This window comes from Oncorhynchus keta, chromosome 34 (assembly GCF_023373465.1).
Source record: "Oncorhynchus keta strain PuntledgeMale-10-30-2019 chromosome 34, Oket_V2, whole genome shotgun sequence".
In the NCBI taxonomy this organism is placed as follows: Eukaryota; Metazoa; Chordata; class Actinopteri; order Salmoniformes; family Salmonidae; genus Oncorhynchus; species Oncorhynchus keta.
Genome location: NC_068454.1, coordinates 52,165,608 through 52,381,235, shown reverse-complemented (window position 1 = coordinate 52,381,235; position 215,628 = coordinate 52,165,608). Strand labels below are relative to the sequence as shown.

Sequence of the window (215,628 nt, the reverse complement as noted above, 5' to 3'; positions counted from 1 at the left end):
GTCTCGAGCTTGATGACGAGTTTGGAGGGTACTATGGTGTTAAATGCTGAGCTGTAGTCGATGAACAGCATTCTCACATAGGTATTCCTCTTGTCCAGATGGGTTAGGGCAGTGTGCAGTGTGGTTGAGATTGCATCGTCTGTGGACCTATTTGGGCGGTAAGCTAATTGGAGTGGGTCTAGGGTGTCAGGTATGGTGGAGGTGATATGGTCCTTGACTAGTCTCTCAAAGCACTTCATGATGGCGGAAGTGAGTGCTACGGGGCGGTAGTCGTTTAGTGGCTCAGTTGGTAGAGCATGGCGCTTGTAACGCCAGGGTAGTGGGTTCGATTCCCGGGACCACCCATACGTAGAATGTATGCACACATGACTGTAAGTCGCTTTGGATAAAAGCGTCAGCTAAATGGCATATATTATATATATTATTATATATATTATATTATTATTATATTATTATATTATATATTAGCTCAGTTACCTTAGCTTTCTTGGGAACAGGAACAATGGTTGCCCTCTTGAAGCATGTGGGAACAGCAGACTGGGATGAGGATTCATTGAATATGTCCGTAAACACACCAGCCAGCTGGTCTGCGCATGCTCTCAGGACGCGGCTGGGGATGCCGTCTGGGCCTACAGCTTTGCGAGGGTTAACACGTTTAAATGTTTTACTCACCTCGGCTGCAGTGAAGGAGAGTCCGCATGTTTTGGTTGCGGGCCGTGTCAGTGGCACTGTATTGTCCTCAAAGCGGGCAAAAAAAAGTTATTTAGTCTGCCTGGGAGCAAGACATCCTGGTCCGTGACGGGGCTGGTTTTCTTTTTGTAATCCGTGATTGACTGTAGACCTTGCCACATACCTCTTGTGTCTGAGCCGTTGAATTGCGATTCTACTTTGTCTCTATACTGACGCTTACCTTGATTGATTGCCTTGCGGAGGGAATAGCTACACTGTTTGTGTTTGGAGGAGACAGGGGGAATCGGGCCTTCATGGGCGAATTGCTGCAAAGAAGCCACTACTAAAGGACACCAATAATAAGAAGAGACTTGCTTGGGCAAAGAAACATGACGAATGGACATTAAACAGGTGGAAATCTGTCCTTTGGTCTGATGAGTCCATGAGTCCACTTGATTTGAATGGCACACACCTGTCTATATAAGGTCACTCAGTTGACAGTGCATGTCAGAGCAAAACCCCAAAAATGAGGTCGAAGGAATTGTCCATTTTTTTCCCACAAAATGTGGAAAAAGTCAAGGGGTCTGAATACTTTCCGAAGACACTGTATATATTGTTTTGTTTCTCTGTAATACTACTAGCCACCTAGCAATTTTCTGAAGTTGGCTTTCGCTAACTCAGATAGGTTCCCAAATAAGCATGCCCCATTAAAAAAATGTAGAACTAGGAAAAAGATGTAGCCCTTGGTTCACCCCAGACTTGACTGCCCTTGACCAGCACAAATACATCCTGTGGCATTCTGCATTAGCATTGAATATCGTCCCCGTGATATGCAACTTTTCAGGGAAGTCAGGAACCAATATACTCAGTCAGTTAGGAAAGCAAAGGCTAGCTTTTTCAAACAGAAATTTGCTTCCTGTAGCACTAATTCCAAAATGTTTTGGGACACTGTAAAGTCCATGGAGAATAAGAGCATCTCCGCCCAGCTGCCCACTGCACTGAGGATAGGAAACACTGTCACCACCGATAAATCTACGATAATTGATCATTTCAATAAGCATTTTTCCATGGCCGGCCATGCTTTCCACCTGGCTACCCTGGCCAACATCTCATCACCCCCCTGCAGCAACTTGGACCCTCTCTTTCTGAAATGATCTGCCAAAATTGTTGCGACCCCTAATACTAGCCTATTCAGCCTCTCTTTCATATCGTCTGAGATGCCCAAAGATTGGAGAGCTGCCTCGGTCATCCGCCTCTTTGAAAGGTGAGACACTCTAGACCCAAACTGTTGTAGACCTATATCCATTCTGCCCTGCCTTTCTAAAATATTCTAAAACCAAGTTAGTAAACAGATCACCGACCATTTAGAATCCCGCCATACCTTCTCCACTATGCAATCTGGTTTCTGAGCTGGTCATGGGTGCACCTCAGCCACGCTCAAAGTCCTAAACCATATCTTAACCGCCATCGATAAAAGACAGCACTGTGCCGTTGACTTCATCGACCTAGCCAAAGCTTTCGACTCTGTCGGAAGACTTATCGGCAGACTCAACAGCCTTGGCTTCTCAAATGACTGCCTCACCTGGTTCACCAACTACTTCTCAGAGTTTAGTGTGTAAAATCGGAAGCCTGTTGTCCGGACCTCTAGCAGTCTCTATGAGGGTGCCACAGGGTTCAATTCTCGGGCCAACTCTTTTCTTTGTATATATATATATATATATATGATGTTGCTCTTGCTACTGGTGATTCTCTGATCCACCTCTACGCAGACGACACCATTCTGTACACATCTGGCCCTTCTTTGGACACTGTGTTATCAAACCTACAAATGAGTTTCAACACCATACAACACTCCTTCCGTGGCCTCCAACTGCTTTTAAATGCTAAAACTAAGTGCATGCTCTTCAACCGATTGCTGCCCACACCCTCCCGCCCGACTAGCATCACTACTCTGGACTGTTCTGACCTAGAATATGTGGACAACTACAAATACCTAGGTGTCTGGTTTGACTGATAACTCTCCTTCCAGACTCACATTAAGCATCTCCAATCCAAAGTTAAATCTAGAATCGGTTTCCTAGTTTGCAACAAAGCCTCCTTCACTATCCAGCTAACTAGTGATTAGCATTATTGGCTAACACAATTTAGCTTAACACGCTAAGAAAATACAAACTACCGGTTTGCAGATGTAAGAAATACAAAACTATTATAGTAATGTAAACTCACCCCATTCCGTACAAATGTGTGCAACCGCAACATTCAAACGAGGCTACAAAGAAAACGAATGATATTGTAGCGACTGTGTTGACGTCAGAATCGGGGGTGTGAACTAGGTTTCTATTCAAGCGTTGATTGACATGGTAATGGCTATAGTATTGGAGAAAAGTTGAGAACTGACCCTCCATTACATCTTGACGTGTCATGTCGTAACGTACAGCACGCATAAAGCAACTATTTCTGTCTTACTATCTCTCTCCACCAGGTGTAGCACTTCACTCATCGTTTAAAAACAAGAAATACCTAATCAATTTTCTCGTCATCATTGCATGCGATCATCATTCTCAAAGCCGCTGTTTACTTCAAAGATCACTTTAGCACCGCCCTAAAAACCTGATTCAAATTCGACACAAACCTTCAAATAGGTATGTAATCACACATTATATAAACTGTTTATTGTGTTTTATTTACATTTTAGAGGCGATAAGGTGATAAGTTGGACAGATCGAGTGAAAAAAAGCAATTTTCCCACACGACATCTCTCTCCTTCTCACTAATCACACATTAATAATAATAATAATATATGCCATTTAGCAGACGCTTTTATCCAAAGCGACTTACAGTCATGTGTGCATACATTCTACGTATGGGTGGTCCCGGGGATCGAACCCACTACCCTGGCGTTACAAGCACCATGCTCTACCAACTGAGCTACAGAAGGACCATAGTTTTGCTTCACCATCCACCATTTTTAAAATTACCCGACGGGGCTCATTGCCTGCTTGAATTTGCAGAAATGGGCAGCGTTTAGGTCATGTAATTGATTTTGTTGGAAGGGGGAGAAATTGTGCTTTACAATGGTATTGACATTACGGTTGACCTGGAAGTATTACGTTTTTGGTGCGCTAAAATAAGGGCAATTGTACCGACCAAGGCGATGTACGAGTTTATGTGAGTTTACGTTAATTATAGAACGCTTGTGGATTTATATTAAGATCGAAGTGGAAACAACATTGTTGTCATCAACATTGTTGCATGTGCTGCATTGACCATGCAGACTGAACGAAAGTGTCTTGTGGTCAAGCAACAACAAATGTGCTCCTTGAGTGACAGGAGGTGGGACTAGGTCTGTGTGAAAAGAAGCATGGAGAGAGAGAGAGCGAGAGCGGAGAGGGATGACTCAAGGAGCGGAGTAAACTATACAAATGGACGTTACACGCGGCGTATCACATTTAACAAACCAAACATTAAAATACCGTTATAGAAGGTAAAGAGGTAAAGAAGGTGAAGGTGAGAGGTAAAAGTTTCCCTAGTGCAGGTTTTAATGAACACAACTTAAGTAAGCACATCAAATGTGCATACAAAAGCAACACAAGTAAAGCAATGTGCATGTAAGAACATTCCCATAAATAGCCCATCCAACTACCTCATCCCCATACTTTGCACCCCAGTATATCTACTTGCACATTCATCTTCTGCACATTCTACCATTCCGGTGTTTAATTGATATATTGTAATTACTTTGCCACCATGGCCTATTTATTGCCTTACCTCCCTTATCCTACCTCATTTGCACATAATGTATATCGAATTATTGATTGTATGTTTTTTTATTCCATGTGTAACTCTGTGTTGTTGTGTGTGAAATGGTTTGCTTTATCTTGGCCAGGTCGCAGTTGCAAATGAGACCAGTCTACTTGGTTAAATAAAGGTGGGGGGGAACAAATCCAACCATATGTAAACAAATCCAAAGTGCAGGTGTTGACATTAAAGTAACAACACTAAATATATAAACAAATCAAATGAACAGCACTGATTGTATGTCCGTTCTCTCCTTTATAAAGACACAAGGTGCTGCTGGCCTAACATCCTGTATGGATGCATCTTTGTTCACTTGAGATATAAATCTAAATGTCATCATATTGACTTTGTCCGGTTTAAGTAGTGATCTGCGAGGCGAGACAATGTGCCTGCTGGCACTGAACACTCTCTCTGATGGCACGCTGGGATGCACAAAAGCTTCCTGGCAACCCTGGCAAGGTGAGGCAGCTCTGATGCATGGCCCCTCCACCACACCAGTGGATCCTCTTCTGTTGGAATGGGTGGCAGAGACAGGTAGACCTTGATCTCTTCTTTCACTCTGTCTTCTGGGGAGGTCGGTAGCTGACCCTCTTCACCTCTCTGCTGCCTTGTTGTGGTCCTCTTTCTCAACAATCCAGGCAGGCCTTTCCCCTCCGATGCCGCTGTGGGGGTGTTAGTGGTGGAGGTGCTGCTGGTGCTTTGTGGTTCTTCCCTGACTTGTGCAGCTACCAGCTTCAAGGCCTCCTGGACACAGCTGTCAGTGTCAATTTTTTAAATTTTAATTATATTTTTTACCTAGGTTGAGCAAAACTAAACATGGCGGTGTTCGCCTTAGCAATCTCACTAGGATAAAGACCTCCTCCATTCCTGCCATTATTGAAAGAGATCGTGATACCTCACACCTCAAAATAGGGCTACTTAATGTTAGATCCCTCACTTCAAAGGCAGTTATAGTCAATGAACTAATTAATCACTGATCATAATCTTGATGTGATTGGTCTGACTGAAACATGGCTTAAGCCTGAATTTACTGTGTTAAATGAGGCCTCACCTCCTTGTTACACTAGTGACCATATCCCCCGTGCATCCCGCGCATCCCACAAAAAAAATGACGTTTTCGTCTTTTGAGCTTCTAGTCATAAAATCTATGCAGCCTACTCAATCATTTTTTTTATAGCTGCTGTTTACAGTCCTCCTGGTCCATATACAGCATTCCTCACTGAGTTTCATGAAATCCTATCGGACCTTGTAGTCATAGCAGATAATATTCTAATTTTTGGTGACCCACTCCAAAAGGCTTTTGGAACCATCATGTCTCTGGACCTACTCACTGTCACAGTCATACTCTGGACCTAGTTTTGTCCCATGGAATGAATGTTGTGGATCTTAAAGTTTTTCCTCATTATCCTGGACTATCGGACCACCATTTTATTACGATTTCAATCGCAACAAATAATCTGCTCAGACCCCAACCAAGGAGCATCAAAAGTGCTATAAATTCTCAGGCAACACAAAGATTCCTTGATGCCCTTCCAGACTCCCTCTGCCTACCCAAGGAAGTCAGAGGACAAAAATCAGTTAACCACCTAACTGAGGAACTCAATTTAATCTTGTGCAATACCCTAGATGCAGTTGCACCCCTAAAAACAAAAAACATTTGTCATAAGAAACTAGCTCCCTGGTATACAGAAAATACCCGAGCTCTGAAGCAAGCTTCCAGAAAATTGGAACGGAAATGGCGCCACACCAAACTGGAAATCTTCCGACTAGCTTGGAAAGGTAGTACCGTGCAGTATCGAAGAGCACTGCTGCTCGGGTCATCCTATTTGTCTAACTTAGCTGAGGAAAATAAGAACAATCCAAAATGTATTTTTGATACTGTCGCAAAGCTAACTAAAAAGCAGCATTCCCCAAGTGAGGATGGCTTTCACTTCAGCAGTAATAAATTCATGAACTTCTTTGAGGAAAAGATAATGATCATTAAAAAGCTAATTACAAAGCTCAGTTGTCCTGAGTCTGCACAACTCTGCCAGGACCTAGGATCAAGAGAGACACTCAAGTGTTTTAGTACTATATCTCTTGACACAATGATGAAAATAATCATGGCCTCTAAACCTTCAAGCTGCATACTGGACACTATTCCAACTAAACTACTGAAAGAGCTGCTTCCTGTGCTTGGCCCTCCTATGTTGAACATAATAAACGTCTCTCTATCCACCAGATGTGTACCAAAAAGTGGCAGTAATAAAGCCTCTCTTGAAAAAGCCAAACCTTAACCTAGAAAATATTTAAAAAACTATCGGCCTATGTCGATTCTTCCATTCCTTTCAAATGTTTTTGAAAAGCTGTTGCGCAGCAACTCACTGCCTTCCTGAAGACAAACAATGTATACGAAATGCTTCCGTCTGGTTTTAGACCCCATCATAGCACTGAGACTGCACTTGTGAAGGTGGTAAATGACCTTTTTAATGGCGTCAGACAGAGGCTCTGCATCTGTCCTCGTGCTCCTAGACCTTAGTGCTGCTTTTGATACCATCGATCACCACATTCTTTTGGAGAGATTGGAAACTCAAATTGGTCTACACGGACAAGTTCTGGCCTGGTTTAGATCTCATCTGTCGGAAAGATATCAGTTTGTCTCTGTGAATGGTTTTTCCTCTGACAAATCAACTGTACATTTCGGTGTTCCTCAAGGTTCTGTTTTAGGACCACTATTGTTTTCACTATATATTTGAACTCTTGTGGATGTCATTCGAAAACATAATGTTAACTTTCACTGCTATGCGGATGACACACAGCTGTACATTTCAATGAAACATGGTGAGGCCCCAAAATTGCCCTCGCTAGAAGCCTGTGTTTCAGACATAAGGAAGTGGATGGCTGCAAACTTTCTACTTTTAAACTCGGACAAAACAGAGATGCTTATTTTAGGTCCCAAGAAACAAAGAGATCTTCTGTTGAATCTGACAATTAATCTTGATGGTTGTACAGTCGTCTCAAATAAAACTGTGAAGGACCTCTGCGTTACTCTGGACCCTAATCTCTCTATTGACGAACATATCAAGACTGTTTCAATGAGAGCTTTTTCCCATCTACGTAACATTGCAAAAATCAAAACCTTTCTGTCCAAAAATGATGCAGAAAAATTCATCCATGCTTTTGTTACTTCTAGGTTAGACTACTGCAATGCTTTACTTTCCAGCTACCCAGATAAAACACAAAATAAACTTCAGTTAGTGCTAAATACGGCTGCTAGAGTCTTGACGAGAACCAACAAAAATGTATCATATTACTCCAGTGCTAGCCTCCCTACACTGGCTTCCTGTTAAGGCAAGGGCTGATTTCAATGTTTTACTGCTAACCTACAAAGCATTACATGGGCTTGCTCCTACTTATCTTTCTGATTTGGTCCTGCCGTACATACCTACACGTACACTACGGTCACAAGACGCAGGCCTCCTAATTGTCCCTCGAATTTCTAAGCAAACAGCTGGAGGCATGGCTTTCCTTTCCTTTCCTATAGAGCTCAATTTTTATGGAATAGTCTGCCTACCCATGTGAGAGACGCAGACTCTGTCTCAACCTTTAACCTCTAACCCTATTACAGGGGCTGAGTCACTGTCTTACTGGTGCTCTTCCATGCCGTCCCTGGGAGGGGTGCATCACTTGAGATCACTGACGTGATCGACCTGTCTGGGTTGGCGCCCTCCCTTGGGTTGTGCCGTGGCGGAGATCTTTGTGGGCTATACTCGGCCTTGTCTCAGGATGGTAAGTTGGTGGTTGAAGATATCCCTCTAGTGGTGTGGGGGCTGTGCTTTGGCAAAGTGGGTGGGGTTATATCCTTCCTGTTTGGCCCTGTTCGGGGTTATCATCGGATGGGGCCACAGTGTCTCCTGACCCCTCCTGTCTCAGCCTCCAGTATTTATGCTGCAGTAGTTTGTGTCGGCCGGCTAGGGTCAGTTTGTTATATCTGGAGTACTTCTCCTGTCTTATCCGGTGTCCTGTGTGAATTTTAAGTATGCTCTCTCTAATGCTCTCTTTCTCTCTTTCTTTCTCTCTCTCGGAGGACCTGAGCCCTAGGACCATGTCTCAGGACTACCTGGCATGATGACTCCTTGCTGTCCCCAGAGCACCTGGCCGTGCTGCTGCTCCAGTTTCAACTGTTCTGCCTGCGGCTATGGAATCCTGACCTGTTCACCGGACGTGCTACCTGTCCCAGACCTGCTGTTTTCAACTCTCTAGAGACAGCAGGAGCGGTAGAGGTACTCTTAATGATCGGCTATGAAAAGCCAACTGACATTTACTCCTGAGGTGCTGACTTGCTGCACCCTCGACAACTACTGTGATTATTATTATTTGACCATGCTGGTCATTTATGAACATTTGAACATCTTGGCCATGTTCTGTTATAATCTCCACCCGGCACAGCCAGAAGAGGACTGGCCACCCCTCATAGCCTGGTTCCTCTCTAGGTTTCTTCCAAGGTTTTGGCCTTTCTATGGAGTTTTTCCTAGCCACCGTGCTTCTACACCTGCATTGCTTGCTGTTTGGGGTTTTAGGCTGGGTTTCTGTACAGCACTTTGAGATATCAGCTGATGTAAGAAGGGCTATATAAATACATTTGATTTGATTTGAATTTTTGCAGCCTCAGGCTCATCTAAAAAGCTCCTTTTGAAGTGGGGGTCAATGAAACAAGCCATGTGCATGACTCTCTTTGCCTTCTCTGTGGATCTGTTGTTAAGGTCTTCTCTCATTACCCTTTTCATCTCCTTGGTCAGGGATGGCTCCGTATCCTTTTCCACCAGAATATCACGGGTGATGTGGTTCAGGACAGGCTTGATGGCTGACAGTGTTACTCATGTCTCTGAGGCAAGTGATCTGTAAACTTGCTCAGAGTTTCAAGGAGCTGGCACAGTTTCTCCATGACACTTATGTCGGTGTCCTTGGGCATCAGATGCCAAGTTCCTATTTTTCCACCAAGTGTCGCACAAACTTGCTGCTGTTGGCTGAGGAAACGCTCAAGCATCTTGTGTGTAGATCCCCATCGGGTCACCACATCATGGATCAGAGCTTTCTGTGGCATGTTGAGGATAGCTTGCTTTTCTCTCAGTTCTCTCCTTCTCTTCCAGCTCCGTGAGATGCCTTGGACCAGATGACGGCAGACCTTGACAGCTGTGTCAACTCTCTGAATTTTCAAAACCTTTGAGATGGCCAGGTTCAAATTATGGCCAACTTAAAAAATAAAGGAGAGCCGCACACTCTAGGAGCTCAGATGCAAAAATATTTATGTCCAACGTTTCCACAGACAAGCTGTCTTCATCAGGGTATAATGACAAACACTGCGGGATGACTCATTTATATAGTGTCAAAAGACACACAGGTATCTGTAATCATGGCCGAGTGTGGCCTGTATCATTGGTTAATTCTCATATATTGAAATAGCATTCAAGAAACATAAATGGATAGCGTACGATCATCAAATTATGGCCAAAGCACCTAAGCCACAGATCTGGGAACTCTTCAAAAGCCTTGATCATGTTTGTTGCGTTGTCTGTGGTTATGCAGACCAGGTCTTTCTTGTTGATCCCCTACTCTTCCAGCATATTCTCAAAAAACTCTCTGTTGTGAGCCGATTTGATCTTCTTGGAAGAACTGTGTTTCCAAGCAGTTTGATTCCAGTTGCCAGTTTGGGGTGAGGAAATGGATAGTGAAGCTGATGTAGGGTTGTCCACCCCTACATCAGCTTGTGTTGATGTGGGTTCATAAGCAGCCTGCCTTTTTAAATGCTTGCTGGAGTGTCTGTGTCACAACTGTAGATGAGGAGGGACCAGTAGCATCACTGGGTTTGCCTGCTGCACGCCCACTCTGTAAACAAAGGAATAGCAAATGTATTATTATTATTATTATTATTATTATTATTATTATTATTATTATTGGTGATGTTAAATTAGAATGATTTCTCTCTCTCACACACACACACACACACACACACACACACAAAATATGTTGGTAGTGTGACTAAACTACATAACGTGTGCAATGGGCGAATAGAGTCTGCAGACACACGACACATACAGTACAGCATCAGAACAACGTGTGGTGTTTTTACAAGAGTAGGTAACACTGAAAGCCTCAGTTTACATTACTGACAAGCTATTAGCAAGTAAGACAGTCAAACCATGACGTTTTCCCCCATTCCGAAGTTCCCACATCATGCACTTACCTTGCATTCGCTATAAAGTAGTGGGTGGTGGTCACGAAGATGACTCAAGAGATTTGAATTGTTGCCCCCTTTCACAGCGATTTTATTTGTATTATTTTTGTATTTTTTGCATGTTCTGCAGACAGGGTGACCATCTTCGATTTAAGTTTCCCTCAGCACTCTTGTAAAACCCAAAATACGACCACATTTCAGATTTGATCCTCTCAGAAGGCTGAAAAATCTCCCGAGCGCTGTCACTGCCTTTTGCCATGTTTTCACACAAAACAAAACCGACGTAGCATGCTGCGCCTGCGTCAGACTGTTGCTCACTTTGGTTGCTGCTGGACAGTATTTTTACCATGACTTTTAATAATAATTAACATTTGAAACAGTAATACTAATCGTCTGGAATTGTTCTGTGGTTTATCTAGAAACCGGTAACTGTTTCATCCCTAGTGCCAACTAACGTGACACAGCTCAGCGCATATCTGCCTTTACTTACCCACTATGGAAAGTTCATGGAAAATCTCTCTACTCTCATCAAACCTATGACTGAGCTCTTACAGAAAGAGAAACCTTGGGTGTGATCAGAACAATGTCAGCAGGCATTTGAAAGAACAAAGACACGGCTGTCTTCCTCCCCAGTGTTAGTGCACTCCGACCCACACATGCCAGTAATATTGGCTTGTGATGCCTCACCATATGGGGTGGGTGCTGTCATCTCACACACAATGCCTGACGGTAGTGAGAGGCCTATTGCATATGTTCACGACACTCACTAAGTTCACGACACACAGAGTTGAAGTGTGCCCAAATAGAGAAGAAGGCCTTAGGGATCATATTTGGGGTAATGAAGTTCCCTGACTACCTATATGGTCATAAGACCAATCCAAACTCTCAAGTGTCATTTTTAGATGTACTTTCCATTTTACCTAAGGACAGGGAAACTACCAAGGACAAGGGTTTGGCAAAAGTGAAGCACTTTGCACTTAGAGTGGCCTAACCATTATTGGGTGAGAAGGGATGAGCTCACTGTAGAAAGAGATTGTGGGTTATGGGGTATGAGAGCGGTGGTGCTGGCTACTGAAGGAGCTACATGAAAACCACTGGTGCATGGTCAAAATGAAAGCTCTTGCAAGAAGCCACTTTTGGTGGCCCAGGTTAGACTCAGACATAGAAGACATGGTAAGGGGATGCCAGGTGTGTCAGTCTAATAGACATAGAACCTTGCACCAGTGCATCCTTGGAAGTGGCCTGAGCGAGGCCCTGGCAGCGCATCCATATCAATTTTCTCAAAAGGGAAAGCACCCCGTTCTTAGTAGTTACGGATGCATGCTCACGCTGGCCAGAAGTAAAGTGTATGAGTAGTACCGTAATTTCCGGACTATAAGCCGCTACTTTTTCCCCACGCTTTGAACCTCGTTTATGGATTTTTTCCCGCTTTCACAAGAATCATGCCGCCAAAAAACTGACCACCGTCACATAATGTGACGTAAATCGAGCGCGCTCAAACTTCCCATCATTCTGATTACGGTAGTCATTTTGTCACCCTCATCATGGCAAAGACACTGAGAAATGCATATGATGCAGCTTTCAAGTTGAAGGCGATCATTCTGGCTGTTGGAAAAGGAAATAGAGCTGCTGCACGGGAGCTTGGCCTTAATGAGACGATGATAAGACGTTGGAAACAGCAGCGTGAGGAACTGACTCAATGCAAAAAGACAACAAAAGCTTTCAGAGGGAAGAAAAGCAGATGGCCCGAACTAGAAAATGAGCTTGAAGACTGGGTCAACACACCGAGGTGTTTCAACTGTGCAGATCCGACTGAAAGCCAAAACAATCGCCACCGCAATGAAGTTTGAGGATTTTAGAGGTGGATTTTCAATTCTGAGGCTATTCAACTCCGACACCGAAGGAGATGACTTCAGTGGTTTCAGTGCACAGGAGGAGGAAGATAGTGACCAATGACTTTCTTGATAGGCTACTGCTTACTGCTTATTTTTTTTCATTTTTCTTACAAGCCGTTTCGTTAAAGCCTATTTATTTTTGTAACAAGCCGTGTTTCGTTTAAAGGCTGTGTAAAGTTCATTTGTTTCAATGTACCGGTAGACACTTGCGGCTTATAGACATGTGCGGCTTATTTATGTACAAAATACATTTTTTAAATTTTTTATTCAGTGGGTGCGGCTTATATTCAGGTGCACTTAATAGTCCAGAAATTACGGTACTTCAGCTACAGCCACGGCAGAGACACTCCGGGGAATGTTCTTCCAGTTGAATGGAATCCAGTAGGCTCTGTATCATGCAGCTTCAGATGGCGCCCAGTGCGACTTGTACAGAATCTAAAACAGGCTCTAGAGAAGGACAAGTCATCAGGACGGTCTGTACAGCATAGTGTGGACAACTTTCTGTTTGCCTACAGGAATACGTGACATGTGGCGTATTCCTGGATGGAATGGACTCCACTGGTCCATCCACAACTCTGCTGGAAAAATTCCAGCAAAGTTGTTCCTAAAACGACAGGTTAGAACAAGGTTATCACTGGTTAAACACAGTTTTTCAGCTGGCATGCAGTCGTTGGGACAAACAGTGCTTGTCCGAGATTACTTGGGAGTAGAGCGAAATGGGTACCCGGGGTTGTGAAAAGGGTACTTGGTCCTGTAACCGACTTAGTGCAGACTGAGGGGAAATTGTGTAAGACGTATGTGGGTCAAATGATGATGCAACACAATGAAAGAGAAGACCTGAATGTGTCAGAGTGGAACGTTTCTGATTGGGACTTGGGAACTACGACTGTGACAGGCACACATACAGAGACACCGATTGTGCCAGGCCGTGTGCCTGAGGGCCCAGAGCATCGAGAGGCCAAAAAGAGTTAGAAGGCCTCCGGACCAATTGGATCTTTAAACAGGTTGTATATGAGTTGATAAGTGAAACTGTTTTAGAAAACCCATGATGTTCATCAAGGATGTTTTCAGAGGAAGTGAGAATTTGTGGAGAAGTGTGGTGTATTGAGAAATGTGTTCATGAGTTTAGAGGAAGTCACAGTGATGCCCGAAACGTTGGTAAATATCCATTCAATTGCTGGGAGATGACACGTGGAGTGTCTGAATTTCTTTATTTTGATAGCTTAATGAGTTTAGATGTAAAAATGGTTGCAAATAGTCAATGGGATTTGTATGCAGGGGTTGAGTTATTTGAATGAACAAATGATAATGCGGTTTCCGGTCTTGCATTGAAGTGTTTGGATTAGGAGATGAAAGGGCGGTAAAAATTCAATGATGTATTGGAGAGTTGGGCTGAAGACACTGTAGAGAGTAGTCGACTAATGTGTTAAGGAGAACATTAAGTAAATCTGTTCCGTTTATTATAAGTACGCTTCGGAGTCTTCAGTAAAAGAACCCAGCATTTTAGGATGCAACAGTATCGTCCATCAATAAACTGTAGCCTAGTGAAGCGAGTCACACCCTGAGTTGGAGGCGTGCCAGAGAGGACAGGAGAACTGAAAGTATAGCTGTCACGTCAATTTATATGGTTCCCATGACTTGCTATCAGCAGAAGTGCCTGTGAGTCCTGTGCGTCTGGAAAGATGGATATGTTCAAAACTGTTCTTAAAATTGTTCAGAAACAGCAGACTAGTCTCGGGTTTGGTTTAGTTGCGTTGTTAACTGCAGGCGGGGAACAGATATTCTCGTCAGTGGTGTTCAAATGTCCTTGCGATGGCTGGAACTTTTCCTACGGCATGGTGTTTCTCTTAGTGCCTGCTCTGGCACTGTTGGTGTTAGGTTACGTCATGAGCAATAAAACATGGAAATTGTTTACAGGTTTGTGTTTACGCAAATCCAAATTGTGTCGTTTTAAATATTTTTGCGCCTGTGGGGTGGTCTTCTTTCAGATCACCACAACCGCAGTTGTTGCACCTGTGAGTTGGATTGCAGTCGCTTTGCTCAATGGCAATTACTTTGAATGCGCCATGACTGGTATCAATGTAACTGTTTTCACCAACCACCTTTGCGATGGGAAGAGTCCGCAGTGCCAGGATGAACTTTATAAATTCCCCTGTAGGAGTGCCACCCACATGCCACAATCTGACAGCAATGATGTGCTGGCAACCCTCCACGCTGAGTCGCAGGTGAGATAATATTCACACTAATAGAGCCAAGTTATGGTTTGATTTATCATTTTTTATCATATCTTCTTTGCCCCCACACTTCAATATGTTTTAATTGGCTATCTTTGTTTTTGTCGACGGCCTGTTGGAGTGTAGGTGATTAGACTGACAGGTATCAGGTTTCTGCTAACAGTAATTGACACCCCTGGATGTGTTCTGCCAGCTAAGGGAGTTGTATATTTTGAAACTGAGCCTCTGATATTATGAAGTACACATTTTTGCTTTGAAGGCATTTGTTGCATCACATTTAATTTGGAAATTCCAACATTAAAATTCCACAAAGCAAAAGTTCCCCAAAGCATAGGCTACTTCCATTGTTATAAAATAGCAGTTCTTCTTCAGTCTATGTATGACTTGTTCTCCTTAATGTACAAAACTTCCCAGTTTTTCCCCTATATTAATGTTTTCAGTGTAAATTTAAAGGCATAAATCAGATATAAAGTATGTAGAAAAGATAATGGAGCCCCCATTTATTTCGATAGAATGTTTGAGTCACTCCGATAGCATAAGAACACGGCACAAGCCCCATGACAAAATGTGTAGAATTGCACGAAATTAGCTTTAAAACAGTAAAATTGTTTCTCTGCGGCCAAGAGGAGGGCCTCTAAAATGTATGGTCGGAGATCTCACCATTGGCCACACCCACTGCCACGCCCTCTCCCCTATGCTAACTTTGCCGCTGCTGAAAAAATTCCTAAGGGAAACACTGCTTCCTATGTAAAGAGGTGATGGATGAATTGCTGACCAACACACACCTCTGAAATGAATCTACTGTTCCTTATACAGTATTTTTTTTATTTTACTAGGCAAGTCTGTTAAGAACAAATTATTATTCTCAATGACAGCCTAGGAACAGCAGGTTAACTGCCTGTTCAGGGGCAGAATGACAGATTTGTACCTTGGGGGTTTGAACTTGCAACCTTCTGGTTACTAGTCCAATGCTCTAACCACTGTGACTGGAACGAATTGCAAAAATCGCTGAAGTTGGAGACTTTTATCTCCCTCACCAACTTCAAACATCAGCTATCCGAGCAGCTAACCGATCGCTGCAGCTGTACATAGTCTATAGGTAAATAGCTCACCCTTTTTCACCTACCTCATTCCCATACTGTTTTTATACTGTTTTTATTTATTTACTTTTCTGCTCTTTTGCACACCAATATCTCTACCTGTACATGCCCATCTGATCATTTATCACTCCAGTGTTAATCTGCAAAATTGTATTATTCGCCTACCTCCTCATGCCTTTTGCACACATTGTATATAGACTGCCCATTTTTTCTACTGTGTTATTGACTTGCTAATTGTTTACTCCATGTGTAACTCTGTGTTGTCTGTTCACACTGCTATGCTTTATCTTGGCCAGGTCGCAGTTGCAAATGAGAACTTGTTCTCAACTAGCCTACCTGGTTAAATAAAGGTGAAATAAAATAAAATAAAAAAATAGGCTACCCTGCTGCCCCAGTATGCTTCCCAAATACATTCTCCTGCTATATTTATAGATATGGTTTGAGTATGAGCAGACAGAGTTCAGTGTGTCAAATCGGAGGGCATGCTGTCCGGTCCTCTGGCAGTCTCTATGGGGGTGCCACAGGGTTCAATTCTCGGGCCGACTCTTCTCTGTATATATCAATGATGTTGCTCTTGCTGCGGGCGATTCCCTGATCCACCTCTACGCAGACGACACCATTCTATGTACTTTCGGCCCGTCATTGGACACTGTGCTATCTAACCTCCAAACGAGCTTCAATGCCATTACAACACTCCTTCCGTGGCCTCCAACTGCTCTTAAACGCTAGTAAAACCAAATGCATGCTTTTCAACCGATCGCTGCCTGCACCCGCATGCCCGACTAGCATCACCACCCTGGATGGTTCCGACCTTGATTATGTGGACATCTATAAGTACCTAGGTGTCTGGCTAGACTGTACTCGCCTTCCAGACTCATATCAAACATCTCCAATCGAAACTCAAATCAAGAGTCTGCTTTCTATTCCCCAACAAAGCCTCCTTCACTCATGCCGCCAAGCTTACCCTAGTAAAACTGACTATCCTACCGATCCTCGAATTCGGCGATGTCATCTACAAAATGGCTTCCAACACTCTACTCAGCAAACTGGATGCAGTCTATCACAGTGCCATCCGTTTTGTCACTAAAGCACCTTATACCACCCACCACTGCGACTTGTATGCTCTAGTCGGCTGGCCCTCGCTACATATTCGTCGCCAGACCCACTGGCTCCAGGTCATCTACAAGTCCATGCTAGGTAAAGCTCCGCCATATCTCAGTTCACTGGTCACGATGGCAACACCCATCCGTAGCACGCGCTCCAGCAGGTGTATCTCACTGATCCTCTCCCTAAAGCCAACACCTCATTTGGCCGCCTTTCGTTCCAGTACTCTGCTGCCTGTGACTGGAACGAACTGCAAAAATCGCTGAAGTTGGAGACTTTTATCTCCCTCACCAACTTCAAACATCAGCTATCTGAGCAGCTAACCGATCGCTGCAGCTGTACATAGTCTATTGGTAAATAGCCCACCCATTTTCACCTACCTCATTCCCATACTGTTTTTATACTGTTTTTATTTATTTACTTTTCTGCTCTTTTGCACACCAATATCTCTACCTGTACATGACCATCTGATCATTTATCACTCCAGTGTTAATCTGCAAAATTGTAATTATTCGCCTACCTCCTCATGCCTTTTGCACACATTGTATATAGACTCCCCCTTTTTTTCTACTGTGTTATTGACTTGTTAATTGTTTACTCCATGTGTAACTCTGTGTTGTCTGTTCACACTGCTATGCTTTATCTTGGCCAGGTCGCAGTTGCAAATGAGAACTTGTTCTCAACTCGCCTACCTGGTTAAATAAAGGTGAAATAAAAATAAAAAATGAGCAGAATACTGTATGTGGGCAATTATAACTGTGACATTAACTCAGGCATTCCAGGTAAGGGGTTAAGCAGAATAGTTGAATATTGTGTGGAATATTTTGGTTTTGATTTCAGGTCCTGGGTTGGCTACTGATCGCCTCCATCATGGTCTTCAACCTCCTGCTGACCTGTGTTGCCCGGTGTAACTCCCCAGTCAGCTACCTGCAGCTGAAGTTCTGGAGGGTCTATGCCCAGCGGGAGAGCGACCTGCTGGAAAGCTACACGGCAGATCACGCCGAAAAGCTTGCAGAGAGGAACCTGAAGAGCTTCTTCCAGCAGATGCCTCCAGAGCCTGTCACGACCCCACCTAACCAGGCCTGGGAAAAGATCTCGTCCCTCTACAGGTTCAGCACCAGAGACCACTACTACAGCATCCTGCACAAGTACGTGGAGAAGTGCCAGGACCCTGCAGAGGCCAGGGACCACAGGATGTCATCTGTCAGGTCAGACGGTCCAGACACTGCTAATCCGTCTGTGCTCACCTTTGTGGATGAGGGCAAGATGATGCTGTGAATGGGCATGCATATGATCATAGGAACAGCGGTGACAGCATCACTATCATGACCTTATCTGTAACCATCCTCATTACTTTTTGCGTCAAAGTTATGACTCATTATAGAGGATTGTTGTCATGATTATACTCTTCGTCATCATCATGATTATCGCTGTGCGTCAGGGGATTTTTCAGTAGAAAAACCAATCCCATCTGATTAACCACTCTCAGGTCTTTGCTTCAATAACAATGCTTCCCAATTTTATATTGTGCTCAGAAGGGATTTTTATTTATTTTTAAATAGTTGATCGTACTTTCTTTCTCTTTTACTTTTCTGTTTAGTATTTTTATGCTCCTCAGACTTGGCCTACATACAGGTGGTCTGTGGCATTAAACAGGAAACGCATGGTCTGGTTCTATTAAATAAGGAGCAAGTTTGTGCACTGCAAAATACTTTCAATAAAAGCCTTTTAACAGTGTACATGTAGCATCTTTATGACGGTAACCCACAATAATATTCAGTTTGACCTTACAAGCTCGGTCTCCAAAGTATTTATGCGTTATTGTTCTTTATATTATTGCACTGTAGACCGACCATTTCCACAAGTTAACTGCGATGAACATCAGCTCTGAATTGAATGCAAACTTAGCGTAATTGTTAGATTCGTATCTCTGTGTAAAGCTTAAGTAGTACTAGTCAGAGATAGGCAGTATTTCTGTTGCATGTATTTGACATACATATTTCAATTACATTTGTGTATTACAGTGGGGCAAAAAAGTATTTAGTCAGCCACCAATTGTGCAAGTTCTCCCACTTAAAAAGATGAGAGGAATGTAATTTTCATCATAGGTACACTTGAACTATGACAGACAAAATGAGAAAAAAAAATCCCGAAAATCACATTGTAGGATTTTTAATGAATTTATTTGCAAATTATGGTGGAAAATAAGTATTTGGTCAATAACAAAAGTTTATCACAATACTTTGTTATATACCCTTTGTTGCCAATGACAGAGGTCAAACGTTTTCTGTAAGTCTTTACAAGGTTTTCACACACTTGCTGGTATTTTGGCCCATTTCTCCATGCAGATCTCCTCTAGAGCAGTGATGTTTTGGGGCTGTTGCTGGCCAACACAGACTTTCAAATCCCTCCAAAGATTTTCTATGGGGTTGAGACCAGGAGACTGGCTAGGCCACTCCAGGACCTTGAAATGCTTCTTATGAAGCCACTCCTTCGTTGCCCGGGCGGTGTGTTTGGGATCATTGTCATGCTGAAAGACCCAGCCACTCTCAGGATTTTGCCAGGGTTGTTCCGGTTTTGGTCACTAGATGCCCCCATTGTGCTTTTTGACCCTTTTGTTTTCCCCTTGTTCCCAGTTATTATTCGCACCTGTGCCTCGTTTCCCTTGATTGTATTTAAACCCTTAGTTTTCCTCAGTTCTTTGCTCTGTGTTTGAATGTTAGCACCCAGCCCAGTGATGCTGTGAACATTTGTTTCTCCAGTTGGATGCTCTTGTGGTACTCTGTTTTTGGTTATTTATTTTTGATTGGCTTTTGAGGCTTTTTTCTGCTGTACCTACCACCTTGTGGATTTACCTTTTTGACTTGGAGGATTACCTTTTGTTCTCTTGGAATTACATTTGATGTTGTGGATTTTTATTTTTGCCTGAACTTTCATTTTACTTTATTAAAACACCGTCTCAAGTACTGCTGTGTCTGCCTCTTCTTCTGGGTTCTGCCGACTATTCGTGGCTCAGTTTGCTAAGTGACTCTTTCTCACACCGGAGACCTGGGTTCGTAACCGGGTCCTGACAGCCATGTTTCATCTTCAATGCCCTTGCTGATGGAAGGAGGTTTTCACTCAAAGTCTCACGATACATGGTCCCATTCATTCTTTCCTTTACACGGATCAGTCGTCCTGGTCACTTTGCAGAAAAACAGCCCCAAAGCATGATGTTTCCACCCCCATGCTTCACATTAGGTATGGTGTTCTTTGGATGCAACTCAGCATTCTTTGTCCTCCAAACACGACGAGTTGAGTTTTTACCAAAAGTTATATTTTGGTTTCATCTGACCATATGACATTCTCCCAATCTTCTTCTGGATCATCCAAATGCTTTAGCAAACTTCAGACGGGCCTGGACATGTACTGGCTTAAGCAGGGGGACAAGTATGGCACTGCAGGATTTGAGTCCCTGTCGGCGTAGTGTGTTACTGATGGTAGGCTTTGTTACTTTGGTCCCAGCTCTCTGCAGGTCATTCACTAGATTCCCCCCGTGTGTTTCTGGGATTTTTGCTCACCGCTCTTGTGATCATTTTGACCCCACAGGGTGAGATCTTGCGTGGAGCCCCAGATCGAGGGAGATTATCAGTGGTCTTGTATGTCTTTCATTTCCTAATAATTGCTCCCACAGTTGATTTCTTCAAACCAAGCTGCTTACCTATTGCAGATTCAGTCTTCCCAGCCTGGTGCAGGTCTACAATTTTGTTTCTGGTGTCCTTTGACAGCTCTTTGGTCTTGGCCATAGTGGAGTTTGGAGTGTGACTGTTTGAGGTTGTGGACAGGTCTTTTATACTGATAACAAGTTCAAACAGGTGCCATTAATACAGGTAACGAGTGGAGGACAGAGGAGACTCTTAAATAAGAAGTTACAGGTCTGTGAGAGCCAGAAATCTTGCTTGTTTGTAGGTGACCAAATACTTATTTTCCACCATAATTTGAAAATAAATTCATAAAAAATCCTACAATGTGGTTTTCTGGAAAAAGAAATCTCATTTTGTCTGTCATAGTTGAAGTGTACCTATGATGAAAATTACGGGCCTCTCTCATCTTTTTAAGTTGGAGAACTTGCACAATTGGTGGCTGACTAAATACTTTTTTTGCCCCACTGTAAATACATTTTTATTTGTAACAAGATACTTCAGAGAATGGTATTTTGTATTTTCAAAATAATAAAAATACATTTTTTTCCCAAAAAATGTATAGCGGTTCACAGTTTTGTGTCCCAATATCACCCCAAATTTGCTGCATTGGTATCAGAAGTCTTATGGTGTGAGACCATGGGAGCTGTTGTTGGATCAGTGGAAGAACTTGAAAGAAAGTTGAAGCACAAGTATTCACTTTAAGTATGAGGTTATTGCAGTGAATTTGGTCCAAAAGGGGATAGTAAACTTGACTTTGAAAGGGAACAAACACACTATGTTATTGCCACACTGTCACTGCACTCACTCTCATTCAGGAAGTGGATCCTGTGCCTCGACTTTCTTTCACACACCTTTTCACCTCCTCCAGCACATCTGATTACGTCACGCTCACAATATTTGAGGTAACGGGGCCACAAAGTCCCGAAGACAAACATATAAACTATAAAGATAATTTGGAAAAATCCAAATAACTTCACAGATCTTCATTGTAAAGGGTTTAAACACTGTTTCTCATGCTTGTTCAATGACCCATAAACAATTAATGAACATGCACTTGTGGAACGGCCGTTAAGACACTAACAGCTTACAGACGGTATGCAATTAAGGTCACAGTTATGAAACTTAGGACACTAAAGAGGCCTTTCTACTGACTCTGAAAAACACCAGAAGAAAGATGCCCAGGGTCCCTGCTCATCTGCGTGAACGTGCCTTAGGCATGCTGCAAGGAGGCATGAGGACGGCAGATATGGCCAGGGCAATAAATGACAATGTCCGTACTGTGAGACGCTTAAGACAGCGCTAGAGAGAGACAGGACGGACAGTTGATCGTCCTCGCAGTGGCAGATCATGTGTAACAACACCTGCGCAGGATCGGTACATCCGAACATCACACCTGCGGGACAGGTACAGGATGGCAACAACAACTGCCGAGTTACACCAGGAACGCACAATCTCTCCGTCGTTGCTGAGACTGTCCGCAATGGGCTGAGAGAGGCTGGACTGAGGGCTTGTAGGCCTGTTGTAAAGGCAGGTCCTCACCAAACATCACCGGCAACAACATCACCTATGGGCACAAACCCACTGTCGCTGGACCAGACAGGACTGGCAAAAAGTGCTCTTCACTGACGAGTCGTGGTTTTGTCTCACCAGGGGTGATGGTCGGATTTAGAGTTTACCGTCGAAGGAATGAGGGTTACGCCGAGGCCTGTACTCTGGAGCGGGATCGATTTGGAGGTGCGCTGCCGTTTGCCTCCTGCATCTGCAATTGGGTTTCGCCTTGTGCCCTTATAGCACTCAGAGGCCTTTTAGGGTGAGGAGACTATAGCTTCATCCTGTGTGAATTGTAGAGCACAGAAACTCATCACAGGCTTCTATAGGAAGTGGGAGAGGAAACCCTTCTCTTTACCAACCACTAACTCAGAACACATGTTTGATCTGCCCTCTTCTCCTTTTTCTGAAACACTAGTAGGTCTTATGCAAGTCTAATGTAATGTCTAGCTAGCTATATGATTGCCTATGAAACTGTTGTGCTCCGTGTTATATTTCTGGGTATGCACGACATGCATCTACGTGAGCTTGCATAGCTCAGTATGAACATTTTTGCAACTGCTTATGAATGCACTGCAGCTTTTGTGCCGAAATACCACGTTGCGTCGTGTGTGCGGTGTTTTGTGCATGAAAGGGAAAAAGAGGGCGAGAGAGAGCAAAGAGTGATTTCATATACTGTATAATGTTGTATCTGGGTCAAGCTGTATGTGCATTTAATACAGACAATAAATCATGGTGCTGAAATCACTGTGCTGAACTGCTCAAATAACTATCCAAGTGAATCTGGTTAAAGTGAAGTTTTTGATTTTTGACAGACTGCATTACCCCGTGGCTGCTTGTCATATGACATCACTCTGAGAGGACAAAGGCAGCTGCATGGCCTGAAGTAAAAAAACAGATCTGCAGGATCTCAGCCAGTTTAGTCACTTTTGTTTTATTACCTACGCCTAGGAAAGGAGGGGGGAGTGGGAGAGAAGGACATTTAGAAGGAAGAATCAAGGTGGGGTTTGAGAGTTGGAGAATACAATCTCATTGGATTAAGAGTTCGGACAAGGGTAGGAAAGAGAGATAAAGTGAGGAAAAGAGGGAGGAGTTGGTGAGAGAGGAAGATTAGGCTCTGAAGAGCTTCAGTGTGTTTGTGTTCAGACAGCACAGGAAGTGGAGTGAGTGTTGGAGACGCAACCCGTTGCGTCTAAACTATTTCACTGCCTTATTTTTCCTCTTCTAAATCTTCAATCTCTGTGAGTTATTTTGTTTTTTGCTAAGCGTGCGTGAAAACTCCTTGTCGACACCATGGATAACTTCCAGACCGTCCTGCGCTTTTTCATGAACCAGAAGGCCACCATTGGCTACAGCTTCATGGCCCTCCTGACCATCGGGGGAGAGCGGATCTTCTCCATGGTCTCCTTCCAGTGCCCCTGCAACCACGACCAGAACTTTACATATGGCCTGACCTTCCTGTTGGGCCCAGGCCTGGTGCTTCTGGTGCTGGGTCTTTTCTTCAGCAGCAGGCTGTGGCGCCTCTACAGTGGCTGTTGCCTCAACCCTGTTAAGCTCTGCCCCGGTGGCAACTGTTTCACCTGCCTCAAGGTGTCTGTCAAAATCTTCTTCGGTGCCTGTGTGGCCCCTATCATGTGGCTGTGTGTGGCACTGTTGAACGGGACCTTCTACGAGTGTGCCGTCAGCGGGCTGGATAATAACCTGGTGCTGGATATGTTCTGTAAGAACAGGACTTTGATGTGCCGGGAGGAGCTGGCCCGTGTGCCCTGCAGCAAATCCAAGCTGCCCAGTGACTTGAACATGGAACTGTTGCTTATGTTCCGGGCTCAGTCACAGGTGAGTGAGTGCAAGCAGCAGTCAGACCCTGTTTGTGACTTTTGTACGGTGGAATGTCATATTTTTCAATGTCATATTGTACAGCTGCAAATGCTGGTGCGAGTCGTTGATATACTTTACTATCTGTAATTCAGTTGACTGTAAGCAACACTATTGAAGTTTATTATAAACAATTATCATTATTATTTTTAAAAACTGTTGGCATTCTTTATTAATTTTATGTGAGCGTGAGTTTTGGTTCCTGGTTGTACATCTGCAGGTACTGGGCTGGTGTATCATCACCATTTCAGCCGTTCTAGGGCTCCTCGGGACCTGCTACACCAACTGCCGCTCGAAGGTGAGCTACCTGCAGCTCACCTTCTGGAAGCACTACGTAGAAAAGGAGAAGGAGCAGTTCGACACATTCTCTATGGAGTACGCATCCAAGCTGGCCGAGAGGAACCTGAAGAGCTTTTTTGAGAACCGTGAACCGGAAATATTCCCTTTCCCCAACCACAAGGACTGGGAGGAGATCTCAGGCCTTTACACCTTCTCCAAGAGTGAGCAGTACTATAGCACCCTGCAGAGGTATGTGGAGCGTGATGACCAGAGACTACTGCCCTGACAAAAGACCAGTCATGGAGCTGGACCACGGCACAGAGAGAGCGGTGGATAATGGCATATAAATGCATATCCATATTTCACGAACACTAGATTGGGACATTGTTTGACACTTTTTCTATTGACAGTGTATGAATGATAGTATATCCTATTTGTTTTACCTTTTATAAATGACATGCAGTATATACTATTGGTTTAACTCACAGACTGAGGAGAGGCGCTGTTTCCTGCATTTCCCCCAAAGCACTGACATCTACACAGAACACCATTCAGAAGGTGACACGGCAGTGATTACCAAAGAATGCAGCCATTGCAGAAGTGGTGAAACAGCAGGGCTTCTTGTCTGATTTGAAAAAGTCTCCTCTGCCTCTCTTTGACATGCCTTTGAGGCATTTCATTCACTTTACTGGTCGATAATGGTAGGAGAGATATTGTAGTTGTTTAGTTTTAATATGGAATTTTGAATGTAATATTACACCACGATAGAGTTGTAACATGCAATTTGCTTGAAATGTTTACACAACTCAATGCGTATAGAATTTTGTCAACTTGAGCACAACCTTAAAGTGTCTTTCTATGATGGTACAAGTGAAGCAGCTCACTTTATGTTGCATGGTAATTTGATAACTAGTCTTGTCCAAGCAATACGTTTTGGTCTGCCATTACTGCCTTCCTGTTCAGCTATTAATGTCAATAGTAGTCAGTAACTCACAAATGAAGAGGTAATAAATCATGTATGACATCTTCTACAAAAGATTTAGTGGCCCCTGTTTTGTGGCCCCTCCTCTCCTTTCTAACATCTGTAAAACCATGTAATGTGTAAGCGCTAAATTAACCTGTACATAGAACCTTATTTGTACATGTTGCATTATGCCTGATTAAACCATTTCAGGGTGGTGAGTTTGTGTGTAAAACCTGTCCACGTTCCACCGTGTTTGACTAAGGGGAGAATGCAGCCATATCGGTGTAGTTGCAGTGCCTTCAGAAAGTATTCATACCCCTTGACTTGTTCCACGTGTTGTTGTGTTAAAACATTTGTTAAACATATTGTTTCTCACCTGTCTACACACAATACCCCAAAATGACGTGTTTTTATGCATTTTTGCAAATGTATTGAAAATGTAATATAGAAATATTCAAATTGTCATAAGTATTCATACCCCTGAGTCAAGACTTTGTAGAAGCACCTTTGGCAGCGATTACAGCTGTGACTTTATCTGGGCAAGTCTCGAAAGTACCCACCTGGATTGTGCATCATTTGCCCATTATTTTCAAAATTCTTCAAGCTGGTTGTTGATCATTGCTAGACAACAATTTTCAGATCTTGCCATAGATTTTGAAGTAGATTTAGGTCAAAACTGTAACTTGGCCGCTCAGGAACATTCACTGTCTTCTTGGCAAGCAAGTGTAGATTTGGCCTTGTGTTTTAGGTTATTGTCTTGCTGAAAGGTGAATTAATCTGCCAGTATCTGGTGGAAAGCAGACTGAACCAGGTTTTCTTCTAGGATTTTGCCTGTGCTTAACTCCATTCTGTTTTAGTTTTTATCCTGAAAAACTCCCTAGTCGTTAATGATTACAAGCATTAACCATAACATGATGCAGCCACCACTATGCTTGAATATATGAAGTGGTACTCAGTAATGTGTTGTATTGGATTTTCCCCAAAGATAATACTTTGTACTCAGGACGAAGTGAATTTGCTTTGCAACATTTATTTGCAGTATTACGTTAGTGCCTTGTTGTAGACAGGATGCATGTTTGGAATAATTATATTCTGTAGAAGCTTCCTTCTTTTTACTCTGTCACTTAGGCTAGTATTGTGGAGTAAATACAATGTTGTTTATACATCCTCAGTTTTATCTTATCACAGCTACAGTGACTGGGTGTATTTATACACCATACAAAGTGTAATTAACAACTTCACCATGCTCAAAGGGATATTTGTCATTTTTCGGTACCCATCTATCAATAGGTGCCCTTCTTTGCGAGGCATTGGAAAACCTCCTTGGTGTTTGTGGTTGTATCTGTGTTTGAAATTCACTGCTCAACTGAGGGACCTTACAGATAATTGTGTTTCTGGGGAACAGAAATGAGGAAGTCATTCAAAAGTATTGTTAAACTCTTATTGCACACAGAGTGAGTCCATGCAACTTGTTTAAGTACATTTTCACTCCTGAACTTATTTATGCTTTCCATAACAAAGTGGTTGAATATTTATTGACTCGAAGACATTTCAGCTTTTCATTTTGAATTGATTTGTAAAAAATTGAATAAAAACATTATTCCGCTTTGACACGATGGAGTATTGTGTATAGGTCAAGTCAGGCTTTAAACCAACACTGTGGAAAAAGTCAAGGGGTGTGAAAACCTTCTGTCACGGCTGGCTGAAGGACTGGACCAAGGTGCAGCATGGTAAGCGTACATTTGAACTTTATTTAAAAATGACGCCGACAAAACGAAGAACAAAAAAACAACCGTAAAGCTTTGGGCTATGTGCCCTGAACAACTACAAAGTTAACTTCCCACAAAACAGGTGGGGGAAAAGGGTACCTAAGTATGGTTCTCAATCAGAGACAACGATAGATGATGTCAATTAGCCTATCAGAAGCTTCTAAAGCCATGACATCATTTTCTGGAGTTTTCCAAGCTGTTTAAAGGCACAGTCAACTTAGTGTATGTAAACTTCTGGCCCACTGGAATTGTGTTACAGTGAATTATAAATTAAATAATCTGTCTGTAAACAATTGTTGGACAAATTACTTGTGTCATGCACAAAATAGATGTCCTAACCGACTTGCCAAAACTATAGTTTGTTAACAAGAAATATGTGGAGTGGTTGAAAAAACAGTTTTAATGACTCCAACCTATGTATATGTAAACGTCCGACTTCAACTGTATATAATCTTGGTATGAAACTCTTCATATGCTTTTTGCAGATGAGGCCGCTATGAGATCTTCTGTCCTGACATGTCTCCATTTATATACTCCATTTAGCAATGGTGAATGAGTTTCTCAGTTTACGTTGTGTGTCCATGATGAGAATTTGATCATCTCAGATATCAATATCAGTTTCATATCTTGAAATGTAACTCCATTTGAATATAATATTAAGCAGTGATATTATCTCTAGACATGATATTTGTGTTTCATTCTCAGTCCAAACAAGAGTGATATTCTTGTGGCATCTTTAAGTTCTTCATGGGGTGCCATGTGTTGGTTTGGTTGTCACATGGCCTGATTTGGCATTTATCATCTCACTCATCACACAATCATGTTCCCACTGGTAGCTACCTACTGGCTTGGCCTAGCTGCCAAAATACCCTTTCATCTGGTTCCTCTCACCTAGCTGGATATGGTTCGGCTGACACGTGGTCGGCTGATTATAAAACACCAGTGTGTTTTGGAGTGTTCGTTTTTGTATTTCACATGTATTATGTGCACGTGCGAGTTACTCTTATCCTCAAGTATCTATAAGCCTACTGGTGAAGTGAAGGACACTGGTACTGAAGGAGCCATCTCTCACATTTTCACAAACCATTGGATCCATATATGCTGTTCCTCTCTCTAATGTTTTTCTCCTAGTTGGAGTTGGAAAAATTAGTTGTCAATGTTTTGTGTTCAATATAACACTAGCTTCATGATTTCCCCATGTTCCAATGAGGATTAGAGTAAAGTGGCATTGACAGAGCATGGCTGCCTGTTAAATGCAGGGTTGAGTTTGCATAACTAACTAAGTTGTTGTTCCATATCATTGTCATTGACGGATAGCTGGAGTATGCTGTATGAGCAAGGAGAGAAAAAAAGGGAGTTGACTCAGTAATGAAACAAAAACAGAGTCAATTGGGTTTACTATTGACTTTATACATTTAGCAGAGAAGTAGGTCAGAATAATAACATTTGGTTAAAAAGAAAAAGTCATTTACAAATGTAGAAATGTTTTTTGCAAATAAAAAGGCATCTTAATTTCTTGTGTATAGAAATATAATAATGTCCAGCTTGTGTGCACAGCCTTCATAGACTGGCCAGGTCTGGGCTGCATGGTGCCTCTGATTCAGTGAGTCATTGTTTACTCAAATGCATAGCTAGTAAGTCACATCAGTGCTCTGTAATTAATTACAGTTCTGTTCACATTACCTTCGCAATTCCTTCTAAGTATGACAACAATGCTACTACTACAGTATTTAGCTATGACTAAAACATATATGTGCAGAGCTTTTAGGGAAGCCAAATGGTGGACTGAGTTGTGTAGAATAATGTTAGTATTTAGTTCAAGGTTTATTATATTAATTAAATGTATTTAAGCACTTTTAAACAAATCTAAAATCTTTCATATCCCTGATATTACACATGCTCAGTCGTTTCTGAGACCTTCACATTTGGTTAATCAAATTAAGACACAACCCTTTGGATATGAGTAGCTCGATCTTACTTCAGGGCCAAAAGAAGTAAGGCCCCCTATTGTCCAAAAGGCTGTTGAAATCAGCCACATACAGTCGATGCAACACTAGAATGTATGAGTATCTTTCTTATGACTTTAAGTGCAGTGTAAAATACAGTACTCAAAGTAAAAACAATAAAACAATACCTGAAGTTGTCAAATACACAAGGTTTGTGAAATCACCATGCTCAACACAGAGAAAATAAAACTGAATGAGGTATAAAACATCTATGGGGTGTTACACAAAAAGGAACAACTTGAGGTAAAATACCATGCTTCCTAAAGAATCAATTCAGTGCTTATGTTTTTATTTTTTAATCACCGAGTGAGTCCTCTTCATTTTGCTTGTTGACATTGAAACCAGATCCCTCACCTCGTTTCCAAAATGTCTGTTATCGTCCTTCCAGTCTATGTTGGGCAAAGAACTGTGGAAAAAACAGTCTCAGCCATACTCATTAATATGTGTGAATGCCAGTTAGGCAACTACGGGAAAATACAAAGTAAGAAATAGAACAGGCTTGGGTGGAGAAAAAGGGATGAAATAGTAAAACTGGAGAAATAAAATAACCAAGTAGCTGTATCTATCTAGGTTTGATTAGGAAAACAGTCTCAAGGAATCCAAACACACTTGAAACAGCAACGGCAAAAATACACAATATGCCAATACAGCCATTTAGTATTCAGTGAGCCCAGAAAGAGAAATAGGTTCCATTGGTTGTAAGAGCAGTGATTCCCAGGGAGCGTTTCAGGGGAACCCGTCAGGTCCATTTTTGATCACTTGGGGATGTGAAGGGATGCGCAATGCAAGGTCATGGGTCAGGGATAACTTTGTGACACCAACGGGAGCAGCAATGGGGTCTACCATACCCTAAACAGCAGCAGTGTGACAGTGAGGGGGTGGGGGGGCAGTGACAGGACACAAGGGCAGGGTACGGTTACATTACACTAAAGCTCTCCCCGCAATGAGTGAACTACACTACACAGTACAGTGTCTGTGAATGTGTGCCACAAACCTCTCTGTCCACAGCTCTCACACCAGAGCTGGCAAGTACAATGCAGCGAGACATTGAACAGAAAATGAAGAATGGAGAGACATGTTTTTAAAGAAATTAAAAAGGAAATCACTCAACTGTAAATTGCCCTGTACCATACACACAAAAGAAAAGGCACAACAACTTAAACAGTAGAAAAGCCTAGCTTAAAATAGACTAAAATAGCCGGTTATCAATAACCGTTGTGCTCTTGAATTCTACAAAAATGCAGAGACAACAGTATGCCAACAACACGTACATCCCTGTAATATAGCCTACTAAGGTTACAATGTACATAGAGAGAGGCTGAGTGTATTCACCTTTGAGAATGTAGTCTGTCAGAAGCCTGGGCACCTTGTCACTGTCGTCTCTCATAGCTTGCAGGACTGCAACACAAACCAATCAGAAAAATATATTTATTCCAGGAATTTATTTGACCACGGTATGTCAACCATCTATAACACCAGATAAACAACTGTACCCTGTACTTCAAGTAGCACAAATGTTTTTATTTATTCAAGACTCATTTGATGGGCGGGGGATAAATGCTCTGCACCTGAGAGGTGCCACTTACTTTGGGTAAGGATCTGAAGATCTTCCACTGATGGAGGGCCTCCTTTCTTCTCATATGGAATGACTGTGGTCAGATACTAAGAGAGGCCAAGGGGTAGAAACAACAGAGAAAAAGAGAGAGTATAAGTACAGTGCCTAGTGATAGTGTAAACACCCTGTGTACACTTTTTCACATTTGTCTGCCTTAATTCAATTACACGTTATATTTTTTCCTACTGATCTACACAGCCTATCCCACATTTTCAAAGTGAAAGAAGAATTATAGAACATTTTACAAATTAATACCAATAAAAAAAACAGTCTTGATTGCATATGTCTTCACACCTCAGAGTTAATACTTGGTGGAACCACCATTGGCAGCCATTACAGCTGTGAATCGTTTTGAATGAGATTGAATGTGAAGACATATGCAATCAAGGCATCTTTGTTTTGTGTTCTAATGAATTAAGAACATGTTCCATCATTTTCCTTTACGTTGAAATTGTGTAGCAGGTTGTGTAGACTGGTCGGGGAAAAAATCAAATGTAATTTGCATTTACATTTCATTTTACGGCAGAACATTTAGAAAACTGTGCAAGGGTGTGAAAACCTTCACTGGGCACTGTACATGCTAAATACATATTTTAAATTGCTGCTCCATGAGAGTAGAAGTGGGCAACCATTGTACACAGGAAATTAACATAGTGATGTTTGTTAAGACTACTTCGTAACTACAGCGGGGGGGATCAGCATTCTTAGGTGGGATTTGCAAAGCAAAAGTTCAGACTTTAAATCTTTGTCGTACTTCAGATTTTTTGTTATTATTGTTTAGCACTGTTCAAGCTAGAAACGCCATGGAAACATTACAACATGTAGACAACCTTTTTTAAATATGTTTTATACTTTTTAAGTTCTACATTTTTTTTGTCCTCCATCCACATTCATGGAAATTTTCTCAACATTCTAAAGGCCCCATTGTGACATCTTCAATTCCAACATTCCATTCACTGTAAATGAAACAATGCAACTTTTTACACAAATCATCTAATTTAACCTACATTTTTTTGAGCAATGTATTTCACTGTGACCTGCTCATGACTGTCAGGCAGTGAGACAGGCTGGTCCTGAGTGATTGAGTAGTGGGGAGAGCCAGAGGTGTGTGTGTGTGTGTGTGTGTGTGTGTGTGTGTGTGTGTGTGTGTGTGTGTGTGTGTGTGTGTGTGTGTGTGTGTGTGTGTGTGTGTGTGTGTGTGTGTGTGTGTGTGTGTGTGTGTGTGTGTGTGTGTGTGTGTGTGTGTGTGTGTGTGTGTTGAGAGAGCACTACAGTTATTGGCTGCGTCAGGTGAGCGAGAGCAGCACACGGGTACGTTGTGACAACTTTTCACCAGTTGTAGGTAGGCTATTTAGATTGTCATTATGGAGACACCTTTTTCCAAACATTTTTTTCCATAAAACATATTAATGCTCTAGAGCTGGTGCACATCAATAAATAATTGAGAGCACTGGAAAATGACTTTGGGAACGCACTAGAACGCATTACATAAATCCACTTGGAGGTGGTTTAAACTGCATTCTAATGTTGACTGCTTAGGTATCAAGCAAAGTGCTTCATGCATGCTCAGTTCTTGGGTCTCAGGGGCTGCCCGGGTAGAAATGTTAAATGGAAGTTATGGAACTCCCTCGCCTGGTTCTTTTTTACGGGGAAAAGTCCTCAATGAAACTGACATTAGGCTATGTGCCTCTGTTGGCCATCAAGTAAACCTATTCATGTATATGACATTGGAGGCTACCATTTGATACGATAATTGTTGTTGAAATGACGATATCACTGGAGTCATTGCAAATTAATTTGTGCCGCTTGTGTAGCCTTTTATAGCCTTTTGTGCCGCTTGTGGAGCTGGCAAACCAATTTAATAAATAGTCTATAACTTTGTTGGTGTAGCCTTGTGTTATTATGAACTATCGTCAGATTTAGGCTACAGGTAAAACCCATTCAAAAAAAGAAACACTGGCTGTTGTGGACAAGCATATTAAGTTCATATATATATTATTAATTATTAATTATTTAATTCAGTGATGGAAATTATGACCACATTCTCAGTAGCCTTATTCCAGTCGGCTATTGGGGAAACAAGTTACTTCTTATTGCGATATCGCCTCACTATTCATGTTGAATAAATGTGTCTTAATTTGAACTAAGCGAGCTGCTCAATCGTTCAGTTTACATCTTGCCTACATCTTGTCTAGGATACTGTAGACTATCTGAAATGAGATGTAGGCCTATCAGGGGCTATAGGCTACCTGCCTTTATCTCAGAAAACTATGGTAAAATTGAATTAGAATCAAAAACCCTGATTTTAGTCTAAAGCCTATGTCTATTGAAATGACAATTCAGTGACAGATTGTAGTCTTACCATCTGTCACACAATAACAGCCCAATTGCCAGAAGAGCCTAACATTAGTTTTTTCATGTTTGTCCAAGTGTTTATTTGCTCAGAGATTTCGAGATCCTGTGTCCAACTTTAATCACTCAAACTCTCCTGTAGGATTTATCTATTGTTATGCACATGCACAAAGGGGATTTATTTACAATTATAAACCTGATTCGAGCCCTGATTCGAAAGCCGTGGTATATCAGACCATATACCAACGGTATGACAAAACATTACTTTGTACTGTTCTAATTACGTTGGTAAACAGTTTATAATGACAATATGGCCACTATACCACAGCTAACGGACTTTTCTTTTCTTTTGTCACATACTCCTATTCCTTTATTACGTCATGTCATAGTGTAACGGATGTGAAACGGCTAGCTTAGTTAGCGGTGTGCGCTAAATAGCGTTTCAATCGGTTACGTCACTTGCTCTGAGACCTTGAAGTAGTAGTTCCCCTTGCTCTGCAAGGGCCGCGGCTTTTGTGGAGCGATGGGTAACGATGCTTCGAGGGTGACTGTTGTCGTTGTGTGCAGAAGGTCCCTGGTTCGCGCCCGGGTATGGGCGAGGGGGACGGACGTAAAGTTGTACTGTTACAATAGCTTGCAATAATTATTATTTTGAGGAAACCTGGATTTTACAAGTAAGTATGATATTCCATCTTGTCTCGATAACGTTATCGAAAAATAGTTTGTCTATGTATGGCAACTCCTCTCTTGCCTGATTTTTAAAAAAAATGGGCTAGTTTTCAGGCCTTTTGGGTGGGTTTTGAGAGGTCATTGGGCTAGAAATTTAAGCTAGACCTGGCAACCCTGCTTCTCATTGCACTTATTTCAGTTTTCACATGCAACAACTGTAGTTTAGACACTGACCACAACCACACAACTACTGACCACAACTACTGCTCTTGTCTGCACTAGCTCTGGTACAGCTCTGGCCCTGGGTGTGCTCTGGTTCGCACGAGCTTTGGTCTGCATTATACATTTGAAAAACTTAAATGAGCATAAATTAGCATATAATACCCACCAACAATAATTGTAACTCTTGAACCGTTCAAGCTAGATACTCCAAACCAACTTTCATATTTTCAGACTATCTTAGCTTTTCAACTACCTACTTTTTCAACTATAACCAGTCACCACCATTAATACTGCAGGCACTACCACTACTATAACATATTTCAAAACCATACATACTAAGCATTAACCATAACATGATGCAGCCACCACTATGCTTGAATATATGAAGAGTGGTACTCAGTAATGTGTTGTATTGATTTTCCCAAAGAGAATACTTTGTACTCAGGACAAAGTGAATTGCTTTGCCACATTTATTTGCAGTATTACGTTAGTGCCTTGTTGTAGACAGGATGCATGTTTGGAATAATTATATTCTGTAGAAGCTTCCTTCTTTTACTCTGTCACTTAGGCTAGTATTGTGGAGTAAATACAATGTTGTTTATACATCTTCAGTTTTATCTTATCACAGCTACAGTGACTGGGTGTATTTATACACCATACAAAGTGTAATTATCAACTTCACCATGCTCAAAGGGATATTTGTCATTTTTCGGTACCCATCTATCAATAGGTGCCCTTCTTTGCGAGGCATTGGAAAACCTCCTTGGTGTTTGTGGTTGTATCTGTGTTTGAAATTCACTGCTCAACTGAGGGACCTTACAGATAATTGTGTTTCTGGGGAACAGAAATGAGGAAGTCATTCAAAAGTATTGTTAAACTCTTATTGCACACAGAGTGAGTCCATGCAACTTGTTTAAGTACATTTTCACTCCTGAACTTATTTAGGCTTTCCATAACAAAGTGGTTGAATATTTATTGACTCGAAGACATTTCAGCTTTTCATTTTGAATTGATTTGTAAAAAATTGAATAAAAACATTATTCCGCTTTGACACGATGGAGTATTGTGTATAGGTCAAGTCAGGCTTTAAACCAACACTGTGGAAAAAGTCAAGGGGTGTGAAAACCTTCTGTCACGGCTGGCTGAAGGACTGGACCAAGGTGCAGCATGGTAAGCGTACATTTTAACTTTATTTAAAAATGACGCCGACAAAACGAAGAACAAAAAAACAACCGTAAAGCTTTGGGCTATGTGCCCTGAACAACTACAAAGTTAACTTCCCACAAAACAGGTGGGGGAAAAGGGTACCTAAGTATGGTTCTCAATCAGAGACAACGATAGATGATGTCAATTAGCCTATCAGAAGCTTCTAAAGCCATGACATCATTTTCTGGAGTTTTCCAAGCTGTTTAAAGGCACAGTCAACTTAGTGTATGTAAACTTCTGGCCCACTGGAATTGTGTTACAGTGAATTATAAATTAAATAATCTGTCTGTAAACAATTGTTGGACAAATTACTTGTGTCATGCACAAAATAGATGTCCTTCTTCTGTCCTGACATGTCTCCATTTATATACTCCATTTAGCAATGGTGAATGAGTTTCTCAGTTTACGTTGTGTGTCCATGATGAGAATTTGATCATCTCAGATATCAATATCAGTTTCCTATCTTGAAATGTAACTCCATTTGAATATAATATTAAGCAGTGATATTATCTCTAGACATGATATTTGTGTTTCATTCTCAGTCCAAACAAGAGTGATATTCTTGTGGTATCTTTAAGTTCTTCATGGGGTGCCATGTGTTGGTTTGGTTGTCACATGGCCTGATTTGGCATTTATCATCTCACTCATCACACAATCATGTTCCCACTGGTAGCTACCTACTGGCTTGGCCTAGCTGCCAAAATACCCTTTCATCTGGTTCCTCTCACCTAGCTGGATATGGTTCGGCTGACACGTGGTCGGCTGATTATAAAACACCAGTGTGTTTTGGAGTGTTCGTTTTTGTATTTCACGTGTATTATGTGCACGTGCGAGTTACTCTTATCCTCAAGTATCTATAAGCCTACTGGTGAAGTGAAGGACACTGGTACTGAAGGAGCCATCTCTCACATTTTCACAAACCATTGGATCCATATATGCTGTTCCTCTCTCTAATGTTTTTCTCCTAGTTGGAGTTGGAAAAATTAGTTGTCAATGTTTTGTGTTCAATATAACACTAGCTTCATGATTTCCCCATGTTCCAATGAGGATTAGAGTAAAGTGGCATTGACAGAGCATGGCTGCCTGTTAAATGCAGGGTTGAGTTTGCATAACTAACTAAGTTGTTGTTCCATATCATTGTCATTGACGGATAGCTGGAGTATGCTGTATGAGCAAGGAGAGAAAAAAGGGAGTTGACTCAGTAATGTAACAAAAACAGAGTGAATTGGGTTTACTATTGACTTTATACATTTAGCAGAGAAGTAGGTCAGAATAATAACATTTGGTTAAAAAGAAAAAGTCATTTACAAATATAGAAATGTTTTTGCAAATAAAAAGGCATCTTAATTTCTTGTGTATAGAAATATAATAATGTCCAGCTTGTGTGCACAGCCTTCATAGACTGGCCAGGTCTGGGCTGCATGGTGCCTCTGATTCAGTGAGTCATTGTTTACTCAAATGCATAGCTAGTAAGTCACATCAGTGCTCTGTAATTAATTACAGTTCTGTTCACATTACCTTCGCAATTCCTTCTAAGTATGACAACAATGCTACTACTACAGTATTTAGCTATGACTAAAACATATATGTGCAGAGCTTTTAGGGAAGCCAAATGGTGGACTGAGTTGTGTAGAATAATGTTAGTATTTAGTTCAAGGTTTATTTTATTAATTAAATGTATTTAAGCACTTTTAAACAAATCTAAAATCTTTCATATCCCTGATATTACACATGCTCAGTCGTTTCTGAGAACTTCACATTAGGTTAATCAAATTAAGACACAACCCTTTGGATATGAGTAGCTCGATCTTACTTCAGGGCCAAAAGAAGTAAGGCCCCCTATTGTCCAAAAGGCTGTTGAAATCAGCCACATACAGTCGATGCAACACTAGAATGTATGAGTATCTTTCTTATGACTTTAAGTGCAGTGTAAAATACAGTACTCAAAGTAAAAACAATAAAACAATACCTGAAGTTGTCAAATACACAAGGTTTGTGAAATCACCATGCTCAACACAGAGAAAATAAAACTGAATGAGGTATAAAACATCTATGGGGTGTTACACAAAAAGGAACAACTTGAGGTAAAATACCATGCTTCCTAAAGAATCAATTCAGTGCTTATGTTTTTATTTTTTAATCACAGAGTGAGTCCTCTTCATTTTGCTTGTTGACATTGAAACCAGATCCCTCACCTCGTTTCCAAAATGTCTGTTATCGTCCTTCCAGTCTATGTTGGGCAAAGAACTGTGGAAAAAACACAGTCTCAGCCATACTCATTAATATGTGTGAATGCCAGTTAGGCAACTACGGGAAAATACAAAGTAAGAAATAGAACAGGCTTGGGTGGAGAAAAAGGGATGAAATAGTAAAACTGGAGAAATAAAATAACCAAGTACCTGTATCTATCTAGGTTTGATTAGGAAAACAGTCTCAAGGAATCCAAACACACTTGAAACAGCAACGGCAAAATACACAATATGCCAATACAGCCATTTAGTATTCAGTGAGCCCAGAAAGAGAAATAGGTTCCATTGGTTGTAAGAGCAGTGATTCCCAGGGAGCGTTTCAGGGGAACCCGTCAGGTCCATTTTTGATCACTTGGGGATGTGAAGGGATACGCAATGCAAGGTCATGGGTCAGGGATAACTTTGTGACACCAACGGGAGCAGCAATGGGGTCTACCATACCCTAAACAGCAGCAGTGTGACAGTGAGGGGGGGGGGGCAGTGACAGGACACAAGGGCAGGGTACGGTTACATTACACTAAAGCTCTCCCCGCAATGAGTGAACTACACTACACAGTACAGTGTCTGTGAATGTGTGCCACAAACCTCTCTGTCCACAGCTCTCACACCAGAGCTGGCAAGTACAATGCAGCGAGACATTGAACAGAAAATGAAGAATGGAGAGACATGTTTTTAAAGAAATTAAAAAGGAAATCACTCAACTGTAAATTGCCCTGTACCATACACACAAAAGAAAAGGCACAACAACTTAAACAGTAGAAAAGCCTAGCTTAAAATAGACTAAAATAGCCGGTTATCAATAACCGTTGTGCTCTTGAATTCTACAAAAATGCAGAGACAACAGTATGCCAACAACACGTACATCCCTGTAATATAGCCTACTAAGGTTACAATGTACATAGAGAGAGGCTGAGTGTATTCACCTTTGAGAATGTAGTCTGTCAGAAGCCTGGGCACCTTGTCACTGTCGTCTCTCATAGCTTGCAGGACTGCAACACAAACCAATCAGAAAAATATATTTATTCCAGGAATTTATTTGACCACGGTATGTCAACCATCTATAACACCAGATAAACAACTGTACCCTGTACTTCAAGTAGCACAAATGTTTTTATTTATTCAAGACTCATTTGATGGGCGGGGGATAAATGCTCTGCACCTGAGAGGTGCCACTTACTTTGGGTAAGGATCTGAAGATCTTCCACTGATGGAGGGCCTCCTTTCTTCTCATATGGAATGACTGTGGTCAGATACTATACAGTGCCTAGTGATAGTGTAAACACCCCGTGTACACTTTTTCACATTTGTCTGCCTTAATTCAATTACACATTATATTGTTTTCCTACTGATCTACACAGCCTATCCCACATTTTCAAAGTGAAAGAAGAATTATAGAACATTTTACAAATTAATGCCAATAAAAAAAAACAGTCTTGATTGCATATGTCTTCACACCCCAGAGTTAATACTTGGTGGAACCACCATTGGCAGCCATTACAGCTGTGAATCGTTTTGAATGAGATTGAATGTGAAGACATATGCAATCAAGGCATCTTTGTTTTGTGTTCTAATGAATTAAGAACATGTTCTATCATTTTCCTTTACATTGAAATTGTGTAGCAGGTTGTGTAGACTGGTCGGGGAAAAAATCAAATGTAATTTGCATTTACATTTAATTTTACGGCAGAACATTTAGAAAACTGTGCAAGGGGTGTGAAAACCAAACCTTCACTGGGCACTGTACATGCTAAATACATATTTTAAATTGCTGCTCCATGAGAGTAGAAGTGGGCAACCATTGTAGACAGGAAATTAACATAGTGATGTTTGTTAAGACTACTTTGTAACTACAGCGGGGGGGGGGGATCAGCATTCTTAGGTGGGATTTGCAAAGCAAAAGTTCAGACTTTAAATCTTTGTCGTACTTCAGACTTTTTGTTATTATTATTTAGCACTGTTCAAGCTAGAAACGCCATGGAAACATTACAACATGTAGACAACCTTTTTTAAATATGTTTTATACTTTTTAAGTTCTACATTTTTTTTGTCCTCCATCCACTTTCATGGAAATTTTCTCAACATTCTAAAGGCCCCATTGTGACACCTTCAATTCCAACATTCCATTCACTGTAAATGAAACAATGCAACTTTTTACACAAATCATCTAATTTAACCTAAAATTTTTTGAGCAATGTATTTCACTGTGACCTGCTCATGACTGTCAGGCAGTGAGACAGGCTGGTCCTGAGTGATTGAGTAGTGGGGAGAGCCAGAGGGGGTGTGTGTGTGTGTGTGTGTGTGTGTGTGTGTGTGTGTGTGTGTGTGTGTGTGTGTGTGTGTGTGTTGAGAGAGCACTACAGTTATTGGCTGCGTCAGGTGAGCGAGAGCAGCACACGGGTACGTTGTGACAACTTTTCACCAGTTGTAGGTAGGCTATTTAGATTGTCATTATGGAGACACCTTTTTCCAAACATTTTTTTCCATAAAACATATTAATACTCTAGAACTGGTGCACATCAATAAATAATTGAGAGCACTGGAAAATGACTTTGGGAACGCACTAGAACGCATTACATAAATCCACTTGGAGGTGGTTTAAACTGCATTCTAATGTTGACTGCTTAGGTATCAAGCAACGTGCTTCATGCATGCTCAGTTCTTGGGTCTCAGGGGCTGCCCGGGTAGAAATGTTAAATGGAAGTTATGGAACTCCCTCGCCTGGTTCTTTTTTACGGGGAAAAGTCCTCAATGAAACTGACATTAGGCTATGTGCCTCTGTTGGCCATCAAGTAAACCTATTCATGTATATGACATTGGAGGCTACCATTTGATACGATAATTGTTGAAATGACGATATCACTGGAGTCATTGCAAATTAATTTGTGCCGCTTGTGTAGCCTTTTATAGCCTTTTGTGCCGCTGGCAAACCAATTTAATAAATAGTCTATAACTTTGTTGGTGTAGCCTTGTGTTATTATGAACTATCGTCAGATTAGGCTACAGGTAAAACCCATTCAAAAAAAGAAACACTGGCTGTTGTTGACAAGCATATTAAGTTCATATATATATTATTAATTATTTAATTCAGTGATGGAAATTATGACCACATTCTCAGTAGCCTTATTCCAGTCGGCTATTGGGGAAACAAGTTACTTCTTATTGCGATATCGCCTCACTATTCATGTTGAATAAATGTGTCTTAATTTGAACTAAGCGAGCTGCTCAATCGTTCAGTTTACATCTTGCCTACATCTTGTCTAGGATACTGTAGACTATCTGAAATGAGATGTAGGCCTATCAGGGGCTATAGGCTACCTGCCTTTATCTCAGCAAACTATGGTAAAATTGAATTAGAATCAAAAACCCTGATTTTAGTCTAAAGCCTATGTCTATTGAAATGACAAGTCAGTGACAGATTGTAGTCTTAACATCTGTCACACAATAACAGCCCAATTGCCAGAAGAGCCTAACATTAGTTTTTTCATGTTTGTCCAAGTGTTTATTTGCTCAGAGATTTCGAGATCCTCTGTCCAACTTTAATCACTCAAACTCTCCTGTAGGATTTATCTATTGTTATGCACATGCACAAAGGGGATTTATTTACAATTATAAACCTGATTCGAGCCCTGAACGCTGATTGGCTGAAAGCCGTAGTATATCAGACCATATACCAACGGTATGACAAAACATTACTTTGTACTGTTCTAATTACGTTGGTAAACAGTTTATAATGACAATATGGCCACTATACCACAGCTAACGGACTTTTCTTTTCTTTTGTCACATACTCCTATTCCTTTATTACGTCATGTCATAGTGTAACGGATGTGAAACGGCTAGCTTAGTTAGCGGTGTGCGCTAAATAGCGTTTCAATCGGTTACGTCACTTGCTCTGAGACCTTGAAGTAGTAGTTCCCCTTGCTCTGCAAGGGCCGCGGCTTTGTGGAGCGATGGGTAACGATGCTTCGAGGGTGACTGTTGTCGTTGTGTGCAGAAGGTCCCTGGTTCGCGCCCGGGTATGGGCGAGGGGACGGACGTAAAAGTTGTACTGTTACATTGATGCTGTTGACCCGGATTACTGGTTGCTGCGGAAAAAGGAGGAAGGTCAAAAGGGTGTAACGGATGTGAAACGGCTGGCTTAGTTAGCGGTGTGTGCTAAATAGCGTTTCAATCGGTTACGTCACTTGCTCTGAGACCTTGAAGTAGTAGTTCCCCTTGCTCTGCAAGGGCCGCGGCTTTTGTGGAGCGATGGGTAACGATGCTTCGAGGGTGACTGTTGTCGTTGTGTGCAGAAGGTCCCTGGTTCGCGCCCGGGTATGGGCGAGGGGACGGACGGAAAGTTATTTACCTTCAAATAACTTTGCATTCTCAGAACGTTCTTAAAACTGATTACATTACATTACATTTAAGTCATTTAGCAGACGCTCTTATCCAGAGCGACTTACAAATTGGTGCATTCACCTTATGACATCCAGTGGAACAGCCACTTTACAATAGTGCATCTAAATCTTTTAAGGGGGGTGAGAAGGATTACTTTATCCTATCCTAGGTATTCCTTAAAGAGGTGGGGTTTCAGGTGTCTCCGGAAGGTGGTGATTGACTCCGCTGTCCTGGCGTCGTGAGGGAGTGTGTTCCACCATTGGGGAGCCAGAGCAGCGAACTGGGACTGGGCTGAGCGGGAACTGTACTTCCTCAGTGGTAGGGAGGCGAGCAGGCCAGAGGTGGATGAACGCAGTGCCCTTGTTTGGGTGTAGGGCCTGATCAGAGCCTGGAGGTACTGAGGTGCCGTTCCCCTCACAGCTCCGTAGGCAAGCACCATGGTCTTGTAGCGGATGCGAGCTTCAACTGGAAGCCAGTGGAGAGAGCGGAGGAGCGGGGTGACGTGAGTGAACTTGGGAAGGTTGAACACCAGACGGGCTGCGGCGTTCTGGATGAGTTGTAGGGGTTTAATGGCACAGGCAGGGAGCCCAGCCAACAGCGAGTTGCAGTAATCAAGACGGGAGATGACAAGTGCCTGGATTAGGACCTGCGCCGCTTCCTGTGTGAGGCAGGGTCGTACTCTGCGGATGTTGTAGAGCATGAACCTACAGGAACGGGCCACCGCCTTGATGTTAGTTGAGAACGACAGGGTGTTGTCCAGGATCACGCCAAGGTTCTTAGCGCTCTGGGAGGAGGACACAATGGAGTTGTCAACCGTGATGGCGAGATCATGGAACGGGCAGTCCTTCCCCGGGAGGAAGAGCAGCTCCGTCTTGCCGAGGTTCAGCTTGAGGTGGTGATCCGTCATCCACACTGATATGTCTGCCAGACATGCAGAGATGCGATTCGCCACCTGGTCATCAGAAGGGGAAAGGAGAAGATTAATTGTGTGTCGTCTGCATAGCAATGATAGGAGAGACCATGTGAGGTTATGACAGAGCCAAGTGACTTGGTGTATAGCGAGAATAGGAGAGGGCCTAGAACAGAGCCCTGGGGGACACCAGTGGTGAGAGCGCGTGGTGAGGAGACAGATTCTCGCCACGCCACCTGGTAGGAGCGACCTGTCAGGTAGGACGCAATCCAAGCGTGGACCGCCCGGAGATGCCCAACTCGGAGAGGGTGGAGAGGAGGATCTGATGGTTCACAGTATCGAAGGCAGCCGATAGGTCTAGAAGGATGAGAGGAGAGAGAGTTAGCTTTAGCAGTGCGGAGCGCCTCCGTGATACAGAGAAGAGCAGTCTCAGTTGAATGACTAGTCTTGAAATAGCTTGCAATAATTATTATTTTGAGGAAACCTGGATTTTACAAGTAAGTATGATATTCCATCTTGTCTCGATAACGTTATCGAAAAATAGTTTGTCTATGTATGGCAACTCCTCTCTTGCCTGATTTTTTTAAAAAATGGGCTAGTTTTCAGGCCTTTTGGGTGGGTTTTGAGAGGTCATTGGGCTAGAAATTTAAGCTAGACTTGGCAACCCTGCTTCTCATTGCTCTTATTTCAGTTTTCACATGCAACAACTGTAGTTTAGACACTGACCACAACCACACAACTACTGACGACAACTACTGCTCTTGTCTGCACTAGCTCTGGTACAGCTCTGGCCCTGGGTGTGCTCTGGTTCGCACGAGCTTTGGTCTGCATTATAAATTTGAAAAACTTAAATGAGCATAAATTAGCATATAATACCCACCAACAATAATTGTAACTCTTGAACCGTTCAAGCTAGATACTCCAAACCAACTTTCATATTTTCAGACTATCTTAGCTTTTCAACTACCTACTTTTTCAACTATAACCAGTCACCACCATTAATACTGCAGGCACTACCACTACTATAACATATTTCAAAACCATACATACTAAGCATTAACCATAACATGATGCAGCCACCACTATGCTTGAATATATGAAGAGTGGTACTCAGTAATGTGTTGTATTGGATTTTCCCCAAAGAGAATACTTTGTACTCAGGACAAAGTGAATTGCTTTGCCACATTTATTTGCAGTATTACGTTAGTGCCTTGTTGTAGACAGGATGCATGTTTGGAATAATTATATTCTGTAGAAGCTTCCTTCTTTTTACTCTGTCACTTAGGCTAGTATTGTGGAGTAAATACAATGTTGTTTATACATCTTCAGTTTTATCTTATCACAGCTACAGTGACTGGGTGTATTTATACACCATACAAAGTGTAATTATCAACTTCACCATGCTCAAAGGGATATTTGTCATTTTTCGGTACCCATCTATCAATAGGTGCCCTTCTTTGCGAGGCATTGGAAAACCTCCTTGGTGTTTGTGGTTGTATCTGTGTTTGAAATTCACTGCTCAACTGAGGGACCTTACAGATAATTGTGTTTCTGGGGAACAGAAATGAGGAAGTCATTCAAAAGTATTGTTAAACTCTTATTGCACACAGAGTGAGTCCATGCAACTTGTTTAAGTACATTTTCACTCCTGAACTTATTTAGGCTTTCCATAACAAAGTGGTTGAATATTTATTGACTCGAAGACATTTCAGCTTTTCATTTTGAATTGATTTGTAAAAAATTGAATAAAAACATTATTCCGCTTTGACACGATGGAGTATTGTGTATAGGTCAAGTCAGGCTTTAAACCAACACTGTGGAAAAAGTCAAGGGGTGTGAAAACCTTCTGTCACGGCTGGCTGAAGGACTGGACCAAGGTGCAGCATGGTAAGCGTACATTTGAACTTTATTTAAAAATGACGCCGACAAAACGAAGAACAAAAAAACAACCGTAAAGCTTTGGGCTATGTGCCCTGAACAACTACAAAGTTAACTTCCCACAAAACAGGTGGGGGAAAAGGGTACCTAAGTATGGTTCTCAATCAGAGACAACGATAGATGATGTCAATTAGCCTATCAGAAGCTTCTAAAGCCATGACATCATTTTCTGGAGTTTTCCAAGCTGTTTAAAGGCACAGTCAACTTAGTGTATGTAAACTTCTGACCCACTGGAATTGTGTTACAGTGAATTATAAATTAAATAATCTGTCTGTAAACAATTGTTGGACAAATTACTTGTGTCATGCACAAAATAGATGTCCTAACCGACTTGCCAAAACTATAGTTTGTTAACAAGAAATATGTGGAGTGGTTGAAAAAAACGTTTTAATGACTCCAACCTATGTATATGTAAACGTCCGACTTCAACTGTATATAATCTTGGTATGAAACTCTTCATATGCTTTTTGCAGATGAGGCCGCTATGAGATCTTCTGTCCTGACATGTCTCCATTTATATACTCCATTTAGCAATGGTGAATGAGTTTCTCAGTTTACGTTGTGTGTCCATGATGAGAATTTGATCATCTCAGATATCAATATCAGTTTCCTATCTTGAAATGTAACTCCATTTGAATATAATATTAAGCAGTGATATTATCTCTAGACATGATATTTGTGTTTCATTCTCAGTCCAAACAAGAGTGATATTCTTGTGGTATCTTTAAGTTCTTCATGGGGTGCCATGTGTTGGTTTGGTTGTCACATGGCCTGATTTGGCATTTATCATCTCACTCATCACACAATCATGTTCCCACTGGTAGCTACCTACTGGCTTGGCCTAGCTGCCAAAATACCCTTTCATCTGGTTCCTCTCACCTAGCTGGATATGGTTCGGCTGACACGTGGTCGGCTGATTATAAAACACCAGTGTGTTTTGGAGTGTTCGTTTTTGTATTTCACGTGTATTATGTGCACGTGCAAGTTACTCTTATCCTCAAGTATCTATAAGCCTACTGGTGAAGTGAAGGACACTGGTACTGAAGGAGCCATCTCTCACATTTTCACAAACCATTGGATCCATATATGCTGTTCCTCTCTCTAATGTGTTTCGCCTAGTTGGAGTTGGAAAAATTAGTTGTCAATGTTTTGTGTTCAATATAACACTAGCTTCATGATTTCCCCATGTTCCAATGAGGATTAGAGTAAAGTGGCATTGACAGAGCATGGCTGCCTGTTAAATGCAGGGTTGAGTTTGCATAACTAACTAAGTTGTTGTTCCATATCATTGTCATTGACGGATAGCTGGAGTATGCTGTATGAGCAAGGAGAGAAAAAAAGGGAGTTGACTCAGTAATGAAACAAAAACAGAGTCAATTGGGTTTACTATTGACTTTATACATTTAGCAGAGAAGTAGGTCAGAATAATAACATTTGGTTAAAAAGAAAAAGTCATTTACAAATGTAGAAATGTTTTTGCAAATAAAAAGGCATCTTAATTTCTTGTGTATAGAAATATAATAATGTCCAGCTTGTGTGCACAGCCTTCATAGACTGGCCAGGTCTGGGCTGCATGGTGCCTCTGATTCAGTGAGTCATTGTTTACTCAAATGCATAGCTAGTAAGTCACATCAGTGCTCTGTAATTAATTACAGTTCTGTTCACATTACCTTCGCAATTCCTTCTAAGTATGACAACAATGCTACTACTACAGTATTTAGCTATGACTAAAACATATATGTGCAGAGCTTTTAGGAAGCCAAATGGTGGACTGAGTTGTGTAGAATAATGTTAGTATTTAGTTCAAGGTTTATTTTATTAATTAAATGTATTTAAGCACTTTTAAACAAATCTAAAATCTTTCATATCCCTGATATTACACATGCTCAGTCGTTTCTGAGACCTTCACATTAGGTTAATCAAATTAAGACACAACCCTTTGGATATGAGTAGCTCGATCTTACTTCAGGGCCAAAAGAAGTAAGGCCCCCTGTTGAAATCAGCCACATACAGTCGATGCAACACTAGAATGTATGAGTATCTTTCTTATGACTTTAAGTGCAGTGTAAAATACAGTACTCAAAGTAAAAACAATAAAACAATACCTGAAGTTGTCAAATACACAAGGTTTGTGAAATCACCATGCTCAACACAGAGAAAATAAAACTGAATGAGGTATAAAACATCTATGGGGTGTTACACAAAAAGGAACAACTTGAGGTAAAATACCATGCTTCCTAAAGAATCAATTCAGTGCTTATGTTTTTATTTTTTAATCACCGAGTGAGTCCTCTTCATTTTGCTTGTTGACATTGAAACCAGATCCCTCACCTCGTTTCCAAAATGTCTGTTATCGTCCTTCCAGTCTATGTTGGGCAAAGAACTGTGGAAAAAACACAGTCTCAGCCATACTCATTAATATGTGTGAATGCCAGTTAGGCAACTACGGGAAAATACAAAGTAAGAAATAGAACAGGCTTGGGTGGAGAAAAAGGGATGAAATAGTAAAACTGGAGAAATAAAATAACCAAGTACCTGTATCTATCTAGGTTTGATTAGGAAAACAGTCTCAAGGAATCCAAACACACTTGAAACAGCAACGGCAAAAATACACAATATGCCAATACAGCCATTTAGTATTCAGTGAGCCCAGAAAGAGAAATAGGTTCCATTGGTTGTAAGAGCAGTGATTCCCAGGGAGCGTTTCAGGGGAACCCGTCAGGTCCATTTTTGATCACTTGGGGATGTGAAGGGATACGCAATGCAAGGTCATGGGTCAGGGATAACTTTGTGACACCAACGGGAGCAGCAATGGGGTCTACCATACCCTAAACAGCAGCAGTGTGACAGTGAGGGGGTGGGGGGGGCAGTGACAGGACACAAGGGCAGGGTACGGTTACATTACACTAAAGCTCTCCCCGCAATGAGTGAACTACACTACACAGTACAGTGTCTGTGAATGTGTGCCACAAACCTCTCTGTCCACAGCTCTCACACCAGAGCTGGCAAGTACAATGCAGCGAGACATTGAACAGAAAATGAAGAATGGAGAGACATGTTTTTAAAGAAATTAAAAAGGAAATCACTCAACTGTAAATTGCCCTGTACCATACACACAAAAGAAAAGGCACAACAACTTAAACAGTAGAAAAGCCTAGCTTAAAATAGACTAAAATAGCCGGTTATCAATAACCGTTGTGCTCTTTAATTCTACAAAAATGCAGAGACAACAGTATGCCAATAACTCATACATCCCTGTAATATAGCCTACTAATGTTACAATGTACATAGAGAGAGGCTGAGTGTATTCACCTTTGAGAATGTAGTCTGTCAGAAGCCTGGGCACCTTGTCACTGTCGTCTCTCATAGCTTGCAGGACTGCAACACAAACCAATCAGAAAAATATATTTATTCCAGGAATTTATTTGACCACGGTATGTCAACCATCTATAACACCAGATAAACAACTGTACCCTGTACTTCAAGTAGCACAAATGTTTTTATTTATTCAAGACTCATTTGATGGGCGGGGGATAAATGCTCTGCACCTGAGAGGTGCCACTTACTTTGGGTAAGGATCTGAAGATCTTCCACTGATGGAGGGCCTCCTTTCTTCTCATATGGAATGACTGTGGTCAGATACTAAGAGAGGCCAAGGGGTAGAAACAACAGAGAAAAAGAGAGAGTATAAGTACAGTGCCTAGTGATAGTGTAAACACCCCGTGTACACTTTTTCACATTTGTCTGCCTTAATTCAATTACACGTTATATTTTTTCCTACTGATCTACACAGCCTATCCCACATTTTCAAAGTGAAAGAAGAATTATAGAACATTTTACAAATTAATACCAATAAAAAAAAACTGTCTTGATTGCATATGTCTTCACACCTCAGAGTTAATACTTGGTGGAACCACCATTGGCAGCCATTACAGCTGTGAATCGTTTTGAATGAGATTGAATGTGAAGACATATGCAATCAAGGCATCTTTGTTTTGTGTTCTAATGAATTAAGAACATGTTCTATCATTTTCCTTTACATTGAAATTGTGTAGCAGGTTGTGTAGACTGGTCGGGAAAAAAATCAAATGTAATTTGCATTTAGATTTCATTTTAAAGGCAGAACTTTTAGAAAACTGTGCAAGGGGTGTGAAAACCTTCACTGGGCACTGTACATGCTAAATACATTTTTTAAATTGCTGCTCCATGAGAGTAGAAGTGGGCAACCATTGTAGACAGGAAATTAACATAGTGATGTTTGTTAAGACTACTTTGTAACTACAGCGGGGGGGGGGGATCAGCATTCTTAGGTGGGATTTGCAAAGCAAAAGTTCAGACTTTAAATCTTTGTCGTACTTCAGACTTTTTGTTATTATTATTTAGCACTGTTCAAGCTAGAAACGCCATGGAAACATTACAACATGTAGACAACATTTTTTAAATATGTTTTATACTTTTTAAGTTCTACATTTTTTTTGTCCTCCATCCACATTCATGGAAATTTTCTCAACATTCTAAAGGCCCCATTGTGACATCTTCAATTCCAACATTCCATTCACTGTAAATGAAACAATGCAACTTTTTACACAAATCATCTAATTTAACCTAACTTTTTTTGAGCAATGTATTTCACTGTGACCTGCTCATGACTGTCAGGCAGTGAGACAGGCTGGTCCTGAGTGATTGAGTAGTGGGGAGAGCCAGAGGGGTGTATGTATGTGTGTGTGTGTTGAGAGAGCACTACAGTTATTGGCTGCGTCAGTTGAGCGAGAGCAGCACACGGGTACGTTGTGACAACTTTTCACCAGTTGTAGGTAGGCTATTTAGATTGTCATTATGGAGACACCTTTTTTCAAACATTTTTTTCCATAAAACATATTAATACTCTAGAACTGGTGCACATCAATAAATAGTTGAGAGCACTGGAAAATGACTTTGGGAACGCACTAGAACGCATTACATAAATCCACTTGGAGGTGGTTTAAACTGCATTCTAATGTTGACTGCTTAGGTATCAAGCAAAGTGCTTCATGCATGCTCAGTTCTTGGGTCTCAGGGGCTGCCCGGGTAGAAATGTTAAATGGAAGTTATGGAACTCCCTCGCCTGGTTCTTTTTTACGGGAAAAAGTCCTCAATGAAACTGACATTAGGCTATGTGCCTCTGTTGGCCATCAAGTAAACCTATTCATGTATATGACATTGGAGGCTACCATTTGATACGATAATTGTTGTTGAAATGACGATATCACTGGAGTCATTGCAAATTAATTTGTGCCGCTTGTGTAGCCTTTTATAGCCTTTTGTGCCGCTTGTGGAGCTGGCAAACCAATTTAATAAATAGTCTATAACTTTGTTGGTGTAGCCTTGTGTTATTATGAACTATCGTCAGATTAGGCTACAGGTAAATCCCATTCAAAAAAAGAAACACTGGCTGTTGTTGACAAGCATATTAAGTTCATATATATATTATTAATTATTAATTATTTAATTCAGTGATGGAAATTATGACCACATTCTCAGTAGCCTTATTCCAGTCGGCTATTGGGGAAACAAGTTACTTCTTATTTTGATATCGCCTCACTATTCATGTTGAATAAATGTGTCTTAATTTGAACTAAGCGAGCTGCTCAAGCGTTCAGTTTACATCTTGCCTACATCTTGTCTAGGATACTGTAGAGTCTACAGTCTACAGTGTAGACTATCTGAAATGAGATGTAGGCCTATCAGGGGCTATAGGCTACCTGCCTTTATCTCAGCAAACTATGGTGAAATTGAATTAGAATCAAAAACCCTGATTTCAGTCTAAAGCCTATGTCTATTGAAATGACAAGTCAGTGACAGATTGTAGTCTTAACATCTGTCACACAATAACAGCCCAATTGCCAGAAGAGCCTAACATTAGTTTTTTCATGTTTGTCCAAGTGTTTCTTTGCTCAGAGATTTCGAGATCCTCTGTCCAACTTTAATCACTCAAACTCTCCTGTAGGATTTATCTATTGTTATGCACATGCACAAAGGGGATTTATTTACAATGATAAACCTGATTCGAGCCCTGAACGCTGATTGGCTGAAAGCCGTGGTATATCAGACCATATACCAACGGTATGACAAAACATTACTTTGTACTGTTCTAATTACGTTGGTAAACAGTTTATAATGACAATATGGCCACTATACCACAGCTAACAGACTTTTCTTTTCTTTTGCCACATACTCCTATTCCTTTATTACGTCATGTCATAGCTTGCAATAATTATTATTTTGAGGAAACCTGGATTTTACAAGTAAGTATGATATTCCTTCTTGTCTCGATAACGTTATGGAAAAATAGTTTGTCTATGTATGGCAACTCCTCTCTTGCCTGATTTAAAAAAAAAATGGGCTAGTTTTCAGGCCTTTTGGGTGGGTTTTGAGGGGTCATTGGGCTAGAAATTTAAGCTAGACCTGTCAACCCTGCTTCTCATTGCACTTCTTTCAGTTTTCACATGCAACAACTGTAGTTTAGACACTGACCACAACCACACAACTACTGACCACAACTACTGCTCTTGTCTGCACTAGCTCTGGTACAGCTCTGGCCCTGGGTGTGCTCTGGTTCGCACGAGCTTTGGTCTGCACTATAAATTTGAAAAACTTAAATAAGCATAAATTAGCATATAATACCCATCAACAATAATTGTAACTCTTGAACCGTTCAAGCTAGATACTCCAAACCAACTTTCATATTTTCAGACTATCTTAGCTTTTCAACGACCTACTTTTTCAACTATAACCAGTCACCACCATTAATACTGCAGGCACTACCACTACTATAACATATTTCAAAACCATACATACTTTAAAACAAGTTAGCAAACAAACCACATTTACTTCAGGAAATGTACTTTTAGCAATAAAGAGTTAATTTATTAGCTAGACTTAAAGCTAGCTATCAGTAGGTCTACAAACACATCTATTCTACATACAGTGTAGGGCTGTCTCTGAATAAAACACATCTTAGTTGACCAAGAGTCTTCTGATTGGTCAATTAAAATGTACTTGTATTTTTCCACGTCCTATGTTTGAATAAAATCACCTATATGTAGGCTACTGAGCTTGTCTGATGCTTTAAGGACTGCGATTAAAAATGAAGACACATAAATTACTAAAGAGAGAGCCAGAGATCAATATAGCCTAACCAGAAAAAAAACACCTGCTCCCGACCTTCCTCCTCCCGCTGCCCGCTGCTGCTGGCTTTCGCAGATTTGCCTCGGCTGTTAAGCTCCTAAATTTGCAGGTAATAGGCTAAACCAGCGGATGGCAACCTTTTCCATTTGGAGTGCCAAGTTATCATACCATTTCTACTGATCTGCATGTCAGTTATGATTTTCATATGCACATTTTCATGGAACAGTTTAATGTAATATATAATAAAGCCTTCATATCTCAAAATCAATGTTATGTGGTAAATCTAAATTATATGTAAATTAAAATGATACAAATCTAAAAGTAACTTTTATTTTCATTGCCAATATGTAAAAATAATCTCTACATAAAGCCAAACATTTTGAACATTGCAACCTTCAGGTAGAAAATAAATATAATCTAAATCCCATTGTCTATGCATGACCTGTCTGCAAGGAACTTGAAACATTGTGTCAACATTGGGGCTGTTTTTAATGGCCCCTTAATTCAAGTGAAGGGAAATCTTAACGCTACAGCATACAATACCATTCAAGATGATTATGTGCTTCCAACTTTGTGGCAACAATTGGGGGATGGCAATTCCCTGTTTCAGCATGACAATGCCCTATGCACAAACCAAGGTCCATACAGAAACGGTCGGTTAAGAACGGTTTGGAATAGCTTTACTGGCCTGCATGGAGCCCTGACCTCTAGCCCATTAAACACCTTTGGGATGAATTGGAATGCAGACTGCGAGCCAGGCCTAACCGCCCAAAATCAGCGCCCGACCTCACTAATGCTCTTGTGGCTGAATGGAAGCAAGTCCCTGCAGCAATGTTCCAACATCTAGTGGAAAGTAGGGCTGGGCGATATATAGAATTAATTTGAATGAATGTTTTTGAACAATATTCCAAATGCCTGTATCGCAGAATCAAGGTTTTTGTATTTTTTTCCGTTTTTATGCGCATTTATGTCTGCTTGTTCTCATGTTGTCTTTTTGGTCTCATCTCGTTCGCTCCTTCTGTGCTGTGCACCTTCCCATTTACACCAGAGATCTGTATATAATGACAAGATGCTCATGTCTTCACCATAACAACGGGTGTCGTTGTTCGAAAGGCGGGAAGGCAGGCAACAAGCTTAGGCTCAAAATAAGCACATAGAAACGCACTACGCCTCTTTCTCCCAAGACCCTCCCCCTACAACTCACAAAAAAAAGATGAGAGATCACTTCTTCCTCTCTGACAAACGGTTTCAATTTGCTATTTGCATTTGAGGTTTGGTCCAACAGAATTGATCATATGGACACCGAAACACATGGACACTATTAAAACGGATGTCCCAATGAACATTCATTCTGGAAAATGAATGATCAGTTTGTAGTGCACGCATTAAGGTACAATGTATGGTTGGCAGCATTTTTGTTGAATAAAGATAGTTATACTAGCTGTTTAGGCTGTGTTTTATAAATGTGCAATAAAACAATTATATAAGGAATTGGCAACTCATTCTCATTCTGAGAAATAAGGTAGGCCACTTTATTTCAACAACTAATCAAATAAAATCAAATAAAATTGATTTATATAGCCCTTCGTACATCAGCTGATATCTCAAAGTGCTGTACAGAAACCCAGCCTAAAACCCCAAACAGCAAGCAATGCAGGTGTAGAAGCACGAACATTTGAACATCTGTTCAAACAGTTGGAGATGGACAGAAGAATGTGTTCGGTAAAATGCAACTGTTTTGCTTTGTTAGCTGAATTCAGAGCTTGTGAAATTATACCTATATCCAAGTTGGCTATACTTAAAAAATAAACATTAACTGGCTACTTACTAGCATGTGTGCTTGTGCTTGAGAGATTGTTTATGAGACCGGTGTTCATTTTCTATGCCTGATACATTATTAGTTGATGTGCATTATGCATGGTTCTGGTAAATTTGTAACAAAAATATAATGTTTATAGACAGACCTGAAAGCCAGATCAGTAATTATTACAAAAAAAAGCAGGTACAAGTATTTTGATAAAATAATTAAATTATTAGTGGGTCTGGTCTTATGGCTGTTGAATGCATATATTTAGCCTAGGTATAATTTCACAAGCTCTGAATTCATTAGATTATTGCTGACTGTTTTAAATGCAGTGTATTTTTTCTTTAAATTGTACAACAAAGCTTATTTAGAGAAAACATTTTTAAAAATCTATATATACAGTTGAAGTCGGAAGTTTACATACACTTAGGTTGGAGTCATTAAAACTCGTTTTTCAACCACTCCACAAATTTCTTGTTAACAAACTATAGTTTTGGCAAGTCGGTTAGGACATCTACTTTGTGCATGACACAAGTAATTTGTCCAAAAATTGTTTACAGACAGATTATTTAATTTATAATTCACCATATCACAATTCCAGTGGGTCAGAAGTTTACACACACTGAGTTGCCTGTTTAAAAAAATATATATATATTTTTTTTATTTTTTTTATTTCACCTTTATTTAACCAGGTAGGCTAGTTGAGAACAAGTTGTCATTTACAACTGCGACCTGGCCAAGATAAAGCATAGCAGTGTGAACAGACAGCAACACAGAGTTACACATGGAGTGAACAATAAACAAGACAATAGCACAGTAGATTTTTTTTTTTTTTTTTAAAGGAGTCTATATACATTGTGTGCAAAAGGCATGAGGAGGTAGGCGAATAATTACAATTTTAGCAGATTAACACTGGAGTGATAAATGATCAGATGGTCATGTGCAGGTAGAGATACTGGTGTGCAAAAGAGCAGAAATGTATATAAATAAAAACAGTATGGGGATGAGGTAGGTAAATTGGGTGGGCTATTTCCCGATGGACTATGTACAGCTGCAGCGATCGGTTAGATGCTCAGATAGCAGATGTTTAAAGTTGGTGAGGGAGATAAAAGACTCCAACTTCAACAATTTTTGCAATTTGTTCCAGTCAACTGACCTAAAACAGGGAATTGTTACTAGGATTAGTTTAAAGGGAATTGTTACTAGGACTGAGTTTAAATGTATTTGGCAAAGATGTATGTAAACTTCCGCCTTCAACTGTATATATTGTGAATCTCCCATAAGCTGAGAAAATCGAGATATGAGTTTTAGGCCATATCACCCAGCCCTAAGCCTTCTCAGAAGTGTAAGAGGCTGTTAAAGCAGCAAAGGGGGGACCAACTCCATATTAAGGGTCAGCCCTATTTTATTTGACCTTTATTTAACTAGGCAAGTCAGTTAAGAACAAATTCTTATTTTCAATGACGACCTAGGAACAGTGGGTTAACTGCCTGTTCAGGGGCAGTTATATACAGTGCTATTCATACCCCTTGACTCAGTCCACATTATGTTGTGTTACAGCCTCAATTCAAAATGGATTCTGAATTCTACACACAATACCCCATAACAACAAAGTGAAAACATGTTTCTGGAAATGTTAGTAAAACAATGTTAAATGAAATACAGACATAGCTCATTTACATAAATAAGTATTCACACCCCTGAGTCAATACATGTTAGAATCCCCTATGGCAGAGATTACAGCTGCAAGTCTATCTAAGTAAGTCTCTAAGAGCTCTGCACACCTGGACTGTACAATAGTTGCACATTATTATTTTTTAAATTCTTCAAGCTCCGTCAAGTTGGTTGTTGATCATTGCTAGACAGCAATTTTCAAGTCTTGCCATAGGTTTTCAAAAATATTTCAATCACAATTATAATTAGGCCACTCAAGAACATTCAATGTCGTCTTGGCAAGCACCTCCAGTGTAGATTTGGCCTTGTCCTGCTGAAATGTGAATTTGTCTCCCAGTGTCTGTAGGAAAGCAGACTGAACCAGGTAGTCCTCTGAGATTTTGCCTGTGCTTAGCTCTGTTCCGTTTCTTTTTATCTTAAAAAACTCCCTAGTCCTTGCTGATGACAAGCATACCCATAACATGATGCATCACCATGTGTTGTGTTGGATTTGCCCCAAACATAACTCTGTGTACTAAGGACATAAAGTTAATTTCTTTGCCACATTTTTTGCAGGTTTACTTTAGTTCCTTATTTGCAAACATTCATGTTTTGGAATATTTGTATTCTGTACAGGCTTCCTTCTTTTCACTCTGTCATTTATGTTAGTATTGTGGAGTAACTGGTATTGTGTGTAGACCAGTGACACAAAATCTCAATTTAATCCATGTGAAATTCAGGCTGTAACACAACAAAATATGGAAAAAGTCAAGGGGTGTGAATACGTTCTAAAGGCACTGTAGTTCATCAACTACCACACAAATACTTTTAAAGAGTTGTCACCACTAGATATTTCTCTCCAAAAATAATAGCTTACAACTTTCTAATCATTACATCATTCACCGAAAATCAAACTTCCTTCACACTGAACATTTTACAAATCTATTTATCTGAAACCCATAGCGTGATTGATTCCGAGTTTCTTTGCTTTCCTAAGAGTGTTGTCCACTTGATCCTGCTTTTTATTCCCAGCTTCTAACAAAAGATTGCTTTGTTCTTTGTCTTTCTTCTTTTAGTTTTCACACGCAACAACTGTAGTTGAGACATTTTTGTGATCTAACTGCCCCATAATCCAAATTAATATGGTTGATATAGTAGTTAATCAAAAATAATTATTTTACTACAATAAACTTTGACTATATGCAACTGCTTTGCTTTTAATAGTAAAGTAAAACGTTCTACCACTACCACACAAATACTTTAATTCCACCTATTGTACTTCATGTACAATTACCATTTAGTTGACCAACAAAAACACACACACACAGCACCAATAAAGAAGGCAACAGACAGAGAGAAAGAGAGAAATATAGGCACCTGTCTTTCACTCCCACCACTCCCAAAAGTTTGCCGGAAGCCATTTTGAATGGCAGAGGAGAGCCCCACCATGCTAAAGCGCTAGAGAGGAAGGAAGTGAAGTAGAGATATGGGAAGTAAGAGGCACACAAACAGGAAACAAGCAGATGAAAATCAAAGGAACCATGTCCAAGGTTTAAAAGGTCAATATCCCCAAAACAATAAACCAGTAAATGAGTTTGTAAAAAGAGTGAAGTAATAAGGTATCAAGATAGTAATACAGGGGGACATCTGTACAAGCAAGAAATAAGTTGTATAAGGTTTGAATACATTAAAAGGTTACTAAGCAATGCCATTAAACAGTGGATCAGCAGGAATTGTGTGTGTGTGTTTGTGTGTGTGCACGCACAGCATGGATGGTGTCACTCACTGATCCTAGTGCTTGTGTCCTCTCTGGTCGGCCCTGCGGGGCCCCGGCACCACTCTTGAGGTTTTTTTTTTTCTTCCGTAGTTCCCTGTGTTCCTTCTGTCTGTTTTGCACATCTATCAGGATAGAGATGAAGCTGTTCTTCACCTCTTTTTCAAAGTCCAGCTCATCCCTGAGGGCCAGGTGTTGAATCAGCTCTTCACTGTAATGTCTGATGGCCATCTCCACCTCCTCCAGCCGCTCATTCAGTTCTGCTCCACACAGGGTCATCTCTCCTGCACAGACAGACAGACAGACAGACAGACAGACAGACAGACAGACAGACAGACAGACAGACAGACAGACAGACAGACAGACAGACAGACAGACAGACAGACAGACAGACAGACAGACAGACAGACAGACAGACCACACAGAAATGTAGCATAACAATGCAAACACACTTTCAACCTCCCCCTCCCTCACACCATTTACTCACACACACACACACACACACACACACACACACACACACACTCACCTAACTGACAGAGATATACTCACGCTCTTCATAGCTGTGGTTTGTTCTGGGGCGCTGGATGTCCAGAGAGAGCATGGAGAGGTCTGACTGAGAGGGGTGGTTCTGCTCTGCCCCCAAGTCAGGAGAGTCCTGCATCATCTCCTCTATCTCCTCCATAACCTACAATACACACGGTAACACCACACATTTGGGATCAGTTCCATTTCTATTCCTGTCTGTTGCATTGGACATGTAGTACAATTCCAATCCTTGGAATTAAATTGTATTCCTGAATTGACTGTAAATGTCAATCGAATAGACCCCAACTCTGGTTAACACACAAACACCGGCTCAGTTCACCTGTCATCTGTCTATGTGAAGCACATTCAAGCAACAGGCATAAGCCCCATACCCAGCTCTGCTACACTGTATTCTATCTTTGATAAAGTGCAGGTCAGTCTTGGGCTATTCCAGGCAGAGCTGTGGATTGGTAGGTTGGTAAATTGGTGGGTAGCCCTACCTGTTCTGCGGTGAAGAGGGGTTCGTCATTGAGGCAGGAGACGATGATGGTGTGCATGTCCATCTGTTCCCTCAGCTCATCGTCGGACAGCTCCAGTGTTACATCATCCACCCTCTGACAGGTCAGGGGGAGGGGATTTAATCAAAACTAAATCCTGGCACAATGAATTCTGAATTTTAGATTGGAGCGATAAATTGGACAGGACGGTAGGGGCAGGAAGAGGGGGAGTGGTAGGGAATAGGGATAGAGGGAGAAAGAGAGTGAGACAGAGACTGGGGATGAAAGGAAAGGGGCAAAGAAAGAGCCCTCTATGAAGCAAGAACTTGACTCACTGGTTCGTCTTTGAGGATTAGATTGGGGAGATGGAGGGAGCGTGTTCTAGACTCTTTCCAATCCACTGCCATGACATTACCATAATTATCTGCAAGAGCATCCCAGATCCTGTGGGGGAAATGAGATGAGAGACACATAAAAGTGAACACAACCACCTCTAGGACAAAAAGCTCATGTAGATAAGTGATAGCTAACTTCTAATAATGGCCAACAGTGGTTATATTTGCCATATTGACACTGCACTTGGAAGCAGTAAGATGTAACGAGAACTAATCGGCCAGCTGTGCGATATGTTTGGGCTGTTGATAATGCACCGCTTTAAAACGGTATTATGAATAGTGAAAAGGGGAAGGGCGAGACATTAATAACTAATCTATCATTTATAAACAGCATAGTATTGGGCTAACTATTTATTAACCACAAACAGATTAGTGGGATCAACTATCTCTACCCAAGACATGAGCCAAATCTTTCATCTTTTAGGAGGGGATAAATGTGAATTGTCCGATTTATTCTGAACTCCAGGGAAGGGTATTTGGGTCAACATTCTAATCTAGAGTTTAATGGGATGTCGTTTTTAGGCACATTTGGGAAACCATGCACTGACATGTCAACCTGAGATTATGTGAGCTCTAAAATCTAGTGGGATGGAGCAGTCACATGACCATTGATAACATTGCTTATTGACAAGTCATCAGCGCAACTGACAGTACGTGCAGAGCAACAATAATGCATGGGGGGAAAAGCATAATTATAAACGTAAACTTCCAGTGAAGTGAACTGTAAACCTATAGCAATATTCTCGAATAGGTGTAAATATGATATAAGCTTATCTGATACAATGTTGAATGCCGGCAGCTTGCATCAACCATCAATACTCGTGACAGCATTTATGAGTTGGACGCTATTTATTGTGCAGGGCGCGACATTGACATTTGATACTGTGTTGCAAGAGAGGAACGGTGTTGTTACAAACTAACTTTGGCCCGGAGTCACTTCGCATACTCACTCGTCGTTCCTCAACGTTGTGTCCTCGGCGATAATGTTTACAGGGGCAATGTTCTCCGTTTGGGTGTTGACATTTCGGAAACACACTGCCAATTTCTCGTCGAAATCAGTCACTAGATCTTCCATGGACTTGAAGCTGCCAATTTCGCCCGAAAGGCTGTTGTTGAGCTCTGGAAGGACCCTCAGAACGCCTGTCAACTGCTCGGCAACCAAGTTTACTCGGTCCATCCGAGTCCCCTGCTCTGAGACCGGCTCAAATTCCTTAAAATCGTGCCACTCGTCATCGAAAAGTGCAAAGGGCGCCGCCATGGCTGCACCCAAAGTGCCTCTGATGAATGATGTATGCGACGACGGAATGTCAGGACACAGCATCCTCCGGTGGGAGCTGTGTCTCTTTGGACCGGTCCGAACACTATTTTGTCACCACCTCCAATGTCCTAACCTCTTTGGCGTTTGCACATCTATTAAAACGGGATAGGCGCAAGCAATATGGTAATATAACAAGATTCGGGGAGACAACGCCTTATTGCTTACACCTTTCTGGGTTTTACAGATCTGCAATCACTGAACACTAAAGGTCAAAGCAAAATGGTGCCAGGGGTTCCTTTCAGGCCTGGGCGCCCCTCTCACAAAATTACCCTTTGACACAAAAAAAAGCGTAACCAAATGTATTCACAGAGATTTGTTTTCAATAATCTAGAACATTAAATAATTTGTAGTCCCAAGACCCAAACTATGGCATTTAATGACATTTACACAATAATATTAGTTTAGCTGGGCTACAATCAAATTCAGACCAGTCACCAGAGAATGACTAGACATTTTGATGCTTCAGGGACTCATTTTACATTGGTTTGCAAACATTCTGGGTCAACACCATTTTGCTCTTGTATAGCAACACTACAAAGCGGCACCCCAACATTTGAAACAGAATAAATAGGTTTTCTTAGAAAGAATAACAGAGTGTTCAACTGCACAAAACATAATTCTTTCATACTAACACTTTTCTTGACACCCAGCTTCATAACACGTTATGACAGTCATAACCCTGTCATAATATGACATAACAGCGGACATAACTTGTCATAACCTGTCATATTATGGTCATAACACTGTCATAACCCATATATTTACACCTGTTGTGACATATATTGCGTTATTTTATGTTTGGAGATGACACCTACATAAGAGTGTGAAAACCCACATTTAATCAAATGTCTTTTTTCCCCGTCAAGAAGTTTCCTTTCATTTGAAAATGTGTTTCTTAAGTCCGTTGTTGTTGTAATGAATTGTTTAAAGTCATGTTTTTTTTCCCTCATATTTTAAATAACTTGTAGAAAATACACTTTATGAAACTGTCATGAAGCATTATGACCATCCTGTGCCACTTTACTTGGACTAAGAAAATGCACTTTATGATACTGTCAAGAAGCATTATGACCATCATAATCATATAGGCCTATCACATACATGCCGTTATGTCAGTCATCAGTCAAAAAAAAAGGAGGTCTTGTCCTGCTTCTGAAATTTTCTCCTGCAGTCATCCCAGTCATCAGCAACAGAGCATTGGGGTCGGTGCATGTCTGACATCAATTTGTGCGCAATTACAAAAATAATTGAATATGGTCAATTTCAGTAAATGTTACATAACATAAACATCATGTTGAAAAGTAGTCTATGGTGTAATGGAAGTCGCTCTGGATCAGAGCGTCTGCTAAATGACTCAAATGTCAAATGTAAATGGCATGTTTTGTCTTATGTGGTAGGTTTAATGAGTTTTGAAACCTTTATGTAGGTGTCATAAGCAGCCATAAAATAACTACCGTGGCAGGTTTTGTGGGTTTTAACACTCTTCTGTAGGTGTCATAATCAGCCATGAAACAACGCAATATATGTCACAACAGATTTCAATATATGTGTCCTGACAGTGTTTTGACCATATTATGACAGTTTAGGACAAGGTATGTCAGCTGTTATGACATGGTTATGACCGTGTCATAACGTGTTATGATGCTGGGTGCCAAGTGTTACCTATTGTTATTTATGTTGTCCTATAGGCTATTACTGTGTTAGTATGGTGTCATTATAATTGAATAATCTTTGCAGTGATAAACACTTTACCTTTGTTTTCACCATTGCTTTATTGCCATTGCCAGAGGGACTATCTTTCTGCACCTCTCCCTTTTTGCAATTGGTTAGTCTGATCCGTGCATTCAAGATGAATTCCTTTCCAATCATGATCTGTAATGGCAAGAACAAGTTCACTGGTTCATTAACAATCATACAATTAACAACAACATACAGTAGGTTACAGCGATCCCTGACAACCATTATCATTACAACATGACCAATGGAAAACACAAACAGCAGAACCTTATAGAGAATTTATATAACAATACAACCAAAAGGTGTGCGCTTAGTGTGTGCTCAGAACTTTGTAGAGATACTCCTCATTAGATTTTTGGTTGAATGAGCCCAGAGCAAATGCCATAGCTTCACTGGCGTCTAGCTGGACAGTATACCCCAATACGCATATAGTTGCCAACACTAAACAAAGCAGTACCAATATCTGGTACTTTGGCAGTGCTATGTGTCATTTCTATTCTCAAGTCACCTTTACTTTGTAACTCAAGCAGGGCTGCATACTACTCTGCAATGGAATCTCTGACCTCCGAAATACACTAAAGAGTAATGGAGAATGGGTGTGGTGGCAAGAAGTTTCACCGTTCACTCTCTTAATAAAACATTTTCATCAAACAATGCAATCACGGTCTAATATTTGTACTACTGCGACAGGTTTTGGTTGATATAAATGTTACAATGGCATTTGTGATGCATATGAGAGTGAAAAGTAGCCAAACAATATGACTGAGAGACTTGTCTAGATAGAGTGTGGGAAATAGAAAGATTGGGTGGCCAGCCAGTGTTTTGAGACCAATATACGGGCAACGACTGAAGAAACCTTTCAGAGAGCAAACTCTGTCTTTCCTTGTTCACAAAGCCGAAACTATATTTAGGATATTTAGGATATTTATGTTAACTCGGCAAAAAAAGAAACGTCCTCTCACTGTCAACTGCGTTTATTTTCAGCAAACTTAACATGTGTAAATACTTGTATGAACATAACAAGATTCAAAAACTGAGACATAAACTGAACAAGTTCCACAGACATGTGACTAACAGAAATGAAATAATGTGTCCCTGAACAAATGGGGGGGGGGGTCAAAATCAAAAGTAACAGTCAGAATCTGGTGAAGCCACCAGCTGCATTAAGTACTGCAGTGCATCTCCTCCTCATGGACTGCACCAGATTTGTCAGTTCTTGCTATGAGATGTTACCCCACTCTTCCACCAAGGCACCTGCAAGTTCCCAGACATTTCTAGTGGGAATGGCCCTAGCCCTCACCCTCTTGGTCCCAGACATGCTCAATGGGATTGAGATCCGGGCTCTTCGCTGGCCATGGCAGAACACTGACATTCCTGTCTTGCAGGAAATCACTCACAGAATTAACAGTATGGCTGGTGGAATTGTCATGCTGGAGGGTCATGTCATGATGAGCCTACAGAAAGGTTACCACATGAGGGAGGAAGATGTCTTCCCTGTAACGCACAGCGTTGAGATTGCCTGCAATGACAACAGGCTCAATCCGATGATGCTGTGACACACCGCCCCAGACCACGACGGACCCTCCACCTCCATATCGATCCTGCTCCAGAGTAAACGCACGGTGTAACGCTCATTCCTTTGACAATAAAAATGAATCTGACCATCAAAAACAAAAACGCGACTCGTCAGTGAAGAGCACTTTTTGCCAGTCCTGTCTGGTCCAGCGACGGTGGGTTTTTGCCCATAGGCGACGTTGTTGCCGGTGATGTCTGGTGAGGACCTGCCTTACAACAGGCCTACAAACCCTCAGTCCAGCCTCTCTCAGTCTATTGCGGACAGTCTGAGTACTGATGGAGGGATTGTGCATTCCTAGTGTAACTCGGGCAGTTGTTGTTGCCATCCTTTACCTGTCCCACAGGTGTGATGTTTGGATGTACCAATCCTGTGCAGGTGTTGTTACACATGGTCTGCCACAGCGAGGACGATCAACTGTCCGTCCTGTCTCCCTGTAGCGCTGTCTTAGGCGTCTCACTATACGGACATTGCAATTTATTTGGCCACATCTGTAGTCCTCATGCCTCCTTACAGCATGCCTAAGGCATGTTCACGCAGATGAGCAGGGACCCTGGGCATCTTTCTTTTGGTGTTTTTCAGAGTCAGTAGAAAGGCCTCTTCAGTGTCCTAAGTTTTCATAACTGTGACTTTAATTGCATAAGCTGTTAGTGTCTTAACGACCGTTCCACTGGTGCATGTTCATTAATTGTTTATGGTTCATCGAACAAGCATGGGAAACAGTGTTTAAACACTTTACAATGAAGATCTGTGAAGTTATTTGGATTTTTACGAATTATCTTTGAAAGACAGGGTCCACATTTATTTTTGTGCTGAGTTTATATCAAATTATTCAGCCCCTTTACTTTCAGTGCAGCAAACTCTCTCCAGAAGTTCAGTGAGGATCTCTGAATGATCCAATGTTGACCTAAATGACTAATGATGATAAATACAATCCATCTGTGTGTAATCAAGTCTCCGTATAAATGCACCTGCACTGTGATAGTCTCAGAGGTCCGTTAAAAGTGCAGAGAGCATCATGAAGAACAAGGAACACACCAGGCAGGTCCGGGATACTGTTGTGAAGAAGTTTAAAGCCGGATTTTGATACAAAAAGATTTACCAAGCTTTAAACATCCCAAGGAGCACTGTGCAAGCGATAATATTGAAATGGAAGGAGTATCAGACCACTGCAAATCTACCAAGACCTGGCCGTCCCTCTAAACTTTCAGCTCATACAAGGAGAAGACTGATCAGAGATGCAGTCAAGAGGCCCATGATCACTCTGGATGAACTGCAGAGATCTACAGCTGAGGTGGGAGACTCTGTCCATAGGACAACAATCAGTCGTATATTGCACAAATCTGGCCTTTATGGAAGAGTGGCAAGAAGAAAGCCATTTCTTAAAGATATCCATAAAAAGTGTTGTTTAAAGTTTGCCACAAGCCACCTGGGAGACACACCAAACATGTGGAATAAGGTGCTCTGGTCAGATGAAACCAAAATTGAACTTTTTGGCAACAATGCAAAACGTTATGTTTGGCGTAAAAGCAACACAGCTGAACACACCATCCCCACTGTCAAACATGGTGGTGGCAGCATCATGGTTTGGGCCAGCTTTTCTTCAGCAGGGACAGGGAAGATGGTTAAAATTGATGGGAAGATGGATGGAGCCAAATACAGGACCATTCTGGAAGAACACCTGATGGAGTCTGCAAAAGACCTGAGACTGGGACGGAGATTTGTCTTCCAACAAGACAATGATCCAAAACATAAAGCAAAATCTAGTCAAAGTCCAGACCTGAATCCAATCAAGAATCTGTGGAAAGAACTGAAAACTGCTGTTCACAAATGCTCTCCATCCAACCTCACTGAGCTCGAGCTGTTTTGCAAGGAGGAATGGGAAAAAAATCAGTCTCTTGATGTGCAAAACTGATAGAAACATACCCCAAGCGACTTACAGCTGTAATCGCAGCAAAAGGTGGCGCTACAAAGTATTAACTTAAGGGGGCTGAATAATTTTGCACGGCCAATTTTTCAGTTTTTGATTTGTTAAAAAAGTTTGAAATATCCAATAAATGTCGTTCCACTTCATGATTATGTCCCACTTGTTGTTGATTCTTCACACAAAAAATACAGTTTTATATCTTTATGTTTGAAGCCTGAAATGTGGCAAAAGGTCGCAAAGTTCAAGGGGGCTGAATACATTCGCAAGGCACTGTACCTATAGGCAGCTGAGTCCAAAGTTTCTTCAAGAATGTCCTTTTCTTTTAAAATACAAAATTGATACAGATGTAATGTGCTGATTCTCTTCACTACAGATCTGACTCATCACACGACTCTTCAAGAGAGCCACTACGCTCCAGATCGCCTTCTGTGCTCAGAGGACCTTGATGAGGCTCTACCCCATCAAACCATGCTTATTAATCATTAATCAAATAATACAATTGGCCTTTATATACTCTGTGTCCCAGTCTTTCTATGCATGTAATGTCTGTGGGTGAATTATGAAACAATTACTGTATGCCGATGTGCGAAAAATTGTGATTTAGATTTATTTTTGCCATTGCTTGATCTGTTTAAAATGTAAGAATATGTTGCAGATTAACTTTAATTGCTGACTATGGAAACAAATAGAAATGTAATGAACAATGTTTTCAATATCCAACTTTATCCTCAGCAATACATTTTACAGTACACTCTTTAAAAAAAAGGTGTTATCTAGAACCTTAAAGGTTTATTCGGCTGACCTCATAGGAGAACCCTTTGAAGAACCCTTTTTGGTTCCAGGTAGAACCCTTTCCACAGAGGGTTCTACGTGGACAGCTGAAGAACCCTTTTGTGTAGGTAACAAGCTGTAGTCAGGTGGTCGTTACCAGGTTATGATGAGATCTTAACTGTGACCAGTTGGCTGCATAACATAGGACATAATATAGAGGTCACAATTATGACCAACTGCTCGTATGGTGGTCAGAAAAATATGTCATATTCTGGTCAGTAAAAATATTGTAATGACCTGGTTAGATCCTAAATGAACTAATGGATTGCGTTTTACGAATTCCCAGTTTATTAACCAAACTCAACACAGGTTACTATTTGGCCGTAGGCCACGCCAAATAAATAAAGGAAACCAGTATCAAACAACGGTGACCCATCTCTTGTTAAGACCAGAAGTAAAGAAGGAGTATAGCATATGGTCTTAAACTTGCGGTGCTAGTTGAACTACATGTAGTTCACTGCAGGCTATGCTTTGTACTGTAGGCTATTTTTATTTGTATTATACTGTAGGTCTGTCTCATGGGCGGTAGTTTGTACTATCTACTACAGTACGAGAGGTGGCAGCATAGGTAAAAGCTAACTAACAATTTGCACCTATTTTCAAAATAACCGGAAATAGCAGTGAATGCGGAAGACGAAAGATGGAGGCGGCTGTGTTCATTCTATCGCTGGTCGACTGCTGTGCTTTGATTTTTCTGGCTGTGTACTTCGTATCCTTTGCTTGAACGTTAGCTAATACGTTGTGTACTGGATCACTATTGGTATGCTTTGTTATGATCAATACGTTTTTAGCGCTCGTGCTTTGTGGGCACCTGTCTGTGGCAGACGGTGCCAGTTAACGTTGGCATCAATCCGGATCAATCCAATCCGTGCTGCTCTGTCTTGATAAACAGCAGTGTTGACATATTTTAGATGCGGTATCTGCAGCTTGTTTTTTTCCCCCAGCAAAAGTTCAGTGGTTACTCTACGCTTAGACTGTTAGTCCTTGTTTCTCACACATTCAATGGCTTCCTCGCTTGAGTTAGCTGACATTCAGAATATAGAGAAACTGTTACTGTAGAGCTAGCCTGATGCATCGCTGCCCACAGTTTTACATACCTTAACTTCATGAATAGATAATTACCCTCTCCGATCTAGAGTGTGACTACATCAATGCACGAGCCTGCTGTTCGAAGTTAAACAGAGTAAGCACAGTTGTCATGGGTCATCTTTCAAATATATATATTTTTGCATGCACACACAGCTAGCTGGCTCTCGAGAACCCAGGGGGCATAGCCTTCCTTTGGGGCTCTCGGTTAAAGGTGTAGACCACCGCTGGCTCACTGTAAAGTATATAATCCCGACACTTTTTTAACGGTTAGAAACATTCAATCTCGTTTGCGATAAGGCCTTGGAAACGTCTGGGATTTAGCTTTCACATTAGCGATAAATAATATTTCAAATACCAAAAGATACACTTGTGAATCGTAAATCGAGCATCACTGGGCCACATTTTGGTGTGCCGGCGTTTCCCAATGATCTTGAAATTGGGACTTCGTTTTAGGTAATTGCTGGCAGAGCACCCAGCTAATAAAGATAGATATCCCACCTTGTTACCCACTCCACAAATCCAGGAGTCCGCCTGTGGTCAAAACGAATGCAATCATTTTTTTTGACCACAGAACGGGTTAACCGGGCGAGCTAAATCGAACTCCCTTCAATTGGAACATTCGATTCCGTCTGGAGTATTTAAAAAATAAAATAATTACACAGCAGGGTGTAACTTTGCCAAACTTTGTACTGTAAGTGTATCCTTTGTGTTAAAGCTGCAATATGTAACTTTTTGGCTACTGGTTATAGACCTGTCATTCTCATTGAAAGCAAGTCTAAGAAAGGGTAGCTCTGTTGTGTGTGCGCATCCTATGCTTCCGTTACATTTAGTTGTCGCGCCTTTACTTTAGGTGTTGTACACCATGTTCATTCAAACAGATGAAAAAATATTTTCTTATGGAAAATATATTTCACAGCAGTGAGAAACTGAAATTACGCTAACGTAGAATTTTAGCAACCAGGAAATGGCGAAGCATTTTTATTACGTTCCAAACATTTCCAAAATCCTATTGCAAGCAAAGTGTATTTACGTTAAGACATACCATTTGGGTAGGGTCAGGACATTTCCAACTGCAAAAAGGGATGTGGAGTGCCATAGAGCCCCACAGTGGAGGTGTCATAATACCCATAAAACCTGTCAAACAGGAAAGTGGTTTCAATCGTTTTCAACCATTAATTTTTCCCGAAGGGGATTTTTAGAAACACTTCAAATAAGGGCTGGGTTTCGTGTAGGCTTACCCTGTCAAGATGTTTTGATAACCATGTAAATCTATCTCGGACAAGGTGACTTATTATTATTATATTATGCTTTATTTACTTTGATTTGAAAATGCTAATTAAGATCAAAGTAGACATGCAAAACGACAAATCTCAGCAAGTTCCTGCAGAACATCACAAGCTGTCAATTTGAAACTTGCATAAGGCAGTTCAAAGTATTGTCCATTTAAATACATTTAGCCAATTTATTCATTACTACATTTTTACCTAACATTAGATAGTTAATCCAGAGATTCCTACTTTTGCCTTGATTCAGTAGTCCCGTCCAGATCATCATTGCATTTGTAGTTCTTTATGATAGCCACATCAGCAGCTAATTAGCATTTTATTTTTGGTGGGTAAATACAGGCAAATATATTGATAAAAGTCACTTTATCCTAGAGAGATTTACACAGTTATCAAAAAGTTATGCAAGGGTAAGCCTACATGAAACACAGCCCTTATGCATGCATGAGGCATGCATGAGAGCATCAGCTGTTCCGGACGTCTGTGATCAAGCTCTCCGTAGCCGCTGTGAGGAAGATCTTTAAACAGGTTAACAATCACAAGGCCGCGGGGCCAGACGGATTACCAGGACGTGTGCTCCGGGCTGACCAACTGGCAGGTGTCTTCACTGACATTTTCAATATGTCCCTGATTGAGTCTGTAATACCAACATGTTTCAAGCAGACCACCATAGTTCCTGTGCCCAAGAACACTTAAGGAAACCCACCTAAATGACTACAGACCCGTAGCACTCACGTCCGTAGCCATGAAGTGCTTCGGAAGGCTGGTAATGGCTCACATCAACACCATTATCCCAGAAACCCTAGACCCACTCAATTTGCATACCACCCAAACAGATCCACAGATGATGCAAACTTTATTGCACTCCACACTGCCCTTTCCCACCTGGACAAAAGGAACACCTATGTGAGAGTGCTATTCATTGACTACAGCTCAGCATTCAACACCATAGTACCCTCAAAGCTCATCACTAAGCTAAGGACCCTGGGACTAAATACCTCCCTCTGCAACTGGATCCGGGACTCCCTGACGGGCCGCCCCCAGGTGGTGAGGGTAGGTAGCAACACATCTGCCACGCTGATCCTCAACACTGGAGCCCCTCAGGGGTGCTTGCTCAGTCCCCTCCTGTACTCCCTGTTCACCCACGACTGTGTGACCAGGCATGACTCCAACACCATCATTAATTGTCAAAGACCCCCGTCATTAAGTTTGCAGACGACACAACAGTGGTAGGCCTGATCACCCCGACAACAACAAGACTGCCTATAGGGTGGAGGTCAGAGACCTGGCCGTGTGGTGCAAGAATAACAACCTATCCCTCAACATAACCAAGACTAAGGAGATGATTGTGGACTACAGGAAAAGGAGGACCGTTCACGCCCCCATTCTCATCGACGGGGCTGTAGTGGAGCAGGTTGAGAGCTTCAAGTTCCTTGGTGTCCACATCACCAACAAACTAGAATGGTCCAAACACACCAAGACAGTTGTGAAGAGAACGACAAAGCCTATTCCCCCTCAGGAAACTAAAAAGATTTTGCATCGGGTCCTCATATCCTCAAAAGGTTCTACAGCTGCAACATCAAGAGCATCACTGCCTTGTACGGCAACTGCTTGACCTCCGACCGTAAGGCACTACAGAGGGTAGTGCGTACGGCCCAGTGCATCACTGGGGCTAAGCTGCCTGCCATCCAGGACCTCTACACCAGGCGGTGTCAGAGGAAGGCCCTAAAAATTGTCAAAGGCCCCAGCCACCCCAGTCATAGACTGTTCTCTCTACTACCGCATGGCAAGCGGTACCGGAGCGCCAAGTCTAGGACCAAACAGCTTCTCAACAGCTTTTACCCCCAAGCCGTAAGACTCCTGAACAGGTAATCAAATGGCTACCGGGACTATTTGCATTGTGTGTGTGTGTGTGTGTGTGTGTCCCCAACCCCTCTTTTACATGGCTACTCTCTATTTATCATATATGCATAGTCACTTTAACTTTACATTCGTGTACATACTACCTCAATTAGCCCGACTAACCGGTGCGCCCGCACATTGGCTACCCAAACTATCTGCATTGTGTCCCACCACCCGCCAACCCCTCTTTTACGCTACTGCTACTCTCTGTTTATCATATATGCATAGTCACTTTAACCATACCTACATGTGCATACTACCTCAATTAGCCTGACTAACCGGTGCCTGTATATAGCCTTGCCACTGTTATTTTTCAATGTATTTTTACTGATGTTTTTTTAATTTAAATTTCTTTACTTATCTATTGTTCACCTAATACCTATTTTTTACTTACAATTTGCCCTGTTGGCTAGTAAGCATTTCACTGCAAGGTCTACTACACTTGTTGTATTTGGCACAAGTGACAAAAAAACATTGCTTTGATTATTTTAAGTGTTTCTGAAATCCCCTATGGGGAAAAAGCAATGGTGGAAAATTTATTGGAACCATTTCCCTGTTCGACCGCTTGATTCCATGGGTATTATGACTCATACTGTGGTACTCTATAGGACTCATGATAAGTACAAGCTGTGCACTTGGGTGCAGAGCAGACATGAGACAGAACCTCATATTTTTTTAATGTTGGTATAGGTTTAAGGGAGTGAAATATTATTTATTTCTTTAGAATAAGGGTTACATGGAGAAAATCGGACCTCTCGGAAATGAAAATGGCTGGCCCTCCCTACAGTCAAACTTATTTGACCTAAACCCTCCCTGAACGCTTAAAAAAATCAGCCCTCCCCTATACCCAAAATACTAATTAACACACAAAGTGGATAGCAACTTTGACTCTCCTGAACTGCCACTGTAGTCCTACACAGCACAGCCATTGGTTAGACAGCAAACAAAAACATTTTTGATTAGCAAAAGCAGAGCAGGCCGGGGCTCAGGGTTGGATTATCCATTGCAGTGTGTAATGCAGTCTAGTTTCATTTACACCATCCCAGCAGCTATCTTAGAAATATAACTTTGCTCTGTGCTTCTCAAGCATGCACTTCATAGCCGATAGGCTATGGATCGTTTGATTGAGACCACGCTAAATAGCCTATAGGCACACTTGATATTGACTGCCCAGCGGAGAATCAGAGATGAGGGGTGGTATCGGACACACATTGATATATAGCCTAATAAGCAACGACTTCTAAATCTCAGAAATATTGACATTTCAATCTACACTGCTCAAAAAATTTAAGGGAACACTAAAATAACACATCCTAGATCTGAATGAATGAAATATTCTTATTAAATACTTTTTTCTTTACATAGCTGAATGTGCTGACAACAAAATCACACTAACACTATCAATGGAAATCAAATTTATCAACCCATGGAGGTCTGGATTTGGAGTCACACTCAAAATTAAAGTGGAAAACCACACTACAGGCTGATCCAACTTTGATGTAATGTCATTTAAAACAAGTCAAAATGAGGCTCAGTAGTGTGTGTGGCCTCCACGTGCCTGTATGACCTCCCTACAACGCCTGGGCATGCACCTGATGAGGTGGCGGATGGTCTCCTGAGGGATCTCCTCCCAGATCTGGACTAAAGCATCCGCCAACTCCTGGACAGTCTGTGGTGGATGGAGCGAGACATGATGTCCCAGATGTGCTCAATTGGATTCAGGTCTGGGGAACGGGCGGGCCAGTCCATAGCATCAATGCCTTCCTCTTGCAGGAAATGCTGACACACTTCAGCCACATGAGGTCTAGCATTGTCTTGCATTAGGAGGAACCCAGGGCCAACTGCACCAGCATATGGTCTCACAAGGGGTCTGAGGATCTCATCTCGGTACCTAATTGGCAGTCAGGCTACCTCTGGCGAGCACATGGACGGCTGTGCGGCCCCCCAAAGAAATGCAACCCCACACCATGACTGACCCACCGCCAAACCGGTCATGCTGGAGGATGTTGCAAGCAGCAGAACGTCCTCCACGGCGTCTCCAGACTCTGTCACGTCTGTCACATGTGCTCAGTGTGAACCTGCTTTCATCTGTGAAGAGCACAGGGCACAAGTGGCGAATTTTCCAATCTTGGTGTTCTCTGGCAAATGCCAAACGTCCTGCACGGTGTTGGGCTGTAAGCACAACCCCCACCTGTGGACGTCGGGCCCTCATACCACCCTCATGTAGTCTGTTTCTGACCATTTGAGCAGACACATGCACATTTGTGGCCTGCTGGAGGTCATTTTGCAGTGCTCTGGCAGTGCTCCTCCTGCTCCTCCTTGCACAAAGGCGGAGGTAGCGGTCCTGCTGCTGGGTTGTTGCCCTCCTACGGCCTCCTCCACATCTCCTGATGTACTGGCCTGTCTCCTGGTAGCGCCTCCATGCTCTGGACACTACACTGACAGACACAGCAAACCTTCTTGCCACAGCTCGCATTGATGTGTCATCCTGGATGAGCTGCACTACCTGAGCCACTTGTGTGGATTGTAGACTCCGTCTCATGCTACCACTAGAGTGAAAGCACCGCCAGCATTCAAAAGTGAACAAAACATCAGCCAGGAAGCATATGAACTGAGAAGTGGTCTGTGGTCACCACCTACAGAACCAGTCCTTTATTGGGGGTGTCTTGCTAATTGCCTATAATTTCCACCTGTTGTCTATTCCATTTGAACAACAGCATGTGAAATGTATTGTCAATCAGTGTTGCTTCCTAAGTGGACAGTTTGATTTCACAGAAGTGTGATTGACTTGGAGTTACATTGTGTTGTTTAAGCGTTCCCTTTATTTTTTTGAGCAGTGTATTACAAGTTACATAATCCTCCCCTGGACTAGATTAAGAAAATACTAACCCCTCCCCATGACTAAAATTGATAAAGCATGATCCTCCCCATTTTCCTTCAGGTAACCATTCTCTAAATGTCAATCCATCCCTAAATCCATTTGAATGAAATCACTTTTTTGTCAGGATCCCTTTTTGTTTTAAACAAAACTTTCCATATATGTTTGCCCATGGGAAAAGTGGTCAGAAAGTGACTTTTTGGACCTGATTGCCAAAAGGTTCAGGAGATAAAGATGCTAACAGTTTACCAATTTTGCGTTACCCCACCATACCATGAGACATCCGTGTCTTCTTCACTAGAAAAGATAGTTGGAGTTTAATATAACTAACATCAAGGCGGTGGCCCGTTCCTGTAGGTTCATGCTCTACAACATCCGCAGAGTACGACCCTGCCTCACACAGGAAGCGGCGCAGGTCCTAATCCAGGCACTTGTCATCTCCCGTCTGGATTACTGCAACTCGCTGTTGGCTGGGCTCCCTGCCTGTGCCATTAAACCCCTACAACTCATCCAGAACGCCGCTGCCCGTCTGGTGTTCAACCTTCCCAAGTTCTCTCACGTCACCCCGCTCCTCCGCTCTCTCCACTGGCTTCCAGTTGAAGCTCGCATCCGCTACAAGACCATGGTGCTTGCCTACGGAGCTGTGAGGGGAACGGCACCTCAGTACCTCCAGGCTCTGATCAGGCCCTACACCCAAACAAGGGCACTGCATTCATCCACCTCTGGCCTGCTCGCCTCCTTACCACTGAGGAAGTACAGTTCCCGCTCAGCCCAGTCAAAACTGTTCGCTGCTCTGGCCCCCCAATGGTGGAACAAACTCCCTCACGACGCCAGGACAGCGGAGTCAATCACCACCTTCCGGAGACACCTGAAACCCCACCTCTTTAAGGAATACCTAGGATAGGATAAAGTAATCCTTCTCACCCCCCTTAAAAGATTTAGATGCACTATTGTAAAGTGGCTGTTCCACTGGATGTCATAAGGTGAATGCACCAATTTGTAAGTCGCTCTGGATAAGAGCGTCTGCTAAATGACTTAAATGTAAATGTAAATGTAATATAATTTAAAAGCTTACAAACAGTTTTGTCAAACTATGTTATTTCTTGGAGAAAAAAAAATGGAACATAAATTGTCATTTTTTAAAAGCTTTTAATGTAAAGGATCAAGAGCAAATATTTTCATATTCTCATATATCCTATTTCACATCATCTAAGGTTTCTGTGTTGTGCCCGCCATCGGTTGAGACACAACATGCTCTTGAATACAGGTTGGGTGTCATTTCAATCATAGAAATATAACGTAAATAGTTATGCCAATTCTATTATCTATATTTCTATGGTTTCAATAGGTTTCCTATGGACGATTGACAGTATAATTTGAAACAACAGGTATACCCATTCCAGTCAACATTCGCTGATGTGTGGACCTCCAACCATCTTTGTGGTACCATTTAAAATTTTCAATTTTATTCCCATATGTGTACATTTATCAGCCAAAACATGACACCGACCCTTTATTTGGGAGCAGGTTGTGTCTTAACCGATGACACAACACAAAAATCTTGTCAAATAGGGTCTAAGCTACAGCATATGCGAATAGCGTTTTAAGATAATTGACAAAGATAAAAAATAAATAAATAATGATATTACAAAAATAAATCTACAAATGATCAAACAATTTGACAACCCTGTTTGTAAGCTTTTAAATTATATAAATCTCATCCGTTTATCTTTTCCAGTGATGACGACGTGGTATTGGGGGGGCTATGTAAAATGGGTTAACTTTGAGCACCTTTATTTCGTTTTGGAATTCAGGTCCCAAAAGTCACTTTCTGAGCATTTCTACAATGGTTAAATAGGCCTATATATGGAAGGTTTCATTCAAATCAAAAGAGGTGCAGTCAAAAAGTTACTGAATTCAAATGGATTTACCCTACATGTAGTTAGTAACTTTCAGCTTTCTGACTTATACTTCTGTGGCCCGTTGTCTCCAGTTGTCTTTTTATCTGTTGTGTCCTGTATGCTTATGCTCATATACTTTTCATAATGTGTATCTGCAGTGGGTTGTACCAGAGCTGGTAGGCCAGGCCCTGGCAACAGTGCTGATGCTCGTCTCGCTGCACTGGTTTGTCTTCCTACTCAACCTGCCTGTGGCCGCATGGAACATGTACAGGTAAATACGCCGTACCCGCTGTTTGAGATGACAACTGAATGTTAATGATCAACGGCAACTTCTTTTCTTATGTGAACAGTAAAGCCACTTTTGTGTATGAGGAGTGAGGGGGTCCACGCAGAGATGTCATCAGTGGCTGTGTGTAAACCTTACACACTTTATAAAAAAAAAATTAAAATTCATTTTGTGACGTCAGCATACAAACACAACACAATAAATTACATGCAGTACTGAAAACTGGAAAGTTAGTATACAAATCACACATTTCCATTTTCACATATTCTACTGTCTGACCGTGTATTGGGCCTGCGTCTGTCCTATGTCCCACTGTTTACCAGGCCGATGGCTAATGGAATGAAACTTGCCTTCCTCCTATTCTTACTGAACAGTGAGACCCTTAATCGCCTTCTGGAGGGCAGCAGCTCAAATCATTGGGCAAGATTGTGTGTGGGTTCCTCTATGATGCTCTTGGCCTTGTCCCTTGCCTGCTTATCATAGTGGCTCGGAAGCCCCCTGCATTGCAGCCCGCAGAGCTTGAACCCCAGGTTCACAGTCCGCCTGAGGACACCCTTATTAGCCACTGACTACCCACCGTACCAGGCCAGGAAACAGAAAGCCAGCACACTCTCTATATGGCAGGTGTATGATGTTCTGAGTGTTGGCATTAACAGAGGGTGTGCTGTCCATGATGGTTCCCAGGTACCTACAACTCCACATTCTCTATCTCTTCACCAATCCGGACTAGGTGGCTCACTGTGTCTGCCTTCCCCCAGAAATCAGTGAGGTTATTGAACTTCCCCCAGGAAGTGACGTTATTGAACTTGACATCCTGCTCAGCAGGAAGTCCAGCACCCACAAGTAATACTATAACTACCCTAGCCCATGTAAGCCCTTTTCAAACTCCCCAACTCTTAGAGATATATGCCAACCCCAAGCAGTTGTTCTTTTGTCTCAAGTGTTGTTAGTTTTCCTCTACCTATTGTTTATCCGACAGGGTTTGGAAGGTGCCCATGGGAAACATGGGGGTGTTTGACCCCACTGAGATCCACAACCGGGGACAACTAAAGTCTCACATGAAAGAGTCCATGATCAAACTCGGCTTCCACCTGCTCTGCTTCTTCATCTACCTGTACAGGTAAGAGACTGGCCCTTCCTGTCTGGTATTCTATATGCTAGCCGCTGTCATATGTTACAGTATTAACGTAGCTAATCTTACTGCTTCTTCATTTATTGCTTAGTACAGGATAACTTTGATGTTTAGCCTGAGCTTAAGTTTAGTTTTATAGTCACTTGTCACACACTTCCTTTCTCCTCCACAGCATGATCCTGGCACTGATCAACGATTGAGATCCCCATGGCTGTTTTAATCCAATTGGCCAAATCACAAACTAATCAGTATGTGGTGTTCAATATGTCCTGGTCCTCAGTCCTCTGCTCAGCTGGAGTCACATGACCTTACCCCCCTCCCTTCTGTGTTCTCATAACTGCCCTGGAATTGTGTGCGCGCTCACTTGTGCACATGGGTATGTGTGTGTTCTTTCGTTCAGCCTGTGTCCAACAATGATGTCCATGCACTGCTTCTCTGGGCAGATGGAAAACATGACAATCGTACAGGTGCATACGATTTAGCATTTACAGCCAAGAGCCAATCACAACAGCTAGAACATTCTCTTGCAGCATGGTGAATGCCATATTTGATTGTTCATTTTTTTGTTTGTTTCTCTTGTCAACATGCTGGAAAATCCTTGAATTGAATATCCTTTGCAGAATACTAACCTGCGTTTTGGCGATCTATTTCTATTATATTTTCTTGCAGCCTCTCTCAACTTCAATAAGTTATAGATCTGACATCCCCTGACTGCTGAAAGGTGCACATTTGATTGGTATTATAAAACAAAAAGTGTCCTCAGGGGAATACATGCAGCTGGATTGGAAAATGGTTTTATCACTCTGACTGTGTATCAATGGGCAATATAACCTTGGGCTCGATTCAATCCATAGCGCTGAAGCGCAATTTCATTTAAGGCCATTTCTAATTGAGCTGACATGCAGCATTTATCACGAATGCGGGAACATTGCCTTTTAAATTTGTATCGCGCTTCAGATTGAATCAAAGCCTTCGTCTGTATGATAGTTGTATGACAGAATCACATTTATTACACATCACTATGTATGTCAATGTGAACACTATTTGTACAGTTTGAGAATGACCATGTTCCAGCCAAATGTACTCCATGGGGAAGGGCGCGTGTTTCCGATTGTTTAACTCAAACTAAAATGACTCAAGTTTCATTTTTGCTTTTGAAAATAATTTGTGGGGTTTCTTAAATAAATAAACTTGAAAGAGAACACTTGGGTGTCTTTTTCTTGTGAGATTGTATCAACCCGTATTGAGGTAGGTCTAATACAAAATAAAACCTGGGGAGATTTACGCATGTTCTGAGAATATAATAATTTCTGTGGCTGTGTTCCGTAAGCTGCTAATCATTAACGTGACTCACAGTCTTAAAACCCTGAATGCTTTATTGAAAATATACATACATCTTCTACACGACATTACATAACAGTACAATCACTTTTTGTAATAACACATTTAAATGCAAAATTGATTCTTCCGAACCTGGCCGCTAACAAACAAACCTAACGATGGCTTCTCACCTCGCCAAGCGTTAACAGCAAAGGAGTGGGAAATAAGCCCCAAAATAAGGTAAGTCTCAAAAGAACAAAAACTTGCATAAGCTGAACCTAGAACACCACATCTGTGATTGTTTTACTGTTTGATCTGTTCTGAGGTGTGTCTTCTGTAACCGAACAAGCTGGTGGTGGCTGTAATGACCTGTGGGCAGGGGAGATCTGTGTCGCGGAAAAATGCTTAGCCTATATGCTGTTCTTACACTCATTATACACGCCATAACATATACAGATATAAAGCGCATACTATATCAGAAAAGTTCATTTTGCTTGACTGTCCAAAAGGAACAATTTGTACATTATCTGACACACTTGTGTACAAATGCATTACACATACATGATTAATTGTGGTCAAATAAATTAACTTATAGAAAATGAAATGGTTGAAGAGGCTAATGATAGTACAAGGAATATGAGATGAAGTGATACATGAAACAGAAAACGATAGTAACAAAATTCACAAAAGCCATAAAAAAAAACGAATGTCAGCCTGTAATGAACACATAACAAATCAGGACAATGAAAAACAAACAAACAAAGCAGCAAATAAATGCTAATTTCACCACAGCTAGAGAAAAAAGTGGATACACCAAAAACGTAAGCGCCAAAGACGAGGGATAGGAGAGAAGGGAACAAGTGAGAGGCATGGAGAGAAGAGGGAAATGGAGGTAAAAATTAAAACAGCACAATGGTGGACACATAAATGAGATCAAAGTCAAGGAAAACCCAGTCAACCCCATTGCTGATACAACCCAGTTCAAACAGCAAGTTTAAGCAAGTCCTTCCCCCACTACCTAACCTCTCCACAACTATAACCTCCTAAACGTTCCCATTAGAAAGTTAGCCTCAGCACGTGCTTCACTAGGTCTAGCAAGGAGACTGAAGAGTAAGAGCATAGCCACCATATAATCAAATGCTATGAACTGTGAACCACAGGTGGTCAAAATGGTTTCTTCTGGCAGCAGTGAGGCCTAAGCAACATGCACATAAATCTCACCATCCCACCAATTCGGGGAAACAAAGCTACATCAATTTAAAATGATATTTTACCGTGTTAAAAAAAACACTAAACAAACGTAATCATCATAACCATACAAGCACCTCCAAGATTCACTTAGATTTGTGGATTTTATATCCATCCGATTCAGTTAAAATGCCTGTAAGTTTAAAAATTGCTAAAAGTTTGAGGTAAAAAAAGAAAAGTAAATTATGTCCAGGGTGTGAAAACCACAATCTCATATACGTTGAGACGTTTATTAGAGGCAGCAATGAATAAACCAATAAAAAAATGACTTTCCTGTTGGAAGAACAACATAGATATACAATGCTGTGAAAAGTATTTGCCCCCTTTTTGATTTTCTCTATTTTTGCATATTTTTGATAGTGAATGTTCAACCAAAACCTAATATTAGATGAAGGGAACTCGAGTTTACAAGAAAACTCTATTAACAAAGTATTCCCCTGTGTTAAAAAGCAATTGCCCCCTTACACTCCATAACTGGTTGTGCCACCTTTAGCTGCAATGACTGCACCCAAATGCTTCCTGTAGTTGTTGATCAGTCTCACATTGCTGTGGAGGAATTTTCACCCACTCTTGTACGCAGAACATTTTGGGGGGTTTCAAGCATGAACTGCTTGAAATTCCAAATACTCAAATTTGTTACTTTTTAACCATTTTCATGTAGACTTGATTGTATGTTTCGGATCATTGCCTTGCTGCATGACCCAGCTGCTCTTCAGCTTCAGCTCACAGACCAATGGCTGATATTCTCCTGTAGAATTATCTGATACAGAGCAGAATTCATGGTTCCTTCTATTAAGGGAAGTCATCTAGATCCTGAGGCAGCAAAGCATCCCCAACCCATCACACTACCACCACCATGCTTGACCGTTGGTATGAGTTTCTTACTGTGGAATGCAGTGTTTGGATTCGCAGGACATAATGGGACCCTTCTCATCCAAAAAGTTTACTCAAGTTTGCCAACAAAGTACCTGGATTATCCTCAAGACTCTAGGAAGAATGTTCTATGGACAGACTTTTCAAAAGTATACATTTTATGAAGACATGGGTCCAATAACACCTGACGAAAACCAAACACTGCATTCCACAATAAAAACCTTAAGCATGATGGTGGTAGTGTGATGGTTTGGGGATGCTTTGCTGCCTCAGGACCTGGGTGACTTGCCTTAATAGAACAAACCATGAATTCCACTCTGTATCAGAATTCTACAGGAGATTGTCAGGCTATCCCTCCGTGAGCTGAAGCGGAAACCCAGCTGGGCCACACAGCAAGACATGATCCAAAACACACAATCAAGCCTACATGAAAATGGCTAAAAAGCAACACATTTGAAGTTTTGGAATGGCCTAGTCAAAGTCCAGACCTAATCCCAATTGAGATGTGGCAGGATTTGAAACTAGCATTTCATGCTTGAAAACCCACAAATGGCACTGAGTTAAAGGAGTTCTACATGGAAGAGTGGGCCAAAATTCCTCCACAGCGACATGAGAGACTAATTAACAACGACAGGAAACGTTTGGTTCGAGTCATTCTAGGTCAAGGTGGCACAACCAGCTACTGAGTGTAAGTGGGCAATTACTTTTTCAAACAGGGGTGTTGCACAAGTTTGTTTATGAAAATAAGTATGTAACGGTTGTGTTATTTATTCACTCAGGTTCCCTTGATCTAATATTCAGTTTTGGTTGAAGATCTGATAGCATTCAGTATAAAAAAATAAGCAAAAGGAGACTATTAGAAAGGGAGCAAATAGTTTCACAGCACTATATATACCCTTATCACTCTCCACCACTACAGCCCTCTCTATATATATCAGCGTACTAATCATGACAATAAATAATATTATCAATAATAAATAATAAACTCTCAACGAGGCAGGTGAAAGGTGGCAGTCCTGGGGTTAGCTCCGAGACAAAAGAGGATGGGGCCTGGCTGAACACAGGAGGTGCAGACATCAGACACTGTGAGCCACACAGGTAAGAGGTGGGAGACAGGTAAGAGGAGGTGGGATGTCACAGTCAAGGTGGCTGCTTGGTAATCAGCTAACTTCTGTGATTTGTCTGACAGCTCCGTGTGTGTGTGACATTATCACCTGCAGCCGGAGCACAGCCCCAGGGCCAAACCTCCAGAAAGCAGCTGTCAAAATGCAATAGTTTCTCTGCTTCATTTGTTAGAGTCTAGTGTTGTTCTCCTGGATTCGAGAAGTAGTGACTTCTGCTCCAAGGTCACCATCAGCTGTCCATGCTACAACATTCTTTCATGGAGAGAGAGAAACAGAAGAGCATTTTCATTTATCGTTTATTTTTTAAACATTTATTTATGCCCATCCCCTTCTTCGGACCACAAAAATAAACTTTGTTTTTACAGTTTTTTAAAAATGTTGTTGTTACATGCAGTCTACACACATTTTACATACACTTTTTACAAACATATATATTTTTTTACAGTAGTTACATAGCAAGAATAAAATAATTTGATATTTTTTATATACATTACATCTATATAGAATAGTACTTATACCTTGCGTTGTCAGTCATAACTATTATAGAACATGAGCTTTTAAAACCATACCTCAGCTACTCTCAGTCCATCCCACCTATCGAATTAAACCGCCCTCATGATTTCTGTGCTGCTCACATAAAATCTGAACCCGTCTAATCCTATAGGATCTACATATTGTAAGTTAAACATAAATATATTTTTTACTTTGTTGATTGATTGACTATTGGCTTTCTAAATCTCCCAACAATGCTATACATAGAGTTCATTATAGCAGAGCATTTGCATATGTATTACTTCTTCTTCTTGGTCCACTCCCACACAATAGACTTAAAAAAACACATTTTGTCTCATAATTACAGTGTAGAGGCTATGGTAATAATAGATACTGAACCTAAAAACATAGGGTAGCCTAGTGGTTAGAGTGTTGGACTAGTAACCAAAAGGTTGCAAGTTCAAATCCCAGAGGTACAAATCTGTCGTTCTGCCCCTGAACAGGCAGTTAACCCACTGTTCCTAGGCCGTCATTGAAAATAAGAATTTGTTCTTAACTGACTTGCCTGGTTAAATAAAGGTAAAATAAAAATGGCAGATATAAAGAGGGCTCCCGACCACTAGTTAAAGTATGATGACCAGTCAAATAAATCTGTACCGTTTAGCCCCTCAGCGTCCTGGACATCAAGGAAAGGGGCGGGCCCCCAGATTCGAACGGTGCCGTCGTCTGAGGCGCTGGCCAGGAGACCGGGCACTACAGGATTCCAGCTCACACAGTTCACTGTACGTGTATGACCTGTCAACTCTGCGATGGGCAGCTCACTGCGCCTGTGCCAGATGTACACTTTGTGATCTGTAGATGGACACACAGCATAAACCAGACAATGAGAGTGTTACATATTCTCCTCTACCTTTTCCTAGGCCATGTTCATTAGGCAACAAATGGAAGAAAACAGGCTGAAACAGGGAGGGACTACCTGTCCTTCCAAAAAAAAAACGTTAATTTTCCTTTGCAAACGTTTTCCATTGCATGAGCTAATAAACTGCCCTGACATGTGAGTGAGTTAGTGTTGTTATACTGACAGGTTTACAAAATAGTACTGAAAGTAATGTCAAAGCATAATTTGGACTCAGATGAGATCGACTAGAAGGGGACGTGGCCTTACCCTCACTCCCACTGGCGATGAAGTCTTCGTTGTGTCCTCCAAAGCAGGAGTGGATGGTGTAGAAGCCCTGTGTCACGCCCTGATACTTCCTCACCAGCACCCGGTCATGTAGGTCCCACAGGTGCACACCCTACAAGACAGACAGACCGGTGCACTCTCTGACAGCTCAACATAATCTGAACCAACCCCCCACCCCCCCCAAGAAAAGCCAAACCACTCACCTGAGTAGCCACATTCAGCAGAGCTAACCTCCCGTTCTTTGAAACTGTGAAAGACATGATTGGATGGTCCTCCTGGACTCTGTGGAAGTGCATCACAAACAGACAAATTAAAATGACAGAACTTGTATAAGCACAGGATGGGCCTGGTGATTAGATATGACAACGGATGGGACTAACTTACATGTTTCTGTCCGTAAGGTCCTCAAAGTTGTAACCACGGATACGCTGGTGTGTGTCTGATGCCAGGACGGTCCGAGCGTCACCCAGGCACCACAGGCATTGAACCCTTACTCCTTCCCACGAGTCCAGCAGGTTACCATCCAGATCCTGGGGATAAGGTTATATCGACCTCAATGCACTGATTAGTCCAACACACACAATAGCTCAATCTGCCCTTATGCTGGGACAGACAGGTCACACCCTGATGGAAGACACTCACACACTGGTAGAACTGGCCCCTCTGGCCTCCGGTGACGAAGCGCTTGCCGTCTGGATTCCAGGCCACACTGGTCAGACTGTCCTCGTGTGATTGGCTCATCTTTGTCCGCAACTCACCCGTCTGGCCAATGACAAGAGACATGGGTGAGTGAGCAGGGAGGACTTAAAAAAAAAATACCTTTAACCTTTTTTTTAATGCCTAGTAATAACATGACAATAACAACTACCATTTCCATCCTGGTGAGAGTAAGATGTGGGTAAATTAGAGATGACTTCCACAACACAATCATTGAGGAATAGGACTTTGTAGAGGACTTTTGATCTTTCCAACAACAAGCATTCTGGATAAAAAAGTCAATCCAACGTTACCTGTACATTCCACAGCCACAGCTCTGAGCAGTCATCGGGGCCACAGGCAATCAAGTAAGTGTCATCAGGGCTCCAGGCCAGGTATGAGACACCGTAGGCGTGGCCCTCAAGAGTCTTCATCAGTTTCAACTGGTGACTCTCCTGTCAATCAGCAGCACAGTTATCACCTCAGCTAATAATTTCACCCAAAGTTCACATCTTCCCGCCTCCGCCACCCCTTTGAAACCCCCCTCTCTTATGCTCTGTTTACTAAAACCTGATACACTTATCAGCATGATCATGGTTCGTCTGTAATGAGAAAGGCTCCTACTGTGTTGACATGCCACACGATGACTGTGGTGTCTTTGGATCCCGTGGCGAGTTTGGTGCCGTCATTGGAGAACTTGCAGAACCACACTTCATTGCAGTGTTCGGTGAGGATCTGCTGGGTGTAACAAGGGAACTGTTTCCTGTAGATAACAACACTCAGACGTCATGGAGAGAGGACATATAGGAGATAATAAGGTTTTGTTAATTCCAGGCATAGACCTTATCACCCTGAACGTTCTACCGAGCTAGCGTGGGTAGTTAATAAACATTTTTGTATCCAGGGCAGATAGTGGCAATGCGCTATGGTTTTTGAATCGGTTTAAATGAAGCACTTCACTTCCATTAGGAAATGTGAATGTCAGAAAACGAACGTTAGTTAATGGCGCGTGAATCCATACAATCATCACATACAATCTTGTGACATAACAACCACAATAGAAACAAGACAAACTATTACTGGGAAGTAAGACCATTACAACTACAGCTGAGGTCCAAGGCAAGGCAATTTTGATGGCCAAATTAAGGGAATGAACACAGGAAGGACAGACAACTACAGACAGAGTACAGAATGAAGAGCCTTACCGGCTGCAGGCGTGGTCCAGGAGGAGGGACACAGAGTCCAGGCCACTGTCCAGCTTGGTGTTGTGGTAGAGGCAGCGCTCTCTCTGCAGCTCCACAGCCTGCCTCAGCAGGGTCTGCAGCCGGCGCGGAGGCAGCATCACAGAGGGAGGCAGGTACGCTGCAGGACAGGAGACAGGAGGGAATGAGGCACAGTGTGATACGATTGGAATGAGGGGAACAAAGAGAGAGGGAGAGTGATAAATTGTTTAAAAGAGATTCTATTCTTAAAATGTCACTCGGAAAAGAAGAGGAACAAAATATCTGTGTTTAAAGACCATCAATTCTGTGTCAAAGCTGGAGTTTTAGGTTCCACATGAACCTATGAAAACTCACGGACGCTTAATAAAGCACAAACCAAGTTTATTCACCCATTGGGCCGATACAGCTGCATAAGACAAAAGACATATTCACACAAGCACTGATATTTAACCCTTTCTCCTATCTCCTCCTACACATCTGAACAGCCAATGCATCTCTGTTGCTAGACAGAACCGTAGTGATATCTGTTCTTCTTCACTTCATTCGACCTGACCTCTATCCCAAAGTGCTCACTCACTCACGGGTCATTTCGACACATACCAGACTGTCTTTTCTCCTCCCATAGGATCCCTGATGGCTAACAATAACATATCCGGACAGAATGTATACGCTATACATTTCCCTCTCTCCCTCAGTGACATGAATAAGTATATTTCATATTCTCTGAACCCAACAAGAGGAATTCATTTGACAATAAAGGTGTACTCATCTTAAACAAAACTGGGGGGTAGGCTGAATGTGAGGATGTGGTGTGTGTGTGTGTGAGAGATGTGTATGTGTGGGTGTGTATACAGTGCCTTGCGAAAATATTCGGCCCCCTTGAACTTTGCGACCTTTTGCCACATTTCAGGCTTCAAACATAAAGATATAAAACTGTATTTTTTTGTGAAGAATCAACAACAAGTGGGACACAATCATTTATTGGATATTTCAAACTTTTTTAACAAATCAAAAACTGAAAAATTGGGCGTGCAAAATTATTCAGCCCCCTTAAAGTTAATACTTTGTAGCGCCACCTTTTGCTGCGATTACAGCTGTAAGTCGCTTGGGGTATGTCTCTATCAGTTTTGCACATCGAGAGACTGACATTTTTTCCCATTCCTCCTTGCAAAACAGCTCGAGCTCAGTGAGGTTGGATGGAGAGCATTTGTGAACAGCAGTTTTCAGTTCTTTCCACAGATTCTCGATTGGATTCAGGTCTGGACTTTGACTTGGCCATTCTAACACCTGGATATGTTTATTTTTTAACCATTCCATTGTAGATTTTGCTTTATGTTTTGGATCATTGTCTTGTTGGAAGACAAATCTCCATCCCAGTCTCAGGTCTTTTGCAGACTCCATCAGGTTTTCTTCCAGAATGGTCCTGTATTTGGCTCCATCCATCTTCCCATCAATTTTAACCATCTTCCCTGTCCCTGCTGAAGAAAAGCAGGCCCAAACCATGATGCTGCCACCACCATGTTTGACAGTGGGGATGGGTGATGAGCTGTGTTGCTTTTACGCCAAACATAACGTTTTGCATTGTTGCCAAAAAGTTACATTTTGGTTTCATCTGACCAGAGCACCTTCTTCCACATGTTTGGTGTGTCTCCCAGGTGGCTTGTGGCAAACTTTAAATGACACTTTTTATGGATATCTTTAAGAAATGGCTTTCTTCTTGCCACTCTTCCATAAAGGCCAGATTTGTGCAATATACGACTGATTGTTGTCCTATGGACAGAGTCTCCCACCTCAGCTGTAGATCTCTGCAGTTCATCCAGAGTGATCATGGGCCTCTTGGCTGCATCTCTGATCAGTCTTCTCCTTGTATGAGCTGAAAGTTTAGAGGGACGGCCAGGTCTTGGTAGATTTGCAGTGGTCTGATACTCCTTCCATTTCAATATTATCGCTTGCACAGTGCTCCTTGGGATGTTTAAAGCTTGGGAAATCTTTTTGTATCCAAATCCGGCTTTAAACTTCTTCACAACAGTATCTCGGACCTGCCTGGTATGTTCCTTGTTCTTCATGATGCTCTTTGCACTTTTAACGGACCTCTGAGGTGCATTTATACGGAGACTTGATTACACACAGGTGGATTGTATTTATCATCATTAGTCATTTAGGATCATTCAGAGATCCTCACTGAACTTCTGGAGAGAGTTTGCTGCACTGTAAGTAAAGGGGCTGAATAATTTTGCACGCCCAATTTTTCAGTTTTTGATTTGTTAAAAAAGTTTGAAATATCCAATAAATGTCATTCCACTTGTTGTTGATTCTTCACAAAAAAACAGTTTTATATCTATGTTTGAAGCCTGAAATGTGGCAAAAGGTTGCAAAGTTCAAGGGGGCCGAATACTTTCGCAAGGCACTGTATGTGGGTGTGTATGTGTATGCGTGGGTGTGTGTGTGAGAGACGTGTATGTGTGGGATGTGTGTGTGAGATGTGTATGTGTGGGTGTGTAAGATGTGTATGTGTGGGTGTGTGTGTGTGAGATGTGTATGTGTGGGATGTGTGTGTGAGATGTGTATGTGTGGGATGTGTGTGTGAGATGTGTATGTGTGGGATGTGTGGGTGTGTACGTGTACGATGTGTGGGTGTGTACGTGTGCGTGTAAGATGGCACTCACTCTGTAACTTGTCCAGGAGTTTAGTGCGGGAGGCAGTGCCTTTACCCTCCCACTCTGCCTTTGCTCTCAGGTCCTCTGCATGGCTGCACATCAGGTACCTTGGAAATAGATGTCATCAGCATTAGGCTGCCCTGCAGGACTCACCCCCAAAGACAGACAGAGAATCCCATTATTCAGTCAAAATCAGCTAAAATTCAAAGTGTAGTCAAAAATGTGTTTATAATCAAATCCCATACCATCGGCCATACTGAACGAGGATTGGCTGTACTCCAACACAAAACACTTCTCACTCATGGAATAGTTAGTTGTCACACATTGCAATGGACATGGATCAACTCCGTTTTAAAAGGAACTACAAGTGACAGCGGTTTCAATTTCAAAAGAGGCTTAGCTCTGTGATCTAGGCTATTCCTTTAGGGTGGGGTAGGGCATTAGGACTGTGATCAGAGGTAGCTACCCGCTCAGGATGTGGATACGCTCTGTGTTGTACTTGAGGGGAGTGAGCTCAGCTCTCAGGACCTGCAGCGCCTCCAGGACCTTGGCATCCTCCAGATACTCCAGATACTTCTGCTGCAGGAGCAGGAACTTCATCCGCTATAGAGGAAAAAATAAGATGGGCAGGGGAGGAAAGGACATGTACAAATATGAGTGCATTATGAGTTAAGCACATACATCTTAAAACATATCAAAACGGTTGTCTGTGAGGAAAATGTAGCCTACACATCCTACTCTTTTACTCTTGTCCGCATTCAACTGGAGCTAGTGCTGAGTGATTAACCGAAATGTTGGTAATTTTTTGCTTTTTAAACAACTAATTGAAAGATGTCAGTTCAATTATTTGAATTCAGTTTTTTTCTGTGAGCGCAATGCGCAGTTTCTCTAGAGATGAATCAGATCAAGCCCGAACTGCGCAATGTAGTAGGGAGTTTCCAACAGGCCAATATTCTACACAGTTTTGTGCAGAACACGTGGTAATTACCTACAATGACAAACGCGCGAGAGAACGTGCAATCAAGAGGGATATAGAGAACGTGCAATCAAGAGGGATATAGAGAACGTGCAATCAAGAGGGATATAGAGAACGTGCAATCAAGAGGGATAGAGAGCAGTTGCTTTGTGAGGTTTCGATACCTGAAAATACATCATCTAAGATTGGTAATTGGTATTCAGCAGTCATAAAAGTATGCTTTATTTCCGCTGAAGAACCACTAAAATAGTGATTTTGTCAGACAGCATAAGCATCAGCTCTACAGAGATGACGTTGAATTAAATAATTGCGATCAAATAGGCCTAAAAAAAATGTAACATACAGAAAAACTGAAATATTTTATTAAATGTGAATAGATTATGGTTAATATGTGATAAGCAGTAATGGGCAGTCCTTACCATCATGGGACTTTTATAAAAAATATATATATTCTCTGTGTTGTTACAGCATTCAACCCACATAATGCATAGTGCATTTAATGTTAAAAACAATCATTGAAAACAGTGATTATTTTATTTTATATATAATCGAACCAAAACCGACCTCAAAACGCACCAATCACTCAGCACTAACTGTAACACTGTTGGGCTTACCACAATAGCACTTGGAGAATGCATCAATGCTTTCAGCTCACTCAGGTCACTTTCAGCCTATATTCAAACCCAAAAAATAGACACGGGTTATTTTATTTTTTCTAACTACTGTACATTTCAACTTAATAAGCGAAATTGTTGTTTAAAACGTTTGAGAGGAATGAATAAAATAAGTCCATATGTAGAATAGATGTTTTGTGTACCTCTAAAGTTAGATGACTTAAAAAATAAAAACATCTCAAATGGTTTCATTACCTTGTCCCACTCTCCTTCCACCACATGGTTGCAGAACTTCGTGGCAGAGGAATGCTCCAGTCTGCAGCCAGACTCCTGCATCAACAGGTCCACTGTCTGACTGTAGATGAGAAGGAAAGGGGAAGCATGTGCAAAGGAAAAATACAAAGTATTTTCAAATGTCAAATAGCATTATTTTATGTAGAGGAATTCAACAATAAAGAAATAATTAATTTGAATCATGTCTACTAACTTATTACTTGGTCAAGTACAATATCACAATGCCTGATAGGGTGATCATTGTATCTTCATCAATGACTTGCCAAAGTCCTAAACAATTAGACTTGTGCTGTATCAAATATGTAGACATATCTTTAAAGTTGGAGGCAAATATGATGACCGTTCAATTTTCAAAATTCTTCATGAAAACAGATCGATTTCACGTGATCTTGTGGCTTGACTGACATGCAAATACTATCAAGAAACCAAACATTCTCAATGTATTCTGGACAAGATTTTCCAGTTTCCATGGTCTTGGCAACTCGCAAGAGTAATGTTATTGTAAGCATATTTTTACATACACTTAATAAATATATATATATTAGATGTCGACTGATTAACCGGAATGGGCCGATTTCAAGTTTTCATAACATTCAGTAATCTGCATTTTTGGACGCCGATTATGGCCGATTATATTGCAATCCACGAGGGGGCCCCACAAGGGTGCGTTCTGAGCCCTCTCCTGTACTCCCTGTTCACCCACGACTGCGTGGCCACGCACGCCTCCAACTCAATCATCAAGTTTGCGGACGACACAACAGTGGTAGGCTTGATTACCAACAACGACGAGACGGCCTACAGGGAGGAGGTAAGGGCCCTCGGAGTGTGGTGTCAGGAAAATAACCTCACACTCAACGTCAACAAAACTAAGGAGATGATTGTGGACTTCAGGAAACAGCAGAGGGAACACCCCCTATCCACATCGATGGAACAGTAGTGGAGAGGGTAGCTAGTTTTAAGTTCCTCGGCATACACATCACAGACAAACTGAATTGGTCCACTCACACTGACAGCGTCGTGAAGAAGGCGCAGCAGCGCCTATTCAACCTCAGGAGGCTGAAGAAATTTGGCTTGTCACCAAAAGCACTCACAAACTTCTACAGATGCACAATCGAGAGCATCCTGGCGGGCTGTATCACCGCCTGGTACGGCAACTGCTCCGCCTCAACCGTAAGGCTCTCCAGAGGGTAGTGAGGACTGCACAACGCATCACCGGGGGCAAACTACCTGCCCTCCAGGACACCTACACCACCCGTTGTTACAGGAAGGCCATAAAGATCATCAAGGACATCAACCACCCGAACCACTGCCTGTTCACCCCGCTATCATCCAGAAGGCGAGGTCAGTACAGGTGCATCAAAGCTGGGACCGAGAGACTGAAAAACAGCTTCTATCTCAAGGCCATCAGACTGTTAAACAGCCACCACTAACAGTGAGTGGCTGCTGCCAACACACTGTCATTGACACTGACCCAACTCCAGCCATTTTAATAATGGGAATTGATGGGAATTATGTAAATATATCACTAGCCACTTTAAACAATGCTACCTTATATAATGTTACTTACCCTACATTATTCATCTCATATGCATATGTATATACTGTACTCTACATCATCGACTGCATCCTTATGTAACACATGTATCACTAGCCACTTTAACTATGCCACTTTGTTTACTTTGTCTACACACTCATCTCATATGTATATACTGTACTCGATACCATCTACTGTATGCTGCTCTGTACCATCACTCATTCATATATCCTTATGTACATGTTCCTTATCCCCTTACACTGTGTATAAGACAGTAGTTTTGGAATTGTTAGTTAGATTACTTGTTGGTTATCACTGCATTGTCGGAACTAGAAGCACAAGCATTTCGCTACACTCGCATTTAACATCTGCTAACCATGTGTATGTGACAAATAAAATTTGATTTGATTTGATTTGAGACTGCGTGGCAGGCTGACCACCTGTTACGCGAGTGCAGGCAGCAAGGAGCCATGGTAAGTTGCTGGCTAGCATTAAACTTATCTTATAAAAAACAATCAATCGAAACATAATCACTAGTTAACTACACATGGTTGATGATATTACCAGTTTAACTAGCTTGTCCTGCATTGCATATAATCAATGCGATGCATGAAATTGTGTCACTTCTCTTGCGTTCAGTGTAAGCAGTCGGTATATGCAGCAGGTGGGTCGCCTGGCTCGTTGCGAACTGTGTGAAGACCATTTCTTCCCAACAAAGACCATAATTAATTTGCCAGAATTTTACATAATTATGACCTAACATTGAAGGTTGTGCAATGTAACAGCAATATTTAGACTTAGGGTTGCCACCCGTTCGATAAAATACAGAACCGTTCCATATTTCACTGAAAGAATAAACATTTTGTTTTCGAAATGAGTCTCCGGATTTGACCATATTAATGACCTAAGGCTCGTATTGCTGTGTGTTTATTAGAATTAAGTCTATGATTTGATATTTGATAGAGCAGTCTGACTGGGCAGTGGTAGGCAGCAGCAGGCTCATAAGCATTCATTCAAACAGCACTTTCCTGCATTTGCCAGCTGCTCTTCGCAATGCTTGAATCACAGCACTGTTTATGACTTCAAGCCTATCAACTCCCGAGATTAGGCTGGCAATATTATAGTGTCTATAAGAACATCCAATAGTCAAAAGTTTTATGAAATACAAATGGTATAGAGAGAAATAGTCCTATAATAACTACAACCTAAATCCTCTTAACTGGGAATATTGAATACTCATGTTAAAAGAAACCAGCAGCTTTCATATGTTCTCATGTTTTGAGCAAGGAACTTAGAACTTAGCTTTTTACATGGCACATATTGCACTTTTACTTTCTTCTCCAAAACTGTTTTTGCATAATTTAAACCAACTTTAACATGTTTCATTTTTTATTGGAGACTAAATTGATTATATTTGTGTATTATATTAAGTTAAAATAAGTGTTCATTGCTTATTCAGTATTGTTGTAATTGTCATTATTACATACATACATACATACATACATACATACACACACACATATATATACATAAATCGGCCGATTAATCGGTATTGGTTTTTTTTGGTCCTATATACTGTATGTATATATACTGTATGCATGTATGCATATAAGTCTGCATATGGCTAATGATTAGGGAAGTGTTAGGCTACGTAACGAGAAAACTCCCATGTTCTTGTCATTTCATGAACTCCCATTTCTGGACCCCAAAGTAACAGTTAACGGTAGACAGCGTCCTACCAAGACCAGCTAAACTGTGCAATAGTGGGCCATCTATCTCCCTTCAGCAATTTTCTAAAGGACCAGTGCTGTATTCAATGTGACCTCTACAAAACTCTGTTTATCTCACCGAACTAGTCGCTGTCAACATGACGACTTGCTTTATTCGCACTTATTATGAAGGACACGATTTAGCATCAGCTGACAGCTAGCTAGGAAGTTAGCGAACGTTACTTACTTAAGTCCTAAATCGTGTAAATGTTGCCCTATAAGTCTAATGACATCTTCCTCTGACTGAGAGAGACGCTTCTTCTTTTTCACGTAGTTTGCTTCCGAAGACACGGCGTTGTTGGATGCTGCTGGGGCTGGGATACCGACGTTGTTACTGACAGAGTTCCCATTGTTTGTTGTGGATAGTCCATTAACGTTAGTGTGAGCTCCCCCGGCGGAGGACGGCTCTCCGTTTTGCGCACTGTTGTTTAGGCAGGACAGCTCCGAATCTTGACCCTGTCCTGCCCCGTTGGCCTGCATGTTATTAATGTAGATGTGGGCTACACTGTGTGGATTTAATCGAATGACAGGAGCAACGGGTGAATTGGGAAAAGTTAAAATCCCCACAACTGTAGACAGGGCCGCTGACCCAATTGCAGCCCCAAGCTCCCCTGCTCCCTCCACCACCGAAGCTCGGTATTTCTTCCGCGGTGGCGGCGACACTCCGCCGGTTTCCGAGTCGGAGGAAGCGGAGGCCAGAGTTAATTCGCCAAGGGCGTTGGTGACAGAATGCTGGCAAAGGTGTTAGAGACGAGACAATAACTCGTTTTTATCGCGGAGCTTCTCTTGTTATTGTTGCTCTCCAGTCAGCTGCAGATTCATTATGGATATTGAGACGCAATGACGTCACCGGATATTCCGACACTACCTTGTGTCCGGGTAGTCCATTTGTGGCCCACTTGAAGTTCATACTGAACTTTGTTTGTTTCACAAGTTAATAGAGCTTTTTATATTTTGATTAATTTTATATTAGGACAATTACAACTTGTTTACGATAAAAGGGTGAATTTGCAGTTCTAACAATAACAGTGACCGTCCTGCTGTAACCACTGTAACCAAATGCAAACACTCTCAAATTCATAGACAAGAGCTATGGATGCAAGGGCTGACCATCCATGACGTCAAAATGATAGAATGAACTAAATTGAAGCTTTACAGCTTTTGTTTCAAATTACATTGTTTAGAGTTTATATTTTCAGTTTGTGTGGGGTACGACAATTGACCTAAGGTCACGAGACTTGTTCTTTTCAATAATCAATGGGTATATATTTGTAACATTTTTACCTTTATTTAACTAGGCAAGTCAGTGAAGAACAAATTCTTATTTACAATGATGGCCTACTGGGGAACAGTTGGTTAACTGCCTTGTTCAGGGGAAGAACAACATATTTTTACCTGGTCAGCACAGGGATTCTGGCCGAATGCTCTAACCACTAGGCTACCTGCCACCCCAGGTAGCATAACTTAATGATTATATATCATTAATTTAAAAGTCTAAAACTGGAAGTTGCAATTGCAGGTTTCCCCTTTAAGTTTTTTTTCAAGCTACATCAAAAAAAGGGGGGATCTCTTCTCAACAAGCAAAATTGGTTGAAACGTCTTTTCAACATATTGTGTTCATTAGGTTCTGCAACTTCTGCATGAAATGGATCGGATGTCACACTCTCAACATATACAAAAACGTTATGCTATCCAAAGAGGAGACAACAGACCTACTCAAAACACACTAAATAAAGTATTAGGGACCATGGTTTAATTTAGTTTTTTTAATCAATACACTTGAAAATGACAAATAATTTAATGTATTTCATTTAAATTATCTTTCAACTCAAACACAGATAGTTTACAGACCATTCAAAGTGCCATTTTATTCCCAAGCCTGAGGTTCTTTAAAATACAAATCGAGAAACAGCAAAGACCTGCATTTTGCCCACATGTACAGGGACCAAAGCCATTCCTTCAACATTGGCACTTTTACATTGGTTTAAAAAAAGGAAATCTGTCCCTGACAACTGCAATAAATTAAGTTAATGAACAGTAAACTGTATGTACAACTTAGAGACTCATTAGTCCTTTATCCCTTCACTGTAAATAGAATCTCAGAATGAATTAAACTTAGTTATAAAAATATTAAAAGGGCCAGGAATGTTTTAATTTGTGTAAGGGGCAAGCGAGGACAGAGGATTGTAGAAGAATAAACTATTGCACTTCCATCCAATTTCAGAGAAAAGACACTGACGGGGACACAATACGAGCAAAAGAAACTCACCCGCACCTGCAATACTGTCCACATATCCACCTTACATATACACAAACAAACAAACATACAGTGCCGTGGAAAAGTAATTCGCCCCCTTAATTATTTTGCATTTTTTTTATTTAAATACTGAATATTATCAGATCTTCAACCAAAATCTAATATTAGATAAAGGGGACCTGAGTGAACAAATAACACAACAATTACATACTTATTTAATTGATTTCATAAACATAGTTATGCAACACCCAATGCTCATGTGAAAAAGTAATTTCCCCTTACACTCACCTTTAGCTGCAATGACTCCAATCAAACGCTTCCTTTAGTTGTTGCTCAAGTCTCTCACGTTGCTGTGGAGGAATTTTGGCCCACTCTTCTCTGCAGAGCTGCTTTAACTCAGTGACATTTGTGGGTTTTCAAGCATTAACTGCTCATTTCAAGTCCTGCCACAACATCTCAATTGGGATTAGGTCTGGACTTTGTCTAGGCAATTCCAAAACTTCAAATTTGTTGCTTTTTAGCCATTGATTGTGTGTTTTGGATTATTGTCTTGCTGCATGACCCAGCTGCGCTTCAGCTCACAGAAAGCCTGACATTCTCCTGTAGAATTCACTGATACAGCAAGCATTTTGCTACACCCACAATAACATCTGCTAAATATGTGTATGTGACCAATAACCTTTTATTTGATACAGAGCACAATTTATGGTTCCTTCTATTAAGGCAAGTCATCCAGGTCCTGAGGCAGCAAAGCATCCCCAAACCATCAGACAACCACCACCATGCTTGACTATTGGTACAAGGTTCTTACCGTGGAATGCAGTGTTTGGTTTTTCGTCAGGCCTAATTGGACCCATGTCTTCCAAAAAGTTATACACTTGACTCATCTGTTCATAGAACATTCTTCCATTGAGCCTTGATGATCTTCCAGGTGTTTTCTGGCAAACGTAAGTCAACTTTAATCCAAAAGTCAAGTTTACTTTAAAATTATTAAAAAGCAACAAAATGTAAGTTTGGGAACGGCCTAGTCAAAGTCCAGACCTAATCCCAATTGAGATGTTGTGGCAGGACATGAAAGGAGCAGTTCATGCTTGAAAACCCACAAATTTTGCTGAGTTAAAGAAGTTCTGCATGCAAGAGTGGGCCAGAATTCTTCCACAGCGATGTGAGAGACTGATCCACAACTAGAGGAAGCATTTGGTTGCAGACATTGCAGCTAAAGGTGGCACAAGTGTAAGGGGTCAATACCTTTTTCACACAGGGGAATTGGGTGTTGCATAACGTTGTTGATTAAATAAATAAATAAATATATATTTTTTGTAAACTCAGGTTCCCTTTATCTAATATAAGGTTTTAGTTGAAGATCTGCTAATTCAGTATCAAAAACATGTAAAAACAGAGAAAATCCTAAAGGGGGCAAATACTTTTTTCAGAGCACTGCATTTCTACCCACCGGAATACCCATGACCACAGGTGTCAGCTACTCACAAAGACCTGGTGACCACAAACTCTAAAATACCATGAATCACTCTTGCTTGTCAACGTGCATGTGCACACCTGCAATGCCTCCAAAAAAACATTCAACCTGTCGCCAATTTCACACCTGAGGACTCACACCTGGGTTCTGTGCCCACTGTCAGCATAGACTCAGATGCCGTAAAGAAGTGATGGGGGGAGAACATAGAAGGCATGTGTTCCAAATTCATAGCTAACAGAAAAAGGGCATGGCATGTTACTTGATTCCGGATCAGAAAAAAGTGAGAAAGAATACTTTCACTGCAGGCTTATTCAGCACACACACACACACACACACACACACACACACACACACACACACACACACACACACACACACACACACACACACACACACACACACACACACACACACACACACACACACACACACACACACACACACACACAATCTTATCTCAGGTCATCGTCATCTCCAAGCAGTTTGGAGATACTGTAACAAACACAATGAAATCCATTCTTTTCCAAATATAAAGTATTTTGTAAAAGGGGGAAAGTATTCAAAATGAGGCATTTAGTCCAACAGCCATGATGCATCTGGCTTGAGCGCGTCGTAAGGATGGCATTGCAGTGAGTACATGAATGTGTGTTTGTCAGACTGTGTTTCTGAATAAGAGTGTTTGTCTAAGACTGTGTGTAACTATGTGTGACTATACAGTACCGTGATATATGTTCATAAGTCTGTGGTGCAAATAGCTGAGCACTATTTTCAAAAGCTTTGTAGTTTGCAAAAAAAGTATTTGAACAGGCAGGGTGGGGGAGGGGGAGGCAGGACAAATCTTCTTTCTTTGCAAGATGTCCATATCCTCTGACATACTTTGCAATTCTGAAAGAGTGTTGGTATAAGCATGAATTCAGATCTCACTTATACATTAAAATGTATATTTCTGATTATGCGTGTGTGTTTCTGTGAGCATCGACACGCAGGTCAGGAGTTGTCCACCACTTGGTGTGGCAGGGTGACCGAGGAGCCGTTGATGAAGGAGCCCTGTTTTTCTCTACCCTTCAGAAAGTAGGTAAGCAGCTCTCCTTTCCCCTTCACAAAGATAGGTCCCCTCCTCACAAAACGGAATCCGTACTCCTTCAAGATGTGGTAACAATCTTCCACCACCTGGGGGCAGTAGAATCACATCAAATTGTAGGTGATGAATCCATCCAACATGTGTTTTCTACCCAGATTTGGTAATCCACTTAAAACTATTCCCTGATGTCAAACCCCAAGATCTAAATAGTAATCAAACAAAGTAGGATTATTCTTGTGTTATTATAGCCATCTGGGAAACAACAATTCCAGGCCGACTACATTGCAGTCAACCAATGGTTGCATGCCACATCATCGACTGCGCAGTCAGGTATCAGATTGCTGTATGTGGTCTCGAGATCTTGCAGGCGACTGCAATGTATCAATCATTGTAGGCTATCAAGTGCTCCTGCTCAGTCCTCACCAGAAACCAGGTACATCAACGACCTTACGGGCCAATGCGCTACAGCTATAACTGATTGTTTGGTTGTCACCTCAATACTTATCGCACCCTGTTATGGAGAGGCCTTACCTGGATGTTACCCATGACCCCTGTGGACTCCATGCGACTGGCCACATTCACAGTGTTTCCCCAGATGTCATAGTGAGGCTTCCGGGCACCAATCACTCCTGCCAGAACCCCCCCTTTATTCAAACCTGAGGAGAGGAGGAAGTATGGGATACATGATATGCATGCTGTACAAAACTAGGACAGGCTCTCCATTCTTCTCTCACCTTAAAATGTATGGCTGAAAAGTTAGCACTGACCTATGCGCAGCATAAAGTTGTTGAAGGACTGGTAGTTGATGTTCATGAGCGAGACCTTCATGGCCAGAGCAAAGTCAGCCAGATCTGCCAAATGCTGCCAGCGCTCTCTGTCAGTCAGCTCCTCTTTCTGCACAACAGAGCCCTCTATATCATAACCATCTTCATCATCAAGTTTCAAGTGAATTCATTTGATCATCACCACCACTACGATCACCATCACCCATAAAATTAACATATCCTCTGTAAAAGGTCAGTCCCAAAGCTCTTGATCACATTTCTGACCTGCTACCACAAACAGTATAAGATACCCAAGACTGAGTTCATCGGGAATTCTGCTGTTTAGCAATAGGAGTTCACATGATTATGTCATACATGATATAGTTTACACGGCTAGCTTAAGCCTCTGACCCAGACCCAGTGGCTGATGACCATGGTAATGAGCTAACCTTCAGACAGGCGTAGCCGTTGCTGACGTCGGGAGTGACTCCTGACGCTGCCATGTAGGTGCTGCCAATGGTTTTGATTTTGGTGATGCAGCGGAACTGAGACTCGTCCAGGAGCTGTCAGAGGTTAAAGGTCACGGGTTGAAAGGTCAAGTCTCAAAGTATTAGGCAGCATCTTTAATTCCTATACATGCCTCGGGAATAGGGAGCAATAACATACAGTACTTCCATTGTCATAGCAAGCTAGTTTCAACATTTGCATGACTGTTACAAGTCACAAGTGGAAATGATGCATTCATGAGCTTCTTACACTGTCAAAATCGGAGATGATTTCGTTGAGGAACCTGAGGCACTCAATCCCCCCATTGTTGATGCTCTCCTCTGTGTAGAAGTCCGAGAAGTTGGGGATGGAGGCGAACATCACCCCAATCTCATCATATGACTGGCTGTACAGCTCCTGGAAGGGGTATATATATATATATATATATTTCAGATTAACAGATGTACAGACATAGATAAGTCAAGAGCATAACTCCAGGTGTAAACTTTGCAACAGCTGAACAAACCTTACCACTGTGATAACATGGTAACATCACCGCACACAGTGACCATGGCTGATACCTCTTTCTCAACTACACATGTATTGGTCCCACTTCACATTGACTGCCTTAAAACGTATGTATTTACTAGGGCTGGCACAATTACCATATAAACAATGGTTATGGATGAAGACCGTCATGACAATTAAAGAACTGTCATATCTGTAAAAAGAAAATATGTATATATACAGTGCCTTGCGAAAGTATTCGGCCCCCTTGAACTTTGCGACCTTTTGCCACATTTCAGGCTTCAAACATAAAGATATAAAACTGTATTTTTTTGTGAAGAATCAACAACAAGTGGGACACAATCATGAAGTGGAACAACATTTATTGGATATTTCAAACTTTTTTAACAAATCAAAAACTGAAAAATTGGGCGTGCAAAATTATTCAGCCCTTTTACTTTCAGTGCAGCAAATTCTCTCCAGAAGTTCAGTGAGGATCTCTGAATGATCCAATGTTGACCTAAATGACTAATGATGATAAATACAATCCACCTGTGTGTAATCAATTCTCCATATAAATGCACCTGCACTGTGATAGTCTCAGAGGTCCGTTAAAAGTGCAGAGAGCATCATGAAGAACAAGGACCACACCAGGCAGGTCCGAGATACTGTTGTGAAGAAGTTTAAAGCCGGATTTGGATACAAAAAGATTTCCCAAGCTTTAAACATCCCAAGGAGCACTGTGTAAGCGATAATATTGAAATGGAAGGAGTATCAGACCACTGCAAATCTACCAAGACCTGGCCGTCCCTCTAAACTTTCAGCTCATACAAGGAGAAGACTGCCAAGAGGCCCATGATCGATTAACTGCAGAGATCTACAGCTGAGGTGGGAGACTCTGTCCATAGGACAACAATCAGTCGTATATTGCACAAATCTGGCCTTTATGGAAGAGTGGCAAGAAGAAAGCCATTTCTTAAAGATATCCATAAAAAGTGTCATTTAAAGTTTGCCACAAGCCACCTGGGAGACACACCAAACATGTGGAAGAAGGTGCTCTGGTCAGATGAAACCAAAATTGAACTTTTTGGCAACAATGCAAAACGTTATGTTTGGCGTAAAAGCAACACAGCCCATCACCCTGAGCACATCATCCCCACTGAAAAACATGGTGGTGGCAGCATCATGGTTGGGGCCTGCTTTTCTTCAGCAGGGACAGGGAAGATGGTTAAAATTGATGGGAATATGGATGGAGCCAAATACAGGACCATTCTGGAAGAAAACCTGATGGAGTCTGCAAAAGACCTGAGACTGGGACAGAGATTTGTCTTCCAACAAGACAATGATCCAAAACATAAAGCAAAATCTACAATGGAATGGTTCAAAAATAAACATATCCAGGTGTTAGAATGGCCAAGTCAAAGTCCAGACCTGAATCCAATTGAGAATCTGTGGAAAGAACTGATAACTGCTGTTCACAAATGCTCTCCATCCAACTTCACTGAGCTCGAGCTGTTTTGCAAGGAGGAATGGGAAAAATTTCAGTCTCTCGATGTGCAAAACTGATAGACATACCCCAAGCGACTTACAGCTGTAATTGCAGCAAAAGGTGGCGCTACAAATTATTAACTTAAGGGGGCTGAATAATTTTGCACGCCCAATTTATCAGTTTTTGACTTGTTTGAAATATCCAATAAATGTCGTTCCACTTCATGATTGTGTCCCACTTGTTGTTGATTCTTCACAAAAAGAAGTGTGTTTTATATCTTTATGTTTGAAGCCTGAAATGTGGCAAAAGGTCGCAAAGTTCAAGGGGGCCGAATACTTTCGCAAGGCACTGTATATACACACTACCATTCAAAAGTTTGGGTCACTTAGAAATGTCCTTGTTTTTGAAAGAAAAGCAATCTTTTTGTCCACTAAAATAACATCAAATTGATCAGAAATCAGTGTAGACATTATTAATGTTGTAAATGACTATTGTAGCTGGAAACGGCAGATTTATCATCTACATAGGCGTACAGAGGCCCATTATCAGCAACCATCACTCCTGTGTTCCAATGGCATGTTGTTAACTAATCCAAGTTTATCATTCTAAACGGTTAATTTATCAATAGAAAACCCTTTTGCAATTATGTTAGCACAGCTGCAAACTGTTGTTCTGATTAAAGAAGCAATAAAACTGGCCTTCGTTAGAGTAGTTGAGTATCTGGAGCATCAGCATTTGATTACAGGCTCAAAATGGCCAGAAACAAATAATTTTCTTCTGAAACTCGTCAGTCTATTCTTGTTCTGAGAAATTAAGGCTATTCCATGCGAGAAATTGCAAAAAAACTGAAGATCTCGTACAACGCTGTGTACTACTTCCTTCACAGAACAGCACAAATGGCCTCTAACCGAAAGAGTGGGAGGCCCCGGTGCAAAACTGAGCAAGAGGACAAGTACATTAGTGTCTAGTTTGAGAAACAGACACCTCACAAGTCCTCAACTGGCAGCTTCATTAAATAGTACCCGCAAAACACGAGTCTCAGCGTCAACAGTGAAGAGGCGACTCCGGGATGCTGGCCTTCTAGGCAGAGTTGCAAAGAAAAAGCCATATCTCAGACTGGCCAATAAAACATAAAATATTAAGATGGGCAGAAGAACACATACACTGGACAGAGGAACTCTAGAAGGCCAGCATCCCGGAGTCATCTCTTTACTGTTGACGTTGAGATTGGTGTTTTGCGGGTACTATTTAATGAAGCTGCCAGTTGAGGACTTCTGAGGCATCGGTTTCTCAAATAACCCCAAATAAATGTAAAAGACACATCTCAACATCAACTGTTCAGAGGAGACTGTGTGAATCAGGCCTCCATGGTCAAAGAAACTATTACTAAAAGACAACAATAATAAAAAGAGATTTGCTTGGGCCAAGAAACACAAGAAATTGACATTTAGACCAGTGCAAATCTGTCCTTTGGTCTGATGACTCCAAATTAGATTTTTGACTCCAGCCGCCGAGTCTTTGTGAGATGCAGAGTAGGTGAACGGATGATCTGCTCATGTGTGGTTCCCACCTTGAGGCATGGAAGAGGAGGTGTGGGGTTGCTTTTCTGGTGACACTGTCAGTGATTTATTTAGAATTCAAGGCACACTTAACCAGCATGGCTACCCCAGAATTCTGTTGCGGTACGTCATCCCATCTGGGTTGCGCTTAGTGGTACTATCACTTGTTTTTCAACAGGACAATGACCCAACACACCTCCAGGCTGTGTAAGGGCTATTTGACCAAGAAGGAGAGTGATGGAGTGCTGCATCAGATGACCTGGCTTCCACAATCACCCGACCTCAACCCAATTGAGATGGTTTGGGGTGAACTCCTTCAAGACTGTTGGAAAAGCATTCCAGGTGAAGCAGGTTGAGAGAATTCCAAGAGTGTGAAAGCTGTCATCAAGGCAATGGTTGGCTACTTTGACAAATCTCAAATATAAATGATATACATTTTTGCTTACTACATGATTCCATGTGTTATTTCATAGTTTTGATGTCTTCACTATTATTCTACAATGTAGAAAATATTAAAAATAAAGAAAAACCCTTGAATGAGTAGGTGTATCCAAACTTTTGACTGGTACTGTATATGATCAACCAGCTGACTGAAGACGGGATGGCCGGCCATTAGCGCAATTGAGTCAGTTTCTGCTGCAACATGGACTCTGCAACGTGATGAAACTTTGTTTCTCCTTGCTGAAACATGCAAGGTGTTGTAGCAAACGAGGTTTCGGTTGCCTAGGCAACACCCCACTCCCTGCAGCAGCAGCACATGCAGAAGACAGGAGAAAATGTGAGTCTTAAAAAATATATTCACTGAGTGTACAAAATATTAGGGACACCTGCTCTTTCCATGACAGACTGACCAGGTGAATCCAGATGAAAGCTATGATCCATTATTGATGTCTCCAGTAGGAGACAGGTTAAATAAGGATTTTTAAGCCTTGAGACATGGATTGTGTATGTGTGCCATTCAGAGGGTGAACGGGCAAGACAAAATATTTAAAGTGCCTTTGAACAGGGTATTTGTAGTAGGTGCCAGGCTCACCGGTTTGAGTATGTCAAGAACTGCAACACTGCTGGGTTTTTTCCACACTCAACAGTGTGAAATCAAGAATAGTGCAAAACCCAAAGGACATCCAGCCAACTTCACACAACTGCGGGAAGCATTGGAGTCAACTTGGGCCAGCATCTGTGGAACACTTTCGACACCTTGTAGAGTCCAGACTGTTCTGAGGCAAAAGGGGGTGCAACTCAATATTAGGAAGGGGTTCCTAATGTTTTGTACACTCAGTGTAGACTCATGTTTTGTACATGTATTCGAATTGTTTTGCTATTAGAACGGTTCTAACAGTGAACATGTCTATTTGGCTGACTAATAACTTTCATCCAAAATTCCGTTACCGCCACATCCCTCGTATTTACATTGTAGCTACATGGTAGCTACGGTCATGGCTATAAAGTGTGACAATTTTGGTCGCATATACTCCTAAATGCATTTACAGGTTACCATATTATTTTCAAGGGCACAACATGTGCTTCAGAAGTAGATAGCATACTTCAAGGCCCAACATACAGTAGGCTATATTTCAATCGATTAAAAAAATATATTTTCAGTGCCACCAATGAAAATGTTCAATTTTGAGCCCTGGGTTTTTCTATATTTTTGCATATTCTTTATACTGAACGTTATCAGATCTTCAACCAAAACCTAATATTAGATTAAGGAAACCTGAGTTTACAAATAACAAAACAAATTGGATGTCCCCAAACCATCACACTACCACCACCATGCTTGATCGTTGGTATGAGGTTCTTACTGTGGAATGCAGTGCTTGGTTTTTGCCAGACATAATGGGGCCCATGTCGTCCAAAAAGTTGACTAAAGTTTGACAAAACATACCTGGAAGATCATCAAGACTCTTGGAAGAATGTTCTATGGTAAAACCTTGGATCATTGTTACTCTAACTTCCGCGATGCATATAAGGCCCTGCCCCGCCCCCCTTTCGGAAAAGCTGACCACGACTCCATTTTGTTGATCCCTGCCTACAGACAGAAACTTAAACAAGAAGCTCCCACGCTGAGGTCTGTCCAACGCTGGTCCGACCAAGCTGACTCCACACTCCAAGACTGCTTCCATCACGTGGACTGGGACATGTTTCGTATTGCGTCAGATAAAAATATTGACGAATACGCTGATTCGGTGTGCGAGTTCATTAGAACGTGCGTTGAAGATGTCGTTCCCATAGCAACGATAAAAACATTCCCTAAACAGAAACCGTGGATTGATGGCAGCATTCGCGTGAAACTGAAAGCGCGAACCACTGCTTTTAATCAGGGAAAGGTGTCTGGTAACATGACTGAATACAAACAGTGCAGCAATTCCCTCCGCAAGGCTATTAAACAAGCTAAGCGTCAGTACAGAGACAAAGTAGAATCTCAATTCAACGGCTCAGACACAAGAGGCATGTGTCAGGGTCTACAGTCAATCACGGACTACAAGAAGAAACCCAGCCCAGTCACGGACCAGGATGTCTTGCTCCCAGGCAGACTAAATAACTTTTTGCCCGCTTTGAGGACAATACAGTGCCACTGACACGGCCTGCAACGAAAACATGCGGTCTCTCCTTCACTGCAGCAGAGGTGAGTAAGACATTTAAACGTGTTAACCCTCGCAAGGCTGCAGGCCCAGACGGCATCCCCAGCCGCACCCTCAGAGCATGCGCAGACCAGCTGGCCGGTGTATTTACGGACATATTCAATCAATCCCTATACCAGTCTGCTGTTCCCACATGCTTCAAGAGGGCCACCATTGTTCCTGTTCCCAAGAAAGCTAAGGTAACTGAGCTAAACGACTACCGCCCCCGTAGCTCTCACTTCCGTCATCATGAAGTGCTTTGAGAGACTAGTCAAGGACCATATCACCTCCACCCTACCTGACACCCTAGACCCAGTCCAATTTGCTTACCGCCCAAATAGGTCCACAGACGATGCAATCTCAACCACACTGCACACTGCCCTAACCCACCTGGACAAGAGGAATACTTATGTGAGAATGCTGTTCATCGACTACAGCTCGGCATTCAACACCATAGTACCCTCCAAGCTCGTCATCAAGCTCGAGACCCTGGGTCTCGATCCCGCCCTGTGCAACTGGGTACTGGACTTCCTGACGGGCCGCCCCCAGGTGGTGAGGGTAGGCAACAACATCTCCTCCCAGCTGATCCTCAACACGGGGGGCCCCACAAGGGTGCGTTCTGAGCCCTCTCCTGTACTCCCTGTTCACCCACGACTGCGTGGCCACGCACGCCTCCAACTCAATCATCAAGTTTGCGGACGACACAACAGTGGTAGGCTTGATTACCAACAACGACGAGATGGCCTACAGGGAGGAGGTGAGGGCCCTCGGAGTGTGGTGTCAGGAAAATAACCTCACACTCAACGTCAACAAAACTAAGGAGATGATTGTGGACTTCAGGAAACAGCAGAGGGAACACCCCCCTATCCACATCGATGGAACAGTAGTGGAGAGGGTAGCAAGTTTTAAGTTCCTCGGCATATACATCACAGACAAACTGAATTGGTCCACTCACACTGACAGCGTCGTGAAGAAGGCGCAGCAGCGCCTCTTCAACCTCAGGAGGCTGAAGAAATTCAGCTTGTGACCAAAAGCACTCACAAACTTCTACAGATGCACAATCGAGAGCATCCTGGCGGGCTGTATCACCGCCTGGTACGGCAACTGCTCCGCCCACAACCGTAAGGCTCTCCAGAGGGTAGTGAGGTCTGCACAACGCATCACCGGGGGCAAACTACCTGCCCTCCAGGACACCTACACCACCCGATGTTACAGGAAGGCCATAAAGATCATCAAGGACATCAACCACCCGAGCCACTGCCTGTTCACCCCGCTATCATCCAGAAGGCAAGGTCAGTACAGGTGCATCAAAGCTGGGACCGAGAGACTGAAAAACAGCTTCTATCTCAAGGCCATCAGACTGTTAAACAGCCACCACTAACATTGAGTGGCTGCTGCCAACACACTGACATTGACACTGACCCAACTCCAGCCACTTTAATAATGGGAATTGATGGGAAATGATGTAAATATATCACTAGCCACTTTAAACAATGCTACCGTATATAATGTTACTTACCCTACATTATTCATCTCATATGCATACGTATATACTGTACTCTATATCATCGACTGCATCCTTATGTAATACATGTATCACTAGCCACTTTAACTATGCCACTTTGTTTAGTTTGTCTACATACTCATCTCATATGTATATACTGTACTCGATACCATCTACTGTATGCTGCCCTGTACCATCACTCATTCATATATCCTTATGTACATATTCTTTATTCCCTTACACTGTATCAGACAGTAGTTTTGGAATTGTTAGTTAGATTACTTGTTGGTTATCACTGCATTGTCGGAACTAGAAGCACAAGCATTTCGCTACACTCGCATTAACATCTGCTAACCATGTGTATGTGACAAATAAAATTTGATATGGACAGATGACTGAAAAGTATAACTTTTTGGATGACATGAAGGGGGAACCAGGTACTGTATGTACAGTAGTGAAGTTGTCTCACCTCGTCCCTTTTCTTGGAGCCCAGGAAGTGGCGTGCTACGTGCTCTGGCAGCATGTTAGTGACCAGCGCCTCGTTCCAGCGCCTCATCTCATACACCTTCTCCTTCTGCTCATGGACCTCAATCTTCCACAAGAACAGAGTACGTGCTAGCTTCTCCACCTAAAGTCAGGGACATGGTGGTAGGAGACAGGAAAGAGGTTCAAATAGAGATGGAGAGGTCAACAAGAAAGGAGGAGAAGCAGAACATGTGGAGAATAGAGAAGGTGGTGACGACTTGGAAGGTATATAACTAGTCGACTTCTGCCATGGTAACTTACATGTCGAGAAAAGTAGTAGAAGCTGATCATCATGATGAAGATCATGATAGTCATGGCATATTTGGAGGGAACCAGGTAAGACCTAAAGAAACAGAGCACAGAGATCATCAGAAATCACAAGCATGCTCACATTGTTTACAGAACAACAATAAGCACACTAAACATGACAGTCAAGAGTTGCGGTCAATTTAGTCAACTGAAATTCCAATTCCATTTTTACTAATTGAAACGAAATGATGACCACACATCCATAAACTGATGACCACCACCCACACCTGTTCTACAGCATATAACACCACAACCACATCCACCTGTAGTCCTGGAAGCGGGCCATATCGTAGCGGTCAAATATGTCCCTCCAGCTGTATATGTTGACGATGCCCGTCGCTATGGTGATGAGGAGCATGAGTGTGACCTTGACCATGTGGCTGACCTGTACCAGCATGGTGGTCGCCATGAGTGCCAGCACGGCGATGTAGCTGTAGTACTTGGGGTTGTCCAGACAGCCCTCTGCCCCGGATTGGACAACAGAGGAAGGAGGAGCCATTGTGGCGTTTCCAGAGGGACGGGGACAGCTCAGCTACACGGCGTGGACAGAGAGGGGATAGAGGCCAAATGTCAACGCAAGATCGATTTCTAGTGCTTCCTCCAAGCTTACCCCTTGGTTTCACTCCCATCTTGTTGCTTTATTATGAATTTAAAACATTTAACTGCAACGCGTGCCGTTGCATATGGACGGTATGCGTGCATGTCAATACCAAAAATGTACCCTTAAGTCAAACCCAGCTTTATGAGAAAGGCTTGTGTGTTGGCATGCTACTGCATAATTCCAACACCAGAAAGCCAGTGTTGTGATTTCTTCTACTGGACTAGCGATTTCTCACCATGTCCACAATGTCGGCCATGGTGAGGATGAAGATTGCTGCCATGGCCCATGTGTTCCGTGCCCAGCGGGTGTGGTCAATCCATGTGGAGAAAGACACCAGCCTCTTAGGGAAAACCTAGGTGGGAAAATAACATGTTGGCCATCAACAGTAACATCATTAACCAGTCACGTGAACTTACCAGTAATATCTATCCAGCTATCATAGTTGTAAAACATTACTCAGAACCACATCAATACAACACTCTTTTACGACAATAGCGGAACATTAAATAGCGGAACATTAAAAACATTTTAAACTATGATTGATGGTGACGGTCGTCTTTGCTCGCTTATAACCAACAAAGTAATGCAATTGTAATCGTCATCATGTTCAGTTTTCAAATGCATCGTCAGACGGAAACCATAGTAGCGGTCAGGGTATTTCTCCTAGTGAGTTTGTACAGATGAAGGATATTAATTTGCACCAGTTTGCTACAGCGGGAAAATAATCCTGCAGCAACAGGAAGTGTGAATTATGTGGATTATGACTACTGGACATTTTTGTAGGGGCTGATACATTTCTCATAAGGGAAATTCAAGTCTGAAATGTCAAAGTGGTAAACTTCAGAAGCCTTTCTAAACCTCAAACACACTACAAGTTGTACATTTCCTGCATGGCAGGAAAGTTGTCCTGCAACAGTAGGCCGTCATTGTAAATAAGAATTTGTTTTTAACTGACTAGTTAAATAAAATAAAAACTTGAGTGTTCAAATGAAGATCCTACATCTGTACTATAGTGACTTTCATGTTAGTAGCAGAACAGTATACGACTACCCAGTGCTGTATCTGTTAACGGTCATTTCAGATGAGCTGGGACAAACTGAGGACGAGACATATTGGTTTTCCTCATTGAACCATCAATCATGCCATTAGGAGTCATGCATCAGTTCAACCAGAGGGCTTCTCTATGAATATCTCTATATGATGAGGTGGGCTTGATTTTCCATAGATAAAGAATAGTCACTGGATTGGAACTACCGTCACGCGAGGGGACTCAGATCTCCAATGGTTAAATCTGATCTCATTGGGTACAGTACATTCTCTACGGCAGCTGAACAATAATCTGGCCCATACAGCCTCAAGTAAAAGCATTTCTTATGTAGCACTAAAAGCTCTTGCTTATACGCTCTGGGGTAAAGTGTGTGTGTGAGTGTGTGTGGTTTCTGGTGTTCGTGTGGTTGACATTGTACCGGGACAGGCTCAGACATGTTGACATGGACATGCATTTCACCCTTGATATAATAGTTGTTACTCTGTTTGTTTATGTGTGTACGGTGCATTTAGGAAGTATTCAGACCCCTTCCCTTTTTACACATTGTTACCTTACAGCCTTATTCTAAAATTGATACAATTATATATTTTTCCTCATCAATCTACTCCAAACCCTCCCCTAGGCCAGACGATGCTGGGCCAATTGTGAGTCGCCCTGTGGGACTCTCGATCATGGCCAGTTGTGATACAGCCCGGGATCGAACACCTCTAGGACTGAGATGCAGTGCCTTAGACCGCTGCATCACTCAGGAGCTAATTTACATAAATATTCAGACCTTTTGCTATGAGATACAAAATTGAGCTCAGGTGCATCCTGTTTCCATTGATCATCCTTGATATGTTTCTACAACTTGATTGAATTCCACCTGTGGTTAATTCAATTGATTGGACATGCTTTTAAAAGGCAAACACCTGTCTATATAAGGTCCTAAAGTTGACAGTGCATGTCAGAACAAAAAGCAAGAAACAGGATTGTAATCGAGGCACAGATCTGGGGAAGGGTCCCAAAAAATGTCTGCAGCATTGAAGGTCCCCAAGATACACTCCATCATTCTTAAATGGAAGAAATTTGGAACCACCAAGACTCTTTCTTGATCTGACCTCCCGGCCAAACTGAGCAATCGGGGGAGAAGGGTCTCGGTCAGGGAGATGACCAAGATTGTCACTCTGACAGAGCTCCAGAGTTCTTCCAGAAGAACAATTATCTCTGCAGCACTCCACCAATCAGTAAAAAGGCCCGACAGCCCGCTTGTGGTTTCCTAAAAGGTAACTAAAAGACTCAGATCATGAGAAGCAAGATTCTCTGGTCTGATGAAACCAAAATTGAACTCTTTGGCCTGAATGCCAAGCGTCACATCTGGAGGAAACCTGGCACCATCCCTACGGTGAAGCATGGTGGTGGCAGCATCATGCTGTGGGATGTTTTTCAATGGCAGGGACTGGGAGACTAGTCAGGATCGAGGGAAAGATGAATGGAGCAAAGTAGAGAGAGATCCTTGATGAAAACCTGCTCCAGAGTGTGAAAGTTCCCCCCCAACAGGACAAGGACCTTAAGCACACAGCCAAGGCAATGCAGGAGTGGCTTCGGGACAAGTCTCCAAACCTGTTTTTGCTTTGTCATTATGGGGTGTCGTGTGTAGACTGATGAGGGGGGAAAAACTATTTAATCTATTTTAGAATAAGGCTGTAACGTAACAAAATGTGGAAAAAGTCTGAATACTTTCCGAATGCACTGTATGAGTGTGTGTGTGACTGTGTGTCTGCATTGTGCACCATGCACCAGGTTCAAAACCCTTGTGGGCAGTGTGGGGATGGGGGAGGAGTGTTGCTGTTAGGGTGATAGGAGCAGTCGATAGTGGTAGCTACATAACTGTCTGTAGAAGTCAATAAATTTGACTTTCCATGACCTGGCTCATGAGGTTTGATCAAAAGTGCTGATGCGTGACAAAAGAACGAACGTATGGGTTGCTGATTATACACATTCTTTACCACATTCAGCTTACGTAACATTGGGAGTGTCTGTACACATCAAATACATTTACATTTAAGTATCATGAGATGCTTAGCACATTTAAAAAGTTATTTAACTACGGTATGCTGATCCACTATCACAACTACGTTCTTTTTTTACTCAAGAGTATACCACAACAAATATCTTCATATCTACATATTTCTTATGTTGTGGCAAATGTTCTATGATAACTTTGGATTTGGCTGTGGGTTAACTGTTGCTCGCTCTGAAAGGCTAGCTGCTCTCTGGTTGGATGTCGAGCAAAGTGTGATAGTGGAGCGGGGGGAAGGGGCACTCACTCGAGGGAAGATGGCCGCCAGAGAGCAGACAGTTAGGACGAGCAGCAGGACCTCTCCCACAGCTAGGGTCACGTAGTTTGCTATCATCCTGTCAACCGCAAGAACACACAGAACATGAGAGACAGAGAGACAGAGAGACAGAGAGAGAGAGAGAGAGAGAGAGAGAGAACGAGAGATTAGGTAAACTCACCGAGGGTCTATGAGGACCTCCATGGCTGCAGTGAACAGGAGCACTACACAGGAGCAGCTGAAGGCAGCTCCGCTCTGCTTCTCCTTTTCTACGGAGTAGCGGGTCTCCAGCTCAGGGTCCACAAAGCGCAGGGACAGACGGTTGGTGCGCTTCCCCTTCAGACTGACAGGGTAGAGAGGGAGGGTTCACACAGTCTGTCTGCTCACATAACAGAGGATTCATATCTGGCTGCACAAGGCTCACTCACACACCCTCTGCTACCCTCACTCACACACATTCATAGATATACAAAGGCTGGCAAAATTAAGAGAATTTTAAATAAATGGGGGATTCCCGAAATCAGGAGGGAATAAGCATGAAATCCAGAATCCTCCAACCAGGATTTCAGGAAAACCAGGGGATTTATTTAAAGTTCCTGGAATTTTGCAACCCCACACACACCCTCCCTCTCGGTCTACTCACGCTTGTACGGTCTCTCTCTCCAGCAGTGCCTCATTGAGCAGTTTGTTGAGCTCCTGTTCGTTCTCTTGGGCATCAATCACCCTCTCGGCCAGGTCCCGCAATCTTAGCCTCCGCCGAGGGTTGGGGAACGATGGGTTCACCACCTGGGGTCACAAGAAGGTGGCATTCCTGGTCTGTCATTACACCACTCACTGGATGCACCCCGATTCTCCACACTTCTTCTAAAAAGTGCAAGTGCACACTCCCTCTCATGGATTGAACAATGGTCGAAGCTCTCTCCAGCCAATACTTACACCAATTCAATGCTTTTAGATCCATGATGGGGAGTGTGCAAATGCACACTTAATGAGAAGGGTGGAGAATCTGGGTGGAGCCACTCTTCATTCTGGTTTGAAGTAGAGAAGGTAGCACACTTTGGAGCAACTCCTGTCTTGGAGACAGCCAAAGCATTTGGAGGTTTTTGTACTAGCCCAGCGCTATAACACCCCTGAATAAACAAATCGAGGTCTAAATATAAGACAATGATTAGTTAATCATTTGAATAGGTGTACTAATCCTGGAACAAAAGGCCTGCACACACTGTGCACTTGTAGCACATTGAGTTGCAATCCTGTGTGTTAGGGGTTACAGTAAAGGTCATACGTTACCCGTGTGTCCAGCTCCTCTGGGTCGTCGGGTGTGGTGCAGGCTGTGTGGACACTCCCATTACACTCAGTGGTGTTGATCAACAATGGAGAGTTCCCATTGGACGACATCACAGACAACTTCTGATAGGAAACGAAGAGACAGGAAGGAGGAGAGAGAAAGGGAGAGAAGAGAAAGAATGCGAGGTGTGTTACAGTGACTGTGGTGTGTTGACAGGAGGAATCTGGAGAAAAACATATATTGACATTTTGTTACGCTTTCTTTTACAGCCTGTTGTAAACTGTTAATACCATGAAAATACCAGGTAAGTAACTAGGAAACTACGCTGGTAATTACCTCAAAGAATTCAACAAAATTGGAGACTGGTATCAAAGTTAAAGACAAAAGTTATTTCTTAGTAAGTACTACCTGGTTGTAAAATAAAGTTTTACCAAGGTTTTATCTCAGTAAGATGAACCTGTAAGAATAAAGGTTGAATAAAACTAGGTGCTGAGGCAATACTCACCACCCCGTTGATGCCGTTCTTTCCCAGGGGGCCCTTGGGCACCACCACCAGGTAGGAGTCGATGCCCCTCTCCTTCAGGTACTCACAGCGGTCGCCCCCGTTCCCCGGCTCCATATCAAACTCCCCGTGCAGACACTCCATGGTGGCCTGGGAGATGTGCACACGCCTGCCGCAAAGGTCAGGGGTTATAGGCTAGAGGTCAGAGAGCCTGGTCTATCAATGGCAGAACGGGTGGGGGCTGACCCTATGCCCTCCCTATTGCAAACTTTGAATAATTCCTGCTGTCACCCGCTTAATTGATATTCAGTACATCAACATTTCCTTACAGACTTCATAATTCATGACTTATTGCTAGCAATAGGTATAAAGTGTTTGTATTGGGCACAAACACATTTGACAAATATGAGTGCATGAGGCAGGTCAATCTTGCCTGCGCATCATCTAAAGTTGTAGTAAATATCTGTAAATAGAGTTTGGGAAATGTAATAACGTTTAAACCAGTTCCTTCTTACCCCGGTATTCCTCCCGCCTCCATCTTATTGGCCACGGTGACGTCAGTGGACCAGACGTCATACTGCCACCGCTTCTGTCCCAGGACGCCCCCCAGGACAGTGCCAGTGTGTACCCCCACACGCATGTCCACATCTGTCCCGGTCTTCTCACGAACATACCTACAGGACAACACAGTCACCATGACACAGAGCCAAGAAGAACCACCCTAGCCAGTCTTTCCCCTACCATTCGTTTTGCCTCCAGAACATCACATTATTCCTACTCTATGTGCAAATCTCAAATGACACCCTATTCACCACAAGTACAGAAGGACCTCAGATGTGAACACGTCTGAAACGGAGGTCATTCGGAAAACTGAAAGGTTTGGACTTAAAAGCTCATCAAACCTTGGTAGAAAATATTAAATTGCGTATTATTTTCTCACCATTTATCCAGTAGATGTCTGTAGATGTCAGACCAGTTTTTAGCACATGAAAGTAATAGGTTCTACAGTAGTAAATTATCTTTGACCCTAAGTGAGTGAATAGGATGTCCTTTGACATGCAGCCCTATACCACAAACCACTCTACAGTTTCTACAGTCCACATTGCCATTGGGTGGTACTCACGAAATGGCCTCCACCATGGCCAGGCCCATCATGATGGAGCAGGCAGCGTGGTCCTCTCTGTAGTCTGGCAGGCCACAGATGCAGTAGTAACAGTCGCCCAGGATCTTTATTCTCAACTGGTGGTATTTCTACACAGAAACATGTAAATTTACTTTAATCTATAAATAAATCCACCAATATACATTTTTTTTGTCAGTAAGTAATATATTTGTCTGTGGGTGTGTGTGTGTGACTCACGGCAGCCAGCTTGTCAAAGCGGGCAAACAGTTCATTGAGGAGCTTGACCAGCTCATGGGCACTGCATGATGATGACAACTGAGTGAATCCCACAATGTCTGCAAACAAAATACTGCAGGAGAAAGGGGATACATGCTGTCATCACGTCATCCTATTAGATATCCTGCCTCTTTATTATAGAACACAGTGTACTCTATAAGTTATGCTCTCCTAGCCATAGGTCTATAGATTGCACATAGAGAGTCTGGCCACTGTGTCGTACCTGACGTTTTCGTGGCGATACATGTACATGGTGTTGAACTGCTGCATCTCTTTCTGTCCAGTCTGACTGGCTTCTTTCTTCTTCATGTCCTGCAACATCTCGTCTGCTATATGCTTGGGCAGGATGGACAGCAAGAGACGCTCCTGTGGAGGACAGGGAGAGTGGTGAGGTTTCAGTGGATATGAGGATACTCCAAAGAGCCTCAATAGACACACGCAAGGCTTACAATAAAGGCACTTACATGTTGTGTGATTGGCAGCAGAATCAATCAATGCTCAATCAGAATCAATAAAAAAGATTCAGTGACCTAATTAAACCACCTTTTGTAGCAAAGGAAGCTGTCCGTTGCCATCCCAAAGCATTCACTTCCAATTATATCTACTTTGATCAACCTTCAACCAATAGATCTTGGAAAAATAAATACCATAACGAAATAAACATGGATGACTGACTGCATTTGGAGACAGGATTGTCTCGAAGCACAGGTCTGGGGAAGAGTACCAAAACATTTCTGCAGCGTTGACTGTCCCCAAGAACACAGTGACCTCCATCATTCTTAAATGTAAGAAGTTTGGAACCACCAAGACCTCCTTGAGCTGGCCCCCCAGCCAAACTGAACAATCAGGGGAGAAGAGCCTTGGTCAGAGAGGTAACCAAGAACCCGATTGTCACTCTGACAGAGCTCCTCTGTGGTGATGTGAGAACCTTCCAGAAGGACAACCATCTCTGCAGCACTCCACCAATCAGGCCTTTATGGTAGAGTGGCCAGACAGAAGCCACTCCTCAGTAAAAGGCACATGACAGCCCACTTGGGAGTTTGCCAAAAGGCAGCTAAAAGACTCTCAGACCATGAGAAACAAGATTATCTGGTCTGATAAAACCAAGATTGAACTATTTGGTGCCGCCACCAATTGTCAATTGGAGGAAACCTGGCACCACCAAACCAAGCATGGTGGTGGCAGCATCATGCTGTTGGGATGTTTAAAAGCGTCAGGGACTGGGAGACAAGTTAGGATCAAGAGAAAGATGAACGGAGCAAAGTACAGAGAGATCCTTGATGAAAAGCTGCTCCAGAGCAGTCAGGACCTCAGACTGGGGCGAAGGTTCACTTCCAACAGGACAACGACCCTAAGCACACAGCCAAGACAATGCAGGAGTGGCTTAAGGACAAGTCTCTGAATGTCCTTGAGTGGCCCTGCCAAAGCCTGATCTTGAACCCGATCAAACATCTCTGGAGAGACTAGGGATGTGGCGGTCCCGAAATTTCACCAGCCGCTGATTGTCAAGCAAATAACTGTCAGTTTCAGGGTAATTGACCGCTAATTAACAAACACATTTAGCATCTCCTGGCTTACACATATAGCCTACAAGCCACTGATGCAGACCTTTGGAACATTTACATTTAAAAAAGCTTAATAAATCCATGTAATATAGCCTACACCGTCACAATAAATACATGATCTATTTTAGACAGAAGCATAATATAAAGAAAATGAAGTCAATTTCAGAAGAACAGAATAGCATACTCTGAGTTGTCCTTATGTTAGGTCATGATTTGGCTATGCCAAATGGCTGTGGGCTACACTAGTTCATTTAGCAGACAAGATTTGCTTAGAAGTCCATGGCTGGAATAATACATTATAGCCTTTGTCTTGCATTTCAAAGATGGTACAAAAAAATAAAAAAAAAAAGTCATGTTTTTTTTCTTTGTATTATCTTTTACCAGATATAATGTTTTATATTCTCCCAGTGTTCCCTTTCAAATGGTATCAAGAATATGCATATCCTTGCTTCAGGTCCTGAGCTACAGGCAGTGAGATTTGAGAATGTCATTTTAGGTGAAAATGTAAAAAAAAGGGGTGGATCCTTAAAGAGGTTTTAACAAAGAAATAGGTATTCCTATATGTTTAATTTTGAGTTATTATTGTAACTGTAGTTGTTCTACAAACGTTGGGCTATATGTTTTGATTGTTAATACATTGTAAGGCTGCATGATGCGACTCTAAAAATTATTTGAAAAAGGTTGCTTGAAAAGCATGAGCCCTGTTTTTTTTTTGCGCAGGCTGTACACACTACATCAGTCACTCATTCACAATTTGACAAGCACTTGATAATGCCCAGAATTTCACGCCGCCATCCACTTTGTGTGGCTGTAATGCACCCTAAAAAATCCATGCCTTTTGCGGACAGTGGCCATTGTGCGCTTCTCCTTGAGTGCTGCGCGCTCTATCACATGATCGGTCTTTCTCACAGGTTACAAGTGAAGACAGACACGTCGGGGATACAACTGCACACATCCTTATCCAATTTCGAGGTGCCAATTGAAGATGTTGTAAGAACTGTCCACATTTACTTTTAGTTAGCCAACAAGATGAGTAGGCACAACGAACAGCAAAAGCACTAGCCTATGTCAATCTACTATCCCCCATAGTACAAAAGTCGAAGCAATGAGATCAGAACCGATCAGAACGTTTAGCTTAAAATGCTGATAAACTATTCAAATATTTCTTCACATTATAAGTGCAGCAATGCGCACATGGTAGTATGCTACAAGTGTGAACATTCCATTAGTGGAAAACACCATTATCAAAAGTGACCACAAATGCAATTTTGCATGTAATGCTTTTATTATAAGATTCATTTTTATGGTGAATATTATCTTTCCCAAACTTGAAACTCACATGCTGCTTATGTATGCCAGTTCGGCTCTACAGCCCTTGTAAAGCGGATTAATGTGCTTCTTTTTAAGAAGTTATTTGGCCACTTTAGCGATACAAACATTATTAAAACATATAGACCCATGGGTTAGGCTACATGAGGTGTGCGACTATGATTTCAAAAGGTCTCAAAAAATAGGCTATGTTTCTTATGCTGGGCATCATTCAGAAATGATAATACATCATTCACAAGTGATAAGCTAATATTGTCACCCATCAGACTATTCTTGATTTAATCTTGTCTTTACATGTACTAAATAATATATATGTGTGAATTTTGTTTTGATTTAGAATGGACCATTATCATGCACCCGTTTCAAAGCAGGGGCAGCAGTAAAAATGACATGTCATCTATGCACTTAAATAGCGAATGGAGGATGCTTTACCCTGTTGTTTATTTTCATGCCAGCCAGGTAGGCTATATTCCTGTTGTAAATATAAGCAGTGTGCGTAATATTAAGAAAGTTGAGACATAAATAAATATAGTAAGCCCAGCCTATATAAAGCTGATGAGATACTCCTCTTCTTAGTAGGTGCCATCACTCTGTTTTAGATAGTGAAGGATGAAGTATACAGTATATACAGTTGAAGTCGGAAGTTTACATACACTTGGTTGGAGTCATTAAAACTTGTTTTTCAACCACTCCACAATTTTTTTGTTAACAAACTATAGTTTTGGCAAGTCGGTTAGGACATCTACTGTGTGCATGACACAAGTAATTATTCCAACAATTGTTTACACAGGTTATTTCACTTATAATTCACTGTATAACAATCCCAGTGGATCAAAAGTGGATGTCATTCACTAAGTTGACTGTGCCTTAAAACAGCTTGGAAAATTCCAGAAAATTATGTCATGGCGTTAGAAGCTTCTGATAGGCTAATTGATATCATTTGAGTCAATTGGAGGTGTACCTGTGGATGTATTTCAAGGCCTACCTTCAAACTCAGTGCCTTTTTTCTTGACATGATGGGAAAATCTCCCAAAAAAATCAGCCAAGACCTCAGAAAAACCATTGTAGACCTCCACAAGTCTGGTTCATCATTGGGAGCAATTTCCAAACGCCTGAAGATACCACATTCATTTGTACAAACAATAGTACACAAGTATAAACACCATGGGACCACACAGCCGTCATACTGCTCAGGAAGGAGTTCTGTCTCCTAGAGATGAATGTACTTTGGTGCAAAAAGTGCTTATCAATCCCAGAACAACAGCAAAGGACCTTGTGAAGATGCTGGAAGAAACAGGTACAAAAGTATCTATATCCACAGTAAAACGAGTCCTATATCGACATAACCTGAAAGGACGCTCAGCAAAGAAGCCACTACTCCAAAACCGCCATAATGTCATGCCCTGACCATAGTAAGCTGTTTATTCTCTGTGTTGGTTGGGGCGTGATAGTGACTTGGGTGGGTCATCTAGGTGAATTGCATTTCTGTGGTGGCCTGATATGGTTCCCAATCAGAGGCAGCTGTTTATCGTTGTCTCTGATTGGGGATCATATTTAGGTAGCCATTTCCCCATTGTTGTTCGTGGGATCTTGTCTATGGATAGTTGCATGTCAGCACTATTATTTAGCTTCAGGTTTCGTTTGGTATTTTTGTTCGGTGTTCATTTAATAAAGGATAATGTACACCTACCACGCTGCACCTTGGTCCATTCCTTTCAACGAACGTGCCACATAAAAAAGCCAGACTATGGTTTGCAACTGCACATTGATACAAAGATCGTACTATTTGGGAAAATGTCATCTGGTCTGATGAAACAAAAATAGAATTGTTTGGCCATAATGACCATTGGAGGAAATAGGGGGAGACTTGCAAGCCGAAGAACACCATCCCAAACGTGAAGCGCGGGGGTGGCAGCGTCATGTTGTGGGGGTGCTTTGCTGCAGGGGATGCGGCAAAGCACCCCCTGCGGATATATTGAAGCAACATCACAAGACATCAGTCAGGAAGTTAAGGCTTGGTCGCAAATGTGTCTTCTAAGTGGACAATGACCCCAAGCATACTTCCAAAGTTGTGGCAAAATGGCTTAAGGACAACAAAGTCAAGGAATTGGAGTGGCCATCACAAAGCCTTGACCTCAATCCTATAGACAATTTGTGGGCAGAACTGAAAGAGTGTGTGCGAGCAAGGAGGCCTACAAACCTGACTCAGTTACACAGGCTCTGTCAGGAGGAATGGTCCAAAATTCACCCAACTTATTTTGGGAAGCTTGTGGAAGGCTACCTGAAACATTTGACCCAAGTTAAACAATTTAAAGGCAATGCTACCAAATACTAATTGAGTGTATGTAAACTTGTAAAACAGATGTACTATCTCGATTAAGAAAGCTAAATCAAGCTACCTTTTAAGCTCTATATCCGACAGCTGGTGATCCTTCAAAATTTTGGAAAACAGTAAATTCACTGAAGTGTACAAATTCCTCTTCCCTTCCTAAGCAAGTTCTGACTCTGGCATCATAACTGAGAAGAATGGGATAAGTGATGCTTTTAATCATAATTTTATCTTGGCAGGCTTTTTAGTTGTGAGAAATGGTTGTTTAATTGACCTTGGTATGTCAATCATCTGCTCTTCCTCTGCCAGCCTCTAGCTGACTTGATGGTTAATCAATCAACTTCTCGTGAATCTTGTTTTTATTTCAACAATTTACTATATGTGATGTGCCTTGCTTAAGACTGGTAAAAAAAAATCTACTGGGGCTGATATGCTTGATCCATTGTTGCTGCAGCTCTCTGCCCCCCTGATTACTGAATCATTAACCCATATTTTTTACCTGATGAGTATGATGATTATTATTATCTGGTACTATCCCCAAGGTTTGGAAGGCGGCCCATGTACTCCCCCCTTCACAAACGTGCGGACCCTTGTGATCTAAATAATTCAAAATCACCCTATTTCTCAACTTTCTTGCCTAGCTAAAAATATTAGAATCCTTGATTCATTCTCATCTTTCTTGTCTTTGAAATGTATTCTAAATGTACATCAGCTGGGTTCTAGACCAGGTCATAGCACTATCTCTGCTGCATCCTTAAGTTATAAATTATGCAGTTTACTGTATGGATAAAAGGCAACATTGTGCTGCCCTCTTCATTGACCTGTCAAAGGCTTTCGATACTTTTGATCACTCATGGCTAATTCAGAGGCTTTCCTCAATTGACCTAGACCAGATTGCATGTAACTGGTTTAAAAATTACTTGACAGATAAATCTCAATGTGTATATCTACTGATGGTGTCAAATCAGGTTTCCTGGATATTACGAAAGCTGTCCTACAGGGGTCGATTCTGGTCCTGTGCTTTTTACATTAACAATATCGACTTAAAAAAAACTGCACCCATATGCCGATGATACTGTTGTGCATGCTATTGCCCCCACGGTTGACCAGGCTCTGTCTGAACTACAGTCTGCCTTCATTGTATTACAGAAATACTTTATTGACCTGGAATTAGTATTGCATTCAGGTAAAAGCAAATATATGTTGTTCTCCAGAGCACAACAAAATAACTCTGATTTTAGCATGTCATTTGGATGGTGTCCATATTGATTGGGTCCCTGCTTACAAATATCTGGATAGATTTAAAGCTGCCTTTAAAAAAAGCATATTGATGACTTAAGAAGCTGGGAATAAAAATGGGCTCCTTCTATGGAAATGGGTCCTGCCTCTCGCTAAATAGTGGAACGCAGATTATTCAGTCGACGTTCCTATCGGTCCTAGACTATGGTGACATCATCTATGTGAAGTCAGCTGCCACTTCAATAAAGCTGTTAGATGCAGCGCACTGCGCTTTATTACAGGCTAAAATATTTGTACTCATCAATGCATTCATTAGATTTATTAGTATCACCATTAGCGACAGCTAGTCTTCTTGGGGTCCGACAGACAGTTGGTTGGACCTCTGAAGTCACGTATCAAATCAAAACAAATTTGATTTGTCACATACACATGGTTAGCAGATGTTAATGCGAGTGTGGTGAAATGCTTGTGCTTCTAGTTCCGACAATGCAGTAATAACCAACGAGTAATTTAACCTAACAATTTCACAACAACTACCTTACCTACAAGTGTAATGGGATGAAGAATATGTACATAAAGGTATATGAATGAGTGATGGTACAGAACGGCATAGGCAAGATGCAGTAGATGGTATCGAGTACAGTATATACATATGAGATGAGTAATGTAGACATATAAATGTAAACATATAAAAGTGGCATTGTTTAAAGTGGCTAGTGATACTAGCTGTGCCTTCTTCACCACGCTGTCTGTGTGGGTGGACTAATTCAGTTTGCCCGTGATGTGTACGCCGAGGAACTTACAACTTACTACCCTCTCCACTACTGTCCCGTCGATTGAGGTTGGTTGATACGTTGCTATGTTTTTATTTAGAAAGCCCTTTTACAAAAGGTCCGACTGTACCTAACTTCTTTACTAGACATGCGAGTTACCACACCCGGTCTCAGGGATGACTAGCTCAGGAAATTCCTTTGGTTGCTACCGAGTTAGGTAAATCAGCTTTTAGTTTCCTTGCACTTTATCTGTGGAATAATCTTCTAAATGTTCTTAGATTTGATATTTGGGTGCCTCTAGGGGAATTCAGAAAGCTGATTGAGAATTATTATTTTATTTTTTTACCTTACAAAGGCTTATTACTGATGAATGTGTTGTTTTTTTACCATGTTTTTCTTTCTGCTTGAATTTTGATGCGTGTATTTTCTGTCATTTAAGGCTCATCTGTAAAAGAGACCTTGATCGCAGTATGACTCGCTGATAAAATAATAAACATCCAACATACAAACATGATATATAATCACATATTACACAGTACATAGACATGGTACAATGGTCAGCCAAAATACAGGCCTATAACTTTTCTCTCTGTTAAAAGCACTGTAACTGTACACAAATCTGATTGGCCTAAAACTATCACTCATCCTCATAAGTCCATCTGAACAGATTCCACCCTTGATGATCCAAGACTAGAAACATAAACATTGGAAAACACAAACGCATCAGGCAAACAAAAGCCTTGAGTTCACACACACACACACACGGAGGGAGGAAAACAAATACGTGGCAGGGTTTTTCTACGTTCTTATCAAAACCTGACCGAGAGAGACAAAAAAATGGGCAAGAGAGTCAGCAGAGTGATTACTGCGGACATCGTCTCAGGAGGCAGGTCGCCATGGTAGCCTGCAGCGACCGGATGCTCCTTGATTGGCTGGCGGTACTTGTCTCCCAGCAGCCCATGCTTCTCCATTAGTATTCTGGGGATTTCTCCTCTCGTGGTCTTATCAGCCCTTCTCTCACACACACACACACACTTGCCCCTCCTTTCCTCCATAATCACCCCTTTCCTCTCAGCTCTCTATAGCAGTGACCCTCTGGTCCATAAATAGTAGCAATCAAGAATGCCCAATGGCCACAGCTGTGAGACAGGGGGAGGGAGGGGAAATGACTGCTGACACAGCGCTAACTCAAACAGACAAAGTGTACATGTACACACACGCACGCTAACACATTTAACTAGCTTAGTGTAGTGTAACAGTAGATCAAATTGAACTGTAGATACTAAGAATTGTGTTTAAATTCAATTTGGCTTCAACATAAAGACAACTGGTCTGAATCAGAATCACATACATTCAAACCAGGGCACTACTCTGGCACTGCCACACACTCCTTATTGCCCCCCCACATTCTCTAACATACCACTCAAACCTACTAACCTCTCACTTTTCACTCTCTGAATATGTTGTATATGCCCCTCTGTCCTCCCGCCATATGTTTTTGCCAACACTTCCTCCCTGTCTCAGTCTGTCAGTCTCACCTGTTGCTGGCTCTGTTCCTCCAGATTGAGTTTGACCTCCAGGGACTGCCGTGCTTCCAAGAAGGCTTTGCGGTGTTTCCGGTCTGCCATGTAGTAGGACATGACGCCCACAGTGATCGCACACACATAGATCACTATGTTGGCCAGCAGCTGGAGAACGCAACAGAGTCATTAGACACACACACAACACATGCACTATAAAATAAAATAAACACACAAACAGGCACGCACAGTAAGCCTTTAACTGTTAGTCTACACCTGTTGTTTATGAAGCATGTGACAAATACAAATTTGATTTGACATACGGACGCATGCACACTCTGAACCCTGTGGGCAGGACCCTTGTGTAGACTTATCACGATCTAGGCTAGTGGTATCTTACGGACTTTCTGCATTCATGAATGTGGCAGACAGGCAAAAAGAAACCAGCACTCTAAACTATTACCAAACTCGTAGAGGTTGCAGTGAGGTGGCTGCTGATGAGTTACATTTCAAACAAAGTTTGGATACTGCACTGTTTTTTCATTGAATAACATTTGGATTCGCCAAGACTGAAGCTCCGATAGGGGGGTTGGCCTTTTATTGGTCTGCCTGCCTCTCATTGGATTACTGTGAGATTATGATTAAAGAAGACATGAGCATACTGAGAACCAAAAACTGTGGACCTTTTGAGAACAGTATCGACAAATGACGAACCCACAGAGGCTTTTTTTTGTCATTGATAATTCTACCTCAGACTCTTTTAATTGTTAGGAGACACTCAAGCCTCAGTCTATTCTCAGCCTCTGCTCTGTCACTGAAATATTTGATACATTCAGCCTGTTTGTAGACTCACCAGTAATGCCTATTCATTGTAGATGCTATAAGACAATTACTTTTTATTTTTTATTTTTTTTTATTTCACCTTTATTTAACCAGGTAGGCTAGTTGAGAACAAGTTCTCATTTGCAACTGCGACCTGGCCAAGATAAAGCATAGCAGTGTGAACAGACAACACATGGGGCATAACGTGACATAAATAGTACATAGACTGGAGGCTAATCTTCTGCATGATAAAATTATTTCAACACACCATTTGATGTGATCAGGAAAGCTAGCATGACTTACCTGCACTGTCATTTGAACTATATCAGCCTCTTATTAAATCTACTGTATATAGCCTAGTAATTGCTCATTGTTCCTTGTGTTGCAAGTATGGCATGTTGCACTGTTCCTAGATATTTTATTTTATGAGCTACTACACAAGATCTGTTCACCCCTACTATCTACCCCCCCCCCACCTGCCTGTCTCCAACTCGCGTCCACCCACCCCAGGTGTTTTCTGAACCACTCTCACCCTCCACCTGCAACTTCAATCCCCATCACCCCTCACCCACTCCCATTGCAACTCATCCCCCACCCAAGGTGTGTCCTCAGCCCCATCCCCACTCTCACCTGTCTCCCGAGGGCAGCCCCCTGGATATCCTCCTGCTGCTGCTGTGCAATGGTGACCCCCAGCACCAGGGTGTGGACCCCGCATGACACGGATGTGATCAGCACAATGGGCGTGAGCCGCAAGGGCAGTGTCAGGAAGAAGGAAAAGCTAAAGAAGGCCTGCCAGCCCACTGTGTCACTGGCCTGGTGGAAGCGGGCATAGTTCAGGCCCAGGTAGCAGAAGATTTGGGCCGCTATGAGCACCCACAGGGCGTAGGGCACCACACGTCGTGAGATGCGGTCGGGTAGCAGGCTGTAGCAGCACAACACATAGAGTAGGATGTCTGATGCCAGGCCCACTGATGCCACCACCACAGAGGCCAGCTTTTCACCCGTGTAGACCACAGCGCACATGACAATGATGTAGCTGTCAAACAGGGCAGCAAACACAACCAGAACCAGCAGGGTTTCGTGTCGCTGCCGGCGGAAATAGGTCTGATAGAGGTTCTCCAGAGACTCGGGTGCAAAGGTGAGACGCATGAAGCGTGGTAGGCAGAGGCAGCACCCTTGGCTGCGAACCGTTACCTCGTGCGTGCGCCCCACGGCCTGGCCCGGGTCCGATGGTAGGGTCACAGAGCAGTCCGCCGAATACTCTGCTGAGTACTCCGGCTCTGAGAAGGCCCGGTTGCGAGGCATCGTGAATGCTGACTAAGTTTTGTATTCTTCCTGTGACCTCGTCGTAAAAAAAAAAGTGGGAATCTGTTTGTAGTTCTGCAGGTGTAAAATTCCTCAAGGTACTGTTGTAAGGTTCAAACGCAGGCCTACATCGTGCTCTCTCATCAGGTTCCCTTTTATTCTCCTGTGTGTAAACTGAACCCTTTGCCCTGAGGTGTCACAAATGTCCTTTAAATCACACGTAGTGTCTTGATTGTCAGGCCCTGCACTTTGGAATAGCTTTCCTCACATATTCGTTAGGTACACGTCTCTGACATTTACATTTAAGTCATTTAGCAGACGCTCTTATCCAGAGCGACTTATCTGACAGTGTCAGTTGATTCTGTCAGTTGATTCACCAATCCAATGTCCTCCAAATGTAGACTTAAGACAAAAGGAGATTTGAAGGGTCTCCTGGACCATGTTAATGTTCCTTAAGTGAGCCCATGGAAAACTCACAAAGAATAAAGTGAGGGCGATAATGTAGCTTTGTTTCTTTTCAAATGCAAAACTTTGCTTACATTGACACCCTTCTCTTTTATATTCATTGTATCAAGGTCAACACCATTGTTCACATGGGGTTTCCATGGTGAAAACTCAAAAGAAGTGAAGAATATGGGATACCGTTTGATCATGAATTGTGCCCCCCCCCACCTGAGATGTCACCTGACTAGCAATCCACGTTGGGAAAAAAAGGGATTTTTAAGAAAGTTACTGGGAAATATGGACAGCCTGTGCAAGTTGTGCAAAAGAGGCCTAGGTTCGTTTTTTCTTTGCAATTGACATACTGATACTGAGAGCAATGTCTGTCGTTCCCTACCAATATTTATCTTGATAAAACTGCGCCTCTGTCCTCAGTTAAGAATATCCCCGGAGAACTATGCGTGACTTCTGATTTTACAGCGCACACAGGAAATAGGCTACATGTTGCGCTCTATCAGAGAAAAAAAAAGATAGAACTTGTAAAATGGATGTCCAAAATGACACCATCGTGGCTATCCATTTAAAATACTTAACAGTATTTTTGCCCTATTATTAAGCAACGCGTTTTTCCAGCCTAAAGTACAGGGATATCATATTTCTTGCCCTCATTACACATATTGATGAGTTTGTTGCCTGTGATTTCAGGGTTAAATCGTTTGGCTATATTTCTATTTTGAAAAGGTGCTAGAGGACCGTTATTGTCATACCCATATAAATGATCGAATGACTGAAAACAATAAGCGTCATTATTTACCCATTCTGTATCCATTTAACATGTGTCGATGGCCAAAGATGAACGTGATCTTTCAATGTAGGTTTTCATTCTCCAGTGACTCGACGTTTGGCATCTCCTGTCAATCTATCCTTTTTAAGATGCCGCCTGTGAACAGAGATTTTGTACCAGATGATGTAAAAACCATCCGCATATTGTTGCATCCGTTTACCGAGCCATGGGGGAAAAAATACACTTTCGATCTCCTATAGGTGGTGCTCGCTCTTGTAAGGATTAGATGTCACTTGTAATCAAAACAGTGCATTTGGGGTGTTTGTTATAAGAATAACCTGAACATGTCCCTCTCGACGAGTAATAGACTACAATGGACTCTCGCCTTCTGCAGAAAACACGGAACAGCTCTGCTTTTTCGCCCTCGATCTTGACTTTCTACCCCCGATAAGCCCGCCCCCCTCTTTAGATCACCCACTCCCCTTGCTTCCCATGTACAAAGTCAGAATTAGGGACAGACAATTCCAAATAGGATAACTACATGTAAATAGCCTATGGTTATTCATTATGACTGGTCGAGCATGCTCTAATATGACACTTGATTTCATTTTATTGATTAATTGCCACTAAAGTTCGCATAGTGTTTTTCTGCCTCCTGGCCATACCACCACAACGTCTGAGCACATTAATTGACTCTGACCATTATCACATCAAATTATCTACTTCTATAGTTACATTTTAAAAAAGAACGAAAAAAAAGGTTGGAAGCCTGGGCCTACACCCAGATCCAACAAGCACCATGAAATAAATATACATGTCACTTGAACCAGTCTTTGAGAGGGAACAATTTATAGCTACTTATCGACAGCTGTTCCCCCATCAGCTTGAACAGTCCAAACAAGAGCAGCAGCCCACTACACAACATCAGTTTATTTTAGACACACACAACGCCCACCCTGTTTCAAATCAAAGGTTGCTTACACAATTTAGAAAATCTTACATTGGGTGAAGCAAACGCTCCTAACGATGCAGTAAAATGCCAAACAAAGTGTGTGTGGAGCAGGAACTGAGTCAAGTCCAGGGCTGACCTCCAGGGCTGTTCATGCACCATATGGCATCGTTCTTTTATTATTATTTTTTGATTATGAGATGTGTTCAGGTTGTTGTGTCTGGTCAGTTGTTTGTGTCCCAGAAACACTACTGGCTGTGCAGAACCTGCCCGAGACCGGCTTCTTTCGTTGACACCGCCATGAGACCTGTATTGATTATTCCACTGAAACCCTGTATTGAACGTGTGATCAATACCCAGACCATTGACAGTTTTTACTGGAAAAAAACTCATCGACAACATCTCCCTGCCTCTCAGGCCCAAATTGAACAATCATACCTGTATTCATCCCTCTATAGCTTGGGGTGTGTGATACCCAATATCACAGGGCCCACTGTCCTCTCCCTTGTTACTATGCTCCCCCCATAAACACCCCCTTGATTTTCCTTTGCCTCATTTAAAAAAAAAGTACATGATGTATCAATTTGAATGTTGTCAAGGAAGCAGAGGTTATAGGCCACGAGAACACGTGTGAACATATTTTTGAAGCTGTGCTAATCATGGAGAATTAACCCACCGTTACCTATATGTGCCTAGAGTGATGCAGCCAATTGAGAATAGATGAGGCTTGTAGGTAAACCTCTCTGTAAAAGTGATTCATTAATTGCTGGATTCCAAGACTGATGTTGCCTTGGAGAGACAGATTTCCCCAGAGAACAGCCAACAATAATTATTAAACGAGTGCTCTTTAGCGCCAGCAAAGGCTGAGGTAGGACAGATGGCGATGGTGTGCAAAATTAGACACAGGTTATGGGAGGCAATGGATTAGGGCACATCCTTTAACAGTTGACAGATGATTATGTAATGTCCTGATTTTATTCGGAGGCATAACAATTGATTGCTTTGCTAAAGCGGATTTTACAAGTCCGGTTTTCAGAATAATCTCTTCCATGTAACAAATGGGCAAGGGAAGGGAGTGACAAATGAAGCCTGTTTATTGTGTTTAACCATGTCTCTCATCATGTTTTCTCTAGATTCATAAATAAACATTGTCCTATGACAATATCACAATCATTCTCTCAGTATCACTGTGAATGCATGATTGTTTTAGAGAGAGACCATATTTTTCATCATCCCTCTCATGTGATTAAGCCGATACACTGTAACTCTTTGAATGACCCTTTTGGGCAGAATCAGAATAGGACATCAGATGTGCATATTGTTTCCCATGGCATTGGCCACAGAGGACAAAGAAGAAACCCATTATTTGCACAAGGAAAGTGTTATTATCAATACATTGTTTGGCCAATATAGGCCTGTGCAAATATTTTCTGCTGTCCATGATCTGCAGAAGGTTTTAGGTCTATGTAGAATAGAATACATCTATGTAAAACATGTGTTACAAATATTTGGCTCTTGTTTTGCAATGCTATTAAAATGTTTATTGTATTTAGCAAAAACAACAACAATACAGTTCAATCAATACAGTGTCACATAACAATGAGACAGAGGTTTCACCGGATATATCAATCTGAAGCATCCGGTAAGGATTTCCACTCACCACCAAATATGGTTATTAGAGGAAGCCCAGTGGCTAGCAGTGGGAGAAGATGGAAGTGAGATGGATTTTGGCCAAAGTTCTGCAAATTTTCTCATCGATTAAAACATTTAATCTTAGCACGGTTTTCTGTTCCCCAAAATATAATCTGTTACGAACAGAGTGGATCAAGTTTTGTAGACTTCACCTTATGCCAAAGTTAAAAAATAAATGTATAAAATGCGCTGTTTAGTAGAGTAAGGGCGAATTGAGTTATTGAGCACGCGCACTTCACAGAGTAGGCGTTCCCTAAGGGGAATATGCAAATGATGCACGCTGCTGACGTGTTTGTAGGGAAGTAGCAAGCTGGCTACCGAGCTAGCAACTTCAGCGTTATTTTCATTAGACGTGTGCAGCCAGTGACAGCTCATCATGGGAATAATAGCCAACGAGTTGAAATAATTGGCGTCAGGAGAGAAATCGGAGCAGAGTACACAGGTGGAGTTTGCAAGACCTCAAATATATATATTGGCATCCACTACACCATTCATGCTCGAGTAGCTAATGGTTGGAGGGCATGCTAAAAGCTTAGATGGCGAGTTAGCTATCTGGATAAACGGTATTGTTCACATGTATGGTGCAGTGACTATTGCTGAGATTTCCAGATTATGTAGCTAGCTAGCAAGACTTTCGCGATGGGATGTTTAGCGAACTAACATTAAAAGAACAACACCTGTTCCAGTTAGTTACTAAACCATGTAGCAAGCGCGTTAGGCTTGCCAGGCAGAAGATACCATCCCTACCGTTACTCTTGTTTACACTTGAGATCATATGTCATGATATTATTCTTATTATTTTATTACCTCATTGTAGGAATGGGATATGCCACTGTACTCCAAATGTTACCTTTATCCACACTGCTCCATCGAGAAGATTGAAATACTGCCAGTTTCCAGAAAACGTCACTTTTCATCTTCAGCTAGCCGAAAATAAGTTTCCCAGGAAAACTAGCAGTATTTCAATATTCTCAATGGTGCAGTATGGATAAAGGTACAATCTGGAGTACAGTGGCGTATCCCATCCCTGCATTGAGGTATGTTTTCCGACCCATATCTCCCCCCGGCTCCATAGTGTCTTAATGTAACCGTTATTGTGTTCCGCCCTCAATGCGGCTCAGTGTAAACACGTGTAATGGTAGGGTCAGTATCTTCTAAAACAGGAAAAATATGTGTACTGTCTTAATACACAATTGTCCACCACCATTTTCGGACAATTTAGGATGTTGCAAACCGCGTTCAGCCAAGGGTGTGCAACATCCTAAATTGTCTGAAATTTGTATTTAACTTCTGGCTTCCCATGGACTGTTTTGTGCAACCAAATACAATTGAAAGCAACGCTAGTGTATGTAAGTACGCCAGCATTGCTAAAAGCAAGGATCTAGCTACCATTGTCTAATTATGTGTTTTTGATTTGTATTTTGAGTTCTCATGCATCTGTTTCTACAGACAAGGAATTTGCCGTGAAGTGGATTGATTCCTTCAAGGGCCATGGGCAAATGGAGGATGCCAGACCTGTATAGGGCCCCCTTCCCCCTCTACACAATCAAAGTCGACCCCAAAACAGGATGGGTGATCACTGCAGGAGGGGGAGGTGCTTCCAAGACGGGCATAAAGAATGCAGTGGTAAGCTACTGAATGTTTAGGTGATCATGTAATGGTTCTGCTCTATGGGCACAATCTCTCATTTTCTAGTCTTTTCACAACTTTTTACATTACAGAATACATGCAAGTGTGAAAATGCAGAAACATTGTAGATGTGTGATTCAGCATGTATTTTGATCTAATTAAATCTGAGGAATGTTGTACCATATTTGTTAAGTTAAGTTGGGACTGTCTTTTTCAGCACTTCCTGGGTTTGGAGTTGGTAGGAGACCAGCACTGTGCCACCCTGGTGCACTCTCATGATACTGACACGCGTGCTACCATGAACCTGGCAATAGGCGGGGATGTGATCGCCGCAGGGCAGGATGGCAGATGCAGCCTCATGCGCTTCAGACAACGCCAGACCAGGGGCAAGGCCGCAGCCAAGGACGGTAAAGGAAGGAACACCCCCAAAAAAACATACCATTCACTTTTATAAACCTCTTTATATACAAAGTTCAAATTATCTTTGCAGATACATTTACTGTAACGTCAATCCAATCTTACATTTAGTCTATTACATCTGTGTTTCTCAATCCTGGTCCTGGTGACCCAAAGGTCTGCACATTATTATTTTTGCCCTAGCCCTAACACACTTAATTCATCTAATCAACTCGTCATCAAGCCTTTGATTATTTAAATCACGTCTGTTTGTGGTAGGGGGGGGGGGTTAAAATGTGCACCCCTTTGGGTCCCAAAGAGAATGATTGGGCAACACTGCCTAACATGAACACATCACTACGCCCCTTATTTTCCAGCAGGGGGTGGCAGTGAGCAGGGTGCAGCTAGGAGACGAGCTGGGAAAGGGGGTAAGGGTAGTGAGGGAGCTGCTGCTGCTAGGGGCAATGTGTCTGAGATGAAGGATAACACCACCCAGATCTCTGTTGACACGTTTGGGGAGGTGCAGTCGGACCTCAACCCCCAGGACCCGCTCCAGAAGTGTGTGAGGTTCAGTCCCGATCTCAGCCTCCTACTGACTGGCGGAACAGACGGACACATCAGAGTGTGGGAAGTGAGTTTAAGTTATACCAAAATGGCTGCCATGTTGAGACTTCTCCCCAATTGTTACTGTGCAGGTTTTGAGCTTGACTGTAATGCCTAAGCTCTTTCACCAGTACCCCTCCTTAAAAGAGAAGTTGGACTTCAAAGCCCATGAGGGGGAAATTGAAGACTTGGACATCAGTCCGAATAACAAGGTACTAACCAGCTAATAAGTATATGATCTCGATGTCTGTCTGTCTGTTGGAATCACAGTAATAAAGAGGTTATAAACATCATGTGCAAGCTAAACTGGTAAGTGTTTTCTGACCTGTGTGTTATTTTGTGTTTCTATGTAGCACCTTGTGACAGTGGGCCGGGACTTTGCCTGCAGTATATGGAGTGGCAACCAGCTGGCCATGAGCCTCTGTTGGCATGAGAAGATGCCTCAGATAGCAGCAAAGTCATACCGCTATATGGCTTGCAGGCAAGCACATACCCCTTTCTCCTACGAATATTCACATACCCTGTAACATCACTGACATATAGCTCTGGTCCCACTAGCATACCACATGAACTCAGCAAAAAAAGAAACGTCCTCTCACTGTCAACTGCATTTATTTTCAGCAAACATAACAAGGTGTAAATATTTGTATGACCATAACAACATTGAACAACAGACATGAACTGAACAAGTTCCACAGACATGTGACTAACAGAAATGGAATAATGTGTCCCTGAACAAAGGGGGGTCAAAATCAAAAGTAATAGTCTATATCTGGTGTGGCCACCAGCTGCATTAAGTACTGCAGTGCATCTCCTCATGGACTGCACCATGGCAGAACACTGACATTCCTGTCTTGCAGGAAATCACACACAGAACGATCAGTATGGCTGGTGGCTTTGTCATGCTGGAGGGTCATGCCAGGATGAGCCTGCAGGAAGTGTACCACAATGAGGGAGGAGGATGTCTTCCCCTGTGCGCTGCGGTTGCCTGCAATGGCAACAAGCTCAGTCTGATGATGCTGTGACACACTGCCCCACACCATGACGGACCCTCCACCTCCAAATCGATCCCACTCCAGAGTACAGGCCTCGGTGTGCCGCTAATTCCTTCGACGATAAACGCGAATCCGACCATCACCCCTGGTGAGACAAACTGTGACTCGTCAGTGAAGAGCACTTTTTGCCAGTCCTGTCTGGTCCAGCGACTTTGTTGCTGGTGATGTCTGGTGAGGACCTGCCTTACAACAGGCCTACAAGCCCTCAGTCCAGCCCCTCTCAGCCTATTGCGGACAGTTTGAGCACTGATGGAGGGATTGTGCGTTCCTGGTGTAACTCGGGCAGTTGTTGTTGCCATCCTGTATCTGTCCCGCAGGTGTGATGTTTGGATATTCCGATCCTGTGCAGGTGTTACACGTGGTCTGCCACTGCGAGGATGATCAGCTGTCCGTACTGTTTCCCTGTAGCGCTGTCTTAGGAGTCTCACAGTAGGGATATTGCAATTTATTGCCCTGGCCACATCTGAGGTCCTCATGCCTCCTTGCAGCATGCCTAAGGCACGTTCATGCAGATGAGCAGGGACCCTGGACAGCTTTCTTTTGGTGTTTTTCAGAGTCAGTAGAAAGGCCTCTCTAGTGTCCTAAGTTTTCATAACTGTGACCTTAATTACCTACCGTCTGTAAGCTGTTAGTTTCTTAACGACTGTTCCACAGGTGCATGTTCATTAATTGTTTATGGTTCATTGAACAAGCATGGGAAACTGTGTTTAAACCCTTTACAATGAAGATCTGTGAAGTTATTTGTATTTTTATGAATTATTTTTGAAAGACAGAGGTCCTGAAAAAGGGATGTTTCTTTTTTTGCTGAGTTTGTTTTTTTGCTCTCCCGTGTAGGTTTGGAAAAGTCGAGGACCAGAAAGACACCCTGAGGCTCTACACTGTCCAGATCCCCCACAAACGAGACAGAAAACCTCCACAATGCTACCTCTCTAAATGGGACAGCCAGAACTTCCTACCCATGCTGACGAACCCCTGCGGCACTGAGGTCATCTCCACCCTGGCTGTCAGGTGAGGAAGGATGGAGAGGATACCTAGGATTCAATTAATCTTTCCTTTGATTATCTGCATCCTATTTCCTTTGCCCCCTTCTGAGCCGTATTGGAGAATGTCCCTCCCCTCAGACCTTCTTTTCCAATGCATTTTGAGAAGGTGAGGAGGAAAATCATAAAGGATGCGAGGAATTGAGCAAAGATGAATTAAGAAAGAGCCTTATTTGTTAATCGCTGATAAGGTCGCTTAACTGCTCATTGCAGGTATTTCTTTGACGTTACTGTATCATAAATGTAGGGCCGGCGATATGGCCAAAATATAATTTCACAATATTTTTCACATTTATGTTTTTGAATATTAACATTTCTAAATTTGTTTTATGAGTTGTGCATGATCATAGGGTGGCTACACATGAAGTTATTTTCAAAGGGGCTTTCTCTAGTCTGTACAATCAAACAAACCAAAAGTTGATCTATTTTTACATCATTTCCACAATGCCAATGCGCAAAAAAACCCAAGGCCTTGTGTTTTTCTCTAAATATTGCAATTGTGATTTGACTTGCGATTTAGAGCAAAACACTCGGGTGAACTGTTATAATCATAGAATAATCATTCTATTTCCAATTCTGCACTCACTGGAGAGTTTATTAGGTACATCACCCTGTTCACGAAAATTGGATTGCTCCTACATACAGTGAGTTATGCGGCCGTGACTTGCAATATAAAGCAGGCAGACCGGCATCGAGGCTTCCAGTTACTGTTCGATTGAACGTTAGAATGGGCAAAACGAGGGACCTACAGTTGAAGTCAGAAGTTTACGTACACTTAGGTTGGAGTCATTAAAACATTTTTTTTTCTACCACTCCACACATTTCTTGTTAACAAACTATAGTTTTGGCAAGTCGGTTAGGACATATACTTTAATGACACACGTCATTTTTCCAACAATTGTTTACAGACAGATTAATTCACTTATAATTCACTGTATCACAATTCCAGTGAGTAAGACATTTACATACACTACGTTGACTGTGCTTTTAATCAGCTTGGACAATTCCAGAAAATGATGTCATGGCTTTAGAAGCTTCTGATAGGCTAATTGACATAATTTGAGTCAATTGGAAGTGCACCTGTGGATGTATATCAAGGCCTACCTTCATACTCAGTGCCTCTTTGCTTGACATCGTAGGAATATCAAAGGAAATCAGCCAAGACCTCGGGATATTTTTTTTTAAGACCTCCAAGTCTGGTTCATCCTTTGGAGCAATTTCCAAATGCCTGAAGGTACCACGTGTACTATTTTTTTTTTGTACAGATGAACAAGTATAAACACCATGGGACCACGCAGCCGTCATACTGCTCAGGAAGGAGACGTGTTCTGTCTCCTAGAGATTAACATACTTTTGTGTGAAGTGCAAATCACTCCCAGAACAACAGTTAAGGACCTTGTGAAGATGCTGGAGGAAACGGGTACAAAAGGATCTATATCCACAGTAAAAACGAGTCCTATATTGACATAACCTGATAGGCCGCTCAGCAAGGAAGCCACTGCTCCAAAACCGCCATAAAAAAGCCAGACTACGGTTTGCAACTACATGGGGACAAAAATCGTACTTTTTGGAGAAATGTCCTCTGGTCTGATGAAACAAAAATAGAACTGTTTGGCCATAAGGACCATCATAATGTTTGGAGGAACTAGGGGGAAGCTTGCAAGCCAAAGAACACCATCCCAACCGTGAAGCACGGGGGTGGCAGCATCATGTTGTGGGGGTGCTTTGCTGCAGGAGTGGCTGGTGCACTTCACAAAATAGATGGTTTCATGAGGAATGAAAATTATGTCGATATGTTGAAGCAACATTACAAGACATAAGTCAGGAAGTTGAGGCTTGGTAGCAAATGGGTTTTCCAAATGGACAATGACCCAAAGCATACTTCCAAAGTTGTGGCAAAATGGCTTAAGGACAACAAAGTCAAGGTATTGGAGTGGCCATCACAAAGCCTTGACCTCAAACCTATAGAAAATATGTGGGCAGAACTGAAAAAGCGTGTGTGAGCAAGGAGGCCTACAAACCTGACTCAGTTACACCAGCTCTGTCAGGAGGAATGGGCCAAAATTCACCCAACTTATTGGGAGAAGCTTGTGGAAGGCTACCTGAAACGTTTGACCCAAGTTAATCAATTTAATGGCAATGATACCAAATACTAATTGAGTGTATGTAAACTTCTGGCCCACTGGGAATCTGATGAAATAAATAAAAGCTGAAATAAATAATTCTCTGTACTATTATTCTGACTTTTCACATTCTTAAAATAGTGGTGATCCTAACTGACCTAAAACTGGGAAATTTTACTAGATTAAATGTCAGGGATTGTGAAAAACTGTCTTTTAATGTATTTGGCTAAGGTTTATGTAAACTTCCGACTTCAACTGTAAGTTACTTTTGTAGCTTGGTTTATCGTCGGTGCCAGGTACTCAGTGTCTCAAACGTCCGCCCTCCTGGGCTTTTCACGCACGATATTGTCTAGGGTTTACCGAGAATGGATGTTTGTTGCAACAGTCATGTGAAACAGCTCGTTGATGAGAAAGGTTGAAGGAAAATGGCAAGAATCTCGCACTCTTAACAAATAACGGCGCAGTACAACAGTGGTGTGCAATGGCAACTCGGAACGCACAACTCGTCAAGCCTTCTCATGGATGGGCTATTGCACCAGACGACCACACCGGGTTCCACTCCTATCAGCTAAAAACAAGAAAAAGCGGCCACGCGATCGCCAACATGGGACAATTGAGGAGTGGAAAAACATTGCCTGGTCTAACGAATGTTGTTGCGTCATGCTGATGGCAGAGTCCGGATGTAAATGTAATCCATGGACTCGTCCTGCCTGGTGTCAACGGTACAGGCTGTTGGTGGTGGTGTACTGGTGTGGGGATTTTTTTGTTGTTGTCAAACAATAGGTCCCTTGATAACAACATGCTGATTTAGGCCTACACCATCACTGGTGTCAGGCTATATTTGCTCTAACTCAATACATTTATTAGCTATCCAATTCCCCCCACATCTTTCTAAGAAAATAAACTGGCTGTTTGCAGACATTAAGATGCACAAATTAATAGTGTATTTCTAGAATGCTTATATTAACAGGCAATGTGGAAAGCAGTGTCACTGTCATCAACATATTGTTGCATCATTGACCATGCAGACTGAAGAGAGAATCGGGGTGGCGGGTAGCCTAGTGGTTAGAGCGTTGGACTAGTAATCAAAAGGTTGCAAGATCGAATCCCCGAGCTGCCAGGGTAAACATATGTTGTTCTTCCCCTGAAGGCAGTGTTCCTAGGCCGTCATTGAAAATAAGAATTTCTTTAACTGACTTGCCTAGTTAAATAAAGGTTAAAAAAATGTTTTTTAAACTGTCAGCAAATGATCTCGTGGTCTAACATCAACTTATCTCCTTCAGTGACTGGGCAGAGCTTGGGGAGAGAGATGACTCAAGTAGTGGAGTAAACTATAAAAACGAGGTGGTGTATCACATTTAATGAACCAAACATTGAAATACCGTTACAGAAGGATAAGTAAAAACTCAAACTGGTCTGTGCATCAATACTGATATATATTAAAATAGGGTATACCACCTAGCCCCGAATAAGTGTTTGTATTAGATATTTGTTCTTTCCTGTTAACCAGAGTCAGTGGCTCCTTTTTTGTTCTCGCTGTGTTCCACAGTGACTCTGGAACCTTTCTTGGCCTTGGGACAGTGACGGGATCAGTAGCAATCTATATCGCCTTTTCACTACAGGTAGACAGACACACACACACACACAATAATTAGCTTCCTTAGCATATCCCTGTGTAACTCCCTATTTATCTGGTCTCTGTAGAAGTTGTACTATGTGCAGGAGTCCCACGGCATTGTGGTGACCGATCTGGCTTTCCTGCCTGACACTCCCAAAGGCCAGAGCCTCAAAGGGAACAACGAGGCAGCCATGTTGAGTGTGGCTGTGGACTGCCGCTGTCAGATGCACACTGTACGCAACCGAAGTAAGTGGTTTGAATTGGTAGCATTGATTTTAGCATTGTGAGTAGTATTGTCTTTTCCCTCACCCTCCTTCGTTCTCTCTCTCTCTGCATCCCAGGATCCTTCCCTATCTGGCTGGTGCTGTTCTTCTGTGGCCTCATGGTGGTGGGAGCTGTCCTGCTCCTGCAGCACCTCTTCCCAGGATTCATTTAGACATTGACAGGAGTTAAGGAGAAGGAAAGAATCAGACTGCCCTACAACCACTACTAGCCCTACAATCTTCAACAACAACAACCTCCGAGGAACCCACCCTGACACCACTCAATCCTGGAACACGCATCGATCTCCTACCTATAGCCATCGTACCACACTTAACCAAACCGTGGAACATTTTAACCACACTTGCCCAACCCTGGACTACATCTACTATAGCCATTTACTCCCTCTTAACCCAGCAAGATTCCCTGCATCAATTACTATACCCGTAACCAATATTTGTATCCCCCATCCTTCCCTGTCACCCCTTGTCCTGATTCAGGACTACCCCCCCGTGAACCATCTGTGCTCCTTCCACCCCAATTCTGTGAGACACAAGATTTATTTTCTTTTTTTCTTGATCTGTATCAATATTCTTTTTGCTTTTATACCATGGTGGGGAGTTAAAGGCTCAACTTCAGGTCTATATCATCATGAATGTGCAAGGGGTTGGGCCTTTGTTATCATAGCTATTTAAGAAATAATTTAAAATGATAAATATACTTAAATCATTGCTCTTCTATCAGTTTCCATCTGTCCTGTGCATACATAAACACACACTTGTAATTTTAGTTGGTTGGATAACATTTCTGTGTGGATTTTCTATACCAGTTTCCAGTGAGGCCTGTGTTTCCTGCTTTGTCCACTAGTTGGCATCATTGACCAAATGTCTATCTAATGTTGTTCATCCCAGACTGGGAAGCAGGCCAGGCATCATGACCTTCAGGAAAAACTAAATCAATTAGGTTGGTGGACTCCCCTTTAGCTCCATTTCCAATGTTGAAAGACCTGCCAATTTGAGTTCTGCTCTGAAGGCACCTGTATAGGATCTCTAATCGTCTCCTTTCAGGCCTATTTCGACATTAAACCAGATTGACAGATGGAAGGGTGGTCTTTTTTTCTGCTCCACACAGCTCCGTAGATGTGTTTGTGTACAACCATTCAGTCTGGGCCCAGGGCTTGCTCTGATTCGTCAGAGCTGGACCAACTGATTCATGTTAATGGTCTAGTCACTCACGTGACATTTTAACACAAGTTAGCTAAGAGAACGAGATAATGATCCTAAATAAAAGATGAGGCAGGCTATGATCCAGTGTATGTGATGGTTTTCTGTGTCCTGCAGAGTATACATACTGTATATCAGCATTGTATGGTCTTTTGTAGCATGGAATTCAAGATTCTTGCACGTTCTCGACCAAAGCACCATGGAGAGTGCTTGGTTTGGTTCAAATGGCCGACTAACACTATCATCAAGCTGTATAGTTCATCTGTGTTTGTTTCAACCAATTAAACACTTTATTGGAATCTCTTTTGTCGAGGCTTAATGGCCTTCAACTAAAGAGCTTTAATGACTTTCTCTTCCGCTTTCTTCACACTCTTTAAAATAATGCCACCAGCCCGTTTGGGTACCTGACTATGTAACAGCTTGGTTCTGGCCCCTAGTCTCACCACCATTCCTCTACATGCCTGGCCTAAGCACTTGCGTTGTTGCAGAGATGGAAAGGTTGCTGTGATACACTGGGACGTGCTCATTAAGCACCGAATGGAACACAACGGACTAAAACAGGGAGGGTCTACATGGACTTATCCAATAAGAAAGTTGAATTTTAGTTTCCCATTGCAAAACTTATTTTTTAAATGATTACCCTTCTTGAACCCTGGGGCATAATAGTAGGGTACAAGGTTGAAAATATTGGATATACAAATTAGAGGTATAGAATGGACATTATCTACTGTGAACTTTGCAATCTGGGACATTTTAAATGTTTGGTCCCACCAGTTCACATAACCTTTATAGGTGCTTTGCCAGTGACAACAAAGACACTTCTTGAGGGAACAAGAAACCTTGAGGCATGCATTGCTGGCATGTTGGCTGCAATATTGTTTGGCTTTGGCATACACGGCACACTGGATGGGATTTTAGCCTTAAACCAGCCAATAGTTGGACTACAATTTGTTTGATCAGAATTGACTTGCCAATTTTCCTCCCTCAACATCAAGGCCTCTGATGGGTAGAATGTCAAGGAGTGTGGACTCTCTACCTCTTCAATTTCTGTTACAGCAGCAGTGTGTCATTTGTACACTCTCAAAAACAAACAGGTAGAATATACCCTTTTTTAAAGGTCGAATGCAGCCGGTTTTATTTCAATATCAAATCATTTCTGGGTAACAATTAAGTAACTTACAGGGATTGTTTTCAATTAAAATTATCAAAAATAAACAAAATTTGCTTCTTAGCAAAGATGCATTTCTCAAGCAAGAATTTTGTTAGGACTGTCTGGGAGTGGTCTGATTGGGGAAGGGAAAACGAGCTGTTCTTGGCAGAAAGGTTTGGAACTCTCTTATTGTTCTATTAACCAGGCAGGCCAAAACTCCATCCCACCAAAACAGTCAGAAATTCTAGACAATCTTTTCAAACAGCTCTTACAGGTAGCCTAGTGGTTAGAGCATTGGGCCAGTATCAAAAGGCTGCTAGATCAAATCCCTGAGCTGACAAGGTAAACATCTGTCGTTCTGCCACTGAACAAGGCAGTTGACCCACTGTTCCTAGGCTGCCATTCTAAATAAGCATTTGTTCATAACTGACTTGTCTAGTTGAATAAAGGTTAAATAAAAAAGGGTATTATCATTTTCACAATATTATAGTATATACAGTATAAAACACAGGAATATCACATTTTTGATTGCACTGGGCATTTAAAGAGATTCTCTGGTACTTTTGTATACTTTTTAGCCAGTAGTTCTGAAAGTAGTCCCCGAAAAATGTGTACTACATTTACATTTAAGTCATTTAGCAGACGCTCTTATCCAGAGCGACTTACAAATTGGTGCATTCACCTTATGACATCCATGTGCAGATATGTGCAACCACCTCATTGCTCTCTCTCTCTCTCTCTCTAATGTATACTGACTGAGTCGTTGGGCCCTTCCTGCAACCTCATTTGATAATGCTGGGCAGGCCTCCTGCTAGCTGTCACTCAAATGCGAGGGGCTGAAGCTCATTGGCTAGAACACAAATTGCATGGGGGCTGTCCCATATGGGGGAAAGTAGGGAAAATGACACAGGACAACTTCAAGAAAAAGTTGTGGCTAATTGAGGTAAGACAGTCATTCTGCAAGTTGATTATGAATGTGTAACAAGGTTGGTTACGTATTTATTTGATTTTTTATTTCACCTTTATTTAACCAGGTAAGCTCGTTGAGAACAAGTTCTCATTCACAACTGCGACCTGGCCAAGATAAAGCAAAGCAGTGCGACACAAACAACAACACAGAGTTACACATGGAATAAACAAGCGTACAGTCAATTACACAATAGAAAAAAAGAAGTCTATATACAGTATTCATTTTGGTTGGTTGAATTTACATATCAATGAGGTGTTATGCCATTGGTCATGCTTGCAGATAGGGGGAGATCGCAAATTTAAATTCTTCCCACTCTGATATTGACATTCAAGTGGTAGGTCACTTTCTGAAGTACTGTATTCTATTTTCATATTTATATGTGTATGAGTTCACTATGCACATGTCCTGATGTGTATATACAGTATATATGTGTATGGTACCTGTTAGACATTGGGGGCATCCTATGATCTGCTTTTGTATGTTATTGCTGTAAGAGCGAGTTAGCTAGCATGCTCTAATTGTAATGGTCACGTTAGCTCCCTGCTAATTCAGTTATTTCCATTCTAACAGACAAATCACAAATCTACAGCCATCAACATACTGTTGTCCTGCACATCTAATGTGCTTCCTTGTGTCTATTGTCAGAATAAACACAAATCAAATCATTACATCTAATGTGCTTCCTTTGTACTATTTTTGTCATTGTTATGTTTGATTTCAATATACCCAGACTAATATTGACATGCAAGTGACAAATCAAGAAATCTACATCCATAAATATATTGTTGTCCTGCACTTCTAATGCTCTTCCTTGTGTCTATTGTCAGAATCAACACAAATCAAATGGCATCGCTAGCTGGACAGTCACACGCTCTGGATAAGAGCGTCTGCTAAATGACTTAAATGTAAATGTAATGATCACATCTGTTACACTACTGGTGCCGAGACCAGTCATCTTGTCTTCGCTGGACAGCTGCTACACATGTATGAACTACACCCAATCAAATTAGATTTTTTGCCTACATATATTCAGCAGATACTATTGTGTGTGTAGCGAAATGCTTGTGTTCCTACCTCCTGCAGCTCCAGCAGTATGAACTAGACATTGACACATCCAGCCCAAAGAGGGAGGTTTAAAGATTACTTCCTTAGTCGCTAAAGTACCGGAACATTTCTTTAAGGCTTTCACTGAAAACAAATGTGTGCATGTGTGCACTCACTCACAGTGTGTTTGGCCAACAGGTGGCACTGTGTGTCTGGCAAATTCTTGCTGTGTAGTGGTGGAAGTCCCCATGTTGTTGATCTAACCTACATTCTGATTCAGTTGAAGCAGCACAACCTTCCCACACATCCGAGCCAGTTATCACAGATAGGGGGGAAAGTCTCAGACCTCTCAGACTCAGAGGTCTATGGTTTCTCCAGTAAAGTCCAAGGCCACTTTCACAATGGCAGTATGTGTTTCATTGTGAAGCTCTCGAAATGCTGTCTGTCCAGCCAGCCATCCCTGGTTTATTTGTCTATATGAGAGAGCGAAGGGGCAAGTATCAGTCATCATTGTGCTGAAAATGCTGAGCTCCATCAGTGAGACAAAATGACGCCCTTAAAGGTCAGCAGCCATGTTTGCGCAACCCATTCGCCCCTCCGAAACGTCATTCTTCTCACCAAATTGTGAAGCCGATTCAGACATTTCCCCAAATACACCCTCGCCCTCAAGCCAGCCTCCTCCACCCCACGGTCCACCCCTACATCAGCACAAGGCAGGAAACCCAACTCCCACCTCTCACCTACATCGCAGCCCAACCCAGCAGGAAATGAATTCCCCAGACAGGCCCGTGTCTCAAACTCCATGAAGAGGAACAAACACCATCTCTTTCTCTTTTTTTCACCTCCTCTCCACCCGACAACGCACATACCCCGTGGGTATGCCCCTTGCCAGACCAGTAAAATGGTTTCAATTTGTCTGAGGAGTTGACTGGTGGCATGGGGCAAAATGGCTAGACAGCGAGGGGGAAGTTTGTCTTTCTCCATAGTGGTGACTAAGCCAGTGACCATGATTATCTGTCCCATCGTGGTGATTGTTTTGGCGTACCTTGATAATACAGTAATACAGTAATAATGCAGACCATGGTCATGTGTCTCAGCGGGTGGGTTTTGTTGGCTGGCCAGTCAGTCTGGTCTGCACAGAGCATTGGGGACTTCTGTTCAAATGAGACTACTAAAACAATATGAATGGATATGTGAGTTCATGGATCAAACCTTGTGGGACAATAGGGACTCAGGGGTAGGACGTAGCATAGTAAATGCAGAACACTCCAATTAGTATGATATGTTATGATTCGTATGGTATATATTCATTTGTGGATGTCCATTATCCATTTCATATGATGTTACGAATTACAGTTCGTATGAAATGTTACAAATTGCAATGTGTTCAATATATTACAAATTGCAATTCATACAATATTTAAAAAATTTGCTAAATATATGATATGTTACGAATTCCAATGTGATGTGGCTAATGCTAACATTAGCTAGGTGGCTAACATTAGCTAGGCTAGAGGTTAGGGTTTAAGGTTAGGGTTAAGGTTAGGTGTTAGGTAAAAGGGTTAGGGGAAGGATTAGCTAACATGCTAAGTAGTTGCAAAGTAGCTAAAAAGTAGAAAGTAGTTGCAAAGTTGCTAACTAACTAAAATGCTAAAGTGGTACGTGATGAGATTTGAACGTTTGCATCGCATGCCTACATATCTACCCTGACCAACAATCCTACTTTTGTTTTTGCCTTATGTAACCTTCTGTCTTATGTAACCATACCAAATGTAACATATCATAATAATTACTACTAATTTGAGTGTCCCGCATTTACATTTACTATGTTACGTCTAGTCTATGAGATCAGTCTGTGTGGGACCACTGGTTCAGATACTGTCATGTCAAATTACAGGGAAACATTGATCTTCTTTGCATTTCTCTTCGCTTCTAGTGTAAAAAACACTTCAAACTCACCCAGTTGGATACAGTTATGGTATCAGAGAGCGGCGGCTTTAAATGGATTTCAAAGGTGTGAGATAGAAATCATAAAACATGCATGTTTCCACTATAAAGACAGGCCTCTCCCGTTGCTGCTTCAGGTGTGTTGAAGATCAAGCATTTCAAATTAGGGAGGGGGAAAAAAACATTCTCCCAGATGAAAAGGTTTCCTGGGGTCTAAAGCACATAAAATACAGTCTTAAATGTAGTACAGTTAAGCAATAATGTGAAACAGACAAGCAGGGCAAACATTATACCTGCCTTTGCCTCTATCAGCATGGCAAACAACTGAGATATAAAAGAGACCCCCCCGCCCACACACACACACACACACACACACTAAAAACCCCATACAGTGCCTTCAGAAAGTATTCCTTCCCCATTGACTTTATTTCTCATTTTGTTGTGTTACAGTCTGAATTCAAAATTTATGAAATACATTTTTTGGTGGCTTACGTTAGCCACTTAGGTCATGTTAGCCACAACAAATTGGAATTCATAACAATAATGTTTTGTAAATAAGTAAATTATTGTACAAATTGACGAAAACCCAATGTATAATGTCGGCACCCGTTGGGCTCGGGTCAGGTAGCAGAGCTTTAGTTTGAATCCAGAAGTAGCCTCTGCAGCCCAGAAGCCTCACCTTTCATAGCCACATCACAGCAGCATACCGCACAGCAGTGGAGAGGCCAGGCCAGCTGCCTTTGACTTAAACCTCCTGTCTACTCATCTCCATCTCTCAGCCCTATCTTGGATGGGAGAGGAGGAATTCCTCATTATCGTATGGTCCTCTCTATAGATATAAAACGTTTTATATGAATGATATACGACCACTCAAGGTCTTTTCATCCATTATTGGGAACCGACAAAGAGCGAGGAACCACTTTGAACAAAATGTGTAACATACCTTTTGTACAGCACCATACATGGTACAAGAAATAGGCTGTGTCTGCATGCATGTGTGTGTAGGCTATTTCATGTTTGACTTTGATTCTGTGTGTTTGTAAGAGTGAGTGTAATTGTGTGGCATAGAACTGGAACAGTGTAGTGTGCTTATGTCTCTTCCTGTGTGTCTTTGCAGTGTGGTGAGTGAATATGTCTTTGAGTGTACTCTATGTGTGGCTGTGTATTTGAGGTGAGTACAGCATATGGGTGATGGAGTGACTATGTGCTTTGGGATTGAGTGACTGTGTGTGTATGGGAGAGTGCTGTCGTCTAGCAGTGTGATTGTATGAGGTGGAGTGGTAGCCAGAGCGGCACCAGGTACAGTGCTTTATCAGAGATGGAACACATTAGAGAGTATTATTGCTTCAGCATGTTTCGGTCCACACATTACTTCACTCCCACTCACTCCTATCACAACCAGTTTGAATTGGAAGGGTTAGGGGTTAGCTTTAAATTCCACACATAAAATGTACATTCATTTTAATTTGCGCTCAACCCTGTCTCTTTGTGAGTGTGTGTGTGTGTTCATGTGGCTACAACCCCATGACAACATAAGACGAAACAGAAGAATACTGCTTAAAATTGTTGGTGGTCGAATGTATAGTAAAACATGATCCGCCCTGAGTTAAATGTTGTGGTGGGCAGACCCCAAGGAGTCTAGAGAAGAAAGAAAAAGAGTGTTTGTTTTTGATGAGAAGCTGTTGGGATGGGCTGGAAAGAAAACAGAAAAAATGTGTGTCAGGGACTTTAATTGTAGGGCCCCTTATTCTGGAATGATTCACCCCCATGTCTGGGAGGCAGAAAGTGAGTCAGTTTTTAAATGTGGACTAGAACCTCATCCCTACCTCCCTCCCATACCATCCCGTGGCCATGCTCTGTTTATTCTCATCTGGCCATTGTTTAAACACTGCTGACCCGTCTCACCAACTCAGGGTGGTATGCTTGCCAGGCAGTCTTGCTGGCACAGATTAAACAAACACACACACACACATATATATATACATATAGCCACATACGCACAGACAGACATAGGCTGTGGACTTGATAGCGGGGTGTGTCTCTGTAGACGCCAAGTCCTACCCAAAAAACCTGGCAGGCCTATGTCTTTCTAAACATTGGTGTTCTAATGGTATCTGCCAATGCCATTTCAAAACGTCATAACTCTCCTCGTAGGAGAGGTCAAATATAATCAGATTACATAGGATGGAATGACACCCGATGAGACTAAAGCCCATGTGTCTTAGTCTAGTCTAGCGTCTAAGCTCTTACCCTAGCAGCAAACCCAGGCCAGTGGTGACCTAGCCACAATGAGCCAGGCAATGAGTAAGCCGGGATTTCCAGCGAGAAAACCCTGTATCCCATCCCACACACTCACACCACAAGTGTCTGCGCCGGGGCCCCTCTGCACTGACGTCAGCCATGGAGTCAGCCGGCCCACGGCTGGAGTGGAAATCTGTCGCACACAGCTAAAAGTGGCCCTGTCTGTGGATGTCTGTGGATGTGTGTGTAAATAAGCCAGAGCCCAAACAGAAGGCCACATAAACAAGAGGGGGAAAACAACAACAGACAAGAAATGAAGGATGTAAAAGTATATGTTTTTCCTTTTCATGAGCAAAATCTCCCAGGGTAAACAAAACAAATCTCTTTAACTCTTTAAAAAAAGCATAACCCGGCAATGCCTCACACAAGCATGTCCTATACATATAAAATAGTAGGCTAAATATTTAAATGTTGATTGGCACACCACCACACACACACACACACAGATACAGTATGTTGAATTTGCTGGCAGAACACAGTTGAAGCTCTGACTCTCCTGGCTCGTGCCCACCGGACAGTAGACAGTAGACACAGATCAGAACTGGACCCTGGCAGCCAAGATGTACGGAAAGCCACAGACATGTTATTGAGGCTGTGACGCAAAAGCCCTGCATGTCAACCAAACCATATATAACCAGCAGTAGGATGCTTGTTTGTGTGTCACACATCATTGTTTTTAATCATACTGTGCTTTGGTGCCATGTGCGTAGAGTCTGGCCTACAAGAAAGCCTTGGTGGCGAACCTTAACTACAGTTCTGCCCACCCATTTAGCCACAGTCTGTCTGGGCCATAGATGGGTTAGCTGACAATGTCACGAAAACAATGCACACGATTCAATGGGGCAGAAATATGTGTGTTTATTTACGTTTTCAATTAACATTGGAGACTAAATATTGTTTACATGTTGTGAACAATGGAAGCCAACCCCATCTGTTTTGCCCCATAGTTGCGCACGTGTCGGTTTAGTTGCTAAACAACCAACCCATCTATTGGTATGGGCACTTTCTCTCTGCTTATATACCATTCTGGTGAGAACAGGCTGCCACGGGAGAGTGGGGGCGTTTTCAGGGCGTAATTTCCCTTCGACTTCTATTTCGGTAAACCAGACAGAATAATTTTGACTCTTTTTCTTTTTGTCACCGTGGTGGCTATGATGCCCGAGTGAAGGACGGGGCATTAAATAACACAGATGATGGGAATCTGGGTGCACATGCCCTGGCCCTGCTGCTGCTGACATTTTGGGTCTAATATAAGGAGTTCTGAACTCAAACATGGAAAAGACAACATGGTCGCATTAAGAGAAGGGCTTTGGTTTCTGACAAAAGGGCAATGAAACAAAGAAAATGACAGGATGAGTGGAACAACTATGTCCCTCTGTCTGACTCCCTCCTTCCCTTTCTCTCTGTCTGGCTGTGGGTGACTTGAACAGTCTTGGCCCGTTAGAGCAGCATGGGGCTTGCCTGCTGAGGCGAGAGTGGGAAAACCGATGCTGCGGCAGGACAGGGGTAACACGATCATTATGTTCCATAGACAAGTCTGAAGTCGTCTAAAACGACTCACATCTTCACTTGTCAACATCTAGAAATTATATATTACTGCGTCATGGGTTATTTCTGGTATCTCTCACAGACCCACAGTCTGGCCTGGTAAACTCACATCGGATGACAGAGATATGGGTCAACTTGCTCAGCCAGTCCTTGGAGCTAAAGCCATATGTGGCGCGTCACAGACACCCGTTGTGGGGCTTGTGGTGGGGGGCTCCCTGCTGGTGATGGCACCACTTTCTCTACCGCCCACTCTTTAAGACGCAAGCAGCACAATGAAATTATACGTCTAGCCCAGGGCAACATTGTGTGATTCACCGTGATGCGGTTTGATCCCCAGTAGTAGCGCATGGTTTGTGTGTGGTGGTGGTGGTGCTATGAGTGAGGTAGCATGTACGTTTATGTGCGTTTGACGCAGGGCTGATGTGTTAAGATCCGCGATTGAGCTTTGGTTTGCCGTGATGAGACATCCTCCTCTCACAGGCGGGCCTCTGTCTCTCGCAGCACTGGATAGTTAGCAGAGTGAACACGAGCAGGGGCCATTTTGACTCCTGTGAGGTGAAATAAATCAGAGGGTCTCTCCAGCTGTTCCCCGATCAGACCAGTCCAGATGGAGACAGGCTGAGGCAGCAGTGCTGGGGGGCAGTGGGGCTCTCACATATGGGCAGTCAGGCTCATTACTAGGAGGTCAGTTACCGGTCTGCAGACTACCTGTGATGGTGATGATCACACGTGGCTATCGGCTAGCTAGAGGTCCATTTCTCCATGCTGGGATGAGAGGGACCAGTGGATAGCGTGCCTACAGAGGTAGTGCGGGTGGTGATCCCAAATATATCTGGTCTGAGTCCCAAACATCTCCCCTTCAACCCTGCTATGAATGAGACAACCACCACACCACTAACGGCAGTCCGGCGCTTCACAGTCTCAGCATCAGAGAGGAACGTAAGTAGCTGACTAGCAATTTTCACCTGGACTATACCTCCTGATGGATGCATCTGATTGGCGACTGCAAACATACTCACTAACACAACACACAAACACACACTCATACACAGCCATTTTATTTGCATGAGGTAGTCACACCCATTCTACACCGCATTAAAGAAGATGTTGGTAATCATCTTTAACACATGAAATACATGAAATGGGGGGGGTGAACTGCCCAGGTTTAGACTATTCCTCTATAAATAAAATAAAACTATTAAAAAAAAGGATCTTCTGGTAAAACAATCAGTGGTCTCATAAACAACACACCCCTAAACGCCCCTGCGAATATGGCACTAAATGTCACAGCGCACTGAATCTGGCAAGTGACAGCCATCTGAAAACCCCATGACAAATACAGGAACATTCTGTCTGAAGCACAACGCTGCGTGTCAATGACTGGACAGTCTCAGACTGCAGGAGTGCATTCTAGAAATGTCTACTGCTATTGGCATCACCTGCTGTTACACCACACAATTGGTCAGGAAACATAAAGTGTATGTTTTCCTCCTTAAGTCTTTTTTCTCAAGTCTCAAGCCAAACAGACTGGTTGTTTCATTAATTGAAATTATGGAGCCTTGCATAATCTTTTAAAAAATTAAATAAATAAATAAAGAGTCGACTGAAGCACCAATCTAATTAACATAATACAAAAATCCCCATAAAAAGTATGTTTAAATTAAAGATATCTGTTTTTTTGAATTGGTCTCAAATCCACCAGCATCGGCTTTCCGCATTTGCGGAGGAAAGTGAGAGAGCTCCAGCACTGTTTGTCAGACCAGGAGACATCCTGAAAATCGGGATGTAGCGCCCAAACGGTTTGGCCTACAACTAATATATACCTACAGGGGTCCTAAAATTCAAAATTAAATAGCAAAATGATGGTATCACCATGTTAAAACAATTCCATAAGTAGAACCCCCTCCATCGACTTATACTTTTAGGGTTAATTTCTGGATACGTCTACAAGTCACGCTGTGTTCAAATTCCATGTGGCTGTAGACACGTTTTAAATAACATGACATTTCTGTACAGTACTGTAACGACTGCAAAATGTTTCAAGATGAAAGGGCAAGGTGTTTGTTTGCACATTACATTAACCTAAGTATTTCCTGGGAAAACAGCATGATGAAAAGAAACGACGAAATGAAAATAGAAATGTACAAGTGTGCTCCTGCGTGGGCTAGCTTTAAAAGTGTACGGATGCCACATCCCAGCATAAGACACGGGATGTACTTGAACTGCAAATCGGTGTGTGCTCCACTGGCAGCGGTGTGATTGGACTGGTTTGGTAGAGTAGTGTGGAGCAGAGCGTAGCGGATGGGGAGGGCCATCTATGGGCTCTATGTGAACAGAGCAGGCACTGTCTCGTGGCAGTAAGAAAGTTGGAATAATATATACGTTGGACGAGGGCCCACTATTAAAAATGGAGCCTACTCGAGGCAGTTGTATAAACTTCAGAGGACTTTCAGTGTCTCTCTTTCTGATGTCAAAGGTCTTTTGAAACACTTAAATCGAATCACTGTAATGGACAACAAGGGAGGAAATTAAATTAGATTTCCTCCTCCTATTGGGTTCCGAGGTTTCACTTTCAAACCCATTTTGCACGAGAACTTGAGGTATTTCATTATTTGATCACGCTTTGAAATGTTAATAGGGCAAAATTTCAATGTGATCCCTCTTCAAAATAAGCAGCGGCAGGGAGGGGCGTATTGTGATTGGAGGGTTTAGTGTTTATCCTGCATTTTGGCCTCACTCTCTGCTTCAGGAAGGTTTTCTCTGGCAGGGATGACCCAAAAAGGCTCAAATAAAGCAGTGGACGTCAAATTTTCTTTGGTGAGTTTCTATCACCCCGGGTACACCAGCTGCCCAGCCCCCAAAACAGCGAAAGAAAACATGGCGGCCCCCGCAGGGCCCTGAGTCAACACTAGCGGACGCCTGCAGCTGCTTTTCTAATCACAGGAAAGCCTATAAGCGGCAGCATAGTGCGGACACAGACCAGCAGACTACATACTCCACTCGATCTCTAGTCTCTCTGTCATACACTCTCGGGGACACACACAGACGGACACACATACACAAAAACCTGGATGACTAATGCCTGCATTATGAGTTCGACTCCGAGTTTCATCATCATCGTAAGACCAGAGTCTGATCTGTTGCAAGGTATTCACATCTTCATTTTTCTACTTAATAACATTTTTCAAATTGATTTTTTATTTCACCTTTATTTAACCAGGTAGGCCAGTTGAGAACACGTTCTCATTTACAACTGTGACCTGGCCAAGATAAAGCAAAGAAGTTCGACAAAAACAACAACACAGCAACACACAACAGCACATGGGATAAACAAACATAGTCAATAACACAATAGAAAAATGTATATACAGTGTGTGCAAATGTAGTAAGATTAGGGAGGTAAGGAAATATATAGGCCATAGTGGCAAAATAATTACAATTTAGCATTAACACTGGAGTGATAGATGTGCAGATGATGATGTGCAAGTAGGGACACTGGGATGCAAAAGAGCAAAAATAAATAATATGGGGATGAGATAGTTGTATGGGCTATTTACAGATGGGCTGTGTACAGGTGCAGTGATCAGTAAGCTGTTCTGACAGCTGATGCTTAAAGTTAGTGAGGGTAGGTCTCCAGCTTCAGGGATTTTTACAATTCGTTCCAGTCATTGGCAGCAGAGAACTGGAAGGAAAGGCAGCCAAAGGGGGTGTTGGCTTTGGGGATGACCAGTGAAATGTACCTGCTAGAGTGCGTGCTACGGGTGGGTGTTGCTATGGTGACCAGTGAGCTAATACGGGTCTTTACCTAGCAAAGACTTACAGATGACCTGGAGCCAGTGGGTTTGGCGACAAATATGAAGTGAGGGCCAGCCAATTAGAGCATACAAGTTGCAGTGGTTGGTAGTATATGGGGCTTTGGTGACAAAACGGATGGCACTATGATAGACTACATCCAATTTACTGAGTAGAGTGGAGGCTATTTTGTAATTGACATCGCCAAAGTCAAGGATTGGTAGTATAGTCAGTGTTACGAGGGTATGTTTAGCAGCATGAGCGAAGGAGGCTTTGTTGCAAAATAGGAAACCGATTCTAGATTTAAGTTTGGATTGGAGATTCTTAATGTGAGTCTGGAAGGAGAGTTTATACAGTCTAACCAAACACCTAGGTATTTGTAGTTGTCCACATATTCTAAGTCAGAATCGTCCAGAGTAGTGATGCTAGTCGGGCGGGCAGGTGAGGGCAGCGATCGGTTGAAGAGCATGCATTTAGTTTTACTAGCATTTAAGAGCAGTTGGAGGCCACGGAAGGAGTATTGTATGGCATTTAAGCTCATTTGAAGGTTTGTTAACATAGTGTCCAAAGGAAGGCCAGAAGTATACAGAATGGTGTCGTCTGCGTAGAGGTGGATCAGAGAATCACCCGCAGCGAAGGCCGAAAACTTTGATATATACAGAGAAAAGAGTCGTCCCGAGAATTTAACCCTGTGGCACCCCCATAGAGACTGCCAGAGGTGCGGACAACAGGCCCTCCGATTTGACACACTGAACTCTATCGGAGAAGTAGTTGGTGAACCAGGCGAGGCAATCATTTGATCAATCAAGGCTGTTGAGTCTGGAGATAAGAATGCGGTGATCGACTTAGTCGAAAGCCATGGTCAGGTCGATGAAGACGGCTGCACAGTACTGTCATTTATCGATGGCGGTTATGATATCGTTTAGGACCTTGAGCGTGGCTGAGGTGCACCCATGGCCAGCTCGGAAACCAGATTGCAGGTATGGTGGGATTCGAAATTGTCTGTGATCTGTTTGTTAACTTGGCTTTTGAAGACTTTAGAAAGGCAGGGTAGGTTAGATATAGGTCTTTAACAGTTTGGGTCTAGAGTGTCTCCTCCTTTGAAGAGGGGGATGACCGCGGCAATTTTCCAATCATTAGGGATCTCAGACGATACGAAAGAGAGGTTGAACAGGCTAATAGTAGGGGTTGCAACAATTGCGGCAGATAATTTAGAAAGAGAGGGTCCAGATTGTCAAGCCCAGCTGATTAGTAGGGGTCCAGATTTTGCAGCTCCTTCAGAACATCAGCTATCTGGATTTGGGTGAAGGAGAAGAGGGGGCTTGGGCAAGTTGCTGCGGGGGTGCAGAGTTGTTGGCCGGGGTAGGGGTAGCCAGGTGGAAAGCATGGCCAGCTGTAGAAATTCTTGATTATCGTAGATGTATCGGTGGTGACAGTGTTTCCTAGCCTCAGTGTAGTGGGCAGCTGGGAGGTGGTGCTCTTATTCTCCATGGACTTTACAGTGTCCCAAAACTTTTTGGAATTTGTGCTACAGTATGCAAATTTCTGTTTGAAAAAGCTAGCCTTGGCTTTCCTAACTGACTGTGTATATATTGGTTCCTAACTTCCCTGAAAAGATGCATATTGCGGGGATATTCTATGCTGATGCAGTACGTCACAGGATGTTTTTGTGCTGGTCAAGGTCAGTCAAGTCTGGGGTGAACCAAGGGCTATATCTGTTCTTAGTTAAAACATTTTGGAATGGGTTATTTAAGATGTTGAGGAAAGCACTTTTAAAAGAATGACCAGGCATCTTCTACTGACGGGATGAGGTCAATATCCTACCTGGGCCAGGTCGATTAGAAAGTCCTGCTCACTGAAGTGTTTTAGGGAGCGTTTGACAGTGATGACGGGTGGTCATTTGACCGCGTACCCATTATGGACGTAGGCAATGAGGCAGTGATCGCTGAGATCCTGGTTGAAGACAGCAGAGGTGTATTTAGAGGGCAAGTTGGTCAGGACGATATCTATGAGGGTGCTTGTATTTACGGATTTAGGGTTGTACCTGGTAGGTTCCTTGATCATGTGTGTGAGATTGAGGGCCTCTATCGTAGATTGTAGGACGGCCAGGGTGTTAAGCATATCCCAGTTTAGGTCACCTAACAGTACGAACTCAGCCACGCTCAAGGTTTTAAGCCAAGTTAACGGGGGGCAATCAATTCACATATGGTGTCCAGGGCACAGCTGGGCTGAGGAGGGTCTATAACAAGCGGCAACAGTGAGAGGCTTATTTCTGGAAAGGTGGATTTTTAAAAGTAGAAGCTCAAACTGTTTGGGCCCAGACCTGAATAGTATGACAGAACTCTGCAGGCTCTCTCTGCAGTAGATTGCAACTCCGCAACTCTTTGGCAGTTCTATCTTCAAGGAAAATGTTGTAGTTGGGGATGGAAATTTCAGAATTTTTGGTGGCCTTCCTAAGCCAGGATTCAGACAAGGCAAGGACATCAGGGTTGGTGGAGTGTGTTAAAGCAGTGAATAAAACAAACTTAGGGAGGAGGCTTCTGATGTTAACATGCATGAAAACAAGGCTTTTATGGTGACAGAAGTCAACAAATGCCTGGGGAATAGGTGTGGTACTGGGGGCTACAGGGCCTGGGTTAACCTATACATCACCAGAGGAACAGAGGATGAGTAAGATAAGGGTACGGCTAAAAGCTATAAGAACTGGTCATCTAGTGCGCTGGAAATAGAAATAAACGGAGCAGATTTCTGCGTGTGGTAGAATAGATTCAGGGCATAATGTACAGACAAGGGTATGGTAGGATGTGGGTACATTGGAGGTAAACCTAGGCATTGAGTGATGATGAGAGAGATTATATCTCTGGAAGCACCATTTAAGCCAGGTGAGGTCTCCGCATGTGTGGGGGTTTGGTTGGGAGAGCTAAGACAACAATGGGTAAATGGCGATGAATGGGCAAAGAGGGTCAGTCAGGTACGCACATGACCTGCGTTCGAGGCTGGGGCCGACAGATAAACAAAAATAAGTATTGCTTTAGTGAACAGTCAAGCAGGCACCAGCTGTGTAGTCGAGAGATCATAGGGTCAAAAGAGCAGCAATGGGTGAGTCACTTGCCGTGGCTAACAAAGACTGATAGCTAGTAGCTAGTTAGCTTGCTAGCTAGCGCTTGATGGAGGTTCCAGTTATAAGGAATAAAAATAGCAGATCCGTACCACATTGGGTGAGGCGGGTTGCAGGAAAGTATACTTAGTTTCGTAGATAGAAAGTGAGATTAAAATATATACGAAAAAAAACCAACTATTTACACAGAATAAGACCTGACCAGATAAGACAAAGACAAACACACATCAGATTGCTTCGCCAAACCAAGATTCAAGCCTTCTTAGAAAGCATCCAATTTTGTAATTGAAGGGTGACACCACTAACATGACATATTACTAGTTTCAAAGAATGGTCTAGTAGGGAAGCATAGCTTTGAATTGGAGTCAAACACTTTAAGGGAACGGTCTGCTGATAAATCAAAATTATCGCACTTATTCGGTTGTTATTGGTGCCATTTTAACAAACTCTGCATGTTCTTTATATACAGATACGTCTGACTCAAAGGAATCACATAATATTTCAGTAGTCCAATACAGAAAAAACATGTAACCGATTATTCAATCAAATATAACATCATATTATTGTACAAAATACATGAATGGACGGCAACAGTGCAAACGCCAAGGCCCTATGGTAAACATTCTGCGATTTGGGAGTATTTTGCTGTTGCTGGAACTGCATGTCAATGTTGCCAAACAGTAATGTTAGCTTGTTTATGTGGCTGGAGCTTTATGCATAATGTATTGCGTTGGTTTTTAAGGGGTTGTTAATGTTGTGTTAATGGTCATACAACCCCTTCTTTTAGCAACATGAACAGACAAATTTAATTAAAACAATTCTGATGAGCTTAAAACAAGCCTCTTAATGATCTCTTGTTGGAAAAGTGCCACGGAGATAGAGGGGCAGGGGGGTAGGGGTGTAAATGTTTGGGGTGCGTACCCATGGAGAAGTGCCCGGATGGAGGCTCCATGCCAGTGGTTGTGTACTGCCTTTGGGGTAAAGGAGGTATAATGTTTTCATGTCCTCTCACTAAACTCTGCCAATGATGCCTTTTGGAAGGCATTAAAAAAAGAACAAAATGGAAATAAGTAAACACTGGATACTTTGAACTTCAGGGTGGTCTGCCAAGCTATTATTATCATCACTGACTACACGGCATTCTGTTGCCATCTGATTATGAACAATTTCTCGGGCATCCTACTGCTTCACTTCATCAGCAGGTTATAAGAGTTAGAGGGTGAATGGAGCAAAATTAAAGGAGAGGGAGAGTATGTGTGCGTGAGGAGAGATGGGCGGAGACAGAACAGTGAAATTGAGTGTGTTGTCCACAAAACTGACGTAGCCTCTTCTCTATATGCAAAGGCACGTGATAAGATACACTGAGTGTACAAAACATTAAGAACACCTGCACTTTCCCTGACATAGACTGACCAGGTGAATCTAGGTGAAACCTATGATCCCTTATTGACATCACTTGTTAAATCCATCTCAATCAGTGTAGATGAAGGAGAGGAGACAGGTTAATTAATGATTTTTAAGCCTTGACACAATTGAAACATGGATTGTGTGTGTGTGCCATTCAGAGGGTGAATGGGCAAGACAAAACATTTAAGTGCCTTTGAATGGAGGGATGGTATTAGATGCCAGGCGCACTGGTTTATGTCAAGAACAGTAACGCGGAGGGGCGCTAGAGAGTGTGCTATGGAATAGTGTTTTGTAGAGATCTGCTCACTTTTGAAACAAAATCATATTTATTTTAATCTCTCACCACATATAACTTCAAACATTGTCTGGAAATGTGACAAAAGGAAAAGGCATCAAAAAAGGGGGCGCTAAACAAGATCATTTGGATGAGACAGAAAACAAACCAATGTCAACATCGACCCACGAGGAGTTAGCTGAAGATACTAGCTCCCCACAGAACCTACTCTAAGTGACCTACTGGCCGCTATAAACTCACTAAGCAAAGAGGTGGACACAGGTTGGCCGATATCTAAAACTGTGAAGGCAACCAAGGGTGCATGAGGTCGAGCACACGATCACGAGGCCAGGCTACAGGACAAAAATTACAACAAAACACCGAAAGCCCGACTGGAAATGGTCGAATCGCATTCACATCCGAATATTTGGGATCCAGGAGGACACTGAGAAAGAGAAACCCACGGAATCTGTATCGGAGCTGATACCGATCTTTCTGGGGAGTGAACACAAAATGGCCCATCCTGATCGATGGTGCACACAGATCACAGGCGCGCCACCAAGGCCATTCATCGCACGGCTGCACTATCCCCAGACCAGGGATCATCCTCAAGCTGGCTAGTCAAAAGTTCCCCCTTAACTATGATGCAAGGTGTCTTTCTACCCAGATCTTACTTTGGAGGTGAGGAACCAACGGAAAGAGTATGATGAGTTGCGCAAGAAATGCAGGGCGGCCAACACCCGATATGGATTCTTCTTCCCAGCTCGATTTAAGGTGACAGTCGAGGCATCAGGACTGGCTGAGGATACAGAACTGCTGTGTCTGCCGGCTAAGTGGCCAAATACGGTACGCACCTCTCCTCTATCACGAACCCTCGGGGTAGACCTCCTGGGATACCACAGTATCATGATCATAAAGTTGAAGTAGTGCTATTTGCTCTTGATGTAGAGAAGGCAGATTGAGTGGAAGTATATGTCGTAGGTTCTGAAGCATTTCGGGTTTGTAAAGGAATCTATTAATTGGATAAGAATTATTTATGCACTCCCAGTGGCATCCGTGGTAACCAATCAGGAGATGTCACAGTCATTCCGCCTGTTCAAAGGCTGTCGACAGGGGTGCCCTTATTCTCCATGGACTTTAGTGTTCCAGAACGTTTTTTAGTTAGTACCACAGGATGCAAATTTCTGTTTGAAAAAGCTAGCCTTAGCTTTCCTAACTGCCTGTGTATATTTCTGCCTGTGTATATTTGTTCCTAACTTCCCTGAAAATGTGCATATCACGGGGGCTATTTGATGCTAATGCAGAACGCCACAGGATGTTTTTGTGCTGGTCAAGGGCAGACAGGTCTGGAGTGACCCAAGGACTATATCTATTCCTAGTTCTACATTTTTTGAATGGGGCATGCTTATTTAAGATGGTGAGGAAGGCACGTTTAAAGAATAACCAGGCATTATCTACTGACGGGATGAGGTCAATGTCATTCCAGGATACCCCGGTCAGGTCGATTAGAAAGGCCTGCTCGCAGAAGTGTTTTAGGGAGCGTTTAACAGTGATGAGGGGTGGTCGTTTGGTCGCAAACCCTTTACGGATGCAGGCAATGAGGCAGTGATCGATGAGATCTTGATTGAAAACAGCAGAGGTGTATTTGGAGGGCGAGTTAGTTAGGATGACATCTACATCACATATGGTATCGAGGGCACAGCTGGGGGCAGAGAGAGGTCTATTGCAAGCGGCAACAGTGACTTGATTCTGGAAAGGTACATTTTTAGAAGTAGAAGCTCGAATTGTTTGGGTATAGACTTGGATAGTACTACAGAACTCTGCAGGCTATCTTTGCAGTAGATTGCAACACCGCCCCCTTTGGCAGTTCTATCTTGGCGGAAAATGTTATAGTTAGCGATGGAGATTTCAGGGATTTTGGTGGTTTTCCTAAGCTTGGATTCAGACACGGCTAAGACATCGGGTTGGCAGAGCAGTGAGTAAAACAAACTTAGGGAGTAGGCTTCTAATGTTAACATGCACGAAATCAATGCTTTTACCGTCAAAGAAGTCAACAAATGAGAGCACCTGGGGAGTGGGAGTGGGGCTAGGCACTGCAGGACCTGGATTAACCTCTACATCACCAGAAGAACAGAAAAGAAGTAGGATAAGGGTACGGCTAAATGCTATACGCCGTCTAGCATGTTCAGAACAGAGAGTAAAAGGAGCAGGTTTCTGGACTCGATAGCATAGATTAGGTAAGATAGGATGTGAGTACATTGGAGGTAAACCTAGGCATTGAGTAATGATGAGAGATATAGTCTCTAGAGACGTCTAAACCAGGTGATGTCATCGCATATGTAGGAGGTGGAACAACATGGTAGATTAAGGCATATTGAGCAGGCCTGGAGGCTCTACAGTGAAATAAGACAGTAATAACTAACCAGGACAGTAATGGACGAGGCATATTTATATTAGAGAGAGGCATGCGTAGCCAAGTGAACATATGGGTCCAGTGAGTGGTTGGGCTGACTCGGGACACGGAGATTCAGACAGTTAGCAGGCCGATGCTAACAAGCTAACAGTTAGTTAGCAGACCGGGTTAGCAAGCAAGCAGTTAGCAGGGGCTAGCCGTTAGCAGACCGGGGCAGGCAAGCTAGCAAGTTAGCAAGTTAGCCTTTGGGGGACGTCACGATGGGGGTAAGTCTGTTTTTGCCTCTTCGTGAGGTGACGTCGATAGACCAGTTGCGGAGATAGTAGGGTTCCAGGTAGCTGTAGCAGGATACATTACTCAAGGGTTAAACTGCATAAAATATTCCCAGACACCTCACTACTGTGTGAGAGGTGCAAGCAGGATGAGGAGACTTTGACACACTTATTTTGGACATGTATTAAGTTACATAATTACTGGGCTCTCATTTTTGATAACATATCTAAAGCCTTAGAGTTATAGCCCCAGACCAATTGATCGTTGTTTGGTACAGTTGATGGGAATAACCAGGAAGGGAAGGCTGTTTATCTTTGTACTCTATTAGCTAAAAGGCTCATATTGCAATTTTGTAAATTGTAGACTGTACCTACCTTTGAAATCAATCAATCAAATGTATTTATAAAGCCCTTCTTATATCAGCTGATGTCAAAGTGCTGTACATAAACCCAGTTTAAAACCCCAAACAGCAAGCAACGAAGGTGTAGAAGCACGGTGGCTAGGAAAAACTCCCGAGAAAGGCCAGAACCTAGGAAGAAACCTAGAGAGGAACCAGGCTACGAGGGGTGGCCAGTCCTCTTCTGGCTGTGTCGGGTGGAGATTATACCAGAACATGGCCAAGATGTTCAAATGTTCATAGATGACCATCAGGGTTAAATAATAATAATCACAGTGGCTGTAGAGGGTGCAACAGGTCAGCACCTCAGGGGTAAATGTCAGTTGGCTTTTCATAGCCAATCATTCAGAGTATTTCTACCCCTTCTGCTGCCTCTAGAGAGTTGAAACAGCAGGTCTGGGACAGGTAGCACGTCCGGTGAACAGGTCAGGTTCCATAGCCATGGGCAGAACAGTAGTTGAAACTGGAGCAGCAGCACGACCAGGTGGACTGGGGACAGCAAGGAGTCATCAGGCCAGGTAGTCCTGAGGCATGGTCCTTGGGCTCAGGTCCTCAGAGAGAAATAAATAAATAAAGAGAGAGAATAAGAGAGAGAATTAGAGAGAGCATGCTTAGATTCACACAGGACACCGGATAAGACAGGATAAATACTCCAGATATAACAGACTGACCCTAGCCCTGACACAAACTATTGCAGCATAAATACTGAAGACTGAGACAGGAGGGGTCGGGAGACACTGTGGCCCCATCTGACAATACCCCCGGACAGGGCCAAACAGGTAGGATATAACCCCACCCACTTTGCCAAAGCACAGCCCCCACACCACGAGAGGGATGCCTTCAACAACCAACTTATCATCCTGAGACAAGGCAGAGTATGGCCCATGAAGATCTCCCCCACGACACAACCCAAGGGGGGGAGCCAACCCGAACAGGAAGATCAATGTCAGTGACTAAACCACTGAAGTGACTCACCCCTCCTAGGGACGTCATGGAAGAGCACCAGTAAGTCAGTGACTAACCCCCTGTAATAGGGTGTGAGGCAGAGAATCCCAGTGGAGAGAGGGGAACCAGCCAGGCAGAGACAGCAAGTAAGGTTCGTTGCTCCAGTGCCTTTCCGTTCACCTTCACACTTCTGGGTCAGACTCAATCATAGGACCTACTGAAGAGATGAGTCTTCAATAAATACTTAAAGGTCGAGACCGAGTCTGCTTCTCTCACATGGATAGGCAGACCATTCCATAAAAATGGAAGTCTATAGGAGAAAGCCCTGACTCCAGCTGTTAGAAATTCTAGGGACAGTAAGGAGGCCTGCGTCTTGTGACCGTAGCGTACATGTAGGTATGTACGGCAGGACCAAATCAGAAAGATAGGTAGGAACAAGCCCATGTAATGCTTTGTAGGTTAGCAGTAAAACCTTGAAATCAGCCCTTGCCTTAACAGGAAGCTAGTGTAGAGAGGCTAGCACTGGAGTAATATGATCATATTTTTTGTTTCTACTCAAGATTCTAGCAACCGTATTCAGCACTAACTGAAGTTTATTTAGTGCTTTATCCAGGTAGCTGAAAAGTAGAGCATTGCTGTAGTCTAACCTAGAAGTGAGAAAAGCATGGATTAATTTTTCTGCATCATTTTTGGACAGAAAGTTCCATATTTTTGCAATGTTGCGTAGATGGAAGAAAGGTGTCCCTTGAAACAGTTTTGATATGTTTGTCAAAAGAGAGATCAGTGTCCAGAGCAACGCAGAGGTCCTTCACAGTTTAATTTGAGACGACTGTACAACCATCAAGATTAATTGTCAGATTCAACAGAAGACCTCTGTTTCTTGGGACCTAGAACTAGCATCTCTGTTTTGTCCGAGTTTAAAAGTAGAACATTTGCCGCCATCCACTTCCATATGTCTGAAACACAGGCTTCCAGGGAGGGCAATTTTGGGGCTTCACCATGTTTCATTGAAATGTACAGCTGCGTGTCATCCGCATAGCAGTGAAAGTTAACATTATGTTTCCAAATGACATCCCCCAAGAAGTAAAATATATAGTGAAAACAATAGTGGTCTTAAAACGGAGCCCTGAGAAACACCGAAATTTACAGTTGATTTGTCAGAAGACAAACCATCCATAGAGACAAACTGATATCTTTCCAACTTGTCCGTGTAGATACATTTGGGTTTCCAAAAGAATGTGGTTATTGATGGTATCAAAATCAGCACTAAGGTCTAGGAGCACGAGGACAGATGCAGAGCCTCGGTCTGACACCATTAAAAGGTAATTTAGCACCTTCACAAGTGCAGTCTCAGTGCTATGATAGGTCTAAAATCATACTGAAGCTTATCGTATACATTGTTTGTCTTCAGGAAGGCAGTGAGTTGCTGCGCAACAGCTTTTTCTAACATTTTTGAGAGGACTGGGAGATTCGATCTAGGCCGATAGTTTTTTCATAATTTCTGAGTCAAGGTTTGGCTTTTTCAAGAGAGGCTTTATTACTGCCACTTTTAGTGAGTTTATCCACCGGATGTGTACCAGAGAGCCATATATTATGTTCATCATAGGAGGGCCAAGCACAGGAAGCAGCTCTTTCAGTAGTTTAGTTAGAATATGATCCAGTATGCAAGGTTTAGAGGCCATGATTATTTTCATCAATGTGTGACAACATATATTATTAAAAAACTTCAGTGTCTCCCTTGATCCTAGGTCCTGGCAGTTGTGCAGACTCAGGACAACTGAGCTTTGGAGGAATGCGCAGATTTAAAGAGGAGTCCGTAATTTGCTTTCTAATGCTCATGATCTTTTCGTCAAAGAAGTTCATGAATTTTTCACTGCTTAAGTGAAAGCTATCCTCTCCTGGGGAATGCTGCTTTTTGGTTAGCTTTGCATCAGTATCAAAAAAACATTTTGGATTGTTCTTATTTTCCTCAATTAAGGTGAAAACATAGGATGATCGGATTTAGGATATGTAATGCTATTAGAAAAAGATTCGATACAATACCTCCAATAGAAGTCCAATGTTTTACAAAATATGGTAGCCGATACGGGATAAATGGTCTAATTCCCCCTTCATATGGCAGCCGATACGGGATAAATGGTCTATTCCCCCTTCATAACTGGGTTGATGACCTGCTGCTACTCTGTGCTGTACTCCACTCAATATTTACTTCTGGTTTAACTACACTGCTTGGAATGACTATACGCTGTCTTCTTATCATATGTACCACCTAATAGGATTTTTATTTTGCATATGCGAGTTAAGTTTTGTTTTGTCCTCTAAATTTGCCATTTCATTCAACACTACAGTGAAAGTCAATGTTTGTATCTCGTTCTCTTTTTGGAAAATAAACATATTATATATTTTTTTAAAGAACTGCAAAGCTAGAGCTTTTCACACTCAATAGTTTCCCCTGTTTATCAAGAATGTTCCACCACCCAAAGGAGAGCTGGTGTCAATATGGGCCAGCATCCCTGGGGTACGCTTTTGACACCTTGTAGAGTCCATGACCCCAACTGAATATTAGAAAGGTGTTCCTAATTGGTATACTCAGTGTAAATCACCTGCACTTACCTCTAACTTTCTTCAGAGTGGGGAGATCACCATCACAAATTGCCCTGGCTACAGCCCGTGACATCTCTGTCCAGAGCCCAGCTCCAGCCTCTTGCAAAAGCCAGGTACAGTTCTTCTGGGGGGACTAATTCAGATAGTGCATGTCAGCCCAGCGCTTCAAGCCTCCTCAACCCTCTGCAAAATGTCAGTCGCATCTTGCGCCATAGGCTACACATGTCAGTCCATCATGCATGTAAACAACTAGCTTGCCTGCTCTACCCACACTGATTGGTTATGTAATTGAATGAGCTAAATGTTTTTAAAAAACGGGTTATTTCACAGGTTAAAAAAAGGAACAGAAAGGAACCAGCATTTTTGTGGGGGTCAAACCGGTTCAGAACTTATTTTTGCTGGTCGGAACAGTTTTTCTATAAAGTAACATTAACTCAAGTTAGACCCTATTCTTCAATTCAGACTATTTATAAATCCTAATCTACAATAAATGGGCTATTGGAATAAAATGAGAATACAATCAGATTTTGGCACTCTTGCTCACACATTTCCTAATTAATTTGGCTGGCACACTGTACAAAACAAATGTTGGAAGAATATATTAGACACTACAACAATAATCTAATCCCTAGACCACAAATCATTTAATACTGGATTGGAATCCATAGTATCTAATTACAAATCATCGACGGATGGTCAAGCGTTGCGATAGACCAATTGAGTGGTGACCTCTAATTGGGTGGGGGGTGACCAGATGAGTGATCTGGAATCTTTCAACATCTCGGCTCCCTCAGCCGGGAATTCCTTCTGCTGTAGCCTGGCCACTCTGGAGCAGGTCCACATGGAAAGTAGTGCACAGTGGAAACTGGCAGCCAAAAAAGCCCCGACTTCGCAGTCCGCAACTCTTCCAGATTAGCATTCCTTCCCCCTGACACATGCACCGTGAAGCAGATTATCATCTGAGCCGACAGGGGACGCACTTTAGAGGAGGAGGGAGGGGAGGAGAGGAAGGGGGAATACCTCAGGAAAAGAGAGAACAAGAAAGCAAAGAGAAGGGAAGGTGGAGAACAGAAGGGTGAAGTTAGAAATGCCAGTGAGAGAGGAGTGAGGTAGGCTAAGGGTTAAGGGGCCAGTTACAAGTTAGGGTGGCTATGTAATTGCGATCCGCTAGTATTGTAGGAGCCTCAGAAACAGTGACGGGAGTCGTAGTGGCATATCATACGCCAATTAGTGGTGAAAAGTAAGGTATTGGATAAGGAGTGTTGAGAGGACTTAAAGTCTACAGTGGAAAAGGGTTGTCAAGGTGAAGGCGTTTTTAGAGGCGTCGACAAACACTTGTTTCTTCACCAAAATTTCACCTGGAGAGGAGTAGACCACTCAAGGCCTCCTTCATTACCTACATATATTCCCGCCATTAAATCACAAAACGCATGGATGGCAAAAGGCTACAGCTCAGGCCTCTCACTGGCCAGGGGAAGAGAGGTAGAAAAAGAGAGAATGTGTGGGGGCATGGAGGGAGCGAGCGAGTAAGGAGCGATGGCTAAGGAGGCATACAAGAGAAGGGGAGTGTGCCAGTCGGTGTAGGGGAGAACTGCTGGCCGCTCAACAGTAGCATTCTTTCACACATAGCTGGAAGTAATCAGCGATCAGGGCCAGAGAAAAATTCAGAGCTGAGTCTGTTTGCTTTGGCCGCACCTCCCACCCTCCTCTCTTCTTTCTCTCCCTTCCCCTCGACATGGGCTGAGGCCCTGAGCGCACCCCCATCCCAGCCACACCAAACCACTAAGAATGATCTCAACATTGTTGCCTAATCCGAGTTCACCTGATACTCACGTTTCCATCCTCTCCAGTTGAAGGAGACAGAGAAAGAAAAACCTAGATAGAAAAGGGGGAGAGAGCATGATTGACAAATAAACTTTGCACATGATTTGTTGGGTGATTAGAAAGTGGAGAGTGTATAGTGGGAGCACAGAGACTTTAATCAGTGTTGAGTTCAACACACATTGATGAAACAGATACTGGAGGTGAACGCTTCCTAAATGGTGGATGGTGTTGAGGCCAACTTCTAATTGAATTTGAATAGCCTTACTGCTACTGTAAAAACAGCTAGATGCCAAAGCATTTTGGACATACAGTTTATATGTTGGAATGAAAGCATGCACGGCTGTGACGTAATAAACATCCATTTTCCTTTGCAGTGAGATACATTTGGGTTTGGTGTTCTTGTGTGTAGGGGGACCATGTTACATTCTCTAGCTGGTTCTGAGCAGCTATCCTTTTTCATACCTTATGTCTTTTATTTGATAGTAGTTGCAGTCTTGTGTCATCGCTGCAACTCCCGTACGGACTCGGGAGAGGCGAAGGTCGAAAGCCTCTGCTTCTCGACACAACGCACATCCAACCCGGAAGCCAGCCGCACCAATGTGTCGGAGGAAACACAGCACACCTGGCGACCTGCTTCGGCCCACCACAGGAGTCGCTAGTGCGCGATGAGACAAGGATATCCCTTCTGGCCAAGCCCTCCCTAACCCGGACGACACTGGGCCAATTGTGCGTCGCCTCATGGACCTCCCGGTCACGGCCAGCTGCGACAGAGCCTGGGCTAGAACCCAGTCTCTGGTGGCACAGCTAGCACTGTGAAGCAGTGCCTTGGATCACTGCGCCACCCAGGAGGCCCCCACCTTATTCATGTCTAAGTTGCTGATTTGTTATAGCCTATATCATGTAAACCACAAATATATAATAAACTTATTAAAATAATGTTAATTTTAAAGGTTTGTGGATACAATTTCAAAAATCATAATTCAAAGTATTTTCCAAAGGGTGACTGCTGATGTTGACAGATGTTTAATTTATAGCCAGGACTACACAAGAAACGTGAATCATTTCCATAACTCATTATGTTTGGCACCTAAGTGTTACTACTGCTCATTCATGATCTTCCTGTGTTCTGACCCTGGCCTGCAGCCCTACACTAGTGAAGGCAGCCCAACATCCAGACTACCTTAAGCACAACGCCGAGAGAGAGGCTGCAGGTAGGAAGAAGGGAAGAATAGCTAACTGCTTCTTCCCAATAACTATCAATGAGGCGATGTGTGCTACAGAGCAGAACTACTGAGCAAACAGAACAGACCTCCGCTCCCTCCATCCCCACACATGTTCAACACATTCCCCAGCGCAAAACGATAATGGTGTATAAAAAAAAAACAGAGCGAGCAAGATTGACTAAACAATTCGTTCTCTCTACAGCAACGGTACTAAATTGACTCTAGTGTTAGTTAAACGATAGGGGTGGAGGCAGAGCATGCTCCCATATCCTATCAGAGTCAGACAAACGAAGAGTGGAGACTGTACAAGTGCAGAGGGAGTGGTTATAAACACACTCAACTATCACATGTTCTCTTTTGAAGGGAACCACACAGCTGTTGACACTAAGCAAGCACAACTGAGTGTCCAAGCAAAAAAAAAACAACATTTGACACATTTTTTAAAAAGCGATATTGTGTCCAGAGGTTGTGAGGCGGTGGTCCACAGCCCACTCAGCATGTTAATATCCTTTTCACACTATAGTACCGACCTGACCGTGCTGGCTCGCTTTTCCAGCTTTGTTCCAGAAACTATGGGCAGTGCTTTACCAGGCCAGCGCAGTACTGTTTGGTTTGGCTCATTTTAAAGCAGCTCAATAGTGTGAACGTGTTATTAACATGCTAATAGCGTGTTGTTAATGTGTCTGTTTAGTGGTGTGGGGCTGACTGGTCACTGCCCACTGGCGTCTAGACTGTCCGGGCGCAGCTTGGTGAGGATCCAGGAGCGCAGTAGCTCAATCTCTGGCCGGGAGAGCTGGTGCTGGAGGCCTGGGAACGAGTGGAAGGTGGTTGTCATCCCAGCCTTCTTCAGCAGGGCCGTAGTTTCTTCTCCCCACTTATGGAACACCAACTCATCTCCTGTCCCATGGCCCTGGAATAGCTCTGGGAGGGGGCTCCCCGCCCTTGCCCGCTCCTCCACAGCCTAGCAGGGGGAGAATAGTCAGTCAGACACTTCTAGACTGCTTACTAGCACACTCTATAGGCCCAATATCTCTGTCAGAACCAAGTGCAGCCAACTCCTGATAAATGCAAGATCTTGGGACTGACATGGAGCATCTTTGAATTGGGAAACTGTATATCAATACACCAATATTTCTCTACCACTATCTGTCATTCAAAGGACAGATGAGTAGGTAGTTGTAGTTTTCTGGCGCTCTAATCAAGATTTAGAATATTGTCTGTTTAGTTTAGTAGACATACCAGTGACAGCCTGCCTTACCTGATATACTACAGAGTCTTTGTTGAGAAAGCTGGACAGAGCAAAGACTCCTGCTACGTCAGGGTGATAACGGCACGCCAGGTGGAGGGCCATAGCTCCGCCCATAGAGAAACCCCCTTTGGACGAGGAACAAGACAAAACAGAACATGTCATTGCACTGGGTTCCATTAGGTGTCTTTGTACAGGTATTCACTGAAAATGTGTGTTGAATATTGTATCCAAAGTGCTTTTCCCAGGAAAAAAAACCAAAATAAAAAAACAAACATTTTTTTCCAACTGTGCATACCAGCAATAATATAAGATAGGAACATAATAATAAATATATTCATTTATTATTATGTATGAGTAACAGTAGTTTAAGCCATCCTGGCAGTTTAAGCGGTCCGAAGTGGAAAATACTCTGCCTTTGACTGAGAAAGAAAATAAAAAAACATTAAAAATGAAACAGACTCCATAGTTCCACATCATCAGCTTTTTCGCTCCTCAGGAGTCGGCATCCGTTCACGAGCCCGTCCTTAATCTCACACATCTGGGTACATCTGGGCACACGGTGTACATCTGGGAAAGTGTGAAAGTACCCATCATCCTGTCAGAGGGGGAAGGGAAGAATGGAGATATGGGGGGAGTTCACACGCTTTGCCCAACGAATAAAACATTTGTCCATGAGATTCTCTGTTTCTTTCTTTACTTCACCGGTTATACTCCTTGAACCAAAAAAAGGTGTTATCTAGAACCTAAAAGGGTTCTTTGGCTGTCCCCATAGGATAACCCTTTGTAGAAGCCTTTTTGGTACTATGTAGAGCCCTTTTGGGTTCTACCTGGAACCAAAAAGGGTTCTCCTATGGGGACAGCTGAAGAACCCTTTTTTCTAAGAGTACATACTTTGAGACTGTCTTTCTGGTATACTCTCAGTCTCTCATTCCAATCCACGATCAATCATACATTCACATTCTAATGTCTCCTTTCGTATACCCCTCCGCTGTGCTGTTTGGTACAGTGCTGCTGTGTGTTTTCAGTGTGTGTGTGTGAGCCTATATGTGTGAAATCATGACTGTGGCGATAGCTTCTCTTTTCTGAGATTTCCCAAAGGATCCATGCTTTTTTAAAGAGTGAAAAACATGAACACACAAGCCTGCGGCGGCGGCTTGTACTTGAAAAAGTTTTTTTCCATGGAAAGTTCTGCCGCTTGTCAGTCTGTCAGCCCTGCAAGTGGACTCCGGGTACAGACCACTCCCGTTTCTCCAGTATGCCGACTGATTCCAATGAGTATTTATAGTTAATGACAAAATGTTATGATTTAGGAAGATAATATTTCTCCCAGGAACATGTGTTTTTTGAATCACTTTCTCGAGTGGAGTTCAGGGGCTTTTCTGGCGTTCCACACTGGGCCTTTCACACAAACGCTCGGCTCTTTTTTCTCTTTTCTACTCACAACTATTTTCGTATATTTATATATTTCAGGGCTTGTAGGTTAACCCTTTTCCCAATGTTCCCATCGGTTTCCCCTTTCATGGATGCTATCATTTGTTCTCTTACAGAGACATAAAACTTGCGATGGCCCCCCCCACATATTTCCTGTGGGAACTCTTACCTAGGTTCTAAAATAGTGTTTATGGCGCTTGATCCGAGCGGTTTTATGTCATTGTCATTTACACGCGAACCTGATAACCAAACTATTTGGGGAAAAAGGATTTGCTGAACCTGAGAATCCCTCCAGAAATACTTTACGGTTCATAATTGGCAGCGTATAAAAGGGTAAAGAAACCTGATAACTTGCATTCTTCATTTTATATCATGACAGAGGGAGTTGAGAACACCAAGGCCAAGAGAGAGAGAGAGAGAGTGATGTGTGTAGAGAGAGAAAGAGCAAGATCAAGCAAATGGGCAAGTGGATGGGTGCATAATACACATTCAGGAGGGGGTCATGGAGTTAGGAAGTCATGAGGAAGGTAACGAGTGAAGGAGAGACCATACAGCCAAATCTGACATATGGTCAGAAAGAGACAGGGAAATAAAACAAACAGCTCTAGTAGCAGCAGAATTAGTGTGCATGTGTGTGAGACAGTACCTATGATCATCCTGTGTTTTGGTACTCCTGCCCTGATCTCCTCCTGTATAACCGCTCCCAAGGAGTTGGCCATGGCGTCTATAGACTCCAAGTGCTCCAGGCAGTCGTGTGAGATCTTGTAGCGGTCAAACCACACATTGGACAGAGCCCCCCGCATGGGTGTGTACGGCCTGAGGGGTCAACAGAAGACAGAACAAGATTCAAAGTTTAGCTATGAAATGAGGAAAGGTTTGGGTAGTGAGGGTCCCATGGGAGGAGGAGAAGAAGATTTACCCCTTTCCACAATATCGTGCTGACCCGAACCGCACTGGTTTGGAAATGATCTATTCACATGGTCCATTCATCTCGTGCGGTAGTATGAAAAGGGTATTAGGCTATTTAGCCCATTCAGGGTCCATATTCATAAAGCATTGGAGTAGGAATGCTCACCTAGGATATACACTGCTCAAAAAAATAAAGGGAACACTTAAACAACACAATGTAACTCCAAGTCAATCACACTTCTGTGAAATCAAACTGTCCACTTAGGAAGCAACACTGATTGACAATACATTTCACATGCTGTTGTTCAAATGGAATAGACAACAGGTGGAAATTATAGGTATTTAGCAAGACACCCCCAATAAAGGAGTGGTTCTGCAGGTGGGGACCACAGACCACTTCTCAGTTCCTATGCTTCCTGGCTGATGTTTTGGTCACTTTTGAATGCTGGCGGTGCTTTCACTCGAGTGGTAGCATGAGACGGAGTCTACAACCCACACAAGTGGCTCAGGTAGTGCAGCTCATCCAGGATGGCACATCAATGCGAGATGTGGCAAGAAGGTTTGCTGTGTCTGTTAGCTTTGTGTCCAGAGCATGGAGGCGCTACCAGGAAACAGGCCAGTACAGCAGGAGACGTGGAGGAGGCCGTAGGAGGGCAACAACCCAGCAGCAGGACCGCTACCTCCGCCTTTGTGCAAGGAGGAGCACTGCCAGAGCCCTGCAAAATGACCTCCAGCAGGCCACAAATGTGCATGCGTCTGCTCAAACGGTCAGAAACAGACTCCATGAGGGTGGTATGAGGGCCCGGCATCCACAGGTGGGGGTTGTGCTTACAGCCCAACACCGTGTAGGACGTTTGGCATTTGCCAGAGAACACCAAGATTGGCAAATTTGACACTGGCGCCCTGTGCTCTTCACAGATGAAAGCAGGTTCACACTGAGCACATGTGACAGACGTGACAGTCTGGAGACGCAGTGGAGAACGTTCTGCTGCCTGCAACATCCTCCAGCATGACCGGTTTGACGGTGGGTCAGTCATGGTGTGGGGTGGCATTTTTGGGGGGGGCCGGCCGCACAGCCCTCCATGTGCTCGCCAGAGGTAGCCTGACTGCCATTAGGTACCGAAATGAGATCCTCAGACCACTTGTGAGACCATATGCTGGTGTGGTTGGCCCTGGGTTCCTCCTAATGCAACACAATGCTAGACCTCATGTGGCTGGAGTGTGTCAGCAGTTCCTGCAAGAGGAAGGCATTGATGCTATGGACTGGCCCGCCCGGTCCCCAGACCTAAATCCAATTGAGCACATCTGGGACATCATGTCTCGCTCCATCCACCAATGCCACGTTGCACCACAGACTGTCCAGGAGTTGGCGGATGCTTTAGTCCAGATCTGGGAGGAGATCCCTCAGGAGACCATCCGCCACCTCATCAGGAGCATGCCCAGGCGTTGTAGGGAGGTCATACAGGCACGTGGAGGCCACACACACACACTACTGAGCTTGTTTTAAGGACATTACATCAAAGTTGGATCAGCCTGTAGTGTAGTTTTCCACTTTAATGTTGAGTGTGACTCCAAATCCAGACCTCCATGGGTTGATAAATTTGATTTCATTTGATAATTTTTGTGTGATTTTGATGTAAAGAAAAAATTGTTTAATAAGAATATTTCATTCATTCAGATCTAGGATGTGTTATTTTAGTGTTCCCTTTATTTTTTGGAGCAGTGTATAATCATAATCATTATTATCTTAAAGGCAAAACTGATCCTAGATCAAAACTCCAACTCTGAGATGCTTTATGAATAGATGCCCAGATGTTCCACCTGTCTGGGTTAGTTCAGTTATATCAAAGACAACAGTTGAAGGGCTTCAACTGTGTGTTGAGGGGTTTCAGCAGCTTGACTGCAGTACTGCATTTAGCAGCAGGTAGCCTAGTGGTTAGAGCGTTGGAATAGTATCCGAAAGTTTGCCAGATCGAATCCCCAAGCTGACAAGTTAAAAAAATGACGTTCTGCCCCTGAACGAGGCAGTTGACCCACTGTTCCTAGGCCGTCATTGAAAATAAGAATTTGTTCTTAACTGACTTGCCTATTTAAATAAAAGGTAAAATAAAACAAATAAAAATACCTGGCTGGAGCTGTGGGATATACCACTCTGATGTGGGGGAAAGCCAGGTCTGGTACCGAAACCTCTTTGACCCATGCTCGCACTCCCCGTCCAGTGTCTCCTGCATGGCAGAAGTGAACAGTTAGCCAATATAACTGACGCACCAGTCACGAGGCTTACAGAGCAGAACCTTGGTTTCACCAACATCCCGTTCACATGCTACTGACTGGTGAATATTTGATACATTTTTATTTTATTTAACATTTATTTTATCTGGGAGATATCAGATAAATACATATAGCATTCTGTTTTTTCTCTTGTGATCAAGCCCAAATATTAAGTATCCTTAGACTAACATTTCCCAATGCTGACCACTCAATTGAATGTATCGATCTACGTAGCTTCTGTTTAGCTACATTATTAATTTGCCACCGTAGGCCATATCATAACGCAGTTACAGTTGCGTGGAAGCCACATTGTATAGTTAGTTATACATTTCAAAAGACAGTCAGTCCTGTCTGTCCATCACTGTACACAAGCTTTCAGTATCTAAATTGAAGGTACTCTGGCAATGCTACAGGCTAGGCTACAGGTCGCTAACCTACCAAAACTCCTAGTTATTATGAGGCTAGTTCAGCGTAGTTACCGTTGAAGAAATGTCACTAAAACATCGGGAGCAGTGTAAAACGTAACCACCTGAGCCGTGTAAGAAGATGACCGACGCGGAGTGTTTCCCGGTTGGAGATGCAACACACTTGCCTAGAAGTTTGCTGCTTGGTACGGCAGCCATAATTTCTCTGTGTCTTGCGAGACTACAGCGCAGACAGACAGGCCTCTGTGATTGGATAGATGCAGTTTACAGATGACCAAAACCTAAACTCCCGATAGGTTGTTTCCGAATGCACATTTTTCGCAATCCGGAAGACTCAAAGATTAGGGAATTTACGATGCATGCTCCAAGGCAGCTATGAAGGCTACATTTGGTAAATTATTCGAATACATTTTCACTTCCCCTTTGTAGGATGAGCATGTCAGAATTCATGGGCAAGGACCAATTTCCCCCTGATGCTATTTAGAGCCACTAAAGTATGAGTTTTAGTAGCCCCACAAAAACTGATGTCAGTGTGCTCTATCATGTGTGCAGTGATTTAATGGAATGTCTGGATCTACAAATACGTTTAAACACATTCTAAGGTCTTATCTTTTATAAACATAGGCCTGTTTTACTCAGATTCGGGTCATTTTCACTTGCCTTGGACCACACAAACTGTATCCCAACCCTGACCCTCAATAATGTTGCAGAGAGGGATCAGCTTGAAAGTGGGTGGCTATCTTGCTGTGCCAAATACCAAAACTATAAACCCACTCAGAGGTCATTACCTCCATTTTGTGTAATAGAACAGACTATAAATATTTCATGAACCTTTCACTAACATGTTTTACATGGAAAGCTCCCCTCTTTAGAACAGGCTTGTTGATGTGAAACTTGATATTAGGCCTACATGTCTGGGTCATGGTGTCTGTGCCATGTAACGTTGTTGTCCTTTTATTCCTTATTTGACATTGCACAATGGTTGTATGACAAAGGAATGCACAGGTGTCTTTGGAGGTTGATGTGGAATATGGTGTGAAACATGACACATTAACTCAATCATTAACAAACTTTAAAAAATATATATATATTTTTTTTAAATCAGTGAGCACCACAAATTTGTGCTTTAATTGTTTTCATGATTATTTCTTGGTATAAGTAGCTTCACTACATAGACAGAGGTGAAATAAATATTCAATACATCTAATGTAGGTTTTGTGTGAGTTGTTCAAAAGAACAAAATATATTTTACGTTTAATTGAAGCCCATTGTGTGGCCTTGTTATGGATGGCTCATGTTTTGCATGGCACGCTGGAATGAATTCCCTCTGAGTGATTCATGCTGCTGACTGATAAGTATCATGCTGACTGATAAGTGATGCTGACTGATAAGTGACAAGTATCTCACCTCACACTTTATCATCAGTGTTGTACTCATGTCTCTGTGCCTACCTTGCCCAGCTCTATCCTCACCTGCTTGTTATTGCCTATGATAGCATCTGGGTGTGCATGTGTTGATGTTAAAGTGTGCTACCTTGCTTCCGTGAGATACCCGTTGCAGCAGTGTCATAACAAATGTATGAGTTTTTGCAGGTTTAAACCAGACAGTGAAAAAATATGTTCTAAAGATAACTAGCACTCATAGATAATAGATAATAGCACTCATACCCCTGCCCCTCACAAACAAGCACTCACTCATTCAATTCTAACTCAGGTTAACCCATGCACCCTATAAGTGGCTAAGTCATGTGGCTCATAGTAATAACTAATAGCAATAGCACATACAAGTCCAAAAGAGATTGAACAATCTGTTAAAACTTTCAGTATTTGTGTGTGTGTGACAGTGTGAGAGTGAGTGAGAGAGAGAGAGGAAAATAAAGATTTAGAGTGGGGTCAGATTGTAAGTAAAGCATTGCAGTGGGTTTGGCGCTCTCTCAGGCTTTCAGAGGTTGGTTGTTATAAACAGTAAACAGTAGAGGCTCTGGTGGCCCACCGACAGTAGCTGTGGAAGACGTAAATCAAACTGTGATTTGTTTCAGTAGTGCTGTTATAGACTGAGTCAGAACTAAACATGCCACACACACACACACACACACACACACACACACACACGTTTCTCAGGGAAAGAAATAGCTGATCTGTCTTCATTTAGGGACCCAAATCCCCCAGAGCTTTACACCAGATGCTGTCCTCTCCTAACTATATATATATTTTTTTCAAAGTGAAATAAAAATGGGAGACGTTAAGCCGTAGAGGACAATCCTTGCTTCTGTTAATTCCTGCTTCTGGTTTTATCATATTGGAAAGTTTGACTGGGGAGTTAGCACTTTGATCGCAGCAATTTTTCACCCTGCTGTTTTTCTTTTGCTTTTCATTTTTCACTTTTTTCTCTCTAAATGTGAGCTCACTGGTGAGCCCGTTGGGGGCTGCCGTGGAAAGGTAGCTTCTTCACATGGATCAGTGCTGATAAAATAATCACCACACTCAGATTGAGGGGAGCGATGAGTTAAACAACTCATCACTCTCCCTACTCAGAGGTCTTTCTGTGATTCAGGTCCATGACAGGGTTTTTATTTATAGAGGGAACTTAGTTAGCAAAAGGAAAAATGCCAGCAATGGAAACTTGTTCTCCCCTTTCCAGTTAGGCAGGCTAAAGGGGATTGGTTTGATCTTACATAGTACACTCATAACTCAAAGGGACTCAACATGGACTCAACACAGCAGTCACATATGAATCATACTTCAGTCCACTTTGACTCACACATGATAGGAATGACATCATTGGACTCCCAGCTCTGGGAATATACATATCTACAGTATGGCCTTGTGTCATCTAGATATCAGTGCTTTATTACTGTAGTACTGCCAAGGCTTCTGAACTGTGTGCAGTAACAATTTATTTATGCCTACTATGTGATCTGTGACGTGGATGCACTACAGGTGTTAGTGTCCTCTTGGCAGAGGCTCCAGGTCTCTGTATGATCAGGACCTGTCCTCACACCCTGTATAGTGCCGTTGCTGCTGACTCTACTGACCTGCGTGTCCTGCCTCAACCCACAATACAGTGTGATGCCTTGGCTGCTCTCTCACCGCGTTTTATGGCCTCACTTCAAAGGTCCCTGCTGCAGCCCTGCCAGAGAGCGCCACATAACTCAGCCAACATAAAAGTATGGCCGACCATAAATTTTTACGGAGAAAAAAACCTAAGTAAACACAATGGGCTACTAACAAGCAAACTAATGGAGAAACAATGCCACCGCCTCTGCCCATGTTAATTTGGAACCTGCCAAGTCAGCTGTTGACGGTTTCGCTTTAATATCTGTAAATGTATTGTCATTATGTACCCAATCCATAATTCCTCCTACCTACAGCGGTGCAGAGGTATTGGGTTTTCAGGAATGTGCACGGGAGGCCAAGGAATTTTTTGGCGATGTGATTTTATTTTCAGGGTTCACTTTGATGTGGATGGATGTATTCTCCATTCTCTCCCTTAACGAGAAAATCAGAAGCATACATGCCAGCACAAAGGTCGACTGGGAAAAGTGTACTTTTATGGAGAAGTTTTGGTTTACACAACCATTTTGATGTGATCGTTGTATCTAAGTTTAAGAGCAGAGTTTGGAAGGAATAATCTTTATGCTCTCCTTGCCTTTTTATCAGAGCTATGAATATCCACTCTCTCTATCCTCTCTCAGATACCACTGCATCCATAGCTGCACCTCATCAACCCCATTGGCCCTGCCATATTACTGTAGCCGCCCTTCTCTTGTTCCCTCTATGAAAGTCTGCTGTCAGTGCAGGAAAAACTTGGGGTATAGAATTTGCCTCTAAATGTTTGCTTCATAGCTAATAGTGGTTGAGGTCAGACGTGGGCTAGGGAAAGCTGATCCTAGACCAGCGCTCAGGGCCAGGGGCAACGTCTCCCCAGAGTATTGGGGAAGCACCTGCTCTCCCCGGGCCTATGATTTAACCATAACACAGAGCTTCTGTCGCTCTGACTTCAGAAAGGTTTCTATTACACAGGAAAAGGGGGAAGCATTGTTTTCTGAGCTGTGAGCTGTCACAGTTTGCGCTCATGCCAACTTCCAACTGTATTTTTGGAAAATAAAAGGGTGAAGTGAGAGCATTACCACAGCATTTTGCATGGCACAGGCTCCTCTCTGGGTTGATTTTGGATGGGGGAGGCCCTCTGGAATGGAGCTTCCCTCTTTGTTTTGAAGGACCTGTCATGGAGAATGACTGGGAAGCAAAAATGTTGAGGGGCATGAAATAGAGAGAGAAATTCAGAGAGAAAGTGATGCAACACACAGTTCTGTATAATGACTCATTTGAACTCCCCAACAAATTAGAATGACCCTTGTAATATTTTGGTTGTGTCTGAGACCATATTGAATTTATATTATATTCAAACAGATAAGCCCCGACCGAGTCATTGGAATCACTGTCGTTTATCTGACTGGCTGAATAGGGAGAGATACAGGAGGAAATGTGAAATCTGACTCCTGATCTAATCTCACCCTTTCCCCTCTACCCCACCCCAAAACATTCTGTTCCCACGTCATTCAATTTTGATGTCCCATCCCAGGGGCTCTAAGTGCCACATCCCGGCCCTTCCTCTCACCTTGCTTTGAAATCAGACGCGGGAAGAAAATATGAAGTTATTTGTTATTCTCCCCCCCCCAAAAAAAATAATTGATCAAAATAAATGTCATGGTGGGGTTCTGCAAATGTGCCACATCCCCTGCTTAACAGGGTAGCCTTACTTTTTGTGCCTCTGTCTTGAGATGCTTAACCCTGGCTAAACTCAATGCACAAGCTACTGTTAGACTGTTTATGTCTCTTTAAAAAGTCATAGTCTATCTAAAGCCCTGTTGGCACCATGGTCCATGCACCCTTGAGACACTGACCGTGTGTGTCTTTGAAGTAGCACCATGGTAGAGTACTTGAAACCTCAGGTAAAATGGCCATGAGCCTCAGCTTTGACTATCGCTTTCATTCCGTGTCAGCTCACCTGCCACTGGCAATTTCCAAAATGACACTGTACGGCTATTGCTAACCAATGTCCACTCTAGCATCCCCACCCAGCTTCTATTCCTGTCGCCACCGAGCAGCAGATGATGCTGGGAATCTGCCAGCCGGAATATAAAAAGGGCCAGAAGATGATGGTGCCCCCTCCAACAGGAGTGACTTGATTTCAGAGAGAGAGAGAGAGAGAGAGAGAGAGAGAGAGAGAGTGGTGGTATGGGGGCCAAGGGGCAATGGGGATCCTCAACTTGGAGTATTGAGTTACGGGTTCACATGCAACACTGAATGGGTTTCACTGACAGGTGACAGGGATTTCCCCAGAGACAGAGGCAGAATTCCAAACACTTGGGCCTGAAGAACACAAGAAGTGGCCGTGATGGAGAGAGAATAGTTGGGCGACCAGGTTTTAAGGTGAAGGGTCATAAATCTCACTTATCAACACAGCAGTGACATATGAGGTCCTTGGAGACAGCCCCCCCCCCACACACTCTAAACCCCCTGATCTCATTTTAGCTGTGCAGCCTGGGACTGGGTTTGGCACGTTCTCTGGCAGTGGAAAGTTCAATGGTGAAGGGTCAGAGGTCTTGTTAGTGATAGGGTGGATAGTAGTGAGTAGAGTTGCAATCGAGTTGCAATATTTAGATGAAAACGGGAGGAAACCTCACGGTGCAATATGAACTTTCTCTTTTTAGATGCAGTCAGAAACCCAAGTTTTATTATGTTTGTTTATAAAGAAATGCCAAGAAATAATGTTATGTTCAACATACAGTTGAAGTTGGAAGTTTACATACAACTCAGCCAAATACATTTAAACTCCGTTTTTCACAATTCCTGACATTTAATCCTAGTAAACATTCCCTGTTTTAGGTCAGATAGGATCACCACTTTATTTCAAGAATGTGAAATGTCAGAATAATAGTAGAGAGTTATTTATTTGAGCTTTTATTTCTTTCATCACATTCCCAGTGGGTCAGAAGTTTATATACACTCAATTAGTATTTGGTAGCATTGCCTTTAAATTGTTTAACTTGGGTCACACGTGTCGGGTAGCCTCCCACAAGCTTCCCACAATAAGTTGGGTGAATTTTGGCCCATTCCTCCTGACAGAGCTGGTGTAACTGAGTCAGGTTTGTAGGCCTCCTTGCTCAAACACGCTTTTTCAGTTCTGCCCACAAATTGTCTATGGGATTGAGGTCAGGGTTTTGTGATGGCCACTCCAATACCTTGACTTTGTTGTCCATAAGCCATATTGCCACAACTTTGGAAGTATGCTTGAGGCCATTTGGAAGACCCATTTGCGACCAAGCTTTAACTTCCTGACTGATGTCTTGAGATGTTGCTTCAATATATCCACATAATTTTCATTCCTCATGAAGCCATCTATTTTGAGAAGTTCACCAGTCCCTCCTGCAGCAAAGCACCCCCACAACATGATGCTGCCACCCCCGTGCTTCACGATTGCGATGGTGTTCTTCGGCTTGTAAGCATCCACCTTTTTCCTCAGAACATAACGATGGTCATTGTGGTCAAACAGTTATATTTTTGTTTCATCAGACCAGAGGACATTTCTCCCAAAAGTACGATCTTTGTCCCCATGTGCAGTTGCAAACCGTAGTCTGGCTTTTTTATGGCGGTTTTGCAGCAGTGGCTTCTTCCTTCCTGAGCGGCCTTTCGGGTTATGTTGATATGGGACTCATTTTACGGTGGATATAGATACTTTTGTACCTGTTTCCTCCAGCATCTTCACAAGGTCCTTTGGTGTTCTGGGATTGATTTGCACTTTTCGCACAAAAGTACGTTAATCTCTAGGAGACAGAACGCGTCTCCTTACTGAGCGGTATGACGGCTGCATGGTCCCATGGTGTTTATACTTGCGTACTATTGTTTGTACTGATGAACGTGGTACCTTCAGACGTTTGGAAATTGCTCCCAAGGATGAACTAGACTTGTGGAGGTATACAGTTTTTTATCCTGAAGTCTTGGCTGATTTCTTTATATTTTCACATGATGTCAATCAAAGAGGCACTGCGTTTGAAGATAGGCCTTGAAATACATCCACAGGTACACCTCCAATTGACTCAAATTATGTCAATTAGCCTATCAGAAGCTTCTAAAGCCATGACATCATTTTCTGGAATTTTCCAAGCTGTTTTATGGCACAGTCAACTTAGTGTATGTAAACGTCTGACCCCCTGGAATTGTGATACAGTGAATTTTTAGTGAAATAATCTCTGTATACAATTGTTGGAAAAATTACTTGTGTCTTGCACAAAGTAGATGTTCTAACCGACTTGCCAAAACTATAGTTTGTTAACAAGAAATTTGTGGAGTGGTTGAAAAACGAGTTTTCATGACTCCAACCTAAGTGTATGTAAACTTCCGACTTTAACCGTATCTTTTCATGTATGTGTATCCCCCGGTGATGTAAGGACTAGGTTTAATAATGATTTGCAACACTTGTGAGTAACAGAGCTGCCGAATATTATAAACACAATTAAAGTTGTGTTTGCTACTATAGCAACTACCCGTGCCATAGCAACCTGGAAGAATCCCACAAATGCAATTTGGGTGTGTTTCAGAGAGGAGAATTTGAGAAGTTCATGGTAAACATGTGCTATGTAACAGTTTCTGTGTGTGTGGGTGGGTGTTTGTGTGTACACGTTTTTACTATACTTGTGAGTGCCAGAAGTCCTCACAATAATATTAAACCAACTTGTAAAAGGCTATTTTAGGCTTAGGGGTTAGGTTTCGAGTTAGAAGTCGGATTAGGGGTTAGTGGTTAGGTGTTGGGTTAGAAGTTAGGGTTAGGGGTGAAGGTTAGGGTAAGGTTTCAGGTTAGGATTAAGGTTGGGTTAGGGGTTAGGGAAAGTAGGATTTTTAATGGGAATCAATTGTTGGTCCCCAAAAAGTGAAGGTTACAGCGGGTAATGTTACAGGTTGAGGTGATAATAGCGGTAAAGGTTGGAATGTTATTGCTGAGAATGTCACATGAGTCAGGAGCTTGGGGGAGGAAATGTGATGGCTGTAAATGTAGCAAAACAGGGGACAACAGCAGTTACAGGTGAGAATCAATTAGTAATAGTAATATATGCCATTTAGCAGACGCTTTTATCCAAAGCGACTTACAGTCATGTGTGCATACATTCTACGTATGGGTGGTCCCGGGAATTGAACCCACTACCCTGGCGTTACAAGCGCCATGCTCTACCAACTGAGCCACAGAAGGACCAATTAGTCATTCATTGTTTGGTAGGTATACAAGTTGTATCGTCAAACATATTCTAGTTGTTTAGCAAAATACATTATAGTTGTATAGTCAAAAAGGTTTTAGTTGGATAGTCAAAGATGTCATAGTTGTATAGTCAAATACAGGTAACTGGCAAAATAATGGAAACATCAATATAAAGTGACTTAATAGGGTGTTGGGCCATCACGAGCCAGAACAGCAGCTTCAATGCATCTTGGCATAGATTTTACAAGTGTCTGGAACATTGTTGGAGGAATGTGAGACCATTCTTCCACAAGAAATTCCATAATTTGGTGTTTTGTTGATGGTGATGGAAAACACTATCTCAGGAGCAGCTCCAGAATCTTCTAGAAGTGTTAATTTGATTTTAGATCTAGTATGTGAGACGGCCATGGCATATGGTTTACATTGTTTTCATGCTCTACAAACCATTGTTTATTAAAATATGTTATAGTTGTATAATTATAGATGTTATACAGTTTCACACACGCACGCACACACACACGGGACAGTGACAAATGGTGACTCTTGAATACTGTCACCAATGACCAGGAAGCAGGACGTTTGAGTGGCGATACAGTGCTTCTGTGTTTTGTACATTTTACACTTATGAGTGTTTAGTGCTGTTCCATACAGTGTTGGCTGGATTTAGCATTTTCCTGGAGCTAACGTTAGCAGGCTACTTGGCTAGCTCAGTTAACTAGCCCTCACCGGAAAAGCTTATTTCGTGTTGCGGTTGGCTCTTGTAGCCGGGACTGCTGTTTCTGACCCAAGTATAACGATGTTGGATTCCTCTGATTTGGAGTAGCCATGAAATATGAGACCTGTGAAATGTTCACCGGAGTAAAAGAGTGTCCTGACTTTTTACACTTGTAAATAGCGTAAGCAACTTGTTGCCTCAAAATACCAGATCATTGAACTACTAGAGGAGAACAGGATCTTAAAAGAATGTCTTGCTTTGGCTAAGGAGACGCTAAGATTGCATGCTGTTTTTGATGCGACAATTGTAAATGACCGAGGAGATAACCCAGGGTACGAGATTGGGCTCCTCTGCAGAAGCCACTGAAGATCCTACCTTGGACCACGTTTCCCATAATAACACATTGTTTTCTGGATCTGGTCCTGGGTTACAGAGCCGGCCAGCCCCTGGATCAGCCCCCATAGCACGTCCCACAGGCTCGCAGTGACCCACTCGTCATCCTCCAGTGGTGGTTGCTATATGGAGCTCCATAGTTAGGGATGTGGTGGTCATGAATGCTAGGATCTTCTGCTTCCCTGGAGCCCCTGTTACCACCAGGTCCCTGGAGCGATGGAGATGCACCCGAATGCTCACAGTCGTCATTCATGTTGATACAAACGTCATCCATCCTCCTAAATTGGAGCAATTAAAAGATGACTTCAGAGGGCTGGCTCATAGGCAGGCTAAAGGAGACAGGCAAGCGGGTTCTCATTTCCGTTCCTCTACCAACAATAGAATGCTTTAGTTATCTCCTCTAGCTACACTACTGGCTTAAATCCTACTGTTCCTCAATGAATTTGGGGTACATTGAAAATGTTTACCACTTTTGGGAGAGGTGCCAGTTTTACAAGAGGGATGGCTTGCATCCTAATATGAAAGGGGCAAAAGTTGTATGGTGTATGCTATTGCCCCCACAGCTAACCAGGCTCTGTCAGAGTTTCAATCTGCCACTATTTCCCTGCAGAAAGCCTTTGTTGAACTGAAATGAGTACTTAATGCAGGTAAAACCAAGTATGTTATTTTCCAAATCACTTAAAATGCATCTGATAATTTTTGTATATGTACTTTTGATGGTCTGGATTGACAAAAAACAATGTTGCAAAAACCTTGTTGATCAGTTAGTTAGTTAAGAAATTAAGAAATAAAATAGGCTTCTTCCATAGGAACAGGTCCTGTCTTTCATTAAATAGCAGCAAAAAAAAATATTCATTGAGCATTCAATCCGGTTATTAACTATGGCAATATTTCAGCCACACCCGTTGTTGGCAGGTGTATAAAACCGAGCACACAGCCATGCAATCTCCATAGACAAACATTGGCATTAGAAGGGCCTTATTGAAGAGCTCAGTGAATTTCAATGTGGCACTGTCATAGGATGCCACCATTCCAACAAGTCAATTCGCCACATTTCTGCTCTACTAGAGCTCCCCGGTCTACTGTAAGTGCTGTTATTGTGACATGGAAACGTCACAATAACACTTCAGCCGCGAAGTAATAGAACACACAAGCTCACTGAATGGGACTGCCGGGTGCTGAAGCACGTAATGCACAAATATAGTCTGGTTCTCAGTTGCAACACTCACTCCCGAGTTCAAAACTGCCTCTGGAAGCAACGTCTGCACAATAACTGTTTGTCGGGAGCTTCATGAAATGGGCTTCCATGGCCGAGCAGACGCACACAAGCCTAAGATCACCATGCGCAATGCCAAACATCGGCTGGAGTGGTGTAAAGCTCGCCACCATTGGACCCTGGAACAATGGAAATGCGTTCTCTGGAGTGTTGAATCATGCTTCAACATCTGGCAGCCCGAAGGAAAAGTCTCAGTTTGGCGGATGCCAGGAGAACCTTCCCGAATATATAGTGCCAACTGTAAAGTTTGGTGGAGTAGGAATAATGGTCTGGGACAGTTTTTCATTGTTCGGACTAGGCCCCTAAGTTCCAGTGAAGGGAAATCTTAACGCTACAGCATACAATGACACTCTAGACAATCTTGCGCTTCCAACTTTGTGGAAACAATTTGGGGAAGGCCCTTTCCTGGCTCAGCATTATAACATATGGAAGAAGGTACTCTGGTCAGATGAGACAAAAAAGTTTAGTTTTCATTTTTAGAGTTTTTTGGCCATCAAGGAAAATGTTATATCTGGCGCAAACCCAACACCTCTCACCCCGAGAACACCACTATTTTCATCGGCAGGGACTGGAAAACTGGTCAGAATTGAAAGAATGATGGATGGTGCTAAATACAGGGAAATTCTTAAGGGAAACCTGTTTCAGTCTTCCAGAGATTTGAGACTGGGACGGAGGTTCACCTTCCAGCAGGACAATGACCCTAAGCATACTGCTAAAGCAACACTCGAGTGGTTTAAGGGAGAACATTTAAATGTATTGGAATGGCTTAGTCATCCAATTGAGAATCTGTGGTATGACTTAAAGATTGATGTACACCAGCGGAACACATCCAACTTGAAGGAGCTGGGGCAGTTTTGCCTTGAAGAATTGGAAAACATTCCAGTGGCTAGATGTGCCAAGCTTATAGAGACATACCCCAAGAGACAGCTGTAGTTGCTGCAAAAGGTGGCTTTACAAAGTATTGACTTGAGGGGGGTGAATAGTTATGCACGTTCAGGTTCAGTTTTTTTGTCATATTTCTTGTTTGATTCACAAGAAAAAATATTTAGCATCTTCAAAGTGGTAGGTAGGTATGTTGTGTAAATCAAACGATCCAACCCCGAAAAAAATCTATTCTAATTCCAGGTTGTAAGGCAACATAATACGAAAAATGCCAAGGGGGATGAATACATTCGCAAGCCAATATAGTGGAAAGCCTTCTCAGAAGAGTGGAGGCTGTTATAGCAGCAAAGGGGGGACCAACTCCAAATTAATGCCCATGATTTTGGAATGAGATGAGACCGTAGTCTCAGCTTGACTCCCTGCTTAAATAAAGGTTAAATAAATACTAAAATAGTCAAATATGTTAGTTGTATAGTCAGATGTTATAGTTAGTATAGTAAAAAATCTTGTAGTACAGAAAGACCCCACAACTACAGTCTTGGAAAAAAGTTTTGAGAATGACAAAAATTAATTTTCACAAAGTTTGTTGCTTCAGTGTCTTCAGATATTTTTTGTCAGATGTTACTATGGAATACTGAAGAATAATTACAAGCATTTCATAAGTGTCGAAGGCTTTTATTGACAATACATGAAGTTGATGCAAGGAGTCAATATTTGCAGTGTTGACCATTCTTTTTCAAAACCTCTGCAATCCGCCCTGGCATGCTGTCAATTAACTTCTGGGCCACATCCTGACTGATGGCAGCCCATTCTTGCATAATCAATGCTTGGAGTTTGTCAGAATTTGTGGCTTTTTGTTTGTCCACCCGCCTCTTAAGGATTGACCTCAAAATCTCAATGGGATTAAGGTCTGGGTAGTTTCCTGGCCATGGACCCAAAATATCTATGTTTTGTTCCCCGAGCCACTTAGTTTTGCCTTACGGAAAGGTGCTCCATCATGTAACTCTGTGTTGTCTGTTCACACTGCTATGCTTTATCTGGGCCAGGTCACAGTTGCAAATGAGAACTTGTTCTCAACTAGCCTACATGGTTAAATAAAAGGTGAAATATATATATATATATTAGATGGTTGGGAGAAGTTGCTCTCGGAGGATGTGTTGGTACTATTCTTTATTCATGGCTGTGTTCTTCGGCAAAATTGTAAGTGAGCCAACTCCCTTGGCTGAGAAGCAACCCCACACATGAATGGTCTCAGGATGCTTTACGATTGGCATGACACAGGACTGATGGTAGCGCTCACCTTGTCTTCTCCGGACAAGCTTTTTTCCGGATGCCCCAAACAATCAGAAAGGGGATTCATCAGAGAAAATGACTTCACCCCAGTCCTCAGCAGTCCAATTCCTGTAACTTTTGCAGAATATCTGTCTGTCCCTGATGTTTTTCCTGGAGAGAAGTGGCTTCTTTGCTGCCTTTCTTGACACCAGGCCATCCTCCAGAAGTCTTCGCCTCACTGTGCGTGCAGATGCACTCACACCTGCCTGATGCCATTCCTGAGCAAGCTCTGTACTGGTGGTGCCCCGATCCCGCAGCTGAATCAACTTTAGGAGAAGGTCCTGGCGCTTGCTGGACTTTCTTGGGTGCCCTGAAGCCTTCTTCACAACAATTGAACCGCTCTCCTTGAAGTTCTTGATGATCCGATAATTGGTTGATTTAGGTGCAATCTTACTAGCAGCAATATCCTTGCCTGCGAAGCCCTTTTTTGTGCAAAGCAATGATGATGGCATGTCTTTCCTTGCTAGTAACCATGGTTGACAGAGGAAGAACAATGATTCCAAGCACTACCCTCCTTTTGAAGCTTCCAGTCTGTTATTCAAACTCAATCAGCATGACAGAGTGATCTCCAGCCTTGTCCTCGTCAACACCCACACCTGTGTTAATGAGAGAATCACTGACATGATGCCAGCTGGTCCTTTTATGGCAGGGCTGAAATGCAGTGGAAATGTTTTTGGGGGATTCAGTTCATTTGCATGGCAAAGAGGGACTTTGCAATTAATTGCAATTCATCTGATCACTCTTCATAACATTCTGGAGTATATGCAAATTGCCATCTTACAAACTGAGGCAGCAGACTTTGTGAAAATTAATATTTGTGTAATTCTCAAAACTTTTGGCCATGACTGTATTGTACTGTCTATTGCAGGAACTGGAAACCTGATACAGATATTGACTAAATCACTGGGGTTTACATGGTTGGACATCTCATAGATATTTTAATGATTTATGGTGCTACTCTCTGGCTGACAAACAACACCATGCTTTTGCTTCTTCTTATATGATATAAACATGATTTGGCCCAGTAAGACAAACATTATGCTAGTAATTTATAATCCTGTGTGAACAAGGCCCTGCCTTGGACTTCAGCTCGGTTATTTTCCATCTTTTCAGGAATCGTACAAAGTGTAAAAGATATTCCGGCCGTGTGGAAAATGTGTGCCATATAAGTGAAGGAACAGACATGGGTCCCATTCCAGAGGCGTATAACATGATCCTCAGAGGTGGGCCAAGGGGGTCTGGGGTGGGGGTGGTTCAATGGGGTCCCTACGCAATGTCAACAATATGATGCATATACAGTACAGTACCATACATACATACCATACATACAGTTGTAGCCTATGTGATGGTCTGCTTATTGGACTGATTTATTGTGTTTGTCACTATGTCCTACAGTCTCACAGTGTTCCCTGTATTTGAATGTGTTTGTGTTAGGGAAAGGCAAAGTGTGTGTTGCTCTGTACACCCTGTAACCCCGCACATTGACTCGGTACCGGTACACCCTGTATATAGCCTCCTTATTGTTATTTATAGTGTTACTTTACTTTAGTTTATTTAGAAAATATTTCCTAAACTCTATTTTCTTAAACTGCATTGTTGGTTAAGGGCTTGTAAGTAAGACTTTCACGGTAATACCTGTTGTATTCTGTGCATGTGAGAAATAAAACCTGATTTGATGTATGCCATTCAGCAGACGCTTTTGTCCAAATTCACTTACAGTCATGCGTGCATACTGTATATTTAACATATGGCTGCTCCTGGAAATCGAACCCATTATCCTGGTGTTGCTCTACCGATTGAGCTACAGAGGACCACTGTGCATGTGTCTCTCTGTACAGTGCAGTAAGGGAGTAGGAGAGCAGGTGAGATTACATTCGGTTCATTACATTACATCCATGTGTGTGTGTGGGAACTAAGTGACCTTGTGGTTTCTAAGGATAAACTCCATATCGTTGTCTCTCACCTGCACTACCCAGGTGCTCTGAGTCTTTATTGCTGTAAGATGACCCTAAGTCAGAAGAGTCCTGTGATGATTTATCCCTCAGATCTCTTGTGGGAACAGGAATAAAGGGAATAAAAGGTGGCTTGGGAGTCACAGGTGGGAAACCAATGGCACAAACAACAGAACAGCCGTGTCTCCTTCTCTCATTTCCTCATACACCTGTTATGAGTGTACTCAATATAAAAAAAAAAGAATTCATTTTGGTATAATGTGTGTGTGTGTGCGTGTGAGCACTTGTGTGCCCAAACGCTACGTGAATTTGAACAAGAGGAATCTTGTGTAGAAGCCTGCATTTACACAGCCATGCTATGTATGATGTTAGACAACACGGGGCACTGATGTCTAGTTATTTCTACATCCTGCTTGGTTAAATATACACAACCGTTCAAAAGTTTGGGGTCACTTAGAAATGTTCTTGTTTTTGAAAGAAAGGCACATTTTTTGTCCGTTAAAATAACATAAAATGTATCAGAAATACAGTATAGACATTGTTAATGTTGTAAATGACTATTGTAGCTGGAAATGGCTGGTTTTTAATGGGTGTACAGAGGCCTATTATCAGCAACCATCACTCCTGTGTTCCAATGGCATGCTCTGTTAGCGAATCCAAGTTTAGCATTTTAAAAGGCTAATTGATCATTAGAAAACGCTTTTGCAATTATGTTAGCACAGCTGCAAACAGTTGCCCTGGTTAAAGAAGCAATAAAACAAGCCTTCTTTAGACTAGTTGAGTATCTGGAGCATCAGCATTTGTGGGTTCGATTACAGTCTCAAAATGTCCAGAAACAAATAACTTTCTTCTGAAACTCGTCAGTCTATTCTTGTTCTGAGAAATGAAGGCTATTCCATGTGAGAAACTGAAGATCTCATACAACGCTGTGTACTACTCCCTTCACAGAACAGCGCAAACTGTCTCTAACCAGAATAGAAAGAGGAGTGGGAGGCCACGATGCACTACTGAACAAGAGGATACGTACATTAGGAGAGTCTTGTTTGAGAAACAGACGCCTCACAAGTCCTCAACTGGCAGCTTCTTTAAAAAGTACCTGCAAAGCACCAGTCTCAACGTCAACATGAAGAGGCGACTCGTGGATGCTGGCCTTCTAGGCAGAGTTGCAAAGAAAAAAACATATCTCAGACAGCCCAGAAAAAAGAAAAGATTAAGATGGGCAAAAGAACACAGACACCGGACAGAGGAAGATTGGAGAAAAGTGTTATGGACAGACAAATCTAAGTTTGAGGTGTTCGGATCATAAGAAGAACATTCATGAGATGCAGAAAAAATGAAAAGTTTCTGGAGGAGGCAATGTGATGGTCTGGGGGTGCTTTAGTGGTGGTAAAGTGAGAGATTTGTACAGGGTAAAAGGGATCTTGAAGGTCAAAGGCTATCACTCCATTTTGCAACACCATGCCATACCCTGTGAACGCCGCTTAATTGGAGCCAGTTTCCTCCTGCAACAGGACAATAACCCAAAACACAAACTATGCAAGAACTATTTAGGGAAGAAGCAGTCAGCTGGTATTCTGTCTATAATGGAGTGGCCGGCACAGTCACCGGATCTCAACCCTATTGAGCTTTTGTAGGAGCAGCTTGACGGTAGGTACGTAAGAAGTGCCAATCAATCCAATTTGTGGGAGGTGCTTCAGGAAGCATGGGGTGAAATCTTTTCAGATTATCTCAACAAATTGACAACTAGAATGCCAAAGGTCTGCAAGGCTGTAATTGCTGCAAATTGAGGATTATTTGACGAAAGCAAAGTTTGAAGGACACAATTATTATTTCAATGAAATATAATTATTTATAACCTTGTGAATGTCTTGACTATATTTCCTATTCATTTTGCAACTCATTTCATGTATGTTTTCATGGAAAACAAGGACATTTCTAAGTGACCCCAAACTTTTGAAGTGTATATATATATTAAATAAGCTGCCTTCACTTGTGGCATCACTCTCTATGTGCCCCCAGTAGGACACAGAGGGCTTTAATCCCCTTCAACCTCACGGTCCACAGGCTCTCTTATATGACCCCCAAAATCTGCAAAGGGCAACATACTGTATCTCTGACTCAATATGACCTTTCACCCATGGCATATTCCATGGCCTGAAATCTTTCCCAATTGCCTATTATTACTGTATGTCAACCCCCCCCAGGATTGCAGAAAGAATTAGCTACTCTGGTCAGCAATTCACAGGGATGTTGGATTGTTTGTTATGAGGTTGTGAAAAGGCTCCCCTAAGAATATTGTGGAAACACAGAACATTAGAATTTCCAATGCTGCTTAAAGGGCGAGAGTACCTCCCCTGGTACAGTTTCCACAAAGGACAAACACACATTTTACAAACACAGCTAGGGGCTTAGCTAATTTAGCAAAGTGGGTTAGCAAGGCTGCAAGACAAGTCATATGCCAATGTACTTTATTACAGAGAAGAAGTGGGTTACCCCAGTTATTATTATAAAATGTTGCATGTCACCCATCCACGGTGGCTGTTTATTTGTCCTAGCCTTTAAACAGTAGAGAAGGGCCCCTGGTGGGAGCCACGCTCAGGTAAGCGGGACCCACTTCATGTTGTTTTTCTCCCTCCAGGGAGTACAGAGAACAATGCTCTATTATCCCCTGTCATTAAAGACATAGAAGCTCACAGAGATGGGAACCTGGGTTATTATGACAGCTATGGTGGCTCTGGCATGCTAATAATAAAGTGCTGGTTGATGCAACAGGGGAGAGAGAGAGACAGATCATGAAACAAGAGCTATGCGTTTGGCCTCCTTGTTCTTTTGCCTCTGCTGCACGTACTGGCACATTATCTGTAATCAGGCCTTCCATCTGGGAGCTCATTGGGAAAGTTCCCTGGCACCACTCTGCTCAAAAGACCCTCTGTGCCCGATAACTCCCTCCCCTTGCCCACACCACAGCCATTTACTGTACTCTACATCAGTGGCGGTCAGTGCCGTTAAAGATGAGGGAGGACGATCATTTTTTTAATGAGCATGGCCTTATTTATATTATAGCATATTGGATGACTGTCATTCATATTCCATTCACCCAGAAGAGTTCCATAGCCAGTCAGATAACATAGCATCCCTCTCTATTTGAGCTGGGTGTTTAAGTAGGCTAAACTAGCTAGTTGCATTCGCTAGCTAGGTAATTGAAAGTGAAAAAAAATAGCGCTCTCTCTCTCCCATCTGAAGAAATTAAATTGTTAAAAACTGTTCAATTATTGTCTTTCTCTCCAGATGTTATGCACTGCAGTGCTAGCTAGTTGTAGCGTATGCTTCCAGTACTATATCAATTATCTGATCCTTTGATTGGGTGGACATTTCCGTTCATGCTGCAAGATGTGTGAGAACCACGAGCCTCCTAGGTTTAGTATTGAAGTGAATGTACCCAGAGGAGGATGGAAACTAGCTGTCCTCCAGCTACACCATGGTGTTACCCTACAGATTGCTGTTGAGACTACTGTAGACTTTCATTGCCAACCGTGTGTTTTAATGAATTATTTGGTGATGTGAATATATTTAGTATAGTTTTATCTAAAAAGGATACGTTTTTATATGTTTCACTATTTAAAAAAATCTGAAATTCAATGAGGAGGATGGCCCTCCCCTTCCTCCACTGAGGAGCCTCCACTGCTTTACAGCTCACACATACGTACGTACATACATACATACATACATACATACATACATACATACATACATACATACATACATACATACATACATACATACATACATACATACATACATACATACATACTGTACACACATTTTCTGTACACACACACACAAAAGACAAATACCTATAACATTGACTTCCTGGTCTGGGTTTCAGTAGGCGAGAGAGAAAACGGTACCACAGTCCTAAAACAACAAACAAACCCTTTGGCTGAAGCGAGAGGGGGGAATGTTTACCTCGAGACCAACAGATTTAGGAACTATGACCCTTGTTGTGCTTGACATGAATACATGGAAGAAAATTATGTTATGACATATTGACAGCCATGATTGAGTGTGTGATGTTTTCTGGTGGTATGTTATACTGATGAAGTGTTGATGTTCTTGTTTGCTGATATTTTGGTGGTCTTGCTGAAGTCATAACAGTGAATAGCTAAATGTCTGAATCAAGCGTCATTGTGAGTAGCTGGAGTCTAACTCAACTTGAACAACTCTTCTACCTGTGAAAAGATATCTATTTTTCTTATAAATCAAAGTAATTTCGTAAATTTCAACATCTGTTTTAATGTGATATAATGGGTGTTGAGAAAGAGTTAAACGGTGGGACATTAAAAAGTAATTAGTTATGCACAGTAAGTGCAAGCTGGTGTAATCAATGTCTTGTTAAACAACCTGGAAAATTCATGAAAAGCAACATTTAAGTTCTGTAATCGGAGGGTGTGTGGACACACTGATGTCACTGTCTCTTAGCCTACTGACTTTCTTTCTGCTCGTTGGGAAACCGATAGGGTCCCTAAATCACAAACCTCTACTACCCTGTCAAAACCGCCTCAGAGCCACTACCAACAATAATAAACATGTTATTTTCAAATCAACTTAATTAGCGGTTATTAAAAAAGTTCCTTTCACACTAATGATTGGTTTAATGATTTATGGCTAACCGTAATGAGCTCTGCCAAGCAGGCAGTCTGTTGGGATGCTCTAATGATTTCTTCTCCTCGTTTGTTCTCTCTTTTTTCCTGGAGCGATTGCCTCAGCCTCAGGTCTGATCTATGCTGAGAGGAATGAAAAGAAAACACTGAGCGGATGTGTATGTGTGTGTGTGTGTGTGTGTGTGTGTGTGTGTGAAGGGGGAATGGGTCGGGTCACAATTAGGGCTGTTGCCACACCAGTCATGAGTCATGACCACAGTAAAATTCCACGTGACCATTGAGTCACTAATCTCCTTTTATGCCCCCTGGAAGTATCCAACTCGCTAACGATCATCAAGTCGCTAATGGCCTGGTACTCGGGGCACTGTTGTCCCTCTAACCACTCAATGCAAATACAATAGAAAATCACATCAAACACATCAAAACAGTATGTGCTTTTAAAACTCACCTCACTGTGATTGATCAATTTGAAGAAAGAAGTTCAACAACGTGTTGAAACTGAGTGGAAAACATGGTCGTTGTGGATGTTGTTTCAAAGCCTAACACAACAAAATGGACAGAGCTTTCTAAGGTGGTGATTAATTCAAAACATAGGGCTACATATACAGTTAAATTATTATAAACATTTTTTTACCCCCTTTTTCTCCACAATTTTGTGAGATTCAATTAACAGTTACAAACTTGTTACAAACTCCATAATAACATGTATGTGTATATTTATTTTGTAACGCAGCCAGTGTGGTCAGCGTGTATGTATTTCAATGTATTACAATATGTGTGTAGCTTTGGGTTTGTGTATGTCTATAGCATGTGTGTATACTGAGTGTAAAAAACATTAAGAACACCTGCTCTTTCCATGACACACTGACCAGGTGAAAGCTTAATCCCTTGAGTTTGAGTATAGTTTTTTTTTTTTACAGGGACAGTGCACATTAATCAACGTTTCAGTAAAAGTGCCGGTTTTAAAAGGTTATTAGGTTATTAAAAACAATTACAATATAGACAATCATTGAGCAGTGGGCACACGCAGAGCAACATAGGACAAGCAAGACATAGCATACAGACAGAGCAACAAAGAACAAAAAGCAGCAAGACTAAATTCATAAAAGCAACAAAGTGTTTCCACACCTCACAAGCTACAGACAACAGACAACATGGAAAGCGACAATACACAGCTAGGGATTATGTTCACAAATCTGATTGACCTTTAGCCATGTATTCATACATTTTGGGAAAGTGTGATAGGTGGTGCAGTTATGTGTCTGATGACAGTGTATTCCAGACATGGGAAGCTCTCACAGAGAAAGCGGATTTACTAAAGGTGCTTATCCTTAAGGGAACTATACAGTCACCTCTCATGTGGACCTGCTGCCATATGTTTGGGTTTTCTGTTTAACAAAAATACTGAGTGGAGGGGGAGCCAGGCCATTTAGGATCTTGAATACAAGACATGCGTCGGTGTATTGCACAAGATTTTCCCAACTCAGGAGCTCATGCTTTCTGAGGATGTAACAGTGATGATGGCTATTGGGCTTCCTATCAAGCACTTTGAGAGCCTGTTTGTAGACAGACTGAATAGGTTTTAATGTTGTACAGCAAGCTTGGGCCCAACTAGTCAAGCAGTATGTTAAGTGGGGGAGTATCATAGATTTGAAGTACAGTTTTGCTAACTCTCTAGTCAAACAATTTCGTATAAATCGGAAGTAGCTAGGTTGAATTTGGTTATCTGAATGACCTTTTTCACATGCTTTTTAAGAGCGGCTGGAATCAAGTATGATGCCAAGGTACGTAAAATCATACATTACATTACATTTAAGTCATTTAGCAGACGCTCTTATCCAGAGCGACTTACAAATTGGTGCATTCACCTTATGACATCCAGTGGAACAGCCACTTTACAATAGTGCATCTAAATCTTTTAAGGGGGGTGAGAAGGATTACTATATCCTATCCTAGGTATTCCTTAAAGAGGTGGGGTTTCAGGTGTCTCCGGAAGGTGGTGATTGACTCCGCTGTCCTGGCGTCGTGAGGGAGTTTGTTCCACCATTGGGGGCCAGAGCAGCGAACAGTTTTGACTGGGCTGAGCGGGAACTGTACTTCCTCAGTGGTAGGGAGGCGAGCAGGCCAGAGGTGGATGAACGCAGTGCCCTTGTTTGGGTGTAGGGCCTGATCAGAGCCTGGAGGTACTGAGGTGCCGTTCCCCTCACAGCTCCGTAGGCAAGCACCATGGTCTTGTAGCGGATGCGAGCTTCAACTGGAAGCCAGTGGAGAGAGCGGAGGAGCGGGGTGACGTGAGAGAACTTGGGAAGGTTGAACACCAGACGGGCTGCGGCGTTCTGGATGAGTTGTAGGGGTTTAATGGCACAGGCAGGAGCCCAGCCAACAGCGAGTTGCAGTAATCCAGACGGGAGATGACAAGTGCCTGGATTAGGACCTGCGCCACTTCCTGTGTGAGGCAGGGTCGTACTCTGCGGATGTTGTAGAGCATGAACCTACAGGAACGGGCCACCGCCTTGATGTTAGTTGAGAACGACAGGGTGTTGTCCAGGATCACGCACGCCAAGGTTCTTAGCGCTCTGGGAGGAGGACACAATGGAGTTGTCAACCGTGATGGCGAGATCATGGAACGGGCAGTCCTTCCCCGGGAGGAAGAGCAGCTCCGTCTTGCCGAGGTTCAGCTTGAGGTGGTGATCCGTCATCCACACTGATATGTCTGCCAGACATGCAGAGATGCGATTCGCCACCTGGTCATCAGAAGGGGGAAAGGAGAAGATTAATTGTGTGTCGTCTGCATAGCAATGATAGGAGAGACCATGTGAGATTATGACAGAGCCAAGTGACTTGGTGTATAGCGAGAATAGGAGAGGGCCTAGAACAGAGCCCTGGGGGACACCAGTGGTGAGAGCGCGTGGTGAGGAGACAGATTCTCGCCACGCCACCTGGTAGGAGCGACCTGTCAGGTAGGACGCAATCCAAGCGTGGGCCGCGCCGGAGATGCCCAACTCGGAGAGGGTGGAGAGGAGGATCTGATGGTTCACAGTATCGAAGGCAGCCGATAGGTCTAGAAGGATGAGAGCAGAGGAGAGAGAGTTAGCTTTAGCAGTGCGGAGCGCCTCCGTGATACAGAGAAGAGCAGTAACGCCAGGGTAGTGGGTTCGATTCCCGGGACCACCCATACGTAGAATGTATGCACACATGACTGTAAGTCGCTTTGGATAAAAGCGTCTGCTAAATGGCATATATTATTATTATTATTATTATTATTGAATGACTAGTCTTGAAACCTGACTGATTTGGATCAAGAAGGTCATTCTGAGAGAGATAGCGGGAGAGCTGGCCAAGGACGGCACGTTCAAGAGTTTTGGAGAGAAAAGAAAGAAGGGATACTGGTCTGTAGTTGTTGACATCGGAGGGATCGAGTGTAGGTTTTTTCAGAAGGGGTGCAACTCTCGCTCTCTTGAAGACGGAAGGGACGTAGCCAGCGATCAGGGATGAGTTGATGAGCGAGGTGAGGTAAGGGAGAAGGTCTCCGGTAATGGTCTGGAGAAGAGAGGAGGGGATAGGGTCGAGCGGGCAGGTTGTTGGGCGGCCGGCCGTCACAAGACGCAAGATTTCATCTGGAGAGAGAGGGGAGAAAGAGGTCAGAGCACAGGGTAGGGCAGTGTGAGCAGAACCAGCGGTGTCGTTTGACTTAGCAAACGAAGATCGGATGTCGTCGACCTTCTTTTCAAAATGGTTGACGAAGTCATCTGCAGAGAGGGAGGAGGGGAGGGGAGGGGGAGGAGGATTCAGGAGGGAGGAGAAGGTGGCAAAGAGCTTCCTAGGGTTAGAGGCAGATGCTTGGAATTTAGAGTGGTAGAAAGTGGCTTTAGCAGCAGAGACAGAGGAGGAAAATGTAGAGAGGAGGGAGTGAAAGGATATCAGATAAATCAGATACCACCTGGAGCTTCTCCCCTGACACATAGACATCTTGCTCAGTAGCATCTGTTGCCCTCTTTGTGAAGAACATGCAAACAGTTTTTTTCACATTGAGATGCAAACACGAGTCACTGAGCCACTTTGTAACCTGGACCATTACAGTAGTGAGTTCTTGTGCAGCTTGTTGTTGGCTCTTTGCATGCACATATATCACTGTATCTGCATACAGTTGATGTCACTTGTTAAATCCACTTCAATCAGTGTAGATGAAGTGGATGAGACAGGTTAAATAATGAGTTTTAAGCCTTGAGACAATTGAGATATGGATTGTGTATGTGTGCCATTTAGAGGGTGAATAAGCAAGACAAAAGATTTAAACGGGGTATGGTAGTAGGTGCCAGGCGCACCGGTTTGTGTCAAGAAGTGCAGCGCTGCTGGCTTTTTCACTCAACAGTTTCCTATGTGTATCAAGAATGGTCCACCACCCAAAGGACATCCAGCCAACTTGACATAACTCTGGGAAGCATTTGTATTTATTATGGATTCCCATTCGCTGCTGCCAAAGCAGCAGCTACTCTTCCTGGGGTCCAGCGAAATTAAGGCAGTTTATACAATTTTAAAACATTACAATACATTCACAGATTTCACAACACACTGTGTGCCCTCAGGCCCCTACTCCACCACTACCACATATCTACATGACTAAATCCATGTGTATGTGTAGTGCAAATGTTATCGTGTGTGTGTGTGTGTGTGTGTGTGTGTGTGTGTGTGTGTCTGTGCCAGTGTTTGTGTTGCTTCACAGTCCCCACTGTTCCATAAGGTGTGTTTTTTATCTGTTTTTTAAATATAATTTTACTGCTTGCATCATTACTTGATGTGGAATAGAGTTCCATGTGGTCATGGCTCTATGTAGTACTGTGTTCCTCCCATAGTCTGTTCTGGACTTGGGGACTGTGAAGAGACCTCTTGTGGCCTGTCTTGCGGGTTATGCATGGGTGTCCAAGCTGTGTGCCAGTAGTTTAGGCAGACAACTCAGTGCATTCAACATGTCATAAATAAAAGAAGTGATGAAGTCAATCTCTCCTCCACTTTGAGCCAGGAGAGATTGACGTGCATATTATTATTATTAGCTCTCTGTGTACATCCAAGGGCCAGCCGTGCTGCTCTGTTCTGTTCCTAAGTCCTTTTTTGTGGCACCTGACCACACGACTGAACAGTAGTCAAGGTGCGACAAAACTAGGGCCTATATGACCTGCCTTGTTGATAGTGCTGTCAAGAAGGCAGTGCATCGCTTTATTATGGACAGACTTCTCCCCATATTAGCTACTACTGAATCAACATTGGAGTCAACATGGGCCAACATCCCTGTGGAACTTTTTTGACGCATTGTAGAGTCCATGCCCCAACGAATTTAAGCTGTTCTGAGGGTAAAGGGGGAGTGTGGGGGGTTTGCGTGTGTTCGTTTATAAATGCGTTGCCCTGTGCCTGGTGAGTAAATGTGTTTGTGTTTACGAGTGCTTTTTATGTAGCTGTGTGTGTACATTGGGGACAGGGGTATCTACTCTCTATAGGTCTAACACACAGAAACAGACCTGTGCTGTGTATGGACTCCCAGGCTACAGCCCCCATTCACTGGGGGGGAGGGGGGCATAGGAGACCCTGGACTCTGGTCCCCCTCTCCCTTCTCTCCCGTGAAAGGCTCTGTACACATCTGATGACTGACTGTGTGTGTTGTGCTGCGTTGAGGAACAAGGTTGCACTGTGCTTTGGCCTGCTGTGTGATGTAATATCTGTGTATATGTTTGGAAGATATAAAGGGCTTGATTGGAGCGCACACAGGGGGCACCGTGTATGAAATGAATGGAGGCTAAAAATGAGGGACATGCCCCCTTGGCTGCCGCTGATGATCATGATGAGGGCAACCCTTGTCTGTGCACGTATGAGTCAACGGTGGTTTTCTGTCAAGTGCACAAGACTCTGTGAAGCAACCTGACAACTGCCTCAGAGCGAAATGGCACATCATACCCACCACAGTCAGCACAGTGCCAAACATGTTATTGCTCTGCTCTTTGTCTGTGCTCTACTATGCCAGAGGATAGTCTGCTTGCCAGCGATGATATGATAGCCCATTCGTTTTTGTTTTGTGGTCTACATTCTGATTTTGGTAGGCAGCCATGGTGTTGGCCATGTTTATGGGGAACCATTAACGTTTGGGCTTCCAAGAGTGGATGTGCACAAATATGATGCTTCTACAGTTTGACATCAGTTAGCATTATGACCCTGTCAACATTCCTTCTCATACTTACCACAATGACTCTAACCTTCCGTCAGCCAAAACAAACCCTAAAGTTGAGTGTAAATGTTGTTGTCACTTGAAAGGTAATGTTGCCATCATGAGGTCTTTATTTCTATCCTGATAGTGTTTAGGAGATAAAAGATAAGTATTGGAGTAGTTAATGAGTCATGGAGATGGGTGGGTGATGTGTGTGTGTGTGTGTGTGTGTGAGAGAGTTTCCACAGTTTGTTTAGGGGCTCCTGTGTGTCGCAGCAGTCTAAGACACTGCATCTCAGTGCTAGAAGCTTCACTACAGACCCTGGTTCGATTCCAGGCTGTATCACAACCGGCCGTAATTGGGAGTCCTATAGGCCGGCGCACAATTGGCCCAGCATCGTCTAAGGTTTGGCCGGGGTAGGCCGTCATTGTAAATAAGAATTTGTTCTTAACTGACGTGCTTGGTTAAATAAATGTAAAAAAATTAAGAGCTTAGCTGGACGGAAAACAGGTGTAAGTACAGTCTCATGTGATCTGTCTCCAGAATCAGATAAGTCTCAGGATCACGTCCCAGCTTGAGGCTGCACATATACAGTATTCTTTCACATTTAAATGGCCCACCCAGTGAAATCAAAAGCCCATCTTTTAAAACATGTGTGTCCTGTTGCAAACCCACAAATCATTAGAGACTCATTTTAAATTATTATTTTCAACCTAGAGGATTCCAGAGGTATGGCATCAGAGGTGTCCTGTTATAATACTAGGCACCTAGCAATTTTATGAAGTTGGCTTTAACTAGCCCAGACAGATTCCCAATCTCTCAACCTCATAACTAGGTACCAACAAGCCATTTCAGGTTATCAATCAAGTTAGAGTAGCTAGCTTGTCAATCTATACTCTTAGAGAAAATGGTTCCAAAAGAGTTATTCAGGTGCCCCCATAGGAGCAACCTTTTTGGGTCCACGTAGAACCATTTTCGGTTCCAAAAAGGGTGGTACCTGAAATCAAGAAGGGTTCTTCAAATGGTTCTCCTATGGGGACAGGCAAAGAACCCTTTTAGGTTCTAGAAAGAAAAAAAGATCCTAAGAGTTCATCTTCACCTGCTGGCAAGGTTGGTAGAGTTTTTAGAAAAGCAAGCAATAACTACATTTAGCCTACAGAATAAGACTCACATTCCTTTTAATCCTTTACCCAGAGATCCATATGCAGAAAAATATTGCAGAAAAATATTGATTTAAAAAAAAAACATGGAATTAAGTATAATGATAATGCCTCTAGATTTCAGGTGAAAAATGCAAAATTCTCCAACTTAATTACAGAGGGGGGCCCCCCCTTCGGACCACCCACCATCCATCCTTGCGTACTTTGTGCCCCCTCATATTTTGGGGGTGCATGACACCCCTGTGAGGCATGTATGAGTGTGGGAGACATGCCGTCCCCTCCCCTGCTCACTCCTTCTCATCCCCTTCCATGCACTCTCACCTCCACGCCGCTTGGCACCCTCTCATGCGTCTCATCGCATCACGCCTATGGTCACAAATAAAAACTGTCGGCTTCCAAAGCTACCCTATTCTGTTCTCCCCTGAGGGGAACCTAATCCTTTTCTGTGTAATGAAGGGTTTTACACTAATCTGCTGGGAAAAGGGCTGAGCAGACAATCATACAGACAACGAAGGGGGCCTCAGGCTCCTATCTGTCCACTAAGCTCACACTAAGAGAGCTGCTCAAAAGCTGCTCACTAAGAAAGGGCCAAAGAGGCAGAGAGAGAACAGGGAGAGAAAGAGACCCAGCTGTGACTGCTCCGAGGCGTTGGATCAGATGGTACACGCCCAGGTGTAAGGAAGGAGTAAACAGGTGACAGGCAGTTAATCGAGCACACCTAACTCAGGAGAGGTGCAACACCTGTATGGAAATACAGAAGTCTTACAGGGAGGCGCCTTACAGACAGACAGCCGTGGCGGTCCACAGCAAAGGAGTTACCACCCATTTGAAAAGCCATGCAGCCTACTTATAAATAGGCTAATTAAAATGGCCACCCCAACTCAGGCTGTGGTTGATACATGCAATAGTGCAGAAAAAATGGCTGCTGTGCATCTCCTACACGTGGGTTGATGAGGATCCTTCTAGCCACCAATAAAATCCTTATAAACATATAACGTGGTGGCTCATTTCGATGTGGTACAGCATAAGGAGATGAATGGACGCAATCAACTGAATGTGGGAAATGTCTCTACAATCCAGCCTGGAAGATTTCTTTTCATTATTGGTGGGAAATGTAGGCCGAATATAGCCGGAAATGGAAAGTAACGAAGTGTGGAAGACAGGCCACGGTCAACAGATTGCAGAGGAAGTGCAGCACACTTATCGTGGATGGACACATTTCAAACGCTCTGGGATAGTTACTTGACTGAGTTAACAAACTTGGAAACTATGGCCGTTGTGGCCAGGCTTTTCATGTTTGGTTAGATTTCATGATCTTCTCGACATATTAAATGCATCACAGTTAAAACGAAAAGAAAGAATAAGGAAGAGAGAGAAACGAGTAGTCAGTTTTTCCATTCTGTCATTATATTGACCTCAGCTCTAGTGAACTAGGGGCACGTAAAGTAGAGAGAAGTAGTACAGTCTGGCAGTGGAGGATTACAGTAAAGATGTCTGCTGGCTTTAGCCAGCACAGAACGATGTCGATGTTCACCAGTGTCCTCATTCATTTGACCACTGGCTCTTCAGCCTCCTGACACCGCTGTGCGTTTGCAAAGGATGATGGGAGACCAAGCAAGGCAGGAATTCAAACTCAACTTTGCTCTAAATGTACATTTAGATACCTGGAACTGACAGCATTTAACTTCTTTTCAGATATGAAACAAACAGGCTATCATAATATCAGTAAAAAATACATACGGCCTCCTACAGCACATGTATCAAAACACAAAATAAACGAGTCAACAGTTGAGTCTTCCACTTTCTGAAAGTACAGCCCGATGCGCTCACCACGCTGCTTTCATGTGTCCCGTTTTCAGCACGCAGTGGAGGGAAAGTCTACAGACACATGCCATAGTCCTAGCTAGGCTAAGAAAATGTCGTGGTCTGGCATCCGTTTTTAAAGCTTGACAAGGAAAGAAAACCTGCAACAAAACACTATGCAAAGGAGAAACATGAGCCTATTACAGCAACATTTGAGCAGTAGCCTATATAGTAGCCAATATATATTGTAGTTGAAAATAAATATATATATATATATATTTTTTACATGTTTAGATGTTACAACCTAATAGCTACGTTTTTGTTATTTGGAGTTTTTAAATACTTTTTGATTCGGGTTGTACAAGCATAGCAGCAAAGGCTGAACAATTATGATTGATCTCTTCTTTTGTTTTAATACGTTAAAATGCTATATACAGCATAATTGGACATTATAAATTGTCATATTTGTTCAAATAAAACAATGGGCCGCAATTATTATTTTTTTTTTACAACTGAGTTTGACGTCCCTGAGCTAGTGTATCTGTTTATGCTAGTTTATTTAGCCAGCTAAAAACACGGAGCCAACGATACTGCATTTATAACTAACCCCTTCTGTCTGTGACAGAGCCTATCGTTAGCTAGCTAGCTGCTGGGAGGATGTAATGTGATTGGAGGAGTGGGTGAGTGACAGACTTACCCTCGTATCGTTTTTTGGTGGCTGCAGCTCAAGATTCAGGTGTCATTTGGTTAGCTAGCAACAATTGTGAATTGCTTTGCTAGCTAGCAAAATGTGGGTTGGAGTAACCATACATTGGAAGGCAAGCTGCAGAAAGACGAGAAGGCTACTATTCCCCATCGTTTATCAGTACAATTCTAACTGCCAACTAGCTGAAAAGGTTTGAGAGGGTTTATATAATGTTCCCTCGTTAGATTTGAGCTCTCTCTCTGGCTATCATTAGTTGTTGTTGTTGATATGCATAACTGAGGGAGAGAGAGCCTACCTTTCAATGGTCGTTTGATCAATAGGACTGTGAAGTTTCCAAATGGAAGAGGACTCCCTTTGCATTTACATATTTGCAGAAATCAATTCAGGTGGCTTTTTGGCGAACGCGTTCTAATGATCTTAAGTCACACTATTGCTACTGCCTACACAGTTTAGTTCAAAGTGAATGATGGCAGGTCTGTGTAGCAAATGGCTTATTTGCATATAGGTCTACTGTAGTTCTGATTGGCTGTAGCGCACTGGTCTGCATAGACTCCGGTTTGGGACAAGACAGATGTTTTTTTAGGTTTTATTCACTGCAGTGTCTATTAATTGTACAAACGCACGGCGGCTTTCCTACTCAATATTTCTATATAATTTTCACAAATGCCTTACTACACGTCATTCCCAAACATTCTATGAATTTATGAAAATGTGATTTTTTTTATTTTTTTATTTCACCTTTATTTAACCAGGTAGGCAAGTTGAGAACAAGTTCTCATTTACAATTGCGACCTGGCCAAGATAAAGCAAAGCAGTTCGACAGATACAACGACATAGAGTTACACATGGAGTAAAACAAACATACAGTCAATAATACAGTATAAACAAGTCTATATACAATGTGAGCAAATGAGGTGAGAAGGGAGGTAAAGGCAAAAAAGGCCATGGTGGCAAAGTAAATACAATATAGCAAGTAAAATACTGGAATGGTAGTTTTGCAATGGAAGAATGTGCAAAGTAGAAATAAAAATAATGGGGTGCAAAGGAGCAAGTTAAATAAATAAATTAAATACAGTTGGGAAAGAGGTAGTTGTTTGGGCTAAATTATAGGTGGGCTATGTACAGGTGCAGTAATCTGTGAGCTGATCTGACAGTTGGTGCTTAAAGCTAGTGAGGGAGATAAGTGTTTCCAGTTTAATAGATTTTTGTAGTTCGTTCCAGTCATTGGCAGCAGAGAACTGGAAGGAGAGGCGGCCAAAGAAAGAATTGGTTTTGGGGGTGACTAGAGAGATATACCTGCTGGAGCGTGTGCTACAGGTGGGAGATGCTATGGTGACCAGCGAGCTGAGATAAGGGGGGACTTTACCTAGCAGGGTCTTGTAGATGACATGGAGCCAGTGGGTTTGGCGACGAGTATGAAGCGAGGGCCAGCCAACGAGAGCGTACAGGTCGCAATGGTGGGTAGTATATGGGGCTTTGGTGACAAAACGGATTGCACTGTGATAGACTGCATCCAATTTGTTGAGTAGGGTATTGGAGGCTATTTTGTAAATGATTATAAAGTCGAGGATTGGTAGGATGGTCAGTTTTGCAAGGGTATGTTTGGCAGCATGAGTGAAGGATGCTTTGTTGCGAAATAGGAAGCCAATTCTAGATTTAACTTTGGATTGGAGATGTTTGATATGGGTCTGGAAGGAGAGTTTACAGTCTAACCAGACACCTAAGTATTTGTAGTTGTCCATGTATTCTAAGTCAGAGCCGTCCAGAGTAGTGATGTTGGACAGGCGGGTAGGTGCAGGTAGCGATCGGTTAAAGAGCATGCATTTAGTTTTACTTGTATTTAAGAGCAATTGGAGGCCACGGAAGGAGAGTTGTAATGGCATTGAAGCTTGCCTGGAGGGTTGTTAACACAGTGTCCAAAGAAGGGCCAGAGGTATACAGAATGGTGTCGTCTGCCTAGAGGTGGATCAGAGACTCACCAGCAGCAAGAGCGACCTCATTGATGTATACAGAGAAGAGAGTCGGTCTAAGAATTGAACCCTGTGGCACCCCCATAGAGACTGCCATAGGGCCGGACAGCAGACCCTCCGATTTGACACACTGAACTCTATCAGAGAAGTAGTTGGTGAATTAGGCGAGGCAATCATTTGAGAAACCAAGGCTGTCGAGTCTGCCGATGAGGATGTGGTGATTGACAGAGTTGAAAGCCTTGGCCAGATCAATGAATACGGCTGCACAGTAATGTTTCTTATCGATGGCGGTTAAGATATCGTTTAGGACCTTGAGCGTGGCTGAGGTGCACCCATGACCAGCTCTGAAACCAGATTGCATAGCAGAGAAGGTATGGTGAGATTCGAAATGGTCGGTAATCTGTTTGTTGACTTGGCTTTCGAAGACCTTAGAAAGGCATGGTAGGATAGATATAGGTCTGTAGCAGTTTGGGTCAAGAGTGTCCCTCCCTTTGAAGAGGGGGATGACCGCAGCTGCTTTCCAATCTTTGGGAATCTCAGACGACACGAAAGAGAGGTTGAACAGGCTAGTAATAGGGGTGGCAACAATTTCGGCAGATAATTTTAGAAAGAAAGGGTCCAGATTGTCTAGCCCAGCTGATTTGTAGGGGTCCAGATTTTTCAGCTCTTTCAGAACATCAGCTGAACGGATTTGGGAGAAGGAGAAATGGGGAAGGCTTGGGCGAGTTGCTGTTGGGGGTGCAGTGCTGATGACCGGGGTAAGTAGCCAGGTGGAAAGCATACAGTCAGAAAAATGCTTATTGAAATGCTCAATTATGGTGGATTTATCAGTGGTGACAGTGTTTCCTATCTTCAGTGCAGTGGGCAGCTGGGAGGAGGTGTTGTTATTCTCCATGGACTTTACAGTGTCCCAGAACTTTTTGAGTTAGTGTTGCAGGAAGCAAATTTCTGCTTGAAAAAGCTAGCCTTGGCTTTTCGAACTGCCTGTGTATAATGGTTTCTAGCTTCCCTGAACAGCTGCATATCACGGGGGCTGTTCGATGCTAATGCAGAACGCCATAGGATGTTTTTGTGTTGGTTAAGGGCAGTCAGGTCTGGGGAGAACCAAGGGCTATATCTGTTCCTGGTTCTAAATTTCTTGAATGGGGCATGTTTATTTAAGATGGTTAGGAAGGCATTTAAAAAAAAAAAACTCAGGCATCCTCTACTGACGGGATGAGATCAATATCCTTCCAGGATACCCCGGCCAGGTCGATTAGAAAGGCCTGCTCGCTGAAGTGTTTCAGGGAGCGTTTTACAGTGATGAGTGGAGGTCGTTTGACCACTGACCCATTACGGATGCAGGCAATGAGGCAGTGATCGCTGAGATCTTGGTTGAAGACAGCAGAGGTGTATTTAGAGGGCAAGTTGGTTGGGATGATATCTATGAGGGTGCCCGTGTTTAAGGCTTTGGGGAGTTACCTGGTAGGTTCATTGATAATTTGTGTGAGATTGAGGGCATCAAGTTTAGATTGTATGATGGCTGGGGTGTTAAGTATGTTCCAGTTTAGGTCCCCTAGCAGCACGAGCTCTAAAGATAGATGGGGGGCAATCAGTTCACATATGGTGTCCAGAGCACAGCTGGGGGCAGAGGGTGGTCTATAGCAGGCGGCAACAGTGAGAGACTTGTTTTTAGAGAGGTGGATTTTTAAAAGTAGAAGTTGAAATTGTTTGGGTACAGACCTGGATAGTAGGACAGAACTCTGCAGGCTATCTTTGCAGTAGATTGCAACACCTCCCCCTTTGGCAGTTCTATCTTGTCTGAAAATGTTGTAGTTTGGAATTAAAATTTCAGAATTTTTGGTGGTCTTCCTAAGCCAGGAATCAGACACAGCTAGAACATCCGGGTTGGCAGAGTGTGCTAAAGCAGTGAATAGAACAAACTTAGGGAGGAGGCTTCTAATGTTAACATGCATGAAACCAAGGCTATTACGGTTACAGAAGTCTTCAAAAGAGAGCGCCTGGGGAATAGGAGTGGAGCTAGGCACTGCAGGGCCTGGATTCACCTCTACATCGCCAGAGGAACATAGGAGGAGTAGAGTAAGGGTGCGGCTAAAAGCAATAAGAATTGGTCGTCTAGAACGTCTGGAACAGAGAGTAAAAGGAGGTTTCTGGGGGCGATAAAATAGCATCAAGGTATAATGTACAGACAAAGGGATGGTAGGATGTGAATACAGTGGAGGTAAACCTAGGTATTGAGTGATGAAGAGAGAGATATTGTCTCTAGAAACATCATTGAAACCAGGAGATGTCATTGCATGTGTGGGTGGTGGAACTAATAGGTTAGATAAGGTATAGTGAGCAGGACTAGAGGCTCTACAGTGAAATAAGCCAATAAACACTAACCAGAACAGCAATGGACAAGGCATATTGACATTAAGGAGAGGCATGCTTAGTCGTGTGATCAAAAGGGTCCGGTGAGTGGAGAGGTTGGTTGGGGGTCACGGCGATTTAGACAGCTAGCCAGGCCATCGGTAGCAAGCTAGCATAGGATGAAGGTCTGTTATTAGCCACCTCTTGCGTTCCGTCAGTAGATTAGTGGGGTTCCGTGTGGTAGAGGGGATTAATCCAAATCACACAACAACAACAACAATAAAAACAATAGATATAGTTATAGAGGCCCAAGAAGAAAACATAATAATAATACAAATAAATAAATTAATTGTCCGATTGTCTATTCAGATAGCAGCCGATAAGACAGCTAACGGTTAGCAGGCCGCAGATAGGCGTTCAGGTAACGTCGCGACGGAGGAGCCAGCCGGATAACTCCTTCGGGTAGATAATGTCGGCAGTCCAGTTGTGAAGGCCCGGTGGGGCTCCGCGTAGGCAGTAAAACAGGTCTGGATAGGTGACTGCAGCCCAGGAGTGATTGATGGAACTCAGGAGTGATTGACGGAGCTGGCTAGCTCAAAATGACCATATCAAGTGCTCACTTTTCAGAAAATGTCAAAAATAAATAAAATAAAACGTCATATTCTTCCTGGGGGTTTATATAAACACATTTGTATAAGATTTGATGTTGTTCAAATGCTGTCAGTTCCACTTTATAATGTATCTCTGTGTTCGAGACTACAGTAGTTATTTTGTAGTTATTTTGTATCACATAGCCATCTCTCTCCTGAAGGAATCACTGTCATTTTCACATTTATCTGGTTTCATGGGAACAATGTGACAGCGACCATCCCTACTCTCGTCACTTAGCTATACTAATAGCATTCTTATCAACACCACACTTTGGGAACTCGGCCTAGCCCCGCTCCTGGAGTCACTCTCTCTCTCTTTCTCTCTTCCCCCCCTCTCTTTCTGCACACAAAGGTGAAAGACCTAAACACCCTCCTTTTTCTGACCTCCGTTTCCCCTCCATCTCCTGTCTCACACTCTTCTGGAGTGCTTTCCACACTGCATGCCTCTAATGCTTGCTCCATGAGGTTAATACGGCCTTATTAGAATTTATATCTAACAAGTGTTTCCCCGCGCTATGATTAATCTCCTGCCTCACACTGGCTCAGGAGACTAATGCTGCTGAAATGGCCTGGGGATCTCCACTCTCCACTGCTGGGGGCAGGGGGCAGCCAAGGCAGCCAAGGCTGTTCCCCTTCCCAGTAAAATGGCAGACAAATAACAGTAATAAGTCTGTAATGTTATTTAGTCATTCTTTAAGTCCAACAATGTTTTCCCAGAATGACACGGCCATATTTTCCACACCACACCGCTGTACAGCAGTAGCACACCACCACAACAAGTGAGATAGTAGTCCTCCAGACCGTGAAGATGCTTATTTACATGTGTTTATGAGTGTGGGTGTATTTCAAAATAGAGAGCGAGGGTGTAATGGGGTAATATTTGATATATGTGATATTATACAATATATTCTTCACAATTGACCTATGATAAGACTATGCAAGTAGCCTATTAAAATGTTTATCTGACTCCATTTAGCATTATAGTAAATCCATGTGCAATCAAGTATTATGCTTTTAGAGGTCTGAGAGCTATGAACATATCAGATAACTCAACTCCATAATCCCTGCTTCATATACAGGCTGGTTAATGTTACCCAGCTGTCAGATCAACTCCAACCTGAGACGAGTTTCTGTCTCTCTCTCTCTCCCCTTTCACTCTCTCCCACACTCACTCTCTCTCTCTCCCTTGCTCTCACACTCTCTCTCCCACTCACACAAACAAGCACTGGTATCCAAACACAGATACAGTACTCACTTATGCAGTAATTTTCATTGCCACAAACATTTCTGGCATTCATGTTTGGACTAATTTCCTGAGCTTGCAGGAACACCTTGCACCCAGGCAGGGTGCTGTCTGTATGGGAGGTGTATTGGGTGACACCTTGGGGCCTGTATATTCCTGGAGGGTGTTGGGTTCACGTGGTAGCTGGTGCCTGCTACTAGGCTAGAGAGAGAGGTGACTTCCTCCGATGTGGAGATGAGCTGTGCTTCACACGCTACCTCGGCGGATTGTCTTTCTGTACAGATGGATGGTGGAGACGGTGTGGAGACGCCTCTGTCGCGTGCCCTTTCCACTCCTCTCCTCTTCTTTCTTCCCTCTCTCTCTCTGGGCTGCACCAGAATGTACCTGTCTGTCTGTCTATCTGAGCGCTTGTCTGTCTGTCTCTCTGCCTGTCTGCCAGACAAACAACACTGGTGAAGGTATACTCACACAGGCCTTTGTTTCTCTCTCCCCTCTCTCTCTCTCTATCCACTCTTTCTCTCTCTCTCTCTCTGTCTTTGTCTCTGTCTCTGTCCCTCTCCCTCACTGATAAAGGGGAGGAAAGGCCGTGGCTGCTGCCGAGCCAGGAAACTATTGTGTTTCGCTGAGGGAAACTCTTGTACTTCAGACAGGAAACCTTTGTTAATATAACAGGTTTTATTAGCTTTTTAGGGTGCGTAGAGTGCATGGTGTTGTGCTCCGTTGACCCTGGGCAGTCCTTTTGTAGCACACGCCTAATGAGGACACAGAATAAAATGGGCATTGTGGGAACTGGAGAGAAAATAACTTGGGAGAGCAGAGTACCTCCTCTACCTCTCAATAGTCTGTAAATAGAGATTTGGAGGAAAGTCACTGCAGTGTGTCAGTCAAATGTTGCCTGCCTGATTGGCGCAGTCACCAAGTCTTGGGCCCAGTGACTGTTCTATGCACAGCTACATAACTTAAATGGGTGAGCTGACCTGGCCAGAGGGCAGTGTGTGTGTGTATGCATACACAGTATGTGTGTATATGTGTGTGGGTGCTAGAGAGAGAGAGGTTCTGTGTAGTTGAACCCCAGTCACAACAGTCAGTATGTCCCTAGGCTAACTGTCTGCGCCATGACTCGCACACTTCCTTGTCTGTGGTGTTCTCTTGGCTCGCAATGAAAGGAATGGACACTTATCCCCCTTTCTCCTCCCGCGCACCCCATTCTGCACCTCTCTCCCTTCTCCGACAGGGAGACAATGTGCTAGAGAAGTTATGGCACCTAACACCAACTTAAAGAGCACACATACTACAGATTCTTCCTCTGTAGATCTTCTCTCTCTCCCTCTCCACCCCTGTCTTCATACCTGCTAGATTATTGTCTTCTGTATGAATGCTGCAGATTTTTCACATTCTTTCCCACTGTTTTCATAACACTCCGGAAAGGGAGCCTGCCTGGAACCATGCATCTGTTGGAGTTAAAGAGCAACTCCACCACTTTTCAATCTCATTTTCATTATCTCCAGCACAATACCCGTGTCAATATATAAATTCAGCAAAAAAATAAAAGTCCTCTCACTGTCAACTGCGTTTATTTTCAGCATACTTAACATGTGTAAATATTTGTATGAACATAACAAGATTCAACACTTGAGACATAAACTGAACAAGTTCCATAGACATGTGACTAACAGAAATGGAATAATGTGTCCCTGAACAAAGGGGGAGAGGTCAAAATCAAAAGAAACAGTCAGTATCTGGTGTGGCCACCAGCTGCATTATGTACTGCATTGCATCTCCTCCTCATAGACTGCACCAGATTTGCCAGTTCTTGCTGTGAGATGTTACCCCACTCTTCCACCAAGACACCTGGACATTTCTGGGAGGAATGGCCCCAGCCCTCACCCTCCGATACAATAGGTCCCAGACATTCTCAATGGGATTGAGATCCGAGCTCTTCGCTGGCCATGGCAGAACACTGACATTCCTGTCTTGCAGGAAATCATGCACAGAACGAGCAGTATGGCTGGTGGCATTGTCATGCTGGAGGGTCATGTCAGGATGAGCCTGCAGGAAGTGTACCACATGAGGGAGGAGGATGTCTTCCCTGTAACGCACAGCGTTGAGATAGCCTGCAATGACAACAAGCTCAGTCCGATAATGCTGTGACACACCGCCCCAGACTATGACGGACCCTCCACCTTCAAATCGATCCCACTCCAGAGTACAGGCCTTGGTGTAACGCTCATTCCTTCAACGATAAACGCAAATCCGACCGTCACCCCTGGTGAGACAAAATCTGACTCGTCAGAGAAGAGCACTTGCCAGTCTTGTCTGGTCCAGCGACGGTGGGTTTGTGCCCATAGGCGATGTTGTTGCCGCTGATGTCTGGTGAGGACCTGCCTTACAACAGGCCTACAAGCCCTCAGTCCAGCCTCTCTCAGCCTAGTGCGGACAGTCTGAGCACTGATGGAGGGATTGTGCGTTCCTGGTGTAACTCGGCTAGTTGTTGTTGCCATCCTGTACCTGTCCCACAGGTGGGATGTTCGGATGGATCAATCCTGTGCAGGTTTTGGTACATGTGGTCTGCCACTGCGAGGACGATCAGCTGTCCGTCCTGTCTCCCTGTAGTGCTGTCTTAGGCATCTCACAGTACGGACATTGCAATTTATTGCCCTGGCCACATCTGAGGTCCTCATGCCTCCTTGCAGCATGCCTAAGGCACTTTCATGCAGATGAGCAGGGACCCTTGGTGTTTTTCAGAGTCAGTAGAAAGCCTCTTTAGTGTCCTAAGTTTTGATAACTGTGACCTTAATTGCCTACCGTCTGTAAGTTGTTAGTGTCTTAACGACCGTTCCACAAGTGCTTGTTCATGAATTGTTTATGGTTCATTGAACTTATCTTTGCCAGGTCGCAGTTGTAAATGAGAACTTGTTCTCAACTAGCCTACCTGGTTAAATAAAGGTGAAATAAATAAATACATTTTTAAAAAGCATGGGAAACGGTGTTTAAACCCTTTACAATGAAGATCTGTGAAGTTATTTGGATTTTTATAAATTATCTTTGATACACAGGGTCCTGGAAAAGGGACGTCTTCTTTTTTTGCTGAGTTTAGTACGTGAAAATGGTGCATTTCTAAGTTTTGCACCAGATTCACGGTGATGTGGGGAGAAAGAAAATACCCTCCCTTGAGCTAGAAACTCATTGTAGGTTTTGAAAATCACAGTTTTTGACCTTTAATCCTATCCTGTGATGTCACAGAGAAGCTTTTTAAGTATTTTTAAACACAGATCATAGAAATGCACATTTTTCACATATGTAGACACTTGTTTGGTCCTGGAGATGATGAATATGAATTTGAAAAGTGGTGGAATTGCACTTTAAGGAGTTAATCACTGTGTGTGTGTGTGTGTGTGTGTGTGTGTGTGTGTGTGTGTGTGTGTGTGTGTGTGTGTGTGTGTGTGTGTGTGTGTGTGTGTGTGTGTGTGTGTGTGTGTGTGTGTGTGTGTGTGTGTGTGTGTGTGTGTGTGTGTGTGTGTGTGTGTGTGTGTGTGTGTGTGTGTGTGTGTGTGTGTGTGTGTTAGTAATGCTGTTTGTTCAGCTGCACCCACCCGCAATTGCTAATAACCCATCCGCAACTGCTCAACTATATGTGATAAAGTGAAAAAATAAGGCCCGCACCTAACCCACAAATATAGAAAATACACTGTACAGTCAGAGATGACAGAACGATTTTTGACAGGCCTTTTTAGATAGGCCTATGTTTCTGCTTATAATATCTGTCATTTTGGTACGCTTTTGGTCAACTTGTCTATAATTAGATACATGCAGGTTCTCTTTTTTAATTACGTGTTGCCCGAGAAGACTAAATAAACCCCTGGTCACCAGAATTACGTCATAAATCGATATAATGCATTCTTCAATCTAGTTCATCGCTAATTCTCTCGTGCAGCAAATACTTTAGGGACCGTGGAGAAATAACTCCCCCACAAAATGGGAAAGGATTTTCCGTGTCAAATTTTCAAATGACATCAGTTTGACCGGTTTTGAGGAAATTAAAAGCTGTTTTTGATAAGATTTCAGTTTGGCTTGGATGTATATTTTATGTTTTTGAAATACTTTCAGCTTTTATGATGCTGATAAATATAGCACCTTTAAAGACGCTCCCTAACCGGCATTCATTCTCTCACTCCTGTTCTCATGCCAAAATGTACATTTGGTGTGTCATTTTACAGCAATAAACATTATATTAGGCTATGTGAGAGGTTATAGACTTACAGTTAGAGTCCAGATGTAATTTAGGCTACTATTCCATTTAACCCAACTGAACAGTACTGTTAGTTACCCTGACGTGCCATTTTGAAGTCCCCGTCTTGTGACTGTCAAATTTGCCTAGCGCCTCAATAATATCATCCTCTTTTACCACTTTACCAAATCTTTCCCAAACATTAGAATACTGTCCTGCCCTTCTATTTATCTCCAGCTTTTCTCTTATGTAATTAAACTCCGATATTGTCCTTTTTTCCTCAGTGGAAGTTCTCAAAAGCATTTGGCAATTGGCGTGTATTTGGCGTGCTACAGTTAGGCCGTAAAGTTTAGACTTGAAAATAATTTGAATACATTGTCTTCCCTTTATTCAAACCCGCCCACCACCCACACGCTTCTAATCCACACAATATTTTATGACCCAAACGAGTCACACCCCTCTTGTTGGTGGAGAGAAAATGTTTCCAGTTTTAAAGCTTATTTCCTGCAATTATACACATTTTGTCATGGGGTGCAGGGAAAATCTTGCAGTTTTAAAGTACATTTAATATAATTCTATACATTTTGCCATGTCTGTTTATTCATGTGATATTTGAGTGACTCAAAAATTACAACAAAATCTATGGGCTAAAAAACCTTGCTAAAAAATCCTTAGCTGACATGGGCTAGTTGATCTGGGCATTTCTGACTATAACTATAGCTAGCTACTAGCTATAAATAGCTCTCCAAGGTATGCAATGACTGACATGACAAGAGGAAAACTGATGATGCAGTATCCAATTTTGAAATTTCACCTTGTACATTCTACTATTTACAACTTTCAAGAGTAAGTTGAAAGACTGACTGAGTTCCATATACATTACCAGTCTATGCCTACTCATTCAAACGTTTTTCTTTATGTTTACTATGTTCTATGTTCTACCTTGTAGATTGTTTTTGCACCTGCACTTGAAGAAACTCTCAAAGTTCTTGAAATTTTCCGGATTGACTGACCTTCCTGTCTTAAAGTAATAATGGACTGTCGTTTCTCTTTGCTTATTTAAGCTGTCCTTGCAATAATATGCACTACTGATTAGTTTAAACGGATAAAGAAGGAAAGAAATTCCACAAATGAACTTTTAACAAGGCACACTTGTAAATTGAAATGCATTTCAGGTGACTACCTCATGAAGCTGGTTGAGAGAATGCCAAGAGTGTGCAAGGTTCTCTTCAAGGCAAAGGATAGATACTTTGAAGAATCTAAAATCTAAAATATATTAAGATTTGCTTAACACTTTTTTGGTTACTACATGATTCCATATTTGTTAGTTCATTGTTTTGATTTATTCACTATTATTATTATTATTCTGGTACTATATATGCAGTTGAAGTCGGAAGTTTACATACACCTCAGCCAAATGCATTTAGACTCAGTTTTTCACAATTCCTGACATTTAATCCTAATCCTAAAATGTAATCCTAATCCTGACATCTAATCCTAAAAATTCCCGGTGTTAGGTCAGTTAGGATCACCACTTTATTTTAAGAATGTGAAAAATCAGAAAAATAGTAGAGAGAATGATTTATTTCAGCTTTTATTTCTTTCATCACATTCCCAGTGGGTCTGACGTTTACATACACTCAATTAGTATTTGGTAGCATTGCCTTTAAATTGTTTAACTTGGGTCAAACATTTCAGGTAGCCTCCCATAAACTTCCCACAATAAGTTTGGTGAATTTGGTCTCATTCCTCCTGACAGAGCTGGTGTAACTGAGTCAGGTTTGTAGACCTCCTTGCTCACACATACTTTTTCAGTTCAAATTTTCTATGGGATTGAGGTCAGGGCTTTGTGATGGCCACTCCAATACCTTGACTTTGTTGTCCAAAATATATGTCCTAACCGACTTGCCAAAACTATAGTTTGTTAACAAGAAATTTGTGTAGTGGTTGAAAAACAAGTTTTAATGACTCCAACCAAAGTGTATGTACATTTCTGACTTCAACTATATATATATATATTGTGAGGGGCTGGACCCCCGTGCCCCACATGCCGACTCCACAGTTTGGGAAGCACTGTTCTATAGGACACTGCTTGTGAGAAGGAGAGCATATTTGTGTGTGCGTGCGTATTTGAGAGAGCATGTAGTATATATTGGCAGGGAATAAAATGATTACAACTTTACCCTGAGATTCACTTCCGAGCAGTTTATCAAGTTGTGACATTGAGAAAACAATAACAACAACAAACAGAAAAAGATAAAAAGCTTTCCCCTCAACAAGCGAGATAAGAGAGCAAGAGCAGGGGGAGGGAGAGAGACAGATTGAAAGGGATTCCGTTCCGCTGCAGGCCAAGCTGGGTCACCATCGTCCCAGGGCCTGTGAAGTGACATCATAGTAGACTCAAACCCACGCTAGAGGGGACCTCGGGTCATACGCACAGCAAACAATGTGAGGATGGGAGCCTGGTGTGTGTGTGTGTGTGTGTGTGTGTGTGTGTGTGTGTGTGTGTGTGTGTGTGTGTGTGTGTGTGTGTGTGTGTGTGTGTGTGTGTGTGTGTGTGTGTGTGTGTGTGTGTGTGTGTGTGTGTGTGTGTGTGTGTGTGTGTGTGTGTGCACTTGAGTGAGTGAAAGTATGAGTGCATGTGTGTGCGTACATGTTTGTATGTGAGAGAGAAATGAGTGCAAGTGTGATTGAGCTTGATAAACGACAGCTCCCTGCCGCTGTCTGTGTTTAGCAAGGCCTGTGCATCGTCTCCTGCAGAGCAGACAGATTAACCTCTGACCTCTACTTCCTGCTAACAGAGAAACACTTCCTCCACTGACCTTGACAATGGGACAAGAGGGTGACTGGGGCTGGGGGGGACAGCTGCCTAGGCCCGGGATGGGGAGAGGGGCACTTGGACATAGAGACACTGGGGAGACAAAAAAATCAAAAACATGTTTTATTGTTTGGGCTCCCAAGTGGCGCAGCGGTTTAAGAAAATGCTTCTCAGGTCTAGAGGTGTCACTACAGACCCTGGTTTTATTCCAGGCTGTATCACAACCGGCCGTGATTGGGAGTCCCATAGGGCGGCGCACAATTGGCCCAGTGTCGTCCGGGTTTGGCCAGGGTAGGCCGTCATTGTAAATAATATTTTTTTCTAAACTGACTTGCCTAGTTAAATAAATTGTCACACACAGGTCCAGTGAAATGTGTGGTTTTACAGGGTCAGCCATAGTAGTACCTCACCCTGGAGAACATTATGGTTATGCGCCTTGCCCAAGCGCACATTGACAGATTTTTCACCTTGTCGGTTCGGGTATTCGAATCAACGACCTTTCGGTTACTGGTGCGCGCACACACACACACACACTGAGAGACACCCCAGGGATGGGAGAACCAGTGGGGAAGCGTTCCCATGCTGCTCTGACTCAAACGTCTTGACTGATCCCAGGCAGGGACACACCACAGTCAGCCTTCATACAAGAAGGAGAGAGCTTCTTGCTGACAGTGAAGCAGACATTCACCAGCAGTTCTGCACAAACACACACCCACACATGGTGTCTATCA

General features: G+C 42.6%; 8 protein-coding genes across 44 annotated transcripts; 4 read left to right on the top strand and 4 right to left on the bottom strand.

Moving 5' to 3' along the window:
• Positions 1–13,581: 13,581 nt before the first annotated feature.
• Positions 13,582–18,751, top strand: LOC118367262 (calcium homeostasis modulator protein 6-like). The gene is made up of 2 exons (XM_035750531.2): positions 13,582–14,801; positions 17,855–18,751. Exons 1-2 carry the CDS (start codon positions 14,259–14,261, stop codon positions 18,290–18,292), a joined length of 981 nt encoding a protein of 326 aa, XP_035606424.1. The 5' UTR covers positions 13,582–14,258; the 3' UTR covers positions 18,293–18,751.
• A 132-nt stretch (positions 18,752–18,883) lies between these two features.
• LOC118367261 (calcium homeostasis modulator protein 5-like) lies at positions 18,884–26,974 on the top strand. The gene is made up of 2 exons (XM_035750530.2): positions 18,884–24,081; positions 24,341–26,974. The coding sequence occupies exons 1-2, from the start codon at positions 23,539–23,541 to the stop codon at positions 24,683–24,685; spliced, it is 888 nt and encodes a 295-aa protein (XP_035606423.1). The 5' UTR covers positions 18,884–23,538; the 3' UTR covers positions 24,686–26,974.
• Positions 26,975–28,521: 1,547 nt separating this feature from the next.
• On the bottom strand, positions 28,522–60,016 carry LOC118367260 (fasciculation and elongation protein zeta-2-like). 32 transcript variants are annotated; one of them, XM_052494045.1, is made up of 10 exons: positions 59,448–60,016; positions 58,438–58,546; positions 58,106–58,219; positions 57,630–57,765; positions 57,069–57,361; positions 56,681–56,761; positions 48,246–48,321; positions 38,375–38,440; positions 38,037–38,064; positions 28,522–29,544 (listed from the first exon to the last, which is right to left on the bottom strand). In XM_052494045.1, the coding sequence occupies exons 1-9, from the start codon at positions 59,816–59,818 to the stop codon at positions 38,054–38,056; spliced, it is 1,257 nt and encodes a 418-aa protein (XP_052350005.1). In that variant the 5' UTR covers positions 59,819–60,016; the 3' UTR covers positions 28,522–29,544; positions 38,037–38,053. The 32 variants fall into 32 exon arrangements, with proteins under 32 accessions (XP_052350005.1, XP_052350004.1, XP_052350010.1 ...); XM_052494044.1 differs by lacking the exon at positions 38,037–38,064 and adding an exon at positions 30,133–30,160; XM_052494050.1 differs by lacking the exons at positions 38,037–38,064; positions 38,375–38,440 and adding exons at positions 30,133–30,160; positions 30,471–30,536.
• A 6,459-nt stretch (positions 60,017–66,475) lies between these two features.
• LOC118367259 (protein cornichon homolog 4) lies at positions 66,476–77,556 on the top strand. Of its 2 annotated transcripts, XM_035750525.2 has the most exons (5): positions 66,476–66,592; positions 66,998–67,066; positions 75,095–75,207; positions 76,202–76,342; positions 76,527–77,556. In XM_035750525.2, exons 1-5 carry the CDS (start codon positions 66,524–66,526, stop codon positions 76,552–76,554), a joined length of 420 nt encoding a protein of 139 aa, XP_035606418.1. In that variant the 5' UTR covers positions 66,476–66,523; the 3' UTR covers positions 76,555–77,556. The 2 variants fall into 2 exon arrangements, with proteins under 2 accessions (XP_035606418.1, XP_035606419.1); XM_035750526.2 differs by lacking the exon at positions 66,998–67,066 and having other exon boundaries at positions 66,501–66,643.
• Positions 77,557–77,710: 154 nt separating this feature from the next.
• LOC118367258 (WD repeat-containing protein 26-like) lies at positions 77,711–93,225 on the bottom strand. Its single transcript, XM_035750523.2, has 14 exons — positions 92,545–93,225; positions 89,016–89,115; positions 88,761–88,817; positions 87,637–87,773; positions 87,180–87,277; positions 84,496–84,652; positions 83,915–84,053; positions 83,605–83,745; positions 83,237–83,356; positions 82,979–83,124; positions 82,798–82,876; positions 82,577–82,706; positions 82,069–82,263; positions 77,711–81,171 (listed from the first exon to the last, which is right to left on the bottom strand). Exons 1-14 carry the CDS (start codon positions 92,835–92,837, stop codon positions 81,149–81,151), a joined length of 1,815 nt encoding a protein of 604 aa, XP_035606416.1. The 5' UTR covers positions 92,838–93,225; the 3' UTR covers positions 77,711–81,148.
• An 868-nt stretch (positions 93,226–94,093) lies between these two features.
• LOC118367257 (adenylate cyclase type 3-like) lies at positions 94,094–126,630 on the bottom strand. 3 transcript variants are annotated; one of them, XM_035750519.2, is made up of 20 exons: positions 124,303–126,630; positions 122,869–123,018; positions 114,319–114,461; positions 114,057–114,168; positions 113,820–113,947; positions 113,212–113,370; positions 112,700–112,865; positions 112,197–112,316; positions 111,550–111,692; positions 111,088–111,249; positions 110,898–110,985; positions 107,776–107,892; positions 107,203–107,471; positions 106,892–106,973; positions 106,575–106,733; positions 98,693–98,839; positions 98,386–98,499; positions 97,940–98,066; positions 97,704–97,828; positions 94,094–97,261 (listed from the first exon to the last, which is right to left on the bottom strand). In XM_035750519.2, the coding sequence occupies exons 1-20, from the start codon at positions 124,975–124,977 to the stop codon at positions 97,079–97,081; spliced, it is 3,369 nt and encodes a 1,122-aa protein (XP_035606412.1). In that variant the 5' UTR covers positions 124,978–126,630; the 3' UTR covers positions 94,094–97,078. The 3 variants fall into 3 exon arrangements, with proteins under 3 accessions (XP_035606412.1, XP_035606413.1, XP_035606414.1); XM_035750520.2 differs by having other exon boundaries at positions 112,197–112,313; XM_035750521.2 differs by having other exon boundaries at positions 126,233–126,627.
• A 2,442-nt stretch (positions 126,631–129,072) lies between these two features.
• Positions 129,073–138,671, top strand: LOC118367256 (prolactin regulatory element-binding protein-like). Of its 3 annotated transcripts, none has more exons than XM_035750518.2 (10): positions 129,073–129,285; positions 130,293–130,469; positions 130,690–130,879; positions 131,249–131,499; positions 131,603–131,683; positions 131,825–131,952; positions 133,361–133,534; positions 137,239–137,311; positions 137,394–137,553; positions 137,649–138,671. In XM_035750518.2, the coding sequence occupies exons 2-10, from the start codon at positions 130,335–130,337 to the stop codon at positions 137,741–137,743; spliced, it is 1,287 nt and encodes a 428-aa protein (XP_035606411.1). In that variant the 5' UTR covers positions 129,073–129,285; positions 130,293–130,334; the 3' UTR covers positions 137,744–138,671. The 3 variants fall into 3 exon arrangements, with proteins under 3 accessions (XP_035606411.1, XP_035606409.1, XP_035606410.1); XM_035750516.2 differs by having other exon boundaries at positions 129,074–129,285; positions 131,246–131,499; XM_035750517.2 differs by having other exon boundaries at positions 129,281–129,406; positions 131,246–131,499.
• Positions 138,672–164,932: 26,261 nt separating this feature from the next.
• Positions 164,933–172,577, bottom strand: LOC118367255 (lysophospholipase-like protein 1). The gene is made up of 5 exons (XM_035750514.2): positions 172,411–172,577; positions 171,736–171,835; positions 169,348–169,517; positions 167,280–167,395; positions 164,933–166,982 (listed from the first exon to the last, which is right to left on the bottom strand). The coding sequence occupies exons 1-5, from the start codon at positions 172,502–172,504 to the stop codon at positions 166,731–166,733; spliced, it is 732 nt and encodes a 243-aa protein (XP_035606407.1). The 5' UTR covers positions 172,505–172,577; the 3' UTR covers positions 164,933–166,730.
• Between the last annotated feature and the right edge of the window lie 43,051 nt (positions 172,578–215,628).

Coding starts and splice junctions, on each gene's coding strand:
- LOC118367258 (XM_035750523.2), bottom strand. CDS start 92,837: ATGCAGGCCAACGGGGCAGGACAGGGTCAAGATTCGGAGCTGTCCTGC. Junction 84,653..87,179: donor ACTCCTGGACAAGTTACAGA/GTGAGTGCCATC, acceptor CCTGTCCTGCAG/CGTACCTGCCTCCCTCTGTG. Junction 82,707..82,797: donor TGCTGAATGTGGCTACTCAG/GTGAGTGGTTTG, acceptor TCTGTCTTGTAG/GGTGTGCACCTGTGGGACCT.
- LOC118367261 (XM_035750530.2), top strand. CDS start 23,539: ATGGATAACTTCCAGACCGTCCTGCGCTTTTTCATGAACCAGAAGGCC. Junction 24,082..24,340: donor TGTTCCGGGCTCAGTCACAG/GTGAGTGAGTGC, acceptor GTACATCTGCAG/GTACTGGGCTGGTGTATCAT.
- LOC118367260 (XM_052494036.1), bottom strand. CDS start 59,818: ATGCTGTGTCCTGACATTCCGTCGTCGCATACATCATTCATCAGAGGC. Junction 57,362..57,629: donor AAACCACAGCTATGAAGAGC/GTGAGTATATCT, acceptor CTGTCTGTGCAG/GAGAGATGACCCTGTGTGGA. Junction 56,762..57,068: donor TGAGTGACACCATCCATGCT/GTGCGTGCACAC, acceptor CTTCCTCTCTAG/CGCTTTAGCATGGTGGGGCT.
- LOC118367259 (XM_035750525.2), top strand. CDS start 66,524: ATGGAGGCGGCTGTGTTCATTCTATCGCTGGTCGACTGCTGTGCTTTG. Junction 66,593..66,997: donor TTTTTCTGGCTGTGTACTTC/GTATCCTTTGCT, acceptor CTTCATGAATAG/ATAATTACCCTCTCCGATCT. Junction 67,067..75,094: donor GCTGTTCGAAGTTAAACAGA/GTAAGCACAGTT, acceptor GTGTATCTGCAG/TGGGTTGTACCAGAGCTGGT.
- LOC118367257 (XM_035750519.2), bottom strand. CDS start 124,977: ATGCCTCGCAACCGGGCCTTCTCAGAGCCGGAGTACTCAGCAGAGTAT. Junction 123,019..124,302: donor GGGCTGCCCTCGGGAGACAG/GTGAGAGTGGGG, acceptor TGCGTTCTCCAG/CTGCTGGCCAACATAGTGAT. Junction 113,948..114,056: donor GCTTTGACAAGCTGGCTGCC/GTGAGTCACACA, acceptor GTTTCTGTGTAG/AAATACCACCAGTTGAGAAT.
- LOC118367255 (XM_035750514.2), bottom strand. CDS start 172,504: ATGGCTGCCGTACCAAGCAGCAAACTTCTAGGCAAGTGTGTTGCATCT. Junction 169,518..171,735: donor TATCCCACAGCTCCAGCCAG/GTATTTTTATTT, acceptor TTGACCCCTCAG/GCCGTACACACCCATGCGGG. Junction 167,396..169,347: donor AAAACACAGGATGATCATAG/GTACTGTCTCAC, acceptor CCTCGTCCAAAG/GGGGTTTCTCTATGGGCGGA.
- LOC118367256 (XM_035750516.2), top strand. CDS start 130,335: ATGGGCAAATGGAGGATGCCAGACCTGTATAGGGCCCCCTTCCCCCTC. Junction 137,312..137,393: donor ATATCGCCTTTTCACTACAG/GTAGACAGACAC, acceptor TGGTCTCTGTAG/AAGTTGTACTATGTGCAGGA. Junction 137,554..137,648: donor GCACACTGTACGCAACCGAA/GTAAGTGGTTTG, acceptor TCTGCATCCCAG/GATCCTTCCCTATCTGGCTG.
- LOC118367262 (XM_035750531.2), top strand. CDS start 14,259: ATGGATATGTTCAAAACTGTTCTTAAAATTGTTCAGAAACAGCAGACT. Junction 14,802..17,854: donor CCCTCCACGCTGAGTCGCAG/GTGAGATAATAT, acceptor TTTTGATTTCAG/GTCCTGGGTTGGCTACTGAT.